The sequence below is a fragment of the Lissotriton helveticus genome, chromosome 3_2 (genome assembly GCF_964261635.1).
Source record: "Lissotriton helveticus chromosome 3_2, aLisHel1.1, whole genome shotgun sequence".
Taxonomy (NCBI): domain Eukaryota; kingdom Metazoa; phylum Chordata; class Amphibia; order Caudata; family Salamandridae; genus Lissotriton; species Lissotriton helveticus.
The window spans coordinates 446,457,213-446,745,570 of record NC_136062.1 but is presented as its reverse complement, the minus strand read 5'-3'; positions in this window follow the sequence as shown (position 1 = coordinate 446,745,570).

The following is a 288,358-nucleotide window of genomic DNA, read 5'->3' as shown; positions in this document are numbered from 1 at the left end:
CAGTGGACAAATAACAACACTTATTGAGCACTTACATATAGTAATGCCAAGACCCCATAAGAAATGAACCAAAAAAAATTGGTTCTGAAAAAGGATAAAATGATGGTAAGGTTTGCTAGTTATCTATCTTTATTCTGTTGCTGCAAAACCCTCCAATTAAAAATGGTTCATTGTATACCATCATTGTTTGTTTGAAGCCGACATGTTTTGTTGCTCCAAATTGCAGCAACTTCATCAGGGCAAAAGATGGGGTGCACTATTCTCAATCTTCACACCTTATCAATTTAAAGGACCTGTGTAAATATAAAACCAGATTTCAGCAAGGAAAATACCACAATATAAAACCCTACAGCTGCAGCATTCAGTATTCTCAGGGCATGTTCACTCACTATAAAGCCACACATTAGATTGATCAAGGACTGTTATTTACCTTATGATCGCCCGGACATCACATACCAGCGATCATGTAGCAGACCCCATGTCATATGATCACGTGTCCTCCCAGTGCTCAGAATGTATCAAGCCACCTAAATAAAAACAACACGACAATGGAGATGTGTAGGGCACCTCTAGAATGACATGTGTGTCTCTGTCCAGTCTACTGATAGTTTCGAAACCTTATCCAGCCATGCACCACCAGAGTATATCACAGTGCAAGCAACCCGAAAATCATGCTAATGAAATCTTCACAGCTACAGCGCTACCTCGTTTCTCTCTTTTCAGAGGGACGCCGGTTCTTAGCTAAAAAGTACTGTTAGAATGCTGTATCAAGCACATCAGTAAACGGGCGTCAGCTTCAGCCCGGTGATCAACTCCTAGCTGTATGCGTTATACTACCACGCTCCCAACCGCTGTTAAGTGCTACTAAAACGCACACGATGCACTGCCATCCACTTTAAGGTATGATAGGAGTGCTGTGTCAAGCACACTCAAAAGCGGGTGTTAATTTCAGCCCAATAGTAGGCAACAATCTGCACGCATTATAATGCCATACTTTTCCATTCACTCATATGCACGCATTCACCCTTCCTGTTGCCGCGTCCCTCCGGCGCTTCCGACGATCCACACCGCAAGCACAATGGCGGGTCTGGTAGTAGTCGCGGGACGCGGCCCGCCCACCACGCTCATTGATGCGGTGTATGTGTGTGCAGCCATGTTGGAAAGGGATACATTCCTAAAAACGAGTGCCTGGTATAATGACACAGCTGCAAATTTTATGCAGTACTAGAGTGAAAAACGGCACTACTTGTCATAATACTGCCTAACGTGTTCTTTAACAATCATTGCCAACAAAGGTCTAGAATTGAAAACCAAAGGGGTCTTCTGCCTGTCAGAATTCAACCGAATGGAAAAGTAAAAAAAAAGTACGTTTTTTAAAGGGTTTATTTAGACAAGAGTTTTGAAAAAAATGTGAAACTTTTTGGGGGGGGAATATTTAAAAAAATATTTTAAAAAATGAATTTAACTGGATATCTCAATGTACAATGAGGGCAGATGATTACACTGACTCAAAGGGGAACAAATCACCGCATAGCTAATGCTGACCCCTACCACATCCGGATGTACTACTTTGCTAAGATGTTTCGAGCTGGAGGGATTACAGGGCTTGTTGCCCATGGGTACTATATGTCTGGTAAGTCAACAAACAGAAATGATCCCTGCAAGCTAGTTGCTATTGGCATCAGGTTCACCTCCTGCTTATTTTATTCCACTCAATACTTTCATTCAACCCCTCTCGGTCTGCCTTCTCTGAGAAAATCCATTTGGCCTCCTTTCTTGCTAGGATAGTCTCTAGATTGTGGGTCTCACCAACCACCTTCTCTAAGACAGTCCATTTTAGATCTTTCTGGTCATGTCCCTGTTCCGTAAAATGTTGCACCAACCGGGTGGTCAGTTTCTAAGCTCTGATCGTGCTCAGATGTTCCTGTATGCCGACCTTTACTTTGCGGGTGGTTAATCCAATATAATACAGCCCATAGCTGCACGTCAATCTGTAAATTACGTGCAACGTGTTGCAGTTACTGAACCAATTTAGAAACCAGGTCCTCCCAATGTCAAACTTTTTGTGGCTGATGTAAGACCACACACAGAGCAACTACCACAAGGATAGTGTCCCGTAGGGATGGTACTGGTCTGAGTGTTACCGGTACATTGAATGTGGACCAGTTTGTCATGTAAATTTAACGCCCTTTTAAAGGCAAACCGGGGGGCTGGCATCTTATTAGTGGCAGTGTCCAGAATAGACCAGTGTTTTCTTTATTTATGGGGCCGGTTTAAATACAGACGTGATTTATAGGGCACATTTAAACACAGGCGTGATTTATAGGGCACGTTTAAACACAGGCGTGATTTACAGGGCACATTTAAACACAGCTGTGATTTAAAGGGCACATTTAAACAAAGGCGTGATTTAAAGGGCACATTTAAACACAGGCGTGATTTAAAGGGCACGTTTAAACAAAGCTGTGATTTACAGGGGACCTTTAAACACAGGCATGATTTATAGGGTACGTTTAAACACAGGTGTGATTTAAAGGGCACGTTTAAACACAGGCCATGATTTAAACGGCACATTGAAACACAGGCGTGATTTAAAGGGCACATTTAAACACAGGCATGATTTAAAGGGCACATTTAAACACAGGCATGATTTAAAGGGCACATTTAAACACAGGCGTGATTTAAAGGGCACATTTAAACACAGGCCATGATTTAAAGGGCACATTTAAACACAAGCATGATTTAAAGGGCACATTTAAACACAAGCATGATTTAAAGGGCACATTTAAACACAGGCGTGATTTATAGGACACATTTGAACATAGGCGTGATTTACAGGGCACATTTAAACACAGGCGTGATTTATAGGGCACGTTTAAACACAGGCGTGATTTATAGGGCACATTTAAACACAGGCGTGATTTAAAGGGCACGTTTAAACACGCATTTGCAGGCCTCACTATTTAGTGGTGCGCAGTGGGGGCCTACAGAAAAGTGAGTTGGTGACCTTTTACACAGGGAGTTATCAGGCGCCAACTTTGTGAATGCCTGCTTCCTTTCCTGAAACTGGGCTCACTGCCACATGCCAGCCTCTTTCACCCAGTGGCATGCCCCTCCTGGCAGCAGTGGGCTTTGCAGGGTAGCACTGAGGTCTCTGTATGAGCTGGTCTGTACATTAAGTCCCACCCAGCCATGCCACAGTAAAAGATATAGGGAGAATTTCAGATGGAAAACAAGACAAAGATGGGAAAGATGGAAAAATTGTCAGCTGCACAAATAGAATGGGAAAGAGATTAGACATATGCACGATGTTTAAATACCACAAGTCTATGCGTTCCGGAGAGATTGGAAAGTGGAAATATTCAAGATGATACAGTACCTCTGATGAATGATGCAGTGGGGAGACATGAGAGACCGCTAAATATCATAAGGCTATGTCTAAGGGATGCAGACATGACATATCTTTTAATACTCAATCGGATGTGTGCATTACATGTATCTAAAATGAGACGGGACGGTGCAACTGAGCAGCAAAAACAATCTGTATGAATCATGAACCATCTGCTGTACATCGACGTGATTGGAGGGGCCAGCGGCGCCCCCTGGGATTAGTGGTCTGGACCAGCATATTAGACACAGCAGTACATTACACAAACGTTTATTACATTTGCAATTCATAACTATTGGTTGAAGTTTCTGGTTTCTAGGAAGTAGTGTATTCCATGTTTTCCATTCTTAGTATGTGTTCGATTAATATCTGTCAGTCTATCTACTATATTTGATTTGATCCTTTTGGTGTGAATGATTCTGTGTTCAATCCAATCATTTTCAGTTGATTCCACAACTAATTTCTAATCAAATTTTTCGACCATGAAGCAGTATCAAACCATCGCATTCCAATATAACATTCATTTTCATGCTACAATCAAATGTGTCCACTGAAGTTGAACAGATACACAGCTTTAACTTCTGACATTGTCAAATTCTTCCTGGTTTTGATTTGGCCCTGGTGAAATGTCCCTTAAGCAGGCATATTCTCAATTCGTTTTGGTAATTTGCCATTATCCGTTACGCCAAGTCACAAAATTACACACTGTTCGCAGCACAAATGCAGAACAACAACACAAATGTCGAGTATACGAGTGGCTGCTATTTGCGATACTTGTGTATTTTTGTACTATTTTTAACACAAAACATATAAACATTTAAATACATTGGGGCATATTTACAAGCCCATTGCGCAACCGGTGTATCACTTTTTGTGCGTCACTACCTGCTGCCCTATATTTATAAGAACACATAAAGCCACCCTACATGGCTTTTTGTGTCCTTGTAAATACGGCCCCTTTACTCGCAACACTTTGCATGAAAGGGGCATGCAATGGGTGTTATTTACAAGGAATTAATGCAGCGCGGTGCCACAAGCTACTTGGCTGCATTGTGTTAATTCCGAAGCACATAGTAGCAGCACAATGTGACGCATTCATTTGCTCTCCCCTGCGCTGCCGCACAATTAGCTGCCATGCACCGATGCAGGCACCCTTGCACCACCATAGTGTAAGGGTGCCTGCGTTGAGTGGAATTATTGCTTAGGTGCAGGAAGGTGTTCTTCCTGTTCATAAACAATATGAAATGGCATTTTGAAACCTCTATGTGTGCTGCTAAATGAGGCAAACATAGAAGTTGCAAAACGCCATTTTTTATAATTTTAATGTGCAGGACCTTCTTGCACATAAACAATCACAAGAAGTGATTTCCTCTTTTTATATGTGCTGCAGAAAGAGGAAAAAAACGAGGAGAAGTAAAAATATTTTGCCTCGTGGCGCCTCCCCTGGTGAGGGATAGTATTCTGATGCATTTCCAGGTTTATGATTTCTCGTAAATCTGTGAATGCGGCAGAAGCCATGGGTGTTGCATGGGAACATGCACAGCAACACCCATGGCATGCCCCTTTCATGCAAAGGGTTGTGTGTAAGCGGGCCATATTTACAAGTACACAAAATTCCACACAGGCTGCCTTTATGTGTCCTTGTAAATATGGGGCAGCAGTTTGCGCTGCCGGTGCATTACAAAAAGTGATGCACCGGTGGCGCAAGGGGCTTGTAAATAAGTCCCCCCCCCCCAATTCTCAAATTCATTGTGAATTTGAAAGACAAAGCATTTGAAATGACCGGGGCAAAGTAAAGACGCTGGCGACCGAGGGCATTGCATGTTTATCACACCTGGTAAAATCCCATAGACATAGGTTTGGAATTTAGGGCCTCATTTATGTTTTTTTTGCCATAGGGCAGCACAGCAGGCCTTGCTACAGCAAAAGAAAAGGACAGGAAAATGCTGTATCTACAAGATACGGCGCATTGCTGTCCTTTTCCCCAGCACCGTCACACAATGGGCTGCGCTGCGCCAATGCAGGCACCTTTGCTCCATGGTGCAAGGGTGCCTGCACGGCGTGGATGATTAGTTTTTGTGCGGGAAGGGCAACCTTCCTGCACAAAAACAATCAGAAGAGGCTTTTTCCTCTTTGTATGTGTGCTGCAGATGGCAGCACACATAGAAAAAGGAAAAATGAGGAGAAATAGAGATATTTCTCCTCGTTGTGCCTCCCTTACAACTCCCCCGGGGAGGCATACGTTTTTGGCACTACCTCAGACCTAAAATTTATCGTAAATCTGGGGCAATGGCAAAAAGTCATGGATGTTGTTGGGAACGCGCCCTGTAACACCCCTGGAACACCCCTTTTACGCAGTTTTCTTCTTGAAAGGGGCTCACATTTATGAGGCAATGAAAAACCACGTAAGTTGACTGTAGGTGGCCTTGTAAATATGCTAGTGGCACATAGCGCTACCGGAATGTCAAAAAAGTGTCCTTCAGGTGGCGCAAAAGTGCCGGTAGGGCCTCATAAATGAGGCCCTTAGTGTCTACGATAAAATGAGTTGTCCCCTAAAATGGGGTCAATTATATGTGGATTTTTGTGCTGAGAGCATCACATTCCAAATCTCATGCAATTTTCCAGGCCTTTTTCTCAGGCTTGTGGATCTCTGAATTTCTCGACCTAACTTACTTTCTTGGTATTGGCTTGGAAGAATTTCCAAAACATTAGGGGCAATTAAGTCCAACAAATCACTTGCTCCCTGCCTCACCCTCCTTCTGTCTTCATTGTGATGAAACTGCATCTAGGCTGAGACAGAGCGAGCCTGTTTTCTACCCTAGAAGGTGCCATGGTGCCTGTAACAGCACTTTCTGCTACCCATGCAAGACAGTCAGGCCACAGAAGCCCCTTGGGACCATGTGGGCAGCGGACAGGACTAATCACTTGTCAAGAGGACAAACTTTGACTTCAATGTGCTCGGGATTGCAGTCCTTCTCATTCGACGCAGCCACTGAGCGGATCTCACTTTCTCACTCGCCTTCGCGACAATGGTCTTCTGTAATGTTGTGTACAAGGGATTATTCCGTGTCAGTCCAGCAGAATACTTGTTCACTAGGAAATTCCGGTTGTCCAACCGCTACTCTCAAATCCTCCCACTTTCAGAGAGCATATTTAGGAGTACCGTTAGGGGTAACCAAGATGCAAGAACTTCATCCCAAACTTTTTTCTATTATAGACCTGAAGATCTCTCTCATTTCCATCTTCTACTGGTTCTGTCTCCAGTGGCGGTGCAACTCTCAGCGGGCTCTAGAACTTGAACAGTAAGGAGGTACTTCCATCAGACCCCATTTTCTATAAGGTGGAACACTCCATCACTACACATCCTCCTTCTTTTATAATGAACCTTAAGCTCAGATCTAAAATAAGCTATAAGGGAAAACAACAGAATAGAGACACAATTCTACAATATACAGGCTATAAAATAGTCTCAAATCCATTCTACATACAGGTCATTAATATAGTAAACATATCCTTTCTACATCTTTTCCTGAGATGTGTTAGTGAATCCAGTCATGTTACCCCTCAACCACAAAGGGGGTCTTCTACGCCGCTTGACGGTAGAGGAATGTGGCACTGACCCTTCGTCCAACACAGAAATGGAACGGTCAGTAATCCTCACATCTCCAGAAGTTGCTTCCACAGCTTTACCCTCATTTGTCTCCTCTTCTCAACATCATCATTTCCACTCTGATTAGACTGAACATCATAGGAGGGAATACCTGGAACATGCATATTACTACTACACACACTCCCTCCCCACTCCCACTAATGGTTTACTCATAATCAGAAACAGGAAGATGCTCGTCAACCAGTACAACATAGATGATCCCACATTCAAGCACTTGGTAATCCTACAATATTCCTAACCAACTCTATCAAAGCACAGTGCAACATGGATGAGGTTCCACACCCTCGCGTAACTCAAATACACCACATTGTGCATTACTACAACATTCTTAGGTTCATAGAATTGATCTTCTCCACATAAACCATTTTACAATTAAAATATTGCTAATGTGTAGAGAGTCTAACAATGCTTACAGGCGTGTTCTCACTTCCTTTGGAAGTTTAACCATTTACAAGAGGTTTGTGGTCATATCTCAGTCAATCGTTTTCCTCATAACAAGGCACAGCAATGTTTCAATGCCCAAACACATGCAAACATTTTACATTTAAAGGTGCAATATTAGGGAAGGGTGGAATTTGCGAAATTGACTTTCTCAAATTATCGCGAAATTGATCAAAATCTCCGCGAGCACGCTGAACTTTCGCGAAGATGCGGAGATAGCTTTTCTTGCTTGTTCGCAATGTGTTTTTGCGTGCACACGGGGAAATTTATCTCCAAATTGCCCATGCGGTCGCTAATGGGCGTGGCCATCTTGCTCGCGATGCTTATTTCCTCTTCCGGGTTTAATGACGTGTTCGCGATCACAAACTCGCGCGGGATAGCGCCACCAGCTACCAACAATCCAACATATCGTGGCACATGCAAATGGATAGGAAAACTCATCGGCGAATGCAGGGACCCGGAAAGTCGCTACCGCAAGTGCGAGAACGCATTTATAAATTGTGAACTGAAAAATACTTCCGTTTCGGGTAATATTGCACATTTTGTGACATTTTCGCTCTCTCTGCGGAACGCGAAAATGTCAAAACATCGCAAATTCCGCGAGCAGAACGAAATTCACCTCCCAGGCCTATACAATATTTATCTTCCGACAGAGAGAACAAATGCAAGGCATGAGCGATAAACACCTCCTGACACCTTGAATAATCTATGACAGAACTGCACCCAATCTTTTGCTGTTTTCGTCAATGGTTACAGTATGGTTTGCATTGGAGTCAAAACTTTCGGAGGCGTCGCATTTACAATGGTATGCTTTGTCCAAATAAAACTCCCTCTTGCATTCACATGACCAGGCAAACTTCCTTTTATTTTTTAGAAACAGTCTGATATAAAACGTTTTCTCTTAGAACATTGACAAATTTGGCATAAAACTCCACCAGATCCCCCCAAAAAGATTGCATGGCGATCATTATTTGTGGGTGCAATGGCTATCACAAACACGTCCACTTAACACCGTTTCGGTTTCTCACTTTCCTCACACAAAAAACATGCTCACATCACTTTCTGCAAAATTTGCATTTGAAAAATTCTACTATTTGGCATTTACAACAAAAAGTGCACAATATTCTCCACAATATTTTATCATGATACCTTTTCTCCCTTCTAAATAAAAATATATCCCCTTTGAAGATTGTGCTTCCTGACTCCTTCCCAATAGCCAGATTATCAAATGCTTGAAGAAAGCAGCAGCCGATGTGAATCCAAATGGCATTGGCTTAAATCTTAAATTGGAGTTAACCATCTGGTGTATAAAGGCTGTTAATTTCCTGATTGTAATTTACAAAGTAATTTGATGGTATGCGAAAGCTAAGTCAACTGACGAGAACCATTTGGCATCGATAGCAAATAACTCTATAATTATGGGGCATGGAATTCTGTCAACAGTATTATTATTTAAGTGTCACAGGTGGGCCCGTAATCTAATCTTTCTATTTCTATCTCTTGCAATCAGGAGTGGAGAAATTCAATCAAATGAAGGCCACATAATGTCAGCACATGTCACATTTTCTCGTTCTCTGGCTACTTTATCCCTAAATAAGAGTGGAATATCACTAGCTTTGTGCACCTTAGATTGTGCATCATCCTTCAATAATGTCCTTTTCTAAAACCCAATAATTTTCCCAATTACACCATGGAAACTTGAAGAAATGTTCCCAAACATCAACTTTCCTGTCCTCTTGCCTTAATCTACTATGAAGATTGTCTCTTTACCAGTGGGATGCAAAACAATGGGAAGGCTTCTCTGATCACATCATCACAAGGCTGATGGTCCTTTATTGGCAACATATAATGTGCCAACAGTTTTCTTATTCTTGAATCTGAAGACCAATTTCCAACATTTTGATGGTCTTCCCACGATACCCATCTGGTTGTATCCTGGGAGCACACAATCTTTATCAATATCTATGGGTGTAGGGGGAAAGTGCCTGGTAGAGCCGCCCCCTGCTCAATAAACTCTCAATCACAAAAAGCCCTACCAAGACGGAAAGCATCAAAATCCTAGACCAATGGAGGGGTCTGATATATCATCAACAATCTAGATTCCCTCAATGTATAAATTAACACTATACCCAAGGTCAAGATGCATAAACTTAAAAAGAGAAATGGACACAGGCCACTATACACTAGCACCCAAAAATTGAGGTGAAAACAGAGAGAGTGCCTCACGGTCGAAACACCCGAGGGGGTTCCCGGTTAACAATCACCGGTTTACCCACTTCTCATCATTGGTCACTCTCTCTGGGTGAAGAAAAGGAAAATACACAAAGACATTTACATGTGCAACAATGAGAATAGTGACATATAAACCAACAGTGGACAAATAACAACATTCATTGAGCACTTACATATAGTAATGCCAAGACCCCATAAGAAATGAACCAAAAAAAATTGGTTCTGAAAAAGGATAAAATGATGGTAAGGTTTGCTAGCTATCTATCTTTATTCTGTTGCTGCAAAACCCTCCAATTAAAAATGGTTCATTGTATACCATCATTGTTTGTTTGAAGCCGACATGTTTTGTTGCTCCAAATTGCAGCAACTTCATCAGGGCAAAAGATGGGGTGCACTATTCTCAATCTTCACACCTTATCAATTTAAAGGACCTGTGTAAATATAAAACCAGAGTGCAGCAAGGAAAATACCACAATATAAAACCCTACAGCCGCAGCATTCAGTATTCTCAGGGCATGTTCACTCACAATAAAGCCACACATTAGATTGATCAAGGACCGTTATTTACCTTATGATCGCCCGGACATCACATACCAGCGATCATGTAGCGGACCCCATGATATATGATCACGTGTCCTCCCAGTGCTCAGAATGTATCAAGCCACCTAAATAAAAACAACACGACAATGGAGATGTGTAGGGCACCTCTAGAATGACATGTGTGTCTCTGTCCAGTCTACTGATAGTTTCAAAACCTTATCCAGCCATGCACCACCAGAGTATATCACAGTGCAAGCAACCCGAAAATCATGCCAATGAAATCTTCACAGCTACAGCGCTACCTCGTTTCTCTCTTTTCAGAGGGACGCCTGTTCTTAGCTAAAAAGTACTGTTAGAATGCTGTATCAAGCACATCAGTAAACGGGCGTCAGCTTCAGCCTGGTGATCAACTCCTAGCTGTATGCTTTATACTACCACGCTCCCAACCGCTGTTAACTGCTACTAAAATGCACACGATACACTGCCATCCACTTTAAGGTATGATAGGAGTGCTGTGTCAAGCACACTCAAAAGCGGGCGTTAATTTCAGCCCAATAGTTGGCAACAATCTGCACGCATTATAATGCCATACTTTTCCATTCACTCATATGCACGCATTCACCCTTACTGTTGCCGCGTCCCTCCGGCGCTTCCGACGATCCACACCGCAAACACAATGGCGGGTCTGGTAGTAGTCGCGGGACGCGACTCGCCCAGCACGCTCATTGACACGGTGTACGTGTGTGCAGCCATGTTGGAAAGGAATACATTCCTAAAAACGAGTGCCTGGTATAATGACACAGCTGCAAATTTTATGCAGTACTAGAGTGAAAAACTGCACTATTTGTCATAATACTGCCTAACGTGTTCTTTAACAATCATTGCCAACAAAGGTCTAGAATTGAAAACCAAAAGGGTCTTCTGCCTGTCAGAATTCAACCGAATGGAAAAGTAAAAAAAAAGTATGTTTTTTTAAAGGGTTTATTTAGACAAGAGTTTTGAAAAAAATGTGAAACTTTTTTGGGGGGGAATATTAAAAAAAATATTTAAAAAAATTAATTTAACTGGATATCTCAATGTACAATGAGGGCAGATGATTACACTGACTCAAAGGGGAACAAATCACCGCATAGCTAATGCTGACCCCTACCACATCCGGATGTACTACTTTGCTAAGATGTTTCAAGCTGGAGGGATTACAGGGCTTGTTGCCCATGGGTACTATATGTCTGGTAAGTCAACAAACAGAAATGATCCCTGCAAGCTAGTTGCTATTGGCATCAGGTTCACCTCCTGCTTATTTTATTCCACTCAATACTTTCATTCAACCCCTCTCGGTCTGCCTTCTCTGAGAAAATCCATTTGACCTCCTTTCTTGCTAGGATAGTCTCTAGATTGTGGGTCTCACCAACCACCTTCTCTAAGACAGTCCATTTTAGATCTTTCTGGTCATGTCCCTGTTCCGTAAAATGTTGCACCAACCGGGTGGTCAGTTTCTAAGCTCTGATCGTGCTCAGATGTTCCTGTATGCGGTTTTTTACTTTGCGGGTGGTTAATCCAATATAATACAGCCCATAGCTGCACGTCAATCTGTAAATTACGTGCAACGTGTTGCAGTTACTGAACCAATTTAGAAACCAGGTCCTCCCAATGTCACACTTTTTGTGGCTGATGTAAGACCACACACAGAGCAACTACCACAAGGATAGTGTCCCGTAGGGATGGTACTGGTCTGAGTGTTACTGGGACATTGAATGTGGACCAGTTTGTCATGTAAATTTAATACCCTTTTCAAGGCAAACCGGAGGGCTGGCATCTTATTAGTGGCAGTGTCCAGAATAGACCAGTGTTTTCTAATGATCTGTCTTATTCTGGTAGGGAGTGGATCGAACGTGGTGATTACAGGGAGACAGGTTTGCTTTCCTTTTACATTTCTCTCCAAGAGAGCTTCTCGTGGGGTGTTCAATGCCCTCTTTCGTGCATGTTTAATCACCTTTACAGGGTAATCTCTCTCTTTAAGTTTGATCATCAGCTCTTCCGATTGGTCCAAGAAGGCCTCAGTGGTAGAACAATTTCGCCGATACCTCAAAAATTGTCTCACGGGGACGTTGTCCCAGAGAGCCCTGGGGTGGAAGGAATGATAATGAAGGAGTGAGTTCCTATCAGTCTCCTTGTGGTGCACGCTGGTTGCTAATTTGTGGTCCACTGCAGTGATGTCCACATCAAGATACACTGCTGATACATTACTTATGGTCCACGTAAACCGCAGGCTAGTATCTGCTTGATTGAGCCACTGTAAAAATGTGTCAAGACGGTCCTCTGTACCTGTCCAGATACAGAGGACATCGTCTATATATCACCTCCATAGGGAAATATTCCCCAGGTATGGATTGGATGGATGGTGGACCACATTTTCCTCAAACTGGCCCACATAAATGCAGGCCAGACTAGGAGCAAAATGTGACCCCAATCGAGGTCCCCGATGTCTGTAAATAAAGCTGGCCCCTATACTCAAAGAAATTCCTAGTAAGCGCCAGCTCAATGCATTGCATCACAAATGTTTGTGGAGTATCATAAAACCATTCCATCGCCCCCAGGGCCCTCGCTGCTGCCACAAGCGTGGCATCCTGGGGGATACTGGTGTATAACGACTCAATGTCGATAGTCACCAGTAGTTGATGATCTGGGTCGAAGTCGATATCTTTTAAGATGTTAAGAATATCGGTGGTGTCCTGTACATATGATTTTTGTGTGACCACAGCTTCCCTTAGAAAAAAATCTGCGAACTGAGATAGGGGTTCAAGGAATGATTGAATCCCCAAAACAATGGGGCGGCCTGGAGGCGGGCGTTGGGGCTTGTGGATTTTGGGCAGGATGTAAAATGCCTGCACCCGTGGTCTGGTGTTAATGATAAAATCCGCCTCCTTTGAGGTGATCCACTTCTTTGCCACATCCTCCGCCACCATGTCCTTAATAGTTTCGGAAAGTGCAGGGATCGGGTCTCGCACAAGAGGGTGATAATTAGTGCGGACCGCCAATAGTTTTAATATTTCTGCTTCATAGTCATAGGTATTTAGCACGACTACGGCCCCGCCCTTATCGGCCGGCTTGATGGTAATAGCCGTGTTCTGTTGTAGAGCTCTAACTGCCAGCCAATCTTCCTTGGTCATGTTATGTCCCTGCTGGCGCTCCTGATGCTGTTCCAGGGATTCTATCTCATGTAAGACTCGTTGTTCAAACACCGCAACCTCCGGACCAAGGAGAGAGGTGGGCGGACAAAAAGTCAAGGGGCGATGCAAATTGGTATCAAACAATGATAAGGAAGTTTTTTCTTTTTCAGCAAATAATTTATGTAACTTAATCTTCCTCATCATCTCAGAAATCTCAGTCCTGCAGAGAAAGGAGTCATGTCTAGGTGTGGTTACAAACCCAAGACCCTTATTGAGCACTCCAAGTTCAGATGATGTAAGTTCATAAGATGACAGATTAACCACAATATCACTGCTATGAGTTGCTTGCCCTATATTTTCTGACTCTAATTCTGAAAGGACCTGCCTCTGCTCCGTGTAATACGTGGTGAATGTGTCTGCCATGTTGCTTGAGCTCCCCCTCTGCCTCGACCCCCTTGTGTCCGGACTCTACACCCCCCCGAGCACCTCTCGGGTTTGTCCTAAAAAAGCCCTCAACAGAACCCCCAAATCTTCATCCGATCTATTCTCAGGTGCAAAATTTACCCTATTATTAGTCGGTGCTGTCTGGTGGTCTGAAGCTTCCTCGTCCTCACTGCTTGTATTATCAAAACCCCAATTATTAGGTGTACGTCTGTTACCTCTCTGTCCTCCTCTCTGAGAGTATTGACCTCGTCTTTGATGAAATTGCCCCCTAGGTGGCTCTACTGGTTTCTCGTAGTATTCGTCCTCAACGTAAGGAAAAGCCCAAGAGTGTGAGTAACGTTCAAGGTTTTTATTTACCCCTTATTCTTCTGGTTGACCATATAAGCCTTATATTCTGCCAGGTCAACCTGAATCCATGCCAGCTGTTCCTTGGCATCAGTAAGTGAAGAGTTGGTATTTAGGCTCTCCTCTAGCTCAAGAATTTCTTTCAAAAGTGCCTCACTCAGGTGTTTTGCAGTATTGATTATAAGGATAAGCCAATCCATGGTGCATTTGTTGGCTATAAAGCTCCAGTCCACCCAGAATTGCTTATCCTCAAGGAAAATCTTGGGTTCCAATCGCACTATCAGACTATGAGGGGAAGCACCTGCCCGTAATTCTATTAATATCTGGGGATGTACTGCTTGGCATTTCATCATGTGTCATGTGGTGTCATGTATCATCATGTGTCATGTGGTGTCATGTGTCATGTGGTGTCATGTGGTGTCATGTAGTGTCATGTTCCATGTGTCATCATGGTTCATGTGTCATCATGTGTCATGTGGTATCATCTGTCATCATGTGTCATGTGGTGTCATGTGTTGTCAAGTGGTGTCATGTGTCATCATGTGTCATGTGGTGTCATGTGCCATGTGTCATCATGTCACATGTGTTATCATGTGTTGTCATGTGTCATCATGTGTCATGTGGTGTCAGGTGTCATCATGTGTCATGTGGTGTCATGTGTCATGTGGTATCATGTGGTGTCATTTGGTGTCATATTATGTATTGTCACATGGTCATGTGTCATGTGTCATGTGGTGTCATGTGTCATGTGGTGTCATGTGGTGTTATGTGTCATGTGTCATGTGGTGTCATGTGGTGTCAAGTGATGTCATGTGGTGTCATGTGTCATGTGGTGTCATATGGTATCATGTATCATGTGGTGTCATGTGTCATCATGTTTCATGTGGTGCCATGTGTCATCATGTGTAATCATGTGTTGTCATGTGTCATGTGTTGTCAGTCATGTGGTGTCATGTGTCATCATGTGGTGTCATGTGGCGTCATGTGTCATGTGTCATCATGTTTCATGTGGTGCCATGTGTCATCATGTGTCATCATGTGCCATCATGTGTCATGTGTTGTCAGGCATGTGGTATCATGTGTCATCATGTATCATGTGTCATCATGTGGTGTCATATGTCATGTATTATCACGTGTTGTCATGTGGTTTCATGTGGTGTCATGTGTCATATATTGTCATGTGGTGTCATGTGCCATCATATATCATGTGTCATGTGGTGTCATGTGTCATCATGTGTCATGTGGTGTCATGTATCATCATGTGTCATGTGGTGTTATGTGTCATGTGATATCATGTGGTGTCATGTGGTATCATGTTATGTTGTGGCACATGGTCATGTGTCATGTGTCATGTGGTGTCATGTTGTGTTGTGTCATGTGTCATGTGGTGTCATGTGCTGTCATATCATGTGGTGTCATGTGGTGTCATGTGTCATGTGTCATGTGGTGTCATGTGTCATGTGGTATCATGTGTCATGTGGTATCATGTTTCATGTGGTGTCATGTGTTGTCATTTGGTGTCATGTGTCATCATGTGTCATGTGGTGTCATGTGGTGTCATATGATATGTGTCATCATGTGTCATGTGTTATCATGTGTCATCATGTGTCATGTGGTGTCATGTGTCATCATGTGTCATGTGTCGTGGTTTCATGTGGTATCATGTGGTGTCATGTGTCATGTATTGTCATGTGGTGTCATGTGCCATCTTATGTCATGTGTCATGTGGTGTCATGTGTCATCATGTGTCATGTGGTGTCATGTATCATCATGCATCATGTGTTGTTATGTGTCATGTGATATCATGTGATGTCATGTGGTATCATGTGGTGTCATGTGGTGTCATGTCATGTGGTGTCATGTGGTCATGTGTCATGTGGTGTCATGTGGTGTCAAGTGGTGTCATGTGGTGTCAGGTGTCATGTAGTGTCATGTGGGGTCATGTGGTGTCATGTGCCATGTGTCATCGTGTGTCATGTGTCATCATGTGTTGTCATGTGTCAGCATATGTCATGTGGTGTCATCTGTCAACTTGTGTCATTTGGAGTCATGTGGTGTCATGTGCCATCATGTGTCATGTGGTGTCATACGGTGTCATGTGGTGTCTTGTGGTGTCATGTGGTGTCATGTGCCATGTGTCATCATATGTCATGTGTTGTCATGTGACATCATGTGTCATGTGGTATCATGTGTCATGAGGTGTCATGTGTCATGTGGTGTCATGTGGTGTCATATAATGTGGTGTCATGTGGTGTCATGAGTCATGTAGTGTCATGTAGTGTCATATGTCATGTGGTGTCTTGTGTCATGTGGTGTCATGTGGTATGTGTCATGTGTCATGTGGTTTCATGTGGTATGTGTCATGCATCATCATGTGTCATGTGTTATCAGTCATGTGGTGCCATGTGTCATCATGTGTCATCATGTGTCATTTGTTGTCAGTCATGCGGTGTCATGAGTCATCATGTATCATGTGTCATCATGTGGTGTCATGTGTCATGTATTGTCATGTGTTGTCATGTGGTTTCATGTGGTGTCATGTGAAATGTGGTGTCATGTGTTGTCATGTGTTGTCATGTGGTGTCATGTGCCATCATGTATCATGTGGTATCATGTGGTGTCATGTGCCATGTGTCATTGTGTGTCATGTGTCATCATGTGTTGTCATGTGTCATCATATGTCATGTGGTGTCATGTGTCAACATTTGTCATGTGGTGAAATGTGGTATCATATGCCATCATGTGTCATGTGGTGTCATATGGTGTCATGTGGTGTTATGTGGTGTCATGTGTCATCATGTGTCATGTGTTGTCATGTGACATCATGTGTCATGTGGTGTCATGTGTCATGTGTCATGTGGAGTCATGTGTCATGTGGTGTCATATATTGTGATGTCATGTGGTGTCATGAGTCATGTAGTGTCATGTGGTGTCAATTGGTGTCATGTGGTGTCATATGTCATGTGGTGTCATGTGTCATGTGATGTTATGTGGTATGTGTCATGTGTCATGTGGTGTCATGTGGTATGTGTCATGCATCATCATATGTCATGTGTTGTCAGTCATGTGGTGCCATGTGTCATCATGTGTCATCATGTGTCATTTGTTGTCAGTCATGCGGTGTAATGAGTCATCATGTATCATGTGTCATCATGTGATATCATGTGTCATGTATTGTCATGTGTTGTCATGTGGTTTCATGTGGTGTCATGAGAAATGTGGTGTCATGTGTTGTCATGTGTTGTCATGTGGTGTTATGTGCCATCATGTGTCATGTGGTGTCATGTGCCATGTGTCATCGTGTGTCATGTGTCATCATGTGTTGTCATGTGTCATCATATGTCATGTGGTGTCATGTGTCAACATGTGTCATGTGGTGTCATGTGCCATCATGTGTCATGTGGTGTCATGTGGTGTCATGTGGTGTCATATGCCATGGTTCATCATGTGTCATGTGTTGTCATGTGTCATCATGTGTCATGTTGTGTCATGTGTCATGTGGTTTCATGTGTCATGTGGTGTCATGTGGTGTCATATGTGGCATCATGTGGTGTTGCATGTCATGTGTCATTTGGTGTCATGTGGTGTCATGTGTCGTGTGGTGTCGTGTCATGTGGTGTCATGTGTCATGTGGTGTCATGTGATGTCATGTGGTGTCAAATAATGTGGTGTCATGTGGTGTCATGTGGTGTCATGAGTCATGTAGTGTCATGTGGTGTCAATTGGTGTCATGTGGTGTCATATGTCATGTGGTGTCATATGTCATGTGGTGTCATGTGGTATGTGTTATGTGTCATGTGGTGTCATGTGGTATGTGTCATGCATCATCATGTATCATGTGTTGTCAGTCATGTGGTGCCATGTGTCATCATATGTCATCATGTGTCATTTGTTGTCAGTCATGCAGTGTAATGAGTCATCATGTATCATGTGTCATCATGTGGTGACATGTGTCATGTATTGTCATGTGTTGTCATGTGGTTTCATGTGGTGTCATGAGAAATGTGGTGTCATGTGTTGTCATGTGTTGTCATATGGTGTCATGTGCCATCATGTGTCATGTGGTGTCATGTGGTATCATGTGCTATGTGTCATCATGTGTCATGTGTCATCATGTGTTGTCATGTGTCATCATATGTCATGTGATGTCATGTGTCAACATGTGTCATGTGGTGTCATGTGCCATCATGTGTCATGTGGTGTCATATGGTGTCATGTGGTATCATGTGGTGTCATGTGGTGTCATGTGCCATGGTTCATCATGTGTCATGTGTTGTCATGTGTCATCATGTGTCATGTTGTGTCATGTGTCATGTGGTTTCATGTGTCATGTGGTGTCATGTGGTTTCATATGTGGTGTCATGTGGTGTTACATGTTATGTGTTATGCGATGTCATGTGTCATGTGGTGTCATGTGGTGTCATGTGTCTTGGGTCATGTGGTGTCATGTGGTGTCAATTGGTGTCATGTGGTATCATGTGTCATGTGGTATCATGTGATGTCATATGTCATCATGTGTCATCATGTATCGTCATGTGTCATGTTTCATGTGTTGTCAGTCATGTGGTGTCATGTGTCATGTATTGTCATGTGTTGTCATATGGTGTCTTGTGTCATATGGTGTCATATGTCATGTCGTGTTGTGTCATGTGTCATGTGGTATCATGTGGTGTCATATCATGTGGTGTCATGTGTCATGTGGTGTCATGTGCTATGTGGTGTCATGTGTCATGTGGTATCATGTATAGTGTGGTGTCATGTGTTGTCATGTGGTGTCATGTGTCATCATGTGTCATGTGGTGTCATGTGGTGTCATATGACATTTGTCATCATGTTTCATGTGTTATCATGTGTCATCATGTGTCATGTGGTGTCATGTGTCATCATGTGTCATGTGTCATGTGCAATCATGTGTCATGTGGTATCATATGGTGTCATGTGGTGTCATGTGGTGTCATGTGGTGTCATGTGCCATGGTTCATCATGTGTCATGTGTTGTCATGTGTCATCATGTGTCATGTGGTGCCATGTGTCATGTGGTGTCATGTGGTGTCATGTGGTGTCATATGTGTTGTCATGTGGTATTACAGTCATGTGTCATGTGGTGTCATGTGTCATATGGTGTCATGTGGTGTCATATGTCATGGGTCATGTGGTGTCATGTGGTGTCAATTGGTGTCATGTGTCATTTGGTGTCAGTCATGTGGTGTCATGTGTCATTATGTATCATGTGTCATCATGTGATGTCATGTGTCATGTGATGTCATGTGTCATCATGTTTCATGTGGTGCCATGTGTCATCATGTATCATCATGTGTTGTCATGTGTCATGTGTTGTCAGTCATGTGGTGTCATGTGTCATTATGTATAATGTGTCATCATGTGATGTCATGTATCATGTGGTGTCATGTGTCATCATGTTTCATGTGGTGCCATGTGTCATCATGTGTCATCATGTGCCATCATGTGTCATGTGTTGTCAGGCATAAGGTGTCATGTATCATCATGTATCATGTGTCATCATGTGGTGTCATATGTCATGCATTGTCATGTGTTGTCATGTGGTTTCATGTGGTGTCATGTGTCATGTATTGTCATGTGGTGTCATGTGCTATCATATGTTATGTGGTGTCATGTGTCATCATGTGTCATGTGGTGTCATGTATCATCATGCGTCATGTGGTGTCATGTGATATCATGTGGTGTCATGTGGTATCATATCATGTGGTGGCACATGGGCATGTGTCATGTGTCATGTGGTGTCATGTTGTGTTGTGTCATGTGTCATGTGATGTCATGTGCTGTCATATCATGTGGTGTCATGTGTCATGTGTCATGTGGTGTCATGTGTCATGTGGTGTCATGTGTCATGTGGTATCATGTTTCATGTGGTGTCATGTGTTGCCATTTGGTATCATGTGGTGTCATGTGGTGTCATATGACATGTGTCATCATGTGTCATGTGTTATCATGTGTCATCATGTGTCATGTGGTGTCATGTGTCATCATGTGTCATGTGTCATGTGGTGTCATGTGGTATCATGTGGTGTCATATGGTGTCATGTCATGTGGTGTCACATGGTTATGTGTCATGTGTCATGTGGTGTCATGTGGTGTTGTGTCATGTCATGTGGTGTCATATCATGTGGTGTCATGTGGTGTCATGTGTCATGTGGTGTCATGTGTCATGTGGTATCATGTGTCATGTGGTGTCATGTGTTGTCATGTGTCATCATATGTCATGTGGTGTCATGTATTATCATGTGTCATGTTGTGTCATGTGTCATGTGATATCATGTGGTGTCATGTGGTGTCATGGCATGTGGTGGCACATGGTCATGTTTCATGTGTCATGTGATGTCATGTCGTGTTGTGCCATGTATTATGTGGTGTCATATCATGTGGTGTCATGTGTCATGTGGTGTCATGTGTCATGTAGTGTCATGTGTCATGTGGTATCATGTGTTGTGTGGTGTCATGTGTTGTCATGTGGTGTCATGTGTCATCATGTGTCATGTGGTGTCATGTGGTATCATATGACATGTGACATCATGTGTCATGTGTTATCATGTGTCATCATGTGTCATGTGGTCTCATGTGTCATCATGTGTCATGTGGTGTCATGTGTCATGTGGTATCATGTGGTGTCATGTGGTGTCATGTCATGTGGTGTCACGTGGTCATGTGTCATGTGGTGTCATGTGTCATGTGGTATCATGTGGTGTCAAGTGGTGTCATGTGGTGTCAGGTGTCATGTAGTGTCATGTGTGGTCATGTGGTGTCATGTGCCATGTGTCATCGTGTGTCATGTGTCATCTTTTGTTGTCATGTGTTAGCATATGTCATGTGGTGTCATCTGTCAACATTTGTCATTTGGAGTCATGTGGTGTCATGTGCCATCATGTGTCATGTGGTGTCATACGGTGTCATGGGTCATGTGGTATCATGTGGTGTCATGTGCCATGTGTCATCATGTGTCATGTGTTGTCATGTGACATCATGTGTCATGTGGTGTCATGTGTCATGTGTCATGTGGTGTCATGAGTCATGTAGTGTCATGTGGTGTCAATTGGTGTCATGTAGTGTCATATGTCATGTGGTGTCTTGTGTCATGTGGTGTCATGTGGTATGTGTCATGTGTCATGTGGTTTCATGTGGTATGTGTCATGCATCATCATGTGTCATGTGTTGTCAGTCATGTGGTGCCATGTGTCATCATGTGTCATCATGTGTCATTTGTTATCAGTCATGCAGTGTCATGAGTCATCATGTATCATGTGTCATCATGTGGTGTCATGCGTCATGTATTGTCATGTGTTGTCATGTGGTTTCATGTGGTGTCATGTGAAATGTGGTGTCATGTGTTGTCATGTATTGTCATGTGGTGTCATGTGCCATCATGTGTCATGTGGTTTCATGTGGTGTCATGTGCCATGTGTCATCGTGTGTCATGTGTCATCATGTGTTGTCATGTGTCATCATATATCATGTGGTGTCATGTGTCAACATTTGTCATGTGGTAAAATGTAGTGTCATATGCCATCATGGGTCATGTGGTGTCATATGGTGTCATGTGGTGTTATGTGGTGTCATGTGCCATGTGTCATCATGTGTCATGTGTTGTCATGTGACATCATGTGTCATGTGGTATCATGTGTCATGTGGTGTCATGTGTCATGTGGTGTCATGTGGTGTCATATAATGTGGTGTCATGTGATGTCATGAGTCATTTAGTGTCATGTGGTGTCAATTGGTGTCATGTGGTGTCATATGTCATGTGGTGTCATATGTCATGTGGTGTCATGTGGTATGTGTCATGTGTCATGTGGTGTTATGTAGTATGTGCCATGCATCTTCATGTGCCATTTGTTGTCAGTCCTGTGGTGCCATGTGTCATCATGTGTCATCATGTGTCATTTGTTGTCAGTCATGCGGTGTAATGAGTCATCATGTTTCATGTGTCATCATGTGGTGTCATGTGTCATGTATTGTCATGTGTTGTCATGTAGTTTCATGTGGTGTCATGTGAAATGCGGTGTCATGTGTTGTCATGTGTTGTCATGTGGTGTCATGTGCCATCATGTGTCATGTGGTGTCATGTGGTGTCATGTGCCATGTGTCATCGTGTGTCATGTGTCATCATGTGTTGTCATGTGTCATCATGTATCATGTGGTGGCATGTGTCATCATGTGTCATCATGTATCATCATGTGTCATGTTTCATGTGTTGTCAGTCATGTGGTGTCATGTGTCATCATGTATCATATGTCATCATGTGGTGTCATGTGTCACGTATTGTCATGTGTTTTCATGTGGTTTCATATGTCATGTGGTGTCATATGTCATGTCGTCTTGTGTCATGTGTCATGTGGTGTCATGTGGTGTCATATCATGTGGTGTCATGTGTCATGTGGTATCATGTGCCATGTGGTGTCATGTGTCATGTGGTATCATGTCTAGTGTGGTGTCATATGTTGTCATGTGGTGTCATGTGTTGTCATATGACATGTGTCATCATGTGTCATGTGTTATCATGTGTCATCATGTGTCATGTGGTGGCATGTGTCATTGTGTGTCATGTGTCATGTGCCATCATGTATCATGTGGTATCATATGGTATCATGTGGTGTCATGTGGTAAATTTTTATTGCACAGTTAAATAAAACTCACAATTTAAAATACATTGTTAAAAGAAAAAGTGGTTGCTGATGGAAATAAAAGTATAAGTATCAAAAGTTGAGATGATTCACTAGTTCTACTTCTTCTGCATTCAGGCCGTAAGTTCGAAAAATGTCTTAGGACTTGTTTCCGGCTATTGGGCAGGTGTTTCTTTTTGTGCCTCCTTGATTCTCTTTGCCACTGCATCAAGAAATTTTGTAGTTCTGTAGTTTAGTTTTATCTCGCTTGGGTTGAAGCACAGTTTAACTGCCTGTCGGCACGACCTGACCCCCTCCTGGTTCTATTTTACATGTAGTAGTGTTCTCCTTATGTCCATTAAGCTGGGACAAATACATATTATGTGAGTTAGGTCTTCCGGTCCTGCCCCGCAGAGACGGCAGGTTTGATCTTTAAGGTTCCTTTCTCATGGTGCCAGATGAGGGAGGATCGGTAGTACACCTAGTCGGAATTTTAAGAATTTCTCCTTTGTCCTTTGCTTGAAGCCGTGGTCTAAGTATGCTTGTGGTTTGAGGGTTTTATAGTTGTTTAAGACTATCCAGCCATGGGCTCTTTTCCCCAGGGTTTCTTTGTCTTCAAGTAGCGATACTATTTTCGTTGTTTTTGTTACTTGCTTTTTAAAACTTTTGTGATCTACTAAGCTATTCCAGAGGCTGGTCAGTTCTAGGCTTGTGGTGTCATGTGGTATCATGTGCCATGGTTCATCATGTGTCATGTGTTGTCATGTGTCGTCATGTGTCATGTGGTGTCATGTGTCATGTGGTGTCATGTGGTGTCATATGTGGTGTCATGTGGTGTAACATGTCATGTGTCATGTGGTGTCATGTGTCATGTGGTGTCATGTGTCATGTGGTGTCATGTGGTGTCAATTGGTGTCATGTGGTGTCATGTGTCATGTGGTGTCAGTCATGTAGTGTCATGTGTCATTATGTATCATTATGTATCATGTGGTGTCATATGTCATGTGGTGTCATGTGTCATCATGTTTCATGTGGTGCCATGTGTCATCATAGTTTCACTATTGTGAAAGATTTCTTGAACCCTCCTGCCTTGAAAACCCAATGCGTCCCCACTCAAGACCTGTGCAATGGACTTTCAGACTTCTTTCAGGATAAAATTGTCAAACTTTCTTCTTCCTTTGACACTGTTTCTCCCAATTTACCTTTTGTTGTTTTACAGCCCTCTCATTGTTTTTTTAACTCTTTCGGTGAACTTACTCACGATTCTGCTTTGTCGCTACTCCAAAAAGTCAAGTCTGGCTCACCTTTAGACCCAGTCCCTGCTAAGATAATGGGCAATCTTGCCCCTGTTTTAATTAATCCTCTCCTCTCCATCTGGAATTCCTCTTTGACCCATGGCCAATTTCCCTCAGTTTGGAAACATGCTAGGCTACTTCCTATTCTGAAGAAACCTGACGCTGACCCCTCACAATTTTGCAACTATCGTCCCATTTCGCTTCTCCCAAAACCTGCCAAGGTGCTGGAGAAAGTGGTTCAGAAACAACTGGCTCAGTACCTAGACACAAACAAGCTGCTGCATGACTCGCAGTCCGGCTTTAGAACCGGCTACAGCACTGAGACTGCGCTGTTGGAAGTGTCCGAGATAATAAGGGAATCAGTGGATAGGGGCGAGGAGGCCATGTTGGTTCTCCTCGACCTATCCGCTGCATTTGACACTGTGTCCCATGGTATACTCACAGCCCGGCTACAACAGCTGGGGATTGGTGGCAATGCTTTGGCATGGATCAAATCCTTTCTGGCTGGTCGGTCCCAAAGGGTACTGCTGCACCCATTTGAATCAGAAGAAAAACCCCTCCTGTGTGGTGTGCCTCAGGGCTCTGCTTTGAGCCCTCTATTGTTTAATGTTTATCTGGCCCCACTTGCCAAGGTAGTTGAGTCATGGGGTGTCAGCGTGGTCTCTTATGCTGATGATACTCAGCTGGTGTTTTCTTTTAGAGACCACTCTGACTCCCTCTTCTCCAACTTTCGCAACTGCCTTGGCAACATCTGCTCATGGATGGCGGCCAATCATCTTGCTTTAAACACGGACAAAACTGAGGTCCTCTTTTTTAGTCGGAAATGTACTCCCCCCGCAACTTTATGGTGGCCAACCGTCCTTAATCCTCCTCCTATACCAGCGAAGTCTGCTCGTAACCTTGGCTTTGTATTTGACAACACCTTGTCTGGCAAAGCCCAGGTTAACAAAGTTACTGCGGCCTGTTTTAATAAGTTGCGTATGATTAGGAAGATTTTTCCTTTCCTCCCTCTGACTTCCCGTAAAACGGTGGTCCACGCACTTATCACGTCACATCTTGATTACGCCAATAGCCTATATGCCGGTGCCCCCCAATATCTTATAGACCGACTACAAATCATTCAGAATGCGGCAGCAAGGCTCATTGGAAACATTCCTGCTCGCAACTCGGTCAGAGCATTCCGAGACGAGTTACATTGGCTCCCCATTGCCCGTCGCATTGACTTCAAAGTTCTGGTCCTTGCGTTTCGGGCAATTAATGGAACAGGCCCGGTCTATCTTAGAAAAAGGCTCAATTTATCATCCTCAGTAAGACACCTGAGATCTAACAGCCTACGTCTGCTGAATGTCCCCAGATTCAGGCTCTCCCGAAGTGGCGGCAGAACCTTCACCGTCACAGCCGCCAAGCTTTGGAATAGCCTTCCTCTAGAGCTTAGGTTCATCGAGTCTGAGCTAGTCTTCCGCCGCAAGTTAAAAACCTGGCTGTTTGCCAAACGCTAATCTTATACCTCTAGCCCTTGGTTTGCCATTTGACTGGACATGCACTTGGTTCTCTTCTCGTGTGATTGCCTGTAATCTTAGCGCCGGGACACCTCCGTTGGAGGTAGCCGCGCGCTCTATAAGCTTCATAATAAATAAATAAATAAATAAATCATGTGTCATCATGTATCATGTGGTGTCATGTGGTGTCATATGACATGTGTCATCATGTGTCATGTGTTATCATGTGTCATCATGTGTCATGTGGTATCATGTGTCATCATGTGTCATGTGTCATGTGGTGTCATGTGTCATGTGGTATCATGTGGTGTCATATGTGGTGTCATGTGGTGTTACATGTCATATGTCATGTGGTGTCATGTGTCATGTGGTGTCATGTGGTGTCATGTGTCATGGGTCATGTGATGTCATGTGGTGTCAATTGGTGTCATGTGGTGTCATTTGTTGTTAGTCATGCAGTGTAATGAGTCATCATGTATCATGTGTCATCATGTGGTATCATGTGTCATGTATTGTCATGTGTTGTCATGTGGTTTCATGTGGTGTCATGAGAAATGTGGTGTCATGTGTTGTCATGTGTTGTCATGTGGTGTCATGTGCCATCATGTGTCATGTGGTGTCATATGACATGTGTCATCATGTGTCATGTGTTATCATGTGTCATCATGTGTCATGTGGTCTCATGTGTCATCATGTGTCATGTAGTGTCATGTGTCATGTGGTGTCATGTGGTGTCATGTGGTGTCATGTCAGGTGGTGTCACGTGGTCATGTGTCATGTGTCATGTGGTGTCATGTGTCATGTGGTGTCATGTGGTGTCAGGTGATGTCATGTGGTGTCAGGTGTCATGTGGTGTCATGTGGGGTCATGTGGTGTCATGTGCCATGTGTCATCGTGTGTCATGTGTCATCATGTGTTGTCATGTGTCATCATATGTCATGTGGTGTCATCTGTCAACATGTGTCATTTGGAGTCATGTGGTGTCATGTGCCATCATGTGTCATGTGGTGTCATACGGTGTCATGTGGTGTCATGTGGTGTCAAGTGGTGTCATGTGGTGTCCGGTTTTATGTGTCATGTGGTGTCATGTGGGGTCATGTGGTGTCATGTGCCATGTGTCATCATGTGTCATAGGACATCATGTGTTGTCATGTGTCATCATATGTCATGTGGTGTCATCTGTCAACATGTGTCATTTGGAGTCATGTGGTGTAATACGGTGTCATGTGGTGTCATGTGGTGTCATGTGCCATGTGTCATCATGTGTCATGTGTTGTCATGTGACATCATGTGTAATGTGGTGTCATGTGTCATGTGTCATGTGGTGTCATGTGTCATGTGGTGTCATGAGTCATGTAGTGTCATGTGGTGTCAATTGGTGTCATGTGGTATCATATGTCATGTGGTGTCATGTGTCATGTGGTGTCATGAGGTATGTGTCATGTGTCATGTGGTGTCATGTGATATGTGTCATGCATCATCATGTGTCATGTGTTGTCAGTCATGTGGTGCCATGTGTCATCATGTGTCATCATGTGTCATTTGTTGTCAGTCATGCAGTGTAATAAGTCATCATGTATCATGTGTCATCATGTGGTGTCATGTGTCATGTATTGTCATGTGTTGTCATGTGTTGTCATGTGGTGTCATGTGCCATCATGTGTCATGTGGTGTCATGTGCCATGTGTCATCATGTGTCATATGTCATCATGTGTTGTCATGTGTCATCATATGTCATGTGGTGTCAGGTGTCAACATGTGTCATGTGGTGTCATGAGGTGTCATGTGCCATCGTGTGTCATGTGGTGTCATATGGTGTCATGTGGTGTCATGTGGTGTCATGTGCCATGGTTCATCATGTGTCATGTGTTGTCATGTGTCATCATGTGTCATGTTGTGTCATGTGTCACGTGGTTTCATGTGTCATGTGGTGTCATGTGGTGTCATATGTGGTGTCATGTGGTGTTACATGTCATGTGTAATGTGGTGTCATGTGTCATGTGGTGTCAAGTGTCATGTGATGTCAGTTGTCATGTGTCATGTGGTGTCATGTGGGGTCATGTGGAGTCATGTGCCATGTGTCATCGTGTGTCATGTGTCATCATGTGTTGTCATGTGTCATCATATGTCATGTGATGTCATCTGTCAACATGTGTCATTTGGAGTAATGTGGTGTCATGTGCCATCATGTGTCATGTGGTGTCATACAGTGTCATGTGTCATGTGGTATCATGTGTAGTGTGGTGGCATGTGTCATCATGTGTCAAGTGTTGTCATGTGACATCATGTGTCATGTGGTGTCATGTGTCATGTGTCATGTGGTGTCATGTGTCATGTGGTGTCATGTATCATGTGGTGTCATGTGGTGTCATATAATGTGGTGTCATGTGTCATGTGGTGTCATGTGTCATGTAATGTCATGTGGTGTCAATTGGTGTCAAGTGGTGTCATATGTCATGTGGTGTCATGTGTCATGTGATGTCAAGTGGTATGTGTCATGTGGTGTCATGTGGTATGTGTCATGCATCATCATGTATCATATGTTGTCAGTCATGTGGTGCCATGTGTCATCATGTGTCATCATGTGTCATCATGTGTCATCATGTGTCATTTGTTGTCAGTCATGCGGTGTAATGAGTCATCATGTATCATGTGTCATCATGTGGTGTCATGTGTCATGTATTGTCATGTGTTGTCATGTGGTTTCATGTGGTGTCATGTGAAATGTGGTATCAAGTGTTGTCATGTGAAGTCATGTGCCATCATGTGTCATGTGGTGTCATGTGGTGTCATGTGCCATGTATCATCGTGTGTCATGTGTCATCATGTGTTGTCATGTGTCTTCATATGTCATGTGGTGTCATGTGTCAACATGTGTCATGTGGTGTCATGTGGTGTCATGTGCCATCATGTGTCATGTGGTGTCATATGGTGTCATGTGGTGTCATGTGGTGTCATGTGCCATGGTTCATCATGTGTCATATGTTGTCATGTGTCGTCATGTGTCATGTTGTGTCATGTGTCATATGGTTTCATGTGTCATGTGGTGTCATATGTGGTGTCATGTGGTGTTACATGTCATGTGTCATGTGGTGTCATGTGTCATGTGATATCATGTGTCATGGGTCATGTGGTGTCATGTGGTGTCAATTGGTGTCATGTGGTGTCATGTGTCATGTGGTGTCAGTCATGTGGTGTCATGTGTCATTATGTATCATGTGTCATCATGTGGTGTCATGTGTCATGTATTGTCTTGTGTTGTCATGTGGTTTCATGTGGTGTCGTGTTATGTATTGTCATGTGGTATCATCTGTCATCATATGTCATGTGTCATCATGTATCATGTGGTGTCATGTGTCATGTGGTATCATGTGGTGTCATGTGTCATCATGTGTCATCATGTATTTTCATGTGTCATGTTTCATGTGTTGTCAGTCATGTGGTGTCATGTGTCATCATGTATCATGTGTCATCATGTGGTGTCATGTGTCATGTATTGTCATGTGTTGTCATGTGGTTTCATGTGTCATGTGGTGTCATATGTCATGTCGTGTTGTGTCATGTGTCATGTGGTGTCATGTGATGTCATGTGGTGTCATGTGTCATGTGGTGTCATGTGCCATGTGGTGTCATGTGTCATGTGGTATCATGTGTAGTGTGGTGTCATGTGTAGTCATGTGATGTCATGTGTCATCATGTGTCATGTGGTGTCATATGACATGTGTCATCATGTGTCATGTGTTATCATGTGTCATCATGTGTCATGTGGTCTCGTATGTCATCATGTGTCATGTGGTGTCATGTGTCATGTGGTGTCATGTGGTGTCATGTGGTGTCATGTAGTGTCATGTTCAATGTGTCATCATGTTTCATATGTCATCATGTGTCATGTGGTGTCATGTGTCATCATGTGTCACGTGGTGTCATGTGTTGTCAAGTGGTGTCATGTGTCATCATGTGTCATGTGGTGTCATGTGCCGTGTGTCATCATGTGTCATGTGTTATCATGTGTTATCATGTGTCAGGTGGTTTCAGGTGTCATCATGTGTCATGTGGTGTCATATGTCATGTGGTATCATATGGTGTCATTTGGTGTCATGTCATGTATTGTCACATGGTCATGTGTCATGTGTCATGTGGTGTCATGTGTCATGTGGTGTCATGTGATATTATGTGTCATGTGTCATGTGGTGTCAAGTGATGTCATGTGGTGTCATGTGGTATCATGTGTCATGTGGTGTCATGTGTCATCATCTTTCATGTGGTGCCATGTATCATCATGTGTCATCATGTGTCGTCATGTGTCATGTGTTGTCAGTCATGTAGTGTCATGTGTCATCATGTGGTGTCATGTGGTGTCATGTGGTGTCGTATGTCATATGTCATCATGTTTCATGTGGTGCCATGTGTCATCATGTGTCATCATGTGACATGTGTCATGTGTTGTCAGGCATGTGGTGACATGTGTCATCATGTGGTGTCATATGTCATGTTTTGTCATGTGTTGTCATGTGGTTTCATGTGTCATGTATTGTCATGTGGTGTCATGTGCCATCATATGTCATGTGTCATGTGGTGTCATGTGTCATCATGTGTCATGTGGTGTCATGTATCATCATGTGTCATGTGGTGTCATGTGTCATGTGATATCATGTGGTGTCATGTGGTATCATGTCATATGGTGGCACATGGTCATGTGTCATGTGTCATGTGGTGTCATGTTGTGTTGTGTCATGTATCATGTGGTATCATGTGCTATCATATCATGTGGTGTCATGTGTCATGTGGTGTCATGTGTCATGTGATGTCATGTGTCATGTGGTATCATGTTTCATGTGGTGTTATGTGTTTTCATTTGGTGTCATGTGTCATCATGTGTCATGTGGTGTCATATGACATGTGTCATCATGTGTCATGTGTTATCATGTGTCATCATGTGTCTTGTGGTGTCATGTGTCATGTGTCATGTGATATCATGTGGTATCATGTGGTGTCATGTGGTATCATGTTATGTGGTGTCACGTGGTCATGTGTCATGTGTCATGTGGTGTCATGTGTTGTGTCATGTGGTGACATATGAGATGTGTCATCATGTGTCATGTGTTATTATATGTCGTCATGTGGTATCATGTGTCATCATGTGTCATGTGGTGTCATGTGTCATGTGGTATCATGTGGTGTCATGTGGTGTCATGTCATGTGGTGTCACATGATCATGTGTCATTTGGTGTCATATGTTATGTGGTGTCATGTGGTGTCAAGTGGTGTCATGTGGTGTCATGTGTCATGCGGTGTCATGTGTTGTAGTGTGTCATGTGGTGACATATGGTTTCATATGGTGTCATGTGCAATGTGTCATCATGTGTCATGTGTCATCATGTGTCATTTGGTGTCATGTGTCATGTTTCATGTGGTGTCATGTGTTGTCATGTGGTGTCATGTGGTGTTACATGTCATGTGTCATGTGGTGTCATGTGTCATGGGGTGTCATGTGGTGTCTTGAGTCATGTGGTGTCATTTGTTGTCTTGTGGTGTCATGTGTTGTCATGTGTCATGCTGTGTCATGTGGTGTCATGTGCCATGTGTCTACATGTGTCATGTGTTATCATGTATTGTTATGTGTCATCATGTGTCATGTGGTGTCATGTGTCATGTACTATCATGTGGTGTCATGTGGTGTCATGTCATGTGGTGTCACATGGTCATGTGTCATGTGTCATGTGTCATGTGGTGTCATGTGTCATGTGGTGTCATGTGGTGTTATGTGTCATGTGGTTTTATATGGTGTCAAGTGGTGTCATGTGGTGTCCTGTGATGTCATGTGGTGTCATGAATCATATGGTGTCATGTGTCATGTGGTGTCATATGTCATGTGGTATCATGTTTCATGCGGTGTCATGTGTTGTCATTTGGTGTCATGTGTCATCATGTGTCATGTGGTGTCATGTGTCATCATGTGTCATGTGGTGTCATGTATCATCATGCATCATGTGGTGTCATGTGATATCATGTGGTGTCATGTGGTATTATGTTATGTGGTGGCACATGGTCAGGTGTCATATGTCATGTGGTGTCATGTTGTGTTGTGTCATGTGTCATGTGGTGTCATGTGCTATCATATCATGTGGTGTCATGTGGTGTCATGTGTCATGTGTCATGTGGTGTCATGTGTCATGTGGTGTCATGTGTCATGTGGTATCATGTTTCATGTGGTGTCATGTGTTGTCATTTGGTGTCATGTGTCATCATGTGTCATGTGGTGTCATGTGGTGCCATATGCCATGTGTCATCATGTGTCATGTGTTATCATGTGTCATCATGTGTCATGTGGTGTCATGTGTCATCATGTGTCATGTGTCATGTGGTTTCATGTGGTATCATGTGGTGTCATGTGGTGTCATGTCATGTGGTGTCATGTGGTCATGTGTCATGTGTCATGTGGTGTCATGTGGTGTTGTGTAATATGGTATCATGTGAAGTCATATCATGTGGTGTCATGTGGTGTCATGTGTCATGTGGTATCATGTGTCATGATGTGTCATGTGGTGTCATGTATTGAGGGTTTTATAGTCGTTTAAGACTATCCAGACATGGGCTCTTTTTGCCAGGGTTTCTTTGTCTTCAAGTAGCGATACTATTTTTGTTGTTTTTGTTACTTGCTTTTTAAAACTTTTGTGATCTACTGAGCTGTTCCAGAGGCCAGTCAGTTCTAGGCTTGTGGTGTCATGTGCCATGGTTCATCATGTGTCATGTGTTGTCATGCGTCGTCATGTGTCATGTGGTGTCATGTGTCATGTGGTGTCATGTGTCATGTGGTATCATGTGGTGTCATATGTGGTGTCATGTGGTGTCATGTGGTGTTACATGTCATGTGTCATGTGGTGTCATGTGTCATGTGGTGTCATGTGTCATGGGTCATGTGGTGTCATGTGGTGTCAATTGGTGTCATGTGGTGTCATGTGTCATGTGGTGTCAGTCATGTGGTGTCATGTGTCATTATGTATCATGTGTCATCATGTGGTGTCATGTGTCATATGGTGTCATGTGTCATCATGTTTCATGTGGTGCCATGTGTCATCATGTGTCATCATGTGTCTTCATGTGCCATGTGTTGTCAGTTGTGTGGTGTCATGTGTCATGATGTGGTGTCATGTGGTGTCGTGTGGTGTCATGTATCATGTGTCATCATGTTTCATGTGGTGCCAAGTGTCATCATGTGTTATCATGTGCCATCACGTGTCATGTAATGTCAGGCATGTGGTGTCATGTGTTATCATGTATCATGTGTCATCATGTGGTGTCATATGTCAAGTATTGTCATGTGTTGTCATGTGGTTTCATGTGGTGTCATGTGTCATGTATTGTCATGTGGTGTCATGTGCCATTATATGTAATTTGTCATGTGGTGTCATGTGTCATCATATGTCATGTGGTGTCATGTATCATCATGCGTCATGTGGTGTCATATGTCATGTGATATCATGTGGTGTCAAGTGGTATCATGTCATGTGGTGGCACATGGTCATGTGTCATGTGTCATGTGGAATCATGTTGTGTTGTGTCATGTGGTGTCATGTGCTATCATATCATGTGGTGTCATGTGTCACTGTGTCTGTTAAAAGCACTGCCAACGTTCTGTGGAAGTGCTAGTAGGCTACAAGTTCCTAAACAATTTAACTATGAATCCAGACTAAGGACTTGATCCTGTTTGCCTACGGACTTGATCCTGTTTGCAAACAGGATCAAGTCCTTAGGCAAACAGGATCAAGTCCTTAGTCTGGATTCATAGTTTGCAAACAGGATCAAGTCCTTAGGCAAACAGGATCAAGTCCTTAGTCTGGATTCATAGTTAAATTGTTTAGGAACTTGTAGCCTACTAGCACTTCCACAGAACGTTGGCAGTGCTTTTAACAGACACAGTGATAGTCTGTTTGATGGTCAAATAATTGTGAATGAGCATCCATCATGTTTTGATTGAAACATTTTTCTTCTTTTCTTGTTGTGAGATATGGTATCACTTTTTTTGCACAATATTTATATGTTTGCACATTGTATATGTAATTTTGATTCAAATTTTTTTTTGCACATTGTATATTGAATTTTGATTTAATTTTCTGTGTTGTGTTGTACCAAGTGAACATCGCGACATTTATGGCTAGTACATGAAAGGCTATGTCATTTCTCTGGACTTTATGAATAACAACCCAAAAATTTTTTATTGAATAAAAACGAGGCAATTAATTGCCAGGATAAACATATTAAATTTTGTTTATCTTCTTTTCCACCAAAACTGTATGGTGTCAAATGTGAAGTGTGGGTTGTTTTTTGTTTCTCAATGTGTCATATGGTGTCATGTGGTTTTATGTGTCAGGTGTCATGTGGTATCATGTGGTGTCAAGTGGTCACATGTGATGTTATGTGTCATATCCCATGTGTCATATGGTATCATGTGTCATCATGTGTCGTCATGTGTCATGTATTGTCAGTAATGTGGTGTCATGTGGTGTCATGTGTCATCATGTGTCATCATGTGTCATCATGTGGTGTCATGTGGTGTCATGTGGTGTTGTTTCATGTGTCATGTGGTGTCATGTGGTGTCATATCATGTGGTATCATGTGGTGTCATGTGTCATGTGGTGTCATGTGTCATGTGGTATCATGTGTCGTGTGATGTCATGTGTTGTCATGTATCATCATGTGTCATGTGTTGTCATGTGTCATGTGATATCATGTGGTGTCATGTGATGTCATGTCATGTGGTGGCACATGGTCATGTTTCATGTGTCATGTGATGTCATATGGTATTATGTCATGTGTCATGTGGTGTCATATCATGTGGTGTCATAAGGTGTCATGTGTCATGTGTCATGTTGTGTCATGTGTAATATAGTGCCATGTGTCATGTGGTATCATGTGTCATGTGGTGTCATATGTTGTCATGTGGTGTCATGTGTCATCATGTGTCATGTGTTATCATGTGTCATCATGTGTCATGTGGTCTCATGTGTCATCATGTGTCACGTGGTCATATGTCATGTGTCATGTGGTGTCATGTGGTGTCAAGTGATGTCATGTGGTATCAGGTGTCATGTGTCATGTGGTGTCATGTGGGGTCATGTGGTGTCATGTGCCATGTGTCATCGTGTGTCATATGTCATCATGTGTTGTCATGTGTCATCATATGTCATGTGGTGTCATCTGTCAACATGTGTCATTTGGAGTCATGTGGTGTCATGTGCCATCATGTGTCATGTGGTGTCATACGGTGTCATGTGTCATGCGGTGTAATGAGTCATCATGTATCATGTGTCATCATGCGGTGTCATGTGTCTTATATTGTCATGTGTTGTCATGTAGTTTCATGTGGTGTCATGTGAAATGTGGTGTCATGTGTTGTCATGTGTTGTCATGTGGTGTCATGTGTCATCATGTGTCATGTGGTATCATGTGGTGTCATGTGCCTTGTGTCAACGTGTTATGTGTCATCATGTGTTGTCATGTGTCATCATATGTCATGTGGTGTCATGTGTCAACATGTGTTATGTGGTGTCATGTGGTGTCATGTGCCATCACGTGTCATGTGGTGTCATATGGTGTCATGTGGTATCATGTGGTGTCATGTGGTGTCATGTGGTATCATGTGCCATGGTTCATCATGTGTCATGTGTTGTCATGTGTCGTCATGTGTCATGTTGTGTCATGTGTCATGTGGTTTCATATGTCATGTGGTGTCATGTGGTGTCATATGTGGTGTCATGTGGTGTTACATGTCATGTGTCATGTGGTGTCATGTGGTGTCATGTGGTGTCATGTGTCATGGGTCATGTGGTGTCATGTGGTGTCAATTGGTGTCATGTGGTGTCATGTGTCATGTGGTATCATGTGGTATCATGTGTCATCATGTGTCATCATGTATCGTCATGTGTCATGTTTCATGTGTTGTCAGTCATGTGGTGTCATGTGTCATGTATTGTCATGTGTTGTCATGTGGTTTCATGTGTCATGTGGTGTCATGTGGTGTCATGTGTCATGTGTCATGTGCCATCATGTGTCATGTGGTGTCATATGGTGTCATGTGGTGTCATGTGGTAAATTTTTATTGCACCGTTAATTAAAACTCACAATTTAAAATACATTGTTAAAAGAAAAAGTGGTTGCTGACGGTAAAAAAGTATAAGTATCAAAAGTTGAGATGATTCACTAGTTCTACTTCTTCTGCATTCAGACCGTAAGTTTGAAAAATGTCCTAGGACTTGTTTCCGGCTATTGGGCAGGTGTTTATTTTTGTGCTTTCTTGATTCTCTTTGCCACTGCATCAAGAAATTTTGTAGTTCTGCAGTTTAGTTGGATCTCGCTTGGGTTGAAGCATGGTTTAACTGCCTGTTGGCACGACCTGACCCCCTCCTGGTTCCATTTTACACGTAGTAGTGTTCTCCTTATGTCCATTAAGCTGGGACAGATACATATTATGTGAGTTAGGTCTTCCAGTCCTGCCCCGCAGAGACGGCAGGTTTGATCTTTAAGGTTCCTTTCCCATGGCGCCAGATGAGGGAGGATCGGTAGTACACCTAGTCAGAATTTTAGGAATTTCTCCTTTGTCCTTTGCTTGAAGCCGTGGTCTAAGTATGCTTGTGGTTTGAGGGTTTTATAGTCGTTTAAGACTATCCAGCCATGGGCTCTTTTTGCCAGGGTTTCTTTGTCTTAAAGTAGCAATACTATTTTTGTTGTTTTTGTTACTTGCTTTTTAAAATTTTTGTGATCTACTGAGCTGTTCCAGAGGCCAGTCAGTTCTAGGCTTGTGGTGTCATGTGCCATGGTTCATCATGTGTCATGTGTTGTCATGCGTCGTCATGTGTCATGTGGTGTCATGTGTCATGTGGTGTCATGTGTCATGTGGTATCATGTGGTGTCATATGTGGTGTCATGTGGTGTCATGTGGTGTTACATGTCATGTGTCATGTGGTGTCATGTGTCATGTGGTGTCATGTGTCATGGGTCATGTGGTGTCATGTGGTGTCAATTGGTGTCACGTGGTGTCATGTGTCATGTGATGTCAGTCATGTGGTGTCATGTGTCATTATGTATCATGTGTCATCATGTGGTGTCATGTGTCATGTGGTGTCATGTGTCATCATGTTTCATGTGGTGCCATGTGTCATCATGTGTCATCATGTGTCTTCATGTGCCATGTGTTGTCAGTCGTGTGATGTCATGTGTCATGATGTGGTGTCATGTGGTGTTGTGTGGTGTCATGTATCATGTGTCATCATGTTTCATGTGGTGCCAAGTGTCATCATGTGTTATCATGTGCCATCACATGTCATGTAATGTCAGGCATATGGTGTCATGTGTTATCATGTATCATGTGTCATCATGTGGTGTCATATATCAAGTATTGTCATGTGTTGTCATGTGGTTTCATGTGGTGTCATGTGTCATGTATTGTCATGTGGTGTCATGTGCCATTATATGTAATTTGTCATGTGGTGTCATGTGTCATCATATGTCATGTGGTGTCATTTATCATCATGCGTCATGTGGTGTCATATGTCATGTGATATCATGTGGTGTCAAGTGGTATCATGTCATGTGGTGGCACATGGTCATGTGTCATGTGTCATGTGGAATCATGTTGTGTTGTGTCATGTGGTGTCATGTGCTATCATATCATGTGGTGTCATGTGGTGTCATGTGTCATGTGGTGTCATGTGTCATGTAGTATCATGTTTCATGTGGTGTCATGTGTTGTCATTTGGTGTCATGTGTCATCATGTGTCATGTGGTGTCATGTGGTGTCATATGACATATGTCATCATGTGTCATGTGTTATCATGTGTCGTCATGTGTCATGTGGTGTCATGTGTCATCATGTGTCATGTGTCATGTGGTGTCATGTGGTATCATGTGGTGTATTGTGGTGTCATGTCATGTGGTGTCACATGGTCATGTGTCATGTGTCATGTGGTATCATGTGGTGTTGTGTCATCTGTCATGTGGTGTCATGTGGTGTCATATCATGTAGTGTCATGTGGTGTCATGTGTCATGTGTCATGTGGTATCATGTGTTGTGTGGTGTCATGTGTTGCCATGTGTCATCATGTGTCATGTGATGTCATGTATCATCATGTGTCATTTGGTGCCATGTGTCATGTGATATCATGTGGTGTCATGTGGTGTCATGTCATGTGGTGGCACATGGTCATGTTTCATGTGTCATGTGATGTCATATGGTGTTGTGTCATGTGTCATGTGGTGTCATATCATGTGGTGTCATGTGGTGTCATGTGTCATGTGTCATGTGGTGTCATGTGTCATGTAGTGTCATGTGTCATGTGGTATCATGTGTTGTGTGGTGTCATGTGTTGTCATGTGGTATCATATGTCATCATGTGTCATGTGGTGTCATGTGGTGTCATATGACATGTGTTATCATGTGTCATGTGTTATCATGTGTCATCATGTGTCATGTGGTCTCATGTGTCATCATGTGTCATGTGGTGTCATGTGTCATGTGGTGTCATGTGGTGTCGAGTGGTATCATGTTGTGTCAGGTGTCATGTGTCATCTGGTGTCATTTGGGGTCATGTGGTATCATGTGCCATGTGTCATATGTCATCATGTGTTGTCTTGTGTCATCATATGTCATGTGGTGTCATCTGTCAACATGTGTCATCTGGAGTCATATGGTGTCATGTGCCATCATGTGTCATGTGGTGTCATACGGTGTCATGTGTCATGTGGTATCATGCGGTGTCATGTGCAATGTGTCATCATGTGTCATGTGTTGTCATATGACATCATGTGTCATGTGGTGTCATGTGTCATGTGGTGTCATGTGGTATTATATATTGTGGTGTCATGTGGTGTCATGAGTCATGCAGTGTCATGTGGTGTCAATTGGTGTCATGTGGTGTCATATGTCATGTGGTGTCATGTGTCATGTGGTGTCATGTGGTATGTGTCATGTGTCATGTGGTGTCATGTGGTATGTGTCATGCATCATCATGTGTCATGTGTTGTCAGTCAAGTGGTGCCATGTGTCATCATGTGTCATCATGTGTCATTTGTTATCAGTCATGCGGTGTCATGAGTCATCATGTATCATGTGTCATCATGTGGTGTCATGTGTCATGTATTGTCATGTGTTGTCCTGTGGTTTCATGTGGTGTCATGTGAAATGTGGTGTCATGTGTTGTCATGTGTTGTCATGTGGTGTCATGTGCCATCATGTGTCATGTGGTGTCATGTGGTGTCATGTGCCATGTGTCATGTGGTGTCTTGTGGTGTCATGTGGTGTAATGTGCAATGGTTCATCATGTGTCATGTGTTTCATGTGTCGTCAAGTGTCATGTTATGTCATATGTCATGTGGTTTCATGTGTCATGTGGTGTCATATGTGATATCATGTGGTGTTACATGTCATGTGTCATGTGGTGTCATGTGTCATCATGTGGTGTCATGTGTGATGGGTCATGTGGTGTCAATTGGTGTCATGTGGTGTCGTGTGTCATGTGGTGTCAGTCATGTGGTGTCATGTGTCATTATGTATCATGTGTCATCATGTGGTGTCATATGTCATGTATTGTCATGTGTTGTCATGTGGTTTCATGTGGTGTCATGTATTGTCATCTGGTGTCATGTGCTATCATATGTCATGTGTCATGTTGTGTCAAGTGTCATCATGTGTCATGTGGTGTCATTTATCATCATGCGTCATGTGGTGTCATGTGTCATGTGATATCATGTGGTGTCATGTGGTATCATGTCATGTGGTGGCACATGGTCATGTGTCATGTGTCATGTGGTATCATGTGTTGTGTGGTGTCATGTGTTGCCATGTGTCATCATGTGTCATGTGGTGTCATATATCATCATGTGTCATTTGGTGCCATGTGCCATGTGATATCATGTGATGTCATGTGGTGTCATGTCATGTGGTGGCACATGGTCATGTTTCATGTGTCATGTGATGTCATATGGTGTTGTGTCATGTGTCATGTGGTGTGATATCATGTGGTGTCATGTGGTGTTATGTGTCATGTGTCATGTGGTGTCATGTGTCAAGTAGTGTCATGTGTCATGTGGTATCATGTGTTGTGTGGTGTCATGTGTTGTCATGTGGTGTCATATGTCATCATGTGTCATGTGGTGTCATGTGGTGTCATATGACATGTGTCATCATGTGTCATGTGTTATCATGTGTCATCATGTGTCATGTGGTCTCATGTGTCATCATGTGTCATGTGGTATCATGTGTCATGTGGTGTCATGTGGTGTCAAGTGGTATCATGTTGTGTCAGGTGTCATGTGTCATCTGGTGTCATTTGGGGTCATGTGGTGTCATGTGGTGTCATGTGCTATGTGTCATATGTCATCATGTGTTGTCATGTGTCATCATATGTCATGTGGTGTCATCTGTCAACATGTGTCATCTGGAGTCATGTGGTGTCATGTGCCATCATGTGTCATGTGGTGTCATACGGTGTCATGTGTCATGTGGTATCATGTGGTGTCATGTGCAATGTGTCATCATGTGTCATGTGTTGTCATATGACATCACGTGTCATGTGGTGTCATGTGTCATGTGGTGTCATGTGTCATGTGGTGTTATATAATGTGGTGTCATGTGGTGTCATGAGTCATGTAGTGTCATGTGGTGTCATGTGGTGTCATATGTCATGTGGTGTCATGTGTCATGTGGTGTCATGTGGTATGTGTCATGTGTCATGTGGTGTCATGTGGTATGTGTCATGCATCATCATGTGTCATGTGTTGTCAGTCAAGTGGTGCCATGTGTCATCATGTGTCATCATGTGTCATTTGTTATCAGTCATGCGGTGTCATGAGTCATCATGTGTCATCATGTGGTGTCATGTGTCATGTATTGTCATGTGTTGTCCTGTGGTTTCATATGGTGTCATGTGAAATGTGGTGTCATGTGTTGTCATGTGTTGTCATGTGGTGTCATGTGCCATCATGTGTCATGTGATGTCATGTGGTGTCATGTGCCATGTGTCATGTGGTGTCTTGTGGTGTCATGTGGTGTAATGTGCAATGGTTCATCATGTGTCATGTGTTGTCATGTGTCGTCAAGTGTCATGTTGTGTCATGTGTCATGTGGTTTCATGTGTCATGTGGTGTCATATGTGGTGTCATGTGGTGTTACATGTCATGTGTCATGTGGTGTCATGTGTCATCTGGTGTCATGTGGTGTCATGTGTCATGGGTCATGTGGTGTCATTGGTGTCATGTGGTGTCATGTGTCATGTGGTGTCAGTCATGTGGTGTCATGTGTCATTATGTATCATGTGTCATCATGTGGTGTCATATGTCATGTATTGTCATGTGGTTTCATGTGATGTCATGTATTGTCATCTGGTGTCATGTGCTATCATATGTCATGTGTCATGTTGTGTCATGTGTCATCATGTGTCATGTGGTGTCATACGGTGTCATGTGTCATGTGGTATCATGTGGTGTCATGTGCAATGTGTCATCATGTGTCATGTGTTGTCATATGACATCATGTGTCATGTGGTGTCATGTGTCATGTGTCATGTGGTGTCATGTGTCATGTGGTGTCATGTGGTGTTATATAATGTGGTGTCATGTGGTGTCATGAGTCATGTAGTGTCATGTGGTGTCAATTGGTGTCATGTGGTGTCATATGTCATGTGGTGTCATGTGTCATGTGGTGTCATGTGGTATGTGTCATGTGTCATGTGGTGTCATGTGGTATGTGTCATGCATCATCATGTGTCATGTGTTGTCAGTCAAGTGGTGCCATGTGTCATCATGTGTCATCATGTGTCATTTGTTATCAGTCATGCGGTGTCATGAGTCATCATGTATCATGTATCATGTGTCATCATGTGGTGTCATGTGTCATGTATTGTCATGTGTTGTCCTGTGGTTTCATGTGGTGTCATGTGAAATGTGGTGTCATGTGTTGTCATGTGTTGTCATGTGGTGTCATGTGCCATCATGTGTCATGTGGTGTCATGTGGTGTCATGTGCCATGTGCCATGTGGTGTCTTGTGGTGTCATGTGGTGTAATGTGCAATGGTTCATCATGTGTCATGTGTTGTCATGTGTCGTCAAGTGTCATGTTGTGTCATGTGTCATGTGGTTTCATGTGTCATGTGGTGTCATATGTGGTGTCATGTGGTGTTACATGTCATGTGTCATGTGGTGTCATGTGGTGTCATGTGGTGTCATGTGTCATGGGTCATGTGGTGTCAATTGGTGTCATGTGGTGTCATGTGTCATGTGGTGTCAGTCATGTGGTGTCATGTGTCATTATGTATCATGTGTCATCATGTGGTGTCATATGTCATGTATTGTCATGTGTTGTCATGTGGTTTCATGTGGTGTCATGTATTGTCATCTGGTGTCATGTGCTATCATATGTCATGTGTCATGTTGTGTCATGTGTCATCATGTGTCATGTGGTGTCATTTATCATCATGCGTCATGTGGTATCATGTGTCATGTGATATCATGTGATGTCATGTGGTATCATGTCATTTGGTGGCACATGGTCATGTGTCATGTGGTGTCATGTTGTGTTGTGTCATGTGTCATGTGGTGTCATGTGCTGTCATCTCAATGGTGTTATGTGGTGTCATGTGTCATGTGTCATGTGGTATCATTGTCATGTGTTATCATGTTTCATGTGGTCTCATGTGTTGTCATTTGGTGTCATGTGTCATCATGTGTCATGTGGTGTCATGTGACATGTGTCACCATGTGTCATGTGTTATCATGTGTCATCATGTGTCATGTGGTGTCATGTGTCATCATGTGTCATGTGTCATGTGGTGTCATGTGGTATCATGTGGTATCATGTGGTGTCATGTCATGTGGTGTCACGTGGTCATGTGTCATGTGGTGTCATGTGGTGTTGAGTCATGTGTCATGTGGTGTCATGTGGTGTCATATCATGTGGTGTCATGTGGTGTCATGTGTCATGTGTCATATGGTGTCATGTATCATGTGGTATCATGTGTCATATGATGTCCTATATCATCATATGTCATGTGATGTCACGTGTCATGTGATATCATGTGGTGTCATGTTGTGTCAAGTCATGTGGTGGCACATGTTCAATGTTTCATGTGTCATGTGATGTCATGTGGTGTTATGTGGTATCATGTGGTGTCATGTGGTGTCATGTCATGTGGTGTCACATGGTCATGTGTCATGTGTCATGTGGTATCATGTGGTGTTGTGTCATGTGTCATGTGGTGTCATGTCGTATCATATCATGTGGTGTCATGTGTCATGTGTCATGTGGTGTCATGTGGTATCATGTATCATGTGGTGTCATGTATCATCATATGTCATGTGGTGTCACGTGTCATGTGATATCATGTGGTGTCATGTGGTGTCAAGTCATGTGGTGGCACATGTTCAGTGTTTCATGTGTCATGTGATGTCATGTGGTGTTGTGTCATGTGTCATGTGGTGTCATATCATGTGGTGTCATGTGTCATGTGTCATGTGATGTCATTTGTCATGTGTCATGTGGTATCATGTGTCGTGTGATGTCATGCGTTGTCATGTGGTGTCATGTGTCATCATGTGTCATGTGGTGTCATATGACGTGTCATCATATGTCATGTGTTATCATGTGTCATCATGTGTCATGTGGTCTCATGTGTCATCATGTGTCATGTGGTGTCATGTGTCATGTGGTATCATGTGGTGTCATGTGGTGTCATCTCATGTGGTGTCACATGGTCATGTGTCATGTGGTGTCATGTGGTGTCATGTGGTGTCAAGTGGTATCATGTGGTGTCAGGTGTCATGTTGTGTCATTTGGGGTCATGTGATGTCATCTGCTATGTGTTATCATGTGTCATGTGTCATCATGTGTTGTCATGTGTCATCATATGTCATGTGATGTCATCTGTCAACATGTGTCATTTGGAGTCATGTGGTGTTGTGTGCCATCATGTGTCATGTGGTGTCATACGGTGTCATGTGTCATGTGGTGTCATGTGCCATGTGTCATCATGTGTCATGTGTTGTCATGTGACATCCTGTGTCATGTGGTGTCATGTGTCATGTGTCATGTGGTGTCATGTGTCATGTGGTGTCATGTGGTGTCATATAATGTGGTGTCATGTGGTGTCATGAGTCATGTAGTGTCATGTGGTGTCAATTGGTGTCATGTGGTGTCATGTGTCATGTGGTGTCATCAGTCATGTGGTGTCATGTGGTATGTGTCATGCATCATCATGTGTCATGTGTTGTCAGTCATGTGGTGTCATGAGTAATCATGTATCATGTGTTATCATGTGGTGTCATGTGTCATGTATTGTCATGTGTTGTCATGTGGTTTCATATGGTGTCATGTGAAATGTGGTGTCATGTGTTGTCATGTGGTGTCATGTGCCATCATGTGGTGTCATGTGCCATGTGTCATTGTGTGTCATGTGTCATCATGTGTTGTCATGTGTCATCATATGTCATTTCGTGTCATATGTCAACATGTGTCATGTGGTGTCATGTGGTATCATGTGCCATCATTTGTCATGTGGTGTCATATGGTGTCATGTGGTGTCGAGTTGTGTCATGTGGTGTCATGTGCCATGGTTCATCATGTGTCATGTGTTGTCATGTGTCGTCATGTGTCATGTGTCATGTGGTTTCATGTGTCATGTGGTATCATGTGGTGTCATATGTGGTATCATGTGGTGTTACATGATATGTGTCATGTGGTGTCATGTGTCATGTGGTGTCATATGGTGTTATGTGTCATGGGTCATGTGGTGTCATGTGGTATCAATTGGTGTCATGTGGTGTCATGTGTCATGTGGTGTCAGTCATGTGATGTCATGTGTCATTATGTATCATGTGTCATCATGTGATGTCATGTGTCATGTATTGTCTTGTGTTGTCATATGGTTTCATGTGGTGTCGTGTTATGTATTGTCATGTGGTATCATCTGTCATCATATGTCATGTGTCATCATGTGTCATGTGGTGTCATGTGTCATGTGGTATCATGTGTTGTCATATGTCATCATGTATCATGTGTTGTCATGTGTCATCATGTCTCATGTGTCATGTGGTATCATGTGATGTCATGTGGTATCATGTCATGTGGTGTCACGTGGTCATGTGTCATGTGGTGTCATGTGGTGTCATGTGTCATGTGGTGTCATGTGTCGTCATTTGTCATCATGTGTCATCATGTGGTGTCATGTGGTGTCATGTGGGTTAATGTGGTGTCATGTGGTATCATGTGTCATGTGGTGTCATGTGGTGTTATGTGTCATGTGTCATGTGGTGTCATGTGGTGTCAAGTGATGTCATGTGTCATGTGGTGTCATGTGTCATGTGGTGTCATGTGTCATCATGTTTCATGTGGTGCCATGTGCCATCATGTGTCATCATGTGTCGTCATGTGTCATGTGTTGGCAGTCATGTTGTGTCATCATGTGATGTCATGTGGTGTCATGTGGTGTCATGTGTCATGTGTCCTCATGTTTCACATGGTGCCATGTGTCATCATGTGTCATCATGTGCCATCATGTGTCATGTTTTGTCAGGCATGTGGTGTCATGTGTCATCATGTATCATGTGTCATCATGTGGTATCATATGTCATGTATTGTCATGTGTTGTCATGTGGTTTCATGTGGTGTCATGTATTGTCACCTGGTGTCATGTGCCATCATATGTCATGTGTCATGTTGTGTCATGTGCCATCATGTGTCATGTGGTGTCATTTATCATCATGCGTCATGTGGTGTTATGTGTCATGTGATATCATGTGGTGTCATGTGGTATCATGTCATATGGTGGCACATGGTCATGTGTCATGTGTCATGTGGTGTCATGTTGTGTTATGTCATGTGGTGTCATGTGCTGTCATCTCATGTGGTGTCATGTGGTGTCATGTGTCATGTGTCATGTGGTGTTATGTGTCATGTATTATCATGTTTCATGTGATGTCATGTGTTGTCATTTGGTATCATGTATCATCATGTGTCTTGTGGTGTCATGTGACCTGTGTCATCATGTGTCATGTGTTATCATGTGTCATCATGTGTCATGTGGTGTCATGTGTCATCATGTGTCATGTGTCATGTGGTGTCATGTGGTATCATGTGGTGTCATGTGGTGTCATGTCATGTGGTGTCATGTGGTGTCTTGAGTCATGTGGTGTCATTTGTTGTCATGTGGTATCATGTGTCATCATATGTCATGCTGTGTCATGTGGTGCCATGTGCCATGTGTCTACATGTGTCATGTGTTATCATGTGTTGTTATGTGTCATCATGTGTCATGTGGTGTCATGTGTCATGTGCTATCATGTGGTGTCATGTGAGGTCATGTCATGTGGTGTCACATGGTCATGTGTTATGTGTCATGTATCATGTGGTGTCATGTGTCATGTGGTGTCATGTGGTGTAATGTGTCATGTGTCATGTGGTTTTATATGGTGTCAAGTGGTGTCATGTGGTGTCCTGTGGTGTCATGTGGTGTCATGTGTCATGTGGTGTCATGTGTCATCATGTTTCATGTGGTGCCATGTGTCATCATGTGTCATCATGTGTTGTCATGTATTGTCAGTCATGTGGTGTCATGTGTCATCATGTATCATGTGTCATCATGTGGTGTCATGTGTCATGTATTGTCATGTGTTGTCATGTGGTTTCATGTGGTGTCATGTGTCATGTATTGTCATGTGGTACCATGTGCCATCATATGTCATGTGTCATGTGGTGTCATGTGCAATGTGTCATCATGTATCATGTGTTGTCATGTGTTATCATATGTCATGTGGTGTCATGTGTCATGTGGTGTCATGTGTCATGTGGTGTTATGTGTCATGTGGTGTCATGTGGTGTTAAGTGGTGTCATGTGGTGTCATGTGTCATTTGTCATGTGGTGTCATGTGATGTCATGTGGGAGAGGTGTGGCGCCACGGCCAGAGCGACTGACGCTGGAATCTGGGGATCAGGGTTCGATCCCTGGCTCCGGCGGCAGGTTAGCCCAGCACCATGTGACTCTGGGCAATAGCTTGCTTAATCTTCCCGACGGCCCCCAGCGCCTAGAGACCCTTACGGGTGATTGTGCGCTTTACAAATGTGGATTATTATTATTATTATTATCATTATTATTATTATTATTATTATTATTATTATTATCATGTTTCATGTGGTGCCATGTGTCATCATGTGTCATGATGTGTCATCATGTGTCATGTGTTGTCAGTCATGTTGTGTCATGTGGTGTTGTGTCATCATGTGTCATCATGTGGTGTCATGTGGTGTCATATCATGTGGTGTCATGTGGTGTCATGTGTCATGAGTCATGTGGTGTCATGTAGTGTCAATTGGTGTCATGTGTCATGAGGTGTGATGTGTCATGTGATGTCATGTGTTGTCATGTGTCGTCATGTGTCATGTGGTATCATGTGTTGTCATGTGTCATCATGTGTCATGTGTTGTCACATGACACATGACGACACCACCAACTGATTCGATCCACCAAAAAATCAGCATTCAAGAATCGACTCGACAACAACGCCCATAACAGCTAGAAACTATTCAACATAGTCAAAGAATTCACCAACCTCATCACAGCCTCAAATGACATCACTCCCTCCCAAGACCTCTGCGATTCGTTATCCTCCTTCTTCTACAACAAAATCGCCGACATACACAACAGCTTCGAGTACATCTCCAACAAACAAGCCTCTCCACCCCCCTCCGAACCTAAACCGCCCCCTAACAACCTCAGTGCCTGGAACCCAATCACCACTGAAGACACCACCCGCCTAATGAACTCCATCCACTCTGGCTCGCCAACCGACCCCTGTCCCCACCACATCTTCAACAAAGCAGACTTCATCATCGCACCCCATCTCCGTGAGGTCATCAACTGCTCCTTCAACTCTGCTACCTTCCCAGAAAGCTGGAAACACGCCGAAGTCAGAGCCCTCTTGAAGAAACCCACAACAGACCCCTCTGAACTCAAAAACTACCGCCCCATATCCCTCCTCCCATTCCCTGCCAAAGTCATTGAGAAAGCCGTCAATAGCCAGCTCGCCGCATTCCTTGAATCCAACAACTCCCTCGATCCTTCACAATCCGGCTTTCGAGCCAAACACAGCACCGAGACTGCCCTCATCGCAGCTACAGACGACATACGAACACTACTGGACAACGGGGAAACAGTAGCCCTCATTCTACTCGACCTCTCTGCCGCCTTCGACACTGTCTGTCACAGCACCCTCATTCAACGACTCAGTAGCATCGGCATACAAGGAAAAGCCTTGGACTGAATCATCTCGTTCCTAACTGGGAGAACTCAGAGAGTCCGACTTCCCCCATTCAAATCAGAGGCCACCGAAGCCAGCTGCGGTGTACCACAAGGATCATCACTCAGTCCCACCCTCTTCAATGTTTACATGAGCCCACTCGCATCCATCGCGCGTCAACACAACCTTAACATCATCTCCTATGCAGACGACACCCAGCTAATCCTTTCCCTCACCAAAGACCCTATCACTGCCAAAACCAATCTCCACGAAGGTATGAAAGAAGTAGCCAAATGGATGAAAAACAGTCGCCTAAAACTCAACTCAGACAAAACGGAGGTGTTCATCCTAGGATCATCCCCCTCTGCCTGGGATGACTCATGGTGGCCTTCGGCTCTGGGCACTGCACCCATACCCACAGTCCACACATGTAACCTTGGCTTCATCCTAGACTCCTCACTCTCAATGACCAGACAAGTCAACGCCGTCTCATCCTCCTGCTTCAATGTACTTCATATGCTCAAAAAAATCTTCCATTGGATCCCCTCCGAGACAAGAAAAACCGTCACCCACGCACTGGTCACGAGTCGACTGGACTACGGAAACACCCTCTACGCCGGAATCACAGCCAAATTACAGAAAAAACTCCAACGCATCCAAAACGCATCAGCGAGACTCATTTTGGACATCCCTTGCCAAGACCACATTACCGGCCACCTGAAAGACCTTCACTGGCTCCCCGTCAACAAGAGAATAACGTTCCGTCTCCTCACCCACGCACACAAGGCCCTCTACAAACTAGGTCCCGAATGCCTCAACACCCGAATGTCCTTCTACACTCCCTCCCGCCAACTAAGATCCGCCAATCAAGCCCTCGCCGCAGTTCCGCATATCCAAAGATCCACCATGGGAGGCAGATCCTTCTCCTACTTAGCGGCCAAGACCTGGAACTAACTCCCCTCTCAACCCCGCCTTACACAGAACCACATCTCCTTCAGAAAAGAACTTAAAACTTGGCTATTCGATAAATAATGAATCCCCTCCCCAAGCGCCTTGAGACCCTCTGGGTGAGTAGTGCGCTATATAAATTCTTGAACTTGAACTTGAACTTATCATGTCTCATGTGTCATATGGTATCATGTGGTGTCATGTGGTGTCATGTCATGTGGTGTCACGTGTTCATGTGTCATGGGTGTCATGTGTCATGTGGTGTCATGTGTCGTCATGTGTCATCATGTGTCATCATGTGGTGTCATGTGGTGTCATATGGGCTAATGTGGTGTCATGTGGTGTCATGTCATGTGGTATCACATGGTCAAGTGTCATATGTCATGTGGTGTAATGTGTCACATGGTGACATGTGGTGTTATGTGTCATGTGTCATGTGGTGTCAAGTGGTGTCATGTGGTGTTATGTGTCATGTGTCATGTGGTGTCATGTGGTGTCAAGTGATGTCATGTGGTATAATGTGTCATGTGGTGTCATGTGGTGTCATGTGTCATGTGGTGTCATGTGTCTTCATGTTTCATGTGGTGCCATGTGTCATCATGTGTCATCATGTGTCATCATGTGTCATATGTTGTAAGTCATGTGGTGTCATGTGTCATCATGTGGTGTCATGTAGTGTCATATCATGTGGTATCATGTGGTGTCATGTGTCATGTGTCATGTGGTGTCATGTGTCATGTGGTATCATGTGTCGTGTGATGTCATGTGTTGTCATGTATCATCATGTGTCATGTGTTGTCATGTGTCATGTGATATCATGTGGTGTCATGTGATGTCATGTCATGTGGTGGCACATGGTCATGTTTCATGTGTCATGTGATGTCATATGGTATTATGTCATGTGTCATGTGGTGTCATATCATGTGGTGTCATAAGGTGTCATGTGTCATGTGTCATGTTGTGTCATGTGTAATATAGTGCCATGTGTCATGTGGTATCATGTGTCATGTGGTGTCATATGTTGTCATGTGGTGTCATGTGTCATCATGTGTCATGTGTTATCATGTGTCATCATGTGTCATGTGGTCTCATGTGTCATCATGTGTCACGTGGTCATATGTCATGTGTCATGTGGTGTCATGTGGTGTCAAGTGGTGTCATGTGGTATCAGGTGTCATGTGTCATGTGGTGTCATGTGGGGTCATGTGGTGTCATGTGCCATGTGTCATCGTGTGTCATATGTCATCATGTGTTGTCATGTGTCATCATATGTCATGTGGTGTCATCTGTCAACATGTGTCATTTGGAGTCATGTGGTGTCATGTGCCATCATGTGTCATGTGGTGTCATACGGTGTCATGTGTCATGCGGTGTAATGAGTCATCATGTATCATGTGTCATCATGCGGTGTCATGTGTCTTATATTGTCATGTGTTGTCATGTAGTTTCATGTGGTGTCATGTGAAATGTGGTGTCATGTGTTGTCATGTGTTGTCATGTGGTGTCATGTGTCATCATGTGTCATGTGGTATCATGTGGTGTCATGTGCCTTGTGTCAACGTGTTATGTGTCATCATGTGTTGTCATGTGTCATCATATGTCATGTGGTGTCATGTGTCAACATGTGTTATGTGGTGTCATGTGGTGTCATGTGCCATCACGTGTCATGTGGTGTCATATGGTGTCATGTGGTATCATGTGGTGTCATGTGGTGTCATGTGGTATCATGTGCCATGGTTCATCATGTGTCATGTGTTGTCATGTGTCGTCATGTGTCATGTTGTGTCATGTGTCATGTGGTTTCATTTGTCATGTGGTGTCATGTGGTGTCATATGTGGTGTCATGTGGTGTTACATGTCATGTGTCATGTGGTGTCATGTGGTGTCATGTGGTGTCATGTGTCATGGGTCATGTGGTGTCATGTGGTGTCAATTGGTGTCATGTGGTGTCATGTGTCATGTGGTATCATGTGGTATCATGTGTCATCATGTGTCATCATGTATCGTCATGTGTCATGTTTCATGTGTTGTCAGTCATGTGGTGTCATGTGTCATGTATTGTCATGTGTTGTCATGTGGTTTCATGTGTCATGTGGTGTCATGTGTCATGTGTCATGTGGTATCATATGCCATGTGGTGTCATGTGTCATGTGGTATCATGTGTAGTGTGATGTCATGTGTTGTCATGTGGTGTCATATGTCATCATGTGTCATGTGGTGTCATGTGGTGTCATATGACATGTGTCATCATGTGTCATGTGTCATGTGCCATCATGTGTCATGTGGTGTCATATGGTGTCATGTGGTGTCATGTGGTAAATTTTTATTGCACCGTTAATTAAAACTCACAATTTAAAATACATTGTTAAAAGAAAAAGTGGTTGCTGACGGTAAAAAAGTATAAGTATCAAAAGTTGAGATGATTCACTAGTTCTACTTCTTCTGCATTCAGACCGTAAGTTTGAAAAATGTCCTAGGACTTGTTTCCGGCTATTGGGCAGGTGTTTATTTTTGTGCTTTCTTGATTCTCTTTGCCACTGCATCAAGAAATTTTGTAGTTCTGCAGTTTAGTTGGATCTCGCTTGGGTTGAAGCATGGTTTAACTGCCTGTTGGCACGACCTGACCCCCTCCTCGTTCCATTTTACACGTAGTAGTGTTCTCCTTATGTCCATTAAGCTGGGACAGATACATATTATGTGAGTTAGGTCTTCCAGTCCTGCCCCGCAGAGACGGCAGGTTTGATCTTTAAGGTTCCTTTCCCATGGCGCCAGATGAGGGAGGATCGGTAGTACACCTAGTCAGAATTTTAGGAATTTCTCCTTTGTCCTTTGCTTGAAGCCGTGGTCTAAGTATGCTTGTGGTTTGAGGGTTTTATAGTCGTTTAAGACTATCCAGCCATGGGCTCTTTTTGCCAGGGTTTCTTTGTCTTAAAGTAGCGATACTATTTTTGTTGTTTTTGTTACTTGCTTTTTAAAAATTTTGTGATCTACTGAGCTGTTCCAGAGGCCAGTCAGTTCTAGGCTTGTGGTGTCATGTGCCATGGTTCATCATGTGTCATGTGTTGTCATGCGTCGTCATGTGTCATGTGGTATCATGTGTCATGTGGTGTCATGTGTCATGTGGTATCATGTGGTGTCATATGTGGTGTCATGTGGTGTCATGTGGTGTTACATGTCATGTGTCATGTGGTGTCATGTGTCATGTGGTGTCATGTGTCATGGGTCATGTGGTGTCATGTGGTGTCAATTGGTGTCACGTGGTGTCATGTGTCATGTGATGTCAGTCATGTGGTGTCATGTGTCATTATGTATCATGTGTCATCATGTGGTGTCATGTGTCATGTGGTGTCATGTGTCATCATGTTTCATGTGGTGCCATGTGTCATCATGTGTCATCATGTGTCTTCATGTGCCATGTGTTGTCAGTCGTGTGATGTCATGTGTCATGATGTGGTGTCATGTGGTGTTGTGTGGTGTCATGTATCATGTGTCATCATGTTTCATGTGGTGCCAAGTGTCATCATGTGTTATCATGTGCCATCACATGTCATGTAATGTCAGGCATATGGTGTCATGTGTTATCATGTATCATGTGTCATCATGTGGTGTCATATATCAAGTATTGTCATGTGTTGTCATGTGGTTTCATGTGGTGTCATGTGTCATGTATTGTCATGTGGTGTCATGTGCCATTATATGTAATTTGTCATGTGGTGTCATGTGTCATCATATGTCATGTGGTGTCATTTATCATCATGCGTCATGTGGTGTCATATGTCATGTGATATCATGTGGTGTCAAGTGGTATCATGTCATGTGGTGGCACATGGTCATGTGTCATGTGTCATGTGGAATCATGTTGTGTTGTGTCATGTGGTGTCATGTGCTATCATATCATGTGGTGTCATGTGGTGTCATGTGTCATGTGGTGTCATGTGTCATGTAGTATCATGTTTCATGTGGTGTCATGTGTTGTCATTTGGTGTCATGTGTCATCATGTGTCATGTGGTGTCATGTGGTGTCATATGACATATGTCATCATGTGTCATGTGTTATCATGTGTCGTCATGTGTCATGTGGTGTCATGTGTCATCATGTGTCATGTGTCATGTGGTGTCATGTGGTATCATGTGGTGTATTGTGGTGTCATGTCATGTGGTGTCACATGGTCATGTGTCATGTGTCATGTGGTATCATGTGGTGTTGTGTCATCTGTCATGTGGTGTCATGTGGTGTCATATCATGTAGTGTCATGTGGTGTCATGTGTCATGTGTCATGTGGTATCATGTGTTGTGTGGTGTCATGTGTTGCCATGTGTCATCATGTGTCATGTGATGTCATGTATCATCATGTGTCATTTGGTGCCATGTGTCATGTGATATCATGTGGTGTCATGTGGTGTCATGTCATGTGGTGGCACATGGTCATGTTTCATGTGTCATGTGATGTCATATGGTGTTGTGTCATGTGTCATGTGGTGTCATATCATGTGGTGTCATGTGGTGTCATGTGTCATGTGTCATGTGGTGTCATGTGTCATGTAGTGTCATGTGTCATGTGGTATCATGTGTTGTGTGGTGTCATGTGTTGTCATGTGGTATCATATGTCATCATGTGTCATGTGGTGTCATGTGGTGTCATATGACATGTGTTATCATGTGTCATGTGTTATCATGTGTCATCATGTGTCATGTGGTCTCATGTGTCATCATGTGTCATGTGGTGTCATGTGTCATGTGGTGTCATGTGGTGTCGAGTGGTATCATGTTGTGTCAGGTGTCATGTGTCATCTGGTGTCATTTGGGGTCATGTGGTATCATGTGCCATGTGTCATATGTCATCATGTGTTGTCATGTGTCATCATATGTCATGTGGTGTCATCTGTCAACATGTGTCATCTGGAGTCATATGGTGTCATGTGCCATCATGTGTCATGTGGTGTCATACGGTGTCATGTGTCATGTGGTATCATGCGGTGTCATGTGCAATGTGTCATCATGTGTCATGTGTTGTCATATGACATCATGTGTCATGTGGTGTCATGTGTCATGTGTCATGTGGTGTCATGTGTCATGTGGTGTCATGTGGTATTATATATTGTGGTGTCATGTGGTGTCATGAGTCATGCAGTGTCATGTGGTGTCAATTGGTGTCATGTGGTGTCATATGTCATGTGGTGTCATGTGTCATGTGGTGTCATGTGGTATGTGTCATGTGTCATGTGGTGTCATGTGGTATGTGTCATGCATCATCATGTGTCATGTGTTGTCAGTCAAGTGGTGCCATGTGTCATCATGTGTCATCATGTGTCATTTGTTATCAGTCATGCGGTGTCATGAGTCACCATGTATCATGTGTCATCATGTGGTGTCATGTGTCATGTGTCATGTGGTATCTTGTGGTGTCATGTGGTGTAATGTGCAATGGTTCATCATGTGTCATGTGTTGTCATGTGTCGTCAAGTGTCATGTTGTGTCATGTGTCATGTGGTTTCATGTGTCATGTGGTGTCATATGTGGTGTCATGTGGTGTTACATGTCATGTGTCATGTGGTGTCATGTGTCATCTGGTGTCATGTGGTGTCATGTGTCATGGGTCATGTGGTGTCATTGGTGTCATGTGGTGTCATGTGTCATGTGGTGTCAGTCATGTGGTGTCATGTGTCATTATGTATCATGTGTCATCATGTGGTGTCATATGTCATGTATTGTCATGTGGTTTCATGTGATGTCATGTATTGTCATCTGGTGTCATGTGCTATCATATGTCATGTGTCATGTTGTGTCATGTGTCATCATGTGTCATGTGGTGTCATACGGTGTCATGTGTCATGTGGTATCATGTGGTGTCATGTGCAATGTGTCATCATGTGTCATGTGTTGTCATATGACATCATGTGTCATGTGGTGTCATGTGTCATGTGTCATGTGGTGTCATGTGTCATGTGGTGTCATGTGGTGTTATATAATGTGGTGTCATGTGGTGTCATGAGTCATGTAGTGTCATGTGATGTCAATTGGTGTCATGTGGTGTCATATGTCATGTGGTGTCATGTGTCATGTGGTGTCATGTGGTATGTGTCATGTGTCATGTGGTGTCATGTGGTATGTGTCATGCATCATCATGTGTCATGTGTTGTCAGTCAAGTGGTGCCATGTGTCATCATGTGTCATCATGTGTCATTTGTTATCAGTCATGCGGTGTCATGAGTCATCATGTATCATGTGTCATCATGTGGTGTCATGTGTCATGTATTGTCATGTGTTGTCCTGTGGTTTCATGTGGTGTCATGTGAAATGTGGTGTCATGTGTTGTCATGTGTTGTCATGTGGTGTCATGTGCCATCATGTGTCATGTGGTGTCATGTGGTGTCATATGCCATGTGCCATGTGGTGTCTTGTGGTGTCATGTGGTGTAATGTGCAATGGTTCATCATGTGTCATGTGTTGTCATGTGTCGTCAAGTGTCATGTTGTGTCATGTGTCATGTGGTTTCATGTGTCATGTGGTGTCATATGTGGTGTCATGTGGTGTTACATGTCATGTGTCATGTGGTGTCATGTGGTGTCATGTGGTGTCATGTGTCATGGGTCATGTGGTGTCAATTGGTGTCATGTGGTGTCATGTGTCATGTGGTGTCAGTCATGTGGTGTCATGTGTCATTATGTATCATGTGTCATCATGTGGTGTCATATGTCATGTATTGTCATGTGTTGTCATGTGGTTTCATGTGGTGTCATGTATTGTCATCTGGTGTCATGTGCTATCATATGTCATGTGTCATGTTGTGTCATGTGTCATCATGTGTCATGTGGTGTCATTTATCATCATGCGTCATGTGGTATCATGTGTCATGTGATATCATGTGATGTCATGTGGTATCATGTCATTTGGTGGCACATGGTCATGTGTCATGTGGTGTCATGTTGTGTTGTGTCATGTGTCATGTGGTGTCATGTGCTGTCATCTCAATGGTGTTATGTGGTGTCATGTGTCATGTGTCATGTGGTATCATTGTCATGTGTTATCATGTTTCATGTGGTCTCATGTGTTGTCATTTGGTGTCATGTGTCATCATGTGTCATGTGGTGTCATGTGACATGTGTCACCATGTGTCATGTGTTATCATGTGTCATCATGTGTCATGTGGTGTCATGTGTCATCATGTGTCATGTGTCATGTGGTGTCATGTGGTATCATGTGGTATCATGTGGTGTCATGTCATGTGGTGTCACGTGGTCATGTGTCATGTGGTGTCATGTGGTGTTGAGTCATGTGTCATGTGGTGTCATGTGGTGTCATATCATGTGGTGTCATGTGGTGTCATGTGTCATGTGTCATATGGTGTCATGTATCATGTGGTATCATGTGTCATATGATGTCCTATATCATCATATGTCATGTGGTGTCACGTGTCATGTGATATCATGTGGTGTCATGTTGTGTCAAGTCATGTGGTGGCACATGTTCAATGTTTCATGTGTCATGTGATGTCATGTGGTGTTATGTGGTATCATGTGGTGTCATGTGGTGTCATGTCATGTGGTGTCACATGGTCATGTGTCATGTGGTATCATGTGGTATCATGTGGTGTTGTGTCATGTGTCATGTGGTGTCATGTCGTATCATATCATGTGGTGTCATGTGTCATGTGTCATGTGGTGTCATGTGGTATCATGTATCATGTGGTGTCATGTATCATCATATGTCATGTGGTGTCACGTGTCATGTGATATCATGTGGTGTCATGTGGTGTCAAGTCATGTGGTGGTACATGTTCAGTGTTTCATGTGTCATGTGATGTCATGTGGTGTTGTGTCATGTGTCATGTGGTGTCATATCATGTGGTGTCATGTGTCATGTGTCATGTGATGTCATGTGTCATGTGTCATGTGGTATCATGTGTCGTGTGATGTCATGCGTTGTCATGTGGTGTCATGTGTCATCATGTGTCATGTGGTGTCATATGACGTGTCATCATATGTCATGTGTTATCATGTGTCATCATGTGTCATGTGGTCTCATGTGTCATCATGTGTCATGTGGTGTCATGTGTCATGTGGTATCATGTGGTGTCATGTGGTGTCATGTCATGTGGTGTCACATGGTCATGTGTCATGTGGTGTCATGTGGTGTCATGTGGTGTCAAGTGGTATCATGTGGTGTCAGGTGTCATGTTGTGTCATTTGGGGTCATGTGATGTCATCTGCTATGTGTTATCATGTGTCATGTGTCATCATGTGTTGTCATGTGTCATCATATGTCATGTGATGTCATCTGTCAACATGTGTCATTTGGAGTCATGTGGTGTTGTGTGCCATCATGTGTCATGTGGTGTCATACGGTGTCATGTGTCATGTGGTGTCATGTGCCATGTGTCATCATGTGTCATGTGTTGTCATGTGACATCCTGTGTCATGTGGTGTCATGTGTCATGTGTCATGTGGTGTCATGTGTCATGTGGTGTCATGTGGTGTCATATAATGTGGTGTCATGTGGTGTCATGAGTCATGTAGTGTCATGTGGTGTCAATTGGTGTCATGTGGTGTCATGTGTCATGTGGTGTCATCAGTCATGTGGTGTCATGTGGTATGTGTCATGCATCATCATGTGTCATGTGTTGTCAGTCATGTGGTGTCATGAGTAATCATGTATCATGTGTTATCATGTGGTGTCATGTGTCATGTATTGTCATGTGTTGTCATGTGGTTTCATATGGTGTCATGTGAAATGTGGTGTCATGTGTTGTCATGTGGTGTCATGTGCCATCATGTGGTGTCATGTGCCATGTGTCATTGTGTGTCATGTGTCATCATGTGTTGTCATGTGTCATCATATGTCATTTCGTGTCATATGTCAACATGTGTCATGTGGTGTCATGTGGTATCATGTGCCATCATTTGTCATGTGGTGTCATATGGTGTCATGTGGTGTCGAGTTGTGTCATGTGGTGTCATGTGCCATGGTTCATCATGTGTCATGTGTTGTCATGTGTCGTCATGTGTCATGTGGTTTCATGTGTCATGTGGTATCATGTGGTGTCATATGTGGTATCATGTGGTGTTACATGATATGTGTCATGTGGTGTCATGTGTCATGTGGTGTCATATGGTGTTATGTGTCATGGGTCATGTGGTGTCATGTGGTATCAATTGGTGTCATGTGGTGTCATGTGTCATGTGATGTCAGTCATGTGATGTCACGTGTCATTATGTATCATGTGTCATCATGTGATGTCATGTGTCATGTATTGTCTTGTGTTGTCATATGGTTTCATGTGGTGTCGTGTTATGTATTGTCATGTGGTATCATCTGTCATCATATGTCATGTGTCATCATGTGTCATGTGGTGTCATGTGTCATGTGGTATCATGTGTTGTCATATGTCATCATGTATCATGTGTTGTCATGTGTCATCATGTCTCATGTGTCATGTGGTATCATGTGATGTCATGTGGTATCATGTCATGTGGTGTCACGTGGTCATGTGTCATGTGGTGTCATGTGGTGTCATGTGTCATGTGGTGTCATGTGTCGTCATTTGTCATCATGTGTCATCATGTGGTGTCATGTGGTGTCATGTGGGTTAATGTGGTATCATGTGGTATCATGTGTCATGTGGTGTCATGTGGTGTTATGTGTCATGTGTCATGTGGTGTCATGTGGTGTCAAGTGATGTCATGTGTCATGTGGTGTCATGTGTCATGTGGTGTCATGTGTCATCATGTTTCATGTGGTGCCATGTGCCATCATGTGTCATCATGTGTCGTCATGTGTCATGTGTTGGCAGTCATGTTGTGTCATCATGTGATGTCATGTGGTGTCATGTGGTGTCATGTGTCATGTGTCCTCATGTTTCACATGGTGCCATGTGTCATCATGTGTCATCATGTGCCATCATGTGTCATGTTTTGTCAGGCATGTGGTGTCATGTGTCATCATGTATCATGTGTCATCATGTGGTATCATATGTCATGTATTGTCATGTGTTGTCATGTGGTTTCATGTGGTGTCATGTATTGTCACCTGGTGTCATGTGCCATCATATGTCATGTGTCATGTTGTGTCATGTGCCATCATGTGTCATGTGGTGTCATTTATCATCATGCGTCATGTGGTGTTATGTGTCATGTGATATCATGTGGTGTCATGTGGTATCATGTCATATGGTGGCACATGGTCATGTGTCATGTGTCATGTGGTGTCATGTTGTATGGTGTCATGTGCTGTCATCTCATGTGGTGTCATGTGGTGTCATGTGTCATGTGTCATGTGGTGTTATGTGTCATGTATTATCATGTTTCATGTGATGTCATGTGTTGTCATTTGGTATCATGTATCATCATGTGTCTTGTGGTGTCATGTGACCTGTGTCATCATGTGTCATGTGTTATCATGTGTCATCATGTGTCATGTGGTGTCATGTGTCATCATGTGTCATGTGTCATGTGGTGTCATGTGGTATCATGTGGTGTCATGTGGTGTCATGTCATGTGGTGTCATGTGGTGTCTTGAGTCATGTGGTGTCATTTGTTGTCATGTGGTATCATGTGTCATCATATGTCATGCTGTGTCATGTGGTGCCATGTGCCATGTGTCTACATGTGTCATGTGTTATCATGTGTTGTTATGTGTCATCATGTGTCATGTGGTGTCATGTGTCATGTGCTATCATGTGGTGTCATGTGAGGTCATGTCATGTGGTGTCACATGGTCATGTGTTATGTGTCATGTATCATGTGGTGTCATGTGTCATGTGGTGTCATGTGGTGTAATGTGTCATGTGTCATGTGGTTTTATATGGTGTCAAGTGGTGTCATGTGGTGTCCTGTGGTGTCATGTGGTGTCATGTGTCATGTGGTGTCATGTGTCATCATGTTTCATGTGGTGCCATGTGTCATCATGTGTCATCATGTGTTGTCATGTATTGTCAGTCATGTGGTGTCATGTGTCATCATGTATCATGTGTCATCATGTGGTGTCATGTGTCATGTATTGTCATGTGTTGTCATGTGGTTTCATGTGGTGTCATGTGTCATGTATTGTCATGTGGTACCATGTGCCATCATATGTCATGTGTCATGTGGTGTCATGTGCAATGTGTCATCATGTATCATGTGTTGTCATGTGTTATCATATGTCATGTGGTGTCATGTGTCATGTGGTGTCATGTGTCATGTGGTGTTATGTGTCATGTGGTGTCATGTGGTGTCAAGTGGTGTCATGTGGTGTCATGTGTCATTTGTCATGTGGTGTCATGTGATGTCATGTGGGAGAGGTGTGGCGCCACGGCCAGAGCGACTGACGCTGGAATCTGGGGATCAGGGTTCGATCCCTGGCTCCGGCGGCAGGTTAGCCCAGCACCATGTGACTCTGGGCAATAGCTTGCTTAATCTTCCCGACGGCCCCCAGCGCCTAGAGACCCTTACGGGTGATTGTGCGCTTTACAAATGTGGATTATTATTATTATTATTATCATTATTATTATTATTATTATTATTATTATCATGTTTCATGTGGTGCCATGTGTCATCATGTGTCATGATGTGTCATCATGTGTCATGTGTTGTCAGTCATGTGGTGTCATGTGGTGTTGTGTCATCATATGTCATCATGTGGTGTCATGTGGTGTCATATCATGTGGTGTCATGTGGTGTCATGTGTCATGAGTCATGTGGTGTCATGTAGTGTCAATTGGTGTCATGTGTCATGAGGTGTGATGTGTCATGTGATGTCATGTGTTGTCATGTGTCGTCATGTGTCATGTGGTATCATGTGTTGTCATGTGTCATCATGTGTCATGTGTTGTCACATGACACATGACGACACCACCAACTGATTCGATCCACCAAAAAATCAGCATTCAAGAATCGACTCGACAACAACGCCCATAACAGCAAGAAACTATTCAACATAGTCAAAGAATTCACCAACCTCATCACAGCCTCAAATGACATCACTCCCTCCCAAGACCTCTGCGATTCGTTATCCTCCTTCTTCTACAACAAAATCGCCGACATACACAACAGCTTCGAGTACATCTCCAACAAACAAGCCTCTCCACCCCCCTCCGAACCTAAACCGCCCCCTAACAACCTCAGTGCCTGGAACCCAATCACCACTGAAGACACCACCCGCCTAATGAACTCCATCCACTCTGGCTCGCCAACCGACCCCTGTCCCCACCACATCTTCAACAAAGCAGACTTCATCATCGCACCCCATCTCCGTGAGGTCATCAACTGCTCCTTCAACTCTGCTACCTTCCCAGAAAGCTGGAAACACGCCGAAGTCAGAGCCCTCTTGAAGAAACCCACAACAGACCCCTCTGAACTCAAAAACTACCGCCCCATATCCCTCCTCCCATTCCCTGCCAAAGTCATTGAGAAAGCCGTCAATAGCCAGCTCGCCGCATTCCTTGAATCCAACAACTCCCTCGATCCTTCACAATCCGGCTTTCGAGCCAAACACAGCACCGAGACTGCCCTCATCGCAGCTACAGACGACATACGAACACTACTGGACAACGGGGAAACAGTAGCCCTCATTCTACTCGACCTCTCTGCCGCCTTCGACACTGTCTGTCACAGCACCCTCATTCAACGACTCAGTAGCATCGGCATACAAGGAAAAGCCTTGGACTGAATCATCTCGTTCCTAACTGGGAGAACTCAGAGAGTCCGACTTCCCCCATTCAAATCAGAGGCCACCGAAGCCAGCTGCGGTGTACCACAAGGATCATCACTCAGTCCCACCCTCTTCAATGTTTACATGAGCCCACTCGCATCCATCGCGCGTCAACACAACCTTAACATCATCTCCTATGCAGACGACACCCAGCTAATCCTTTCCCTCACCAAAGACCCTATCACTGCCAAAACCAATCTCCACGAAGGTATGAAAGAAGTAGCCAAATGGATGAAAAACAGTCGCCTAAAACTCAACTCAGACAAAACGGAGGTGTTCATCCTAGGATCATCCCCCTCTGCCTGGGATGACTCATGGTGGCCTTCGGCTCTGGGCACTGCACCCATACCCACAGTCCACACATGTAACCTTGGCTTCATCCTAGACTCCTCACTCTCAATGACCAGACAAGTCAACGCCGTCTCATCCTCCTGCTTCAATGTACTTCATATGCTCAAAAAAATCTTCCATTGGATCCCCTCCGAGACAAGAAAAACCGTCACCCACGCACTGGTCACGAGTCGACTGGACTACGGAAACACCCTCTACGCCGGAATCACAGCCAAATTACAGAAAAAACTCCAACGCATCCAAAACGCATCAGCGAGACTCATTTTGGACATCCCTTGCCAAGACCACATTACCGGCCACCTGAAAGACCTTCACTGGCTCCCCGTCAACAAGAGAATAACGTTCCGTCTCCTCACCCACGCACACAAGGCCCTCTACAAACTAGGTCCCGAATGCCTCAACACCCGAATGTCCTTCTACACTCCCTCCCGCCAACTAAGATCCGCCAATCAAGCCCTCGCCGCAGTTCCGCATATCCAAAGATCCACCATGGGAGGCAGATCCTTCTCCTACTTAGCGGCCAAGACCTGGAACTAACTCCCCTCTCAACCCCGCCTTACACAGAACCACATCTCCTTCAGAAAAGAACTTAAAACTTGGCTATTCGATAAATAATGAATCCCCTCCCCAAGCGCCTTGAGACCCTCTGGGTGAGTAGTGCGCTATATAAATTCTTGAACTTGAACTTGAACTTATCATGTCTCATGTGTCATATGGTATCATGTGGTGTCATGTGGTGTCATGTCATGTGGTGTCACGTGTTCATGTGTCATGGGTGTCATGTGTCATGTGGTGTCATGTGTCATCATGTGTCATCATGTGTCATCATGTGGTGTCATGTGGTGTCATATGGGCTAATGTGGTGTCATGTGGTGTCATGTCATGTGGTATCACATGGTCAAGTGTCATATGTCATGTGGTGTAATGTGTCACATGGTGACATGTGGTGTTATGTGTCATGTGTCATGTGGTGTCAAGTGGTGTCATGTGGTGTTATGTGTCATGTGTCATGTGGTGTCATGTGGTGTCAAGTGATGTCATGTGGTATAATGTGTCATGTGGTGTCATGTGGTGTCATGTGTCATGTGGTGTCATGTGTCTTCATGTTTCATGTGGTGCCATGTGTCATCATGTGTCATCATGTGTCATCATGTGTCATATGTTGTAAGTCATGTGGTGTCATGTGTCATCATATGGTGTCATGTAGTGTCATGTGTCATGTGTCATCATGTTTCATGTGGTGCCATGTGTCATCATGTATCATCATGTGCCATCATGTGATGTCATGTGTCATGTATTGTCATGTGTTGTCATGTGGTTTCATGTGGTGTCATGTGTCATGTATTGTCATGTGGTGTCATGTGCCATCATATGTCATGTGTCATGTGGTGTCATCTATCATTATGTGTCATGTGGAGTATTGTGTCATGTGGTATCATGTGGTGTCATGTGGTGTCATGTCATGTGGTGTCACATGGTCATGTGTCATGTGGTGTGATATAGCATGTTGTGTTGTGTCATGTGGTGTCATGTGGTGTCATATCATGTTGTGTTATGTGGTGTCATGTGCCATGTGTCATGTGGTGTCATGTGCCATATGGTGTCATGTGTCATGTGGTATCATGTGTCATGTGGTGTCATGTGTTGTCATGTGTCATCATGTGTCATGTGGTATCAGGTGTCATGTGTCATGTGGTGTCATGTGGGGTCATGTGGTGTCATGTGCCATGTGTCATCGTGTGTCATGTGTCATCATGTGTTGTCATGTGTCATCATATGTCATGTGGTGTCATCTGTCAACATGTGTCATTTGGAGTCATGTGGTGTCATGTGCCATCATGTGTCATGTGGTGTCATACAGTGTCATGTGTTATGTGGTGTCATGTGCCATGTGTCATCATGTGTCATGTGTTGTCATGTGACATCATGTGTTATGTGGTGTCATGTGTCATGTGGTGCCATGTGTCATCATGTGTCATTTGTTGTCAGTCATGCGGTATAATGAGTCATCATGTATCATGTGTCATCATGTGGTGTCATGTGTCATGTATTGTCATGTGTTGTCATGTGGTGTCATGTGAAATGTGGTATCATGTATTGTCATGTGTTGTCATGTGGTGTCATGTGCCATCATGTGTCATGTGGTGTCATGTGTCGTGTCATGTGGTGTCATGTGCTATGGTTCATCATGTGTCATGTGCTGTCATGTGTCGTCATGTGTCATGTTGTGTCATGTGTCATGTGGTTTCATGTGTCATGTGGTGTCATGTGGTGTCATATGTGGTGTCATGTGGTGTTACATGTCATGTGTCATGTGGTGTCATGTGTCATGTGGTGTCATGTGGTGTCAATTGGTGTCATGTGGTGTCATGTGTCATGTGGTGTCAGTCATGTGGTATCATGTGTCATTATGTAACATGTGTCATCATGTGGTGTCATATGTCATGTATTGTCGTGTGTTGTCATGTGGTTTCATATGGTGTCATGTGTTATGTATTGTCATGTGGTGTCATCTGTCATCATATGTCATGTGTCATCATGTGTCATGTGGTGTCATGTGTCATGTGGTATCATGTGGTGTCATGTGTCATCATGTGTCATCATGTATCATCATGTGTCATGTTTCATGTGTTGTCAGTCATGTGGTGTCATGTGTCATCATGTATCATGTGTCATCATGTGGTGTCATGTGTCATGTATTGTCATGTGTTTTCATGTGGTTTCATATGTCATGTGGTGTCATGTCATGTCGTATTGTGTCATGTGTCATGTGGTGTCATGTGGTGTCATATCATGTGATGTCATGTGGTGTCATGTGTCATGTGGTATCATGTGCCATGTGGTGTCATGTGTCATCATGTGTCATGTGGTGTCATATGACATGTGTCATCATGTGTCATGTGTTATCATGTGTCATCATGTGTCATGTGGTGTCATGTGTCATCATGTGTCATGTGTCATGTGGTGTCATGTGGTATCATGTGGTGTCATGTGGTGTCATGTCATGTGGTGTCACGTGGTCATGTGTCATGTGGTGTCATGTGGTGTTGTGTCATGTGTCATGTGGTGTCATGTGGTGTCATATCATGTGATATCATGTGTCATGTGGCATGTGGTGTCATGTGTCATGTGGTATCATATGGTGTCATGTGGTGTCATGTCATGTGGTGGCACATGGTCATGTTTCATGAGTCATGTGATGTCATGTGGTGTTGTGTCATGTGTCTTCTGGTGTCATATCATGTGGTGTCATATGGTGTCATCTGTCATGTAGTGTCATGTGTCATGTAGTATCATGTGTCATGTGATGTCATGTGTTGTCATGTGGTGTCATGTGTCATCATGTGTCATGTGGTGTCATGTGGTGTCATATGACATGTGTCATCATGTGTCATGTGTTATCATGTGTCATCATGTGACATGTGGTCTCATGTGTCATCATGTGTCATGTGGTGTCATGTGTCATGTGGTATCATGTGGTGTCATGAGGTATCATGTCATGTGGTGTCATGTGGTCATGTGTCATGTGTCATGTGGTATCATGTGGTGTCAAGTGGTGTCATGTGGTGTCAGGTGTCATGTGGTGTCATTTGGGGTCATGTGGTGTCATGTGCCATGTGTCATCGTGTGTCATGTGTCATCATGTGTTGTCAAGTGTCATCATATGTCATGTGGTGTCATCTGTCAACATGTGTCATTTGGAGTCATGTGGTGTTGTGTGCCATCATGTGTCATGTGGTATCATACGGTGTCATGGGTCATGTGGTGTCATGTGGTGTCATGTGCCATGTGTCATCATGTGTCATGTGTTGTCATGTGACATCATGTGTCATGTGGTGTCATGTGTCATGTGTCATGTGGTGTCATGTGTCATGTGGTGTCATGTGGTATCATATAATGTGGTGTCATGTGGTGTCATGTGGTGTCATGAGTCATGTAGTGTCATGTGATGTCAATTGGTGTCATGTGGTGTCATGTGTCATGTGGTGTCATATGTCATGTGGTGTCATGTGGTATGTGTCATGTGTCATGTGGTGTCATGTGGTATGTGTCATGCATCATCATGTGTCATGTGTTGTCAGTCATGTGGTGCCATGTGTCAACATGTGTCATCATGTGTCATTTGTTGTCAGTCATGCGGTGTCATGAGTCATCATGTATCATGTGTCATCATGTGGTGTCATGTGTCATGTATTGGCATGTATTATCATGTGGTTTCATGTGGTGTCATGTGAAATGTGGTGTCATGTGTTGTCATGTGGTGTCATGTGCCATCATGTGTCATGTGGTATCATGTGGTGTCATGTGCCATGTGTCATCGTGTGTCATGTGTCATCATGTGTTATCATGTGTCATCATATGTCATGTCATGTGTCAACATGTGTCATGTGGTGTCATGTGGTGTCATGTGCCATCATTTGTCATGTGGTGTCATATGGTGTCATGTGGTGTAATGTGGTGTCATGTGGTGTCATGTGCCATGGTTCATCATGTGTCATGTGTTGTCATGTGTTGTCATGTGTCATGTGGTTTCATGTGTCATGTGGTTTCATGTGTCATGTGGTGTCATGTGGTGTCATGTGGTGTTACATGTCATGTGTCATGTGGTGTCATGTGTCATGTGGTGTCATGTGGTGTCATGTGTCATGGGTCATGTGGTGTCATGTGGTGTCGATTGGTGTAATATGGTGTCATGTGTCATGTGGTATGAGTCATATGGTGTCATGTGTCATTATGTATCATGTGTCATCATGTGGTGTCATGTGTCATGTATTGTCTTGTGTTGTCATGTGGTTTCATGTGGTATTGTGTTATGTATCATCATGTGTTATCATGTGGTTTCATGTGTCATGTGGTGTCATATGTCATGTCGTGTTGTGTCATGTGTCATGTGGTGTCATATGGTGTCATGTGGTGTCATGTGTCATGTGGTATCATGTGCCATGTGGTGTCATGTGTCATGTGGTATCATGTGTAGTGTGGTGTCATGTGGTGTCATGTGGTGTCATGTGTCATCATGTGTCATGTGGTGTCATATGGTGTCATATGACATGTGTCATCATGTGTCATGTGTTATCATGTGTCATCATGTGTCATGTGGTGTCCTGTGTCATCATGTGTCATGTGTCATGTGCCATCATGTGTCATGTGGTGTCATATGGTGTCATGTGGTATCATGTGGTATCATGTGCCATGGTTCATCATGTGTCATGTGTTGTCATGTGTCGTCATGTGTCATGTGTCATGTGATGTCATGTGGTATCATATGTGGTGTCATGTGGTGTTACATGTCATGTGTCATGTGGTGTCATGTGTCATGTTGTGTCATGTGGTGTCATGTGTCATGAGTTATGTGGTGTCATGTGGTATCAATTGGTGTCATGTGGTGTCATGTGTTATGTGGTGTCTGTCATGTGGTGTCATGTGTCATTATGTATCATGTGTCATCATGTGGTGTCATGTGTCATGTGGTGTCATGTGTCATGTTTCATGTGGTGCCATGTGTCATCATGTGTCATCATGTGTCAACATCATGTGTCAACATGTGTCATGTGTTGTCAGTCATGTGGTGTCATGTTTCATGTGGTGTCATGTGGTGTCATCATGTGGTGTCATGTGTCATGTACTGTCATGTGTTGTCATGTGGTTTCATGTGGTGTCATGTGTCATGTATTGTCATGTGGTGTCATGTGCCATCATATGTCATGTGTCATGTGGTGTCATGTATCATTATGTGTCATGTGATGTCTTGTGTCATCTGGTATCATGTGGTGTCATGTGGTGTCATGTCATGTGGCGTCATATGGTCATGTGTCATGTGATGTGATATAGCATGTTGTGTTGTGTCATGTGGTGTTATATCATGTGGTGTCATGTGGTGTCATGTGTCATGTGTCATGTGGTGTCATGTGCCATGTGGTGTCATGTGTCATGTGGTATCATGTGTTGTGTGGTGTCATGTGTTGTCATGTGGTGTCATGTGTCATCATGTGTCATGTGGTGTCATATGACATGTGTCATCATGTGTCATGTGGTGCCATGTGTCATTTGTCATGTGGTGTCATGTGTCATGTAGTATCATGTGGTGTCATGTGGTATCATGTCATGTGGTGTCACATGGTCATGTGTCATGTGGTATCATGTGTCATGTGTCATGTGTTGTCATGTGTCATCATGTCTCATGTGTCTTGTGGTATCATGTGATGTCATGTGGTATCATGTCATGTGGTATCACGTGGTCATGTGGTGTCATGTGTCATGTGGTGTCATGTGTCATGTGGTGTCATGTGTCATCATGTTTCATGTGGTGCCATGTGTCATCATGTGTCATCATGTATCGTCATGTGTCATGTGTTATCAGTCATGTGGTATCATGTGTCATCATGTATCATGTGTCATCATGTGGTGTCATGTGTCATGTATTGTCATGTGTTGTCATGTGGTTTCATGTGGTGTCATGTGTCATGAATTTCCATGTGCCATCATTTGTCATGTGTCATGTATTGTCATGTGATATGTGCCATGTGTCATCATGTGCCATGTGTCATCATGTGTCATTTGTTGTCAGTCATGCGGTGTCATGAGTCATCATGTGTCATCATGTGGTGTCATGTGTCATGTATTGTCATGTGTTGTCATGTGGTTTCATGTGGTGTCATGTGAAATGTGGTGTTATGTGTTGTCATGTGGTGTCATGTGCCATTATGTGTCATGTGGTGTCATGTGATGTCATGTGCCATGTGTCATCATGTGTCATGTGTCATTATGTGTTGTCATGTGTCATCATATGTCATGTGGTGTCATGTGTCAACATGTGTCATGTGGTGTCATGTGGTGTCATGTGCCATCATTTGTCATGTGGTGTCATATGGTGTCATGTGGTATCATGTGGTGTCATGTGGTGTCATGTGCCATGGTTCATCATGTGTCATGTGTCGTCATGTGTCATGTGGTTTCATGTGTCATGTGGTTTCATGTGTCATGTGGTGTCATGTGGTGTCATATGTGGTATCATGTGGTGTTACATGTCATGTGTCATGTGGTGTCATGTGTCATGTGGTGTCATGTGGTGTCATGTGTCATGGGTCATGTGATGTCATGTTGTGTCAATTGGTGTCATGTGGTGTCATGTGTCATGTGGTATCAGTCATGTGGTGTCGTGTCATTATGTATCATGAGTCATCATGTGGTGTCATGTGTCATGTATTGTCTTGTGTTGTCATGTGGTTTCATGTGGTGTCATGTTATGTATTGTCATGTGGTGTCATCTGTCATCATATGTCATGTGTCATCATGTGTCATGTGGTGTCATGTGTCATGTGGTATCATGTGGCATCATGTGGTCTCATGTGTCATCATGTATCATGTGTCATCATGTGGTGTCATGTGTCATGTATCGTCATGTGTTGTCATGTGGTTTCATGTGTCATGTGGTGTCATATGTCATGTCGCGTTGTGCCATGTGTCATGTGGTGTCATGTGGTGTCATGTGTCATGTGGTGTCATGTGCCATGTGGTGTCATGTGTCATGTGGTATCATGTGTAGTGCGGTGTCATGTGTTGTCATGTGGTGTCATGTGTCATCATGTGTCATGTGGTGTCATGTGGTGTCATGTGATGTCATGTGGTGTCATATGACATTTGACATCATGTGTCATGTGTTATCATGTGTCATCATGTGTCATGTGGTGTCCTGTGTCATCATGTGTTATGTGTCATGTGCCATCATGTGTCATGTGGTATCATATGGTGTCATGTGGTGTCACGTGGTGTTGTGCCATGGTTCATCATGTGTCATGTGTTGTCATGTGTCATCATGTGTCATGTGGTATCATGTGTCATGTGGTGTCATGTGGTGTCATGTGAAGTCATATGTGGTGTCATGTGGTGTTACATGTCATGTGTCATGTGGTGTCATGTGTCATGTTGTGTCATGTGGTGTTACATGTCATGTGTCATGTGGTGTCATGTGTCATGTTGTGTCATGTGGTGTCATGTGTCATGGGTCATGTGGTATCATGTGCCATGTGGTGTCATATGTCATGTGGTATCATGTGTAGTATGGTGTCATGTGTTGTCATGTGGTGTCATGTGTCATTTGTCATGTGGTGTCATGTGTCATGTGGTATCATGTGGTATCATGTGGTATCATGTCATGTGGTGTCACATGGTCATGTGTCATGTGGTATCATGTGTCATGTGTCATGTGTTGTCATGTGTCATCATGTCTCATGTGTCATGTGTCTTGTGGTATCATGTGATGTCATGTGGTGTCATGTCATGTGGTATCACGTGGTCATGTGGTGTCATGTGTCATGTGGTGTCATGTGTCATGTGGTGTCATGTGTCATCATGTTTCATGTGGTGCCATGTGTCATCATGTGTCATCATGTATCATCATGTGTCATGTGTTATCAGTCATGTGGTGTCATGTGTCATCATGTATCATGTGTCATCATGTGGTATCATGTGTCATGTATTGTCATGTTTTGTCATGTGGTTTCATGTGGTGTCATGTGTCATGAATTGCCATGTGCCATCATTTGTCATGTGTCATGTATTGTCATGTGATATGTGCCATGTGTCATCATGTGCCATGTGTCATCATGTGTCATTTGTTGTCAGTCATGCGGTGTCATGAGTCATCATATGTCATCATGTGGTGTCATGTGTCATGTATTGTCATGTATTGTCATGTGGTTTCATGTGGTGTCATGTGAAATGTGGTGTTATGTGTTGTCATGTGGTGTCATGTGCCATTATGTGTCATGTGGTGTCATGTGATGTCATGTGCCATGTGTCATCATGTGTCATGTGTCATCATGTGTTGTCATGTGTCATCATATGTCATGTGGTGTCATGTGTCAACATGTCATATGGTGTCATGTGGTGTCATGTGCCATCATTTGTCATGTGGTGTCATATGGTGTCATGTGGTATCATGTGGTGTCATGTGATGTCATGTGCCATGGTTCATCATGTGTCATGTTTTGTCATGTGTCGTCATGTGTCATGTGGTTTCATGTGTCATGTGGTTTCATGTGTCATGTGGTGTCATGTGGTGTCATATGTGGTGTCATGTGGTGTTACATGTCATGTGTCATGTGGTGTCATGTGTCATGTGGTGTCATGTGGTGTCATGTGTCATGGGTCATGTGATGTCATGTGGTGTCAATTTGTGTCATGTGGTGTCATGTGTCATGTGGTATCAGTCATGTGATGTTGTGTCATTATGTATCATGTGTCATCATGTGGTGTCATGTGTCATGTATTGTCTTGTGTTGTCATGTGGTTTCATATGTTGTCGTGTTATGTATTGTCATGTGGTGTCATCTGTCATCATATGTCATGTGTCATCATGTGTCATGTGGTGTCATGTGTCATGTGGTATAATGTGGCATCATGTGGTCTCATGTGTCATCATGTATCATGTGTCATCATGTGGTGTCATGTGTCATGTATCGTCATGTGTTGTCATGTGGTTTCATGTGTCATGTGGTGTCATATGTCATGTTGCGTTGTGTCATGTGTCATGTGGTGTCATGTGGTGTCATGTGTCATGTGGTGTCATGTGCCATGTGGTGTCATGTGTCATGTGATATCATGTGTAGTGTGGTGTCATGTGTTGTCATATGGTGTCATGTGTCATCATGTGTCATCATGTGTCATGTGGTGTCATGTGGTGTCATATGACATGTGTCATCATGTGTCATGTGTTATCATGTGTCATCATGTGTCATGTGGTGTCCTGTGTCATCATGTGTTATGTGTCATGTGCCATCATGTGTCATGTGGTGTCATATGGTGTCATGTGGTGTCACGTGGTGTCATGTGCCATGGTTCATCATGTGTCATATGTTGTCATGTGTCATCATGTGTCATGTGGTGTCATGTGTCATGTGGTGTCATGTGGTGTCATGTGGTGTCATATGTGGTGTCATGTGGTGTTACATGTCATGTGTCATGTGGTGTCATGTGTCATGTTGTGTCATGTGGTGTTACATGTCATGTGTCATGTGGTGTCATGTGTCATGTTGTGTCATGTGGTGTCATGGGTCATGTGGTATCATGTGGTATCAATTGGTGTCATGTGATGTCATGTGTCATGTGGTGTCTGTCATGTGGTGTCATGTGTCATTATGTATCATGTGTCATCATGTGGTATCATGTGTCATGTGGTGTCATGTGTCATGTTTCATGTGGTGCCATATGTCATCATGTGTCATCATGTGTCAACATGTGTCATGTGTTGTCAGTCATGTGGTGTCATGTTTCATGTGGTGTCATGTGGTGTCATCATGTGGTGTCATGTGTCATGTATTGTCATGTGTTGTCATGTGATTTCATGTGGTGTCATGTGGAATGTGGTGTTATGTGTTGTCATGTGGTGTCATGTGCCATTATGTGTCATGTGGTATCATGTGATGTCATGTGCCATGTGTCATCATGTGTCATGTGTCATCATGTGTTGTCATGTGTCATCATATGTCATGTGGTGTCATGTGTCAACATGTGTCATGTGGTGTCATGTGGTGTCATGTGCCATCATTTGTCATGTGGTGTCATATGGTGTCATGTGGTATCATGTGGTGTCATGTGCCATGGTTCATCATGTGTCATGTGTTGTCATGTGTCGTCATGTGTCATGTGGTTTCATGTATCATGTGGTTTCATGTGTCATGTGGTGTCATGTGGTGTCATATGTGGTGTCATGTGGTATTACATGTCATGTGTCATGTGGTGTCATGTGTCATGTGGTGTCATGTGTCATGGGTCATGTGATGTCATGTGGTGTCAATTGGTGTCATGTGGTGTCATGTGTCATGTGGTATCAGTCATGTGGTGTCGTGTCATTATGTATCATGTGTCATCATGTGGTGTCATGTGTCATGTATTGTCTTGTGTTGTCATGTGGTTTCATGTGGTGTCGTGTTATATATTGTCATGTGGTATCATCTGTCATCATATGTCATGTGTCATCATGTGTCATGTGGTGTCATGTGTCATGTGGTATCATGTGGCATCATGTGGCCTCATGTGTCATCATGTATCATGTGTCATCATGTGGTGTCATGTGTCATGTATCGTCATGTGTTGTCATGTGGTTTCATGTGTCATGTGGTGTCATATGTCATGTCACGTTGTGTCATGTGTCATGTGATGTCATGTGGTGTCATGTGTCATGTGGTGTCATGTGCCATGTGGTGTCATGTGTCATGTGGTATCATGTGTAGTGTGGTATCATATGTTGTCATGTGGTGTCATGTGTCATCATGTGTCATGTGGTGTCATGTGGTGTCATATGACATGTGTCATCATGTGTCATGTGTTATCATGTGTCATCATGTGTCATGTGGTATCCTGTGTCATCATGTGTTATGTGTCATGTGCCATCATGTGTCATGTGGTGTCATATGGTGTCATGTGGTGTCATGTGCCATGGTTCATCATGTGTAATGTGTTGTCATGTGTCATCATGTGTCATTTGGTGTCATGTGTCATGTGGTATCATGTGATGTCATGTGGTGTCATATGTGGTGTCATGTGGTGTCAATTGGTGTCATGTGGTGTCATGTGTCATGTGGTGTCTGTCATGTGGTGTCATGTGTCATTATGTATCATGTGTCATCATGTGGTGTCATGTGTCATGTGGTGTCATGTGTCATGTTGTGTCATGTGGTGTCATGTGTCATGGGTCATGTGGTGTCATGTGGTGTCAATTGGTGTCATGTGGTGTCATGTGTCATGTGGTGTATGTCATGTGGTGTCATGTGTCATTATGTATCATGTGTCATCATGTGGTGTCATGTGTCATGTTGTGTCATGTGTCATGTTTCATGTGGTGCCATGTGTCATCATGTGTCATCATGTGTCAACATGTGTCATGTGTTGTCAGTCATGTGGTGTCATGTTTCATGTGGTGCCATGTGGTGTCATGTGGTGTCATGTGTCATCATGTGGTGTCATGTGTCATGTATTGTCATGTGTTGTCATGTGGTTTCATGTGGTGTCATGTTATGTATTGTCATGTGGTGTCATCTGTCATCATATGCTATATGTCATCATGTGTCATGTGGTGTCATGTGGTATCATGTGGCATCATGTGGTGTCATGTGTCATCATGTATCATGTGTCATCATGTGGTGTCATGTGTCATGTATCGTCATGTGTTGTCATGTGGTTTCATGTGTCATGTGGTGTCATATGTCATGTTGTGTTGTGTCATGTGTCAAGTGGTGTCATGTGGTGTCATGTGGTATCATGTGTCATGTGGTATCATGTGCCATGTGGTGTCATGTGTCATGTGGTATCATGTGTAGTATGGTGTCATGTGTTGTCATGTGGTGTCATGTGTCATTTGTCATGTGGTGTCATGTGTCATGTGGTATCATGTGGTGTCATGTGGTATCATGTCATGTGGTATCACATGGTCATGTGTCATGTGGTATCATGTGTCATGTGTCATGTGTTGTCATGTGTCATCATGTCTCATGTGTCATGTGTCTTGTGGTATCATGTGATGTCATGTGGTGTCATGTCATGTGGTATCACGTGGTCATGTGGTGTCATGTGTCATGTGGTGTCATGTGTCATGTGGTGTCATGTGTCATCATGTTTCATGTGGTGCCATGTGTCATCATGTATCATCATGTATCGTCATGTGTCATGTGTTATCAGTCATGTGGTGTCATGTGTCATCATGTATCATGTGTCATCATGTGGTGTCATGTGTCATGTATTGTCATGTGTTGTCATGTGGTTTCATGTGGTGTCATGTGTCATGAATTGCCATGTGCCATCATTTGTCATGTGTCATGTATTGTCATGTGATATGTGCCATGTGTCATCATGTGTCATGTGTCATCATGTGTCATTTGTTGTCAGTCATGCGGTGTCATGAGTCATCATGTGTCATCATGTGGTGTCATGTGTCATGTATTGTCATGTGTTGTCATGTGGTTTCATGTGGTGTCATGTGCAATGTGGTGTTATGTGTTGTCATGTGGTGTCATGTGCCATTATGTGTCATGTGGTGTCATGTGATGTCATGTGCCATGTGTCATCATGTGTCATGTGTCATCATGTGTTGTCATGTGTCATCATATGTCATGTGGTGTCATGTGTCAACATGTGTCATGTGGTGTCATATGCCATCATTTGTCATGTGGTGTCATATGGTGTCATGTGGTATCATGTGGTGTCATGTGGTGTCATGTGCCATGGTTCATCATGTGTCATGTGTTGTCATGTGTCGTCATGTGTCATGTGGTTTCATGTGTCATGTGGTTTCATGTGTCATGTGGTGTCATATGGTGTCATATGTGGTGTCATGTGGTGTTACATGTCATGTGTCATGTGGTGTCATGTGTCATGTGGTGTCATGTGGTGTCATGTGTCATGGGTCATGTGATGTCATGTGGTGTCAATTGATGTCATGTGGTGTCATGTGTCATGTGGTATCAGTCATGTGGTATCATGTCATTATGTATCATGTGTCATCATGTGGTGTCATGTGTCATGTATTGTCTTGTGTTGTCATGTGGTTTCATATGGTGTCATGTTATGTATTGTCATGTGGTATCATCTGTCATCATATGTCATATGTCATCATGTGTCATGTGGTGTCATGTGTCATGTGGTATCATGTGGCATCATGTGGTCTCATGTGTCATCATGTATCATGTGTCATCATGTGGTATCATGTGTCATGTATCGTCATGTGTTGTCATGTGGTTTCATGTGTCATGTGGTATCATATGTCATATCGCGTTGTGTCATGTGTCATGTGGTGTCATGTGGTGTCATGTGTCATGTGGTGTCATTTGCCATGTGGTGTCATGTGTCATGTGGTATCATGTATAGTGTGGTGTCATGTGTTGTCATGTGGTGTCATATGACATGTGTCATCATGTGTCATGTGTTATCATGTATCATCATGTGTCATGTGGTGTCCTGTGTCATCATGTGTTATGTGTCATGTGACATCATGTGTCATGTGGTGTCATATGGTGTCATGTGGTGTCACGTGGTGTCATGTGCCATGGTTCATCATGTGTCATGTGTTGTCATGTGTCATCATGTGTCATGTGGTGTCATGTGTCATGTGGTGTCATGTGGTGTCATGTGGTATCATATGTGGTGTCATGTGGTGTTACATGTCATGTGTCATGTGGTGTCATGTGTCATGTTGTGTCATGTGGTGTTACATGTCATGTGTCATGTGGTATCATGTGTCATGTTGTGTCATGTGGTGTCATGGGTCATGTGGTGTCCTGTGGTATCAATTGGTGTCATGTGGTGTCATGTGTCATGTGGTGTCTGTCATGTGGTGTCATGTGTCATTATGTATCATGTGTCATCATGTGGTATCATGTGTCATGTGGTGTCATGTGTCATGTTTCATGTGGTGCCATGTGTTATCATGTGTCATCATGTGTCAACATGTGTCATGTGTTGTCAGTCATGTGGTGTCATGTTTCATGTGGTGTCATGTGGTGTCATCATGTGGTGTCATGTGTCATGTATTGTCATGTGTTGTCATGTGGTTTCATGTGGTGTCATATGGAATGTGGTGTTATGTGTTGTCATGTGGTGTCATGTGCCATTATGTGTCATGTGGTGTCATGTGATGTCATGTGCCATGTGTTATCATGTGTCATGTGTCATCATGTGTTGTCATGTGTCATCATATGTCATGTGGTGTCATGTGTCAACATGTGTCATGTGGTGTCATGTGGTGTCATGTGCCATCATTTGTCATGTGGTGTCATATGGTGTCATGTGGTATCATGTGGTGTCATGTGGTGTCATGTGCCATGGTTCATCATGTGTCATGTGTTGTCATGTGTCGTCATGTGTCATGTGGTTTCATGTGTCATGTGGTTTCATGTGTCATGTGGTGTCATGTGGTGTCATGTGGTGTTACATGTCATGTGTCATGTGGTGTCATGTGTCATGTGGTGTCATGTGGTGTCATGTGTCATGGGTCATGTGGTGTCATGTGGTGTCGATTGGTGTAATATGGTGTCATGTGTCATGTGGTATGAGTCATATGGTGTCATGTGTCATTATGTATCATGTGTCATCATGTGGTGTCATGTGTCATGTATTGTCTTGTGTTGTCATGTGGTTTCATGTGGTATTGTGTTATGTATCATCATGTGTTATCATGTGGTTTCATGTGTCATGTGGTGTCATATGTCATGTCGTGTTGTGTCATGTGTCATGTGGTGTCATATGGTGTCATGTGGTGTCATGTGTCATGTGGTATCATGTGCCATGTGGTGTCATGTGTCATGTGGTATCATGTGTAGTGTGGTGTCATGTGGTGTCATGTGGTGTCATGTGGTGTCATGTGTCATCATGTATCATGTGGTGTCATGTGGTGTCATATGACATGTGTCATCATGTGTCATGTGTTATCATGTGTCATCATGTGTCATGTGGTATCCTATGTCATCATGTGTTATGTGTCATGTGCCATCATATGTCATGTGGTGTCATATGGTGTCATGTGGTGTCATGTGGTGTCATGTGTCATGGGTCATGTGGTGTCATGTGGTGTCAATTGGTGTCATGTGGTGTCATGTGTCATGTGGTGTCTGTCATGTGGTGTCATGTGTCATTATGTATCATGTGTCATCATGTGGTGTCATGTGTCATGTGGTGTCATGTGTCATGTTTCATGTGGTGCCATGTGTCATCATGTGTCATCATGTGTCAACATGTGTCATGTGTTGTCAGTCATGTGGTGTCATGTTTCATGTGGTGCCATGTGGTGTCATGTGGTGTCATGTGTCATCATGTGGTGTCATGTGTCATGTATTGTCATGTGTTGTCATGTGGTTTCATGTGGTGTCGTGTTATGTATTGTCATGTGATGTCATCTGTCATCATATGCCATATGTCATCATGTGTCATGTGGTGTCATGTGGTATCATGTGGCATCATGTGGTGTCATGTGTCATCATGTATCATGTGTCATCATGTGGTGTCATGTGTCATGTATCGTCATGTGTTGTCATGTGGTTTCATGTGGTGTCATATGTCATGTCGTGTTGTGTCATGTGTCAAGTGGTGTCATGTGGTGTCATGTGGTGTCATGTGTCATGTGGTATCATGTGCCATGTGGTGTCATGTGTCATGTGGTATCATGTGTAGTATGGTGTCATGTGTTGTCATGTGGTGTCATGTGTCATTTGTCATGTGGTGTCATGTGTCATGTGGTATCATGTGGTGTCATGTGGTATCATGTCATGTGGTGTCACATGGTCATGTGTCATGTGGTATCATGTGTCATGTGTCATGTGTTGTCATGTATCATCATGTCTCATGTGTCATGTGTCTTGTGGTATCATGTGATGTCATGTGGTGTCATGGCATGTGGTATCACGTGGTCATGTGGTGTCATGTGTCATGTGGTGTCATGTGTCATGTGGTGTCATGTGTCATCATGTTTCATGTGGTGCCATGTGTCATCATGTGTCATCATGTATCATCATGTGTCATGTGTTATCAGTCATGTGGTGTCATGTGTCATCATGTATCATGTGTCATCATGTGGTGTCATGTGTCATGTATTGTCATGTGTTGTCATGTGGTTTCATGTGGTGTCATGTGTCATGAATTGCCATATGCCATCATTTGTCATGTGTCATGTATTGTCATGTGATATATGCCATGTGTCATCATGTGTCATGTGTCATCATGTGTCATTTGTTGTCAGTCATGCGGTGTCATGAGTCATCATGTGTCATCATGTGGTGTCATGTGTCATGTATTGTCATGTGTTGTCATGTGGTTTCATGTGATGTCATGTGAAATGTGGTGTTATGTGTTGTCATGTGGTGTCATGTGCCATTATGTGTCATGTGGTGTCATGTGATGTCATGTGCCATGTGTCATCATGTGTCATGTGTCATCATGTGTTGTCATGTGTCATCATATGTCATGTGGTGTCATGTGTCAACATGTGTCATGTGGTGTCATGTGGTGTCATATGCCATCATTTGTCATGTGGTGTCATATGGTGTCATGTGGTATCATGTGGTGTCATGTGGTGTCATGTGCCATGGTTCATCATGTGTCATGTGTTGTCATGTGTCGTCATGTGTCATGTGGTTTCATGTGTCATGTGGTTTCATGTGTCATGTGGTGTCATGTGGTGTCATGTGCCATCATTTGTCATGTGGTGTCATATGGTGTCATGTGGTGTAATGTGGTGTCATGTGGTGTCATGTGCCATGGTTCATCATGTGTCATGTGTTGTCATGTGTTGTCATGTGTCATGTGGTTTCATGTGTCATGTGGTTTCATGTGTCATGTGGTGTCATGTGGTGTCATGTGGTGTTACATGTCATGTGTCATGTGGTGTCATGTGTCATGTGGTGTCATGTGGTGTCATGTGTCAAGGGTCATGTGGTGTCATGTGGTGTCGATTGGTGTAATATGGTGTCATGTGTCATGTGATGTGAGTCATATGGTGTCATGTGTCATTATGTATCATGTGTCATCATGTAGTGTCATGTATTGTCTTGTGTTGTCATGTGGTTTCATGTGGTGTTGTGTTATGTATCATCATGTGTTGTCATGTGGTTTCATGTGTCATGTGGTGTCATATGTCATGTCGTGTTGTGTCATGTGTCATGTGGTGTCATATGGTGTCATGTGGTGTCATGTGTCATGTGGTATCATGTGCCATGTGGTGTCATGTGTCATGTGGTATCATGTGTAGTGTGGTGTTATGTGTTGTCATGTGGTGTCATGTGGTGTCATGTGTCATCATGTGTCATGTCATGTGTCATATGGTGTCATATGACATGTGTCATCATGTGTCATGTGTTATCATGTGTCATCATGTGTCATGTGGTGTCCTGTGTCATCATGTGTCATGTGTCATGTGCCATCATGTGTCATGTGGTGTCATATGTAGTATGGTGTCATGTGTTGTCATGTGGTGTCATGTGTCATTTGTCATGTGGTGTCATGTGTCATGTGGTATCATGTGGTGTCATGTGGTATCATGTCATGTGGTGTCACATGGTCATGTGTCATGTGGTATCATGTGTCATGTGTCATGTGTTGTCATGTGTCATCATGTCTCATGTGTCATGTGTCTTGTGGTATCATGTGATGTCATGTGGTGTCATGTCATGTGGTATCACGTGGTCATGTGGTGTCATGTGTCATGTGGTGTCATGTGGTATCATGTGTAGTATGGTGTCATGTGTTGTCATGTGGTGTCATGTGTCATTTGTCATGTGGTGTCATGTGTCATGTGGTATCATGTGGTGTCATGTGGTATCATGTCATGTGGTGTCACATGGTCATGTGTCATGTGGTATCATGTGTCATGTGTCATGTGTTGTCATGTGTCATCATGTCTCATGTGTCATGTGTCTTGTGGTATCATGTGATATCATGTGGTGTCATGTCATGTGGTATCACGTGGTCATGTGGTGTCATGTGTCATGTGGTGTCATGTGTCATGTGGTGTCATGTGTCATCATGTTTCATGTGGTGCCATGTGTCATCATGTGTCATCATGTATTGTCATGTGTCATGTGTTATCAGTCATGTGGTGTCATGTGTCATCATGTATCATGTGTCATCATGTGGTGTCATGTGTCATGTATTGTCATGTGTTGTCATGTGGTTTCATGTGGTGTCATGTGTCATGAATTGCCATGTGCCATCATTTGTCATGTGTCATGTATTGTCATGTGATATATGCCATGTGTCATCATGTGTCATGTGTCATCATGTGTCATTTGTTGTCAGTCATGCGGTGTCATGAGTCATCATGTGTCATCATGTGGTGTCATGTGTCATGTATTGTCATGTGTTGTCATGTGGTTTCATGTGATGTCATGTGAAATGTGGTGTTATGTGTTGTCATGTGGTGTCATGTGCCATTATGTGTCATGTGGTGTCATGTGATGTCATGTGCCATGTGTCATCATGTGTCATGTGTCATCATGTGTTGTCATGTGTCATCATATGTCATGTGGTGTCATGTGTCAACATGTGTCATGTGGTGTCATGTGGTGTCATATGCCATCATTTGTCATGTGGTGTCATATGGTGTCATGTGGTATCATGTGGTGTCATGTGGTATCATGTGCCATGGTTCATCATGTGTCATGTGTTGTCATGTGTCATCATGTGTCATGTGGTTTCATGTGTCATGTGGTGTCATGTGGTGTCATGTGCCATCATTTGTCATGTGGTGTCATATGGTGTCATGTGGTGTAATGTGGTGTCATGTGGTGTCATGTGCCATGGTTCATCATGTGTCATGTGTTGTCATGTGTTGTCATGTGGTTTCATGTGTCATGTGGTTTCATGTGTCATGTGGTGTCATGTGGTGTCATGTGGTGTTACATGTCATGTGTCATGTGGTGTCATTTGTCATGTGGTGTCATGTGGTGTCATGTGTCATGGGTCATGTGGTGTCATGTGGTGTCGATTGGTGTAATATGGTGTCATGTGTCATGTGGTGTGAGTCATATGGTGTCATGTGTCATTATGTATCATGTGTCATCATGTGGTGTCATGTGTCATGTATTGTCTTGTGTTGTCATGTGGTTTCATGTGGTGTTGTGTTATGTATCATCATGTGTTGTCATGTGGTTTCATGTGTCATGTGGTGTCATATGTCATGTCGTGTTGTGTCATGTGTCATGTGGTGTCATATGGTGTCATGTGGTGTCATGTGTCATGTGGTATCATGTGCCATGTGGTGTCATGTGTCATGTGGTATCATGTGTAGTGTGGTGTCATGTGTTGTCATGTGGTGTCATGTGGTGTCATGTGTCATCATGTGTCATGTGGTGTCATATGGTGTCATATGACATGTGTCATCATGTGTCATGTGTTATCATGTGTCATCATGTGTCATGTGGTGTCCTATGTCATCATGTGTCATGTGTCATGTGCCATCATGTGTCATGTGGTGTCATATGGTGTCATGTGGTATCATGTGGTATCATGTGCCATGGTTCATCATGTGTCATGTGTTGTCATGTGTCGTCATGTGTCATGTGTCATGTGGTGTCATGTGGTATCATATGTGGTGTCATGTGGTGTTACATGTCATGTGTCATGTGGTGTCATGTGTCATGTGGTGTCATGTGTCATGTTGTGTCATGTGGTGTCATGTGTCATGAGTTATGTGGTGTCATGTGGTATCAATTGGTGTCATGTGGTGTCATGTGTTATGTGGTGTCTGTCATGTGGTGTCATGTGTCATTATGTATCATGTGTCATCATGTGGTGTCATGTGTCATGTGGTGTCATGTGTCATGTTTCATGTGGTGCCATGTGTCATCATGTGTCATCATGTGTCAACATCATGTGTCAACATGTGTCATGTGTTGTCAGTCATGTGGTGTCATGTTTCATGTGGTGTCATGTGGTGTCATCATGTGGTGTCATGTGTCATGTACTGTCATGTGTTGTCATGTGGTTTCATGTGGTGTCATGTGTCATGTATTGTCATGTGGTGTCATGTGCCATCATATGTCATGTGTCATGTGGTGTCATGTATCATTATGTGTCATGTGATGTCTTGTGTCATCTGGTATCATGTGGTGTCATGTGGTGTCATGTCATGTGGTGTCATATGGTCATGTGTCATGTGATGTGATATAGCATTTTGTGTTGTGTCATGTGGTGTTATATCATGTGGTGTCATGTGGTGTCATGTGTCATGTGTCATGTGGTATCATGTGCCATGTGGTGTCATGTGTCATGTGGTATCATGTGTTGTGTGGTGTCATGTGTTGTCATGTGGTGTCATGTGTCATCATGTGTCATGTGGTGTCATATGACATGTGTCATCATGTGTCATGTGGTGTCATGTGTCATTTGTCATGTGGTGTCATGTGTCATGTAGTATCATGTGGTATCATGTGGTATCATGTCATGTGGTGTCACATGGTCATGTGTCATGTGGTATCATGTGTCATGTGTCATGTGTTGTCATGTGTCATCATGTCTCATGTGTCTTGTGGTATCATGTGATGTCATGTGGTATCATGTCATGTGGTATCACGTGGTCATGTGGTGTCATGTGTCATGTGGTGTCATGTGGTGTCATGTGTCATCATGTTTCATGTGGTGCCATGTGTCATCATGTGTCATCATGTATCGTCATGTGTCATGTGTTATCAGTCATGTGGTATCATGTGTCATCATGTATCATGTGTCATCATGTGGTGTCATGTGTCATGTATTGTCATGTGTTGTCATGTGGTTTCATGTGGTGTCATGTGTCATGAATTTCCATGTGCCATCATTTGTCATGTGTCATGTATTGTCATGTGATATGTGCCATGTGTCATCATGTGCCATGTGTCATCATGTGTCATTTGTTGTCAGTCATGCGGTGTCATGAGTCATCATGTGTCATCATGTGGTGTCATGTGTCATGTATTGTCATGTGTTGTCATGTGGTTTCATGTGGTGTCATGTGAAATGTGGTGTTATGTGTTGTCATGTGGTGTCATGTGCCATTATGTGTCATGTGGTGTCATGTGATGTCATGTGCCATGTGTCATCATGTGTCATGTGTCATTATGTGTTGTCATGTGTCATCATATGTCATGTGGTGTCATGTGTCAACATGTGTCATGTGGTGTCATGTGGTGTCATGTGCCATCATTTGTCATGTGGTGTCATATGGTGTCATGTGGTATCATGTGGTGTCATGTGCCATGGTTCATCATGTGTCATGTGTTGTCATGTGTCATGTGGTTTCATGTGTCATGTGGTTTCATGTGTCATGTGGTGTCATGTGGTGTCATATGTGGTATCATGTGGTGTTACATGTCATGTGTCATGTGGTGTCATGTGTCATGTGGTGTCATGTGGTGTCATGTGTCATGGGTCATGTGATGTCATGTTGTGTCAATTGGTGTCATGTGGTGTCACGTGTCATGTGGTATCAGTCATGTGGTGTCGTGTCATTATGTATCATGAGTCATCATGTGGTGTCATGTGTCATGTATTGTCTTGTGTTGTCATGTGGTTTCATGTGGTGTCATGTTATGTATTGTCATGTGGTGTCATCTGTCATCATATGTCATGTGTCATCATGTGTCATGTGGTGTCATGTGTCATGTGGTATCATGTGGCATCATGTGGTCTCATGTGTCATCATGTATCATGTGTCATCATGTGGTGTCATGTGTCATGTATCGTCATGTGTTGTCATGTGGTTTCATGTGTCATGTTGTGTCATATGTCATGTCGCGTTGTGTCATGTGTCATGTGGTGTCATGTGGTGTCATGTGTCATGTGGTGTCATGTGCCATGTGGTGTCATGTGTCATGTGGTATCATGTGTAGTGCGGTGTTATGTGTTGTCATGTGGTGTCATGTGTCATCATGTGTCATGTGGTGTCATGTGGTGTCATGTGATGTCATGTGGTGTCATATGACATTTGACATCATGTGTCATGTGTTATCATGTGTCATCATGTGTCATGTGGTGTCCTGTGTCATCATATGTTATGTGTCATGTGCCATCATGTGTCATGTGGTGTCATAGGGTGTCATGTGGTGTCACGTGGTGTTGTGCCATGGTTCATCATGTGTCATGTGTTGTCATGTGTCATCATGTGTCATGTGGTATCATGTGTCATGTGGTGTCATGTGGTGTCATGTGAAGTCATATGTGGTGTCATGTGGTGCTACATGTCATGTGTCATGTGGTGTCATGTGTCATGTTGTGTCATGTGGTGTTACATGTCATGTGTCATGTGGTGTCATGTGTCATGTTGTGTCATGTGGTGTCATGTGTCATGGGTCATGTGGTATCATGTGCCATGTGGTGTCATATGTCATGTGGTATCATGTGTAGTATGGTGTCATGTGTTGTCATGTGGTGTCATGTGTCATTTGTCATGTGGTGTCATGTGTCATGTGGTATCATGTGGTATCATGTGGTATCATGTCATGTGGTGTCACATGGTCATGTGTCATGTGGTATCATGTGTCATGTGTCATGTGTTGTCATGTGTCATCATGTCTCATGTGTCATGTGTCTTGTGGTATCATGTGATGTCATGTGGTGTCATGTCATGTGGTATCACGTGGTCATGTGGTGTCATGTGTCATGTGGTGTCATGTGTCATGTGGTGTCATGTGTCATCATGTTTCATGTGGTGCCATGTGTCATCATGTGTCATCATGTATCATCATGTGTCATGTGTTATCAGTCATGTGGTGTCATGTGTCATCATGTATCATGTGTCATCATGTGGTATCATGTGTCATGTATTGTCATGTGTTGTCATGTGGTTTCATGTGGTGTCATGTGTCATGAATTGCCATGTGCCATCATTTGTCATGTGTCATGTATTGTCATGTGATATGTGCCATGTGTCATCATGTGCCATGTGTCATCATGTGTCATTTGTTGTCAGTCATGCGGTGTCATGAGTCATCATATGTCATCATGTGGTGTCATGTGTCATGTATTGTCATGTGTTGTCATGTGGTTTCATGTGGTGTCATGTGAAATGTGGTGTTATGTGTTGTCATGTGGTGTCATGTGCCATTATGTGTCATGTGGTGTCATGTGATGTCATGTGCCATGTGTCATCATGTGTCATGTGTCATCATGTGTTGTCATGTGTCATCATATGTCATGTGGTGTCATGTGTCAACATGTCATATGGTGTCATGTGGTGTCATGTGCCATCATTTGTCATGTGGTGTCATATGGTGTCATGTGGTATCATGTGGTGTCATGTGATGTCATGTGCCATGGTTCATCATGTGTCATGTTTTGTCATGTGTCGTCATGTGTCATGTGGTTTCATGTGTCATGTGGTTTCATGTGTCATGTGGTGTCATGTGGTGTCATATGTGGTGTCATGTGGTGTTACATGTCATGTGTCATGTGGTGTCATGTGTCATGTGGTGTCATGTGGTGTCATGTGTCATGGGTCATGTGATGTCATGTGGTGTCAATTGGTGTCATGTGGTGTCATGTGTCATGTGGTATCAGTCATGTGGTGTCGTGTCATTATGTATCATGTGTCATCATGTGGTGTCATGTGTCATGTATTGTCTTGTGTTGTCATATGGTTTCATATGGTGTCGTGTTATGTATTGTCATGTGCCATGGTTCATCATGTGTCATGTGTTGTCGTGTGTCGTCATGTGTCATGTGGTTTCATGTGTCATGTGGTTTCATGTGTCATGTTGTGGAAAAGTAAATTTTGCCATGTTCTGTGTCCCTACGTGTCATCCATCATATGTTATGTGTGCATGACCAATATGCATATGTTATTCCCCATGTCCGATTCAAGACGCAATTACAGTTGTGTCCTCCTCTAGTATGTCAGTTTCCAGTCCTCGTGAATACTACGAATATCAGGCCTATGTAAAGTAATGTTGCCACGTTTCTCAGTGTGCACGTTATTTCATTATAAAGTCCCCGTTTCCAGGCCTCAACAGGGCCCGGACATCAGATTCAGCTTCAGCTCCTGTCTCCTGAGCCTCGCTGAGGAGCGATACAGCCCCCACCTGTATCCTCGACCCTTCACTTACTTCCTGCCTCGCAGTGCCCGGTGCAGCTTGGCTCTGCCTCTGAGTCTGCCAAGAATATGTTATGATTCCAGTTATCAGTTTAGTCCTCCTTCTCTGCATTCCTAAGCTACTGAACTGCATCAATAGTTTCCGTCATTGTCTAGCCTATGCGGCCCCATGTTAGGAGAAATACTGTATTTAATGGTCATTTAATATTCTTCATCACGCACTACATGTAGAATAAATGCATGCTCCAGTCTTAGAGTCAGTTAGCTTTTCCCCTCTTGACTTCTAGTTTATATCAACATGTTCCCTAAACATCAGATACTAGATAGGGTTTAGGTACATGTCGCTCCGACCCTCCAGACTTTAGTCTCTGCTCCTAGCACAGAGTTCATAGCCCCCAGCTTCTCCTCGTAACACGTCATTGCCAGTTTGCGCGCACCATCAGGTTAGAGGTCCCGGCTCCTTAGGTAGCCCCCTCCATGGTTTCCGCCCCATTCATGACATATTCTGCTACGTTCGCATCACATGTCTGAGTTACGCCTTCTTTATCCCTTATCTTTCGCGACTGCTACGCGTCACACCTTCTGCTCCACCCACTGCTACGCCTACTGCAATGTAATGCTATGTGTTTGCGTTATGTATATATGCTCATGTATTGTTATTAAAAGTCAGCGCGCTCATCCCAGATCGAGCCCCAGCAGCTGCTGGGCCCTGTCATCCTATTCCTATGCAGGTTGTCCTGTTCCTGTCCTTTATGCTGTAATAAACCTGCAAAACTCCCACTACCTCGAATCTTGACTCTTATTTATTGAGCTATCTGTTATTCATTCATTCATTCAAAAATAGATCCGGTATTATTTATTTATATACCACATAATGGCGCCCGAATAGGGACTTGCCCTTTCCCCACGCGTCGGTGAAGCCACGCCGACCCCCTGACCCTCTGCAGTCGTGACGGAACTCTTCTGCGCAGTGGCAGATATTTCTGCTCAAGTATCCCTCAGGCCCACGGAGGAGACGGAGGAGGCGGTCCAGCATCCAGACGAGACGGTGGAGGAACGCGGCGAGTCCCGACCAGAGCCCAAGCCAAGAGTCCAAGGTCCGAGGTATCCGGAGGTCCACCCGTAACTGAAGTCCGAAGTCCGAAGTTCGTCGTCATCGTCGTAGCAGTCCAGTCCAGTCCGAGGCCTTCCGTTCTTGCTGCCCGGTGAGTACCGTTACTGGGGTGGTATCTAGACAGGGTCAATTTCATTGACTCTGGTCTGTGGGTTGGTGGTACACAGTCCCACAAACGAAGTGTTCACTTCGGTGGATACGGGTCCTGACGTGTCTCTTTAAGAGACCGGTAAGTTTCGTACTGTTTCAGCAGTGCATCTAGTTTCTGTTCTAGTCAGTTTCTGTTCTCGAGAAAATTCATGTGTTCTGTTCTCAGTATTTCCAGGTAGTATTCTGTTCGAACTGTTATTTTAAATGTTCTTCATGTATTTTAATGTTGTGGTATGAGTGCGACGTGATTTCGTGTTTTCATTGTGTATTGTATTATGTTCAGATTATAGTCCAGTCATGCCGCTCTTCTCAAAGTTACGTCAGTTAAAGACTAGAAAGGGTCTGCTGGAAGCAGCAGTTCCCGTCCCGCCCAGGGACAGTCCAGGTCACTTTATGTATCAGAAACATGGCATAAGCGCCATATTGTATCTAGATTTATGGGTAGAATATACCAAACAGTTAGAAGAAAAGTATAGATGGCCCGTATCGGGTACATGGGATGCCGAATGCATCATGCGAGTAGAAGAAGCATTATGGAAAAAGAAAGCCAGACAGTCACAGAAGGACGCCATCGAGTTATGGCGTAAAGAAGCTCATAAGAGAACCGAAAAAGAAATCAGAAAATCAGAATTAAGTAGAGAATCCCAAGAACGAGCCCAAGAAAGAGAATTGATCGAGATAGGTGAACAAGTCAAAACTGAACAGAGAGACAGACAGAGGAATGCCCTCATTAAGGGTATGTATCCTCTTCTTGCCGAGGGCTTGCCAAAAGCGACCCCGGAGGCATCCAGTAATTTCCCGCCACCATTAGTTCCGACCAAGCTACGTCACAAACCGACCGCAGCTGATATTTTTATTTCGTCCTATTTGGACGACACAGTCCCTGAATATGCAAATCCTGTTTGCGCTCCGCCAGTCCCTGTAAATCAGGTAATTCCTGCTCCTCCAGACACCGGGGTGCCCTTAACAGCCCCCCCGGGTCAGCCCGCCATACAAGTCCAGCCCACGTTACAATTACCGACCCTGCCAGGACGGAAAGCATCAGTTGATGATTCTAGTTTAGGGGCCGCAGGAGGAGGTCTTCCTCAAACCCCGCCGCCATACAAGCGTTTATCAGCACTCGAATTACATGCTCAAGCATCACAGCGTACTCCTAAAAGTAATAAGTCTGTTGCAGAGATCAGGCAAACCCTTGGCGAATGTGTCTATGACCCAGTTCCAGGCGAATTTAATATGGTTTTATATTCCGTACGCGTAAGGAGAGTGGCCGAGTATCTAGTCACCCTGCCGAATATGAAAGAAGATCTAGACAGGATATATCGTTTCATCCGTACAGGGGATGACCCACAAAGTATTAGTGATGCCATGTCTCAAAGGAAAGCCGAGATTCAGCGCATGATATTAAAGTTCTTAATTAATTGTCTAATAAGGGAACAGGATTACCCGTCTAAAGACCCGGAAGAAATGAAAACTCTAACAAAGTGGAGTGATAATATAGCCGAAGGAAAGCACAATACCATTGGTGCCATGGAAAGTATGTACAAGAAAATTCGTAGAGAGATAATAAAGATACACGAACAGCGTAAAGCAGCACAAGTAAGCGAGAAAGAAAGTATCTCTGATCCCGAAGAGGAAGACGACGAGAATACTGCCAGAATAGCGTATGTAGGAAAATCTAGATTTCCAGATCGCCATTTACGTCTAGAACACAAGCCAATTTTCCATCATCCAGCACCAGAACAAGGTTCCCTAGAACAAGTATTTCAAGCTACCGATCACATTCTGAAATCACGAATCGGTTATAGTGAGTTAAGTACCATGCATGAACAAGAAATAGTTCGGTCAGCAGTCCGATGGATTACTGATCCTACCACTTTTCCAGACGAAATAGTGGCACAAATGTTTCTGAAAATGCCCCCAGCCGAGCAACGACTGGTGGGTATGTATATGATTCAGTACCTCATTACTCTGTATGAGGGTCAACACTCTGATCCAGGCCCGTTACATGATATCCTGAACGAGTTACTCCAGTACAAATGGAGAGGTCTAGGTACCGACTTAATTAGTGTCATTCTAGAACAGCGCCACAAATATAGAACATTCTTGAACCCGCATTTTGTTCATGTCTCACCCCCAGAAAGTAAATCATTCTACATAGACAGACAGAATCCGTTACGAGAAGTCCACCCAGTCAGAGGAGCGGGTGGCGAAATGCAGCGAGTGTTTGTATACACTCCTATCACAAAGATGGAACTCCTCGAAATGAAGAAATTAATTCCCTGTCATGACAAAGATCCAGCAGGGTTCCATAGAGAATTAAAAGACATGCTCCGTATGGGAGAATACACTTACCCAGATATCATTAAAATGTTAAAGGTTCTGCTACCCGCAGGGGTGTATGAAAAGCTAAAGGAAAAAGAATGGGAGGTGGGAGAGAAAAAGATCGATTGGGCAGTCCTAGAAGCTGAAGATAAGATACGAGTACCAGGTACTGGTCTCGGAGATAAATGTAAAGAATTACCAGAATTATTGATTCAAGTTTTACCCAGATTATTAACAACGAAAAAGGAAGACTGGGATGCAATCTCAGCCTGTAAACAGAAACAAGATGAAGATATTAGTGATTTTTATTCTAGGTTTGAAAAGTGCTTTAGTATCAACAGTGGTCTCAAGACAAGTAGTGAGTCATACCCTCACCTTTTTGTTACTAAATTAGTCGAGAATTCAAGCCCACAAGTTAAAAACCGAGTTTTGAAAGTCGAAAGTACCTGGCAAGCTAATACTCCGTCCCAGATGCTCCAGATGCTCCAGTATCACCAGAATAGAATCAGGGAAGAGCAAGAACACGAAAGAAAACGTATGAAAGACACGAAAATGAAAGTGCTAGTTGCACAATCCGTTCCCCAAGACAGTCAGAAGAGGGGTCCGAATCAAGCCAGTCATCCTGCAGCACCCGTTAAAGGGAACTGCAATTATTGTAAACAACCAGGTCATTTCATAAACGAGTGTACAGTCCTGAAACATAACATAGCTACTGGTAAGACTAAAGAAAGACCACGTCCGCCTAGACAAGAACAAGTTTCACAGACTCCTCAGTCACAGAATGCACCACAGACAGTTACAGCACCGCAGCCTATTGCTGCAACACAGCATGTTACATCGCAGATGTACCAGTATGCACAGTCTGAGTATCCAGAGTACCAGCCATATTCATGAAACAGCCTAGAGAGGGAGGTAGGCTTGCCTCTCATCGAGATACCTGTAGATCAAGAAGGTCCCTATGTTCACAGTCAAGTATTAGGGAAAGACAGAAAGTTTTTGATTGATACAGGGGCAAGTAGGACCACAATTAGTCACGCCGAAGTTCCAGGGGCTCCGCTCTCAGGCTCAAGAAATGTTTCCCTTGGATTTTCAGGAAAGCCTATCGTTAATGAGATTTCAAAGCCAGTCACTCTAGAAGTAGGTCCATTGTCCCGCACTACTGATCTGTTACTTACTAAGTCATGTCCAGAAAATCTATTAGGCATTAAAACACTGAAAGAGTTAGGTGCAGTTATATGTTGTTCCCCAGAGGGAATACGTCTGTTCCTACGTGACTTTAAGGGTCACTATGTATTACGAGATTTTGATCCCAGACTGTCTAAAGTTCCGCAGCATTTATGGGCGCAAGGTCCAACTGATGTAGGTTACATGCAAATCACACCCCATCGTGTGACTCTCAAACCAGGTGTAGTGTTACCACGAATCAGGCAGTATAGATTGCCACCCGAGGCTGTAGCAGCCTTATCCAAAATTATAGACGAGCTCATGGCTCAAGGAGTAGTTGTAGAAACTGACTCCAATGTATGTAACTCTCCGATCATTCCAGTTATGAAACGTACTGATCCAAATACACCCCCAGTATATCGATTAGTGATTGATTTACGAGAGCTTAACAAATGTATTATTCCGCAGTACCCAGTTGTCCCAGATATCTCTTCCCTATTGACAGCCATTGATTCCGAAGCCACGTTCTTCACTGTCATAGACCTCAAGAATGCATTTTTTAGTGTTCCCATCCATCCAGACAGCCAGTTTCTTTTCAGATTCTGTTTAAATGGAAGGAGCTATATGTTCACACGCGCTCCTCAAGGTTTCACAGAAAGTCCTAGTATTTACAGTCAAGCACTTAAGAGACAACTAGACAACATTCACATGCCAACTGACACTGCCCTGCTCCAGTATGTCGATGATCTACTGATCACAGCCCGTTCTGAACGTGACTGCGAGCGAGCGTCACTGACGGTTCTGTATTTCCTAGCCGAGATGGGGCACAAGGTGTCCCCTTCGAAGCTTCAATTCTGTGTCCAGCAAGTGGTTTACTTAGGACACTTACTGTCCAAGAGGGGTAGGCAGTTGACACCAGACCGTATCCAGTTAATAGCGAGTCTTCCCCAGCCCAGAACCCAGAAGGAGGTACGTGCCTTTATCGGCCTTACTTCTTATTGCAGACAATGGATTCCTCAGTATGCATTTCTAGCCAAGCCACTGATACAGTTAACGACACAGGAGGCAGCCGTATCGACTGTCCTCCCTTGGACATCTGAACATACACTTAGTTTCAACGAGTTAAAGAAAGCTTTATGTCAAGCTCCAGTTCTAGCTACACCGAACTACAGTAAGCCTTTTACACTTTTCGTCACAGAACGTGAAGGTACAGCATTATCTGTTCTCACACAAGACCAAGCAGGACAATACAAGCCTTGTGCTTATTTTTCGAGCACATTAGATCCAGTCGCCCAGGCTTTGCCTGCGTGCCTCAAGTCAGTTGCAGCCACAGCACTAGCTATCAGACAAAGTGATTCCATAGTCTTAGGACATACCTTGACAGTACAAGTCCCACACTCTGTGGAAGTTCTTTTAAACCGAACACAAACACAGCACTTGACAATTGCACGTTTAACAGGTTATGAATTGACACTGTTTCAGCCACACATAGAAATTAGACGCTGCAACATCCTGAATCCTGCTACACTGTTACCATCAGTTAATTCAAATCCAGCCACACATGATTGCGTGGAAGTAGTTAACATTACGACAAAGCCAAGACAAGATCTGACAGATATTCCGTTACCAGACCCTGACCTGACACTTTATGTGGATGGGTCATGTATGAGAACTAGTACAGGAGATTTAGTTGCCGCGTATGCAGTAACTACTGACACTGAAGTTATTAAAACACACCGTATTGATACCCTGTCCGCTCAAGCAGCAGAGCTAGTTGCTCTGACACAAGCCTGTATACACGCCAAGAACCTGAAAGTTAATGTTTACACAGATTCACGTTACGCATTTGGAGTTGTACACGACTTTGGAGTGCTCTGGCAGGAGAGAGGTTTCATGACTTCTCATGGAACCAAGATTCAGCATGGTTTCCTTATTCAAGCTCTGTTAGATGCCATACATTTACCGACATCCATTGCTATCATGAAATGCAAAGCACATACGAAAGTTACTGACGTTATTTCCCAGGGTAACGATCTAGCAGATCGCACAGCCAAGCTTACAGCACAGACTCCAGACACTCAAGTTAATCTAACACAGACACATACTCCAGATCCGACTACATGTATGACAGTTAAGGACCCTACTCAAGATGTCATAGATATCCAATTACATGCTACTCCCGATGAAACCAAGAAATGGTCTGAACAAGGAGGGGTCCAGACAGATCAAGGATGGTTAACAAAGGGTAGGACCGCATGGTTCCTCCCCGACTCTATGGTTCAAGTCATTATTAATACCGCACATAGTCCAGCACATTTAGGAGAAAAAGCTATGTTAGACAGTATCCAGAACATTTGGTTCAACAAGCATTTACGAGCTGCAGCTAAGCAGAAAGTCCGTACCTGTATGATATGTTGTCAGTTTAATCCAGGCAAAAGTGTCCCGGTGGAACAAGGTGGTTTCCAGCCTCCTGACCACCCTTTTGAGGTCCTCCAGATGGATTATATTCAGATGGAGCGATGTCGAGGTTTCAAGTATGTCCTTGTAGTTGTATGCGCTTTGTCCAGATGGACAGAAGCATATCCAGTCCCAGATTACACAGCCGCGACCACTGCCAAGCAGTTGGTTCGTGAGTTTTTCCCTCGATATGGACTCCCTAGAGTCGTATATTCTGATAACGGTCAGCCATTCTCATCTGAACTGATGAAGCACGTTTCCCTGTTGTTAGGGTACCAGTGGAAGTTTCATTGTGTACGCCATCCTGAAGCAGCCGGTCTAGTCGAGAGACATAATCAGACTCTGAAAATCCGAATTGCCAAAATATGTAAAGATAAGGGTGTGGACTGGCTAGTAGCTCTGCCAGTTGCTTTGTTTTATATGCGCATGGTCGCACATTCCAGATCAGGTCTGTCCCCGTATGAGGTCGTATTCGGCCGCCCCCCTAACATGTGGGGTACTCCTAGACCCCGAAGTATTACTGATGTTTCATGTAATATGCTGACAGATTACCTAGCTTCCTTGATGTCTGCCCTCAACTCATGTCGTTCACAGGTTGCCGCCGCATTTCCAGACAATACCGAGGTGGCACCGCATGAAATCGTTCCAGGTTCGATGGTGCTCGTACGGAACTTCGACAGATCAAGTCCGCTGGAGCCTCGTTGGAAAGAGCCCCGTCAGGTCCTCCTCACCACCCGTACAGCTGTGAAATTGGAAGGACGCCGCGGCTGGGTGCACCTTTCGCACGTCAAGAAATTCTACGGATTGAAACCGGTCTCCAAGAACATTTCCCAGGACTTAAAGACTTGTCAAAACATTGTTCCTAAGGACTGTCCCGCAAATGACATTGATACAACCCCTCCCTTGGTAGAGAAAACTCCGCAGCAGGAGTATAAACAAAAACTCCGGTCTAGTAAAATAAGTCAGTCAGTTTGATTGTCTAAGTCCTCCCCTAGGTGAAACGGTTAGACTGTTTCTGACATGTATAAAATAGACCCCCATAGTGAGAGAGTCAGTCAAAACTCAATCCAATGTATCGTTTTTCTAAGTTTCATATTATTCATCAGCATAATGATTTCCTGCACTAGTTACGCATTTTTCCTGTGTTTTCCAGTTCCTCATGTAAATAAGCATTCTAATGTTACCGTAGAGCACACGTTTAGTGATCTGCCTCCTCACGAATATTCATACCGCCTCGCTATGCGTAACAATACATTTATCCGCATGTTGCATTATTCACACCAGACCAGCAATGCCACTAATTGTTGGGTGTGTGGTCGACTCCCCCCTTTTCAGACGTCAAAGGGAGTTCTGCCACTTTTTCCTTATCCATTTTCACATAATGGTTCGTGTGGAGCATGGTCCACGTTAACGTCATCCTCAACAGATATGTCTTTTCTTAACAGCACATGTTTCCCAGACAAGCAAGGTCTCCCCCACAGAACAGGTTTAGATCTAGAAAATGAAGTGTACAATTTAGGTAACTATTCTTCGAATTTCATGGTCCTGAATGTTCAGTCTGATACTACTCCAGACTCACCTGCTATTTCAGTATTACCAGTCAAAGGCGAATTATGTGTTCGTAATTATGGTTCTGTACACGTAGGACATAGTGATTGTATTACTATTATCAAGTATAGTGACAGTGGGAAATCTATTTTTAAAGCTTCACGTCATTCTTATTTTGTTTGTGGTCAAACCGCATATGTTCGTCTGCCCCTCGATTGGGAGGGAACCTGTTACATTGCCTTCCTACTGCCACCTGTTTTCCTAGCCCCACCTGACTACCATAGGAATTCCTACCTAGTACATACTAGACACAAGAGAAATCTCCCGATTGTCGACTATACTGAAACTGCTGCAGAGCAATTCATTGATATTGATAAAGGTGTTTTCCCTTATTTAGGTACAGTCGTAAATAGTAAGCTAATCCGTAGGTTAACAAGAACCCTTGAAGCTGTAGTAGATGAGACTGCCTCCGCTCTAGGTAACTTAACCGAAGAGCAATCCTTTATGAGAATTGTTGTGCTCCAGAATCGTCTCGTCCTTGACGTCATACTGGCCGATAGGGGCGGGGCCTGTAGAGTCATCGGATCCAGTTGTTGCATTTTCATTCCAAATAACGCGCCGTCTGTTTATTCAGCTATAACCAGACTCCATAAAATTGCCCATCTGTTACACCAGGATCCAGGCACCTGGACATGGTCCGGTTGGTTCTGGAATATAATTTCCGCATGGGGATGGAAAGTCCTGTCCTTTCTAGGTATTGCAGTAGCGATCATATTCAGCTGCTGCCTCTGTATACAATGTGGCCCTGCGATTTGCGGCATGTGTGCTACCTCTTGTATTCCTAGTCCCAAGCCCCGTTCTAAATCTCGTTCCAGGATAATTCGAGACGAGCAAATGATACTGTATGAAATGATAGACGGTATCATGAATATTGATGTTTCCTGATGGAAACGTAGTGACAAGGAGGGAATGTGGAAAAGTAAATTTTGCCATGTTCTGTGTCCCTACGTGTCATCCATCATATGTTATGTGTGCATGACCAATATGCATATGTTATTCCCCATGTCCGATTCAAGACGCAATTACAGTTGTGTCCTCCTCTAGTATGTCAGTTTCCAGTCCTCGTGAATACTACGAATATCAGGCCTATGTAAAGTAATGTTGCCACGTTTCTCAGTGTGCACGTTATTTCATTATAAAGTCCCCGTTTCCAGGCCTCAACAGGGCCCGGACATCAGATTCAGCTTCAGCTCCTGTCTCCTGAGCCTCGCTGAGGAGCGATACAGCCCCCACCTGTATCCTCGACCCTTCACTTACTTCCTGCCTCGCAGTGCCCGGTGCAGCTTGGCTCTGCCTCTGAGTCTGCCAAGAATATGTTATGATTCCAGTTATCAGTTTAGTCCTCCTTCTCTGCATTCCTAAGCTACTGAACTGCATCAATAGTTTCCGTCATTGTCTAGCCTATGCGGCCCCATGTTAGGAGAAATACTGTATTTAATGGTCATTTAATATTCTTCATCACGCACTACATGTAGAATAAATGCATGCTCCAGTCTTAGAGTCAGTTAGCTTTTCCCCTCTTGACTTCTAGTTTATATCAACATGTTCCCTAAACATCAGATACTAGATAGGGTTTAGGTACATGTCGCTCCGACCCTCCAGACTTTAGTCTCTGCTCCTAGCACAGAGTTCATAGCCCCCAGCTTCTCCTCGTAACACGTCATTGCCAGTTTGCGCGCACCATCAGGTTAGAGGTCCCGGCTCCTTAGGTAGCCCCCTCCATGGTTTCCGCCCCATTCATGACATATTCTGCTACGTTCGCATCACATGTCTGAGTTACGCCTTCTTTATCCCTTATCTTTCGCGACTGCTACGCGTCACACCTTCTGCTCCACCCACTGCTACGCCTACTGCAATGTAATGCTATGTGTTTGCGTTATGTATATATGCTCATGTATTGTTATTAAAAGTCAGCGCGCTCATCCCAGATCGAGCCCCAGCAGCTGCTGGGCCCTGTCATCCTATTCCTATGCAGGTTGTCCTGTTCCTGTCCTTTATGCTGTAATAAACCTGCAAAACTCCCACTACCTCGAATCTTGACTCTTATTTATTGAGCTATCTGTTATTCATTCATTCATTCAAAAATAGATCCGGTATTATTTATTTATATACGTGGTGTCATGTGGTGTCATATGTGGTGTCATGTGGTGTTACATGTCATGTGTCATGTGGTGTCATGTGTCATGTGGTGTCATGTGGTGTCATGTGTCATGGGTCATGTGATGTCATGTGGTGTCAATTGGTGTCATGTGGTGTCATGTGTCATGTGGTATCAGTCATGTGGTGTTGTGTCATTATGTATCATGTGTCATCATGTGGTGTCATGTGTCATGTATTGTCTTGTGTTGTCATGTGGTTTCATATGTTGTCGTGTTATGTATTGTCATGTGGTGTCATCTGTCATCATATGTCATGTGTCATCATGTGTCATGTGGTGTCATGTGTCATGTGGTATAATGTGGCATCATGTGGTCTCATGTGTCATCATGTATCATGTGTCATCATGTGGTGTCATGTGTCATGTATCGTCATGTGTTGTCATGTGGTTTCATGTGTCATGTGGTGTCATATGTCATGTCGCGTTGTGTCATGTGTCATGTGGTGTCATGTGGTGTCATGTGTCATGTGGTGTCATGTGCCATGTGGTGTCATGTGTCATGTGATATCATGTGTAGTGTGGTGTCATGTGTTGTCATATGGTGTCATGTGTCATCATGTGTCATCATGTGTCATGTGGTGTCATGTGGTGTCATATGACATGTGTAATCATGTGTCATGTGTTATCATGTGTCATCATGTGTCATGTGGTGTCCTGTGTCATCATGTGTTATGTGTCATGTGCCATCATGTGTCATGTGGTGTCATATGGTGTCATGTGGTGTCACGTGGTGTCATGTGCCATGGTTCATCATGTGTCATATGTTGTCATGTGTCATCATGTGTCATGTGGTGTCATGTGTCATGTGGTGTCATGTGGTGTCATGTGGTGTCATATGTGGTGTCATGTGGTGTTACATGTCATGTGTCATGTGGTGTCATGTGTCATGTTGTGTCATGTGGTGTTACATGTCATGTGTCATGTGGTGTCATGTGTCATGTTGTGTCATGTGGTGTCATGGGTCATGTGGTATCATGTGGTATCAATTGGTGTCATGTGATGTCATGTGTCATGTGGTGTCTGTCATGTGGTGTCATGTGTCATTATGTATCATGTGTCATCATGTGGTATCAGGTGTCATGTGGTGTCATGTGTCATGTTTCATGTGGTGCCATGTGTCATCATGTGTCATCATGTGTCAACATGTGTCATGTGTTGTCAGTCATGTGGTGTCATGTTTCATGTGGTGTCATGTGGTGTCATCATGTGGTGTCATGTGTCATGTATTGTCATGTGTTGTCATGTGATTTCATGTGGTGTCATGTGGAATGTGGTGTTATGTGTTGTCATGTGGTGTCATGTGCCATTATGTGTCATGTGGTATCATGTGATGTCATGTGCCATGTGTCATCATGTGTCATGTGTCATCATGTGTTGTCATGTGTCATCATATGTCATGTGGTGTCATGTGTCAACATGTGTCATATGGTGTCATGTGGTGTCATGTGCCATCATTTGTCATGTGGTGTCATATGGTGTCATGTGGTATCATGTGGTGTCATGTGCCATGGTTCATCATGTGTCATGTGTTGTCATGTGTCGTCATGTGTCATGTGGTTTCATGTATCATGTGGTTTCATGTGTCATGTGGTGTCATGTGGTGTCATATGTGGTGTCATGTGGTGTTACATGTCATGTGTCATGTGGTGTCATGTGTCATGTGGTGTCATGGGTCATGTGATGTCATGTGGTGTCAATTGGTGTCATGTGGTGTCATGTGTCATGTGGTATCAGTCATGTGGTGTCGTGTCATTATGTATCATGTGTCATCATGTGGTGTCATGTGTCATGTATTGTCTTGTGTTGTCATGTGGTTTCATGTGGTGTCGTGTTATGTATTGTCATGTGGTATCATCTGTCATCATATGTCATGTGTCATCATGTGTCATGTGGTGTCATGTGTCATGTGGTATCATGTGGCATCATGTGGCCTCATGTGTCATCATGTATCATGTGTCATCATGTGGTGTCATGTGTCATGTATCGTCATGTGTTGTCATGTGGTTTCATGTGTCATGTGGTGTCATATGTCATGTCACGTTGTGTCATGTGTCATGTGGTGTCATGTGGTGTCATGTGTCATGTGGTGTCATGTGCCATGTGGTGTCATGTGTCATGTGGTATCATGTATAGTGTGGTGTCATATGTTGTCATGTGGTGTCATGTGTCATCATGTGTCATGTGGTGTCATGTGGTGTCATATGACATGTGTCATCATGTGTCATGTGTTATCATGTGTCATCATGTGTCATGTGGTATCCTGTGTCATCATGTGTTATGTGTCATGTGCCATCATGTGTCATGTGGTGTCATGTGGTGTCATGTGGTGTCATGTGCCATGGTTCATCATGTGTCATGTGTTGTCATGTGTCATCATGTGTCATTTGGTGTCATGTGTCATGTGGTGTCATGTGATGTCATGTGGTGTCATATGTGGTGTCATGTGTCATGGGTCATGTGGTGTCATGTGGTGTCAATTGGTGTCATGTGGTGTCATGTGTCATGTGGTGTCTGTCATGTGGTGTCATGTGTCATTATGTATCATGTGTCATCATGTGGTGTCATGTGTCATGTGGTGTCATGTGTCATGTTGTGTCATGTGGTGTCATGTGTCATGGGTCATGTGGTGTCATGTGGTGTCAATTGGTGTCATGTGGTGTCATGTGTCATGTGGTGTATGTCATGTGGTGTCATGTGTCATTATGTATCATGTGTCATCATGTGGTGTCATGTGTCATGTGGTGTCATGTGTCATGTTTCATGTGGTGCCATGTGTCATCATGTGTCATCATGTGTCAACATGTGTCATGTGTTGTCAGTCATGTGGTGTCATGTTTCATGTGGTGCCATGTGGTGTCATGTGGTGTCATGTGTCATCATGTGGTGTCATGTGTCATGTATTGTCATGTGTTGTCATGTGGTTTCATGTGGTGTCGTGTTATGTATTGTCATGTGGTGTCATCTGTCATCATATGCCATATGTCATCATGTGTCATGTGGTGTCATGTGGTATCATGTGGCATCATGTGGTGTCATGTGTCATCATGTATCATGTGTCATCATGTGGTGTCATGTGTCATGTATCGTCATGTGTTGTCATGTGGTTTCATGTGTCATGTGGTGTCATATGTCATGTCGTGTTGTGTCATGTGTCAAGTGGTGTCATGTGGTGTCATGTGGTATCATGTGTCATGTGGTATCATGTGCCATGTGGTGTCATGTGTCATGTGGTATCATGTGTAGTATGGTGTCATGTGTTGTCATGTGGTGTCATGTGTCATTTGTCATGTGGTGTCATGTGTCATGTGGTATCATGTGGTGTCATGTGGTATCATGTCATGTGGTGTCACATGGTCATGTGTCATGTGGTATCATGTGTCATGTGTCATGTGTTGTCATGTGTCATCATGTCTCATGTGTCATGTGTCTTGTGGTATCATGTGATGTCATGTGGTGTCATGTCATGTGGTATCACGTGGTCATGTGGTATCATGTGTCATGTGGTGTCATGTGTCATGTGGTGTCATGTGTCATCATGTTTCATGTGGTGCCATGTGTCATCATGTATCATCATGTATCATCATGTGTCATGTGTTATCAGTCATGTGGTGTCATGTGTCATCATGTATCATGTGTCATCATGTGGTGTCATGTGTCATGTATTGTCATGTGTTATCATGTGGTTTCATGTGGTGTCATGTGTCATGAATTGCCATGTGCCATCATTTGTCATGTGTCATGTATTGTCATGTGATATGTGCCATGTGTCATCATGTGTCATGTGTCATCATGTGTCATTTGTTGTCAGTCATGCGGTGTCATGAGTCATCATGAGTCATCATGTGTCATCATGTGGTGTCATGTGTCATGTATTATCATGTGTTGTCATGTGGTTTCATGTGGTGTCATGTGCAATGTGGTGTTATGTGTTGTCATGTGGTGTCATGTGCCATTATGTGTCATGTGGTGTCATGTGATGTCATGTGCCATGTGTCATCATGTGTCATGTGTCATCATGTGTTGTCATGTGTCATCATATGTCATGTGGTGTCATGTGTCAACATGTGTCATGTGGTGTCATATGCCATCATTTGTCATGTGGTGTCATATGGTGTCATGTGGTATCATGTGGTGTCATGTGGTGTCATGTGCCATGGTTCATCATGTGTCATGTGTTGTCATGTGTCGTCATGTGTCATGTGGTTTCATGTGTCATGTGGTTTCATGTGTCATGTGGTGTCATATGGTGTCATATGTGGTGTCATGTGGTGTTACATGTCATGTGTCATGTGGTGTCATGTGTCATGTGGTGTCATGTGGTGTCATGTGTCATGGGTCATGTGATGTCATGTGGTGTCAATTGATGTCATGTGGTGTCATGTGTCATGTGGTATCAGTCATGTGGTATCATGTCATTATGTATCATGTGTCATCATGTGGTGTCATGTGTCATGTATTATCTTGTGTTGTCATGTGGTTTCATATGGTGTCATGTTATGTATTGTCATGTGGTGTCATCTGTCATCATATGTCATATGTCATCATGTGTCATGTGGTGTCATGTGTCATGTGGTATCATGTGGCATCATGTGGTCTCATGTGTCATCATGTATCATGTGTCATCATGTGGTGTCATATGTCATGTATCGTCATGTGTTGTCATGTGGTTTCATGTGTCATGTGGTATCATATGTCATATCGCGTTGTGTCATGTGTCATGTGGTGTCATGTGTCATGTGGTGTCATTTGCCATGTGGTGTCATGTGTCATGTGGTATCATGTGTAGTGTGGTGTCATGTGTTGTCATGTGGTGTCATATGACATGTGTCATCATGTGTCATGTGTTATCATGTATCATCATGTGTCATGTGATGTCCTGTGTCATCATGTGTTATGTGTCATGTGACATCATGTGTCATGTGGTGTCATATGGTGTCATGTGGTGTCACGTGGTGTCATGTGCCATGGTTCATCATGTGTCATGTGTTGTCATGTGTCATCATGTGTCATGTGGTGTCATGTGTCATGTGGTATCATGTGGTGTCATGTGGTATCATATGTGGTGTCATGTGGTGTTACATGTCATGTGTCATGTGGTGTCATGTGTCATGTTGTGTCATGTGGTGTTACATGTCATGTGTCATGTGGTATCATGTGTCATGTTGTGTCATGTGGTGTCATGGGTCATGTGGTGTCCTGTGGTATCAATTGGTGTCATGTGGTGTCATGTGTCATGTGGTGTCTGTCATGTGGTGTCATGTGTCATTATGTATCATGTGTCATCATGTGGTATCATGTGTCATGTGGTGTCATGTGTCATGTTTCATGTGGTGCCATGTGTTATCATGTGTCATCATGTGTCAACATGTGTCATGTGTTGTCAGTCATGTGGTGTCATGTTTCATGTGGTGTCATGTGGTGTCATCATGTGGTGTCATGTGTCATGTATTGTCATGTGTTGTCATGTGGTTTCATGTGGTGTCATATGGAATGTGGTGTTATGTGTTGTCATGTGGTGTCATGTGCCATTATGTGTCATGTGGTGTCATGTGATGTCATGTGCCATGTGTCATCATGTGTCATGTGTCATCATGTGTTGTCATGTGTCATCATATGTCATGTGGTGTCATGTGTCAACATGTGTCATGTGGTGTCATGTGGTGTCATGTGCCATCATTTGTCATGTGGTGTCATATGGTGTCATGTGGTATCATGTGGTGTCATGTGGTGTCATGTGCCATGGTTCATCATGTGTCATGTGTTGTCATGTGTCGTCATGTGTCATGTGGTTTCATGTGTCATGTGGTTTCATGTGTCATGTGGTGTCATGTGGTGTCATATGTGGTGTCATGTGGTGTTACATGTCATGTGTCATGTGGTGTCATGTGTCATGTGGTGTCATGTGGTGTCATGTGTCATGGGTCATGTGATGTCATGTGGTGTCAATTGGTGTCATGTGGTGTCATGTGTCATGTGGTATCAGTCATGTGGTGTCGTGTCATTATGTATCATGTGTCATCATGTGGTGTCATGTGTCATGTATTGTCTTGTGTTGTCATGTGGTTTCATGTGGTGTCGTGTTATGTATTGTCATGTGGTGTCATCTGTCATCATATGTCATGTGTCATCATGTGTCATGTGGTATCATGTGGCATCATGTGGTCTCATGTGTCATCATGTATCATGTGTCATCATGTGGTGTCATGTGTCATGTATCGTCATGTGTTGTCATGTGGTTTCATGTGTCATGTGGTGTCATATGTCATGTCACGTTGTGTCATGTGTCATGTGGTGTCATGTGGTGTCATGTGTCATGTGGTGTCATGTGCCATGTGGTGTCATCATGTGTCATGTGTTATCATGTGTCATCATGTGTCATGTGGTATCCTATGTCATCATGTGTTATGTGTCATGTGCCATCATATGTCATGTGGTGTCATATGGTGTCATGTGGTGTCATGTGGTGTCATGTGTCATGGGTCATGTGGTGTCATGTGGTGTCAATTGGTGTCATGTGGTGTCATGTGTCATGTGGTGTCTGTCATGTGGTGTCATGTGTCATTATGTATCATGTGTCATCATGTGGTGTCATGTGTCATGTGGTGTCATGTGTCATGTTTCATGTGGTGCCATGTGTCATCATGTGTCATCATGTGTCATCATGTGTCAACATGTGTCATGTGTTGTCAGTCATGTGGTGTCATGTTTAATGTGGTGCCATGTGGTGTCATGTGGTGTCATGTGTCATCATGTGGTGTCATGTGTCATGTATTGTCATGTGTTGTCATGTGGTTTCATGTGGTGTCGTGTTATGTATTGTCATGTGATGTCATCTGTCATCATATGCCATATGTCATCATGTGTCATGTGGTGTCATGTGGTATCATGTGGCATCATGTGGTGTCATGTGTCATCATGTATCATGTGTCATCATGTGGTGTCATGTGTCATGTATCGTCATGTGTTGTCATGTGGTTTCATGTGGTGTCATATGTCATGTCGTGTTGTGTCATGTGTCAAGTGGTGTCATGTGGTGTCATGTGGTGTCATGTGTCATGTGGTATCATGTGCCATGTGGTGTCATGTGTCATGTGGTATCATGTGTAGTATGGTGTCATGTGTTGTCATGTGGTGTCATGTGTCATTTGTCATGTGGTGTCATGTGTCATGTGGTATCATGTGGTGTCATGTGGTATCATGTCATGTGGTGTCACATGGTCATGTGTCATGTGGTATCATGTGTCATGTGTCATGTGTTGTCATGTGTCATCATGTCTCATGTGTCATGTGTCTTGTGGTATCATGTGATGTCATGTGGTGTCATGTCATGTGGTATCACGTGGTCATGTGGTGTCATGTGTCATGTGGTGTCATGTGTCATGTGGTGTCATGTGTCATCATGTTTCATGTGGTGCCATGTGTCATCATGTGTCATCATGTATCGTCATGTGTCATGTGTTATCAGTCATGTGGTGTCATGTGTCATCATGTATCATGTGTCATCATGTGGTGTCATGTGTCATGTATTGTCATGTGTTGTCATGTGGTTTCATGTGGTGTCATGTGTCATGAATTGCCATGTGCCATCATTTGTCATGTGTCATGTATTGTCATGTGATATATGCCATGTGTCATCATGTGTCATGTGTCATCATGTGTCATTTGTTGTCAGTCATGCGGTGTCATGAGTCATCATGTGTCATCATGTGGTGTCATGTGTCATGTATTGTCATGTGTTGTCATGTGGTTTCATGTGATGTCATGTGAAATGTGGTGTTATGTGTTGTCATGTGGTGTCATGTGCCATTATGTGTCATGTGGTGTCATGTGATGTCATGTGCCATGTGTCATCATGTGTCATGTGTCATCATGTGTTGTCATGTGTCATCATATGTCATGTGGTGTCATGTGTCAACATGTGTCATGTGGTGTCATGTGGTGTCATATGCCATCATTTGTCATGTGGTGTCATATGGTGTCATGTGGTATCATGTGGTGTCATGTGGTGTCATGTGCCATGGTTCATCATGTGTCATGTGTTGTCATGTGTCGTCATGTGTCATGTGGTTTAATGTGTCATGTGGTTTCATGTGTCATGTGGTGTCATATGGTGTCATATGTGGTGTCATGTGGTGTTACATGTCATGTGTCATGTGGTGTCATGTGTCATGTGGTGTCATGTGGTGTCATGTGTCATGGGTCATGTGATGTCATGTGGTGTCAATTGGTGTCATGTGGTGTCATGTGTCATGTGGTATCAGTCATGTGGTGTCATGTCATTATGTATCATGTGTCATGTGGTGTCATGTGATGTAATGTGTCATGTGTCATGTGGTTTTATATGGTGTCAAGTGGTGTCATGTGGTGTCCTGTGGTGTCATGTGGTGTCATGTGTCATGTGGTGTCATGTGTCATCATGTTTCATGTGGTGCCATGTGTCATCATGTGTCATCATGTGTTGTCATGTATTGTCAGTCATGTGGTGTCATGTGTCATCATGTATCATGTGTCATCATGTGGTGTCATGTGTCATGTATTGTCATGTGTTGTCATGTGGTTTCATGTGGTGTCATGTGTCATGTATTGTCATGTGGTACCATGTGCCATCATATGTCATGTGTCATGTGGTGTCATGTGCAATGTGTCATCATGTATCATGTGTTGTCTTGTGTTATCATATGTCATGTGATGTCATGTGTCATGTGGTGTCATGTGTCATGTGGTGTTATGTGTCATGTGGTGTCATGTGGTGTCAAGTGGTATCATGTGGTGTCATGTGTCATTTGTCATGTGGTGTCATGTGATGTCATGTGGGAGAGGTGTGGCGCCACGGCCAGGGCGACTGACGCTGGAATCTGGGGATCAGGGTTCGATCCCTGGCTCCGGCGGCAGGTTAGCCCAGCACCATGTGACTCTGGGCAATAGCTTGCTTAATCTTCCCGACGGCCCCCAGCGCCTAGAGACCCTTACGGGTGATTGTGCGCTTTACAAATGTGGATTATTATTATTATTATTATTATTATTATTATTATTATTATTATTATTATTATTATCATGTTTCATGTGGTGCCATGTGTCATCATGTGTCATGATGTGTCATCATGTGTCATGTGTTGTCAGTCATGTGGTGTCATGTGGTGTTGTGTCATCATGTGTCATCATGTGGTATCATGTGGTGTCATATCATGTGGTGTCATGTGGTGTCATGTGTCATGAGTCATGTGGTGTCATGTAGTGTCAATTGGTGTCATGTGTCATGAGGTGTGATGTGTCATGTGATGTCATGTGTTGTCATGTGTCGTCATGTGTCATGTGGTATCATGTGTTGTCATGTGTCATCATGTGTCATGTGTTGTCACATGACACATGACGACACCACCAACTGATTCGATCCACCAAAAAATCAGCATTCAAGAATCGACTCGACAACAACGCCCATAACAGCAAGAAACTATTCAACATAGTCAAAGAATTCACCAACCTCACCACAGCCTCAAATGACATCACTCCCTCCCAAGACCTCTGCGATTCATTATCCTCCTTCTTCTACAACAAAATCGCCGACATACACAACAGCTTCGAGTACATCTCCAACAAACAAGCCTCTCCACCCCCCTCCGAACCTAAACCGCCCCCTAACAACCTCAGTGCCTGGAACCCAATCACCACTGAAGACACCACCCGCCTAATGAACTCCATCCACTCTGGCTCGCCAACCGACCCCTGTCCCCACCACATCTTCAACAAAGAAGACTTCATCATCGCACCCCATCTCCGTGAGGTCATCAACTGCTCCTTCAACTCTGCTACCTTCCCAGAAAGCTGGAAACACGCCGAAGTCAGAGCCCTCTTGAAGAAACCCACAACAGACCCCTCTGAACTCAAAAACTACCGCCCCATATCCCTCCTCCCATTCCCTGCCAAAGTCATTGAGAAAGCCGTCAATAGCCAGCTCGCCGCATTCCTTGAATCCAACAACTCCCTCGATCCTTCACAATCCGGCTTTCGAGCCAAACACAGCACCGAGACTGCCCTCATCGCAGCTACAGACGACATACGAACACTACTGGACAACGGGGAAACAGTAGCCCTCATTCTACTCGACCTCTCTGCCGCCTTCGACACTGTCTGTCACAGCACCCTCATTCAATGCCTCAGTAGCATCGGCATACAAGGAAAAGCCTTGGACTGAATCATCTCGTTCCTAACTGGGAGAACTCAGAGAGTCTGACTTCCCCCATTCAAATCAGAGGCCACCGAAGCCAGCTGCGGTGTACCACAAGGATCATCACTCAGTCCCACCCTCTTCAATGTTTACATGAGCCCACTCGCATCCATCGCGCGTCAACACAACCTTAACATCATCTCCTATGCAGACGACACCCAGCTAATCCTTTCCCTCACCAAAGACCCTATCACTGCCAAAACCAATCTCCACGAAGGTATGAAAGAAGTAGCCGAATGGATGAAAAACAGTCGCCTAAAACTCAACTCAGACAAAACGGAGGTGTTCATCCTAGGATCATCCCCCTCTGCCTGGGATGACTCATGGTGGCCTTCGGCTCTGGGCACTGCACCCATACCCACAGTCCACACATGTAACCTTGGCTTCATCCTAGACTCCTCACTCTCAATGACCAGACAAGTCAACGCCGTCTCATCCTCCTGCTTCAATGTACTTCATATGCTCAAAAAAATCTTCCATTGGATCCCCTCCGAGACAAGAAAAACCGTCACCCACGCACTGGTCACGAGTCGACTGGACTACGGAAACACCCTCTACGCCGGAATCACAACCAAATTACAGAAAAAACTCCAACGCATCCAAAACGCATCAGCGAGACTCATTTTGGACATCCCTTGCCAAGACCACATTACCGGCCACCTGAAAGACCTTCACTGGCTCCCCGTCAACAAGAGAATAACGTTCCGTCTCCTCACCCACGCACACAAGGCCCTCTACAAACTAGGTCCCGAATGCCTCAACACCCGAATGTCCTTCTACACTCCCTCCCGCCAACTAAGATCCGCCAATCAAGCCCTCGCCGCAGTTCCGCATATCCAAAGATCCACCATGGGAGGCAGATCCTTCTCCTACTTAGCGGCCAAGACCTGGAACTAACTCCCCTCTCAACCCCGCCTTACACAGAACCACATCTCCTTCAGAAAAGAACTTAAAACTTGGCTATTCGATAAATAATGAATCCCCTCCCCAAGCGCCTTGAGACCCTCTGGGTGAGTAGTGCGCTATATAAATTCTTGAACTTGAACTTGAACTTATCATGTCTCATGTGTCATATGGTATCATGTGGTGTCATGTGGTGTCATGTCATGTGGTGTCACGTGTTCATGTGTCATGGGTGTCATGTGTCATGTGGTGTCATGTGTCGTCATGTGTCATCATGTGTCATCATGTGGTGTCATGTGGTGTCATATGGGCTAATGTGATGTCATGTGGTGTCATGTCATGTGGTGTCACATGGTCAAGTGTCATATGTCATGTGGTGTAATGTGTCACATGGTGACATGTGGTGTTATGTGTCATGTGTCATGTGGTGTCAAGTGGTGTCATGTGGTGTTATGTGTCATGTGTCATGTGGTGTCATGTGGTGTCAAGTGATGTCATGTGGTATAATGTGTCATGTGGTGTCATGTGGTGTCATGTGTCATGTGGTGTCATGTGTCTTCATGTTTCATGTGGTGCCATGTGTCATCATGTGTCATCATGTGTCATATGTTGTAAGTCATGTGGTGTCATGTGTCATCATGTGGTGTCATGTAGTGTCATGTGTCATGTGTCATCATGTTTCATGTGGTGCCATGTGTCATCATGTATCATCATGTGCCATCATGTGATGTCATGTGTCATGTATTGTCATGTGTTGTCATGTGGTTTCATGTGGTGTCATGTGTCATGTATTGTCATGTGGTGTCATGTGCCATCATATGTCATGTGTCATGTGGTGTCATCTATCATTATGTGTCATGTGGAGTATTGTGTCATGTGGTATCATGTGGTGTCATGTGGTGTCATGTCATGTGGCGTCACATGGTCATGTGTCATGTGGTGTGATATAGCATGTTGTGTTGTGTCATGTGGTGTCATGTGGTGTCATATCATGTTGTGTTATGTGGTGTCATGTGCCATGTGTCATGTGGTGTCATGTGCCATGTGGTGTCATGTGTCATGTGGTATCATGTGTCATGTGGTGTCATGTGTTGTCATGTGTCATCATGTGTCATGTGGTGTCAGATGTCATGTGTCATGTGGTGTCATGTGGGGTCATGTGGTGTCATGTGCCATGTGTCATCGTGTGTCATGTGTCATCATGTGTTGTCATGTGTCATCATATGTCATGTGGTGTCATCTGTCAACATGTGTCATTTGGAGTCATGTGGTGTCATGTGCCATCATGTGTCATGTGGTGTCATGTGTCATGTGTCATGTGGTGCCATGTGTCATCATGTGTCATTTGTTGTCAGTCATGCGGTATAATGAGTCATCATGTATCATGTGTCATCATGTGGTGTTATGTGTCATGTATTGTCATGTGTTGTCATGTGGTTTCATGTGGTGTCATGTGAAATGTGGTGTCATGTATTGTCATGTGTTGTCATGTGGTGTCATGTGCCATCATGTGTCATGTGGTGTCATGTGTCGTGTCATGTGGTGTCATGTGCCATGGTTCATCATGTATCATGTGCTGTCATGTGTCGTCATGTGTCATGTTGTGTCATGTGTCATGTGGTTTCATGTGTCATGTGGTGTCATGTGGTGTCATATGTGGTGTCATGTGGTGTTACATGTCATGTGTCATGTGGTGTCATGTGTCATGGGTCATGTGGTGTCATGTGGTGTCAATTGGTGTCATGTGGTGTCATGTGTCATGTGGTGTCAGTCATGTGGTATCATGTGTCATTATGTAACATGTGTCATCATGTGGTGTCATATGTCATGTATTGTCGTGTGTTGTCATGTGGTTTCATATGGTGTCATGTGTTATGTATTGTCATGTGGCGTCATCTGTCATCATATGTCATGTGTCATCATGTGTCATGTGGTGTCATGTGTCATGTGGTATCATGTGGTGTCATGTGTCATCATGTGTCATCATGTATCATCATGTGTCATGTTTCATGTGTTGTCAGTCATGTGGTGTCATGTGTCATCATGTATCATTTGTCATCATGTGGTGTCATGTGTCATGTATTGTCATGTGTTTTCATGTGGTTTCATATGTCATGTGGTATCATATGTCATGTCGTATTGTGTCATGTGTCATGTGGTGTCATGTGGTGTCATATCATGTGATGTCATGTGGTGTCATGTGTCATGTGGTATCATGTGCCATGTGGTGTCATGTATCATCATGTGTCATGTGGTGTCATATGACATGTGTCATCATGTATCATGTGTTATCATGTGTCATCATGTGTCATGTGGTGTCATGTGTCATCATGTGTCATGTGTCATGTGGTGTCATGTGGTATCATGTGGTGTCATGTGGTGTCATGTCATGTGGTGTCACGTGGTCATGTGTCATGTGTCATGTGGTGTCATGTGGTGTTGTGTCATGTGTCATGTGGTGTCATGTGGTGTCATATCATGTGATATCATGTGTCATGTGGCATGTGGTGTCATGTGTCATGTGGTATCATATGGTGTCATGTGGTGTCATGTCATGTGGTGGCACATGGTCATGTTTCATGAGTCATGTGATGTCATGTGGTGTTGTGTCATGTGTCTTCTGGTGTCATATCATGTGGTGTCATATGGTGTCTTGTGTCATGTAGTGTCATGTGTCATGTAGTATCATGTGTCATGTGATGTCATGTGTTGTCATGTGGTGTCATGTGTCATCATGTGTCATGTGGTGTCATGTGGTGTCATATGACATGTGTCATCATGTGTCATGTGTTATCATGTGTCATCATGTGAAATGTGGTCTCATGTGTCATCATGTGTCATGTGGTGTCATGTGTCATGTGGTATCATGTGGTGTCATGAGGTATCATGTCATGTGGTGTCATGTGGTCATGTGTCATGTGTCATGTGGTATCATGTGGTGTCAAGTGGTGTCATGTGGTGTCAGGTGTCATGTGGTGTCATTTGGGGTCATGTGGTGTCATGTGCCATGTGTCATCGTGTGTCATGTGTCATCATGTGTTGTCAAGTGTCATCATATGTCATGTGGTGTCATCTGTCAACATGTGTCATTTGGAGTCATGTGGTGTTGTGTGCCATCATGTGTCATGTGGTATCATACGGTGTCATGGGTCATGTGGTGTCATGTGGTATCATGTGCCATGTGTCATCATGTGTCATGTGTTGTCATGTGACATCATGTGTCATGTGGTGTCATGTCATGTGTCATGTGGTGTCATGTGTCATGTGGTGTCATGTGGTGTCATATAATGTGGTGTCATGTGGTGTCATGTGGTGTCATGAGTCATGTAGTGTCATGTGATGTCAATTGGTGTCATGTGGTGTCATGTGTCATGTGGTGTCATATGTCATGTGGTGTCATGTGGTATGTGTCATGTGTCATATGGTGTCATGTGGTATGTGTCATGCATCATCATGTGTCATGTGTTGTCAGTCATGTGGTGCCATGTGTCAACATGTGTCATCATGTGTCATTTGTTGTCAGTCATGCGGTGTCATGAGTCATCATGTATCATGTGTCATCATGTGGTGTCATGTGTCATGTATTGTCATGTGTTGTCATGTGGTTTCATGTGGTGTCATGTGAAATGTGGTGTCATGTGTTGTCATGTGGTGTCATGTGCCATCATGTGTCATGTGGTATCATGTGGTGTCATGTGCCATGTGTCATCATGTGTCATGTGTCATCATGTGTTATCATGTGTCATCATATGTCATGTCATGTGTCAACATGTGTCATGTGGTGTCATGTGGTGTCATGTGCCATCATTTGTCATGTGGTGTCATATGGTGTCATGTGGTGTAATGTGGTGTCATGTGGTGTCATGTACCATGGTTCCTCATGTGTCATGTGTTGTCATGTGTTGTCATGTGTCATGTGGTTTCATGTGTCATGTGGTTTCATGTGTCATGTGGTGTCATGTGGTATCATGTGGTGTTACATGTCATGTGTCATGTGGTGTCATGTGGTGTCATGTGGTGTCATGTGTCATGGGTCATGTGGTGTCATGTGGTATCGATTGGTGTAATATGGTGTCAAGTGTCATGTGGTGTGAGTCATATGGTGTCATGTGTCATTATGTATCATGTGTCATCATGTGGTGTCATGTGTCATGTATTGTCTTGTGTTGTCATGTGGTTTCATGTGGTGTTGTGTTATGTATCATCATGTGTTGTCATGTGGTTTCATGTGTCATGTGGTGTCATATGTCATGTCATGTTGTGTCATGTGTCATGTGGTGTCATATGGTGTCATGTGGTGTCATGTGTCATGTGGTATCATGTGCCATGTGGTGTCATGTGTCATGTGGTATCATGTGTAGTGTGGTGTCATGTGTTGTCATGTGGTGTCATGTGGTGTCATGTGTCATCATGTGTCATGTGGTGTCATATGGTGTCATATGACATGTGTCATCATGTGTCATGTGTTATCATGTGTCATCATGTGTCATGTGGTGTCCTGTGTCATCATGTGTCATGTGTCATGTGCCATCATGTGTCATGTGGTGTCATATGGTGTCATGTGGTATCATGTGGTATCATGTGCCATGGTTCATCATGTGTCATGTGTTGTCATGTGTCGTCATGTGTCATGTGTCATGTGGTGTCATGTGTTGTCATGTGTCATGTGGTTTCATGTGTCATGTGGTTTCATGTGTCATGTGGTGTCATGTGGTATCATGTGGTGTTACATGTCATGTGTCATGTGGTGTCATGTGGTGTCATGTGGTGTCATGTGTCATGGGTCATGTGGTGTCATGTGGTATCGATTGGTGTAATATGGTGTCAAGTGTCATGTGGTGTGAGTCATATGGTGTCATGTGTCATTATGTATCATGTGTCATCATGTGGTGTCATGTGTCATGTATTGTCTTGTGTTGTCATGTGGTTTCATGTGGTGTTGTGTTATGTATCATCATGTGTTGTCATGTGGTTTCATGTGTCATGTGGTGTCATATGTCATGTCATGTTGTGTCATGTGTCATGTGGTGTCATATGGTGTCATGTGGTGTCATGTGTCATGTGGTATCATGTGCCATGTGGTGTCATGTGTCATGTGGTATCATGTGTAGTGTGGTGTCATGTGTTGTCATGTGGTGTCATGTGGTGTCATGTGTCATCATGTGTCATGTGGTGTCATATGGTGTCATATGACATGTGTCATCATGTGTCATGTGTTATCATGTGTCATCATGTGTCATGTGGTGTCCTGTGTCATCATGTGTCATGTGTCATGTGCCATCATGTGTCATGTGGTGTCATATGGTGTCATGTGGTATCATGTGGTATCATGTGCCATGGTTCATCATGTGTCATGTGTTGTCATGTGTCGTCATGTGTCATGTGTCATGTGGTGTCATGTGGTATCATATGTGGTGTCATGTGGTGTTACATGTCATGTGTCATGTGGTGTCATGTGTCATGTTGTGTCATGTGGTGTCATGTGTCATGAGTTATGTGGTGTCATGTGGTATCAATTGGTGTCATGTGGTGTCATGTGTTATGTGGTGTCTGTCATGTGGTGTCATGTGTCATTATGTATCATGTGTCATCATGTGGTGTCATGTGTCATGTGGTGTCATGTGTCATGTTTCATGTGGTGCCATGTGTCATCATGTGTCATCATGTGTCAACATCATGTGTCAACATGTGTCATGTGTTGTCAGTCATGTGGTGTCATGTTTCATGTGGTGTCATGTGGTGTCATCATGTGGTGTCATGTGTCATGTACTGTCATGTGTTGTCATGTGGTTTTATGTGCCATCATATGTCATGTGTCATGTGGTGTCATGTATCATTATGTGTCATGTGATGTCTTGTGTCATCTGGTATCATGTGGTGTCATGTCGTGTCATGTCATGTGGTGTCATATGGTCATGTGTCATGTGATGTGATATAGCATGTTGTGTTGTGTCATGTGGTGTTATATCATGTGGTGTCATGTGGTGTCATGTGTCATGTGTCATGTGGTGTCATGTGCCATGTGGTGTCATGTGTCATGTGGTATCATGTGTTGTGTGGTGTCATGTGTTGTCATGTGGTGTCATGTGTCATCATGTGTCATGTGGTGTCATATGACATGTGTCATCATGTGTCATGTGGTGTCATGTGTCATTTGTCATGTGGTGTCATGTGTCATGTAGTATCATGTGGTATCATGTCATGTGGTGTCACATGGTCATGTGTCATGTGGTATCATGTGTCATGTGTTGTCATGTGTCATCATGTCTCATGTGTCTTGTGGTATCATGTGATGTCATGTGGTATCATGTCATGTGGTATCACGTGGTCATGTGGTGTCATGTGTCATGTGGTGTCATGTGTCATGTGGTGTCATGTGTCATCATGTGTCATGTGGTGCCATGTGTCATCATGTGTCATCATGTATCGTCATGTGTCATGTGTTATCAGTCATGTGGTGTCATGTGTCATCATGTATCATGTGTCATCATGTGGTGTCATGTGTCATATATTGTCATGTGTTGTCATGTGGTTTCATGTGGTGTCATGTGTCATGAATTTCCATGTGCCATCATTTGTCATGTGTCATGTATTGTCATGTGATATGTGCCATGTGTCATCATGTGCCATGTGTCATCATGTGTCATTTGTTGTCAGTCATGCGGTGTCATGAGTCATCATGTGTCATCATGTGGTGTCATGTGTCATGTATTGTCATGTGTTGTCATGTGGTTTCATGTGGTGTCATGTGAAATGTGGTGTTATGTGTTGTCATGTGGTGTCATGTGCCATTATGTGTCATGTGGTGTCATGTGATGTCATGTGCCATGTGTCATCATGTGTCATGTGTCATTATGTGTTGTCATGTGTCATCATATGTCATGTGGTGTCATGTGTCAACATGTGTCATGTGGTGTCATGTGGTGTCATGTGCCATCATTTGTCATGTGGTGTCATATGGTGTCATGTGGTATCATGTGGTGTCATGTGGTGTCATGTGCCATGGTTCATCATGTGTCATGTGTCATCATGTGTCATGTGGTTTCATGTGTCATGTGGTTTCATGTGTCATGTGGTGTCATGTGGTGTCATATGTGGTATCATGTGGTGTTACATGTCATGTGTCATGTGGTGTCATGTGTCATGTGGTGTCATGTGGTGTCATGTGTCATGGGTCATGTGATGTCATGTTTTGTCAATTGGTGTCATGTGGTGTCATGTGTCATGTGGTATCAGTCATGTGGTGTCATGTCATTATGTATCATGAGTCATCATGTGGTGTCATGTGTCATGTATTGTCTTGTGTTGTCATGTGGTTTCATGTGGTGTCATGTTATGTATTGTCATGTGGTGTCATCTGTCATCATATGTCATGTGTCATCATGTGTCATGTGGTGTCATGTGTCATGTGGTATTATGTGGCATCATGTGGTCTCATGTGTCATCATGTATCATGTGTCATCATGTGGTGTCATGTGTCATGTATCGTCATGTGTTGTCATGTGGTTTCATGTGTCATGTGGTGTCATATGTCATGTCGCGTTGTGTCATGTGTCATGTGGTGTCATGTGGTGTCATGTGTCATGTGGTGTCATGTGCCATGTGGTGTCATGTGTCATGTGGTATCATGTGTAGTGCGGTGTCATGTGTTGTCATGTGGTGTCATGTGTCATCATGTGTCATGTGGTGTCATGTAGTGTCATGTGATGTCATGTGGTGTCATATGACATTTGACATCATGTGTCATGTGTTATCATGTGTCATCATGTGTCATGTGGTGTCCTGTGTCATCATGTGTTATGTGTCATGTGCCATCATGTGTCATGTGGTGTCATATGGTGTCATGTGGTGTCACGTGGTGTTGTGCCATGATTCATCATGTGTCATGTGTTGTCATGTGTCATCATGTGTCATGTGGTATCATGTGTCATGTGGTGTCATGTGAAGTCATATGTGGTGTCATGTGGTGTTACATGTCATGTGTCATGTGGTGTCATGTGTCATGTTGTGTCATGTGGTGTTACATGTCATGTGTCATGTGGTGTCATGTGTCATGTTGTGTCATGTGGTGTCATGTGTCATGGGTCATGTGGTATCATGTGCCATGTGGTGTCATATGTCATGTGGTATCATGTGTAGTATGGTGTCATGTGTTGTCATGTGGTGTCATGTGTCATTTGTCATGTGGTGTCATGTGTCATGTGGTATCATGTGGTATCATGTGGTATCATGTCATGTGGTGTCACATGGTCATGTGTCATGTGGTATCATGTGTCATGTGTCAGTGGAGAAGTGTGGCTCACTGGTTAGAGGAGGCAGACCTGGAAGCAGAGGTCAGCCCGGGACCAGGGTTCATTTCCCGGCTCGGCGGGCATGAGTCCTAAAAATGTCCATTGACTGGACAATTCTCGCTCCGGTGCCTACTCGATTCACGGGTTCACACTCTGCGACTCTGGGCAATTGCTTGCTTAATCTCCACAACGGCCCCTCGCTGCGGGATGCCTGGCTTTCACCTTGCGGATACCCTGCTGGGGTTATCTCACAGGGGAATACCAGGACGGGTTCCCTAAGCAAGCGCTTAGAAACCGCTTGGTGATTTGCGCTATATAAATTCCTGTACATTTACATTTACATTTACATTTACATTTACATTTACATTCATGTGTTGTCATGTGTCATCATGTCTCATGTGTCATGTGTCTTGTGGTATCATGTGATGTCATGTGGTGTCATGTCATGTGGTATCACGTGGTCATGTGGTGTCATGTGTCATGTGGTGTCATGTGTCATGTGGTGTCATGTGTCATCATGTTTCATGTGGTGCCATGTGTCATCATGTGTCATCATGTATCATCATGTGTCATGTGTTATCAGTCATGTGGTGTCATGTGTCATCATGTATCATGTGTCATCATGTGGTATCATGTGTCATGTATTGTCATGTGTTGTCATGTGGTTTCATGTGGTGTCATGTGTCATGAATTGCCATGTGCCATCATGTGTCATGTGTCATGTATTGTCATGTGATATGTGCCATGTGTCATCATGTGCCATGTGTCATCATGTGTCATTTATTGTCAGTCATGCGGTGTCATGAGTCATCATATGTCATCATGTGGTGTCATGTGTCATGTATTGTCATGTGTTGTCATGTGGTTTCATGTGGTGTCATGTGAAATGTGGTGTTATGTGTTGTCATGTGGTGTCATGTGCCATTATGTGTCATGTGGTGTCATGTGATGTCATGTGCCATGTGTCATCATGTGTCATGTGTCATCATGTGTTGTCATGTGTCATCATATGTCATGTGGTGTCATGTGTCAACATGTGTCATATGGTGTCATGTGGTGTCATGTGCCATCATTTGTCATGTGGTGTCATATGGTGTCATGTGGTATCATGTGGTGTCATGTGGTGTCATGTGCCATGGTTCATCATGTGTCATGTTTTGTCATGTGTCGTCATGTGTCATGTGGTTTCATGTGTCATGTGGTTTCATGTGTCATGTGGTGTCATGTGGTGTCATATGTGGTGTCATGTGGTGTTACATGTCATGTGTCATGTGGTGTCATGTGTCATGTGGTGTCATGTGGTGTCATGTGTCATGGGTCATGTGATGTCATGTGGTGTCAATTGGTGTCATGTGGTGTCATGTGTCATGTGGTATCAGTCATGTGGTGTCGTGTCATTATGTATCATGTGTCATCATGTGGTGTCATGTGTCATGTATTGTCTTGTGTTGTCATATGGTTTCATATGGTGTCGTGTTATGTATTGTCATGTGCCATGGTTCATCATGTGTCATGTGTTGTCATGTGTCGTCTTGTGTCATGTGGTTTCATGTGTCGTCATGTGGTTTCATGTGTCATGTGGTGTCATGTGGTGTCATATGTGGTGTCATATGGTGTTACATGTCATGTGTCATGTGGTGTCATATGTCATGTGGTGTCATGTGGTGTCATGTGTCATGGGTCATGTGATGTCATGTGGTGTCAATTGGTGTCATGTGGTGTCATGTGTCATGTGGTATCAGTCATGTGGTGTTGTGTCATTATGTATCATGTGTCATCATGTGGTGTCATGTGTCATGTATTGTCTTGTGTTGTCATGTGGTTTCATATGTTGTCGTGTTATGTATTGTCATGTGGTGTCATCTGTCATCATATGTCATGTGTCATCATGTGTCATGTGGTGTCATGTGTCATGTGGTATAATGTGGCATCATGTGGTCTCATGTGTCATCATGTATCATGTGTCATCATGTGGTGTCATGTGTCATGTATCGTCACGTGTTGTCATGTGGTTTCATGTGTCATGTGGTGTCATATGTCATGTCGCATTGTGTCATGTGTCATGTGGTGTCATGTGTCATGTGGTGTCATGTGCCATGTGGTATCATGTGTCATGTGATATCATGTGTAGTGTGGTGTCATGTGTTGTCATATGGTGTCATGTGTCATCATGTATCATGTGGTGTCATGTGGTGTCATGTGGTATCATATGACATGTGTCATCATGTGTCATGTGTTATCATGTGTCATCATGTGTCATGTGGTGTCCTGTGTCATCATGTGTTAAGTGTCATGTGCCATCATGTGTCATGTGGTGTCATATGGTGTCACGTGGTGTCATGTGCCATGGTTCATCATGTGTCATATGTTGTCATGTGTCATCATGTGTCATGTGGTGTCATGTGTCATGTGGTGTCATGTGGTATCATGTGGTGTCATATGTGGTGTCATGTGGTGTTACATGTCATGTGTCATGTGGTGTCATGTGTCATGTTGTGTCATGTGGTGTTACATGTCATGTGTCATATGGTGTCATGTGTCATGTTGTGTCATGTGGTGTCATGGGTCATGTGGTGTCATGTGGTATCAATTGGTGTCATGTGGTGTCATGTGTCATGTGGTGTCTGTCATGTGGTGTCATGTGTCATTATGTATCATGTGTCATCATGTGGTATCATGTGTCATGTGGTGTCATATGTCATGTTTCATGTGGTGCCATGTGTCATCATGTGTCATCATGTGTCAACATGTGTCATGTGTTGTCAGTCATGTGGTGTCATGTTTCATGTGGTGTCATGTGGTGTCATCATGTGGTGTCATGTGTCATGTATTGTCTTGTGTTGTCATGTGATTTCATGTGGTGTCATGTGGAATGTGGTGTTATGTGTTGTTATGTGGTGTCATGTGCCATTATGTGTCATGTGGTGTCATGTGATGTCATGTGCCATGTGTCATCATGTGTCATGTGTCATCATGTGTTGTCATGTGTCATCATATGTCATGTGGTGTCATGTGTCAACATGTGTCATGTGGTGTCATGTGGTGTCATGTGCCATCATTTGTCATGTGGTGTCATATGGTGTCATGTGGTATCATGTGGTGTCATGTGCCATGGTTCATCATGTGTCATGTGTTGTCATGTGTCGTCATGTGTCATGTGGTTTCATGTATCATGTGGTTTCATGTGTCATGTGGTGTCATGTGGTGTCATATGTGGTGTCATGTGGTGTTACATGTCATGTGTCATGTGGTGTCATGTGTCATGTGGTGTCATGTGGTGTCATGTGTCATGGGTCATGTGATGTCATGTGGTGTCAACTGGTGTCATGTGGTGTCATGTGTCATGTGGTATCAGTCATGTGGTGTCGTGTCATTATGTATCATGTGTCATCATGTGGTGTCATGTGTCATGTATTGTCTTGTGTTGTCATGTGGTTTCATGTGGTGTCGTGTTATGTATTGTCATGTGGTATCATCTGTCATCATATGTCATGTGTCATCATGTCATGTGGTGTCATGTGTCATGTGGTATCATGTGGCATCATGTGGTCTCATGTGTCATCATGTATCATGTGTCATCATGTGGTGTCATGTGTCATGTATCGTCATGTGTTGTCATGTGGTTTCATGTGTCATGTGGTGTCATATGTCATGTCACGTTGTGTCATGTGTCATGTGGTGTCATGTGGTGTCATGTGTCATGTGGTGTCATGTGCCATGTGGTGTCATGTGTCATGTGATATCATGTGTAGTGTGGTGTCATATGTTGTCATGTGGTGTCATGTGTCATCATGTGTCATGTGGTGTCATGTGGTGTCATGTGGTGTCATATGACATGTGTCATCATGTGTCATGTGTTATCATGTGTCATCATGTGTCATGTGGTATCCTGTGTCATCATGTGTTATGTGTCATGTGCCATCATGTGTCATGTGGTGTCATATGGTGTCATGTGGTGTCATGTGGTGTCATGTGCCATGGTTCATCATGTGTCATGTGTTGTCATGTGTCATCATGTGTCATTTGGTGTCATGTGTCATGTGGTGTCATGTGGTGTCATGTGGTGTCATATGTGGTGTCATGTGGTGTTACATGTCATGTGTCGTGTGGTGTCATGTGTCATGTTGTGTCATGTGGTGTCATGTGTCATGGGTCATGTGGTGTCATGTGGTGTCAATTGGTGTCATGTGGTGTCATGTGTCATGTGGTGTCTGTCATGTGGTGTCATGTGTCATTATGTATCATGTGTCATCATGTGGTGTCATGTGTCATGTGGTGTCATGTGTCATGTTTCATGTGGTGCCATGTGTCATCATGTGTCATCATGTGTCAACATGTGTCATGTGTTGTCAGTCATGTGGTGTCATGTTTCATGTGGTGCCATGTGGTGTCATGTGGTGTCATGTGTCATCATGTGGTGTCATGTGTCATGTATTGTCATGTGTTGTCATGTGGTTTCATGTGGTGTCGTGTTATGTATTGTCATGTGGTGTCATCTGTCATCATATGCCATATGTCATCATGTGTCATGTGGTGTCATGTGGTATCATGTGGCATCATGTGGTGTCATGTGTCATCATGTATCATGTGTCATCATGTGGTGTCATGTGTCATGTATCGTCATGTGTTGTCATGTGGTTTCATGTGTCATGTGGTGTCATATGTCATGTCGTGTTGTGTCATGTGTCAAGTGGTGTCATGTGGTGTCATGTGGTATCATGTGTCATGTGGTATCATGTGCCATGTGGTGTCATGTGTCATGTGGTATCATGTGTAGTATGGTGTCATGTGTTGTCATGTGGTGTCATGTGTCATTTGTCATGTGGTGTCATGTGTCATGTGGTATCATGTGGTGTCATGTGGTATCATGTCATGTGGTGTCACATGGTCATGTGTCATGTGGTATCATGTGTCATGTGTCATGTGTTGTCATGTGTCATCATGTCTCATGTGTCATGTGTCTTGTGGTATCATGTGATGTCATGTGGTGTCATGTCATGTGGTATCACGTGGTCATGTGGTGTCATGTGTCATGTGGTGTCATGTGTCATGTGGTGTCATGTGTCATCATGTTTCATGTGGTGCCATGTGTCATCATGTATCATCATGTATCGTCATGTGTCATGTGTTATCAGTCATGTGGTGTCATGTGTCATCATGTATCATGTGTCATCATGTGGTGTCATGTGTCATGTATTGTCATGTGTTGTCATGTGGTTTCATGTGGTGTCATGTGTCATGAATTGCCATGTGCCATCATTTGTCATGTGTCATGTATTGTCGTGTGATATGTGCCATGTGTCATCATGTGTCATGTGTCATCATGTGTCATTTGTTGTCAGTCATGCGGTGTCATGAGTCATCATGTGTCATCATGTGGTGTCATGTGTCATGTATTGTCATGTGTTGTCATGTGGTTTCATGTGGTGTCATGTGCAATGTGGTGTTATGTGTTGTCATGTGGTGTCATGTGCCATTATGTGTCATGTGGTATCATGAGATGTCATGTGCCATGTGTCATCATGTGTCATGTGTCATCATGTGTTGTCATGTGTCATCATATGTCATGTGGTGTCATGTGTCAACATGTGTCATGTGGTGTCATATGCCATCATTTGTCATGTGGTGTCATATGGTGTCATGTGGTATCATGTGGTGTCATGTGGTGTCATGTGCCATAGTTCATCATGTGTCATGTGTTGTCATGTGTCGTCATGTGTCATGTGGTTTCATGTGTCATGTGGTTTCATGTGTCATGTGGTGTCATATGGTGTCATATGTGGTGTCATGTGGTGTTACATGTCATGTGTCATGTGGTGTCATGTGTCATGTGGTGTCATGTGGTGTCATGTGTCATGGGTCATGTGATGTCATGTGGTGTCAATTGATGTCATGTGGTGTCATGTGTCATGTGGTATCAGTTATGTGGTATCATGTTATTATGTATCATGTGTCATCATGTGGTGTCATGTGTCATGTATTGTCTTGTGTTGTCATGTGGTTTCATATGGTGTCATGTTATGTATTGTCATGTGGTGTCATCTGTCATCATATGTCATATGTCATCATGTGTCATGTGGTATCATGTGTCATGTGGTATCATGTGGCATCATGTGGTCTCATGTGTCATCATGTATCATGTGTCATCATGTGGTGTCATGTGTCATGTATCGTCATGTGTTGTCATGTGGTTTCATGTGTCATGTGGTATCATATGTCATATCGCGTTGTGTCATGTGTCATGTGGTGTCATGTGGTGTCATGTGGTGTCATATGACATGTGTCATCATGTGTCATGTGTTATCATGTATCATCATGTGTCATGTGGTGTCCTGTGTCATCATGTGTTATGTGTCATGTGACATCATGTGTCATGTGGTGTCATATGGTGTCATGTGGTGTCACGTGGTGTCATGTGCCATGGTTCATCATGTGTCATGTGTTGTCATGTGTCATCATGTGTCATGTGGTGTCATGTGTCATGTGGTGTCATGTGGTGTCATGTGGTGTCATATGTGGTGTCATGTGGTGTTACATGTCATGTGTCATGTGGTGTCATGTGTCATGTTGTGTCATGTGGTGTTACATGTCATGTGTCATGTGGTATCATGTGTCATGTTGTGTCATGTGGTGTCATGGGTCATGTGGTGTCATGTGGTATCAATTGGTATCATGTGGTGTCATGTGTCATGTGGTGTCTATCATGTGGTGTCATGTGTCATTATGTATCATGTGTCATCATGTGGTATCATGTGTCATGTGGTGTCATGTGTCATGTTTCATGTGGTGCCATGTGTCATCATGTGTCATCATGTGTCAACATGTGTCATGTGTTGTCAGTCATGTGGTGTCATGTTTCATGTGGTGTCATGTGGTGTCATCATGTGGTGTCATGTGTCATGTATTGTCATGTGTTGTCATGTGGTTTCATGTGGTGTCATATGGAATGTGGTGTTATGTGTTGTCATGTGGTGTCATGTGCCATTATGTGTCATGTGGTGTCATGTGATGTCATGTGCCATGTGTCATCATGTGTCATGTGTCATCATGTGTTGTCATGTGTCATCATATGTCATGTGGTGTCATGTGTCAACATGTGTCATGTGGTGTCATGTGGTGTCATGTGCCATCATTTGTCATGTGGTGTCATATGGTGTCATGTGGTATCATGTGGTGTCATGTGGTGTCATGTGCCATGGTTCATCATGTGTCATGTGTTGTCATGTGTCTTCATGTGTCATGTGGTTTCATGTGTCATGTGGTTTCATGTGTCATGTGGTGTCATGTGGTGTCATATGTGGTGTCATGTGGTGTTACATGTCATGTGTCATGTGGTGTCATGTGTCATGTGGTGTCATGTGGTGTCATGTGTCATGGGTCATGTGATGTCATGTGGTGTCAATTGGTGTCATGTGGTGTCATGTGTCATGTGGTATCAGTCATGTGGTGTCGTGTCATTATGTATCATGTAGAAACAACAATGGTCCCTGCAGGGAATTGGATGATTGAAAAATAAATATAGACTCAGTCAGTTCTATATTGATAAAGACGTACCCAGCCGGGCAGTGGTCTTCCAAGTTTTATATTTTAAATGAGGACATACAAAACAGAATAACACCTTCAACAGTTCACGTGCGTGGGGCACAAGCCTGTACCCAACCACGACCGTGCACAGACAGAGACATACACAAAAGGGCTTTTACAAGGCAAAATCAACAATCTCTATAGGGTTCCAGTTTTTGGACAGAGAGATTACTTATAGGTACCATTACATTGTTTCATTTTGTACATTTTCACAGGTATATGGTACACATTGGGTCGACGACGTTTCGGACCCCCTTGTTAAATAATGGGGTCCATCATCAGGACAAGAAAATGGTTGCCTTTTTAGTTATTAGCCTCTTTAGCCTAAAGGGAGGAAAGGAGGTACATTAATTTTACTCACATGCATAATGAAGGTGACATTGTGCCGTGGTAGTCGACCTATTTCGCTTGTGTCCTGGTGGAGACAGCGAGTGACAGGCATGTGACTAAGTGCAGGCGCACATACTGTTGGTGACTGGGTAGGTGCCAAGTGTGACATCAGAGTTAGAATAAGGAGCGACGCAGTGATGATGGAGACACCCAGGTGGTTTCGGGTGCTGAGGTACATGAAGTGGCATCATAATGAAGGGAAAACATTGACACTTTTACTTTATCGCACATAAAAGAACGGCGCAGTGGAGTAATTCGTGGTAGTCATATTTTGTGCAGAGGACATTATATTCAAAATAAGAGAGCGGCGCAGTGATATGAATTGTGGTCAAAGTTGCCAGGGAGCTCACCAGGGAGGCAGTTAGCAAGCTCAAATAAGGGCGAGCGGGTAGAGGGCTGAAACAGGAACAGTGGGATAATCTATTCCGTGTTATTAGAATTTTTGAACTTTTTCTAAAGGAGGGAGGGAAAATGCAGGGTTTAAGACGAAGAACAGCCTATTAGTTACTTTAGATGGTCATTAAATTGACTGAGAAGCTTACCGGAAATTCAAATAGAGTTCTGGAGGTAAGGGGGCGGGAAGGGATTAATTCCTTGTGTCCACTTGTACCTGTATATAGAGTTGGTGTTTTAAGACATGGTACAGGGACTGAGTCATGAGCGTAATTGCGAAGGGAAGCTGGGCTTACCAGTAATTCAGTAAGGGGTCTTAAGGGTCCAAGGCGGGAAGGAGTAAATATCTCGAGTCCGCTTCAACCTGTGTAAAAAGTGGCGTTTTTTAAAAATAGGGATCTAAGTTCAAGTCATTGGCGTATTGTAAGACTAGGGAGTAGGCTTACCAGTGTATATTAAGAATTTCTCGAGGGTCCAGTGGCGGCAGACGAGTAGTGTCTTTGTCCGCTTGTACCTGTATGTAGAAAAAGTGTTTCAAACTGGAGTCTGAGGGGACTTGGTCAAAGGCGCGTTCCTGAAAAATGAGGGCTTACCTTCGGAGCCGAATAATATCGGAGGCGCCGAGTCGCGCTGGGGTCCTGAAACCAGGGGGCCTGTCAGTGATAAGGGTATGTATCAAGGGCGCATTCAGGTTGGTTATGTTAAAATAATAGGAAAACGAGCGAGGGAGAGGAATGAGGCTTACCGGATCAGTCGGCAGGCATTGAGCTCCTGGTTCGGCGTCTCACGTGAACACATTAGTTTTATTGTGTTCAGCTATTGGTTGATGGGGGGGTCATAGGCATAGAGGAAGGACAATGTTGGCGGCCATTTAGAGTGAGGAGAGTGAGTGAAGTTTATCGACAGCCCATACAGCGAGGGTTGCGGCGCAGTGACATTTGTGAGGCATACCGGTGTGAAATTTACAGAGACATTTTTTGGAACACATTATTAAAAATGCGAGTACATAAATTACTCATAAGAATATATCTGAAGGCCACAGTATTTTAAGTCTTTTCACTTGGGATAAAGGTCAGATTAGTGTAGTCCAGTCCTCCTGTAGGTTAAGACCAGAATTCAGGCTATCTGTCCTTATTATCCATTTCAATTCCTCTTTATTGAGAAGAAGACTCAAATCGCCTCCTCTTGGTGGTAGTGTCACTTGATTAATGATAGTCCAGCGAATATCATTTTCCGTGTGTTGTTTGGAAATGAAATGTTCAACCAGCGGGGCATTGGGGGTCTTGCAACGTATTCTGCTCCTGTGCTGGGAAATCCGCAACTTAACCTTTTGTTTGGTTTGACCAACATAAAGGAGGTCACACGGACATAGAATCGCATATACCACATTACAACTATTACAGTTTGTAAAGGTCTTCAAAACATTTTTGGATTCTTTATAAACAAATTCTTTACTTTCAATAGTATATTCACATACCACACATGTTCCACATTTCGCATGACCTGTGAGGGGTGTTCCAGCCCAATGATCATTGATCGTTCTTTTAAGTGGGGTAGGGGACGGCAATGTAGCCCTCACTAAATGATCTTTGATGTTCTTGTTTTTTCTGAAGGCAAACAATGGGCGTTCCCAGTTCAATTGACCTGAGTTCAGAATGTGCCAGTTATGTTTAATGGTTTTAGTGACTTTATTGGACACGCTGGAGAAGGTTGTGACACACACCAGTTTGTTTGAGGGGGGTTTTGGTTTATTCGTCAGGAGGGTCTCTCGTGGGCAATACCAAGCGCGCTTCATAGAATTCTTTATGAGGCGGCGAGGATAACCTCTTTGTCTCAATTTGGTTGCCAGTAAACCAGCTTCAAGAAAATAATTTTCTTTATGGAAGTTGTTCCTTCGCAACCGAAGAAACTGTGAATATGGTAAGCTATCTTTTAAGGCTCTGGGGTGGCAACTATCATAGCTTAAGAGCGTGTTTCTCTCAGTGGGTTTATGATATAAAGAGGTATAGAGTAGGCCATTCTCATGTTGGATAGTCAAATCTAGAAAGGGAATGGAGGTCTTGCTATGAGTCAATGTGAATGTTAGGCCACTGCAATTGTTGTTCAGCCAGTGCACCAGGGCTGGGAAGGCATTGGTGTCATCCCCCCATATCATGAAAACGTCATCTATATAGCGTCTCCATGTTGAGATACCCTGATGGAATGGGTTGCTCTCAACAAGAATCGTATTGCATTCCAACCAGTCCATGTAAAGGATCGCCAACGTTGGAGCAAAAATGGCTCCCATGGCGGTTCCGCGAACCTGCTGGAAATACTGGTTATCAAACACAAAGAAATTTTGTGTAAGGCAGATTTCTAGGAGCTGAACTATGAAAAGTGTAGGGACCCTATGAGGACGAGTTCTTCGGTCAAGAACGGTTTCCATTACAAACAAAGATTCTCTCTGGGGAATGTTAGTATATAATGATTCGACATCAAGGGTACACAGGGTCTCAGTATCAGGATTGAATGGAGAATTCTCAACAAGGTTGATCATGTGAGTGCTATCTTTTATATAGCATTGGGTAGTTGGGACAAAGTCCTTTAAAAAGAAATTCACATAATGACCCAAAGGTTCCAGGACTGATCCGCAACCCGATACAATAGGCCGACCTGGGGGCTGGGTAAGGCTCTTATGCACTTTTGGCAAAGTGTAAATTACTGGTGTTCTGGGATTTGGAGTGTTTAAAAAGTCATATTCATGTTTGCTCAGGTATCCATTATCCACAGCCTCAGTAGTAATAGTTCTAATTAGGGCTTGGATTTCTTTTGTAGGATTCGTGGAGAGCCTACAGTAATGATCGGTATTTGATACCTGACGAAATAACTCACTTTTATAATTGTCAATATCTTGCAATACAATTCCTCCACCCTTATCGGCCGGCTTAATAATAAGGCTTGGATTATTTTTAAGGGTAGAGATGGCTGATTTCTCATCTGCAGAGATATTGTACGGTACAAAAATGTGAGATTTTGCATATTCAGTCATTTCTTTAAGAATCACCTTCTCAAAAGTTAGAATTTCCTTGGGAATCATGCCCGCTGTGGGGGAGAATTTGGAGGGTGGTCTAAACGGTGTGGACACCGGTTTAGGGTCAGTTGGATTGAGTTCAAAGAAGGCCCGCAGTCTGATTTTCCTAAAAAATGTCATAAGTTCAGACTGTAGGTCTAAAAAATTTGGGTAGGTAGTAGGGACAAAAGATAGGCCCTTACTCAGGACAGAGATTTCTTGAGAGGACAATGTGTGGCTTGACAGATTAAACAGAGGCATGGTAAGTTCTGTGTTTACTGCGTCTGTCACCATTGGTAAAATCTGTTCCGGGTCTGTCGTTCTCCCGGGGGATTTTGCCATCGTGTTGCTTGCTTCACACGCCCTCTTCTGGGGGGTTCTTGCTGGCCTCTGGCTAAAAAATGGTTTTGATGTCTTTGTGGTCCGCCACTCGTGCCTTCCCCACTATCTGAATTATCTGAAGAATCAGCTGAAGAGTCTGTGAACCCAACAATAGTATTTCTTCTGTTGTAACGACCCCAAGGCCTAGGTGTGAATTGGGGTTGATTAAGGTTACGGTTAGTATAAAAATCCTTCTGCAGGTAGGGATATGCCCGCTCAGAGGTGAAGGATTTGATGTCCTTCTTTACCTTGTTGGCCTTCTTGTTTTGTTCTATTCTATGGAACTCCTGTACCGTCTTTTCAATTTTTTCGAGGAGTTTCTTAGCTTCAGTATTGGTGTTGTTGTCAGATATTTGTTTTTCTAGATCTTTTATTATCTGATCTAGTTTCTTAAGTTCTTCAGAGGCAGTGTCAATCCCTAGGACCAACCAATGTCGGGAACAAGTGGTCCCTATATTGCTAAATCCTTGGATGTATTTTGGGTTGTCCGTAAACACCCCTGGTATGTTTCTAACCTGGAGACCTAGTGGAATTGTATTAGACCTTAAATAATCTGTCAGCATAATAGTCATGAGTTCCAATCGGACATATTTCTTTTTTTGTTTCTCCAAATCCTCACTGAGATTAGTACTTGCAACCGTTGTCGGTTCCTCTAGATCAGTGAATAGAGAGGGGCCTTCACAGATTTTTTTAATATACTCTACTGAGTAAAGGGGGGCGTCGTCAGACATAACAAAGTGAGGTGCGCAGTGAGGTGAAGCACAGGGAAGTGGGAGGGTAGGAAGGGGAGGACCCACTTAGGTGAAGTGGAAGGGAGCAAAGAGACCCTTGCAATCAAGCGATTGCGCACAATATCTATTTAAACAACAAGGGGACCCCAATTGGTATCAGCGAGGGACCTGGGGGAAGTTAATTATGTAGAAACAACAATGGTCCCTGCAGGGAATTGGATGATTGAAAAATAAATATAGACTCAGTCAGTTCTATATTGATAAAGACGTACCCAGCCGGGCAGTGGTCTTCCAAGTTTTATATTTTAAATGAGGACATACAAAACAGAATAACACCTTCAACAGTTCACGTGCGTGGGGCACAAGCCTGTACCCAACCACGACCGTGCACAGACAGAGACATACACAAAAGGGCTTTTACAAGGCAAAATCAACAATCTCTATAGGGTTCCAGTTTTTGGACAGAGAGATTACTTATAGGTACCATTACATTGTTTCATTTTGTACATTTTCACAGGTATGTCGTCGACCCAATGTGTACCATATACCTGTGAAAATGTACAAAATGAAACAATTTAATGGTACCTATAAGTAATCTCTCTGTCCAAAAACTGGAACCCTATAGAGATTGTTGATTTTGCCTTGTAAAAGCCCTTTTGTGTATGTCTCTGTCTGTGCACGGTCGTGGTTGGGTACAGGCTTGTGCCCCACGCACGTGAACTGTTGAAGGTGTTATTCTGTTTTGTATGTCCTCATTTAAAATATAAAACTTGGAAGACCACTGCCCGGCTGGGTACGTCTTTATCAATATAGAACTGACTGAGTCTATATTTATTTTTCAATCATCCAATTCCCTGCAGGGACCATTGTTGTTTCTACATAATTAACTTCCCCCAGGTCCCTCGCTGATACCAATTGGGGTCCCCTTGTTGTTTAAATAGATTATGTATCATGTGTCATCATGTGGTGTCATGTGTCATGTATTGTCTTGTGTTGTCATATGGTTTCATGTGGTGTCGTGTTATGTATTGTCATGTGGTGTCATCTGTCATCATATGTCATGTGTCATCATGTGTCATGTGATGTCATGTGTCATGTGGTATCATGTGGCATCATGTGGTCTCATGTGTCATCATGTATCATGTGTCATCATGTGGTGTCATGTGTCATGTATCGTCATGTGTTGTCATGTGGTTTCATGTGTCATGTGGTGTCATATGTCATGTCACGTTGTGTCATGTGTCATGTGGTGTCATGTGGTGTCATGTGTCATGTGGTGTCATGTGCCATGTGGTGTCATGTGTCATGTGGTATCATGTGTAGTGTGGTGTCATATATTGTCATGTGGTGTCATGTGTCATCATGTGTCATGTGGTGTCATGTGGTGTCATATGACATGTGTCATCATGTGTCATGTGTTATCATGTGTCATCATGTGTCATGTGGTATCCTATGTCATCATGTGTTATGTGTCATGTGCCATCATGTGTCATGTGGTGTCATATGGTGTCATGTGGTGTCATGTGGTGTCATGTGTCATGGGTCATGTGGTGTCATGTGGTGTCATGTCATGTGGTATCACGTGGTCATGTGGTGTCATGTGTCATGTGTCATGTGGTGTCATGTGTCATGTGGTGTCATGTGTCATCATGTTTCATGTGGTGCCATGTGTCATCATGTGTCATCATGTATCGTCATGTGTCATGTGTTATCAGTCATGTGGTGTCATATGTCATCATGTATCATGTGTCATCATGTGGTGTCATGTGTCATGTATTGTCATGTGTTGTCATGTGGTTTCATGTGGTGTCATGAATTGCCATGTGCCATCATTTGTCATGTGTCATGTATTGTCATGTGATATGTGCCATGTGTCATCATGTGCCATGTGTCATCATGTGTCATCATGTGTCATTTGTTGTCAGTCATGCGGTGTCATGAGTCATCATGTGGTGTCATGTGTCATGCATTGTCATGTGTTGTCATGTGGTTTCATGTGGTGTCATGTGGAATGTGGTGTTATGTGTTGTCATGTGGTGTCATGTTCCATTATGTGTCATGTGGTGTCATGTGATGTCATGTGCCATGTGTCATCATGTGTCATGTGTCATCATGTGTTGTCATGTGTCATCATATGTCATGTGGTGTCATGTGTCAACATGTGTCATGTGGTGTCATGTGGTGTCATGTGCTATCATTTGTCATGTGGTGTCATATGGTGTCATGTGGTATCATGTGATGTCATGTGGTGTCATGTGCCATGGTTCATCATGTGTCATGTGTTATCATGTGTCGTCATGTGTCATGTGGTTTCATGTGTCATGTGGTTTCATGTGTCATGTGGTGTCATGTGGTGTCAGATGTGGTGTCATGTGGTGTTACATGTCATGTGTCATGTGGTGTCATGTGGTGTCATGTGGTGTCATGTGTCATGGGTCATGTGATGTCATGTGGTGTCAATTGGTGTCATGTGGTGTCATGTGTCATGTGGTATCAGTCATGTGGTGTCATGTCATTATGTATCATGTGTCATCATGTGGTGTCATGTGTCATATATTGTCTTGTGTTGTCATGTGGTTTCATGTGGTGTCGTGTTATGTATTGTCATGTGGTGTCATCTGTCATCATATGTCATGTGTCATCATGTGTCATGTGATGTCATGTGTCATGTGGTATCATGTGGCATCATGTGGTCTCATGTGTCATCATGTATCATGTGTCATCATGTGGTGTCATGTGTCATGTATCGTCATGTGTTGTCATGTGGTTTCATGTGTCATGTGGTATCATATGTCATGTCGCGTTGTGTCATGTGTCATGTGGTGTCATGTGGTATCATGTGTCATGTGGTGTCATGTGCCATGTGGTATCATGTGTCATGTGGTATCATGTGTAGTATGGTGTCATATGTTGTCATGTGGTGTCATGTGTCTTCATGTGTCATGTGGTGTCATATGACATGTGTCATCATGTGTCATGTGTTATCATGTGTCATCATGTGTCATGTGGTATCCTGTGTCATCATGTGTTATGTGTCATGTGCCATCATGTGTCATGTGGTGTCATATGGTGTCATGTGGTGTCATGTGGTGTCATGTGCCATGGTTCATCATGTGTCATGTATTGTCATGTGTCATCATGTGTCATGTGGTGTCATGTGTAATGTGGTGTCATGTGGTGTCATATGACATGTGTCATCATGTGTCATGTGTTATCATGTGTCATCATGTGTCATGTGGTATCCTATGTCATCATGTGTTATGTGTCATGTGCCATCATGTGTCATGTGGTGTCATATGGTGTCATGTGGTGTCATGTGGTGTCATGTGTCATGGGTCATGTGGTGTCATGTGGTGTCAATTGGTGTCATGTGGTGTCATGTGTCATGTGGTGTCTGTCATGTGGTGTCATGTGTCATTATGTATCATGTGTCATCATGTGGTGTCATGTGTCATGTGGTGTCATGTGTCATGTTTCATGTGGTGCCACGTGTCATCATGTGTCATCATGTGTCAACATGTGTCATGTGTTGTCAGTCATGTGGTGTCATGTTTCATGTGGTGCCATGTGGTGTCATGTGGTGTCATGTGTCATCATGTGGTGTCATGTGTCATGTATTGTCATGTGTTGTCATGTGGTTTCATGTGGTGTCGTGTTATGTATTGTCATATGGTGTCATCTGTCATCATATGTCATGTGTCATCATGTGTCATGTGGTGTCATGTGTCATGTGGTATCATGTGGCATCATGTGGTCTCATGTGTCATCATGTATCATGTGTCATCATGTGATGTCATGTGTCATGTATCGTCATGTGTTGTCATGTGGTTTCATGTGTCATGTGGTATCATATGTCATGTCGCGTTGTGTCGTGTCATGTGGTGTCATGTGGTGTCATGTGTCATGTGGTGTCATGTGCCATGTGGTGTCATGTGTCATGTGGTATCATGTGTAGTGTGGTATCATATGTTGTCATGTGGTGTCATGTGTCATCATGTGTCATGTGGTGTCATGTGGTGTCATATGACATGTGTCATCATGTGTCATGTGTTATCATGTGTCATCATGTGTCATGTGGTATCCTGTGTCATCATGTGTTATGTGTCATGTGCCATCATGTGTCATGTGGTGTCATATGGTGTCATGTGGTCTCATGTGCCATGGTTCATGATGTATCATGTGTTGTCATGTGGTGTCATGTGTCATGTGGTGTCATGTGGTGTCATGTGGTGTCATATGTGGTGTCATGTGGTGTTACATGTCATGTGTCATGTGGTGTCATGTGTCATGTTGTATCATGTGGTGTCATGTGTCATGGGTCATGTGGTGTCATGTGGTGTCAATTGGTGTCATGTGGTGTCATGTGTCATGTGGTATCATGTGTAGTGTGGTATCATATGTTGTCATGTGGTGTCATGTGTCATCATGTGTCATCATGTGTCATGTGGTGTCATATGACATGTGTCATCATGTGTCATGTGTTATCATGTGTCATCATGTGTCATGTGGTATCCTGTATCATCATGTGTTATGTGTCATGTGCCATCATGTGTCATGTGGTGTCATATGGTGTCATGTGGTGTCATGTGCCATGGTTCATCATGTATCATGTAATGTCATGTGTCATCATGTGTCATGTGGTGTCATGTGTCATGTGGTGTCATGTGGTGTCATGTGGTGTCATATGTGGTGTCATGTGGTGTTACATGTCATGTGTCATGTGGTGTCATGTGTCATAATGTATCATGTGGTGTCATGTGTCATGGGTCATGTGGTGTCATGTGGTGTCAATTGGTGTCATGTGGTGTCATGTGTCATGTGGTGTCTGTCATGTGGTGTCATGTGTCATTATGTATCATGTGTCATCATGTGGTGTTATGTGTCATGTGGTGTCATGTGTCATATTTCATGTGGTGCCTTGTGTCATCATGTGTCATCATGTGTCAACATGTGTCATGTGTTGTCAGTCATGTGGTGTCATGTTTCATGTGGTGCCATGTGGTGTCATGTGTCATCATGTGATGTCATGTGTCATGTATTGTCATGTGTTGTCATGTGGTTTCATGTGGTGTCGTGTTATGTATTGTCATGTGGTGTCATCTGTCATCAAATGCCATGTGTCATCATGTGTCATGTGGTGTCATGTGTCATGTGGTATCATGTGGCATCATGTGGTGTCCTGTGTCATCATGTATCATGTGTCATCATGTGGTGTCATGTGTCATATATCATCATGTGTTGTCATGTGGTTTCATGTGTCATGTGGTGTCATATGTCATGTCGTGTTGTGTCATGTGTCAAGTGGTGTCATGTGGTATCATGTGGTGTCATGTGTCATGTGGTATCATGTGCCATGTGGTGTCATGTGTCATGTGGTATCATGTATAGTATGGTGTCATGTGTTGTCATGTGGTGTCATGTGTCATTTGTCATGTGGTGTCATGTGTCATGTGGTATCATGTGATGTCATGTGGTATTATGTCATGTGGTGTCACATGGTCATGTGTCATGTGGTATCATGTATCATGTGTCATGTGTTGTCATATGTCATCATGTCTCATGTGTCATGTGTCTTGTGGTATCATGTTATGTCATGTGGTGTCATGTGGTGTAATATGTATTGTCATGTGTTATTATATGTCATGTGTCATGTGGTATCATGTGTCATGTGGTGTCATGTGGTGTCATGTGTCATGGGTCATGTGGTGTCATGTGGTGTCAATTGGTGTCATGTGGTGTCATGTGTCATGTGGTGTCAGTCATGTGATGTCATGTGTCATTATGTATCATGTGTCATCATGTGGTGTCATGTGTCATGTATTGTCTTGTGTTGTCATGTGGTTTCATGTGGTGTCATGTGTCATGTATTGTTATGAGTGTCATCAGTCATCATATGTCATGTGTCATGTTTTATGTGGTGTCATGTGTCATATGGTATCATGTGGTGTCATGTGTCATCATGTGTCATCATGTATCGTCATGTGTCATGTGTTGTCAGTCTTGTGGTGTCATGTGTCATCATGTATCATGTGTCATCACGTGGTGTCATGTGTCAAGTATTGTCATGTGTTGTCATGTGGTTTCATGTGTCATGTGGTGTCATATGTGATGTCGTGTTGTGTCATGTGTCATGTGGTGTCATGTGGTGTCATATCATGTGGTGTCATGTGGTGTCATGTGGTGTCATGTGTCATGTGCCATGTGGTGTCATGTGTCATGTGGTATCATGTATTATATGTTGTCATGTGTTGTCATGTGGTGTCATGTGTCATCATGTGTCATGTGGTGTCATATGAGATGTGTCATCATGTGTCATGTGTTATTATGTGTCATCATGTGTCATGTGGTATCATGTGTCATCATGTGTCATGTGGTATCATGTGGTGTCATGTGGTGTCATGTCATGTGGTGTCACATGATCATGTGTCATTTGGTGTCATATGTCATGTGGTGTCATGTGGTGTCAAGTGGTGTCATGTGGTGTCATGTGTCATGTGGTGTCATGTGTTGTAGTATGTCATGTGGTGACATATGGTTTCATATGGTGTCATGTGCAATGTGTCATCATGTGTCATGTGTCATCATGTGTCATTTGGTGTCATGTGTCATGTTTCATGTGGTGTCATGTGTTGTCATGTGGTGTCATGTGGTGTCATGTGGTGTTACGTGTCATGTGTCATGTGGTGTCATGTGTCATGGGGTGTCATGTGGTGTCTTGAGTCATGTGGTGTCATTTGTTGTCTTGTGGTGTCATGTGTTGTCATGTGTCATGTGGTGTCATGTGCCATGTGTCTACATGTGTCATGTGTTATCATGTATTGTTATGTGTCATCATGTGTCATGTGGTGTCATGTGTCATGTACTATCATGTGGTGTCATGTGGTGTCATGTCATGTGGTGTCACATGGTCATGTGTCATGTGTCATGTGTCATGTGGTGTCATGTGTCATGTGGTGTCATGTGGTGTTATGTGTCATGTGGTTTTATATGGTGTCAAGTGGTGTCATGTGGTGTCCTGTGGTGTCATGTGGTGTCATGAATCATATGGTGTCATGTGTCATGTGGTGTCATATGTCATGTGGTATCATGTTTCATGCGGTGTCATGTGTTGTCATTTGGTGTCATGTGTCATGTGTCATGTGGTGTCATGTGTCATCATGTGTCATGTGGTGTCATGTATCATCATGCATCATGTGGTGTCATGTGATATCATGTGGTGTCATGTGGTATCATGTTATGTGGTGGCACATGGTCAGGTGTCATATGTCATGTGGTGTCATGTTGTGTTGTGTCATGTGTCATGTGGTGTCATGTGCTATCATATCATGTGGTGTCATGTGGTGTCATGTGTCATGTGTCATGTGGTGTCATGTGTCATGTGGTGTCATGTGTCATGTGGTATCATGTTTCATGTGGTGTCATGTGTTGTCATTTGGTGTCATGTGTCATCATGTGTCATGTGGTGTCATGTGGTGCCATATGCCATGTGTCATCATGTGTCATGTGTTATCATGTGTCATCATGTGTCATGTGATGTCATGTGTCATCATGTGTCATGTGTCATGTGGTTTCATGTGGTATCATGTGGTGTCATGTGGTGTCATGTCATGTGGTGTCACGTGGTCATGTGTCATGTGTCATGTGGTGTCATGTGGTGTTGTGTAATGTGGTGTCATGTGAAGTCATATCATGTGGTGTCATGTGGTGTCATGTGTCATGTGGTATCATGTGTCATGATGTGTCATGTGGTGTCATGTATCATCATGTGTCATGTGGTGTCATGTGTCATGTGATATCATGTGGTATCATGTGGTGTCATGTCATGTGGTGGCACATGGTCATGTTTCATGTGTCATGTGATGTCATGTGGTGTTGTGTCATGCGTCATGTGGTGTCATATCATGTGGTGTCATGTGTCATGTAGTGTCATGTGTCATGTGGTATCATATGTCATGTGGTATCATGTGTTGTCATGTGGTGTCATGTGTCATCATGTGTCATGTGGTGTCATATGACATGTGTTATCATGTGTCATGTGTTATCATGTGTCATCATGTGTCATGTGGTCTCATGTGTCATCATGTGTCATGTAGTGTCATGTGTCATGTGGTGTCATGTGGTGTCATGTGGTGTCATGTCAGGTGGTGTCACGTGGTCATGTGTCATGTGTCATGTGGTGTCATGTGTCATGTGGTGTCATGTGGTGTCAGGTGGTGTCATGTGGTGTCAGGTGTCATGTGGTGTCATGTGGGGTCATGTGGTGTCATGTGCCATGTGTCATCGTGTGTCATGTGTCATCATGTGTTATCATGTGTCATCATATGTCATGTGGTGTCATCTGTCAACATGTGTCATTTGGAGTCATGTGGTGTCATGTGCCATTATGTGTCATGTGGTGTCATACGGTGTCATGTGGTGTCATGTGGTGTCAAGTGGTGTCATGTGGTGTCCGGTTTTATGTGTCATGTGGTGTCATGTGGGGTCATGTGGTGTCATGTGCCATGTGTCATCATGTGTCATAGGTCATCATGTGTTGTCATGTGTCATCATATGTCATGTGGTGTCATCTGTCAACATGTGTCATTTGGAGTCATGTGGTGTAATACGGTGTCATGTGTCATGTGGTGTCATGTGGTGTCATGTGCCTTGTGTCATCATGTGTCATGTGTTGTCATGTGACATCATGTGTAATGTGGTGTCATGTGTCATGTGTCATGTGGTGTCATGTGTCATGTGGTGTCATGAGTCATGTAGTGTCATGTGGTGTCAATTGGTGTCATGTGGTATCATATGTCATGTGGTGTCATGTGTCATGTGGTGTCATGAGGTATGTGTCATGTGTCATGTGGTGTCATGTGATATGTGTCATGCATCATCATGTGTCATGTGTTGTCAGTCATGTGGTGCCATGTGTCATCATGTGTCATCATGTGTCATTTGTTGTCAGTCATGCAGTATAATAAGTCATCATGTATCATGTGTCATCATGTGGTGTCATGTGTCATGTATTGTCATGTGTTGTCATGTGTTGTCATGTGGTGTCATGTGCCATCATGTGTCATGTGGTGTCATGTGTCATGTGTCATCATGTGTCATATGTCATCATGTGTTGTCATGTGTCATCATATGTCATGTGGTGTCAGGTGTCAACATGTGTCATGTGGTGTCATGTGGTGTCATGTGCCATCGTGTGTCATGTGGTGTCTTATGGTGTCATGTGGTGTCATGTGGTGTCATGTGCCATGGTTCATCATGTAAGTCATGTGTTGTCATGTGTCATCATGTGTCATGTTGTGTCATGTGTCACATGGTTTCATGTGTCATGTGGTGTCATGTGGTGTCATATGTGGTGTCATGTGGTGTTACATGTCATGTGTAATGTGGTGTCATGTGTCATGTGGTGTCAAGTGTCATGGGTCATGTGGTGTCATGTGATGTCAGTTGTCATGTGTCATGTGGTGTCATGTGGGATCATGTGGAGTCATGTGCCTTGTGTCATCGTGTGTCATGTGTCATCATGTGTTGTCATGTGTCATCATATGTCATGTGATGTCATCTGTCAACATGTGTCATTTGGAGTAATGTGGTGTCATGTGCCATCATGTGTCATGTGGTGTCATACAGTGTCATGTGTCATGTGGTATCATGTGTAGTGTGGTGGCATGTGTTATCATGTGTCATGTGTTGTCATGTGACATCATGTGTCATGTGGTGTCATGTGTCATGTGTCATGTGGTGTCATGTGTCATGTGGTGTCATGTATCATGTGGTGTCATGTGGTGTCATATAATGTGGTGTCATGTGTCATGTGGTGTCATGTGTCATGTAGTGTCATGTGGTGTCAATTGGTGTCAAGTGGTGTCATATGTCATGTGGTATCATGTGTCATGTGATGTCATGTGGTATGTGTCATGTGGTGTCATGTTGTATGTGTCATGCATCATCATGTATCATATGTTGTCAGTCATGTGGTGCCATGTGTCATCATGTGTCATCATGTGTCATCATGTGTCATTTGTTGTCAGTCATGCGGTGTAATGAGTCATCATGTATCATGTGTCATCATGTGGTGTCATGTGTCATGTATTGTCATGTGTTGTCATGTGGTTTCATGTGGTGTCATGTGAAATGTGGTATCAAGTGTTGTCATGTGAAGTCATGTGCCATCATGTGTCAAGTGGTGTCATGTGGTGTCATGTGCCATGTATCATCGTGTGTCATGTGTCATCATGTGTTGTCATGTGTCTTCATATGTCATGTGGTGTCATGTGTCAACATGTGTCATGTGGTGTCATGTGGTGTCATGTGCCATCATGTGTCATGTGGTGTCATATGGTGTCATGTGGTGTCATGTGGTAACATGTGCCATGGTTCATCATGTGTCATATGTTGTCATGTGTCGTCATATGTCATGTTGTGTCATGTGTCATATGGTTTCATGTGTCATGTGGTGTCATATGTGGTGTCATGTGGTGTTACATGTCATGTGTCATGTGGTGTCATGTGTCATGTGGTATCAGTCATGTGGTGTCATGTGTCATTATGTATCATGTGTCATCATGTGGTGTCATGTGTCATGTATTGTCTTGTTTTGTCATGTGGTTTCATGTGGTGTTGTGTTATGTATTGTCATGTAGTGTCATCTGTCGTCATATGTCATGTGTCATCATGTGTCATGTGGTGTCATGTGTCATGTGGTATCATGTGGTGTCATGTGTCATCATGTGTCATCATGTATTGTCATGTGTCATGTTTCATGTGTTGTCAGTCATGTGGTGTCATGTGTCATCATGTGGTGTCATGTGTCATGTATTGTCATGTGTTGTCATGTGGTTTCATGTGTCATGTGGTGTCATATGTCATGTCGTGTTGTGTCATGTGTCATGTGGTGTCATGTGATGGCATGTGTCATGTGGTGTCATGTGCCATGTGGTGTCATGTGTCATGTGGTATCATGTGTAGTGTGGTGTCATGTGTAGTCATGTGATGTCATGTGTCATCATGTGTCATGTGGTGTCATATGACATGTGTCATCATGTGTCATGTGTTATCATGTGTCATCATGTGTCATGTGGTCTCATATGTCATCATGTGTCATGTGGTGTCATGTGTCATGTGGTGTCATGTGGTGTCATGTAGTGTCATGTTCAATGTGTCATCATGTTTCATATGTCATCATGTGTCATATGGTGTCATGTGTCATCATGTGTCACGTGGTATCATGTGTTGTCAAGTGGTGTCATGTGTCATCATGTGTCATGTGGTGTCATGTGCCGTGTGTCATCATGTGTCATGTGTTATCATGTGTTATCATGTGTCAGGTGGTGTCAGGTGTCATCATGTGTCATGTGGTGTCATATGTCATGTGGTATCATATGGTGTCATTTGGTGTCATGTCATGTATTGTCACATGGTCATGTGTCATGTGTCATGTGGTGTCATGTGTCATGTGGTGTCATGTGGTGTTATGTGTCATGTGTCATGTGGTGTCAAGTGATGTCATGTGGTGTCATGTGGTATCATGTGTCATGTGGTGTCATGTGTCATCATCTTTCATGTGGTGCCATGTATCATCATGTGTCATCATGTGTCGTCATGTGTCATGTGTTGTCAGTCATGTAGTGTCATGTGTCATCATGTGGTGTCATGTGGTATCATGTGGTGTCGTGTGTCATATGTCATCATGTTTCATGTGGTGCCATGTGTCATCATGTGTCATCATGTGACATGTGTCATGTGTTGTCAGGCATGTGGTGACATGTGTCATTATGTGGTGTCATATGTCATGTTTTGTCATGTGTTGTCATGTGGTTTCATGTGTAATGTATTGTCATGTGGTGTCATGTGCCATCATATGTCATGTGTCATGTGGTGTCATGTGTCATCATGTGGTATCATGTATCATCATGTGTCATGTGGTGTCATGTGTCATGTGATATCATGTGGTGTCATGTGGTATCATGTCATGTGGTGGCACATGGTCATGTGTCATGTGTCATGTTGTGTCATGTTGTGTTGTGTCATGTGTCATGTGGTATCATGTGCTATCATATCATGTGGTGTCATGTGGTGTCATGTGTCATGTGGTGTCATGTGTCATGTGGTGTCATATGTCATGTCACGTTGTGTCATGTGTCATGTGGTATCATGTGGTGTCATGTGTCATGTGGTGTCATGTGCCATGTGGTGTCATGTGTCATGTGGTATCATGTGTAGTGTGGTGTGATATATTGTCATGTGGTGTCATGTGTCATCATGTGTCATGTGGTGTCATGTGGTGTCATATGACATGTGTCATCATGTGTCATGTGTTATCATGTGTCATCATGTGTCATGTGGTATCCTATGTCATCATGTGTTATGTGTCATGTGCCATCATGTGTCATGTGGTGTCATATGGTGTCATGTGGTGTCATGTGGTGTCATGTGTCATGGGTCATGTGGTGTCATGTGGTGTCAATTGGTGTCATGTGGTGTCATGTGTCATGTGGTGTCTGTCATGTGGTGTTATGTGTCATTATGTATCATGTGTCATCATGTGGTGTCATGTGTCATGTGGTGTCATGTGTCATGTTTCATGTGGTGCCATGTGTCATCATGTGTCATCATGTGTCAACATGTGTCATGTGTTGTCAGTCATGTGGTGTCATGTTTCATGTGGTGCCATGTGGTGTCATGTGGTGTCATGTGTCATCATGTGGTGTCATGTGTCATGTATTGTCATGTGTTGTCATGTGGTTTCATGTGGTGTCGTGTTATGTATTGTCATGTGATGTCATCTGTCATCATATGCCATATGTCATCATGTGTCATGTGGTGTCATGTGGTATCATGTGGCATCATGTGGTGTCATGTGTCATCATGTATCATGTGTCATCATGTGGTGTCATGTGTCATGTATCGTCATGTGTTGTCATGTGGTTTCATGTGTCATGTGGTGTCATATGTCATGTCGTGTTGTGTCATGTGTCAAGTGGTGTCATGTGGTGTCATGTGGTGTCATGTGTCATGTGGTATCATGTGCCATGTGGTGTCATGTGTCATGTGGTATCATGTGTAGTATGGTGTCATGTGTTGTCATGTGGTGTCATGTGTCATTTGTCATGTGGTGTCATGTGTCATGTGGTATCATGTGGTGTCATGTGGTATCATGTCATGTGGTGTCACATGGTCATGTGTCATGTGGTATCATGTGTCATGTGGTGTCATGTGGTGTCATGTGTCATGGGTCATGTGATGTCAATTGGTGTCATGTGGTGTCATGTGTCATGTGGTATCAGTCATGTGGTGTCATGTCATTATGTATCATGTGTCATCATGTGGTGTCATGTGTCATGTATTGTCTTGTGTTGTCATGTGCTTTCATATGGTGTCATGTTATGTATTGTCATATGGTGTCATCTGTCATGATATGTCATATGTCATCATGTGTCATGTGGTGTCATGTGTCATGTGGTATTATGTGGCATCATGTGGTCTCATGTGTCATCATGTATCATGTGTCATCATGTGGTGTCATGTGTCATGTATCGTCATGTGTTGTCATGTGGTTTCATGTGTCATGTGGTATATGTCATATCGTGTTGTGTCATGTGTCATGTGGTGTCATGTGGTGTCATGTGTCATGTGGTGTCATGTGCCATGTGGTGTCATGTGTCATGTGGTATCATGTGTAGTGTGGTGTCATGTGTTGTCATGTGGTGTCATATGACATGTGTCATCATGTGTCATGTGTTATCATGTATCATCATGTGTCATGTGGTGTCCTGTGTCATCATGTGTTATGTGTCATGTGACATCATGTGTCATGTGGTTTCATATGGTGTCATGTGGTGTCACGTGGTGTCATGTGCCATGGTTCATCATGTGTCATGTGTTGTCATGTGTCATCATGTGTCATGTGGTGTTATGTGTCATGTGGTATCATGTGGTGTCATATGTGGTGTCATGTGGTGTTACATGTCATGTGTCATGTGGTGTCATGTGTCATGTTGTGTCATGTGGTATTACATGTCATGTGTCATGTGGTGTCATGTGTCATGTTGTGTCATGTGGTATCGTGGGTCATGTGGTGTCATGTGGTATCAATTGGTGTCATGTGGTGTCATGTGTCATGTGGTGTCTGTCATGTGGTGTCATGTGTCATTATGTATCATGTGTCATCATGTGGTGTCATGTGTCATGTGGTGTCATGTTTCATGTGATACCATGTGTCATCATGTGTAATCTTGTGTCAACATGTGTCATGTGTTGTCAGTCATGTGGTGTCATGTTTCATGTGGTGTCATGTGGTGTCATCATGTGGTGTCATGTGTCATGTATTGTCATGTGTTGTCATGTGGTTTCATGTGGTGTCATGTGTCATGTATTGTCATGTGGTGTCATGTGCCATCATATTTCATGTGTCATGTGGTGTCATGTATCATTATGTGTCATGTGGTGTCATCTGGTATCATGTGGTGTCATGTGGTGTCATGTCATGTGGTGTCACATGGTCATGTGTCATGTGGTGTGATATAGCATGTTGTGTTGTGTCATGTGGTGTCATATCATGTGGTGTCATGTGGTGTCATGTGTCATGTGTCATGTGGTGTCATGTGCCATGTGGTGTCATGTGTCATGTGGTATCATGTGTTGTGTGTTGTCATGTGTTGTCATTTGGTGTCATGTGTCATCATGTGTCATGTGGTGTCATATGACTTGTGTCATCATGTGCCATGTGGTGTCATGTGTCATTTGTCATGTGGTGTCATGTGTCATGTGGTATCATGTGGTGTCATATGGTATCATGTCATGTGATGTCACATGGTCATGTGTCATGTGGTATCATGTGTCATGTGTCATGTGTTGTCATGTGTCATCATGTCTCATGTGTCATGTGTCTTGTGATATCATGTGATGTCATGTGATGTCATGTCATGTGGTATCACGTGGTCATGTGGTGTCATGTGTCATGTGTCATGTGGTGTCATGTGTCATGTGGTGTCATGTGTCATCATGTTTCATGTGGTGCCATGTGTCATCATGTGTCATCATGTATCGTCATGTGTCATGTGTTATCAGTCATGTGGTGTCATGTGTCATCATGTATCATGTGTCATCATGTGGTGTCATGTGTCATGTATTGTCATGTGTTGTCATGTGGTTTCATGTGGTGTCATGAATTGCCATGTGCCATCATTTGTCATGTGTCATGTATTGTCATGTGATATGTGCCATGTGTCATCATGTGCCATGTGTCATCATGTGTCATCATGTGTCATTTGTTGTCAGTCATGTGGTGTCATGAGTCATCATGTGGTGTCATGTGTCATGTATTGTCATGTGTTGTCATGTGGTTTCATGTGGTGTCATGTGGAATGTGGTGTTATGTGTTGTCATGTGGTGTCATGTGATGTCATGTGCCATGTGTCATCATGTGTCATGTGTCATCATGTGTTTTTCATGTGTCATCATATGTCATGTGGTGTCATGTGTCAACATGTGTCATGTGGTGTCATGTGCCATCATTTGTCATGTGGTGTCATATGGTGTCATGTGGTATCATGTGATGTCATGTGGTGTCATGTGCCATGGTTCATCATGTGTCATGTGTTATCATGTGTCGTCATGTGTCATGTGGTTTCATGTGTCATGTGGTTTCATGTGTCATGTGGTGTCATGTGGTGTCATATGTGGTGTCATGTGGTGTTACATGTCATGTGTCATGTGGTGTCATGTGTCATGGGTCATGTGATGTCATGTGGTGTCAATTGGTGTCATGTGGTGTCATGTGTCATGTGGTATCAGTCATGTGGTGTCATGTCATTATGTATCATGTGTCATCATGTGGTGTCATGTGTCATGTATTGTCTTGTGTTGTCATGTGGTTTCATGTGGTGTCGTGTTATGTATTGTCATGTGGTGTCATCTGTCATCATATGTCATGTGTCATCATGTGTCATGTGATGTCATGTGTCATGTGGTATCATGTGGCATCATGTGGTCTCATGTGTCATCATGTATCATGTGTCTTCATGTGGTGTCATGTGTCATGTATCGTCATGTGTTGTCATGTGGTTTCATGTGTCATGTGGTATCATATGTCATGTCGCGTTGTGTCATGTGTCATGTGGTGTCATGTGGTGTCATGTGTCATGTGGTGTCATATGCCATGTGGTATCATGTGTCATGTGGTATCATGTGTAGTGTGGTGTCATATGTTGTCATGTGGTGTCATGTGTCATCATGTGTCATGTGGTGTCATGTGGTGTCATATGACATGTGTCATCATGTGTCATGTGTTATCATATGTCATCATGTGTCATGTGGTATCCTGTGTCATCATGTGTTATGTGTCATGTGCCATCATGTGTCATGTGGTGTCATATGGTGTCATGTGGTGTCATGTGCCATGGTTCATCATGTGTCATGTATTGTCATGTGTCATCATGTGTCATGTGGTGTCATGTGTAATGTGGTGTCATGTGGTGTCATATGTGGTGTCATGTGGTGTTACATGTCATGTGTCATGTGGTGTCATGTTGTATCATGTGGTGTCATGTGTCATGGGTCATGTGGTGTCATGTGGTGTCAATTGGTGTCATGTGTCATGTGGTGTCTGTCATGTGGTGTCATGTGTCATTATGTATCATATGTCATCATGTGGTGTCATGTGTCATGTGGTGTCATGTGTCATGTTTCATGTGGTGCCATGTGTCATCATGTGTCATCATGTGTCAACATGTGTCATGTGTTGTCAGTCATGTGGTGTCATGTTTCATGTGGTGCCATGTGGTGTCATGTGGTGTCATGTGTCATCATGTGGTGTCATGTGTCATGTATTGTCATGTGTTGTCATGTGGTTTCATGTGGTGTCGTGTTATGTATTGTCATATGGTGTCATCTGTCATCATATGTCATGTGTCATCATGTGTCATGTGGTGTCATGTGTCATGTGGTATCATGTGGCATCATGTGGTCTCATGTGTCATCATGTATCATGTATCATCATGTGATGTCATGTGTCATGTATCGTCATGTGTTGTCATGTGGTTTCATGTGTCATGTGGTATCATATGTCATGTCGCGTTGTGTCATGTGTCATGTGGTGTCATGTGTCATGTGGTGTCATGTGCCATGTGGTGTCATGTGTCATGTGGTATCATGTGTAGTGTGGTATCATGTTGTCATGTGGTGTCATGTGTCATCATGTGTCATGTGGTGTCATGTGGTGTCATATGACATGTGTCATCATGTGTCATGTGTTATCATGTGTCATCGTGTGTCATGTGGTATCCTGTGTCATCATGTGTTATGTGTCATGTGCCATCATGTGTCATGTGGTGTCATATGGTGTCATGTGGTGTCATGTGCCATGGTTCATGATGTATCATGTGTTGTCATGTGGTGTCATGTGTCATGTGGTGTCATGTGGTGTCATGTGGTGTCATATGTGGTGTCATGTGGTGTTACATGTCATGTGTCATGTGGTGTCATGTGTCATGTTGTATCATGTGGTGTCATGTGTCATGGGTCATGTGGTGTCATGTGGTGTCAATTGGTGTCATGTGGTGTCATGTGTCATGTGGTATCATGTGTAGTGTGGTATCATATGTTGTCATGTGGTATCATGTGTCATCATGTGTCATCATGTGTCATGTGGTGTCATATGACATGTGTCATCATGTGTCATGTGTTATCATGTGTCATCATGTGTCATGTGGTATCCTGTGTCATCATGTTATGTGTCATGTGCCATCATGTGTCATGTGGTGTCATATGGTGTCATGTGGTGTCATGTGACATGGTTCATCATGTATCATGTAATGTCATGTGTCATCATGTGTCATGTGGTGTCATGTGTCATGTGGTGTCATGTGGTGTCATATGTGGTGTCATGTGGTGTTACATGTCATGTGTCATGTGGTGTCATGTGTCATAATGTATCATGTGGTGTCATGTGTCATGGGTCATGTGGTGTCATGTGGTGTCAATTGGTGTCATGTGGTGTCATGTGTCATGTGGTGTCTGTCATGTGGTGTCATGTGTCATTATGTATCATGTGTCATCATGTGGTGTTATGTGTCATGTGGTGTCATGTGTCATATTTCATGTGGTGCCATGTGTCATCATGTGTCATCATGTGTCAACATGTGTCATGTGTTGTCAGTCATGTGGTGTCATGTTTCATGTGGTGCCATGTGGTGTCATGTGGTGTCATGTGTCATCATGTGGTGTCATGTGTCATGTATTGTCATGTGTTGTCATGTGGTTTCATGTGGTGTTGTGTTATGTATTGTCATGTGGTGTCATCTGTCATCAAATGCCATGTGTCATCATGTGTCATGTGGTGTCATGTGTCATGTGGTATCATGTGGCATCATGTGGTGTCCTGTGTCATCATGTATCATGTGTCATCATGTGGTGTCATGTGTCATATATCATCATGTGTTGTCATGTGGTGTCATATGTCATGTCGTGTTGTGTCATGTGTCAAGTGGTGTCATGTGGTATCATGTGGTGTCATGTGTCATGTGGTATCATGTGCCATGTGGTGTCATGTGTCATGTGGTATCATGTATAGTATGGTGTCATGTGTTGTCATGTGGTGTCATGTGTCATTTGTCATGTGGTGTCATGTGTCATGTGGTATCATGTGGTGTCATGTGGTATTATGTCATGTGGTGTCACATGGTCATGTGTCATGTGGTATCATGTATCATGTGTCATGTGTTGTCATATGTCATCATGTCTCATGTGTCATGTGTCTTGTGGTATCATGTTATGTCCTGTGGTGTCATGTGGTGTAATATGTATTGTCATGTGTTATTATATGTCATGTGTCATGTGGTATCATGTGTCATGTGGTGTCATGTGGTGTCATGTGTCATGGGTCATGTGGTGTCATGTGGTGTCAATTGGTGTCATGTGGTGTCATGTGTCATGTGGTGTCAGTCATGTGATGTCATGTGTCATTATGTATCATGTGTCATCATGTGGTGTCATGTGTCATGTATTGTCTTGTGTTGTCATGTGGTTTCATGTGGTGTCATGTGTCATGTATTGTTATGAGTGTCATCAGTCATCATATGTCATGTGTCATGTTTTATGTGGTGTCATGTGTCATATGGTATCATGTGGTGTCATGTGTCATCATGTGTCATCATGTATCGTCATGTGTCATGTGTTGTCAGTCTTGTGGTGTCATGTGTCATCATGTATCATGTGTCATCACGTGGTGTCATGTGTCAAGTATTGTCATGTGTTGTCATGTGGTTTCATGTGTCATGTGGTGTCATATGTGATGTCGTGTTGTGTCATGTGTCATGTGGTGTCATGTGGTGTCATATCATGTGGTGTCATGTGGTGTCATGTGGTGTCATGTGTCATGTGCCATGTGGTGTCATGTGTCATGTGGTATCATGTATCATATGTTGTCATGTGTTGTCATGTGGTGTCATGTGTCATCATGTATCATGTGGGGTCATGTGGTGTCATATGAGATGTGTCATCATGTGTCATGTGTTATTATGTGTCATCATGTGTCATGTGGTATCATGTGTCATCATGTGTCATGTGGTGTCATGTGGTATCATGTGGTGTCATGTGGTGTCATGTCATGTGGTGTCACATGATCATGTGTCATTTGGTATCATATGTCATGTGGTGTCATGTGGTGTCAAGTGGTGTCATGTGGTGTCATGTGGCATGTGGTGTCATGTGTTGTAGTGTGTCATGTGGTGACATATGGTTTCATATGGTGTCATGTGCAATGTGTCATCATGTGTCATGTGTCATCATGTGTCATTTGGTGTCATGTGTCATGTTTCATGTGGTGTCATGTGTTGTCATGTGGTGTCATGTGGTGTCATGTGGTGTTACGTGTCATGTGTCATGTGGTGTCATGTGTCATGGGGTGTCATGTGGTGTCTTGAGTCATGTGGTGTCATTTGTTGTCTTGTGGTGTCATGTGTTGTCATATGTCATGCTGTGTCATGTGGTGTCATGTGCCATGTGTCTACATGTGTCATGTGTTATCATGTATTGTTATGTGTCATCATGTATCATGTGGTGTCATGTGTCATGTACTATCATGTGGTGTCATGTGGTGTCATGTCATGTGGTGTCACATGGTCATGTGTCATGTGTCATGTGTCATGTGGTGTCATATGTCATGTGGTGTCATGTGGTGTTATGTGTCATGTGGTTTTATATGGTGTCAAGTGGTGTCATGTGGTGTCCTGTGGTGTCATGTGGTGTCATGAATCCTATGGTGTCATGTGTCATGTGGTGTCATATGTCATGTGGTATCATGTTTCATGCGGTGTCATGTGTTGTCATTTGGTGTCATGTGTCATGTGTCATGTAGTGTCATGTGTCATCATGTGTCATGTGGTGTCATGTATCATCATGCATCATGTGGTGTCATGTGATATCATGTGGTGTCATGTGGTATCATGTTATGTGGTGGCACATGGTCAGGTGTCATATGTCATGTGGTGTCATGTTGTGTTGTGTCATGTGTCATGTGGTGTCATGTGCTATCATATCATGTGGTGTCATGTGGTGTCATGTGTCATGTGTCATGTGGTGTCATGTGTCATGTGGTGTCATGTGTCATGTGGTATCATGTTTCATGTGGTGTCATGTGTTGTCATTTGGTGTCATGTGTCATCATGTGTCATGTGGTGTCATGTGGTGCCATATGCCATGTGTCATCATGTGTCATGTGTTATCATGTGTCATCATGTGTCATGTGGTGTCATGTGTCATCATGTGTCATGTGTCATGTGGTTTCATGTGGTATCATGTGGTGTCATGTGGTGTCATGTCATGTGGTGTCACGTGGTCATGTGTCATGTGTCATGTGGTGTCATGTGGTGTTGTGTAATGTGGTGTCATGTGAAGTCATATCATGTGGTGTCATGTGGTGTCATGTGTCATGTGGTATCATGTGTCATGATGTGTCATGTGGTGTCATGTATCATCATGTGTCATGTGGTGTCATGTGTCATGTGATATCATGTGGTATCATGTGGTGTCATGTCATGTGGTGGCACATGGTCATGTTTCATGTGTCATGTGATGTCATGTTGTGTTGTGTCATGCGTCATGTGGTGTCATATCATGTGGTGTCATGTGTCATGTAGTGTCATGTGTCATGTGGTATCATATGTCATGTGGTATCATGTGTTGTCATGTGGTGTCATGTGTCATCATGTGTCATGTGGTGTCATATGACATGTGTCATGTATTGTCTTGTGTTGTCATGTGGTTTCATGTGGTGTTGTGTTATGTATTGTAATGTGGTGTCATCTGTTATCATATATCATGTGTCATCATGTGTCATGTGGTGTCATGTGTCATGTGGTATCATGTGGTGTCATGTGTCATCATGTGTCATCATGTATTGTCATGTGTCATGTTTCATGTGTTGTCAGTCATGTGGTGTCATGTGTCATCATGTATCATGTGTCATCATGTGGTGTCATGTGTCATGTATTGTCATGTGTTGTCATGTGGTTTCATGTGTCATGTGGTGTCATATATCATGTCGTGTTGTGTCATGTGTCATGTGGTGTCATGTGATGTCATGTGGTGTCATGTGTCATGTGGTGTCATGTGCCATGTGGTGTCATGTGTCATGTGGTATCATGTGTAGTGTGGTGTCATGTGTAGTCATGTGATGTCATGTGTCATCATGTGTCATGTGGTGTCATATGACATGTGTCATCATGTGTCATGTGTTATCATGTGTCATCATGTGTCATGTGGTCTCATATGTCATCATGTGTCATGTGGTGTCATGTGTCATGTGGTGTCATGTGGTGTCATGTGGTGTCATGTAGTGTCATGTTCAATGTGTCATGTTTCATATGTCATCATGTGTCATATGGTGTCATGTGTCATCATGTGTCACGTGGTGTCATGTGTTGTCAAGTGGTGTCATGTGTCATCATGTGTCATGTGGTGTCATGTGCCGTGTGTCATCATGTGTCATGTGGTGTCATATGTCATGTGGTATCATATGGTGTCATTTGGTGTCATGTCATGTATTGTCACATGGTCATGTGTCATGTGTCATGTGGTGTCATGTGTCATGTGGTGTCATGTGGTGTTATGTGTCATGTGTCATGTGGTGTCATGTGGTGTCAAGTGATGTCATGTGGTGTCATGTGGTATCATGTGTCATGTGGTGTCATGTGTCATCATCTTTCATGTGGTGCCATGTATCATCATGTGTCATCATGTGTCGTCATGTGTCATGTGTTGTCAGTCATGTAGTGTCATGTGTCATCATGTGGTGTCATGTGGTGTCATGTGGTGTCGTGTGTCATATGTCATCATGTTTCATGTGGTGCCATGTGTCATCATGTGTCATCATGTGACATGTGTCATGTGTTGTCAGGCATGTGGTGACATGTGTCATCATGTGGTGTCATATGTCATGTTTTGTCATGTGTTGTCATGTGGTTTCATGTGTAATGTATTGTCATGTGGTGTCATGTGCCATCATATGTCATGTGTCATGTGTCATCATGTGTCATGTGGTGTCATGTATCATCATGTGTCATGTGGTGTCATGTGTCATGTGATATCATGTGGTGTCATGTGGTATCATGTCATGTGGTGGCACATGGTCATGTGTCATGTGTCATGTGGTGTCATGTTGTGTTGTGTCATATGTCATGTGGTATCATGTGCTATCATATCATGTGGTGTCATGTGATGTCATGTGTCATGTGGTGTCATGTGTCATGTGGTGTCATGTGTCATGTGGTATCATGTTTCATGTGGTGTTATGTGTTTTCATTTGGTGTCATGTGTCATCATGTGTCATGCGGTGTCATGTGGTGTCATATGACATGTGTCATCATGTGTCATGTGTTATCATGTGTCATCATGTGTCTTGTGGTGTCATGTGTCATGTGTCATGTGGTATCATGTGGTATCATGTGGTGTCATGTGGTATCATGTTATGTGGTGTCACGTGGTCATGTGTCATGTGTCATGTGGTGTCATGTGTTGTGTCATGTGTCATGTGGTGTCATGTGGTGTCATATCATGTGATGTCATGTGGTATCATGCATCATGTGTCATGTGGTGTCATATGTCATGTTGTGTTTTGTCATGTGTCATGTGGTATCATGTGGTATCATATCATGTGGTGTCATATTGTGTCATGTGTCATGTGGTGTCATGTGCCATGTGGTGTCATGTGTCATGTGGTATCATGTGTACTGTGGTGTCATGTTTTGTCATGTGGTGTCATGTGTCATCATGTGTCATGTGGTGTCATGTGGAGTCATGTGGTGTCATATGACATGTCATGTGTTATCATGTGTCATCATTTCTCATGTGGTGTCCTAAGTCATCATATGTCATGTGTCATGTGCCATCATGTGTCATGTGGTGTCGTATGGTATCATGTGGTGTCATGTGGTATCATCTGATGTCATGAGCAATGGTTCATCATGTGTCATGTTTTGTCATGTGTCGTCATGTGTCATGTGGTGTCATGTGTCATGTGGTGTCATGTGTCATGTGGTGTCATATGGTGTAATATGTGGTGTCATGTGTTATTATATGTCATGTATCATGTGGTATCATGTGTCATGTGGTGTCATGTGTCATGGGTCATGTGGTGTCATGTGGTGTCAATTGGTGTCATGTGGTGTCATGTGTCATGTGGTGTCAGTCATGTGATGTCATGTGTCATTATGTATCATGTGTCATCATGTGGTGTCATGTGTCATGTATTGTCTTGTGTTGTCATGTGGTTTCATGTGGTGTCATGTGTCATGTATTGTTATGAGTGTCATCAGTCATCATATGTCATGTGTCATGTTTTATGTGGTGTCATGTGTCATATGGTATCATGTGGTGTCATGTGTCATCATGTGTCATCCTGTATCGTCATGTGTCATGTGTTGTCAGTCTTGTGGTGTCATGTGTCATCATGTATCATGTGTCATCATGTGGTGTCATGTGTCAAGTATTGTCATGTGTTGTCATGTGGTTTCATGTGTCATGTGGTGTCATATGTGATGTTGTGTTGTGTCATGTGTCATGTGGTGTCATGTGGTGTCATATCATGTGGTGTCATGTGGTGTCATGTGGTGTCATGTGTCATGTGCCATGTGGTGTCATGTGTCATGTGGTATCATGTATCATATGTTGTCATGTGTTGTCATGTGGTGTCATGTGTCATCATGTGTCATGTGGTGTCATGTGGTGTCATATGAGATGTGTCATCATGTGTCATGTGTTATTATGTGTCATCATGTGTCATGTGGTATCATGTGTCATCATGTGTCATGTGATGTCATGTGTCATGTGGTATCATGTGGTGTCATGTGGTGTCATGTCATGTGGTGTCACATGATCATGTGTCATTTGGTGTCATATGTCATGTGGTGTCATGTGGTGTCAAGTGGTGTCATGTGTCATGTGGTGTCATGTGTTGTAGTGTGTCATGTGGTGACATATGGTTTCATATGGTGTCATGTGCAAAGTGTCATCATGTGTCATGTGTCATCATGTGTCATTTGGTGTCATGTGTCATGTTTCATGTGGTGTCATGTGTTGTCATGTGGTGTTACGTGTCATGTGTCATGTGATGTCATGTGTCATCATGTGTCATGTGGTGTCATATGACATGTGTCATCATGTGTCATGTGTTATCATGTGTCATCATGTGTCATGTGGTCTCATATGTCATCATGTGTCATGTGGTGTCATGTGTCATGTGGTGTCATGTGGTGTCATGTGGTGTCATGTAGTGTCATGTTCAATGTGTCATGTTTCATATGTCATCATGTGTCATATGGTGTCATGTGTCATCATGTGTCACGTGGTGTCATGTGTTGTCAAGTGGTGTCATGTGTCATCATGTGTCATGTGGTGTCATGTGCCGTGTGTCATCATGTGTCATGTGTTATCATGTGTTATCATGTGTCAGGTGGTGTCAGGTGTCATCATGTGTCATGTGGTGTCATATGTCATGTGGTATCATATGGTGTCATTTGGTGTCATGTCATGTATTGTCACATGGTCATGTGTCATGTGTCATGTGGTGTCATGTGTCATGTGGTGTCATGTGGTGTTATGTGTCATGTGTCATGTGGTGTCATGTGGTGTCAAGTGATGTCATGTGGTGTCATGTGGTATCATGTGTCATGTGGTGTCATGTGTCATCATCTTTCATGTGGTGCCATGTATCATCATGTGTCATCATGTGTCGTCATGTGTCATGTGTTGTCAGTCATGTAGTGTCATGTGTCATCATGTGGTGTCATGTGGTGTCATGTGGTGTCGTGTGTCATATGTCATCATGTTTCATGTGGTGCCATGTGTCATCATGTGTCATCATGTGACATGTGTCATGTGTTGTCAGGCATGTGGTGACATGTGTCATCATGTGGTGTCATATGTCATGTTTTGTCATGTGTTGTCATGTGGTTTCATGTGTAATGTATTGTCATGTGGTGTCATGTGCCATCATATGTCATGTGTCATGTGGTGTCATGTGTCATCATGTGTCATGTGGTGTCATGTATCATCATGTGTCATGTGGTGTCATGTGTCATGTGATATCATGTGGTGTCATGTGGTATCATGTCATGTGGTGGCACATGGTCATGTGTCATGTGTCATGTGGTGTCATGTTGTGTTGTGTCATATGTCATGTGGTATCATGTGCTATCATATCATGTGGTGTCATGTGATGTCATGTGTCATGTGGTGTCATGTGTCATGTGGTGTCATGTGTCATGTGGTATCATGTTTCATGTGGTGTTATGTGTTTTCATTTGGTGTCATGTGTCATCATGTGTCATGCGGTGTCATGTGGTGTCATATGACATGTGTCATCATGTGTCATGTGTTATCATGTGTCATCATGTGTCTTGTGGTGTCATGTGTCATGTGTCATGTGGTATCATGTGGTATCATGTGGTGTCATGTGGTATCATGTTATGTGGTGTCACGTGGTCATGTGTCATGTGTCATGTGGTGTCATGTGTTGTGTCATGTGTCATGTGGTGTCATGTGGTGTCATATCATGTGATGTCATGTGGTATCATGCATCATGTGTCATGTGGTGTCATATGTCATGTTGTGTTTTGTCATGTGTCATGTGGTATCATGTGGTATCATATCATGTGGTGTCATATTGTGTCATGTGTCATGTGGTGTCATGTGCCATGTGGTGTCATGTGTCATGTGGTATCATGTGTACTGTGGTGTCATGTTTTGTCATGTGGTGTCATGTGTCATCATGTGTCATGTGGTGTCATGTGGAGTCATGTGGTGTCATATGACATGTCATGTGTTATCATGTGTCATCATTTCTCATGTGGTGTCCTAAGTCATCATATGTCATGTGTCATGTGCCATCATGTGTCATGTGGTGTCGTATGGTATCATGTGGTGTCATGTGGTATCATCTGATGTCATGAGCAATGGTTCATCATGTGTCATGTTTTGTCATGTGTCGTCATGTGTCATGTGGTGTCATGTGTCATGTGGTGTCATGTGTCATGTGGTGTCATATGGTGTAATATGTGGTGTCATGTGTTATTATATGTCATGTATCATGTGGTATCATGTGTCATGTGGTGTCATGTGTCATGGGTCATGTGGTGTCATGTGGTGTCAATTGGTGTCATGTGGTGTCATGTGTCATGTGGTGTCAGTCATGTGATGTCATGTGTCATTATGTATCATGTGTCATCATGTGGTGTCATGTGTCATGTATTGTCTTGTGTTGTCATGTGGTTTCATGTGGTGTCATGTGTCATGTATTGTTATGAGTGTCATCAGTCATCATATGTCATGTGTCATGTTTTATGTGGTGTCATGTGTCATATGGTATCATGTGGTGTCATGTGTCATCATGTGTCATCCTGTATCGTCATGTGTCATGTGTTGTCAGTCTTGTGGTGTCATGTGTCATCATGTATCATGTGTCATCATGTGGTGTCATGTGTCAAGTATTGTCATGTGTTGTCATGTGGTTTCATGTGTCATGTGGTGTCATATGTGATGTTGTGTTGTGTCATGTGTCATGTGGTGTCATGTGGTGTCATATCATGTGGTGTCATGTGGTGTCATGTGGTGTCATGTGTCATGTGCCATGTGGTGTCATGTGTCATGTGGTATCATGTATCATATGTTGTCATGTGTTGTCATGTGGTGTCATGTGTCATCATGTGTCATGTGGTGTCATGTGGTGTCATATGAGATGTGTCATCATGTGTCATGTGTTATTATGTGTCATCATGTGTCATGTGGTATCATGTGTCATCATGTGTCATGTGATGTCATGTGTCATGTGGTATCATGTGGTGTCATGTGGTGTCATGTCATGTGGTGTCACATGATCATGTGTCATTTGGTGTCATATGTCATGTGGTGTCATGTGGTGTCAAGTGGTGTCATGTGGTGTCATGTGTCATGTGGTGTCATGTGTTGTAGTGTGTCATGTGGTGACATATGGTTTCATATGGTGTCATGTGCAAAGTGTCATCATGTGTCATGTGTCATCATGTGTCATTTGGTGTCATGTGTCATGTTTCATGTGGTGTCATGTGTTGTCATGTGGTGTTACGTGTCATGTGTCATGTGATGTCATGTGTCATCATGTGTCATGTGGTGTCATATGACATGTGTCATCATGTGTCATGTGTTATCATGTGTCATCATGTGTCATGTGGTCTCATATGTCATCATGTGTCATGTGGTGTCATGTGTCATGTGGTGTCATGTGGTGTCATGTGGTGTCATGTAGTGTCATGTTCAATGTGTCATGTTTCATATGTCATCATGTGTCATATGGTGTCATGTGTCATCATGTGTCACGTGGTGTCATGTGTTGTCAAGTGGTGTCATGTGTCATCATGTGTCATGTGGTGTCATGTGCCGTGTGTCATCATGTGTCATGTGTTATCATGTGTTATCATGTGTCAGGTGGTGTCAGGTGTCATCATGTGTCATGTGGTGTCATATGTCATGTGGTATCATATGGTGTCATTTGGTGTCATGTCATGTATTGTCACATGGTCATGTGTCATGTGTCATGTGGTGTCATGTGTCATGTGGTGTCATGTGGTGTTATGTGTCATGTGTCATGTGGTGTCATGTGGTGTCAAGTGATGTCATGTGGTGTCATGTGGTATCATGTGTCATGTGGTGTCATGTGTCATCATCTTTCATGTGGTGCCATGTATCATCATGTGTCATCATGTGTCGTCATGTGTCATGTGTTGTCAGTCATGTAGTGTCATGTGTCATCATGTGGTGTCATGTGGTGTCATGTGGTGTCGTGTGTCATATGTCATCATGTTTCATGTGGTGCCATGTGTCATCATGTGTCATCATGTGACATGTGTCATGTGTTGTCAGGCATGTGGTGACATGTGTCATCATGTGGTGTCATATGTCATGTTTTGTCATGTGTTGTCATGTGGTTTCATGTGTAATGTATTGTCATGTGGTGTCATGTGCCATCATATGTCATGTGTCATGTGGTGTCATGTGTCATCATGTGTCATGTGGTGTCATGTATCATCATGTGTCATGTGGTGTCATGTGTCATGTGATATCATGTGGTGTCATGTGGTATCATGTCATGTGGTGGCACATGGTCATGTGTCATGTGTCATGTGGTGTCATGTTGTGTTGTGTCATATGTCATGTGGTATCATGTGCTATCATATCATGTGGTGTCATGTGATGTCATGTGTCATGTGGTGTCATGTGTCATGTGGTGTCATGTGTCATGTGGTATCATGTTTCATGTGGTGTTATGTGTTTTCATTTGGTGTCATGTGTCATCATGTGTCATGCGGTGTCATGTGGTGTCATATGACATGTGTCATCATGTGTCATGTGTTATCATGTGTCATCATGTGTCTTGTGGTGTCATGTGTCATGTGTCATGTGGTATCATGTGGTATCATGTGGTGTCATGTGGTATCATGTTATGTGGTGTCACGTGGTCATGTGTCATGTGTCATGTGGTGTCATGTGTTGTGTCATGTGTCATGTGGTGTCATGTGGTGTCATATCATGTGATGTCATGTGGTATCATGCATCATGTGTCATGTGGTGTCATATGTCATGTTGTGTTTTGTCATGTGTCATGTGGTATCATGTGGTATCATATCATGTGGTGTCATATTGTGTCATGTGTCATGTGGTGTCATGTGCCATGTGGTATCATGTGTACTGTGGTGTCATGTTTTGTCATGTGGTGTCATGTGTCATCATGTGTCATGTGGTGTCATGTGGAGTCATGTGGTGTCATATGACATGTCATGTGTTATCATGTGTCATCATTTCTCATGTGGTGTCCTAAGTCATCATATGTCATGTGTCATGTGCCATCATGTGTCATGTGGTGTCGTATGGTATCATGTGGTGTCATGTGGTATCATCTGATGTCATGAGCAATGGTTCATCATGTGTCATGTTTTGTCATGTGTCGTCATGTGTCATGTGGTGTCATGTGTCATGTGGTGTCATGTGTCATGTGGTGTCATATGGTGTAATATGTGGTGTCATGTGTTATTATATGTCATGTATCATGTGGTATCATGTGTCATGTGGTGTCATGTGTCATGGGTCATGTGGTGTCATGTGGTGTCAATTGGTGTCATGTGGTGTCATGTGTCATGTGGTGTCAGTCATGTGATGTCATGTGTCATTATGTATCATGTGTCATCATGTGGTGTCATGTGTCATGTATTGTCTTGTGTTGTCATGTGGTTTCATGTGGTGTCATGTGTCATGTATTGTTATGAGTGTCATCAGTCATCATATGTCATGTGTCATGTTTTATGTGGTGTCATGTGTCATATGGTATCATGTGGTGTCATGTGTCATCATGTGTCATCCTGTATCGTCATGTGTCATGTGTTGTCAGTCTTGTGGTGTCATGTGTCATCATGTATCATGTGTCATCATGTGGTGTCATGTGTCAAGTATTGTCATGTGTTGTCATGTGGTTTCATGTGTCATGTGGTGTCATATGTGATGTTGTGTTGTGTCATGTGTCATGTGGTGTCATGTGGTGTCATATCATGTGGTGTCATGTGGTGTCATGTGGTGTCATGTGTCATGTGCCATGTGGTGTCATGTGTCATGTGGTATCATGTATCATATGTTGTCATGTGTTGTCATGTGGTGTCATGTGTCATCATGTGTCATGTGGTGTCATGTGGTGTCATATGAGATGTGTCATCATGTGTCATGTGTTATTATGTGTCATCATGTGTCATGTGGTATCATGTGTCATCATGTGTCATGTGATGTCATGTGTCATGTGGTATCATGTGGTGTCATGTGGTGTCATGTCATGTGGTGTCACATGATCATGTGTCATTTGGTGTCATATGTCATGTGGTGTCATGTGGTGTCAAGTGGTGTCATGTGGTGTCATGTGTCATGTGGTGTCATGTGTTGTAGTGTGTCATGTGGTGACATATGGTTTCATATGGTGTCATGTGCAAAGTGTCATCATGTGTCATGTGTCATCATGTGTCATTTGGTGTCATGTGTCATGTTTCATGTGGTGTCATGTGTTGTCATGTGGTGTTACGTGTCATGTGTCATGTGATGTCATGTGTCATCATGTGTCATGTGGTGTCATATGACATGTGTCATCATGTGTCATGTGTTATCATGTGTCATCATGTGTCATGTGGTCTCATATGTCATCATGTGTCATGTGGTGTCATGTGTCATGTGGTGTCATGTGGTGTCATGTGGTGTCATGTAGTGTCATGTTCAATGTGTCATGTTTCATATGTCATCATGTGTCATATGGTGTCATGTGTCATCATGTGTCACGTGGTGTCATGTGTTGTCAAGTGGTGTCATGTGTCATCATGTGTCATGTGGTGTCATGTGCCGTGTGTCATCATGTGTCATGTGTTATCATGTGTTATCATGTGTCAGGTGGTGTCAGGTGTCATCATGTGTCATGTGGTGTCATATGTCATGTGGTATCATATGGTGTCATTTGGTGTCATGTCATGTATTGTCACATGGTCATGTGTCATGTGTCATGTGGTGTCATGTGTCATGTGGTGTCATGTGGTGTTATGTGTCATGTGTCATGTGGTGTCATGTGGTGTCAAGTGATGTCATGTGGTGTCATGTGGTATCATGTGTCATGTGGTGTCATGTGTCATCATCTTTCATGTGGTGCCATGTATCATCATGTGTCATCATGTGTCGTCATGTGTCATGTGTTGTCAGTCATGTAGTGTCATGTGTCATCATGTGGTGTCATGTGGTGTCATGTGGTGTCGTGTGTCATATGTCATCATGTTTCATGTGGTGCCATGTGTCATCATGTGTCATCATGTGACATGTGTCATGTGTTGTCAGGCATGTGGTGACATGTGTCATCATGTGGTGTCATATGTCATGTTTTGTCATGTGTTGTCATGTGGTTTCATGTGTAATGTATTGTCATGTGGTGTCATGTGCCATCATATGTCATGTGTCATGTGGTGTCATGTGTCATCATGTGTCATGTGGTGTCATGTATCATCATGTGTCATGTGGTGTCATGTGTCATGTGATATCATGTGGTGTCATGTGGTATCATGTCATGTGGTGGCACATGGTCATGTGTCATGTGTCATGTGGTGTCATGTTGTGTTGTGTCATATGTCATGTGGTATCATGTGCTATCATATCATGTGGTGTCATGTGATGTCATGTGTCATGTGGTGTCATGTGTCATGTGGTGTCATGTGTCATGTGGTATCATGTTTCATGTGGTGTTATGTGTTTTCATTTGGTGTCATGTGTCATCATGTGTCATGCGGTGTCATGTGGTGTCATATGACATGTGTCATCATGTGTCATGTGTTATCATGTGTCATCATGTGTCTTGTGGTGTCATGTGTCATGTGTCATGTGGTATCATGTGGTATCATGTGGTGTCATGTGGTATCATGTTATGTGGTGTCACGTGGTCATGTGTCATGTGTCATGTGGTGTCATGTGTTGTGTCATGTGTCATGTGGTGTCATGTGGTGTCATATCATGTGATGTCATGTGGTATCATGCATCATGTGTCATGTGGTGTCATATGTCATGTTGTGTTTTGTCATGTGTCATGTGGTATCATGTGGTATCATATCATGTGGTGTCATATTGTGTCATGTGTCATGTGGTGTCATGTGCCATGTGGTATCATGTGTACTGTGGTGTCATGTTTTGTCATGTGGTGTCATGTGTCATCATGTGTCATGTGGTGTCATGTGGAGTCATGTGGTGTCATATGACATGTCATGTGTTATCATGTGTCATCATTTCTCATGTGGTGTCCTAAGTCATCATATGTCATGTGTCATGTGCCATCATGTGTCATGTGGTGTCGTATGGTATCATGTGGTGTCATGTGGTATCATCTGATGTCATGAGCAATGGTTCATCATGTGTCATGTTTTGTCATGTGTCGTCATGTGTCATGTGGTGTCATGTGTCATGTGGTGTCATGTGTCATGTGGTGTCATATGGTGTAATATGTGGTGTCATGTGTTATTATATGTCATGTATCATGTGGTATCATGTGTCATGTGGTGTCATGTGTCATGGGTCATGTGGTGTCATGTGGTGTCAATTGGTGTCATGTGGTGTCATGTGTCATGTGGTGTCAGTCATGTGATGTCATGTGTCATTATGTATCATGTGTCATCATGTGGTGTCATGTGTCATGTATTGTCTTGTGTTGTCATGTGGTTTCATGTGGTGTCATGTGTCATGTATTGTTATGAGTGTCATCAGTCATCATATGTCATGTGTCATGTTTTATGTGGTGTCATGTGTCATATGGTATCATGTGGTGTCATGTGTCATCATGTGTCATCCTGTATCGTCATGTGTCATGTGTTGTCAGTCTTGTGGTGTCATGTGTCATCATGTATCATGTGTCATCATGTGGTGTCATGTGTCAAGTATTGTCATGTGTTGTCATGTGGTTTCATGTGTCATGTGGTGTCATATGTGATGTTGTGTTGTGTCATGTGTCATGTGGTGTCATGTGGTGTCATATCATGTGGTGTCATGTGGTGTCATGTGGTGTCATGTGTCATGTGCCATGTGGTGTCATGTGTCATGTGGTATCATGTATCATATGTTGTCATGTGTTGTCATGTGGTGTCATGTGTCATCATGTGTCATGTGGTGTCATGTGGTGTCATATGAGATGTGTCATCATGTGTCATGTGTTATTATGTGTCATCATGTGTCATGTGGTATCATGTGTCATCATGTGTCATGTGATGTCATGTGTCATGTGGTATCATGTGGTGTCATGTGGTGTCATGTCATGTGGTGTCACATGATCATGTGTCATTTGGTGTCATATGTCATGTGGTGTCATGTGGTGTCAAGTGGTGTCATGTGGTGTCATGTGTCATGTGGTGTCATGTGTTGTAGTGTGTCATGTGGTGACATATGGTTTCATATGGTGTCATGTGCAAAGTGTCATCATGTGTCATGTGTCATCATGTGTCATTTGGTGTCATGTGTCATGTTTCATGTGGTGTCATGTGTTGTCATGTGGTGTTACGTGTCATGTGTCATGTGATGTCATGTGTCATCATGTGTCATGTGGTGTCATATGACATGTGTCATCATGTGTCATGTGTTATCATGTGTCATCATGTGTCATGTGGTCTCATATGTCATCATGTGTCATGTGGTGTCATGTGTCATGTGGTGTCATGTGGTGTCATGTGGTGTCATGTAGTGTCATGTTCAATGTGTCATGTTTCATATGTCATCATGTGTCATATGGTGTCATGTGTCATCATGTGTCACGTGGTGTCATGTGTTGTCAAGTGGTGTCATGTGTCATCATGTGTCATGTGGTGTCATGTGCCGTGTGTCATCATGTGTCATGTGTTATCATGTGTTATCATGTGTCAGGTGGTGTCAGGTGTCATCATGTGTCATGTGGTGTCATATGTCATGTGGTATCATATGGTGTCATTTGGTGTCATGTCATGTATTGTCACATGGTCATGTGTCATGTGTCATGTGGTGTCATGTGTCATGTGGTGTCATGTGGTGTTATGTGTCATGTGTCATGTGGTGTCATGTGGTGTCAAGTGATGTCATGTGGTGTCATGTGGTATCATGTGTCATGTGGTGTCATGTGTCATCATCTTTCATGTGGTGCCATGTATCATCATGTGTCATCATGTGTCGTCATGTGTCATGTGTTGTCAGTCATGTAGTGTCATGTGTCATCATGTGGTGTCATGTGGTGTCATGTGGTGTCGTGTGCCATATGTCATCATGTTTCATGTGGTGCCATGTGTCATCATGTGTCATCATGTGACATGTGTCATGTGTTGTCAGGCATGTGGTGACATGTGTCATCATGTGGTGTCATATGTCATGTTTTGTCATGTGTTGTCATGTGGTTTCATGTGTAATGTATTGTCATGTGGTGTCATGTGCCATCATATGTCATGTGTCATGTGGTGTCATGTGTCATCATGTGTCATGTGGTGTCATGTATCATCATGTGTCATGTGGTGTCATGTGTCATGTGATATCATGTGGTGTCATGTGGTATCATGTCATGTGGTGGCACATGGTCATGTGTCATGTGTCATGTGGTGTCATGTTGTGTTGTGTCATATGTCATGTGGTATCATGTGCTATCATATCATGTGGTGTCATGTGATGTCATGTGTCATGTGGTGTCATGTGTCATGTGGTGTCATGTGTCATGTGGTATCATGTTTCATGTGGTGTTATGTGTTTTCATTTGGTGTCATGTGTCATCATGTGTCATGCGGTGTCATGTGGTGTCATATGGCATGTGTCATCATGTGTCATGTGTTATCATGTGTCATCATGTGTCTTGTGGTGTCATGTGTCATGTGTCATGTGGTATCATGTGGTATCATGTGGTGTCATGTGGTATCATGTTATGTGGTGTCACGTGGTCATGTGTCATGTGTCATGTGGTGTCATGTGTTGTGTCATGTGTCATGTGGTGTCATGTGGTGTCATATCATGTAATGTCATGTGGTATCATGCATCATGTGTCATGTGGTGTCATATGTCATGTTGTGTTTTGTCATGTGTCATGTGGTATCATGTGGTATCATATCATGTGGTGTCATATTGTGTAATGTGTCATGTGGTGTCATGTGCCATGTAGTATCATGTGTACTGTGGTGTCATGTTTTGTCATGTGGTGTCATGTGTCATCATGTGTCATGTGGTGTCATGTGGAGTCATGTGGTGTCATATGACATGTCATGTGTTATCATGTGTCATCATTTCTCATGTGGTGTCCTAAGTCATCATATGTCATGTGTCATGTGCCATCATGTGTCATGTGGTGTCGTATGGTATCATGTGGTGTCATGTGGTATCATCTGATGTCATGAGCAATGGTTCATCATGTGTCATGTTTTGTCATGTGTCGTCATGTGTCATGTGGTGTCATGTGTCATGTGGTGTCATGTGTCATGTGGTGTCATATGGTGTAATATGTGGTGTCATGTGTTATTATATGTCATGTATCATGTGGTATCATGTGTCATGTGGTGTCATGTGTCATGGGTCATGTGGTGTCATGTGGTGTCAATTGGTGTCATGTGGTGTCATGTGTCATGTGGTGTCAGTCATGTGATGTCATGTGTCATTATGTATCATGTGTCATCATGTGGTGTCATGTGTCATGTATTGTCTTGTGTTGTCATGTGGTTTCATGTGGTGTCATGTGTCATGTATTGTTATGAGTGTCATCAGTCATCATATGTCATGTGTCATGTTTTATGTGGTGTCATGTGTCATATGGTATCATGTGGTGTCATGTGTCATCATGTGTCATCCTGTATCGTCATGTGTCATGTGTTGTCAGTCTTGTGGTGTCATGTGTCATCATGTATCATGTGTCATCATGTGGTGTCATGTGTCAAGTATTGTCATGTGTTGTCATGTGGTTTCATGTGTCATGTGGTGTCATATGTGATGTTGTGTTGTGTCATGTGTCATGTGGTGTCATGTGGTGTCATATCATGTGGTGTCATGTGGTGTCATGTGGTGTCATGTGTCATGTGCCATGTGGTGTCATGTGTCATGTGGTATCATGTATCATATGTTGTCATGTGTTGTCATGTGGTGTCATGTGTCATCATGTGTCATGTGGTGTCATGTGGTGTCATATGAGATGTGTCATCATGTGTCATGTGTTATTATGTGTCATCATGTGTCATGTGGTATCATGTGTCATCATGTGTCATGTGATGTCATGTGTCATGTGGTGTCATGTGGTGTCATGTGGTGTCATGTCATGTGGTGTCACATGATCATGTGTCATTTGGTGTCATATGTCATGTGGTGTCATGTGGTGTCAAGTGGTGTCATGTGGTGTCATGTGTCATGTGGTGTCATGTGTTGTAGTGTGTCATGTGGTGACATATGGTTTCATATGGTGTCATGTGCAAAGTGTCATCATGTGTCATGTGTCATCATGTGTCATTTGGTGTCATGTGTCATGTTTCATGTGGTGTCATGTGTTGTCATGTGGTGTTACGTGTCATGTGTCATGTGATGTCATGTGTCATGGGTTGTCATGTGGTGTCTTGAGTCATGTGGTGTCATTTGTTGTCTTGTGGTGTCATGTGTTGTCATGTGTCATGCTGTGTCATGTGGTGTCATGTGCCATGTGTCTACATGTGTCATGTGTTATCATGTATTGTTATATGTCATCATGTGTCATGTGGTGTCATGTGTCATGTACTATCATATGGTGTCATGTGGTGTCATGTCATGTGGTGTCATGTGTCATGTGGTGTCATGTGGTGTTATGTGTCATGTGGTTTTATATGGTGTCAAGTGGTGTCATGTGATGTCCTGTGGTGTCATGTGGTGTCATGAATCATATGGTGTCATGTGTCATGTGGTGTCATATGTCATGTGGTATCATGTTTCATGCGGTGTCATGTGTTGTCATTTGGTGTCATGTGTCATCATGTGTCATGTGGTGTCATGTGTCATCATGTGTCATGTGGTGTCATGTATCATCATGCATCATGTGGTGTCATGTGATATCATGTGGTGTCATGTGGTATCATGTTATGTGGTGGCACATGGTCAGGTGTCATATGTCATGTGGTGTCATGTTGTGTTGTGTCATGTGTCATGTGGTGTCATGTGCTATTATACCATGTGGTGTCATGTGGTGTCATGTGTCATGTGTCATGTGGTGTCATGTGTCATGTGGTGTCATGTGTCATGTGGTATCATGTTTCATGTGGTGTCATGTGTTGTCATTTGGTGTCATGTGTCACCATATGTCATGTGGTGTCATGTGGTGCCATATGCCATGTGTCATCATGTGTCATGTGTTATCATGTGTCATCATGTGTCATGTGGTGTCATGTGTCATCATGTGTCATGTGTCATGTGGTTTCATGTGGTATCATGTGGTGTCATGTGGTGTCATGTCATGTGGTGTCACGTGGTCATGTGTCATGTGTCATGTGGTGTCATGTGGTGTTGTGTAATGTGGTGTCATGTGAAGTCATATCATGTGGTGTCATGTGGTGTCATGTGTCATGTGGTATCATGTGTCATGATGTGTCATGTGGTGTCATGTATCATCATGTGTCATGTGGTGTCATGTGTCATGTGATATCATGTGGTATCATGTGGTGTCATGTCATGTGGTGGCACATGGTCATGTTTCATGTGTCATGTGATGTCATGTGGTGTTGTGTCATGCGTCATGTGGTGTCATATCATGTGGTGTCATGTGTCATGTGGTATCATATGTCATGTGGTATCATGTGTTGTCATGTGGTGTCATGTGTCATCATGTGTCATGTGGTGTCATATGACATGTGTCATCATGTGTCATGTGTTATCATGTGTCATCATGTGTCATGTGGTCTCATGTGTCATCATGTGTCATGTAGTGTCATGTGTCATGTGGTGTCATGTGGTGTCATGTGGTGTCATGTCAGGTGGTGTCACGTGGTCATGTGTCATATGTCATGTGGTGTCATGTGTCATGTGGTGTCATGTGGTGTCAGGTGGTGTCATGTGGTGTCAGGTGTCATGTGGTGTCATGTGGGGTCATGTGGTGTCATGTGCCATGTGTCATCGTGTGTCATGTGTCATCATGTGTTATCATGTGTCATCATATATCATGTGGTATCATCTGTCAACATGTGTCATTTGGAGTCATGTCGTGTCATGTGCCATCATGTGTCATGTGGTGTCATACGGTGTCATGTGGTGTCATGTGGTGTCAAGTGGTGTCATGTGGTGTCCGGTTTTATGTGTCATGTGGTGTCATGTGGGGTCATGTGGTGTCATGTGCCATGTGTCATCATGTGTCATAGATCATCATGTGTTGTCATGTGTCATCATATGTCATGTTGTGTCATCTGTCAACATGTGTCATTTGGAGTCATATGGTGTAATACGGTGTCATGTGTCATGTGGTGTCATGTGGTGTCATGTGCCATGTATCACCATGTGTCATGTGTTGTCATGTGACATCATGTGTAATGTGGTGTCATGTGTCATGTGTCATGTGGTGTCATGTGTCATGTGGTGTCATGAGTCATGTAGTGTCATGTGGTGTCAATTGGTGTCATGTGGTGTCATATGTCATGTGGTATCATGTGTCATGTGGTATCATGAGGTATGTGTCATGTGTCATGTGGTGTCATGTGATATGTGCCATGCATCATCATGTGTCATGTGTTGTCAGTCATGTGGTGCCATGTGTCATCATGTGTCATCATGTGTCATTTGTTGTCAGTCATGCAGTGTAATAAGTCATCATGTATCATGTGTCATCATGTGGTGTCATGTGTCATGTATTGTCATGTGTTGTCATGTGTTGTCATGTGGTGTCATGTGCCATCATGTGTCATGTGGTGTCATGTGCCATGTGTCATCATGTGTCATATGTCATCATGTGTTGTCATGTGTCATCATATGTCATGTGGTGTCAGGTGTCAACATGTGTCATGTGGTGTCATGTGGTGTCATGTGCCATCATGTGTCATGTGGTGTCATATGGTGTCATGTGGTGTCATGTGGTGTCATGTGCCATGGTTCATCATGTGTCATGTGTTGTCATGTGTCATCATGTGTCATGTTGTGTCATGTGTCAAGTGGTTTCATGTGTCATGTGGTGTCATGTGGTGTCATATGTGGTGTCATGTGGTGTTACATGTCATGTGTCATGTGGTGTCATGTGTCATGTGGTGTCAAGTGTCATGGGTCATGTGGTGTCATGTGATGTTAGTTGTCATGTGTCATGTGGTGTCATGTGGGGTCATGTGGAGTCATGTGCCTTGTGTCATCGTGTGTCATGTGTCATCATGTGTTGTCATGTGTCATCATATGTCATGTGATGTCATCTGTCAACATGTGTCATTTGGAGTAATGTGGTGTCATGTGCCATCATGTGTCATGTGGTGTCATACAGTGTCATGTGTCATGTGGTATCATGTGTAGTGTGGTGGCATGTGTCATCATGTGTCATGTGTTGTCATGTGACATCATGTGTCATGTGGTGTCATGTGTCTTGTGTCATGTGGTGTCATGTGTCATGTGGTGTCATGTATCATGTGGTGTCATGTGGTGTCATATAATGTGGTGTCATGTGTCATGTGGTGTCATGTGTCATGTAGTGTCATGTGGTGTCAATTGGTGTCAAGTGGTGTCATATGTCATGTGGTATCATGTGTCATGTGATGTCATGTGGTATGTGTCATGTGGTGTCATGTGGTATGTGTCATGCATCATCATGTATCATATGTTGTCAGTCATGTGGTGCCATGTGTCATCATGTGTCATCATGTGTCATCATGTGTCATTTGTTGTCAGTCATGCGGTATATTGAGTCATCATGTTTCATGTGTCATCATGTGGTGTCATGTGTCATGTATTGTCATGTATTGTCATGTGTTGTCATGTGGTGTCATGTGGTGTCATGTGCCATGTATCATCATGTTTCATGTGTCATCATGTGTTGTCATGTGTCTTCATATGTCATGTGGTGTCATGTATCAACATGTGTCATGTGGTGTCATGTGGTGTCATGTGCCATCATGTGTCATGTGGTGTCATATGGTGTCATGTGGTGTCATGTGGTGTCATGTGCCATGGTTCATCATGTGTCATATGTTGTCATGTGTCGTCATGTGTCATATTGTGTCATGTGTCATATGGTTTCATGTGTCATGTGGTGTCATATGTGGTGTCATGTGGTGTTACATGTCATGTGTCATGTGGTGTCATGTGTCATGTGGTATCATGTGTCATGGGTCATGTGGTGTCATGTGGTGTCATGTGGTGTCATGTGTCATGTGGTGTCAGTCATGTGGTGTCATGTGTCATTATGTATCATGTGTCATCATGTGGTGTCATGTGTCATGTATTGTCTTGTGTTGTCATGTGGTTTCATGTGGTGTTGTGTTATGTATTGTCATGTGGTGTCATCTGTCATCATATGTCATGTGTCATCATGTGTCATGTGGTGTCATGTGTCATGTGGTATCATGTGGTGTCATGTGTCATCATGTGTCATCATGTATTGTCATGTGTCATGTTTCATGTGTTGTCAGTCATGTGGTGTCATGTGTCATCATGTATCATGTGTCATCATGTGGTGTCATGTGTCATGTATTGTCATGTGTTGTCATGTGGTTTCATGTGTCATGTGGTGTCATATGTCATGTCGTGTTGTGTCATGTGTCATGTGGTGTCATGTGATGTCATGTGGTGTCATGTGTCATGTGGTGTCATGTGCCATGTGGTGTCATGTGTCATGTGGTATCATGTGTAGTGTGGTGTCATGTGTAGTCATGTGATGTCATGTGTCATCATGTGTCATGTGGTGTCATATGACATGTGTCATCATGTGTCATGTGTTATCATGTGTCATCATGTGTCATGTGGTCTCATATGTCATCATGTGTCATGTGGTGTCATGTGTCATGTGGTGTCATGTGGTGTCATGTAGTGTCATGTTCAATGTGTCATCATGTTTCATATGTCATCATGTGTCATGTGGTGTCATGTGTCATCATGTGTCCGGTGGTGTCATACAGTGTCATGTGTCATGTGGTATCATGTGTAGTGTGGTGGCATGTGTCATCATGTGTCATGTGGTGTCATGTGTCATGTGGTGTCATGTGTCATGTGGTGTCATGTATCATGTGGTATCATGTGGTGTCATATAATGTGGTGTCATGTGTCATGTGGTGTCATGTGTCATGTAGTGTCATGTGGTGTCAATTGGTGTCAAGTGGTGTCATATGTCATGTGGTATCATGTGTCATGTGATGTCATGTGGTATGTGTCATGTGGTGTCATGTGGTATGTGTCATGCATCATCATGTATCATATGTTGTCAGTCATGTGGTGCCATGTGTCATCATGTGTCATCATGTGTCATTTGTTGTCAGTCATGCGGTGTAATGAGTCATCATGTATCATGTGTCATCATGTGGTGTCATGTGTCATGTATTGTCATGTGTTGTCATGTGGTTTCATGTGGTGTCATGTGAAATGTGGTATCAAGTGTTGTCATGTGAAGTCATGTGCCATCATGTGTCATGTGGTGTCATGTGGTGTCATGTGCCATGTATCATCGTGTGTCATGTGTCATCATGTGTTGTCATGTGTCTTCATATGTCATGTGGTGTCATGTGTCAACATGTGTCATGTGGTGACATGTGTCATGTGGTGTCATGTGGTGTCATGTGCCATCATGTGTCATGTGGTGTCATATGGTGTCATGTGGTGTCATGTGGTGTCATGTGCCATGGTTCATCATGTGTCATATGTTGTCATGTGTCGTCATGTGTCATGTTGTGTCATGTGTCATATGGTTTCATGTGTCATGTGGTGTCATATGTGGTGTCATGTGGTGTTACATGTCATGTGTCATGTGGTGTCATGTGTCATGTGGTATCATGTGTCATGGGTCATGTGGTGTCATGTGGTGTCAATTGGTGTCATGTGGTGTCATGTGTCATGTGGTGTCAGTCATGTGGTGTCATGTGTCATTATGTATCATGTGTCATCATGTGGTGTCATGTGTCATGTATTGTCTTGTGTTGTCATGTGGTTTCATGTGGTGTTGTGTTATGTATTGTCATGTGGTGTCATCTGTCATCATATGTCATGTGTCATCATGTGTCATGTGGTGTCATGTGTCATGTGGTATCATGTGGTGTCATGTGTCATCATGTGTCATCATGTATTGTCATGTGTCATGTTTCATGTGTTGTCAGTCATGTGGTGTCATGTGTCATCATGTATCATGTGTCATCATGTGGTGTCATGTGTCATGTATTGTCATGTGTTGTCATGTGGTTTCATGTGTCATGTGGTGTCATATATCATGTCGTGTTGTGTCATGTGTCATGTGGTGTCATGTGATGTCATGTGGTGTCATGTGTCATGTGGTGTCATGTGCCATGTGGTGTCATGTGTCATGTGGTATCATGTGTAGTGTGGTGTCATGTGTAGTCATGTGATGTCATGTGTCATCATGTGTCATGTGGTGTCATATGACATGTGTCATCATGTGTCATGTGTTATCATGTGTCATCATGTGTCATGTGGTCTCATATGTCATCATGTGTCATGTGGTGTCATGTGTCATGTGGTGTCATGTGGTGTCATGTGGTGTCATGTAGTGTCATGTTCAATGTGTCATCATGTTTCATATGTCATCATGTGTCATATGGTGTCATGTGTCATCATGTGTCACGTGGTGTCATGTGTTGTCAAGTGGTGTCATGTGTCATCATGTGTCATGTGGTGTCATGTGCCGTGTGTCATCATGTGTCATGTGTTATCATGTGTTATCATGTGTCAGGTGGTGTCAGGTGTCATCATGTGTCATGTGGTGTCATATGTCATGTGGTATCATATGGTGTCATTTGGTGTCATGTCATGTATTGTCACATGGTCATGTGTCATGTGTCATGTGGTGTCATGTGTCATGTGGTGTCATGTGGTGTTATGTGTCATGTGTCATGTGGTGTCATGTGGTGTCAAGTGATGTCATGTGGTGTCATGTGGTATCATGTGTCATGTGGTGTCATGTGTCATCATCTTTCATGTGGTGCCATGTATCATCATGTGTCATCATGTGTCGTCATGTGTCATGTGTTGTCAGTCATGTAGTGTCATGTGTCATCATGTGGTGTCATGTGGTGTCATGTGGTGTCGTGTGTCATATGTCATCATGTTTCATGTGGTGCCATGTGTCATCATGTGTCATCATGTGACATGTGACATGTGTTGTCAGGCATGTGGTGACGTGTCATCATGTGGTGTCATATGTCATGTTTTGTCATGTGTTGTCATGTGGTTTCATGTGTAATGTATTGTCATGTGGTGTCATGTGCCATCATATGTCATGTGTCATGTGGTGTCATGTGTCATCATGTGTCATGTGGTGTCATGTATCATTATGTGTCATGTGGTGTCATGTGTCATGTGATATCATGTGGTGTCATGTGGTATCATGTCATGTGGTGGCACATGGTCATGTGTCATGTGTCATGTGGTGTCATGTTGTGTTGTGTCATGTGTCATGTGGTATCATGTGCTATCATATCATGTGGTGTCATGTGGTGTCATGTGTCATGTGGTGTCATGTGTCATGTGGTGTCATGTGTCATGTGGTATCATGTTTCATGTGGTGTTATGTGTTTTCATTTGGTGTCATGTGTCATCATGTGTCATGCGGTGTCATGTGGTGTCATATGACATGTGTCATCATGTGTCATGTGTTATCATGTGTCATCATGTGTCTTGTGGTGTCATGTGTCATGTGTCATGTGGTATCATGTGGTATCATGTGATGTCATGTGGTATCATGTTATGTGGTGTCACGTGGTCATGTGTCATGTGTCATGTGGTGTCATGTGTTGTGTCATGTGTCATGTGGTGTCATGTGGTGTCATATCATGTGATGTCATGTGGTATCATGCATCATGTGTCATGTGGTGTCATATGTCATGTTATGTTTTGTCATGTGTCATGTGGTATCATGTGGTGTCATATCATGTGGTGTCATATTGTGTCATGTGTCATGTGTCATGTGGTGTCATGTGCCATGTGGTGTCATGTGTCATGTGGTATCATGTGTACTGTGGTGTCATGTTTTGTCATGTGGTGTCATGTGTCATCATGTGTCATGTGGTGTCATGTGGAGTCATGTGGTGTCATATGACATGTCATGTGTTATCATGTGTCATCATGTGTCATGTGGTGTCCTAAGTCATCATATGTCATGTGTCATGTGCCATCATGTGTCATGTGGTGTCGTATGGTGTCATGTGGTGTCATGTGGTATCATGTGATGTCATGAGCAATGGTTCATCATGTGTCATGTTTTGTCATGTGTCGTCATGTGTCATGTGGTGTCATGTGTCATGTGGTGTCATGTGTCATGTGGTGTCATGTGGTGTAATATGTGGTGTCATGTGTTATTATATGTCATGTATCATGTGGTATCATGTGTCATGTGGTGTCATGTGGTGTCATGTGTCATGGGTCATGTGGTGTCATGTGGTGTCAATTGGTGTCATATGGTGTCATGTGTCATGTGGTGTCATGTGGTGTCATGTGTCATGGGTCATGTGGTGTCATGTGGTGTCAATTGGTGTCATGTGGTGTCATGTGTCATGTGGTGTCAGTCATGTGATGTCATGTGTCATTATGTATCATGTGTCATCATGTGGTGTCATGTGTCATGTATTGTCTTGTGTTGTCATGTGGTTTCATGTGGTGTCATGTGTCATGTATTGTTATGAGTGTCATCAGTCATCATATGTCATGTGTCATGTTTTATGTGGTGTCATGTGTCATATGGTATCATGTGGTGTCATGTGTCATCATGTGTCATCCTGTATCGTCATGTGTCATGTGTTGTCAGTCTTGTGGTGTCATGTGTCATCATGTATCATGTGTCATCACGTGGTGTCATGTGTCAAGTATTGTCATGTGTTGTCATGTGGTTTCATGTGTCATGTGGTGTCATATGTGATGTCGTGTTGTGTCATGTGTCATGTGGTGTCATGTGGTGTCATATCATGTGGTGTCATGTGGTGTCATGTGGTGTCATGTGTCATGTGCCATGTGGTGTCATGTGTCATGTGGTATCATGTATCATATGTTGTCATGTGTTGTCATATGGTGTCATGTGTCATCATGTGTCATGTGGTGTCATGTGGTGTCATATGAGATGTGTCATCATGTGTCATGTGTTATTATGTGTCATCATGTGTCATGTGGTATCATGTATCATCATGTGTCATGTGGTATCATGTGGTGTCATGTCATGTGGTGTCACATGATCATGTGTCATTTGGTGTCATATGTCATGTGGTGTCATGTGGTGTCAAGTGGTGTCATGTGGTGTCATGTGTCATGTGGTGTCATGTGTTGTAGTGTGTCATGTGGTGACATATGGTTTCATATGGTGTCATGTGCAATGCGTCATCATGTGTCATGTCATCATGTGTCATTTGGTGTCATGTGTCATGTTTCATGTGGTGTCATGTGTTGTCATGTGGTGTTACGTGTCATGTGTCATGTGGTGTCATGTGTCATGGGGTGTCATGTGGTGTCTTGAGTCATGTGGTGTCATTTGTTGTCTTGTGGTGTCATGTGTTGTCATGTGTCATGCTGTGTCATGTGGTGTCATGTGCCATGTGTCTACATGTGTCATGTGTTATCATGTATTGTTATGTGTCATCATGTGTCATGTGGTGTCATGTGTCATGTACTATCATATGGTGTCATGTGGTGTCATGTCATGTGGTGTCACATGGTCATGTGTCATGTGTCATGTGGTGTCATGTGTCATGTGGTGTCATGTGGTATTATGTGTCATGTGGTTTTATATGGTGTCAAGTGGTGTCATGTGGTGTCCTGTGGTGTCATGTGGTGTCATGAATCATATGGTGTCATGTGTCATGTGGTGTCATATGTCATGTGGTATCATGTTTCATGCGGTGTCATGTGTTGTCATTTGGTGTCATGTGTCATCATGTGTCATGTGGTGTCATGTGTCATCATGTGTCATGTGGTGTCATGTATCATCATGCATCATGTGGTGTCATGTGATATCATGTGGTGTCATGTGGTATCATGTTATGTGGTGGCACATGGTCAGGTGTCATATGTCATGTGGTGTCATGTTGTGTTGTGTCATGTGTCATGTGGTGTCATGTGCTATCATACCATGTGGTGTCATGTGGTGTCATGTGTCATGTGTCATGTGGTGTCATGTGTCATGTGGTGTCATGTGTCATGTGGTATCATGTTTCATGTGGTGTCATGTGTTGTCATTTGGTGTCATGTGTCATCATGTGTCATGTGGTGTCATGTGGTGCCATATGCCATGTGTCATCATGTGTCATGTGTTATCATGTGTCATCATGTGTCATGTGGTGTCATGTGTCATCATGTGTCATGTGTCATGTGCTTTCATGTGGTATCATGTGGTGTCATGTGGTGTCATGTCATGTGGTGTCACGTGGTCATGTGTCATGTGTCATGTGGTGTCATGTGGTATTGTGTAATGTGGTGTCATGTGAAGTCATATCATGTGGTGTCATGTGTCATGTGGTATCATGTGTCATGATGTGTCATGTGGTGTCATGTATCATCATGTGTCATGTGGTGTCATGTGTCATGTGATATCATGTGGTATCATGTGGTGTCATGTCATGTGGTGGCACATGGTCATGTTTCATGTGTCATGTGATGTCATGTGGTGTTGTGTCATGCGTCATGTGGTGTCATATCATGTGGTGTCATGTGTCATGTGTCATGTGGTATCATATGTCATGTGGTATCATGTGTTGTCATGTGGTGTCATGTGTCATCATGTTTCATGTGGTGTCATATGACATGTGTCATCATGTGTCATGTGTTATCATGTGTCATCATGTGTCATGTGGTCTCATGTGTCATCATGTGTCATGTAGTGTCATGTGTCATGTGGTGTCATGTGGTGTCATGTGGTGTCATGTCAGGTGGTGTCACGTGGTCATGTGTCATGTGTCATGTGGTGTCATGTTTCATGTGGTGTCATGTGGTGTCAGGTGGTGTCATGTGGTGTCAGGTGTCATGTGGTGTCATGTGGGGTCATGTGGTGTCATGTGCCATGTGTCATCGTGTGTCATGTGTCATCATGTGTTGTCATGTGTCATCATATGTCATGTGGTATCATCTGTCAACATGTGTCATTTGGAGTCATGTGGTGTCATGTGCCATCATGTGTCATGTGGTGTCATACGGTGTCATGTGGTGTCATGTGGTGTCAAGTGGTGTCATGTGGTGTCCGGTTTTATGTGTCATGTGGTGTCATGTGGGGTCATGTGGTGTCATGTGCCATGTGTCATCATGTGTCATAGGTCATCATGTGTTGTCATGTGTCATCATATGTCATGTGGTGTCATCTGTCAACATGTGTCATTTGGAGTCATGTGGTGTAATACGGTGTCATGTGTCATGTGGTGTCATGTGGTGTCATGTGCCATGTGTCATCATGTGTCATGTGTTGTCATGTGACATCATGTGTAATGTGATGTCATGTGTCATGTGTCATGTGGTGTCATGTGTCATGTGGTGTCATGAGTCATGTAGTGTCATGTGGTGTCAATTGGTGTCATGTGGTGTCATATGTCATGTGGTGTCATGTGTCATGTGGTGTCATGAGGTATGTGTCATGTGTCATGTGGTGTCATGTGATATGTGTCATGCATCATCATGTGTCATGTGTTGTCAGTCATGTGGTGCCATGTATCATCATGTGTCATCATGTGTCATTTGTTGTCAGTCATGCAGTGTAATAAGTCATCATGTATCATGTGTCATCATGTGGTGTCATGTGTCATGTATTGTCATGTGTTGTCATGTGTTGTCATGTGGTGTCATGTGCCATCATGTGTCATGTGGTGTCATGTGCCATGTGTCATCATGTGTCATATGTCATCATGTGTTGTCATGTGTCATCATATGTCATGTGGTGTCAGGTGTCAACATGTGTCATGTGGTGTCATGTGGTGTCATGTGCCATCGTGTGTCATGTGGTGTCATATGGTGTCATGTGGTGTCATGTGGTGTCATGTGCCATGGTTCATCATGTGTCATGTGTTGTCATGTGTCATCATGTGTCATGTTGTGTCATGTGTCACGTGGTTTCATGTGTCATGTGGTGTCATGTTGTGTCATATGTGGTGTCATGTGGTGTTACATGTCATGTGTCATGTGGTGTCATGTGTCATGTGGTGTCAAGTGTCATGGGTCATGTGGTGTCATGTGATGTCAGTTGTCATGTGTCATGTGGTGTCATGTGGGGTCATGTGGAGTCATGTGCCTTGTGTCATCGTGTGTCATGTGTCATCATGTGTTGTCATGTGTCATCATATGTCATGTGATGTCATCTGTCAACATGTGTCATTTGGAGTAATGTGGTGTCATGTGCCACCATGTGTCATATGGTGTCATACAGTGTCATGTGTCATGTGGTATCATGTGTAGTGTGGTGGCATGTGTCATCATGTGTCATGTGTTGTCATGTGACATCATGTGTCATGTGGTGTCATGTGTCATGTGTCATGTGGTGTCATGTGTCATGTGGTGTCATGTATCATGTGGTGTCATGTGGTGTCATATAATGTGGTGTCATGTGTCATGTGGTGTCATGTGTCATGTAGTGTCATGTGGTGTCAATTGATGTCAAGTGGTGTCATATGTCATGTGGTATCATGTGTCATGTGATGTCATGTGGTATGTGTCATGTGATGTCATGTGGTATGTGTCATGCATCATCATGTATCATATGTTGTCAGTCATGTGGTGCCATGTGTCATCATGTGTCATCATGTGTCATCATGTGGTATCATGTGTCATGTATTGTCATGTGTTGTCATGTGGTTTCATGTGATGTCATGTGAAATGTGGTATCAAGTGTTGTCATGTGAAGTCATGTGCCATCATGTGTCATGTGGTGTCATGTGGTATCATGTGCCATGTATCATCATGTGTCATGTGTCATCATGTGTTGTCATGTGTCTTCATATGTCATGTGGTGTCATGTGTCAACATGTGTCATGTGGTGTCATGTGGTGTCATGTGCCATCATGTGTCATGTGGTGTCATATGGTGTCATGTGGTGTCATGTGGTGTCATGTGCCATGGTTCATCATGTGTCATATGTTGTCATGTGTCGTCATGTGTCATATTGTGTCATGTGTCATATGGTTTCATGTGTCATGTGGTGTCATATGTGGTGTCATGTGGTGTTACATGTCATGTGTCATGTGGTGTCATGTGTCATGTGGTATCATGTGTCATGGGTCATGTGGTGTCATGTGGTGTCATGTGGTGTCATGTGTCATGTGGTGTCAGTCATGTGGTGTCATGTGTCATTATGTATCATGTGTCATCATGTGGTGTCATGTGTCATGTATTGTCTTGTGTTGTCATGTGGTTTCATGTGGTGTTGTGTTATGTATTGTCATGTGGTGTCATCTGTCATCATATGTCATGTGTCATCATGTGTCATGTGGTGTCATGTGTCATGTGGTATCATGTGGTGTCATGTGTCATCATGTGTCATCATGTATTGTCATGTGTCATGTTTCATGTGTTGTCAGTCATGTGGTGTCATGTGTCATCATGTATCATGTGTAATCATGTGGTGTCATGTGTCATGTATTGTCATATGTTGTCATGTGGTTTCATGTGTCATGTGGTGTCATATGTCATGTCGTGTTGTGTCATGTGTCATGTGGTGTCATGTGATGTCATGTGGTGTCATGTGTCATGTGGTGTCATGTGCCATGTGGTGTCATGTGTCATGTGGTATCATGTGTAGTGTGGTGTCATGTGTAGTCATGTGATGTCATATGTCATCATGTGTCATGTGGTGTCATATGACATGTGTCATCATGTGTCATGTGTTATCATGTGTCATCATGTGTCATGTGGTCTCATATGTCATCATGTGTCATGTGGTGTCATGTGTCATGTGGTGTCATGTGGTATCATGTAGTGTCATGTTCAATGTGTCATCATGTTTCATATGTCATCATGTGTCATGTGGTGTCATGTGTCATCATGTGTCACGTGGTGTCATGTGTTGTCAAGTGGTGTCATGTGTCATCATGTGTCATGTGGTGTCATGTGCCGTGTGTCATCATGTGTCATGTGTTATCATGTGTTATCATGTGTCAGGTGGTGTCAGGTGTCATCATGTGTCATGTGGTGTCATATGTCATGTGGTATCATATGGTGTCATTTGGTGTCATGTCATGTATTGTCACATGGTCATGTGTCATGTGTCATGTGGTGTCATGTGTCATGTGGTGTCATGTGGTGTTATGTGTCATGTGTCATGTGGTGTCATGTGGTGTCAAGTGATGTCATGTGGTGTCATGTGGTATCATGTGTCATGTGGTATCATGTGTCATGTTATGTTTTGTCATGTGTCATGTGGTATCATGTGGTGTCATATCATGTGGTGTCATATTGTATCATGTGTCATGTGTCATGTGGTGTCATGTGCCATGTGGTGGCATGTGTCATGTGGTATCATGTGTACTGTGGTGTCATGTTTTGTCATGTGGTGTCATGTGTCATCATGTGTCATGTGGTGTCATGTGGAGTCATGTGGTGTCATATGACATGTCATGTGGTATCATGTGTCATCATGTGTCATGTGGTGTCCTAAGTCATCATATGTCATATGTCATGTGCCATCATGTGTCATGTGATGTCGTATGGTGTCATGTGGTGTCATGTGGTATCATGTGATATCATGAGCAATGGTTCATCATGTGTCATGTTTTGTCATGTGTCGTCATGTGTCATGTGGTGTCATGTGTCATGTGGTGTCATGTGTCATGTGGTGTCATGTGGTGTAATATGTGGTGTCATGTGTTATTATATGTCATGTATCATGTGGTATCATGTGTCATGTGGTGTCATGTGGTGTCATGTGTCATGGGTCATGTGGTGTCATGTGGTGTCAATTGGTGTCATGTGGTGTCATGTGTCATGTGGTGTCATGTGGTGTCATGTGTCATGGGTCATGTGGTGTCATGTGGTGTCAATTGGTGTCATGTGGTGTCATGTGTCATGTGGTGTCAGTCATGTGATGTCATGTGTCATTATGTATCATGTGTCATCATGTGGTGTCATGTGTCATGTATTGTCTTGTGTTGTCATGTGGTTTCATGTGGTGTCATGTGTCATGTATTGTTATGAGTGTCATCAGTCATCATATGTCATGTGTCATGTTTTATGTGGTGTCATGTGTCATATGGTATCATGTGGTGTCATGTGTCATCATGTGTCATCCTGTATCGTCATATGTCATGTGTTGTCAGTCTTGTGGTGTCATGTGTCATCATGTATCATGTGTCATCACGTGGTGTCATGTGTCAAGAATTGTCATGTGTTGTCATGTGGTTTCATGTGTCATGTGGTGTCATATGTGATGTCGTGTTGTGTCATGTGTCATGTGGTGTCATGTGGTGTCATATCATGTGGTGTCATGTGGTGTCATGTGGTGTCATGTGTCATGTGCCATGTGGTGTCATGTGTCATGTGGTATCATGTATCATATGTTGTCATGTGTTGTCATATGGTGTCATGTGTCATCATGTGTCATGTGGTGTCATGTGGTGTCATATGAGATGTGTCATCATGTGTCATGTGTTATTATGTGTCATCATGTGTCATGTGGTATCATGTATCATCATGTGTCATGGGGTATCATGTGGTGTCATGTGGTGTCATGTCATGTGGTGTCACATGATCATGTGTCATTTGGTGTCATATGTCATGTGGTGTCATGTGGTGTCAAGTGGTGTCATGTGGTGTCATGTGTCATGTGGTGTCATGTGTTGTAGTGTGTCATGTGGTGACATATGGTTTCATATGGTGTCATGTGCAATGTGTCATCATGTGTCATGTGTCATCATGTGTCATTTGGTGTCATGTGTCATGTTTCATGTGGTGTCATGTGTTGTCATGTGGTGTTACGTGTCATGTGTCATGTGGTGTCATGTGTCATGGGGTGTCATGTGGTGTCTTGAGTCATGTGGTGTCATTTGTTGTCTTGTGGTGTCATGTGTTGTCATGTGTCATGCTGTGTCATGTGGTGTCATGTGCCATGTGTCTACATGTGTCATGTGTTATCATGTATTGTTATGTGTCATCATGTGTCATGTGGTGTCATGTGTCATGTACTATCATATGGTGTCATGTGGTGTCATGTCATGTGGTGTCACATGGTCATGTGTCATGTGTCATGTGGTGTCATGTGTCATGTGGTGTCATGTGGTGTTATGTGTCATGTGGTTTTATATGGTGTCAAGTGGTGTCATGTGGTGTCCTGTGGTGTCATGTGGTGTCATGAATCATATGGTGTCATGTGTCATGTGGTGTCATATGTCATGTGGTATCATGTTTCATGCGGTGTCATGTGTTGTCATTTGGTGTCATGTGTCATCATGTGTCATGTGGTGTCATGTGTCATCATGTGTCATGTGGTGTCATGTATCATCATGCATCATGTGGTGTCATGTGATATCATGTGGTGTCATATGGTATCATGTTATGTGGTGGCACATGGTCAGGTGTCATATGTCATGTGGTGTCATGTTGTGTTGTGTCATGTGTCATGTGGTGTCATGTGCTATCATACCATGTGGTGTCATGTGGTGTCATGTGTCATGTGTCATGTGGTGTCATGTGTCATGTGGTGTCATGTGTCATGTGTTATCATGTTTCATGTGGTGTCATGTGTTGTCATTTGGTGTCATGTGTCATCATGTGTCATGTGGTGTCATGTGGTGCCATATGCCATGTGTCATCATGTGTCATGTGTTATCATGTATCATCATGTGTCATGTGGTGTCATGTGTCATCATGTGTCATGTGTCATGTGCTTTCATGTGGTATCATGTGGTGTCATGTGGTGTCATGTCATGTGGTGTCACGTGGTCATGTGTCATGTGTCATGTGGTGTCATGTGGTGTTGTGTAATGTGGTGTCATGTGAAGTCATATCATGTGGTGTCATGTGTCATGTGGTATCATGTGTCATGATGTGTCATGTGGTGTCATGTATCATCATGTGTCATGTGGTGTCATGTGTCATGTGATATTATGTGGTATCATGTGGTGTCATGTCATGTGGTGGCACATGGTCATGTTTCATGTGTCATGTGATGTCATGTGGTGTTGTGTCATGCGTCATGTGGTGTCATATCATGTGGTGTCATGTGGCATGTGTCATGTGGTATCATATGTCATGTGGTATCATGTGTTGTCATGTGGTGTCATGTGTCATCATGTTTTATGTGGTGTCATATGACATGTGTCATCATGTGTCATGTGTTATCATGTGTCATCATGTGTCATGTGGTCTCATGTGTCATCATGTGTCATGTAGTGTCATGTGTCATGTGGTGTCATGTTGTGTCATGTGGTGTCATGTCAGGTGGTGTCACGTGGTCATGTGTCATGTGGTGTCATGTGTCATGTGGTGTCATGTGGTGTCAGGTGGTGTCATGTGGTGTCAGGTGTCATGTGGTGTCATGTGGGGTCATGTGGTATCATGTGCCATGTGTCATCGTGTGTCATGTGTCATCATGTGTTGTCATGTGTCATCATATGTCATGTGGTATCATCTGTCAACATGTGTCATTTGGAGTCATGTGGTGTCATGTGCCATCATGTGTCATGTGGTGTCATACGGTGTCATGTGGTGTCATGTGGTGTCAAGTGGTGTCATGTGGTGTCCGGTTTTATGTGTCATGTGGTGTCATGTGGGGTCATGTGGTGTCATGTGCCATGTGTCATCATGTGTCATAGGTCATCATGTGTTGTCATGTGTCATCATATGTCATGTGGTGTCATCTGTCAACATGTGTCATTTGGAGTCATGTGGTGTAATACGGTGTCATGTGTCATGTGGTGTCATGTGGTGTCATGTGCCATGTGTCATCATGTGTGTTGGACTTGGGCCTTGTGGCAGGTTCACCCCTGAACTTTTTGCCTTAAATTATAGTGATTTCTGTCCTTTGCGCACTTTGACACTGTGGCGCAGTGTAAAGTGCGTGCTCTCCCTGAGTGCGTGTGTGAGATTGGCCTGCCCTCCCATAGGAATGCATGGGGAATGTCTGTGTCCCTGGTAGTTCCTGATGCGTGAGGTGTGCATGGTCAAGTTTGGTATGTGTGAACTCGGGGGAGTGAATGCTGCGAGATGGTGTATGCAGCATGTATGTGTCTAGAAGGGAAGCGCCATTTCTAGACATGGCTGTACGTGTGCTGTGAGGGTGCTGGCGTGTGATTGGCTGGAGCTGGCTGGGATGCCAGGCTCCAGAAAGTCTGTGTGGGTCTGCCCCGGTGGTGAGTGGGAGATTAGCATGAGTGATGTGTGGGAGGAGTGTACCTGTGTCCTGGATGGGCTGGGTTTTCCCCACACAATGCTGGCTCCGCCCCCCTGTGGTGTGACTGATGACCCAAGCCCTGCCAGTGAATAGAATGGGTGGTTGGGCCATCAAGAGTGCTCCAGAACCAGCTGCGACTGGTTCTGCCCCCACCCTGCACCTAAAGACAAAGGGAAAAGGTGTATAAAAGAGGGGCTGTGACCCCATGAAAATGTTCTGGTTGCTGACTTGAATCTGCCAGGGGCGTGCTGCTGCTTGGGCCCAGGGAAAGGCTTGCCTCCCTGGGCCCTGCCCAGCCCCTGGCTTGCTGATGGACTCCTGGTGGACCCTGCTTCCTGACCTGGAAGCCTTGCCCCCCTACCTGCTGCATTTCATGAAGGACTCTTTACTGGACGTGTGAGGCCCTAGCATGGAGGAGCGCTTTCAACTTGGGCTTGAGAGCCCTTTTATTCTCTTTTAGCGCTGGGAGCGCTTTTATTTGCCTGCCTGGGCAGAGCGCTGTCGTTTTCCCTCTGAGGGAAGCGCTCCTGCCCTTTTTGGTACCCCCGAGTGCTTCGTTGCACTTTATTCCTAATTGACGGGTGCCACCCCGATTATGGGCCCCAGCGAGTGCCTACCTCGCTTGATTGCTGTTTATTTAATCTCTGGAGGGTGCCACCCCTCTTTAATGCCCCCGAGATTCACCGCCGCAGCCGTGGGTCGAGGAGAAGCCGGGGAAAGCAGCCGCCCGCCCAGGCCGCGCTGTGATTGGTCCAGCCGGCCGAGCCTCCTCATGACGCCTTCCCGGGGCCGCGCCGTGATTGGCTGGCCGGCCCGGGATTCCCTGATGACGATTTCCCCAGGCCGCGCCGTGATTGGCTGCCGGCCCGAGGGGATTCCCCTGTCCCGCCCCCGCCGGGGAGCGAGGCGGAAGCAGGCAGTGGTGCGAGCGTTGCGGGGCTCCCGTGACCAGGAGGGAGCCCCGGATACTGATTTATCCAGGAGCCACGAAGGCTCCATGTCGAGGCCCGGTCCCGAGATGGGGGACCGGGTGAGGCAGAGACCGGCGCGTCTAAAGCCCCGGTGGAGGAGGAGAACCGCCGCCAAGCGCCAGGCCCGGTGAGTGAAGGGGGGGGCTGCCGTCCTTGTCCTGCCCCGAGCCGGTGACTAGAAGCTGGCTTGGGGGGGAGCTCCGGGTGTGTGAGGGCAGCAGGGCAGCAGGGCGCATTCAGCCTTCAGGGCGGCCCCGGATGGCAGTGGGCCGCCCCAACGTCTTTGTAAGCCAGAATGGCCCCCATTGCCTCAGGGAACCCGGAGGGGACTCCAACGTCGGAGTGAGTCATTGATTAGAGCCCACGAGAGGCTCTTGGGCAATTCGGGTATTGAGAGCCCCATGGCCCCGAGGCCCCAGTATTTTCAAAAGCCTAGAGGGCTCCCAAAAATGCACCTGTGTGTGCAGAGCCTAGAGGGCTCCAACGATGGCAAGTGATGTTCCAGAGCCAGAGGGCTCCAACCTATTGCGCAGTTGGGCGCAGTCCTTGGTTCCTGAGGGGCCAGTGAGGGCCCCTGGCGCAGATTTGTTTCCAGCTGCCCAGCAATTAGTGGGCAGCTGCACCGTGTAGGTCTTTTCTTTTCTAGGGACATACTATGGACTTAGGAGTGAGGCGCACTCCTTCATCCCTGGCCTTTCCCCAGCTGCGCAGCACTTAGTGCCAGCTGCCGCGTTTAGGCCCCCTGTTCTGTCCCTCAGCTGCCCAGCAAGTAGTGGGCAGCTGCTACGTTTAGGTTCTGGCGCAGTGGCGCAACCTGGACTTTGTGAGTTCTGCGCTAAAGGTTTAGATGCTGTTATGATCTATGTCCTATTGCTTTTGGGTGTTAGGAAATGTACAATGTGTAGTATGTTTTGCGCACCCTGTGTTCTGCACCTCTGAATGTGTTGTTGATACATTATGTGCCCTGTTCCCTACACCGATGAACGTGTGTTGATGCGTCATGTGTTCCTTACACCGCTGAATGTAGGTTCTGCATCATGTGTTTTGTCCCCAGGTCTATGCCCCTACTTGTATTGTGATACTGAGGTGGTTGTTCTTGCTAGTGCAGGTGGTGCTAGTAAGGTCCTGGTTCCCTGCGTGACCTGTTCCTAGGGTGGTTAGGATTGCGTAGGGGGGACTTACCAGTTACCAGTGGGTACTGGTTTTGTGCTTTATGTCCTATTTTGTGTTACAGTGATCTTCTGTTATAAGTGATCCCAAGGGCTTGATACTAAGCTTGCCCCCTGACCAGAGTCCCAGGACCAGTGGACTCTATGGTGCCTTCCCTGCCAAATTGATGGGACTTGTCTGATCTCCCTGGGCCCCTGGGGCCTCGCTGAAGTGTGCCTCGCTCGTTCCCCTCGGCAGCTCGTGCCGGCAGCCCGTCCAAGCCTCGAGCAGCGCCGCTCTCCCCTGAGCCGCGCCGCTTCGCTGGGTCGCCCGCATCCTGCCTCCCCCTCCTCTTCTGAGCCGCACACATTGGTCGCCCCAGAGAAACGCTTGTACCGTGCCGGCAGCCCGTCCAAGCCTCGAGCAGCGCCGCTCTCCCCTGAGCCGCGCCGCTTCGCTGGGTCGCCCGCTTAAGCTTACTAAGGAGGTCACTCGCATTATCCCGTGCAACCAGGACGGAAGGTACTGTCTGATAGGCTATGTTCTAAGTTCTAGGCCTACAAGTATTGCATTGTTACTTCTAAAAGTGCTGATTCCTGGCAGTGGTCCAGGTGGCCCTGTCTTGTAAATAATCCCTTGTAAATTCTGCCCGTGCCTCTGGCACATTGTAAAGTGTGTTTTATCTAATGTGTTTTGGTGTAATACAAAGGCTATTTTTATATAACCTTGTGTGGAGTTTCCTTTGTGGTGGGCCTTTGGTTGTTGTTGCTGGGGTGCGTGCGCAAATACTTAGCCTACATCGCCTCCAAGTTTAGCCTTGCTGCTCGCGCCACGTTACCTAGTGGGTGAGTAGGGGTTATCTTGGCGTGTAACTCCCTTGCCCTGACTTGGGTGTGGTGGTCTCTGACTGACTTTGGCGAAAGCCCTGGCCAGCCAGGGATCCCATTTCCAACATTGGTGGCAGCGGTGGGATAAGGATTTGTGTTTGCGTTGTACCTTAGTAGCAGCTGGCTGCACCACAAAACTCTGCATTTTAGATAAAAACATTTTGGGGATTATTGTATGGAGTTTGCTGAAAATGTCATTTCTATGGAAATGTGTTTCTTGTGCACTTTGAGTTAGGTGTCCCTAGCTCGGGAGGGTAGATCATCCCCCTAAGTGCAGTGTGTTTTCTGGATTCACCAGAAGGGTGGGATCCAGTGGTGGCAGCATAAGTGTGTCCAGTGCATGTGTCCCCCGTCCCTGCCCTGGAGTAATGGTACCTGTGTCAAGTGTGGTCAGGTTGAGAAGTCAGGGGTGGTAGAAACTGCCTTACCAGTCTGGGGAGGGGTGTGTGTGGATGAATGGTGTGTGGCACTGGATGTGTTTGTGAGTTCTCTGGATGGGGAGCTTGCTGAATGCTAGTTTTGTTCAGATACCTAAGTCCTTTGTGTTGAACTTTTCCCAAGAACGTCTGCAGATAGTGGAGCCTGCTTTTTGATTTCTGTGGTCTGTTGAGAGACAGAATTTTAGAGTTGGTAATGTTCTGGGAGGAGAGAGGCATAGGGGATGGAGTGATTCCAAAAGGAGTGTCTGAGGTGTCTTCCAGCCCAGCGTGGTGGAAGAGGTTCAGTGTAGCCCAGCTAGGTCTCGGTGTAGGGGCTCACGTCCTGTCTCAAGAGGAGAAGGAGTGGGTGGGACTGCATGTCTCCAGGTGCCCGAAACCCAGTGTCAGGGCCTGGAATGTTTCTGAAGGGAACGTCAGGTCGGGGGCCTAGGCTGTACCAATAGGTCATTTGAGGAGGATCTTCCAGAGTGTCTGGAGAACGTGGAACCTCTGTAACCAGGGTTCCAGTAGTTCTGGTGTCTGGCAGTACCGCTCCAGTTGGGAGGGTGCAGAAGTCCAGATGGAGGGGTGCGAGGGGGATAGGTTCCCCAGTGAAAGAACCAGTGGGTCAGGGGCCAGCCAGAAGGGTTGTGTCGCCAGTGAGTGACCATGGTGATGCCACTTCTGTCCTGAGTGTCAGGCAGACTTGTACACGACACATTAGTTGTGTCACCCTCAAGGAAGTCCTGGTGCGCCAGGCATCTGACCAAAGGGTACGTCCCTCGGTTGGGGAGCCAGTAGCCGGTGTTTCCGGATCTGGACGTCAGGGCAACTGTATGTAGTGTCCTGAAGTTACAAGAGGGAACTCCTGCCTGAAGAGAAGGAACCGGGTAAGCTGTATGGGGTATTGACCTGCAGTGGTTGCCTTGCTGCTGAAGGAGGAGAGAAAGTCTTAGATTTTTGTTTTCAACTTGTAGAAGTCCTGGTGCGCCAGGCATCTAGCCAAAGGGTAGCGTCCCTAGGTTAGGGAGCCAGGTTCAGGTGTTGCCTGTCCTGGACGGCAGGGCGACTGTAGCCAGTGTCCTGGCCGGTTTGTCTTCTAGGGGTACCCCTGTGAACACAGGTGGGGCTCATCTTAAGTGAAGAGACCCTGTGTTTCCCAGAAGGGGTGGTACAGGCCTAGCAGGGATCTTTAGGGTTCTTGGCTGAGTGTTGTGGTACTACCCTGAGAGCAGGTGGGGCCTACCTTAAGTGGAGGGACCCTGTTCTACAGTGGGAGGGTGCGGAACTCTGGAAGGGGGTAAGATGGAGTCTGACCCCTGTGCATCCGGTGAATTTGAATCCCAGGTGGTAGACCAGTTAAGGGAGCGGTGACCTATCTGTCATGACCAGCCTGGTGTCCTGTAGGCACCGCACTAAGCCGCGTCTGCCTTCGGCTGCGCAGTCTATGCCGCTCGCCGTCCCCGTCTCGATGCGGTCCGCGAGCCGCCGCCTGTGCCGCATCTGGCAACCCGCAAAGTGCAACGCCTTACTACACCGATCTTGTGCTGGTCTGACTGTGGTCACTGCTGCTGAGGAAGTCAGGTCCTAAACTGGTGGGAGAGTTGTGTTCTGGAGGGTGCTTCAGAAGTAGAGGTAGGGTGGGGCATTCTTGCCCGTGACCTCTGGTCAGCCTGAGGGTGCGGACCCTGGGTTGAAGGATCAGTGGTAGTTAGGAACTACGCTGAGAAAGGGAGTGGAGAATGGCTATTGTAGGCCAGGGGTTACTACCCCCCACTCTGTGTATTGGCATGGACCAGTGGTATCTGGGTGGCCTAGGGCCTGGTCCTGGCCGTGGACAACTAAGGAGTACCAGTGGGGTAGCCTAGTTGGGCCTGTTTTTTTTAAGTATGTGCTTGTCTTATGGATCAATGTGGCATAGAACCGGAGGGTGTCCCTGCAGTGCGGGCCCGCGTCCGTGTTCTATCGCCCCAAGCAGGGAAGTCTATCACGGTGGTGATTGGTCTCCCCTGCGTTTTGGCTGGAAGGGGGTTGTGTTGGACTTGGGCCTTGTGGCAGGTTCACCCCTGAACTTTTTGCCTTAAATTATAGTGATTTCTGTCCTTTGCGCACTTTGACACTGTGGCGCAGTGTAAAGTGCGTGCTCTCCCTGAGTGCGTGTGTGAGATTGGCCTGCCCTCCCATAGGAATGCATGGGGAATGTCTGTGTCCCTGGTAGTTCCTGATGCGTGAGGTGTGCATGGTCAAGTTTGGTATGTGTGAACTCGGGGGAGTGAATGCTGCGAGATGGTGTATGCAGCATGTATGTGTCTAGAAGGGAAGCGCCATTTCTAGACATGGCTGTACGTGTGCTGTGAGGGTGCTGGCGTGTGATTGGCTGGAGCTGGCTGGGATGCCAGGCTCCAGGAAGTCTGTGTGGGTCTGCCCCGGTGGTGAGTGGGAGATTAGCATGAGTGATGTGTGGGAGGAGTGTACCTGTGTCCTGGATGGGCTGGGTTTTCCCCACACAATGCTGGCTCCGCCCCCCTGTGGTGTGACTGATGACCCAAGCCCTGCCAGTGAATAGAATGGGTGGTTGGGCCATCAAGAGTGCTCCAGAACCAGCTGCGACTGGTTCTGCCCCCACCCTGCACCTAAAGACAAAGGGAAAAGGTGTATAAAAGAGGGGCTGTGACCCCATGAAAATGTTCTGGTTGCTGACTTGAATCTGCCAGGGGCGTGCTGCTGCTTGGGCCCAGGGAAAGGCTTGCCTCCCTGGGCCCTGCCCAGCCCCTGGCTTGCTGATGGACTCCTGGTGGACCCTGTTTCCTGACCTGGAAGCCTTGCCCCCCTACCTGCTGCATTTCATGAAGGACTCTTTACTGGACGTGTGAGGCCCTAGCATGGAGGAGCGCTTTCAACTTGGGCTTGAGAGCCCTTTTATTCTCTTTTAGCGCTGGGAGCGCTTTTATTTGCCTGCCTGGGCAGAGCGCTGTCGTTTTCCCTCTGAGGGAAGCGCTCCTGCCCTTTTTGGTACCCCCGAGTGCTTCGTTGCACTTTATTCCTAATTGACGGGTGCCACCCCGATTATGGGCCCCAGCGAGTGCCTACCTCGCTTGATTGCTGTTTATTTAATCTCTGGAGGGTGCCACCCCTCTTTAATGCCCCCGAGATTCACCGCCGCAGCCTTGGGTCGAGGAGAAGCCGGGGAAAGCAGCCGCCCGCCCAGGCCGCGCTGTGATTGGTCCAGCCGGCCGAGCCTCCTCATGACGCCTTCCCGGGGCCGCGCCGTGATTGGCTGGCCGGCCCGGGATTCCCTGATGACGATTTCCCCAGGCCGCGCCGTGATTGGCTGCCGGCCCGAGGGGATTCCCCTGTCCCGCCCCCGCCGGGGAGCGAGGCGGAAGCAGGCAGTGGTGCGAGCGTTGCGGGGCTCCCGTGACCAGGAGGGAGCCCCGGATACTGATTTATCCAGGAGCCACGAAGGCTCCATGTCGAGGCCCGGTCCCGAGATGGGGGACCGGGTGAGGCAGAGACCGGCGCGTCTAAAGCCCCGGTGGAGGAGGAGAACCGCCGCCAAGCGCCAGGCCCGGTGAGTGAAGGGGGGGGCTGCCGTCCTTGTCCTGCCCCGAGCCGGTGACTAGAAGCTGGCTTGGGGGGGAGCTCCGGGTGTGTGAGGGCAGCAGGGCAGCAGGGCGCATTCAGCCTTCAGGGCGGCCCCGGATGGCAGTGGGCCGCCCCAACGTCTTTGTAAGCCAGAATGGCCCCCATTGCCTCAGGGAACCCGGAGGGGACTCCAACGTCGGAGTGAGTCATTGATTAGAGCCCACGAGAGGCTCTTGGGCAATTCGGGTATTGAGAGCCCCATGGCCCCGAGGCCCCAGTATTTTCAAAAGCCTAGAGGGCTCCCAAAAATGCACCTGTGTGTGCAGAGCCTAGAGGGCTCCAACGATGGCAAGTGATGTTCCAGAGCCAGAGGGCTCCAACCTATTGCGCAGTTGGGCGCAGTCCTTGGTTCCTGAGGGGCCAGTGAGGGCCCCTGGCGCAGATTTGTTTCCAGCTGCCCAGCAATTAGTGGGCAGCTGCACCGTGTAGGTCTTTTCTTTTCTAGGGACATACTATGGACTTAGGAGTGAGGCGCACTCCTTCATCCCTGGCCTTTCCCCAGCTGCGCAGCACTTAGTGCCAGCTGCCGCGTTTAGGCCCCCTGTTCTGTCCCTCAGCTGCCCAGCAAGTAGTGGGCAGCTGCTACGTTTAGGTTCTGGCGCAGTGGCGCAACCTGGACTTTGTGAGTTCTGCGCTAAAGGTTTAGATGCTGTTATGATCTATGTCCTATTGCTTTTGGGTGTTAGGAAATGTACAATGTGTAGTATGTTTTGCGCACCCTGTGTTCTGCACCTCTGAATGTGTTGTTGATACATTATGTGCCCTGTTCCCTACACCGCTGAACGTGTGTTGATGCGTCATGTGTTCCTTACACCGCTGAATGTAGGTTCTGCATCATGTGTTTTGTCCCCAGGTCTATGCCCCTACTTGTATTGTGATACTGAGGTGGTTGTTCTTGCTAGTGCAGGTGGTGCTAGTAAGGTCCTGGTTCCCTGCGTGACCTGTTCCTAGGGTGGTTAGGATTGCGTAGGGGGGACTTACCAGTTACCAGTGGGTACTGGTTTTGTGCTTTATGTCCTATTTTGTGTTACAGTGATCTTCTGTTATAAGTGATCCCAAGGGCTTGATACTAAGCTTGCCCCCTGACCAGAGTCCCAGGACCAGTGGACTCTATGGTGCCTTCCCTGCCAAATTGATGGGACTTGTCTGATCTCCCTGGGCCCCTGGGGCCTCGCTGAAGTGTGCCTCGCTCGTTCCCCTCGGCAGCTCGTGCCGGCAGCCCGTCCAAGCCTCGAGCAGCGCCGCTCTCCCCTGAGCCGCGCCGCTTCGCTGGGTCGCCCGCATCCTGCCTCCCCCTCCTCTTCTGAGCCGCACACATTGGTCGCCCCAGAGAAACGCTTGTACCGTGCCGGCAGCCCGTCCAAGCCTCGAGCAGCGCCGCTCTCCCCTGAGCCGCGCCGCTTCGCTGGGTCGCCCGCTCAAGCTTACTAAGGAGGTCACTCGCATTATCCCGTGCAACCAGGACGGAAGGTACTGTCTGATAGGCTATGTTCTAAGTTCTAGGCCTACAAGTATTGCATTGTTACTTCTAAAAGTGCTGATTCCTGGCAGTGGTCCAGGTGGCCCTGTCTTGTAAATAATCCCTTGTAAATTCTGCCCGTGCCTCTGGCACATTGTAAAGTGTGTTTTATCTAATGTGTTTTGGTGTAATACAAAGGCTATTTTTATATAACCTTGTGTGGAGTTTCCTTTGTGGTGGGCCTTTGGTTGTTGTTGCTGGGGTGCGTGCGCAAATACTTAGCCTACATCGCCTCCAAGTTTAGCCTTGCTGCTCGCGCCACGTTACCTAGAGGGTGAGTAGGGGTTATCTTGGCGTGTAACTCCCTTGCCCTGACTTGGGTGTGGTGGTCTCTGACTGACTTTGGCGAAAGCCCTGGCCAGCCAGGGATCCCATTTCCAACAATGTGTCATGTGTTGTCATGTGACATCATGTGTAATGTGGTGTCATGTGTCATGTGTCATGTGGTGTCATGTGTCATGTGGTGTCATGAGTCATGTAGTGTCATGTGGTGTCAATTGGTGTCATGTGGTGTCATATGTCATGTGGTGTCATGTGTCATGTGGTGTCATGAGGTATGTGTCATGTGTCATGTTGTGTCATGTGATATGTGTCATGCATCATCATGTGTCATGTGTTGTCAGTCATGTGGTGCCATGTATCATCATGTGTCATCATGTGTCATTTGTTGTCAGTCATGCAGTGTAATAAGTCATCATGTATCATGTGTCATCATGTGGTGTCATGTGTCATGTATTGTCATGTGTTGTCATGTGTTGTCATGTGGTGTCATGTGCCATCATGTGTCATGTGGTGTCATGTGCCATGTGTCATCATGTGTCATATGTCATCATGTGTTGTCATGTGTCATCATATGTCATGTGGTGTCAGGTGTCAACATGTGTCATGTGGTGTCATGTGGTGTCATGTGCCATCGTGTGTCATGTGGTGTCATATGGTGTCATGTGGAGTCATGTGGTGTCATGTGCCATGGTTCATCATGTGTCATGTGTTGTCATGTGTCATCATGTGTCATGTTGTGTCATGTGTCACGTGGTTTCATGTGTCATGTGGTGTCATGTGGTGTCATATGTGGTGTCATGTGGTGTTACATGTCATGTGTCATGTGGTGTCATGTGTCATGTGGTGTCAAGTGTCATGGGTCATGTGGTGTCATGTGATGTCAGTTGTCATGTGTCATGTGGTGTCATGTGGGGTCATGTGGAGTCATATGCCTTGTGTCATCGTGTGTCATGTGTCATCATGTGTTGTCATGTGTCATCATATGTCATGTGATGTCATCTGTCAACATGTGTCATTTGGAGTAATGTGGTGTCATGTGCCATCATGTGTCATATGGTGTCATACAGTGTCATGTGTCATGTGGTATCATGTGTAGTGTGGTGGCATGTGTCATCATGTGTCATGTGTTGTCATGTGACATCATGTGTCATGTGGTGTCATGTGTCATGTGTCATGTGGTGTCATGTGTCATGTGGTGTCATGTATCATGTGGTGTCATGTGGTGTCATATAATGTGGTGTCATGTGTCATGTGGTGTCATGTGTCATGTAGTGTCATGTGGTGTCAATTGATGTCAAGTGGTGTCATATGTCATGTGGTATCATGTGTCATGTGATGTCATGTGGTATGTGTCATGTGGTGTCATGTGGTATGTGTCATGCATCATCATGTATCATATGTTGTCAGTCATGTGGTGCCATGTGTCATCATGTGTCATCATGTGTCATCATGTGTCATTTGTTGTCAGTCATGCGGTGTAATGAGTCATCATGTATCATGTGTCATCATGTGGTGTCATGTGTCATGTATTGTCATGTGTTGTCATGTGGTTTCATGTGATGTCATGTGAAATGTGGTATCAAGTGTTGTCATGTGAAGTCATGTGCCATCATGTGTCATGTGGTGTCATGTGGTATCATGTGCCATGTATCATCATGTGTCATGTGTCATCATGTGTTGTCATGTGTCTTCATATGTCATGTGGTGTCATGTGTCAACATGTGTCATGTGGTGTCATGTGGTGTCATGTGCCATCATGTGTCATGTGATGTCATATGGTGTCATGTGGTGTCATGTGGTGTCATGTGCCATGGTTCATCATGTGTCATATGTTGTCATGTGTCGTCATGTGTCATATTGTGTCATGTGTCATATGGTTTCATGTGTCATGTGGTGTCATATGTGGTGTCATGTGGTGTTACATGTCATGTGTCATGTGGTGTCATGTGTCATGTGGTATCATGTGTCATGGGTCATGTGGTGTCATGTGGTGTCATGTGGTGTCATGTGTCATGTGGTGTCAGTCATGTGGTGTCATGTGTCATTATGTATCATGTGTCATCATGTGGTGTCATGTGTCATGTATTGTCTTGTGTTGTCATGTGGTTTCATGTGGTGATGTGTTATGTATTGTCATGTGGTGTCATCTGTCATCATATGTCATGTGTCATCATGTGTCATGTGGTGTCATGTGTCATGTGGTATCATGTGGTGTCATGTGTCATCATGTGTCATCATGTATTGTCATGTGTCATGTTTCATGTGTTGTCAGTCATGTGGTGTCATGTGTCATCATGTATCATGTGTCATCATGTGGTGTCATGTGTCATGTATTGTCATATGTTGTCATGTGGTTTCATGTGTCATGTGGTGTCATATGTCATGTCGTGTTGTGTCATGTGTCATGTGGTGTCATGTGATGTCATGTGGTGTCATGTGTCATGTGGTGTCATGTGCCATGTGGTGTCATGTGTCATGTGGTATCATGTGTAGTGTGGTGTCATGTGTAGTCATGTGATGTCATGTGTCATCATGTGTCATGTGGTGTCATATGACATGTGTCATCATGTGTCATGTGTTATCATGTGTCATCATGTGTCATGTGGTCTCATATGTCATCATGTGTCATGTGGTGTCATGTGTCATGTGGTGTCATGTGGTATCATGTAGTGTCATGTTTAATGTGTCATCATGTTTCATATGTCATCATGTGTCATGTGGTGTCATGTGTCATCATGTGTCACGTGGTGTCATGTGTTGTCAAGTGGTGTCATGTGTCATCATGTGTCATGTGGTGTCATGTGCCGTGTGTCATCATGTGTCATGTGTTATCATGTGTTATCATGTGTCAGGTGGTGTCAGGTATCATCATGTGTCATGTGGTGTCATATGTCATGTGGTATCATATGGTGTCATTTGGTGTCATGTCATGTATTGTCACATGGTCATGTGTCATGTGTCATGTGGTGTCATGTGTCATGTGGTGTCATGTGGTGTTATGTGTCATGTGTCATGTGGTATCATGTGGTGTCAAGTGATGTCATGTGGTGTCATGTGGTATCATGTGTCATGTGGTGTCATGTGTCATCATCTTTCATGTGGTGCCATGTATCATCATGTGTCATCATGTGTCGTCATGTGTCATGTGTTGTCAGTCATGTAGTGTCATGTGTCATCATGTGGTGTCATGTGGTGTCATGTGGTGTCATGTGTCATATGTCATCATGTTTCATGTGGTGCCATGTGTCATCATGTGTCATCATGTGACATGTGTCATGTGTTGTCAGGCATGTGGTGACATGTGTCATCATGTGGTGTCATATGTCATGTTTTGTCATGTGTTGTCATATGGTTTCATGTGTAATGTATTGTCATGTGGTGTCATGTGCCATCATATGTCATGTGTCATGTGGTGTCATGTGTCATCATGTGTCATGTGGTGTCATGTATCATCATGTGTCATGTGGTGTCATGTGTCATGTGATATCATGTGGTGTCATGTGGTATCATGTCATGTGGTGGCACATGGTCATGTGTCATGTGTCATATGGTGTCATGTTGTGTTGTGTCATGTGTCATGTGGTATCATGTGCTAGCATATCATGTGGTGTCATGTGGTGTCATGTGGTGTCTTGTGTCATGTGGTGTCATGTGTCATATGGTATCATGTTTCATGTGATGTTATGTGTTTTCATTTGGTGTCATGTGTCATCATGGTGTCATGTGGTGTCATATGACAAGTGTCATCATGTGTCATGTGTTATCATGTGTCATCATGTGTCTTGTGGTGTCATGTGTCATGTGTCATGTGGTATCATGTGGTATCATGTGGTGTCATGTGGTATCATGTTATGTGGTGTCACGTGGTCATGTGTCATGTGTCATGTGGTGTCATGTGTTGTGTCATGTGTCATGTGGTGTCATGTGGTGTCATATCATATGGTGTCATGTGGTATCATGCATCATGTGTCATGTGGTGTCATATGTCATGTTGTGTTTTGTCATGTGTCATGTGTCATCACGTGGTGTCATGTGTCAAGTATTGTCATGTGTTGTCATGTGGTTTCATGTGGTATCATGCATCATGTGTCATGTGGTGTCATATGTCATGTTGTGTTTTGTCATGTATCATGTGTCATCACGTGGTGTCATGTGTCAAGTATTGTCATGTGTTGTCATGTGGTTTCATGTGTCATGTGGTGTCATATGTGATGTCTTGTTGTGTCATGTGTCATGTGGTGTCATGTGGTGTCATATCATGTGGTGTCATGTGGTGTCATGTGGTGTCATGTGTCATGTGCCATGTGGTGTCATGTGTCATGTGGTATCATGCATCATGTGTTGTCATGTGTTGTCATGTGGTGTCATGTGTCATCATGTGTCATGTGATGTCATGTGGTGTCATATGAGATGTGTCATCATGTGTCATGTGTTATTATGTGTCATCATGTGTCATGTGGTATCATGTGTCATCATGTGTCATGTGGTGTCATGTGTCATGTGGTATCATGTGGTGTCATGTGGTGTCATGTCATGTGGTGTCACATGATCATGTGTCATTTGGTGTCATATGTCATGTGGTGTCATGTGGTGTCAAGTGGTGTCATATGGTGTCATGTGTCATGTGGTGTCATGTGTTGTAGTATGTCATGTGGTGACATATGGTTTCATATGGTGTCATGTGCAATGTGTCATCATGTCATGTGTCATCATGTGTCATTTGGTGTCATGTGTCATGGGTCATGTGGTGTCATGTGGTGTCATGTGGTGTTACGTGTCATGTGTCATGTGGTGTCATGTGTCATGGGGTGTCATGTGGTGTCTTGAGTCATGTGGTCTCATTTGTTGTCTTGTGATGTCATGTATTGTCATGTGTCATGCTGTGTCATGTGGTGTCATGTGCCATGTGTCTACATGTGTCATGTGTTATCATGTATTGTTATGTGTCATCATGTGTCATGTGGTGTCATGTGTCATGTACTATCATGTGGTGTCATGTGGTGTCATGTAATGTGGTGTCACATGGTCATGTGTCATGTGTCATGTGTCATGTGGTGTCATGTGTCATGTGGTGTCATGTGGTGTTATGTGTCATGTGGTTTTATATGGTGTCAAGTGGTGTCATGTGGTGTCCTGTGGTGTCATGTGGTGTCATGAATCATATGGTGTCATGTGTCATGTGGTGTCATATGTCATGTGGTGTCATGTTTCATGCGGTGTCATGTGTTGTCATTTGGTGTCATGTGTCATCATGTGTCATGTGGTGTCATGTGTCATCATGTGTCATGTGGTGTCATGTATCATCATGCATCATGTGTTGTCATGTGATATCATGTGGTGTCATGTGGTATCATGTTATGTGGTGGCACATGGTCAGGTGTCATATGTCATGTGGTGTCATGTTGTGTTGTGTCATGTGTCATGTGGTGTCATGTGCTATCATATCATGTGGTGTCATGTGGTGTCATGTGTCATGTGTCATGTGGTGTCATGTGTCATGTGGTGTCATGTGTATTGTGGTATCATGTTTCATGTGGTGTCATGTGTTGTCATCTGGTGTCATGTGTCATCATGTGTCATGTGGTGTCATGTGGTGCCATATGCCATGTGTCATCATGTGTCATGTTTTATCATCTGTCATCATGTGTCATGTGGTGTCATGTGTCATCATGTGTCATGTGTCATGTGGTTTCATGTGGTATCATGTGGTGTCATGTGGTGTCATGTCATGTGGTGTCACGTGGTCATGTGTCATGTGTCATGTGGTGTCATGTGGTGTTGTGTAATGTGGTGCCATGTGAAGTCATATCATGTGGTGTCATGTGGTGTCATGTGTCATGTGGTATCATGTGTCATGTGATATCATGTGGTATCATGTGGTGTCATGTCATGTGGTGGCACATGATCATGTTTCATGTGTCATGTGATGTCATGTGGTGTTGTGTCATGCGTCATGTGGTGTCATATCATGTGGTGTCATGTGTCATGTGTCATGTGGTATCATATGTCATGTGGTATCATGTGTTGTCATGTGGTGTCATGTGTCATCATGTGTCATGTGGTGTCATATGACATGTGTCATCATGTGTCATGTGTTATCATGTGTCATCATGTGTCATGTGGTCTCATGTGTCATGTAGTGTCATGTGTCATGTGGTGTCATGTGGTGTCATGTGGTGTCATGTCAGGTGGTGTCACGTGGTCATGTGTCATGTGTCATGTGGTGTCATGTGTCATGTGGTGTCATGTGGTGTCAGGTGGTGTCATGTGGTGTCAGGTGTCATGTGGTGTCATGTGGGGTCATGTGGTGTCATGTGCCATGTGTCATCGTGTGTCATGTGTCATCATGTGTTGTCATGTGTCATCATATGTCATGTGGTGTCATCTGTCAACATGTGTCATTTGGAGTCATGTGGTGTCATGTGCCATCATGTGTCATGTGGTGTCATACGGTGTCATGTGATGTCATGTGGTGTCAAGTGGTGTCATGTGGTGTCCGGTTTTATGTGTCATGTGGTGTCATTTGGGGTCATGTGGTGTCATGTGCCATGTGTCATCATGTGTCATAGGTCATCATGTGTTGTCATGTGTCATCATATGTCATGTGGTGTCATCTGTCAACATGTGTCATTTGGAGTCATGTGGTGTAATACGGTGTCATGTGTCATGTGGTGTCATGTGGTGTCATGTGCCATGTGTCATCATGTGTCATGTGTTGTCATGTGACATCATGTGTAATGTGGTGTCATGTGTCATGTGTCATGTGGTGTCATGTGTCATGTGGTGTCATGAGTCATGTAGTATCATGTGGTGTCAATTGGTGTCATGTGGTGTCATATGTCATGTGGTGTCATGTGTCATGTGGTGTCATGAGGTATGTGTCATGTGTCATGTGGTGTCATGTGATATGTGTCATGCATCATCATGTGTCATGTGTTGTCAGTCATGTGGTGCCATGTGTCATCATGTGTCATCATGTGTCATTTGTTGTCAGTCATGCAGTGTAATAAGTCATCATGTATCATGTGTCATCATGTGGTGTCATGTGTCATGTATTGTCATGTGTTGTCATGTGTTGTCATGTGGTGTCATGTGCCATCATGTGTCATGTGGTGTCATGTGCCATGTGTCATCATGTGTCATATGTCATCATGTGTTGTCATGTGTCATCATATGTCATGTGGTGTCAGGTGTCAACATGTGTCATGTGGTATCATGTGGTGTCATGTGCCATCGTGTGTCATGTGGTGTCATATGGTGTTCATGTGGTGTCATGTGGTGTCATGTGCCATGGTTCATCATGTGTCATGTGTTGTCATGTGTCATCATGTATCATGTTGTGTCATGTGTCACGTGGTTTCATGTGTCATATGGTGTCATGTGGTGTCATATGTGGTGTCATGTGGTGTTACATGTCATGTGTCATGTGGTGTCATGTGTCATGTGGTGTCAAGTGTCATGTGGTGTCATGTGATGTCAATTGGTGTCATGTGGTGTCATGTGTCATGTGGTGTCAGTCATGTGGTGTCATGTGTCATTATGTATCATGTGTCATCATGTGGTGTCATGTGTCATGTATTGTCTTGTGTTGTCATGTGGTTTCATGTGGTGTCATCTGTCATCATATGTCATGTGTCATCATGTGTCATGTGGTGTCATGTGTCATGTGGTATCATGTGGTGTCATGTGTCATCATATGTCATCATGTATGTCATGTGTCATGTTTCATGTGTTTGTCAGTCATGTGGTGTCATGTGTCATCATGTATCATGTGTCATCATGTGGTGTCATGTGTCATATATTGTCATGTGTTGTCATGTCGTTTCATGTGTCATGTGGTGTCATATGTCATGTTGTGTTGTGTCATGTGTCAAGTGGTGTCATGTGGTGTCATATCATGTGGTGTTATGTGGTGTCATGTGGTTTCATGTGCCATGTGGTGTCATGTGTCATGTGGTATCATGTGTAGTGTGGTGTCATGTGTTGTCATGTGGTGTCATGTGTCATCATGTGTCATGTGGTGTCATATGACATGTGTCATCATGTGTCATGTGTTATCATGTGTCATCATGTGTCATGTGGTCTCATGTGTCATCATGTGTCATGTGGTGTCATGTGTCATGTGATGTCATGTGTTGTCATGTGGTGTCATGTAGTGTCATGTTCCATGTGTCATCATGTTTCGTGTGTCATCATGTGTCATGTGGTGTCATGTGTCATCATGTGTCACGTGGTGTCATGTGTTGTCAAGTGGTGTCATGTGTCATCATGTGTCACGTGGTGTCATGTGCCATGTGTCATCATGTGTCATGTGTTATCATGTGTTATCATGTGTCATCATGTGTCAGGTGGTGTCAGGTGTCATCATGTGTCATGTGGTGTCATGTGTCATGTGGTATCGTGTGGTGTCATTTGGTGTCATGTCATGTATTGTCACATGGTCATGTGTCATGTGGTGTCATGTGTCATGTGGTGTCATGTGGTGTTATGTGTCATCTGTCATGTGGTGTCAAGTAATGTCATGTGGTGTCATGTGTCATGTGGTATCATGTGTCATGTGGTGCCATGGGTCATCATGTGTCGTCATGTGTCATGTGTTGTCAGTCATGTGGTATCATGTGTCATCATGTGGTGTCATGTGGTGTCATGTGGTGTCATGTGTCATGTGTCATCATGTTTCATGTGGTGCCATGTGTCATCATGTGTCATCATGTGCCATCATGTGTCATGTGTTGTCAGGCATGTGGTGACATGTGTCATCATGTATCATGCATCATCATGTGGTGTCAGGCGTCATGTTTTGTCATGTGTTGTCATGTGGTTTCATGTGGTGTCATGTGTCATGTATTGTCATGTGGTGTCATGTGCCATCCTATGTCATGTGTCATGTGGTGTCATGTGTCATCATGTGTCATGTGGTATCATGTATCATTATGCGTCATATGGTGTCATGTGTCATGTGATATCATTTGGTATCATGTCATGTGGTGGCACATGGTCATGTGTCATGTGTCATGTGGTGTCATGTTGTGTTGTGTTGTGTCATGTGTCATGTGGTGTCATGTGCAGTCATATCATTTGGTGTCATGTTGTGTCATGTGTCATGTGTCATGTGGTGTCATGTGTTGTCATGTGTCATGTGGTATCATGTTTCATGTGGTGTCATGTGTTGTCATTTGGTATCATGTGTCATCATGTGTCATGTGGTGTCATGCGGTGTCATATGACATTTGTCATCATGTGTCATGTGTTATCATGTGTCATCATGTGTCATGTGGTGTCATGTGTCATGTGGTATCATGTGGTGTCATGTCATGTGGTGTCACATGGTCATGTGTCATGTGGTGTCATGTGTCATATGGTGTCATGTGGTTTTATGTGTCAGGTGTCATGTGGTATCATGTGGTGTCAAGTGGTCACATGTGATGTTATGTGTCATATCTCATGTGTCATATGGTATCATGTGTCTTCATGTGTCGTCATGTGTCATGTATTGTCAGTAATGTGGTGTCATGTGGTGTCATGTGTCATCATGTGTCATCATGTGGTGTCATGTGGTGTCATGTGGTGTTGTTTCATGTGTCATGTGGTGTCATGTGGTGTCATATCATGTGGTATCATGTGGTGTCATGTGTCATGTGTCATGTGGTGTCATGTGTCATGTGGTATCATGTGTCGTGTGATGTCATGTGTTGTCATGTATCATCATGTAGCATGTGTTGTCATGTGTCATGTAATATCATGTGGTGTCATGTGATGTCATGTCATGTGGTGGCACATGGTCATGTTTCATGTGTCATGTGATGTCATATGGTGTTGTGTCATGTGTCATGTGGTGTCATATCATGTGGTGTCATGAGGTGTCATGTTGTGTCATGTGTAATGTAGTGCCATGTGTCATGTGGTATCATGTGTCATGTGGTGTCATATGTTGTCATGTGGTGTCATGTGTCATCATGTGTCATGTGTTATCATGTGTCATCATGTGTCATGTGGTCTCATGTGTCATCATGTGTCACGTGGTCATATGTCATGTGTCATGTGGTGTCATGTGGTGTCATGTGGTGTCAAGTGGTGTCATGTGGTATCAGGTGTCATGTGTCATGTGGTGTCATGTGGGGTCATGTGGTGTCATGTGCCATGTGTCATCGTGTGTCATATGTCATCATGTGTTGTCATGTGTCATCATATGTCATGTGGTGTCATCTGTCAACATGTGTCATTTGGAGTCATGTGGTGTCATGTGCCATCATGTGTCATGTGGTGTCATACGGTGTCATGTGTCATGCGGTGTAATGAGTCATCATGTATCATGTGTCATCATCCCTGTGAAGGACCGGGTGAAATTCAAGTCACTCTGCATCGCCCATAAAGTCCTTCACGGGGTGGGTCCACCTATTCTTGAGGAGATGGTTCAGCCCTATAAGGCCTCTCGTTCCCTCCGCTCTGACCACCAACATCTCCTTCAGGTTGGCAGGGTGAAAAAGGCAAGAACTGGGGGCAGAAGGTTTTCAATAAATGTGGCCTCCTTGTGGAACTCACTGCCCCTACAACTGCGCTCCGAAGCCAGTCTCTTCAGGTTTCGTAAACTTTTAAAAACTTTTTTGTTCTCTGTTTGATCCTTGCATTCTTGTAGCTGTGTTATGTTCTGATAAGCGCGGGGATGCCTATTGGTAACCAGGCGCTATACAAAACTCGGAATAATAATAATAATAATCATGCGGTGTCATGTGTCTTATATTGTCATGTGTTGTCATGTAGTTTCATGTGGTGTCATGTGAAATGTGGTGTCATGTGTTGTCATGTGTTGTCATGTGGTGTCATGTGTCATCATGTGTCATGTGGTATCATGTAGTGTCATGTGCCTTGTGTCAACGTGTTATGTGTCATCATGTGTTGTCATGTGTCATCATATGTCATGTGGTGTCATGTGTCAACATGTGTTATGTGGTGTCATGTGGTGTCATGTGCCATCACGTGTCATGTGGTGTCATATGGTGTCATGTGGTATCATGTGGTGTCATGTGGTGTCATGTGGTGTCATGTGCCATGGTTCATCATGTGTCATGTGTTGTCATGTGTCGTCATGTGTCATGTTGTGTCATGTGTCATGTGGTTTCATATGTCATGTGGTGTCATGTGGTGTCATATGTGGTGTCATGTGGTGTTACATGTCATGTGTCATGTGGTGTCATGTGGTGTCATGTGTCATGGGTCATGTGGTGTCATGTGGTGTCAATTGGTGTCATGTGGTGTCATGTGTCATGTGGTATCATGTGGTATCATGTGTTATCATGTGTCATCATGTATCGTCATGTGTCATGTTTCATGTGTTGTCAGTCATGTGGTGTCATGTGTCATGTATTGTCATGTGTTGTCATGTGGTTTCATGTGTCATGTGGTGTCATGTGGTGTCATGTGTCATGTGTCATGTGGTATCATGTGCCATGTGGTGTCATGTGTCATGTGGTATCATGTGTAGTGTGGTGTCATGTGTTGTCATGTGGTGTCATATGTCATCATGTGTCATGTGGTGTCATATGACATGTGTCATCATGTGTCATGTGTCATGTGCCATCATGTGTCATGTGGTGTCATATGGTGTCATGTGGTGTCATGTGGTGTCATGTGGTAAATTTTTATTGCACCGTTAATTAAAACTCACAATTTAAAATACATTGTTAAAAGAAAAAGTGGTTGCTGACGGTAAAAAAGTATAAGTATCAAAAGTTGAGATGATTCACTAGTTCTACTTCTTCTGCATTCAGACCGTAAGTTCGAAAAATGTCCTAGGACTTGTTTCCGGCTATTGGGCAGGTGTTTATTTTTGTGCTTTCTTGATTCTCTTTGCCACTGCATCAAGAAATTTTGTAGTTCTGCAGTTTAGTTGGATCTCGCTTGGGTTGAGGCATGGTTTAACTGCCTGTTGGCACGACCTGACCCCCTCCTGGTTCCATTTTACACGTAGTAGTGTTCTCCTTATGTCCATTAAGCTGGGACAAATACATATTATGTGAGTTAGGTCTTCCAGTCCTGCCCCGCAGAGACGGCAGGTTTGATCTTTAAGGTTCCTTTCCCATGGCGCCAGATGAGGGAGGATCGGTAGTACACCTAGTCAGAATTTTAGGAATTTCTCCTTTGTCCTTTGCTTGAAGCTGTGGTCTAAGTATGCTTGTGGTTTGAGGGTTTTATAGTCGTATAAGACTATCCAGCCATGGGCTCTTTTTGCCAGGGTTTCTTTTTCTTCAAGTAGCGATACTATTTTCGTTGTTTTTGTTACTTGCTTTTTAAAACTTTTGTGATCTACTGAGCTGTTCCAGAGGCCAGTCAGTTCTAGGCTTGTGGTGTCATGTGCCATGGTTCATCATGTGTCATGTGTTGTCATGCATCGTCATGTGTCATGTGGTGTCATGTGTCATGTGGTGTCATGTGTCATGTGGTATCATGTGGTGTCATATGTGGTGTCATGTGGTGTCATGTGGTTTTACATGTCATGTGTCATGTGGTGTCATGTGTCATGTGGTGTCATGGGTCATGTGGTGTCATGTGGTATCAATTGGTGTCATGTGGTGTCATGTGTCATGTGGTGTCAGTCATGTGTCATTATGTATCATGTGTCATCATGTGGTGTCATGTGTCATGTGGTGTCATGTGTCATCATGTTTCATGTGGTGCCATGTGTCATCATGTGTCATCATGTGTCTTCATGTGCCATGTGTTGTCAGTCGTGTGGTGTCATGTGTCATGATGTGGTGTCATGTGGTGTCGTGTGGTGTCATGTATCATGTGTCATCATGTTTCATGTGGTGCCAAGTGTCATCATGTGTTATCATGTGCCATCACGTGTCATGTAATGTCAGGCATGTGGTGTCATGTGTTATCATGTATCATGTGTCATCATGTGGTGTCATATGTCAAGTATTTTCATGTGTTGTCATGTGGTTTCATGTGGTGTCATGTGTCATGTATTGTCATGTGGTGTCATGTGCCATTATATGTAATTTGTCATGTGGTGTCATGTGTCATGATATGTCATGTGGTGTCATGTATCATCATGCGTCATGTGGTGTCATATGTCATGTGATATCATGTGGTGTCAAGTGGTATTATGTCATGTGGTGGCACATGGTCATGTGTCATGTGTCATGTGGAATCATGTTGTGTTGTGTCATGTGGTGTCATGTGCTATCATATCATGTGGTGTCATGTGGTGTCATGTGTCATGTGGTGTCATGTGTCATGTAGTATCATGTTTCATGTGGTGTCATGTGTTGTCATTTGGTGTCATGTGTCATCATGTGTCATGTGGTGTCATGTGGTGTCATATGACATATGTCATCATGTGTCATGTGTTATCATGTGTCATCATGTGTCATGTGGTATCATGTGTCATCATGTATCATGTGTCATGTGGTGTCATGTGGTATCATGTGGTGTATTGTGGTGTCATGTCATGTGGTGTCACGTGGTCATGTGTCATGTGTCATGTGGTATCATGTGGTGTTGTGTCATCTGTCATGTGGTGTCATGTGGTGTCATATCATGTAGTGTCATGGTGTGTCATGTGTCATGTGTCATGTGGTACCATGTGTTGTGTGGTGTTATGTGTTGCCATATGTCATCATGTGTCATGTGGTGTCATGTATCATCATGTGTCATTTGGTGCCATGTGTCATGTGATATCATGTGGTGTCATGTGGTGTCATGTCATGTGGTGGCACATGGTCATGTTTCATGTGTCATGTGATGTCATATGGTGTTGTGTCATGTGTCATGTGGTGTCATATCATATGGTGTCATGTGGTGTCATGTGTCATGTGTCATGTGGTGTCATGTGTCATGTAGTGTCATGTGTCATGTGGTATCATGTGTTGTGTGGTGTCATGTGTTGTCATGTGGTGTCATATGTCATCATGTGTCATGTGGTGTCATGTGGTGTCATATGACATGTGTCATCATGTGTCATGTGTTATCATGTGTCATCATGTGTCATGTGGTCTCAAGTGTCATCATGTGTCATGTGGTGTCATGTGTCATGTGGTGTCATGTGGTATCGAGTGGTATCATGTTGTGTCAGGTGTCATGTGTCATCTGGTGTCATTTGGGGTCATGTGGTATCATGTGCCATGTGTCATATGTCATCATGTGTTGTCATGTGTCATCATATGTCATGTGGTGTCATCTGTCAACATGTGTCATCTGGAGTCATATGGTGTCATCTGCCATCATGTGTCATGTGGTGTCATACGGTGTCATGTGTCATGTGGTATCATGTGGTGTCATGTGCAATGTGTCATCATGTGTCTGTCAGGGGGTCCCTACCTGCCACGGGTCCGACGCTGATCACTGTCCCTCTTCATTTCCGCCTCGGCGAGTGCAGGACTGCCACGCCCCCTCTACGGATGCCTGGTTGCGCACGGAGCCGAGTGCTGCGTCAGTGACGTCATTCCAGGATGGCCAATCAGCGATTCCCACGGCGTTGATAGCGCGACCGGTGCAACAGATCTGCGCGACTACGGAAGCCCAGGAGAAAGCTACTGTGGAGTTCGCCATTGCGGAGGAGGACGCTGGAGGAGGAGTGCCCGAGAAGGAAGCTGCGGCCATCATCAAGCCGGGAGGCCAACGGAACCACGCTCCGCCCTGCCACGCTTCACCTGGAGAAGTGTGGCTCCACAAGGTACGGGCGCGTCTACGGGGAGTGTTCAGCAAGGAGGGCGGGAACGGGTAGAGGGTAGCGGGGTGGTTTCATGCAGGCAATGCTCTGCGCAGCGTCACCTCCTACACGCGTTTCAGAGCACGGTTGTGGCCCCTGGTGATCCCCCCACTTCCCTCCCCTCTCACCGGTCTTGCTCCCGACCACGCCAGTAACCAGGCGTATTCTTTTCTTTGTTTTCCCTTTTGAGTGTCTCGGAACCGGAAGTCCTGGGCAGTACCGAAGACGACGGAACAGCCGAGAGGCGGGAGACTAGAGACATTCTACTGTTCTGTTCGCTTCTTGTTTGTGTTGCTTAATAAATACCCTGAAGGGACTTAAAGAAACCCCTACGTTTGGCCATTACATCCTTCCAAGCCCTTAGCAGCCTAGGGGAACCGTCACAGTGTCATGTGTTGTCATATGACATCATGTGTCATGTGGCGTCATGTGTCATGTGTCATGTGGTGTCATATGTCATGTGGTATTATATAATGTGGTGTCATGTGGTGTCATGAGTCATGTAGTATCATGTGGTGTCAATTGGTGTCATGTGGTGTCATATGTCATGTGGTGTCATGTGTCATGTGGTGTCATGTGGTATGTGTCATGTGTCATGTGGTGTCATGTGGTATGTGTCATGCATCATCATGTGTCATGTGTTGTCAGTCAAGTGGTGCCATGTGTCATCATGTGTCATCATGTGTCATTTGTTATCAGTCATGCGGTGTCATGAGTCATCATGTATCATGTGTCATCATGTGGTGTCATGTGTCATGTATTGTCATGTGTTGTCCTGTGGTTTCATGTGGTGTCATGTGAAATGTGGTGTCATGTGTTGTCATGTGTTGTCATGTGGTGTCATGTGCCATCATGTGTCATGTGGTGTCATGTGGTGTCATGTGCCATGTGTCATGTGGTGTCTTGTGGTGTCATGTGGTGTAATGTGCAATGGTTCATCATGTGTCATGTGTTTTCATGTGTCGTCAAGTGTCATGTTGTGTCATATGTCATGTGGTTTCATGTGTCATGTGGTGTCATATGTGATATCATGTGGTGTTACATGTCATGTGTCATGTGGTATCATGTGTCATGTGGTGTCATGTGTTGTCATGTGTCATGGGTCATGTGGTGTCAATTGGTGTCATGTGGTGTCATGTGTCATGTGGTGTCAGTCATGTGGTGTCATGTGTCATTATGTATCATGTGTCATCATGTGGTGTCATATGTCATGTATTGTCATGTGTTGTCATGTGGTTTCATGTGGTGTCATGTATTGTCATCTGGTGTCATGTGCTATCATATGTCATGTGTCATGTTATGTCAAGTGTCATCATGTGTCATGTGGTGTCATTTATCATCATGCGTCATGTGGTGTCATGTGTCATGTGATATCATGTGGTGTCATGTGGTATCATGTCATGTGGTGGCACATGGTCATGTGTCATGTGTCATGTGGTATCATGTGTTGTGTGGTGTCATGTGTTGCCATGTGTCATCATGTGTCATGTGGTGTCATATATCATCATGTGTCATTTGGTGCCATGTGCCATGTGATATCATGTGGTGTCATGTGGTGTCATGTCATGTGGTGGCACATGGTCATGTTTCATGTGTCATGTGATGTCATATGGTGTTGTGTCATGTGTCATGTGGTGTGATATCATGTAGTGTCATGTGGTGTCATGTGTCATGTGTCATGTGGTATCATGTGTTGTGTGGTGTCATGTGTTGCCATGTGTCATCATGTGTCATGTGGTGTCATGTATCATCATGTGTCATTTGGTGCCATGTGTCATGTGATATCATGTGGTGTCATGTGGTGTCATGTCATGTGGTGGCACATGGTCATGTTTCATGTGTCATGTGATGTCATATGGTGTTGTGTCATGTGTCATGTGGTGTCATATCATATGGTGTCATGTGGTGTCATGTGTCATGTGTCATGTGGTGTCATGTGTCATGTAGTGTCATGTGTCATGTGGTATCATGTGTTGTGTGGTGTCATGTGTTGTCATGTGGTGTCATATGTCATCATGTGTCATGTGGTGTCATGTGGTGTCATATGACATGTGTCATCATGTGTCATGTGTTATCATGTGTCATCATGTGTCATGTGGTCTCATGTGTCATCATGTGTCATGTGGTGTCATGTGTCATGTGGTGTCATGTGGTATCGAGTGGTATCATGTTGTGTCAGGTGTCATGTGTCATCTGGTGTCATTTGGGGTCATGTGGTATCATGTGCCATGTGTCATATGTCATCATGTGTTGTCATGTGTCATCATATGTCATGTGGTGTCATCTGTCAACATGTGTCATCTGGAGTCATATGGTGTCATGTGCCATCATGTGTCATGTGGTGTCATACGGTGTCATGTGTCATGTGGTATCATGTGGTGTCATGTGCAATGTGTCATCATGTGTCATGTGTTGTCATATGACATCATGTGTCATGTGGTGTCATGTGTCATGTGTCATGTGGTGTCATATGTCATGTGGTATTATATAATGTGGTGTCATGTGGTGTCATGAGTCATGTAGTATCATGTGGTGTCAATTGGTGTCATGTGGTGTCATATGTCATGTGGTGTCATGTGTCATGTGGTGTCATGTGGTATGTGTCATGTGTCATGTGGTGTCATGTGGTATGTGTCATGCATCATCATGTGTCATGTGTTGTCAGTCAAGTGGTGCCATGTGTCATCATGTGTCATCATGTGTCATTTGTTATCAGTCATGCGGTGTCATGAGTCATCATGTATCATGTGTCATCATGTGGTGTCATGTGTCATGTATTGTCATGTGTTGTCCTGTGGTTTCATGTGGTGTCATGTGAAATGTGGTGTCATGTGTTGTCATGTGTTGTCATGTGGTGTCATGTGCCATCATGTGTCATGTGGTGTCATGTGGTGTCATGTGCCATGTGTCATGTGGTGTCTTGTGGTGTCATGTGGTGTAATGTGCAATGGTTCATCATGTGTCATGTGTTTTCATGTGTCGTCAAGTGTCATGTTGTGTCATATGTCATGTGGTTTCATGTGTCATGTGGTGTCATATGTGATATCATGTGGTGTTACATGTCATGTGTCATGTGGTATCATGTGTCATGTGGTGTCATGTGTTGTCATGTGTCATGGGTCATGTGGTGTCAATTGGTGTCATGTGGTGTCATGTGTCATGTGGTGTCAGTCATGTGGTGTCATGTGTCATTATGTATCATGTGTCATCATGTGGTGTCATATGTCATGTATTGTCATGTGTTGTCATGTGGTTTCATGTGGTGTCATGTATTGTCATCTGGTGTCATGTGCTATCATATGTCATGTGTCATGTTATGTCAAGTGTCATCATGTGTCATGTGGTGTCATTTATCATCATGCGTCATGTGGTGTCATGTGTCATGTGATATCATGTGGTGTCATGTGGTATCATGTCATGTGGTGGCACATGGTCATGTGTCATGTGTCATGTGGTATCATGTGTTGTGTGGTGTCATGTGTTGCCATGTGTCATCATGTGTCATGTGGTGTCATATATCATCATGTGTCATTTGGTGCCATGTGCCATGTGATATCATGTGGTGTCATGTGGTGTCATGTCATGTGGTGGCACATGGTCATGTTTCATGTGTCATGTGATGTCATATGGTGTTGTGTCATGTGTCATGTGGTGTGATATCATGTAGTGTCATGTGGTGTCATGTGTCATGTGTCATGTGGTATCATGTGTTGTGTGGTATCATGTGTTGCCATGTGTCATCATGTGTCATGTGGTGTCATGTATCATCATGTGTCATTTGGTGCCATGTGTCATGTGATATCATGTGGTGTCATGTGGTGTCATGTCATGTGGTGGCACATGGTCATGTTTCATGTGTCATGTGATGTCATATGGTGTTGTGTCATGTGTCATGTGGTGTCATATCATATGGTGTCATGTGGTGTCATGTGTCATGTGTCATGTGGTGTCATGTGTCATGTAGTGTCATTTGTCATGTGGTATCATGTGTTATGTGGTGTCATGTGTTGTCATGTGGTGTCATATGTCATCGTGTGTCATGTGGTGTCATGTGGTGTCATATGACATGTGTCATCATGTGTCATGTGTTATCATGTGTCATCATGTGTCATGTGGTCTCATGTGTCATCATGTGTCATGTGGTGTCATGTGTCATGTGGTGTCATGTGGTATCGAGTGTTATCATGTTGTGTCAGGTGTCATGTGTCATCTGGTGTCATTTGGGGTCATGTGGTATCATGTGCCATGTGTCATATGTCATCATGTGTTGTCATGTGTCATCATATGTCATGTGGTGTCATCTGTCAACATGTGTCATCTGGAGTCATATGGTGTCATGTGCCATCATGTGTCATGTGGTGTCATACGGTGTCATGTGTCATGTGGTATCATGTGGTGTCATGTGCAATGTGTCATCATGTGTCATGTGTTGTCATATGACATCATGTGTCATGTGGTGTCATGTGTCATGTGTCATGTGGTGTCATGTGTCATGTGGTATTATATAATGTGGTGTCATGTGGTGTCATGAGTCATGTAGTGTCATGTGGTGTCAATTGGTGTCATGTGGTGTCATATGTCATGTGGTGTCATGTGTCATGTAGTGTCATGTGGTATGTGTCATGTGTCATGTGGTGTCATGTGGTATGTGTCATGCATCATCATGTGTCATGTGTTGTCAGTCAAGTGGTGCCATGTGTCATCATGTGTCATCATGTGTCATTTGTTATCAGTCATGCGGTGTCATGAGTCATCATGTATCATGTGTCATCATGTGGTGTCATGTGTCATGTATTGTCATGTGTTGTCCTGTGGTTTCATGTGGTGTCATGTGAAATGTGGTGTCATGTGTTGTCATGTGTTGTCATGTGGTGTCATGTGCCATCATGTGTCATGTGGTGTCATGTGGTGTCATGTGCCATGTGTCATGTAGTGTCTTGTGGTGTCATGTGGTGTAATGTGCAATGGTTCATCATGTGTCATGTGTTTTCATGTGTCGTCAAGTGTCATGTTGTGTCATATGTCATGTGGTTTCATGTGTCATGTGGTGTCATATGTGATATCATGTGGTGTTACATGTCATGTGTCATGTGGTATCATGTGTCATGTGGTGTCATGTGGTGTCATGTGTCATGGGTCATGTGGTTAAGCATGGGCGGATTTTGCGGATCCACGATTCGCGGATTTAGCGGATCCACGGATCGTGGATCCGCAAAATCCGCCTATTTAGCGGATTCAGCGGATTTGCGGATTGGGGGCGGGGCTCCCTCGAGTGTGTGGGCGGGGCCAAACGGACGGGGCTTCCACGCGAGCGCACATGCCTCTTGTGTGTCCGGGGATATTTGGGAAGAAGGCACATCTGCCCAGCCTCCCTTTTTGGGCTGGTGAATGAGTCACTACATTTGCGCTTCAACTAGTTCCAGCGACCAAGTGTGTGTTACTATGCAATCGCGCCGAAGTGCGCAGGGGTCCCTTTAGTGAAATGTCCATCATAGTGGGTAAATGGCGGGAAGACGGTGCACACCTCGAGTGTGTGGGCGGGGCCAAACGGACGGGGCGTCCATGCGAGCATGCCTCTTGTGTGTATATGGTGTCATGTGGTGTCATGTGCCATGGTTCATGATGTATCATGTGTTGTCATGTGTCATCATGTGTCATGTGGTGTCATGTGTCATGTGGTGTCATGTGGTGTCATGTATTGTCATGTGGTGTCATGTGCCATCATATGCCATGTGTCATGTGGTGTCATGTATCATTATGTGTCATGTGATGTCTTGTGTCATCTGGTATCATGTGGTGTCATGTGGTGTCATGTCATGTGGTGTCACATGGTCATGTGTCATGTGGTGTGATATAGCATGTTGTGTTGTGTCATGTGGTGTCATATCATGTGGTGTCATGTGGTGTCATGTGTCATGTGTCATGTGGTGTCATGTGCCATGTGGTGTCATGTGTCATGTGGTATCATGTGTTGTGTGGTGTCATGTGCTGTCATGTGGTGTCATGTGTCATCATGTGTCATGTGGTGTCATATGACTTGTGTCATCATGTGCAATGTGGTGTCATGTGTCATTTGTCATGTGATGTCATGTGTCATGTGGTATCATGTGGTGTCATGTGGTATCATGTCATGTGATGTCACATGGTCATGTGTCATGTGGTATCATGTGTCATGTGTCATGTGTTGTCATGTGTCATCATGTCTCATGTGTTATGTGTCTTGTGATATCATGTGATGTCATGTGGTGTCATGTGTCATGTGGTGTCATGTGTCATCATGTTTCATGTGGTGCCATGTGTCATCATGTGTCATCATGTATCGTCATGTGTCATGTGTTATCAGTCATGTGGTGTCATGTGTCATCATGTATCATGTGTCATCATGTGGTGTCATGTGTCATGTGGTGTCATATGGTGTCATGTGGTGTCACGTGGTGTCATGTGCCATGGTTCATCATGTGTCATGTGTTGTCATGTGTCATCATGTGTCATGTGGTATCATATGTCATGTGGTGTCATGTGGTGTCATGTGGTGTCATATGTGGTGTCATGTGGTGTTACATGTCATGTGTCATGTGGTGTCATGTGTCATGTTGTGTCATGTGGTGTCATGGGTCATGTGGTGTCATGTGGTGTCATATGTGGTGTCATGTGGTGTTACATGTCATGTGTCATGTGGTGTCATGTGTCATGTTGTGTCATGTGGTGTCATGGGTCATGTGGTGTCATGTGGTATCAATTGGTGTCATGTGGTGTCATGTGTCATGTGGTGTCTGTCATGTGGTGTCATGTGTCATTATGTATCATGTGTCATCATGTGGTGTCATGTGTCATGTGGTGTCATGTTTCATGTGATGCCATGTGTCATCATGTGTAATCTTGTGTCAACATGTGTCATGTGTTGTCAGTCATGTGGTGTCATGTTTCATGTGGTGTCATATGGTGTCATCATGTGGTGTCATGTGTCATGTATTGTCATGTGTTGTCATGTGGTTTCATGTGGTGTCATGTGTCATGTATTGTCATGTGGTGTCATGTGCCATCATATGTCATGTGTCATGTGGTGTCATGTATCATTATGTGTCATGTGGTGTCTTGTGTCATCTGGTATCATGTGGTGTCATGTCATGTGGTGTCACATGGTCATGTGTCATGTGGTGTGATATAGCATGTTGTGTTGTGTCATGTGGTGTCATATCATGTGGTGTCATGTGGTGTCATGTGTCATGTGGTGTCATGTGCCATGTGGTGTCATGTATCATGTGGTATCATGTGTTGTGTGTTGTCATGTGTTGTCATTTGGTGTCATGTGTCATCATGTGTCATGTGGTGTCATATGACTTGTGTCATCATGTGCCATGTGGTGTCATGTGTCATTTGTCATGTGGTGTCATGTGTCATGTGGTATCATATGGTGTCATGTGGTATCATGTCATGTGATGTCACATGGTCATGTGTCATGTGGTATCATGTGTCATGTGTCATGTGTTGTCATGTGTCATCATGTCTCATGTGTCATGTGGTATCATGTGATGTCATGTGGTATCATGTCATGTGGTATCACGTGGTCATGTGGTGTCATGTGTCATGTGTCATGTGGTGTCATGTGTCATGTGGTGTCATGTGTCATCATGTTTCATGTGGTGCCATGTGTCATCATGTGTCATCATGTATCGTCATGTGTCATGTGTTATCAGTCATGTGGTGTCATGTGTCATCATGTATCATGTGTCATCATGTGGTGTCATGTGTCATGTATTGTCATGTGTTGTCATGTGGTTTCATGTGGTGTCATGTGTCATGAATTGCCATGTGCCATCATTTGTCATGTGTCATGTATTGTCATGTGATATGTGCCATGTGTCATCATGTGCCATGTGTCATCATGTGTCATCATGTGTCATTTGTTGTCAGTCATGCGGTGCCATCATGTGTCATCATGTGGTGTCATGTGTCATGTATTGTCATGTGTTGTCATGTGGTTTCATGTGGTGTCATGTGGAATGTGGTGTTATGTGTTGTCATGTGGTGTCATGTTCCATTATGTGTCATGTGGTGTCATGTGATGTCATGTGCCATGTGTCATCATGTGTCATGTGTCATCATGTGTTGTCATGTGTCATCATATGCCATGTGGTGTCATGTGTCAACATGTGTCATGTGGTGTCATGTGGTGTCATGTGCCATCATTTGTCATGTGGTGTCATATGGTATCATGTGGTGTCATGTGGTGTCATGTGCCATGGTTCATCATGTGTCATGTGTTGTCATGTGTCGTCATGTGTCATGTGGTTTCATGTGTCATGTGGTTTCATGTATCATGTGGTGTCATGTGGTGTCATATGTGGTGTCATGTGGTGTTACATGTCATGTGTCATGTGGTGTCATGTGTCATGTGGTGTCATGTGGTATCATGTGTCATGGGTCATGTGATGTCATGTGGTGTCAATTGGTGTCATGTGGTGTCATGTGTCATGTGGTATCAGTCATGTGGTGTCGTGTCATTATGTATCATGTGTCATCATGTGGTGTCATGTGTCATGTATTGTCTTGTGTTGTCATGTGGTTTCATGTGGTGTCGTGTTATGCATTGTCATGTGGTGTCATCTGTCATCATATGTCATGTGTCATCATGTGTCATGTGATGTCATGTGTCATGTGGTATCATGTGGCATCATGTGGTCTCATGTGTCATCATGTATCATGTGTCATCATGTGGTGTCATGTGTCATGTATCGTCATGTGTTGTCATGTGGTTTCATGTGTCATGTGGTGTCATATGTCATGTCGCGTTGTGTTATGTGTCATGTGGTGTCATGTGGTGTCATGTGTCATGTGGTGTCATGTTTCATGTGGTGCCATGTGGTGTCATGTGGTGTCATGTGTCATCATGTGGTGTCATGTGTCATGTATTGTCATGTGTTGTCATGTGGTTTCATGTGGTGTCGTGTTATGTATTGTCATGTGGTGTCATCTGTCATCATATGTCATGTGTCATCATGTGTCATGTGGTGTCATGTGTCATGTGGTATCATGTGGCATCATGTGGTCTCATGTGTCATCATGTATCATGTGTCATCATGTGGTGTCATGTGTCATGTATCGTCATGTGTTGTCATGTGGTTTCATGTGTCATGTGGTGTCATATGTCATGTCGCGTTGTGTCATGTGTCATGTGGTGTCATGTGGTGTCATGTGTCATGTGGTGTCATGTGCCATGTGGTGTCATGTGTCATGTGGTATCATGTGTAGTGTGGTATCATATGTTGTCATGTGGTGTCATGTGTCATCATGTGTCATGTGGTGTCATGTGGTGTCATATGACATGTGTCATCATGTGTCATGTGTTATCATGTGTCATCATGTGTCATGTGGTATCCTGTGTCATCATGTGTTATGTGTCATGTGCCATCATGTGTCATGTGGTGTCATATGGTGTCATGTGGTGTCATGTGCCATGGTTCATGATGTATCATGTGTTGTCATGTGTCATCATGTGTCATGTGGTGTCATGTGTCATGTGGTGTCATGTGGTGTCATGTGGTGTCATATGTGGTATCATGTGGTGTTACATGTCATGTGTCATGTGGTGTCATGTGTCATGTTGTATCATGTGGTGTCATGTGTCATGGGTCATGTGGTGTCATGTGGTGTCAATTTGTGTCATGTGGTATCATGTGTCATGTGGTATCATGTGTAGTGTGGTATCATATGTTGTCATGTGGTGTCATGTGTCATCATGTGTCATGTGGTGTCATGTGGTGTCATATGACATGTGTCATCATGTGTCATGTGTTATCATGTGTCATCATGTGGTATCCTGTGTCATCATGTATTATGTGTCATGTGCCATCATGTGTCATGTGGTGACATATGGTGTCATGTGGTGTCATGTGCCATGGTTCATCATGTATCATGTGTTGTCATGTGTCATCATGTGTCATGTGGTGTCATGTGTCATGTGGTGTTATGTGGTGTCATGTGGTGTCATATGTGGTGTCATGTGGTGTTACATGTCATGTGTCATGTGGTGTCATATGTCATGTTGTATCATGTGGTGTCATGTGTCATGGGTCATGTGGTGTCATGTGGTGTCAATTGGTGTCATGTGGTGTCATGTGTCATGTGGTGTCTGTCATGTGGTGTCATGTGTCATTATGTATCATGTGTCATCATGTGGTGTTATGTGTCATGTGGTGTCATGTGTCATGTTTCATGTGGTGCCATGTGTCATCATGTGCCATCATGTGTCAACATGTGTCATGTGTTGTCAGTCATGTGGTGTCATGTTTCATGTGGTGCCATGTGGTGTCATGTGGTGTCATGTGTCATCATGTGGTGTCATGTGTCATGTATTGTCATGTGTTGTCATGTGGTTTCATGTGGTGTCGTGTTATGTATTGTCATGTGGTGTCATCTGTCATCATATGCCATGTGTCATCATGTGTCATGTGGTGTCATGTGTCATGTGGTATCATGTGGCATCATGTGGTGTCCTGTGTCATCATGTATCATGTGTCATCATGTGGTGTCATGTGTCATATATCATCATGTGTTGTCATGTGGTTTCATGTGTCATGTGGTGTCATATATCATGTCGTGTTTTGTCATGTGTCAAGTGGTGTCATGTGGTGTCATGTGGTGTCATGTGTCATGTGGTATCATGTGCCATGTGGTGTCATGTGTCATGTGGTATCATGTATAGTATGGTGTCATGTGTTGTCATGTGGTGTCATGTGTCATTTGTCATGTGGTGTCATGTGTCATGTGGTATCATGTGGTATTATGTCATGTGGTGTCACATGGTCATGTGTCATGTGGTATCATGTGTCATGTGTCATGTGTTGTCATATGTCATCATGTCTCATGTGTCATGTGTCTTGTGGTATCATGTGATGTCATGTGGTGTCATGTCATGTGGTATCACGTGGTCATGTGGTGTCATGTGTCATGTGGTGTCATGTGTCATGTGGTGTTATGTGTCAACATGTTTCATGTGGTGCCATGTGTCATCATGTGTCATCATGTATCGTCATGTGTCATGTGTTATCAGTCATGTGGTGTCATGTGTCATCATGTATCATGTGTCATCATGTGGTGTCATGTGTCATGTATTGTCATGTGTTGTCATGTGGTTTCATGTGGTGTCATGTGTCATGAATTGCCATGTGCCATCATTTGTCATGTGTCATGTATTGTCATGTGATATGTGCCATGTGTCATCATGTGCCATCATGTGGTGTCATGTGTCATGTATTGTCATGTGTTGTCATGTGGTTTCATGTGGTGTCATGTGAAATGTGGTGTTATGTGTTGTCATGTGGTGTCATGTGCCATTATGTGTCATGTGGTGTCATGTGATATCATGTGCCATGTGTCATCATGTGTCATGTGTCATCATGTGTTGTCATGTGTCATCATATGTCATGTGGTGTCATGTGTCAACATGTGTCATGTGGTGTCATGTGGTGTCATGTACCATAATTTGTCATGTGGTGTCATATGGTGTCATGTGGTATCATGTGGTGTCATGTGGTGTCATGTGCCATGGTTCATCATGTGTCATGTGTTGTCATGTGTCGTCATGTGTCATGTGGTTTCATGTGTCATGTGGTTTCATGTGTCATGTGGTGTCATATGTGGTGTCATGTGGTGTTACATGTCATGTGTCATGTGGTGTCATGTGTCATGTGGTGTCATGTGGTGTCATGTGTCATGGGTCATGTGATGTCATGTGGTGTCAATTAGTGTCATGTGGTGCCATGTGTCATGTGGTATCAGTCATGTGGGGTCATGTCATTATGTATCATGTGTCATCATGTGGTGTCATGTGTCATGTATTGTCTTGTGTTGTCATGTGGTTTCATGTGGTGTCGTGTTATATATTGTCATGTGGTGTCATCTGTCATCATATGTCATGTGTCATCATGTCTCATGTGGTGTCATGTGTCATGTGGTATCATGTGGCATCATGTGGTCTCATGTGTCATCATGTATCATGTGTCATCATGTGGTGTCATGTGTCATGTATCGTCATGTGTTGTCATGTGGTTTCATGTGTCATATGGTATCATATGTCATGTCGCGTTGTGTCATGTGTCATGTGGTGTCATGTGGTGTCATGTGTGATATGGTGTCATGTGCCATGTGGTGTCATGTGTCATGTGGTATCATGTGTAGTGTGGTGTCATGTGTTGTCATGTGGTGTCATGTGCCATCATGTGTCATGTGGTATCATGTGGTGTCATATGACATGTGTCATCATATGTCATGTGTTATCATGTGTCATCATGTGTTATGTGGTGTCCTATGTCATCATGTGTTATATGTCATGTGCCATCATGTATCATGTGGTGTCATATGGTGTCATGTGGTGTCACGTGGTGTCATGTGCCATGGTTCATCATGTGTCATGTGTTGTCATGTGTCATCATGTGTCATGTGGTGTCATGTGTCATGTGGTGTCATGTGGTGTCATGTGGTGTCATATGTGGTGTCATGTGGTGTTACATGTCATGTGTCATGTGGTGTCATGTGTCATGTTGTGTCATGCGGTGTTACATGTCATGTGTCATGTGGTGTCATGTGTCATGTTGTGTCATGTGGTGTCATGTGTCATGGGTCATGTGGTGTCATGTGGTATCAATTGGTGTCATGTGGTGTCATGTGTCATGTGGTGTCTGTCATGTGGTGTCATGTGTCATTATGTATCATGTGTCATCATGTGGTGTCATGTGTCATGTGGTGTCATATGTCATGTTTCATGTGGTGCCATGTGTCATCATGTGTCATCATGTGTCAACATGTGTCATGTGTTGTCAGTCATGTGGTGTCATGTTTCAGGTGGTGTCATGTGGTGTCATCATGTGGTGTCATGTATTGTCATGTGTTGTCATGTGGTTTCATGTGGTGTCATGTGTCATGTATTGTCATGTGGTGTCATGTGCCATCATATGCCATGTGTCATGTGGTGTCATGTATCATTATGTGTCATGTGATGTCTTGTGTCATCTGGTATCATGTGGTGTCATGTGGTGTCATGTCATGTGGTGTCACATGGTCATGTGTCATGTGGTGTGATATAGCATGTTGTGTTGTGTCATGTGGTGTCATATCATTTGGTGTCATGTGGTGTCATGTGTCATGTGGTGTCATGTGCCATGTGGTGTCATGTGTCATGTGGTATCATGTGTTGTGTGGTGTCATGTGCTGTCATGTGGTGTCATGTGTCATCATGTGTCATGTGGTGTCATATGACTTGTGTCATCATGTGCAATGTGGTGTCATGTGTCATTTGTCATGTGATGTCATGTGTCATGTGGTATCATGTGGTGTCATGTGGTATCATGTCATGTGATGTCACATGGTCATGTGTCATGTGGTATCATGTGTCATGTGTCATGTGTTGTCATGTGTCATCATGTCTCATGTGTTATGTGTCTTGTGATATCATGTGATGTCATGTGGTGTCATGTGTCATGTGGTGTCATGTGTCATCATGTTTCATGTGGTGCCATGTGTCATCATGTGTCATCATGTATCGTCATGTGTCATGTGTTATCAGTCATGTGGTGTCATGTGTCATCATGTATCATGTGTCATCATGTGGTGTCATGTGTCATGTATTGTCATGAGTTGTCATGTGGTTTCATGTGGTGTCATGTGTCATGAATTGCCATGTGCCATCATTTGTCATGTGTCATGTATTGTCATGTGATATATGCCATGTGTCATCATGTGCCATGTGTCATCATGAGTCATCATGTGTCATCATGTGGTGTCATGTGTCATGTATTGTCATGTGTTGTCATGTGGTTTCATGTGGTGTCATGTGGAATGTGGTGTTATATGTTGTCATGTGGTGTCATGTGCCATTATGTGTCATGTGGTGTCATGTGATATCATGTGCCATGTGTCATCATGTGTCATGTGTCATCATGTGTTGTCATGTGTCATCATATGTCATGTGGTGTCATGTGTCAACATGTGTCATGTGGTGTCATGTGGTGTCATGTGCCATCATTTGTCATGTGATGTCATATGGTGTCATGTGGTATCATGTGGTGTCATGTGGTGTCATGTGCCATGGTTCATCATGTGTCATGTGTTGTCATGTGTCGTCATGTGTCATGTGGTTTCATGTGTCATGTGGTTTCATGTGTCATGTGGTGTCATGTGGTGTCATATGTGGTGTCATGTGGTGTTACATGTCATGTGTCATGTGGTATCATGTGGTGTCATGTGGTATCATGTGTCATGGGTCATGTGATGTCATGTGGTGTCAATTGGTGTCATGTGGTATCATGTGTCATGTGGTATCAGTCATGTGGTGTTGTATCATTATGTTTCATGTGTCATCAAGTGATGTCATGTGTCATGTATTGTCTTGTGTTGTCATATGGTTTCATGTGGTGTCGTGTTATGTATTGTCATGTGGTGTCATCTGTCATCATATGTCATGTGTCATCATGTGTCATGTGGTGTCATGTGTCATGTGGTATCATGTGGCATCATGTGGTCTCATGTGTCATCATGTATCATGTGTCATCATGTGGTGTCATGTATCATGTATCGTCATGTGTTGTCATGTGGTTTCATGTGTCATGTGGTGTCATATGTCATGTCGCGTTGTGTCATGTGTCATGTGGTGTCATGTGGTGTCATGTGTCATGTGGTGTCATGTGCCATGTGGTATCATGTGTCATGTGGTATCATGTGTAGTGTGGTGTCATATGTTGTCATGTGGTGTCATGTGTCATCATGTGTCATGTGGTGTCATGTGGTGTCATATGACATGTGTCATCATGTGTCATGTGTTATCATGTGTCATCATGTGTCATGTGGTATCCTGTGTCATCATGTGTTATGTGTCATGTGCCATCATGTGTCATGTGGTGTCATGTGGTGTCATGTGGTGTCATGTGGTGTCATGTGCCATGGTTCATCATGTGTCATGTGTTGTCATGTGTCATCATGTGTCATGTGGTGTCATGTGTCATGTGGTGTCATGTGGTGCCATATGTGGTGTCATGTGGTGTTACATGTCATGTGTCATGTGGTGTCATGTGTCATGTTGTGTCATGTGGTGTCATGTGTCATGGGTCATGTGGTGTCATGTGGTGTCAATTGGTGTCATGTGGTGTCATGTGTCATGTGGTGTCTGTCATGTGGTGTCATGTGTCATTATGTATCATGTGTCATGTGGTGTCATGTGTCATGTGGTGTCATGTGTCATGTTTCATGTGGTGCCATGTGTCATCATGTGTCATCATGTGTCAACATGTGTCATGTGTTGTCAGTCATGTGGTGTCATGTTTCATGTGGTGCCATGTGGTGTCATGTGGTGTCATGTGTCATCATGTGGTGTCATGTGTCATGTATTGTCATGTGTTGTCATGTGGTTTCATGTGGTGTCATGTTATGTATTGTCATGTGGTATCATCTGTCATCATATGCCATGTGTCATCATGTGTCATGTGGTGTCATGTGTCATGTGGTATCATGTGGCATCATGTGGTGTCATGTGTCATCATGTATCATGTGTCATTATGTGGTGTCATGTGTCATGTATCGTCATATGTTGTCATGTGGTTTCATGTGTCATGTGGTGTCATATGTCATGTCGTGTTGTGTCATGTGTCAAGTGGTGTCATGTGGTGTCATGTGGTGTCATGTGTCATGTGGTATCATGTGCCATGTGGTGTCATGTGTCATGTGGTATCATGTGTAGTATGGTGTCATGTGTTGTCATGTGATGTCATGTGTCATCATGTGTCATGTGGTGTCATGTGGTGTCATATGACATGTGTCATCATGTGTCATGTGTTATGTGTCATCATGTGTCATGTGGTGTCCTGTGTCATCATGTGTCATGTGTCATATGCCATCATGTGTCATGTGGTATCATGTGGTGTCATGTGGTGTCATGTGCCATGGTTCATCATGTGTCATGTGTTGTCATGTGTCATCATGTGTCAGGTGTCGTGTGGTGTCATGTGGTGTCATATGTGGTGTCATGTGGTGTTACATGTCATGTGTCATGTGGTGTCATGTGTCATGTTGTGTCATGTGGTATCATGTGTCATGGATCATATGGTGTCATGTGGTATCAATTGGTGTCATGTGGTGTCATGTGACATGTGGTGTCTGTCATGTGGTGTCATGTGTCATTATGTATCATGTGTCATCATGTGGTATCATATGTCATGTGGTGTCATATGTCATGTTTCATGTGGTGCCATGTGTCATCATGTGTCATCATGTGTCAACATCATGTGTCAACATGTGTCATGTGTCATGTGTTGTCAGTCATGTGGTGTCATGTTTCATGTGGTATCATGTGGTGTCATCATGTGGTGTCATGTGTCATGTATTGTCATGTGTTGTCACGTGGTTTCATGTGGTGTCATGTGTCATCATGTGTCATCATGTATCGTCATGTGTCATGTGTTGTCATGTGTCATGTGGTATCATGTGGTGTCATGTGTCATCATGTGTCATCATGTATTGTCATGTGTCATGTTTCATGTGTTGTCAGTCATGTAGTGTCATGTGTCATCATGTATCATGTGTCATCATGTGGTGTCATGTGTCATGTATTGTCATGTGTTGTCATGTGGTTTCATGTATCATGTGGTGTCATATGTCATGTCGTGTCATTTGTCATGTGGTGTCATATCATGTGGTGTCATGTGGTGTCATGTGTCATGTGGTGTCATGTGTCATGTGGTATCATGTGTAGTATGGTGTCATGTGTTGTCATGTGGAGTCATATGTCATCATGTGTCATGTGGTGTCATATGACATGTGTCATCATGTGTCATGTGTTATCATGTATCATCATGTGTCATTTGGTCTCATGTGTCATAATGTGTCATGTGGTGTCATGTGTCATGTGGTGTCATGTGGTGTCATGTAGTGTCATGTACCATGTGTCATCATGTTTCATGTGTCAGCATGTGTCATGTGGTGTCATGTGTCATCATGTGTCACGTGGTATCATGTGTCATGTGGTATCATGTGATGTCATTTGGTGTCATGTCATGTATTGTCACATGGTCATGTGTCATGTGTCATGTGGTGTCATGTGTCATGTGTCATGTGGTGTCATGTGGTGGTATGTGTCATTGAACAAACTTGCAACAAATGAGGCACTCACTATAGTTTCTGCAGATAAAGGCGGAGCACTAGTGGTGCTCAATTCTACCTATTATCATCTGAAGGTAAATCAACATGTGAAAGACACCAACACCTACATACAGTTAGAGGCAGATCCTACAATCGAGTTCCAGATGATTTTATCCGAGATTTTGAAAAAAGGTATAGAGCTAGGGAGGATTGATGAACAAACTAAAAGATATCTAACCACGGAGTATCCTAGCAGGCCGCATATTTATATGCTGCCTAAGATGCATAAAGATCCGGTTGACCCACCATTCCGACCGATTGTGGCGGGATGTGGGTCATTGCATGAACCACTAGGAAAGTATTTAGATCATTTTATGCAACCTTTGGTGCAACAATGGTCAACTTTTGTGCAAGACACCACCGATTGTCTGCGTAAATTGAAGACTGTGCCCATTTCTGATAATGAGGAGGTATGGTTGTGCACGGTTGACATTTCAGCCCTGTACACCTCAATCCCGCATATAGAAGGCATAGAGGCGGCAGAATGGATGCTTTTGCAACATGAATATGAGGAAGGTCTAAATATTTTTCTTCTTGAATTATTGCAATTCTGTTTATACCATGGATATTTTCAGTGGCAGGACACTTTTTTTCTACAAAAGACAGGGACCTCTATGGGGTTTACTGGGGCACCCACTTACGCTAATATGTTCATGTCCAAGTTTGAAGATGAGCACATATTAAAACAAGAGAAGTGGAGAAAGCATCTGGCACTATACCTCAGGTACATCGATGATATACTGATAGTGTGGAAAGGTTCGGAAGATGACTTAAGAACACAACTCCAAGTGCTCAACAATTGCCATGCCTGCATCAAGTTCACATATACCATTAATAAAGAATAGATTAATTATCTTGATATTATGATCACAAGAAAAGGGAACTTACTCGAAACAAGTGTATTTAAAAAGGCGACAGACAGAAATAATGCCTTACATTTTGAGAGTTTTCACTCACAATCTCTAAAGAGACACCTTCCATTGTCGCAATTCATTAGGGCAAGAAGAATTTGCTCAGATGAGAACCAAGGGATAGAAACAATTAAGAGAATGCGCACAGAGTATGCAGCAAGGGGGTACCCGGACATAGTCCTTGATCAAGCTGAAAACAAAGTTAAAACCATGCCAAGATCCACTATGCTAGAGAAGAGAGCAAGAAGCAAAAACAGGAGAGAAGTCTATGTATTAAAATTTTCTACAGCCTCAGAGGCAGTAAAGAAATGCATCATGAAGAGATGGGAAATTATTGAGCAAGAACCTGATTTCAGGCAGATATTCCCAGATAAACCTCTGTTCGCTCATTCCAGATCAAGGAATATCAAAGAAATTTTGAAAAGAGGCAAGGTGAAACAAATGGATCTTGGTCAGAAAGGTATGATGAAGTGCCAGAACTGTGGTCATTGTGGCAATATATTGGTAGGAAATATTTTTGCGCACCCGCACACAGGTAAAAAGATAACCTTGAGACACACATCAGATTGTAATTCAAGTGGTCTAATATATGCGATTAAGTGTCCATGTGGACTTGTTTATGTTGGACGCACTGCAAGGAAGGTGAAGGTTCGGATGACCGAGCATAAGAGCATGATACGCACACAAAACATGAAATCATGTTTGGCAGCACATTGGCATGAGAGGGGTCATACGATACCTCAATTGAAATACACTGTACTAGAGAGATTGGTGGTACACACACATGTTGACACAGTGAAGTTGCTGGCGCAAAGAGAGACATATTGGATTAAGTCCCTTAAGACGCTGACCCCCTATGGGCTAAATGACAAGATTGAAATGATTCACTTTTTGTAAATTTAGTATTATAATGTGAGTGCTGTTATTTGTAATTTTGTATTTTTTTATGTATTTTTTACGTACCTGTTTATAAATATCAAATGTCACCTATGCTCAATAAATCTCACCAGCAATACTGGACTATGGTCACTATAGGCACCTATTACGTTTGTCATGTTTTATTAGGTAGAGGAGGCACTAGTTTGTACATTGAGGTTTAAGTTATGTCGAGTAACATTAATGCACCCGCCATTTTGGATGAGGATGAGGTAGTGCGCAGTCCGTTTTCTATGTCTAATACGTTATGACGTTAGACGCCATGTACCGGCGGTTTCGACACAGTTCTGATCGAGCAGGGAAAGTTACACGGAAGAGCCCTAGAACCACGCAGTATATTTCAAGCAAGAGGTGAGACATATTTTGTATGTTTACTCGAGCAACACCCTTATAAAATTGAATGTAATACTAAGGAGTCCTCCTGTGTTTACATTTCAGAGGAATAACGAGAGTTTATTAGGATATTTTGGAAAGGATTAAGACGTGGGGTCGAAAGAGGACCGAGTGAGTACCGGCTGTTTTGCACTAGTCTAATTACACTTTTGAGATTGGGGATAGTTTAATGAGGTTTTCGGTGCTGTCGTTATTTCTTAGAACAAGGAGAGTTCGGTATTTCATTTCATTTCATTTCGTGCAGCTGTTAGTGAAGGTAAGAGTGCACGTTTGTGGCACTTCTTATATTTTGAAGTATAAGGCAGCACACGAGGTTCTATTTGTGACACACGTTTGTTCACAGTTGCATGCAGTGAACAGGAGGTGGTGGCAGTATTGGTTGCACACCGTGTTTTTGATTAACAGGTGGCATGTGAACTTTGTTGAGCATGGTTTTATTACACATGAAACGTAGGCACATTTTATTAAGATCTTCTGGTTTCTGTTCATGTAAATTAAGTGTTGTATGAAAACTGCAAATATTTTCTTTGATACATATGTGATAGACTCTTATGTTATTTGTAGCATATTCCCCTGAAGAAGGTGCATACCGAAATGCATTGGGACATGGCTTCATAAGATGTTTGATGAATTCCAATTTTCATTGATGAAAAAGAAGAATAAAACCATTTTGAAGAAAGGAAATACAAAGCATTGTTTGAAAAGGATTCATTTTGTTGTTGTTTTTTCATGTTTTCAGTCCGATCTGTATGACTGTCAATACAGCTTGTGAATACTATATGGACATTATTTGCTTTTGTACAGAATGCTTTAAACTGATGAAAGAGATATAGAGATAGGAAATTGAAAAAAACTTAGCACGTAATTGTGTATGTGTGAACAGTGCTCCCCATACCACAGGTTTCTGTGAATTTTTGTAATTTGGACCAACTTGGCTAGGGGCTAGTCAAGATATGGGTTAGCACCATATACTATATTTTGATAAAATTTAGATTAAGTTGATAAAACAGGAGTGCTTGTCGCATAAAATTGTTTGGGTATGTGTCATGTGTCATGTGGTGTCATGTGGTGTCAAGTGATGTCATGTGGTATCATGTGTCATGTGGTGTCATGTGGTGTCATGTGGTGTCATATGTCATCATGTTTCATGTGGTGCCATGTGTCATCATGTATGTTATGTTATGTTATGTTAAAATGCGTTTATATAGCGCACGGCTACTCTAAAAGAGTGTCCCGGCGCTTTCCACAACAGCTACAGTGTAAAACATAACACAGAGAATAGATCCCAAAAGCAGGAAAAAGAAAATCCACCTAAACAGAAAGATTAAAAAGCCAAGTTTTCAGGTTTGTATCATCATGTGTCGTCATGTGTCATGTGTTGTCAGTCATGTGGTGTCATGTGTCATCATGTGGTGTCATGTGGTGTCATGTGGTGTCATGTGTCCTGTGTCATCATGTTTCATGTGGTGCCATGTGTCATCATGTGACATCATGTGTCATGTGTTGTCAGGCATGTGGTGACATGTGTCATCATGTATCATGCGTGATGTCATATGTCATGTATTGTCATGTGTTGTCTTGTGGTATCATGTGGTGTCATGTGTCATGTATTGTTATGTGGTGTCATGTGCCATCATATGTCATGTGTCAAGTGGTGTCATGTGTCATCATGTGTCATGTGGTGTCATGTATCATCATGCGTTATGTGGTATCATGTATCATGTGATATCATGTGGTGTCATGTGGTATCATGTCATGTGGTGGCACATGGTCATGTGTCATGTGGTGTCATCTTGTGTTATATCATGTGTCATGTGGTGTAATGTGCTGTCATATCATGTGGTGTCATGTGGTGTCATGTGTCATATGGTGTCATGTGTCATGTGGTATCATGTTTTATGTGGTGTCATGTGTTGTCATTTGGTGTCATGTGTCATCATGTGTCATGTTTTGTCATGTGGTGTCATATGACATGTGTCATCATGTGTCATGTGCTATCATGTGTCATCATGTGTCATGTGGTGTCATGTGTCATCATGTGTCATGTGGTGTCATGTGGTATCATGTGGTGTCATGTGGTGTCATGTCATGTGGTGTCACATGGTCATGTGTCATGTGGTGTCATGTGGTATTGTGTCATATGTCATGTGGTGTCATATCATGTGGTGTCATGTGGTGCCATGCATAATGTGTCATGTGGTGTCATGTGTCATGTGGTATCATGTGTCGTGTGGTGTCATGTGTTGTCATGTGTCATCATGTGTCATGTGGTGTCATGTATCATCATGTGTCATGTGGTGTCATGTGTCATGTGATATCATGTGGTGTCATGTGGTGTCATGTCATGTGATGGTACATGGTCATGTTTCATGTGTCATGTGATGTCATGTGGTTTTATCTAATGTGTCATGTGGTGTCATATCATGTGGTGTCATGTGGTGTCATGTGTCATGTGGTGTCATGTGTCATATAGTGTCATGTGTCATATGGTATCATGTGTTGTGTGGTATCATATATTGTCATGTGGTTTCATGTGTCATCATGTGTCATCATGTGTCATGTGATCTCATGTGTCATCATGTGTCACGTGGTCATGTGTCATGTGTCATGTGGTGTCATGTGTCATGTGGTGTCATGTGGTGTCAAGTGGTGTCATGTGGTGTCAGGTATCATGTGTCATGTGGTGTCTTGTGGGGTCATGTGGAATCGTGCCATGTGTCATCGTGTGTCATGTGTCATCATGTGTTGTCATGTGTCATCATATGTCATGTGGTGTCATATGTCAACATGTGTCATTTGGAGTCATGTGGTGTCATGTGCCATCATGTGTCATGTGGTGTCATACGGATTCATGTCTCATGTGGTGTCATGTGGTGTCATGTGCCATGTGTCATCATGTGTCATGTGTTGTCATGTGACATCATGTGTCATGTGGTGTCATGTGTCATGTGTCATGTGGTATCATGTGCCATGTGGTGTCATGTGGTGTCATATAATGTGGTGTCATGTGGTGTCATGTGGTGTCATGAGTCATGTAGTGTCATGTGGTGTCAATTGGTGTCATGTGGCGTCATATGTCATGTGGTGTCATGTGTCATGTGGTGTCATGTGTCATGTGGTGTCATGTGGTATGTATCATGCATCATCATGTGTCATGTGTTGTCAGTCATGTGGTGCCATGTGTCATCATGTGTCATCATATGTCATTTGTTGTCAGTCATGCGGTGTAATGAGTCATCATGTATCATGTGTCATCATGTGGTGTCATGTGTTGTGTATTGTCATGTGTTGTCATGTGGTTTCATGTGGTGTCATGTGAAATGTGGTGTCATGTGGTGTCATGTGTCATGTGGTGTCTGTCATGTGGTGTCATGTGTCATTATGTATCATGTGTCATCATGTGGTGTCATGTGTCATGTGGTGTCATGTGTCATGTTTCATGTGGTGCCATGTGTCATCATGTGTCATCATGTGTCAACATGTGTCATGTGTTGTCAGTCATGTGGTGTCATGTTTCATGTGGTGCCATGTGGTGTCATGTGGTGTCATGTGTCATCATGTGGTGTCATGTGTCATGTATTGTCATGTGTTGTCATGTGGTTTCATGTGGTGTCATGTTATGTATTGTCATGTGGTATCATCTGTCATCATATGCCATGTGTCGTCATGTGTCATGTGGTGTCATGTGTCATGTGGTATCATGTGGCATCATGTGGTGTCATGTGTCATCATGTATCATGTGTCATCATGTGGTCTCATGTGTCATGTATTGTCATATGCTGTCATGTGGTTTCATGTGTCATGTGGTGTCATATGTCATGTCGTGTTGTGTCATGTGTCAAGTGGTGTCATGTGGTGTCATGTGGTGTCATGTGTCATGTGGTATCATGTGCCATGTGGTGTCATGTGTCATGTGGTATCATGTGTAGTATGGTGTCATGTGTTGTCATGTGATGTCATGTGTCATCATGTGTCATGTGGTGTCATGTGGTGTCATATGACATGTGTCATCATGTGTCATGTGTTATCATGTGTCGTCATGTGTCATGTGGTGTCCTGTGTCATCATGTGTCATGTGTCATATGCCATCATGTGTCATGTGGTATCATGTGGTGTCATGTGGTGTCATGTGCCATGGTTCATCATGTGTCATGTGTTGTCATGTGTCATCATGTGTCAGGTGTCGTGTGGTGTCATGTGGTGTCATATGTGGTGTCATGTGGTGTTACATGTCATGTGTCATGTGGTGTCATGTGTCATGTTGTGTCATGTGGTGTCATGTGTCATGGATCATATGGTGTCATGTGGTATCAATTGGTGTCATGTGGTGTCATGTGACATGTGGTGTCTGTCATGTGGTGTCATGTGTCATTATGTATCATGTGTCATCATGTGGTGTCATATGTCATGTGGTGTCATATGTCATGTTTCATGTGGTGCCATGTGTCATCATGTGTCATCATGTGTCAACATCATGTTACAACATGTGTCATGTGTCATGTGTTGTCAGTCATGTGGTGTCATGTTTCATGTGGTATCATGTGGTGTCATCATGTGGTGTCATGTGTCATGTATTGTCATGTGTTGTCACGTGGTTTCATGTGGTGTCATGTGTCATCATGTGTCATCATGTATCGTCATGTGTCATGTGTTGTCATGTGTCATGTGGTATCATGTGGTGTCATGTGTCATCATGTGTCATCATGTATTGTCATGTGTCATGTTTCATGTGTTGTCAGTCATGTAGTGTCATGTGTCATCATGTATCATGTGTCATCATGTGGTGTCATGTGTCATGTATTGTCATGTGTTGTCATGTGGTTTCATGTGTCATGTGGTGTCATATGTCATGTCGTGTCATTTGTCATGTGGTGTCATATCATGTGGTGTCATGTGGTGTCATGTGTCATGTGGTGTCATGTGCCATGTGGTGTCATGTGTCATGTGGTATCATGTGTAGTATGGTGTCATGTGTTGTCATGTGGTGTCATATGTCATCATGTGTCATGTGGTGTCATATGACATGTGTCATCATGTGTCATGTGTTATCATGTATCATCATGTGTCATTTGGTCTCATGTGTCATAATGTGTCATGTGGTGTCATGTGTCATATGGTGTCATGTGGTGTCATGTAGTGTCATGTACCATGTGTCATCATGTTTCATGTGTCAGCATGTGTCATGTGGTGTCATGTGTCATCATGTGTCACGTGGTATCATGTGTCATGTGGTATCATGTGGTGTCATTTGGTGTCATGTCATGTATTGTCACATGGTCATGTGTCATGTGTCATGTGGTGTCATGTGTCATGTGGTGTCATGTGGTGGTATGTGTCATGTGTCATGTGGTGTCATGTGGTGTCAAGTGATGTCATGTGGTATCATGTGTCATGTGGTGTCATGTGGTGTCATTTGGTGTCATATGTCATCATGTTTCATGTGGTGCCATGTGTCATCATGTATGTTATGTTATGTTATGTTAAAATGCGTTTATATAGCGCACGGCTACTCTAAAAGAGTGTCCCGGTGCTTTCCACAACAGCTACAGTGTAAAACATAACACAGAGAACAGATCCCAAAAGCAGGAAAAAGAAAATCCACCTAAACAGAAAGATTAAAAAGCCAAGTTTTCAGGTTCGTATCATCATGTGTCGTCATGTGTCATGTGTTGTCAGTCATGTGGTGTCATGTGTCATCATGTGGTGTCATGTGGTGTCATGTGGTGTCATGTGTCCTGTGTCATCATGTTTCATGTGGTGCCATGTGTCATCATGTGACATCATGTGTCATGTGTTGTCAGGCATGTGGTGACATGTGTCATCATGTATCATGCGTGATGTCATATGTCATGTATTGTCATGTGTTGTCTTGTGGTATCATGTGGTGTCATGTGTCATGTATTGTTATGTGGTGTCATGTGCCATCATATGTCATGTGTCATGTGGTGTCATGTGTCATCATGTGTCATGTGGTGTCATGTATCATCATGCGTTATGTGGTGTCATGTGTCATGTGATATCATGTGGTGTCATGTGGTATCATGTCATGTGGTGGCACATGGTCATGTGTCATGTGGTGTCATCTTGTGTTATGTCATGTGTCATGTGATGTAATGTGCTGTCATATCATGTGGTGTCATGTGGTGTCATGTGGTGTCATGTGGTATCATGTGTCATATGGTGTCATGTGTCATGTGGTATCATGTTTCATGTGATGTCATGTGTTGTCATTTGGTGTCATGTGTCATCATGTGTCATGTTTTGTCATGTGGTGTCATATGACATGTGTCATCATGTGTCATGTGCTATCATGTGTCATCATGTGTCATGTGGTGTCATGTGTCATCATGTGTCATGTGGTGTCATGTGGTATCATGTGGTGTCATGTGGTGTCATGTCATGTGGTGTCACATGGTCATGTGTCATGTGGTGTCATGTGGTGTTGTGTCATGTGTCATGTGGTGTCATATCATGTGGTGTCATGTGGTGCCATGCGTAATGTGTCATGTGGTGTCATGTGTCATGTGGTATCATGTGTCATGTGGTGTCATGTGTTGTCATATGTCATCATGTGTCATGTGGTGTCATGTATCATCATGTGTCATGTGGTGTCATGTGTCATGTGATATCATGTGGTGTCATGTGGTGTCATGTCATGTGATGGCACATGGTCATGTTTCATGTGTCATGTGATGTCATGTGGTTTTATCTAATGTGTCATGTGGTGTCATATCATGTGGTGTCATGTGGTGTCAAGTGTCATGTGTCATGTGGTGTCATGTGTCATATAGTGTCATGTGTCATGTGGTATCATGTGTTGTGTGGTATCATATATTGTCATGTGGTTTCATGTGTCATCATGTGTCATGTGATCTCATGTGTCATCATGTGTCACGTGGTCATGTGTCATGTGTCATGTGGTGTCATGTGTCATGTGGTATCATGTGGTGTCAAGTGGTGTCATGTGGTGTCAGGTATCATGTGTGATGTGGTGTCTTGTGGGGTCATGTGGAATCGTGCCATGTGTCATCGTGTGTCATGTGTCATCATGTGTTGTCATGTGTCATCATATGTCATGTGGTGTCATATGTCAACATGTGTCATTTGGAGTCATGTGGTGTCATGTGCCATCATGTGTCATGTGGTGTCATACGGTGTCATGTGTCATGTGGTGTCATGTGGTGTCATGTGCCATGTGTCATCATGTGTCATGTGTTGTCATGTGACATCATGTGTCATGTGGTGTCATGTGTCATGTGTCATGTGGTATCATGTGTCATGTGGTGTCATGTGGTGTCATATAATGTGGTGTCATGTGGTGTCATGTGGTGTCATGAGTCATGTGGTGTCAATTGGTGTCATGTGGCATCATATGTCATGTGGTGTCATGTGTCATGTGGTGTCATGTGTCATGTGGTGTCATGTGGTATGTGTCATGCATCATCATGTGTCATATGTTGTCAGTCATGTGGTGCCATGTGTCATCATGTGTCATCATATGTCATTTGTTGTCAGTCATGCGGTGTAATGAGTCATCATGTATCATGTGTCATCATGTGGTGTCATGTGTTGTGTATTGTCATGTGTTGTCATGTGGTTTCATGTGGTGTCATGTGAAATGTGGTGTCATGTGTTGTCATGTGGTGTCATGTGCCATCATGTGTCATGTGGTGTCATGTGGTGTCATGTGCCATGTGTCATCATGTGTCATGTGTTGTCATGTGACATCATGTGTCATGTGGTATCATGTGTCATGTGTCATGTGGTATCATGTGTCATGTGGTGTCATGTGGTGTCATATAATGTGGTGTCATGTGGTGTCATGAGTCATGTAGTGTCATGTGGTGTCAATTGGTGTCATGTGGCGTCATATGTCATGTGGTGTCATGTGTCATGTGGTGTCATGTGTCATGTGGTGTCATGTGGTATGTGTCATGCATCATCATGTGTCATGTGTTGTCAGTCATGTGGTGCCATGTGTCATCATGTGTCATCATATGTCATTTGTTGTCAGTCATGCAGTGTAATGAGTCATCATGTATCATGTGTCATCATGTGGTGTCATGTGTCATGTATTGTCATGTGTTGTCATGTGGTTTCATGTGGTGTCATGTGAAATGTGGTGTCATGTATTGTCATGTGGTGTCATGTGCCATCATGTATCATGTGGTGTCATATGGTGTCATGTGCCATGTGTCATCGTGTTATGAGTCATCATGTGTTGTCATGTGTCATCATATATCATGTGGTGTCATGTGTCAACATGTGTTATGTGGTGTCATGTGGTGTCATGTGCCATCATGTGTCATGTGGTGTCATATGGTGTCATGTGGTATCATGTGATGTCATGTGTTATCATGTGATGTCATGTGCCATGGTTTATCATGTGTCATGTGTTGTCATGTGTCATCATGTGTCATGTTGTGTCATGTGTCATGTGGTTTCATGTGTCATGTGGTGTCATATGTGGTGTCATGTGGTGTTACATGTCATGTGTCATGTGGTGTCATGTGTCATGTGGTATCATGTGATATCATGTGTCATGGGTCATGTGGTATCATGTGGTGTCAATTGGTGTCATGTGGTATCATGTGGTATCATGTGGTATCATGTGTCATCATGTGTCATCATGTATCGTCATGTGTCATGTTTCATGTGTTGTCAGTCATGTGGTGTCATGTGTCATCATGTACCATGTGTCATCATGTGGTGTCATGTGTCATGTATTGTCATGTGTTGTCATGTGGTTTCATGTGTCATGTGGTGTCATGTGGTGTCATGTGTCATGTGTCATGTGTCATGTGGTATCATGTGCCATGTGGTGTCATATGTCATGTGGTATCATGTGTAGTGTGGTGTCATGTGTTGTCATGTGGTGTCATATGTCATCATGTGTCATGTGGTGTCATGTGGTGTCATATGACATATGTCATCATGTGTCATGTGCCATCATGTGTCATGTGGTGTCATATGGTGTCCTGTGGTGTCATGTGGTGTCATGTGGTAAATTTTTATTGCACCGTTAATTAAAACTCACAATTTAAAATACATTGTTAAAAGAAAAAGTGGTTGCTGACGGTAATAAAAGTATAAGTATCAAAAGTTGAGATGATTCACTAGTTCTACTTCTTCTGCATTCAGGCCGTAAGTTCGAAAAATGTCCTAGGACTTGTTTCCGGCTATTGGGCAGGTGTTTCTTTTTGTGCCTCCTTGATTCTCTTTGCCACTGCATCAAGAAATTTTGTAGTTCTGCAGTTTAGTTGGATCTCGCTTGGGTTGAAGCACAGTTTAACTGCCTGTTGGCACGACCTGACCCCCTCCTGGTTCCATTTTACACGTAGTAGTGTTCTCCTTATGTCCATTAAGCTGGGACAAATACATATTATGTGAGATAGGTCTTCCAGTCCTGCCCCGCAGAGACGGCAGGTTTTATCTTTAAGGTTCCTTTCCCATGGTGCCAGATGAGGGAGGATCGGTAGTACACCTAGTCAGAATTTTAAGAATTTCTCCTTTATCCTTTGCTTGAAGCCGTGGTCTAAGTATGCTTGTGGTTTGAGGGTTTTATAGTCGTTTAAGACTATCCAGCCATGGGCTCTTTTCGCCAGGGTTTCTTTGACTTCAAGTAGCGATACTATTTTCGTTGTTTTTGTTACTTGCTTTTTAAAACTTTTGTGATCTACTGAGCTGTTCCAGAGGCCGGTCAGTTCAAGGTTCGCGGTGTCATGTGTCATGTGGTATCATGTGGTGTCATATGTGGTGTCATGTGGTGTTACATGTCATGTGTCATGTGGTGTCATGTGTCATATGGTGTCATGTGTCATGGGTCATGTGGTGTCACGTGGTGTCAATTGGTGTCATGTGGTGTCATATGTCATGTGGTGTCAGTCATGTGGTGTCATATGTCATTATGTATCATGTGTCATCATGTGGTGTCATGTGTCATGTGGTGTCATGTGTCATGTTTCATGTGGTGCCATGTGTCATCATGTGTCATCATGTGTCTTCATGTGTCATGTGTTGTCAGTCGTGTGGTGTCATGTGTCATCATGTGGTGTCATGTGGTGTTGTGTGGTGTCATGTGTCATGTGTCATCATGTTTCATGTGGTGCCAAGTGTCATCATGTGTCATCATGTGCCATCACGTGTCATGTGTTGTCAGGCATGTGGTGTCATGTGTCATCATGTATCATGTGTCATCATGTGGTGTCATATGTCAAGCATTGTCATGTGTTGTCATGTGGTTTCATGTGGTGTCATGTGTCATGTATTGTCATGTGGTGTCATGTGCCATTATATGCCATGTGTCATGTGGTGTCATGTATCATCATGCGTCATGTGGTGTCATGTGTCATGTGATATCATGTGGTGTCAAGTGGTATCATGTCTTGTGGTGGCACATGGTCATGTGTCATGTGTCATGTGGTGTCATGTTGTGTTGTGTCATGTGTCATGTGGTGTCATGTGCTGTCATATCATGTGGTGTCATGTGGTGTCATGTGTCATGTGGTATCATGTGTCATGTAGTATCATGTTTCATGTGGTGTCATGTGTTGTCATTTGGTGTCATGTGTCATCATGTGTCATGTGGTGTCATGTGGTGTCATATGACATATGTCATCATGTGTCATGTGTTATCATGTGTCGTCATGTGTCATGTGGTGTCATGTGATATCATGTGGTGTATTGTGGTGTCATGTCATGTGGTGTCACATGGTCATGTGTCATGTGTCATGTGGTGTCATGTGGTGTTGTGTCATGTGTCATGTGGTGTCATGTGGTGTCATATCATATGTGTCATGTGGTGTCATGTGGTATCATGTGGTGTATTGTGGTGTTTTGTCATGTGGTGTCACGTGGTCATGTGTCATGTGTCCTGTGGTGTCATGTGGTATCATGTAGTGTCATATTCCATGTGTCATCATGTTTCATGTGCCATCATGTGTCATGTGGTATCATGTGTCATCATGTGTCATGTGGTGTCATGTGTTGTCAAGTGGTGTCATGTGGTGTCATATGTCATGTGGTGTCAGTCATGTGGTGTCATATGTCATTATGTATCATGTGGCATCATGTGGTGTCATGTGTCATGTGGTGTCATGTGTCATGTTTCATGTGGTGCCATGTGTCATCATGTGTCATCATGTGTCTTCATGTGTCATGTGTTGTCAGTCGTGTGGTGTCATGTGTCATCATGTGGTGTCATGTGGTGTCGTGTGGTGTCATGTGTCATGTGTCATCATGTGTCATGTGTTGTCATGTGGTTTTATGTGGTGTCATGTATTGTCATCTGGTGCCATGTGCCATCATATGTCATGTGTCATGTGGTGTCATGTGTCATCATGTGTCATGTGGTGTCATGTATCATCATGCGTCATGTGGTGTCATGTGTCATGTGATATCATGCGGTGTCATGTGGTATCATGTCATGTGGTGGCACATGGTCATGTGTCATGTCATATGGTATCATGTTGTGTTGTATCATGTGTCATGTGCTGTCATGTGTTGTCATCTCATGTGGTGTCATGTGGTGTCATGTGTCATGTGGTGTCATGTGTCATATGTTATCATGTTTCATGTGGGGTCATGTGTTGTCATTTGGTGTCATGTGTCATCATGTGTCATGCGGTGTCATGTGACATGTGTCATCATGTGTCATGTGTTATCATGTGTCGTCATGTGTCATGTGGTGTCATGTGTCATCATGTGTCATGTGTCATGTAGTGTCATGTGGTATCATGTGGTATCATATGGTGTCATGTCATGTGGTGTCATGTGGTCATGTGTCATGTGGTGTCATGTGGTGTTGAGTCATGTGTCATGTGGTGTCATGTGGTGTCATATCATGTGGTGTCATGTGGTGTCATGTGTCATGTGGTGTCATGTATCATGTGGTATCATGTGTTGTGTGGTGTCATGTATCATCATAATCATGTGATGTCACATGTCATGTGATATCATGTGGTGTCATGTGGTGTCAAGTCATGTGGTGTCACATAGTCATGTGTCATGTGTCATGTGGTGTCATGTGGTGTTGTATCATGTGTCATGTGGTGTGATATCATGTGGTGTCATGTGGTGTCATGTGTCATGTCATGTGGTATCATGTGTCATGTGGTATCATGTGTCATGTGGTGTCATGTATCATGATATGTCATGTGGTGTCACGTGTCATGTGATATCATGTGATGTCATGTGATGTCAAGTCATGTGATGGCACATGTTCAATGTTTCATGTGTCATGTGATGTCATGTGGTGTTGTGTCATGTGTCATGTGGTATCATATCATGTGGTGTCATGTGGTGTCATGTGTCATGTGGTATCATGTGTCATGTAGTGTCATGTGTCATGTGGTATCATGTGTCGTGTGATGTCATGTGATGTCATGTGGTGTCATATGTCATCATGTGTCATGTGGTGTCATGTGGTGTCATGTGGTGTCATATGACATGTGTCATCATATGTCATGTGTTATCATGTGTCATCATGTGTCATGTGGTCTCATGTGTCATCATGTGTCATGTGGTGTCATGTGTCATGTGGTATCATGTGGTGTCATGTGGTGTCATGTCATGTGGTGTCACATGGTCATGTGTCATGTGGTGTCATGTGTCATGTGGTGTCAAGTGGTGTCATGTGGTGTCAGGTGTCATGTTGTGTCATTTGGGGTCATGTGGTATCATGTGCTATGTGTCATCGTGTGTCATGTGTCATCATGTGTTGTCATATATCATCATATGTCATGTGGTGTCATCTGTCAACATGTGTCATTTGGAGTCATGTGGTGTCGTGTGCCATCATGTGTCATGTGGTGTCATACGGTGTCATGTGGTGTCATGTGGTGTCATGTGCCATGTGTCATCATGTGTCATGTGTTATCATGTGACATCATGTGTCATGTGGTGTCATGTGTCATGTGGTGTCATGTGTCATGTGGTGTCATATAATGTGGTGTCATGTGGTGTCATGAGTCATGTAGTGTCATGTGGTGTCAATTGGTGTCATGTGATGTCATGTGTCATGTGGTGTCATCAGTCATGTGGTATCATGTGGTATGTGTCATGTCATGTGGTGTCATGTGGTATGTGTCATGCATCATCATGTGTTATGTGTTGTCAGTCATGTGGTGCCATGTGTCATCATGTGTCATCATGTGCCATTTGTTGTCAGTCATGCGGTGTCATGAGTAATCATGTATTATGTGTCATCATATGGTGTCATGTGTTGTCATGTGGTTTCATGTGGTGTCATGTGAAATGTGGTGTCATGTGTGGTGTCATGTGCCATCATGTGTCATGTGGTGTCATGTGGTGTCATGTGCCATGTGTCATTGTGTGTCATGTGTCATCATGTATTGTCATGTCATCATATGTCATGTCATGTCATGTGTCAACATGTGTCATGTGGTGTCATGTGCCATCATTTGTCATGTGGTATCATATGGTGTCATGTGGTGTCATATGGTGCCATGTGGTGTCATGTGCCATGGTTCATCATGTGTCATGTGTTGTCATGTGTCATCATGTGTCATGTGGTGTCATGTGTCATGTGGTTTCATGTGTCATGTGGTGTCATGTGGTGTCATATGTGGTGTCATGTGGTGTTACATGTCATGTGTCATGTGGTGTCATGTGTCATGTGGTGTCATGTGTCATGTGGTGTCATGTGTCATGGGTCATGTGGTGTCATGTGGTGTCAATTGGTGTCATGTGGTGTCATGTGTCATGTGGTGTCATCTTGTGTTATGTCATGTGTCATGTGGTGTAATGTGCTATCATATCATGTGGTGTCATGTGGTGTCATGTGGTGTCATGTGGTGTCATGTGTCATATGGTGTCATGTGTCATGTGGTATCATGTTTCATGTGGTGTCATGTGTTGTCATTTGGTGTCATGTGTCATCATGTGTCATGTTTTGTCATGTGGTGTCATATGACATGTGTCATCATGTGTCATGTGCTATCATGTGTCATCATGTGTCATGTGGTGTCATGTGTCATCATGTGTCATGTGGTGTCATGTGGTATCATGTGGTGTCATGTGGTGTCATGTCATGTGGTGTCACATGGCCATGTGTCATGTGGTGTCATGTGGTGTTGTGTCATGTGTCATGTGGTGTCATATCATGTGGTGTCATGTGGTGCCATGCGTAATGTGTCATGTGGTGTCATGTGTCATGTGGTATCATGTGTCTTGTGGTGTCATGTGTTGTCATATGTCATCATGTGTCATGTGGTGTCATGTATCATCATGTGTCATGTGGTGTCATGTGTCATGTGATATCATGTGGTGTCATGTGGTGTCATGTCATGTGATGGCACATGGTCATGTTTCATGTGTCATGTGATGTCATGTGGTTTTATCTAATGTGTCATGTGGTGTCATATCATGTGGTGTCATGTGGTGTCATGTGTCATGTGTCATGTGTCATGTGGTGTCATGTGTCATATAGTGTCATGTGTCATGTGGTATCATGTGTTGTGTGGTATCATATATTGTCATGTGGTTTCATGTGTCATCATGTGTCATCATGTGTCATGTGATCTCATGTGTCATCATGTGTCACGTGGTCATGTGTCATGTGTCATGTGGTGTCATGTGTCATGTGGTGTCATGTGGTGTCAAGTGGTGTCATGTGGTGTCAGGTATCATGTGTGATGTGGTGTCTTGTGGGGTCATGTGGAATCGTGCCATGTGTCATCGTGTGTCATGTGTCATCATGTGTTGTCATGTGTCATCATATGTCATGTGGTGTCATATGTCAACATGTGTCATTTGGAGTCATGTGGTGTCATGTGCCATCATGTGTCATGTGGTGTCATACGGTGTCATGTGTCATGTGGTGTCATGTGGTGTCATGTGCCATGTGTCATCATGTGTCATGTGTTGTCATGTGACATCATGTGTCATGTGGTGTCATGTGTCATGTGTCATGTGGTATCATGTGTCATGTGGTGTCATGTGGTGTCATATAATGTGGTGTCATGTGGTGTCATGTGGTGTCTTGAGTCATGTGGTGTCAATTGGTGTCATGTGGCGTCATATGTCATGTGGTGTCATGTGTCATGTGGTGTCATGTGTCATGTGGTGTCATGTGGTATGTGTCATGCATCATCATGTGTCATGTGTTGTCAGTCATGTGGTGCCATGTGTCATCATGTGTCATCATATGTCATTTGTTGTCAGTCATGCGGTGTAATGAGTCATCATGTATCATGTGTCATCATGTGGTGTCATGTGTTGTGTATTGTCATGTGTTGTCATGTGGTTTCATGTGGTGTCATGTGAAATGTGGTGTCATGTGTTGTCATGTGGTGTCATGTGCCATCATGTGTCATGTGGTGTCATGTGGTGTCATGTGCCATGTGTCATCATGTGTCATGTGTTGTCATGTGACATCATGTGTCATGTGGTATCATGTGTCATGTGTCATGTGGTATCATGTGTCATGTGGTATCATGTGGTGTCATATAATGTGGTGTCATGTGGTGTCATGTGGTGTCATGAGTCATGTAGTGTCATGTGGTGTCAATTGGTGTCATGTGGCGTCATATGTCATGTGGTGTCATGTGTCATGTGGTGTCATGTGTCATGTGGTGTCATGTGGTATGTGTCATGCATCATCATGTATCATGTGTTGTCAGTCATGTGGTGCCATGTGTCATCATGTGTCATCATATGTCATTTGTTGTCAGTCATGCAGTGTAATGAGTCATCATGTATCATGTGTCATCATGTGGTGTCATGTGTCATGTATTGTCATGTGTTGTCATGTGGTTTCATGTGGTGTCATGTGAAATGTGGTGTCATGTGTTGTCATGTGGTGTCATGTGCCATCATGTATCATGTGGTGTCATATGGTGTCATGTGCCATGTGTCATCGTGTTATGAGTCATCATGTGTTGTCATGTGTCATCATATGTCATGTGGTGTCATGTGTCAACATGTGTTATATGGTGTCATGTGGTGTCATGTGCCATCATGTGTCATGTGGTGTCATATGGTGTCATGTGGTATCATGTGGTGTCATGTGTTATCATGTGGTGTCATGTGCCATGGTTCATCATGTGTCATGTGTTGTCATGTGTCATCATGTGTCATGTTGTGTCATGTGTCATGTGGTTTCATGTGTCATGTGGTGTCATATGTGGTGTCATGTGGTGTTACATGTCATGTGTCATGTGGTGTCATGTGTCATGTGGTATCATGTGATGTCATGTGTCATGGGTCATGTGGTGTCATGTGGTGTCAATTGGTGTCATGTGGTATCATGTGGTATCATGTGGTATCATGTGTCATCATGTGTCATCATGTATCGTCATATGTCATGTTTCATGTGTTGTCAGTCATGTGGTGTCATGTGTCATCATGTACCATGTGTCATCATGTGGTGTCATGTGTCATGTATTGTCATGTGTTGTCATGTGGTTTTATGTGTCATGTGGTGTCATGTGGTGTCATGTGTCATGTGTCATGTGTCATGTGGTATCATGTGCCATGTGGTGTCATATGTCATGTGGTATCATGTGTAGTGTGGTGTCATGTGTTGTCATGTGGTGTCATATGTCATCATGTGTCATGTGGTGTCATGTGGTGTCATATGACATATGTCATCATGTGTCATGTGCCATCATGTGTCATGTGGTGTCATATGGTGTCCTGTGGTGTCATGTGGTGTCATGTGGTAAATTTTTATTGCACCGTTAATTAAAACTCACAATTTAAAATACATTGTTAAAAGAAAAAGTGGTTGCTGACGGTAATAAAAGTATAAGTATCAAAAGTTGAGATGATTCACTAGTTCTACTTCTTCTGCATTCAGGCCGTAAGTTCGAAAAATGTCCTAGGACTTGTTTCCGGCTATTGGGCAGGTGTTTCTTTTTGTGCCTCCTTGATTCTCTTTGCCACTGCATCAAGAAATTTTGTAGTTCTGCAGTTTAGTTGGATCTCGCTTGGGTTGAAGCACAGTTTAACTGCCTGTTGGCACGACCTGACCCCCTCCTGGTTCCATTTTACACGTAGTAGTGTTCTCCTTATGTCCATTAAGCTGGGACAAATACATATTATGTGAGATAGGTCTTCCAGTCCTGCCCCGCAGAGACGGCAGGTTTTATCTTTAAGGTTCCTTTCCCATGGTGCCAGATGAGGGAGGATCGGTAGTACACCTAGTCAGAATTTTAAGAATTTCTCCTTTATCCTTTGCTTGAAGCCGTGGTCTAAGTATGCTTGTGGTTTGAGGGTTTTATAGTCGTTTAAGACTATCCAGCCATGGGCTCTTTTCGCCAGGGTTTCTTTGTCTTCAAGTAGCGATACTATTTTCGTTGTTTTTGTTACTTGCTTTTTAAAACTTTTGTGATCTACTGAGCTGTTCCAGAGGCCGGTCAGTTCAAGGTTCGTGGTGTCATGTGTCATGTGGTATCATGTGGTGTCATATGTGGTGTCATGTGGTGTTACATGTCATGTGTCATGTGGTGTCATGTGTCATATGGTGTCATGTGTCATGGGTCATGTGGTGTCACGTGGTGTCAATTGGTGTCATGTGGTGTCATATGTCATGTGGTGTCAGTCATGTGGTGTCATATGTCATTATGTATCATGTGTCATCATGTGGTGTCATGTGTCATGTGGTGTCATGTGTCATGTTTCATGTGGTGCCATGTGTCATCATGTGTCATCATGTGTTTTCATGTGTCATGTGTTGTCAGTCGTGTGGTGTCATGTGTCATCATGTGGTGTCATGTGGTATCGTGTGGTGTCATGTGTCATGTGTCATCATGTTTCATGTGGTGCCAAGTGTCATCATGTGTCATCATGTGCCATCATGTGTCATGTGTTGTCAGGCATGTGGTGTCATGTGTCATCATGTATCATGTGTCATCATGTGGTGTCATATGTCAAGCATTGTCATGTGTTGTCATGTGGTTTCATGTGGTGTCATGTGTCATGTATTGTCATGTGGTGTCATGTGCCATTATATGCCATGTGTCATGTGGTGTCATGTATCATCATGCGTCATGTGGTGTCATGTGTCATGTGATATCATGTGGTGTCAAGTGGTATCATGTCTTGTGGTGGCACATGGTCATGTGTCATGTGTCATGTGGTGTCATGTTGTGTTGTGTCATGTGTCATGTGGTGTCATGTACTGTCATATCATGTGGTGTCATGTGGTGTCATGTGTCATGTGGTATCATGTGTCATGTAGTATCATGTTTCATGTGGTGTCATGTGTTGTCATTTGGTGTCATGTGTCATCATGTGTCATGTGGTGTCATGTGGTGTCATATGACATATGTCATCATGTGTCATGTGTTATCATGTGTCGTCATGTGTCATGTGGTGTCATGTGCCATCATGTGTCATGTGGTGTCATGTGGTGTCATGTGCCATGTGTCATTGTGTGTCATGTGTCATCATGTGTTGTCATGTCATCATATGTCATGTCATGTCATGTGTCAACAGGTGTCATGTGCCATCATTTGTCATGTGGTATCATATGGTGTCATGTGGTGTCATATGGTGCCATGTGGTGTCATGTGCCATGGTTCATCATGTGTAATGTGTTGTCATGTGTCATCATGTGTCATGTGGTGTCATGTGTCATGTGGTTTCATGTGTCATGTGGTGTCATGTGGTGTCATATGTGGTGTCATGTGGTGTTACATGTCATGTGTCATGTGGTGTCATGTGTCATGTGGTGTCATGTGTCATGTGGTGTCATGTGTCATGGGTCATGTGGTGTCATGTGGTGTCAATTGGTGTCATGTGGTGTCATGTGTCATGTGGTGTCATCTTGTGTTATGTCATGTGTCATGTGGTGTAATGTGCTATCATATCATGTGGTGTCATGTGGTGTCATGTGGTGTCATGTGTCATATGGTGTCATGTGTCATGTGGTATCATGTTTCATGTGGTGTCATGTGTTGTCATTTGGTGTCATGTGTCATCATGTGTCATGTTTTGTCATGTGGTGTCATATGACATGTGTCATCATGTGTCATGTGCTATCATGTGTCATCATGTGTCATGTGGTGTCATGTGTCATCATGTGTCATGTGGTGTCATGTGGTATCATGTGGTGTCATGTGGTGTCATGTCATGTGGTGTCACATGGCCATGTGTCATGTGGTGTCATGTGGTGTTGTGTCATGTGTCATGTGGTGTCATATCATGTGGTGTCATGTGGTGCCATGCGTAATGTGTCATGTGGTGTCATGTGTCATGTGGTATCATGTGTCGTGTGGTGTCATGTGTTGTCATATGTCATCATGTGTCATGTGGTGTCATGTATCATCATGTGTCATGTGGTGTCATGTGTCATGTGATATCATGTGGTGTCATGTGGTGTCATGTCATGTGATGGCACATGGTCATGTTTCATGTGTCATGTGATGTCATGTGGTTTTATCTAATGTGTCATGTGGTGTCATATCATGTGGTGTCATGTGGTGTCATGTGTCATGTGTCATGTGGTGTCATGTGTCATATAGTGTCATGTGTCATGTGGTATCATGTGTTGTGTGGTATCATATATTGTCATGTGGTTTCATGTGTCATCATGTGTCATCATGTGTCATGTGATCTCATGTGTCATCATGTGTCACGTGGTCATGTGTCATGTGTCATGTGGTGTCATGTGTCATGTGGTGTCATGTGGTGTCAAGTGGTGTCATGTGGTGTCAGATATCATGTGTGATGTGGTGTCTTGTGGGGTCATGTGGAATCGTGCCATGTGTCATCGTGTGTCATGTGTCATCATGTGTTGTCATGTGTCATCATATGTCATGTGGTGTCATATGTCAACATGTGTCATTTGGAGTCATGTGGTGTCATGTGCCATCATGTGTCATGTGGTGTCATACGGTGTCATGTGTCATGTGGTGTCATGTGGTATCATGTGCCATGTGTCATCATGTGTCATGTGTTGTCATGTGACATCATGTGTCATGTGGTGTCATGTGTCATGTGTCATGTGGTATCATGTGTCATGTGGTGTCGTGTGGTGTCATATAATGTGGTGTCATGTGGTGTCATGTGGTGTCATGAGTCATGTGGTGTCAATTGGTGTCATGTGGCGTCATATGTCATGTGGTGTCATGTGTCATGTGGTGTCATGTGTCATGTGGTGTCATGTGGTATGTGTCATGCATCATCATGTGTCATGTGTTGTCAGTCATGTGGTGCCATGTGTCATCATGTGTCATCATATGTCATTTGTTGTCAGTCATGCGGTGTAATGAGTCATCATGTATCATGTGTCATCATGTGGTGTCATGTGTTGTGTATTGTCATGTGTTGTCATGTGGTTTCATGTGGTGTCATGTGAAATGTGGTGTCATGTGTTGTCATGTGGTGTCATGTGCCATCATGTGTCATGTGGTGTCATGTGGTGTCATGTGCCATGTGTCATCATTTGTCATGTGTTGTCATGTGACATCATGTGTCATGTGGTATCATGTGTCATGTGTCATGTGGTATCATGTGTCATGTGGTATCATGTGGTGTCATATAATGTGGTGTCATGTGGTGTCATGTGGTGTCATGAGTCATGTAGTGTCATGTGGTGTCAATTGGTGTCATGTGGCGTCATATGTCATGTGGTGTCATGTGTCATGTGTCATGTGGTGTCATGTGGTATGTGTCATGCATCATCATGTGTCATGTGTTGTCAGTCATGTGGTGCCATGTGTCATCATGTGTCATCATATGTCATTTGTTGTCAGTCATGCAGTGTAATGAGTCATCATGTATCATGTGTCATCATGTGGTGTCATGTGTCATGTATTGTCATGTGTTGTCATGTGGTTTCATGTGGTGTCATGTGAAATGTGGTGTCATGTGTTGTCATGTGGTGTCATGTGCCATCATGTATCATGTGGTGTCATATGGTGTCATGTGCCATGTGTCATCGTGTTATGAGTCATCATGTGTTGTCATGTGTCATCATATGTCATGTGGTGTCATGTGTCAACATGTGTTATGTGGTGTCATGTGGTGTCATGTGCCATCATGTGTCATGTGGTGTCATATGGTGTCATATGGTATCATGTGGTGTCATGTGTTATCATGTGGTGTCATGTGCCATGGTTCATCATGTGTCATGTGTTGTCATGTGTCATCATGTGTCATGTTGTGTCATGTGTCATGTGGTTTCATGTGTCATGTGGTGTCATATGTGGTGTCATGTGGTGTTACATGTCATGTGTCATGTGGTGTCATGTGTCATGTGGTATCATGTGATGTCATGTGTCATGGGTCATGTGGTGTCATGTGGTGTCAATTGGTGTCATGTGGTATCATGTGGTATCATGTGGTATCATGTGTCATCATGTGTCATCATGTATCGTCATATGTCATGTTTCATGTGTTGTCAGTCATGTGGTGTCATGTGTCATCATGTACCATGTGTCATCATGTGGTGTCATGTGTCATGTATTGTCATGTGTTGTCATGTGGTTTCATGTGTCATGTGGTGTCATGTGGTGTCATGTGTCATGTGTCATGTGGTATCATGTGCCATGTGGTGTCATATGTCATGTGGTATCATGTGTAGTGTGGTGTCATGTGTTGTCATGTGGTGTCATATGTCATCATGTGTCATGTGGTGTCATGTGGTGTCATATGACATATGTCATCATGTGTCATGTGCCATCATGTGTTATGTGGTGTCATATGGTGTCCTGTGGTGTCATGTGGTGTCATGTGGTAAATTTTTATTGCACCGTTAATTAAAACTCACAATTTAAAATACATTGTTAAAAGAAAAAGTGGTTGCTGACGGTAATAAAAGTATAAGTATCAAAAGTTGAGATGATTCACTAGTTCTACTTCTTCTGCATTCAGGCCGTAAGTTCGAAAAATGTCCTAGGACTTGTTTCCGGCTATTGGGCAGGTGTTTCTTTTTGTGCCTCCTTGATTCTCTTTGCCACTGCATCAAGAAATTTTGTAGTTCTGCAGTTTAGTTGGATCTCGCTTGGGTTGAAGCACAGTTTAACTGCCTGTTGGCACGACCTGACCCCCTCCTGGTTCCATTTTACACGTAGTAGTGTTCTCCTTATGTCCATTAAGCTGGGACAAATACATATTATGTGAGATAGGTCTTCCAGTCCTGCCCCGCAGAGACGGCAGGTTTTATCTTTAAGGTTCCTTTCCCATGGTGCCAGATGAGGGAGGATCGGTAGTACACCTAGTCAGAATTTTAAGAATTTCTCCTTTATCCTTTGCTTGAAGCCGTGGTCTAAGTATGCTTGTGGTTTGAGGGTTTTATAGTCGTTTAAGACTATCCAGCCATGGGCTCTTTTCGCCAGGGTTTCTTTGTCTTCAAGTAGCGATACTATTTTCGTTGTTTTTGTTACTTGCTTTTTAAAACTTTTGTGATCTACTGAGCTGTTCCAGAGGCCGGTCAGTTCAAGGTTCGTGGTGTCATGTGTCATGTGGTATCATGTGGTGTCATATGTGGTGTCATGTGGTGTTACATGTCATGTGTCATGTGGTGTCATGTGTCATATGGTGTCATGTGTCATGGGTCATGTGGTGTCATGTGGTGTCAATTGGTGTCATGTGGTGTCATATGTCATGTGGTGTCAGTCATGTGGTGTCATATGTCATTATGTATCATGTGTCATCATGTGGTGTCATGTGTCATGTGGTGTCATGTGTCATGTTTCATGTGGTGCCATGTGTCATCATGTGTCATCATGTGTCTTCATGTGTCATGTGTTGTCAGTCGTGTGGTGTCATGTGTCATCATGTGGTGTCATGTGGTATCGTGTGGTGTCATGTGTCATGTGTCATCATGTTTCATGTGGTGCCAAGTGTCATCATGTGTCATCATGTGCCATCATGTGTCATGTGTTGTCAGGCATGTGGTGTCATGTGTCATCATGTATCATGTGTCATCATGTGGTGTCATATGTCAAGCATTGTCATGTGTTGTCATGTGGTTTCATGTGGTGTCATGTGTCATGTATTGTCATGTGGTGTCATGTGCCATTATATGCCATGTGTCATGTGGTGTCATGTATCATCATGCATCATGTGGTGTCATGTGTCATGTGATATCATGTGGTGTCAAGTGATATCATGTCTTGTGGTGGCACATGGTCATGTGTCATGTGGTGTCATGTTGTGTTGTGTCATGTGTCATGTGGTATCATGTGCTGTCATATCATGTGGTGTCATGTGGTGTCATGTGTCATGTGGTATCACGTGTCATGTAGTATCATGTTTCATGTGGTGTCATGTGTTGTCATTTGGTGTCATGTGTCATCATGTGTCATGTGGTGTCATGTGGTGTCATATGACATATGTCATCATGTGTCATGTGTTATCATGTGTCGTCATGTGTCATGTGGTGTCATGTGTCATCATGTGTCATGTGTCATGTGGTGTCATGTGATATCATGTGGTGTATTGTGGTGTCATGTCATGTGGTGTCACATGGTCATGTGTCATGTGTCATGTGGTGTCATGTGGTGTTGTGTCATGTGTCATGTGGTGTCATGTGGTGTCATATCATATGTGTCATGTGGTGTCATGTGGTATCATGTGGTGTATTGTGGTGTTTTGTCATGTGGTGTCACGTGGTCATGTGTCATGTGTCCTGTGGTGTCATGTGGTGTCATGTAGTGTCATATTCCATGTGTCATCATGTTTCATGTGCCATCATGTGTCATGTGGTGTCATGTGTCATCATGTGTCATGTGGTGTCATGTGTTGTCAAGTGGTGTCATGTGTCATCATGTGTCATGTGGTGTCATGTGCCATATGTCATCATGTGTCATAAGTTATCATGTGTTATCATGTGTCATCATGTGTCATGTGGTGTCAGGTGTCATCATGTGTCATGTGGTATCATGTGTCATGTGGTATCATGTGGTGTCATTTGGTGTCATGTCATGTATTGTCACATGGTCATGTGTCATGTGGTGTCATGTGTCATGTGGTGTCATTTGGTGTTATGTGTCATATGTCATTTGGTGTCATGTGGTGTCAAGTGATGTCATGTGGTCTCATGTGTCATGTGGTGTCATGTGTTGTCATGTGTCATGTGGTGTCATGTGTCATCATGTTTCATGTGGTGCCATGTGTCATCATGTGTCATCATGTGTCGTCATGTGTCATGTGTTGGCAGTCATGTGGTGTCATGTGTCATCATGTGGTGTCATGTGGTGTCATGTGGTGTCATGTGTCATGTGTCATGTTTCATGTGGTGCCATGTGTCATCATGTGCCATCATGTGTCATGTGTTGTCGGCATGTGGTGTCATGTGTCATCATGTATCATGTGTCATCATGTGGTGTCATATGTCATGTATTGTCATGTGTTGTCATGTGGTTTCATGTGGTGTCATGTATTGTCATCTGGTGTCTTGTGCCATCATATGTCATGTGTCATGTGGTGTCATGTGTCATCATGTGTCATGTGATGTCATGTATCATCATGTGTCATGTGGTTTCATGTGTCATGTGATATCATGTGGTGTCATGTGTCATCATGTTTCATATGATGCCATGTGTCATCATGTGTCATCATGTACCATCATGTGTCATGTGGTGTCAGGCATGTGGTGTCATGTGTCATCATGTATCATGTGTCATCATGTGGTGTCATATGTCATGTATTGTCATGTGTTGTCATGTGGTTTTATGTGGTGTCATGTATTGTCATCTGGTGCCATGTGCCATCATATGTCATGTGTCATGTGGTGTCATGTATCATCATGCGTCATGTGGTATCATGTGTCATGTGATATCATGTGGTGTCATGTGGTATCATGTCATGTGGTGGCACATGGTCATGTGTCATATGTCACATGACATGTGTTGTGTCATGTATCATGTGGTGTCATGTGCTGTCATCTCATGTGGTGTCATGTGGTGTCATGTGTCATATGTCATGTGGTGTCATGTGTCATATGTTATCATGTTTCATGTGGTGTCATGTGTTGTTATTTGGTGTCATGTGTCATCATGTGTCATGTGGTGTCATGTGACATGTGTCATCATGTGTCATGTGTTATCATGTGTTGTCATGTGTCATGTGGTGTCATGTGTCATCATGTGTCATGTGTCATGTGATGTCATGTGGTATCATGTGGTATCATGTGGTGTCATGTCATGGGGTGTCATGTGGTCATGTGTCATGTAGCATGTGGTGTCATGTTGTGTTGAGTCATGTGTCATGTGGTGTCATGTGGTGTCATATCATGTGGTGTCATGTGTCATGTGATATCATGTGGTGTCAAGTGATATCATGTCTTGTGGTGGCACATGGTCATGTGTCATGTGTCATGTGGTGTCATGTTGTGTTGTGTCATGTGTCATGTGGTATCATGTGCTGTCATATCATGTGGTGTCATGTGGTGTCATGTGTCATGTGGTATCACGTGTCATGTAGTATCATGTTTCATGTGGTGTCATGTGTTGTCATTTGGTGTCATGTGTCATCATGTGTCATGTGGTGTCATGTGGTGTCATATGACATATGTCATCATGTGTCATGTGTTATCATGTGTCGTCATGTGTCATGTGGTGTCATGTGTCATCATGTGTCATGTGTCATGTGGTGTCATGTGATATCATGTGGTGTATTGTGGTGTCATGTCATGTGGTGTCACATGGTCATGTGTCATGTGTCATGTGGTGTCATGTGGTGTTGTGTCATGTGTCATGTGGTGTCATGTGGTGTCATATCATATGTGTCATGTGGTGTCATGTGGTATCATGTGGTGTATTGTGGTGTTTTGTCATGTGGTGTCATGTGGTCATGTGTCATGTGTCCTGTGGTGTCATGTGGTGTCATGTAGTGTCATATTCCATGTGTCATCATGTTTCATGTGCCATCATGTGTCATGTGGTGTCATGTGTCATCATGTGTCATGTGGTGTCATGTGTTGTCAAGTGGTGTCATGTGTCATCATGTGTCATGTGGTGTCATGTGCCATATGTCATCATGTGTCATAAGTTATCATGTGTTATCATGTGTCATCATGTGTCATGTGGTGTCAGGTGTCATCATGTGTCATGTGGTATCATGTGTCATGTGGTATCATGTGGTGTCATTTGGTGTCATGTCATGTATTGTCACATGGTCATGTGTCATGTGGTGTCATGTGTCATGTGGTGTCATTTGGTGTTATGTGTCATATGTCATTTGGTGTCATGTGGTGTCAAGTGATGTCATGTGGTCTCATGTGTCATGTGGTGTCATGTGTTGTCATGTGTCATGTGGTGTCATGTGTCATCATGTTTCATGTGGTGCCATGTGTCATCATGTGTCATCATGTGTCGTCATGTGTCATGTGTTGGCAGTCATGTGGTGTCATGTGTCATCATGTGGTGTCATGTGGTGTCATGTGGTGTCATGTGTCATGTGTCATGTTTCATGTGGTGCCATGTGTCATCATGTGTCATCATGTGCCATCATGTGTCATGTGTTGTCGGCATGTGGTGTCATGTGTCATCATGTATCATGTGTCATCATGTGGTGTCATATGTCATGTATTGTCATGTGTTGTCATGTGGTTTCATGTGGTGTCATGTGTTGTCATCTGGTGTCTTGTGCCATCATATGTCATGTGTCATGTGGTGTCATGTGTCATCATGTGTCATGTGATGTCATGTATCATCATGTGTCATGTGGTTTCATGTGTCATGTGATATCATGTGGTGTCATGTGTCATCATGTTTCATATGATGCCATGTGTCATCATGTGTCATCATGTACCATCATGTGTCATGTGTTGTCAGGCATGTGGTGTCATGTGTCATCATGTATCATGTGTCATCATGTGGTGTCATATGTCATGTATTGTCATGTGTTGTCATGTGGTTTTATGTGGTGTCATGTATTGTCATCTGGTGCCATGTGCCATCATATGTCATGTGTCATGTGGTGTCATGTATCATCATGCGTCATGTGGTATCATGTGTCATGTGATATCATGTGGTGTCATGTGGTATCATGTCATGTGGTGGCACATGGTCATGTGTCATATGTCACATGACATGTGTTGTGTCATGTATCATGTGGTGCCATGTGCTGTCATCTCATGTGGTGTCATGTGGTGTCATGTGTCATGTGTCATGTGGTGTCATGTGTCATATGTTATCATGTTTCATGTGGTGTCATGTGTTGTTATTTGGTGTCATGTGTCATCATGTGTCATGTGGTGTCATGTGACATGTGTCATCATGTGTCATGTGTTATCATGTGTTGTCATGTGTCATGTGGTGTCATGTGTCATCATGTGTCATGTGTCATGTGATGTCATGTGGTATCATGTGGTATCATGTGGTGTCATGTCATGGGGTGTCATGTGGTCATGTGTCATGTAGCATGTGGTGTCATGTTGTGTTGAGTCATGTGTCATGTGGTGTCATGTGGTGTCATATCATGTGGTGTCATGTGGTGTCATGTGTCATGTGTCATGTGGTGTCATGTATCATGTGGTATCATGCGTTGTGTGGTGTCATGTATCATCATAATCATGTGGTGTCACATGTCATCTGATATCATGTGGTGTCATGTGGTGTCAAGTCATGTGGTGGCACATGTTTAATGTTTCATGTGTCATGTGATGTCATGTGGTGTTATGTGGTATCATGTGGTGTAATGTTGTATCATGTCATGTGGTGTCACATAGTCATGTGTCATGTGGTGTCATGTGGTGTTGTATCATGTGTCATGTGGTGTCATGTGGTGTCATATCATGTGGTGTCATGTGGTGTCATGTGTCATGTGTCATGTGGTGTCATGTGTCATGTGGTATCATGTGTCATGTGGTGTCATGTATCATGATATGTCATGTGGTGTCACGTGTCATATGATATCATGTGATGTCATGTGATGTCAAGTCATGTGGTGGCACATGTTCAATGTTTCATGTGTCATGTGATGTCATGTGGTATTGTATCATGTGTCATGTGGTATCATATCATGTGGTGTCATGTGGTATCATGTGTCATGTGGTGTCATGTGTCATGTAGTGTCATGTGTCATGTGGTATCATGTGTCGTGTGATGTCATGTGATGTCATGTGATGTCATGTGTCATCATGTGTCATGTGGTCTCATGTGTCATCATGTGTCATGTGTCATCATGTATCATGTGTCATCATGTAGTGTCATGTGTCATGTATTGTCATGTGCTGTCATGTGCTGTCATGTGCCATCATGTGTCATGTGGTGTCATGTGTTGTCATGTGTCATCATGTGTCATGTGGTGTCATGTATCATCATGTGTCATGTGGTGTCATGTGTCCTGTGGTGTCATGTGGTGTCATGTAGTGTCATATTCCATGTTGCATCATGTTTCATGTGCCATCATGTGTCATGTGGTGTCATGTGTCATCATGTGTCATGTGGTGTCATGTGTTGTCAAGTGGTGTCATGTGTCATCATGTGTCATCATGTGTCATGTGGTGTCATGTGCCATATGTCATCATGTGTCATAAGTTATGTGTTATCATGTGTCATCATGTGTCATGTGATATCAGGTATCATCATGTGTCATGTGGTGTCATGTGGTATCATGTGGTGTCATTTGGTGTCATGTCATGTATTGTCACATGGTCATGTGTCATGTGGTGTCATGTGTCATGTGGTATCCTTTGGTGTTATGTGTCATGTGTCATTTGGTGTCATGTGGTGTCAAGTGGTGTCATGTGGTGTCATGTGTCATGTGGTGTCATGTGTTGTCATGTGTCATGTGGTGTCATGTGTCATCATGTTTTATGTGGTGCCATGTGTCATCATGTGTCATCATGTGTCGTCATGTGTCATGTGTTGGCAGTCATGTGGTGTCATGTGTCATGTGTCATGTGGTGCCATGTGTCATCATGTGTGATCATATGTCATCATGTGCCATCATGTGTCATGTGTTGTCAGGCATGTGGTGTCATGTGTCATCATGTATCATGTGTCATCATGTGGTGTCATATGTCATGTATTGTCATGTGTTGTCATGTGGTTTCATGTGGTGTCATGTATTGTCATCTGTTGTCTTGTGCCATCATATGTCATGTGTCATGTGGTGTCATGTGTCATCATGTGTCATGTGGTGTCATGTATCATCATGTGTCATGTGGTATCATGTGTCATGTGATATCATGTGGTATCATGTGTCATCATGTTTCATGTGGTGCCATGTGTCATCATGTGTCATCATGTACCATCATGTGTGATGTGTTGTCAGGCATGTGGTGTCATGTGTCATCATGTATCATGTGTCATCATGTGGTGTCATATGTCATGTATTGTCATGTGTTGTCATGTGGTTTTATGTGGTGTCATGTATTGTCATCTGGTGCCATGTGCCATCATATGTCATGTGTCATGTGGTGTCATGTGTCATCATGTGTCATGTGGTGTCATGTATCATCATGCGTCATGTGGTGTCATGTGTCATGTGATATCATGCGGTGTCATGTGGTATCATGTCATGTGGTGGCACATGGTCATGTGTCATATGTCATATGGTATCATGTTGTGTTGTATCATGTGTCATGTGCTGTCATGTGTTGTCATCTCATGTGGTGTCATGTGGTGTCATGTGTCATGTGGTGTCATGTGTCATATGTTATCATGTTTCATGTGGGGTCATGTATTGTCATTTGGTGTCATGTGTCATCATGTGTCATGTGGTGTCATGTGACATGTGTCATCATGTGTCATGTGTTATCATGTGTCGTCATGTGTCATGTGGTGTCATGTGTCATCATGTGTCATGTGTCATGTAGTGTCATGTGGTATCATGTGGTATCATGTGGTGTCATGTCATGTGGTGTCATGTGGTCATGTGTCATGTGGTGTCATGTGGTGTTGAGTCATGTGTCATGTGGTGTCATGTGGTGTCATATCATGTGGTGTCATGTGGTGTCATGTGTCATGTGGTGTCATGTATCATGTGGTATCATGTGTTGTGTGGTGTCATGTATCATCATAATCATGTGATGTCACATGTCATGTGATATCATGTGGTGTCATGTGGTGTCAAGTCATGTGGTGGCACATGTTTAATGTTTCATGTGTCATGTGATGTCATGTGGTGTTATGTGGTATCATATGGTGTCATGTGGTGTCACATAGTCATGTGTCATGTGTCATGTGGTGTCATGTGGTGTTGTATCATGTGTCATGTGGTGTCATGTGGTGTGATATCATGTGGTGTCATGTGGTGTCATGTGTCATGTGTCATGTGGTATCATGTGTCATGTGGTATCATGTGTCATGTGGTGTCATGTATCATGATATGTCATGTGGTGTCACGTGTCATGTGATATCATGTGATGTTATGTGATGTCAAGTCATGTGATGGCACATGTTCAATGTTTCATGTGTCATGTGATGTCATGTGGTGTTGTGTCATGTGTCATGTGGTATCATATCATGTGGTGTCATGTGGTGTCATGTGTCATGTGGTGTCATGTGTCATGTAGTGTCATGTGTCATGTGGTATCATGTGTCGTGTGATGTCATGTGATGTCATGTGGTGTCATATGTCATCATGTGTCATGTGGTGTCATGTGGTGTCATGTGGTGTCATATGACATGTGTCATCATATGTCATGTGTTATCATGTGTCATCATGTGTCATGTGGTCTCATGTGTCATCATGTGTCATGTGGTATCATGTGTCATGTGGTATCATGTGGTGTCATGTGGTGTCATGTCATGTGGTGTCACATGGTCATGTGTCATGTGGTGTCATGTGTCATGTGGTGTCAAGTGGTGTCATGTGGTGTCAGGTGTCATGTTGTGTCATTTGGGGTCATGTGGTGTCATGTGCTATGTGTCATCGTGTGTCATGTGTCATCATGTGTTGTCATATATCATCATATGTCATGTGGTGTCATCTGTCAACATGTGTCATTTGGAGTCATGTGGTGTCGTGTGCCATCATGTGTCATGTGGTGTCATACGGTGTCATGTGGTGTCATGTGGTGTCATGTGCCATGTGTCATCATGTGTCATGTGTTATCATGTGACATCATGTGTCATGTGGTGTCATGTGTCATGTGGTGTCATGTGTCATGTGGTGTCATATAATGTGGTGTCATGTGGTATCATGTGGTGTCATGAGTCATGTAGTGTCATGTGGTGTCAATTGGTGTCATGTGGTGTCATGTGTCATGTGGTGTCATCAGTCATGTGGTATCATGTGGTATGTGTCATGTCATGTGGTGTCATGTGGTATGTGTCATGCATCATCATGTGTTATGTGTTGTCAGTCATGTGGTGCCATGTGTCATCATGTGTCATCATGTGCCATTTGTTGTCAGTCATGCGGTGTCATGAGTAATCATGTATTATGTGTCATCATATGGTGTCATGTGTTCTCATGTGGTTTCATGTGGTGTCATGTGAAATGTGGTGTCATGTGTGGTGTCATGTGCCATCATGTGTCATGTGGTGTCATGTGGTGTCATGTGCCATGTGTCATGTGGTGTCATGTGCCATCATTTGTCATGTGGTATCATATGGTGTCATGTGGTGTCATATGGTGCCATGTGGTGTCATGTGCCATGGTTCATCATGTGTCATGTGTTGTCATGTGTCATCATGTGTCATGTGGTGTCATGTGTCATGTGGTTTCATGTGTCATGTGGTGTCATGTAGTGTCATATGTGGTGTCATGTGGTGTTACATGTCATGTGTCATGTGGTGTCATGTGTCATGTGGTGTCATGTGTCATGTGGTGTCATGTGTCATGGGTCATGTGGTGTCATGTGGTGTCAATTGGTGTCATGTGGTGTCATGTGTCATGTGGTGTCAGTCATGTGGTGTCATGTGTCATTATGTATCATGTGTCATCATGTGGTGTCATGTGTCATATATTGTCTTGTGTTGTCATGTGGTTTCATGTGGTGTCGTGTTATGTATTGTCATGTGGTATCATCTGTCATCATATGTCATGTGTCATCATGTGTCATGTGGTATCATGTGGTGTCATGTGTCATTGTGTGTCATCATGTATCGTCATGTGTCATGTTTCATGTGTTGTCAGTCATGTGGTGTCATATGTCATCATGTATCATGTGTCATCATGTGATATCATGTGTCATGTATTGTCATGTGTTGTCATGTGGTTTCATGTGTCATTTGGTGTCATATGTCATGTCGTGTTGTGTCATGTGTCATTTGGTGTCATGTGGTGTCATATCATGTGGTGTCATGTGGTGTCATGTGTCATGTGGTGTCATATGCCATGTGGTGTCATGTGTCATGTGGTATCATGTGTAGTGTGGTATCATAGTTTGTCATGTGGTGTCATGTGTCATCATGTGTCATGTGATGTCATGTGGTGTCATATGACAGGTATCATCATGTGTCATGTGTTATCATGTATCATCATGTGTCATGTGGTGTCATGTGTCATCATGTGTCATGTGCCATCATGTGTCATGTGGTGTCATATTGTGTCATGTGGTGTCATGTGGTGTCATGTGGTGTCATGTGCCATGGTTCATCATGTGTCATGTGTTGTCATGTGTCGTCATGTGTCATGTGGTGTCATGTGGCATGTGGTGTCATGTGTCATGTGGTGTCATGTGGTGTCATGTGTGGTGTCATGTGGTGTTACATGTCATGTGTCATGTGGTGTCATGTGTCATGTTGTGTCATGTGGTGTCATGTGTCATGGGTCATGTGGTGTCATGTGGTGTCAATTGGTGTCATGTGGTGTCATGTGTCATGTGGTGTCAGTCATGTGGTGTCATGTGTCATTATGTATCATGTGTCATCATGTGGTGTCATGTGTCATGTGGTGTCATGTGTCATCATGTTTCATGTGGTGCCATGTGTCATCATGTGTCATCATGTGTCATGTGTTGTCAGTCATTTGGTGTCATGTGTCATCATGTGGTGTCATGTGGTGTCATGTGGTGTCATGTGTCATGTGTCATCATGTTTCATGTGGTGCCATTTGTCATAATATGTCATCATGTGCCATCATGTGTCATGGGTTGTCAGGCATGTGGTGTCATTTGTCATCATGTATCATGTGTCATCATGTGGTGTCATATGTCATGTATTTTCATGTGTTGTCATGTGGTTTCATGTGGTGTCATGTGTCATGTATTGTCATGTGGTGTCATGTACCATCATATATCATGTGTCATGTGGTGTCATGTGTCATCATGTGTCATGTGATGTCATGTATCATCATGCGTCATGTGGTGTCATGTGTCATGTGATATCATGTGTTGTCATGTGGTATCATGTCATGTGGTGGCACATGGTCATGTGTCATGTGTCATGTGGTATCATGTTGTGTTGTGTCATATGGTGTCATGTGCTGTCATCATGTGGTGTCATGTGTCATGTGGTGTCATGTGTCATGTGGTGTCATGTGTCATGTGGTATCATGTTTCATGTGGTGTCATGTGTTGTCATTTGGTGTCATGGGTCAATATGTGTCATGTGGTGTCATGTGGTGTCATATGACATGTGTCATCATGTGTCATGTGTTATCAAGTGTCATCATGTGTCATGTGGTGTCATGTGTCATCATGTGTCATGTGCCATGTGGTGTCATGTGGTATCATGTGGTGTCATGTGATGTCATGTCATGTGGTGTCACGTGGTCATGTGTCATGTGTCATGTGGTGTCATGTGGTATTGTGTCATGTGGTATCATGTGGTGTCATATCATGTGGTGTCATGTGTCATGTGGTTTCAAGTGTCATGTGGTGTCATGTGTTGTGTGGTGTCATGTGTTGTCATGTGTCATCATGTGTCATGTGGTGTCATGTATCATCATGTGTCATGTGATGTCATGTGTTATGTGATATCATGTGGTGTCATGTGGTGTCATGTCATGTGGTGGCACATGGTCATGTTTCATGTGTCATGTGATGTCATGTGGTGTTGTGTCATGTGTCATGTGGTGTCATATCATGTGGTGTCATGTGGTGTCATGTGATATATGTGGAGGGGGTCCCCGCAAGGGAAACGTGTTATGTGCAACACACACGATCAACACTACTTTCTCAATTCTGTAAACAACAGTCAAAACAATAAAGAGAGAGGTATTGTCATTTATTTAACAATACCAATTTTCAACCAATTGTCATTAAATTAACAATACTTTTAAAGAGCCCCAGATGGGGGAGAGGAAAGGAAGTGAAGGAGGGGGGTGTGCTCAGGGCAGTGTACAGTCAAAGAGAAATAGACATATTCAAAAATGGATTCAATCACAGATGATATTAACATATAACTCAAACCAAATCTAACACAAGGGCCTAAATAATTAAGGCGTGCATTGCAAGATTATTACAATAAAGACCTTCAACGGTCACACATGAAACATCAAATTTGATAAGAGGACGTGTGCCGGGAGTCCGAAGCAAGGAAACAAGAGCCGTCGACGTTTCGACCCCTGGCCGTAGGCTGAATAGGGTCCTTTAACGGGGTCTTCATCAGGACAAGTGCGGGAGGAGGAGGGGCAAGGTTGGAAGGAGCATTAATATCTGTGAAATTAAAAACAATGGATCAGATCACTAATTTTTGGAGCGTCATCTTATTTGACTGAATTCAGTTATATTAACAGAAAAATGGCCATGGGCTCAGGGCCAATGAGGCCTCAAAGCGTGGGAAAAAGAGTAGGACCAACCTATAATCTCGGTCACACTCAGCGATATAAATTCGCATATATACAGAGGAAAAATTTATATTTATATGGGTGGACCCTCAAGCGACTGAAGTTTGTTATAAGAAGCTCCACTCACATGATTTCTCAACCACTCAGCCGATTGGTAAGACTTTCTTGGGATACATTCCCACTCGTCAACCAACACGAGGAGTAGGGTGCAGAGCAATAAGCCCCAACTGTAAATAAATCATTTAAAAGATTAGCTCAAGCGCTGCTTGTAATGATGTCCTGAGTGGATACCAATGGAACCATCCCATTACTTACATTGAAGGAGCGAAATCAATGGCCACTTTGGGTCTGTTCACTCAAAAATCTTCTCTTCATCACACTTCCAAAATCAATGGTCGCTGAAGATGAGAAAGTGGGTTCAAAATTGTAAAAGCTGCATAAATAGCTGGATTTATCTAAGGGTATTTTAGGGGACAACACGTACATACCTTCAATTGCACATTCATCTAAGAGCCGACCTTCCTTAAGTATGATGTCGGTCTATCTTTTGGTTTGATGTCCATCTCTCTCATCAGATTACAGCAAAGACCGGACTAGTTTAAACATTCCATCAATGTCGAGGAGTGGCGACCTTTGCAAGGAAATTCAAATTAAAAAGTTGGACCTTTTATCTCAAATTCCTAAACGGTATGTATTCAGAGTTTTTAGAAAGCGATTCCTATAACGGAGGAACAGTTGGGGGTAAACTAATCCCAAACTTACATGTATTATAGGGGACGTTTGAAGTTATCGCCGAAACCGCATACTTGCTTCGCGGGTTTATTTGGGTGGGAACCGTGATAGTCTCTTATCGTGGGCGGATGTTTCTACCGATAGGGAAAAGAATAGGAAAAGAACGGGCGTCAAGAATGGTAATATCCCGTCATGATTTAACAAAGTGTGCATCACTCGTTACAAATGCGGCGCATAGTACTTACAAGCGCTTCAGGGAAACACAGCAGTCAATGCTCGTCCACGGGTTACTCCAAGGCAACTCCGCAACCCAGCTAGGCAGAGTTGGGGGCGGAGACTACTTTTGATTGACAGGTCAGAAATGGAAGAGTTACTTAGAGGCTCGTGTAGTCGGAAGACTATAGTTATATCTAGAGACGGGTCAGCATTAAATTGGATAATTTCAAAAATATGATACACATTGCAGATATTAGGGGCTTGAAAACAAAGGCTCGTGCACTTCTCAAACATGAGTGTGTAAGCGAGCAGCATCAGAAGTATTATTGGATAAACTTAATATGGTAAGAAATGAACGAGTTACTTCAAGACTCGCTTTGTCGAGAAGGTGTTGTAGTATTAAAAACCACTCAACATCCAGATAAATAAATCTCACGTTCCAAGACATATGATACAAATTGACAATATTTAGAGATCGGATACAAAAGCTCGTGCACTTCTCATACATGAGAGTGTAAACGAGCAGCATCAGACATGTTGTTGGAAAAACATAATACCAACTTAAGCACTTCTCGAGCATGAGTGTAGATGAGTTCGATTGCACATATTACGATTTTAAATCAAATCAACAGCAGTTAAATTATTCAACCAAGTGCTGCCAACTGTGTCAGACTGCTATCCTGTTCATTCAAACCAGTTTTTATCGAATCTAAAAGGGACATCCATTTTGACTCTCGTGTGTTAAGAGCTACTTGTAGGTTACCCCCTCTTATGCCTAGGGATACTTTTTCGACCACCCACCATCTTAACTCTGTCACTGCATGTCCTGTGTTCTGCCAGTGGTCTACCAGGGGGGCGCCTACTACCTTGCATCGCAGTCTGCTACAATGGGAAGAGATACGGGATTTAATCTTCTGTTGGGTTTGCCCAACATATAAAAGATTACAAGGGCATTTTACAATGTAGATCACACTACTGGAGTTACAGTTTGTATGATGTTTCAGGGTGTAGGTACGTCTACCATGGGTGAATGACTTAGTCTGGATGGTAGTTTCACAAGCCGTACAGGTGCCGCACCTGAAGTGCCCCACCAAAGGAGGTAGATTCCATAATGTAGTAAGTGTTGGATGGCTCTCTGGTTCCAGGTAGGAATGAACCACCATGTCGCGTATGTTTTTAGCCCTTTTGAATGAGTGAAGTGGGAGGTGTGACTGTTTAATCTCACTTGCCACTAGGTGCCAGTTCTTGTTAATAATCTGTTTAACCTCATTACTCCGTGTAGAAAAGGTCGTGACACAAATAATGCGTTCAAGCTCCGTTGCATCAGAGGGTTCCGGACTCAGCAGGCTTTCGCGTGGGTTATACCATGCCCTTTTCCTGGCCCGTCTGACCATTCATGCTGGATACCCTCGTGCGATCAGACGATCACTTAAGATCTCCGATTCCTTTATATAATTCGCTTGAGTGGAGCAATTTCTCCTGATTCTCAGGAATTGCCCCACGGGTAAATTGTCCTTCAGTCCTCTGGGGTGGTGACTCCCATATTGTAACAAGGAGTTGCGCTCTGTTGCTTTTCTAAAAAGTGACGTCTGGAGGTGATCCGTATCCACATATATGGAGATATCAAGAAACGGAATGGACTCATTGCTGGATTCCATGGTGAATTGGATGTTGGGATTTCTGAGATTGAGCCAAACATGGAATTCAGCTAGTTGTTGTTTGCTGCCCGCCCAAATGCACAGAACATCGTCGATGTATCTGACCCAAAGGGTCAGCCTGGTATGAAACGGATTGTTGATGGAGAAAATATGCTGGGTTTCAAAATGGTCCATATAGATGATGGCCTGATTTGGAGCAAAGGTAGCCCCCATCGCTACACCCTTGGTCTGAACAAAAAACTCTTCTTGGAAAATAAAGAAGTTCTGTTTCATTGCAATACTTAACAGCTCGATAATGAAATCCGTAGGAACTTGTACAGGGGCAGGTCTTTTGTCTAGTACCTCCCGTATAACACCCAAAGCATCCTGTTGAGGGATGCTAGTATAAAGCGATATAATATCGCACGTCACTAGAAGCTCCTTTTGTTGGTCAAATGGTCTTTCATCTATCAAATTGATAGTTTGTGTGGTGTCACGAAGATAGGCTCTGGTGTTAAGTGCAATTGGCTTTAAGAAGAAGTCAATATATTTACATAGTGGCTCCAACATCGAACCGCAACCCGACACGATCGGGCGTCCAGGGGGACTCTCAAGGTTCTTATGAACCTTGGGTAAGGTGTAAATTGTGGCCAATCTGGGAAATTTTTGGTTTAAGAATTTAAATTCTTGCTCACTAAGGAAGCCATCATCCAAACCTTTCTGCGTAGTTGACAGAATGGTAAGAGCCAAGTCCCTCGATGGATCGCTCTGTAACTTGCGATAGCTGATGCCATCTGACAGTTGTCTATGAATCTCTTCCTTGTATTTGATCAGATCTTGCACGACAATTGCCCCGCCTTTATCGGCGGGTTTGATAATCAAGTCTTTATTGGTGCCAAGGTCAGTCAATGCCTGCTTTTCCTTTTTGCTTAGATTGAATTTCACAAACTTTTTCTGATCGAGTAATTGATCTACAGCGGATGTCACAATTTCTTCAAATGCCAAGATCTTGTGGCTCATCGCGTAGGTCGGTGGGAAAAAGGTCGAAGGTTCTCTCAGGCCAGTGATGGAACATTGTTGCCTTGCTGTTTGATTGCAAAAATAATATCTTAACCTAATCTTCCGAAAAAATCTGTATAATTCTGTCTTAAGCAGAAATTTATTAGCTGGCGCTGTAGGGACATAGGACAGGCCCTTACTCAAAGCCTTGATCTCTTCATCTTGTAGTTTGTACTTTGAGATATTAATCACAGGATTGGTAATAGACCTAAGGGAACTCACAGTGTTCAGTCCAGTAGAGGGAACATAGTTCACCACCTGTAGGTGTTGCGTCTGGTCGAGATCTCTCCATGCACTTCAGGGCGGAACGTCACCCGTTTCTGGGGTTTGCCCCTGTTGCCGTCCCATCCGGAATTCTGTTGCTGGCCTCTCGCCTGTCCCCTCGCCCAGTTGTTCCCGCCTCCTCGGGGGGGCCGCCATGAGGCTGGAATTGTGGGGGGGTACTGTTGGTAGCTTTGGTCTGACGGTGGATAGTTGTAGGAGGTGCTAGGACCAGCTTCCCCGTCACTGCCTGAACTGTACGAGGAATCGGAAAAAGTAGTAAAGTTGCGCCTTCCTCTGTACCCACCGCGCCCACGATTGGATAAACGCCCTTGGGTATCCTGCTTGTAATAGTCAGGTTGCAGGTAAGGATAGACAGTCTTTTTATCAAATAGTTTCAGATCTCTAGCCAGTTTCTCCAATTTCTTGGTCTGTGCAGTAGTGTCAAACTCTTTAATCGAGACTTCCAAGCTCTCCAAAGCTTCTTTGGCATTCGCGAGTGTGCTATCACCCAGAATTTCAGCTTTGAGGTCCGCTATCTCCTTACTGAGAGTGACAACTTGTTCAGCAGCTGTCTCAACCCCCAGCACCATCCAGTGCCGGGAGCAGTTATTCGCCACATAGCTGAACCCTTCTTTGAACCTCGGGACGTCCACGAAAATTGCTGGCTCGATTTTAATCTGTAAACCCACCGGGATTATGTTCTCTTGTAGATATCTGGTGAACAGATGTCCATGCAGCCGTGTTCTAATGAGTTTTTTCTCAAGTCTCTCTAGTCGGGAAATTTTATCATTAAGGGTCACTTCAATTGCAGGGACAGAGGTAGATAAAAAGGTTGAGGACAAGTCTTTTGTGAGCTGGTTAATGTATTCCTCTGTATAGGACAACAGTTCAGATTCCACCATGGTTTACTTAAATAAATTAAGACTCAGAAAACCTCGCAGGTCAGCACCTGCGCAGAAGACGTTACACAAAAGGGGGTTTAACCCATGCAGTCGCGGGGACCTGGGCGTTATATGATATATGTGGAGGGGGTCCCCGCAAGGGAAACGTGTTATGTGCAACACACACAATCAACACTACTTTCTCAATTCTGTAAACAACAGTCAAAACAATAAAGAGAGAGGTATTGTCATTTATTTAACAATACCAATTTTCAACCAATTGTCATTAAATTAACAATACTTTTAAAGAGCCCCAGATGGGGGAGAGGAAAGGAAGTGAAGGAGGGGGGTGTGCTCAGGGCAGTGTACAGTCAAAGAGAAATAGACATAGTCAAAAATGGATTCAATCACAGATGATATTAACATATAACTCAAACCAAATCTAACACAAGGGCCTAAATAGTTAAGGCGTGCATTGCAAGATTATTGCAATAAAGACCTTCAACGGTCACACATGAAACATCAAATTTGATAAGAGGACGTGTGCCGGGAGTCCGAAGCAAGGAAACAAGAGCCGTCGACGTTTCGACCCCTGGCCGTAGGCTGAATAGGGTCCTTTAACTGGGTCTTCATCAGGACAAGTGCGGGAGGAGGAGGGGCAAGGTTGGAAGGGGCATTAATATCTGTGAAATTAAAAACAATGGATCAGATCACTAATTTTTGGAGCGTCATCTTATTTGACTGAATTCAGTTATATTAACAGAAAAATGGCCATGGGCTCAGGGCCAATGAGGCCTCAAAGCGTGGGAAAAAGAGTAGGACCAACCTATAATCTCGGTCACACTCAGCGATATAATTTCGCATATATACAGAGGAAAAATGTATATTTATATGGGTGGACCCTCAAGCGACTGTAGTTTGTTATAAGAAGCTCCACTCACATGATTTCTCAACCACTCAGCCGATTGGTAAGACTTTCTTGGGATACATTCCCACTCGTCAACCAACACGAGGAGTAGGGTGCAGAGCAATAAGCCCCAACTGTAAATAGATCATTTAAAAGATTAGCTCAAGCGCTGCTTGTAATGATGTCCTGAGTGGATACCAATGGAACCATCCCATTACTTACATTGAAGGAGCAAAATCAATGGCCACTTTGGGTCTGTTCACTCAAAAATCTTCTCTTCATCACACTTCCAAAATCAATGGTCGCTGAAGATGAGAAAGTGGGTTCAAAATTGTAAAAGCTGCATAAATAGCTGGATTTATCTAAGGGTATTTTAGGGGACAACACGTACATACCTTCAATTGCACATTAATCTAAGAGCCGACCTTCCTTAAGTATGATGTCGGTCTATCTTTTGGTTTGATGTCCGTCTCTCTCATCAGATTACAGCAAAGACCGGACTAGTTTAAACATTCCATCAATGTCGAGGAGTGGCGACCTTTGCAAGGAAATTCAAATTAAAAAGTTGGAGCTTTTATCTCAAATACCTAAACGGTATGTATTCAGAGTTTTTAGAAAGCGATTCCTATAACGGAGGAACGGTTGGGGGTAAACTAATCCCAAACTTACATGTATTATAGGGGACGTTTGAAGTTATCGCCGAAACCGCATACTTGCTTCGCGGGTTTATTTGGGCGGGAACCGTGATAGTCTCTTATCGTGGGCGGATGTTTCTACCGATAGGGAAAAGAATAGGAAAAGAACGGGCGTCAAGAATGGTAATATCCCGTCATGATTTAACAAAGTGTGCATCACTCGTTACAAATGCGGCGCATAGTACTTACAAGCGCTTAAGGGAAACACAGCAGTCAATGCTCGTCCACGGGTTACTCCAAGGCAACTCCGCAACCCAGCTAGGCGGAGTTGGGGGCGGAGACTACTTTTGATTGACAGGTCAGAAATGGAAGAGTTACTTAGAGGCTCGCGTAGTCGGAAGACTATAGTTATATCTAGAGACGGGTCAGCATTAAATTGGATAATTTCAAAAATATGATACACATTGCCGATATTAGGGGCTTGAATACAAAGGCTCGTGCACTTCTCAAACATGAGTGTGTAAGCGAGCAGCATCAGAAGTATTATTGGATAAACTTAATATGGTAAGAAATGAACGAGTTACTTCAAGACTCGCTTTGTCGAGAAGGTGTTGTAGTATTAAAAACCACTCAACATCCAGATAAATAAATCTCACGTTCCAAGACATATGATACAAATTGACAATATTTAGAGATCGGATACAAAAGCTCGTGCACTTCTCATACATGAGAGTGTAAACGAGCAGCATCAGACATGTTGTTGGAAAAACATAATACCAACTCAAGCACTTCTCGAGCATGAGAGTGTAGATGAGTTCGATTGCACATATTACGATTTTAAATCAAATCAACAGCAGTTAAATTATTCAACCAAGTGCTGCCAACTGTGCCAGACTGCTATCCTGTTCATTCAAACCAGTTTTTATCGAATCTAAAAGGGACATCCATTTTGACTCTCGTGTGTTAAGAGCTACTTGTAGGTTACCCCCTCTTATGCCTAGGGATACTTTTTCGACCACCCACCATCTTAACTCTGTCACTGCATGTCCTGTGTTCTGCCAGTGGTCTACCAGGGGGGCGCCTACTACCTTGCATCGCAGTCTGCTACAATGGGAAGAGATACGGGATTTAATCTTCTGTTGGGTTTGCCCAACATATAAAAGATTACAAGGGCATTTTACAATGTAGATCACACTACTGGAGTTACAGTTTGTATGATGTTTCAGGGTGTAGGTACGTCTACCATGGGTGAATGACTTAGTCTGGATGGTAGTTTCACAAGCCGTGCAGGTGCCGCACCTGAAGTGCCCCACCAAAGGAGGTAGATTCCATAATGTAGTAAGTGTTGGATGGCTCTCTGGTTCCAGGTAGGAATGAACCACCATGTCGCATATGTTTTTAGCCCTTTTGAATGAGTGAAGTGGGAGGTGTGACTGTTTAATCTCACTTGCCACTAGGTGCCAGTTCTTGTTAATAATCTGTTTAACCTCATTACTCCGTGTAGAAAAGGTCGTGACACAAATAATGCGTTCAAGCTCCGTTGCAGTAGAGGGTTCCGGACTCAGCAGGCTTTTGCGTGGGTTATACCATGCCCTTTTCCTGGCCCGTCTGACCATTCGTGCTGGATACCCTCGTGTGATCAGACGATCACTTAAGATCTCCGATTCCTTTATATAATTCGCTCGAGTGGAGCAATTTCTCCTGATTCTCAGGAATTGCCCCACGGGTAAATTGTCCTTCAGTCCTCTGGGGTAGTGACTCCCATATTGTAACAAGGAGTTGCGCTCTGTTGCTTTTCTAAAAAGTGTCGTCTGGAGGTGATCCGTATCCACATATATGGAGATATCAAGAAACGGAATGGACTCATTGCTGGATTCCATGGTGAATTGGATGTTGGGATTTCTGAGATTGAGCCAAACATGGAATTCAGCTAGTTGTTGTTTGCTGCCCGCCCAAATGCACAGAACATCGTCGATGTATCTGACCCAAAGGGTCAGCCTGGTATGAAACGGATTGTTGATGGAGAAAATATGCTGGGTTTCAAAATGGTCCATATAGATGATGGCCAGATTTGGAGCAAAGGTAGCCCCCATCGCTACACCCTTGGTCTGAACGTTCTGTTTCATTGCAATACTTAACAGCTTGATAATGAAATCCGTAGGAACTTGTACAGGGGCAGGTCTTTTGTCTAGTACCTCCCGTATAACATCCAAAGCATCCTGTTGAGGGATGCTAGTATAAAGCGATATAATATCGCACGTCACTAGAAGCTCCTTTTGTTGGTCAAATGGTCTTTCATCTATCAAATTGATAGTTTGTGTGGTGTCACGAAGATAGGCTCTGGTGTTAAGTGCAATTGGCTTTAAGAAGAAGTCAATATATTTACATAGTGGCTCCAACATCGAACCGCAACCCGACACGATCGGGCGTCCAGGGGGACTCTCAAGGTTCTTATGAACCTTGGGTAAGGTGTAAATTGTGGCCAATCTGGGAAATTTTTGGTTTAAGAATTTAAATTCTTGCTCACTAAGGAAGCCATCATCCAAACCTTTCTGCGTAGTTGACAGAATGGTAAGAGCCAAGTCCCTCGATGGATCGCTCTGTAACTTGCGATAGCTGATGCCATCTGACAGTTGTCTATGAATCTCTTCCTTGTATTTGATCAGATCTTGCACGACAATTGCCCCGCCTTTATCGGCGGGTTTGATAATCACGTCTTTATTGGTGCCAAGGTCAGTCAATGCCTGCTTTTCCTTTTTGCTTAGATTGAATTTCACAAACTTTTTCTGATCGAGTAATTGATCTACAGCGGATGTCACAATTTCTTCAAATGCCAAGATCTTGTGGCTCATCGCGTAGGTCGGTGGGAAAAAGGTCGAAGGTTCTCTCAGGCCAGTGATGGAACATTGTTGCCTTGCTGTTTGATTGCGAAAATAATATCTTAACCTAATCTTCCGAAAAAATCTGTATAATTCTGTCTTAAGCAGAAATTTATTAGCTGGCGCTGTAGGGACATAGGACAGGCCCTTACTCAAAGCCTTGATCTCTTCATCTTGTAGTTTGTACTTTGAGATATTAATCACAGGATTGGTAATAGACCTAAGGGAACTCACAGTGTTCAGTCCAGTGGAGGGAACATAGTTCACCACCTGTAGGTGTTGCGTCTGGTCGAGATCTCTCCATGCACTTCGGGGCGGAACGTCACCCGTTTCTGGGGTTTGCCCCTGTTGCCGTCCCATCCGGAATTCTGTTGCTGGCCTCTCGCCTGTCCCCTCGCCCAGTTGTTCCCGCGTCCTCGGGGGGGCCGCCATTGTCCTTGGCCCTGATCTAAAAAATGAGGCTGGAATTGTGGGGGGTACTGTTGGTAGCTTTGGTCTGACGGTGGATAGTTGTAGGAGGTGCTAGGACCAGCTTCCCCGTCACTGCCTGAACTGTACGAGGAATCGGAAAAAGTAGTAAAGTTGCGCCTTCCTCTGTACCCACCGTGCCCACGATTGGAAAAACGCCCTTGGGTATCCTGCTTGTAATAGTCAGGTTGCAGGTAAGGATAGACAGTCTTTTTATCAAATAGTTTCAGATCTCTAGCCAGTTTCTCCAATTTCTTGGTCTGTGCAGTAGTGTCAAACTCTTTAATCGAGACTTCCAAGCTCTCCAAAGCTTCTTTGGCTTTCGCGAGTGTGCTATCACCCAGAATTTTGGCTTTGAGGTCCGCTATCTCCTTACTGAGAGTGACAACTTGTTCAGCAGCTGTCTTAACCCCCAGCACCATCCAGTGCCGGGAGCAGTTATTCGCCACGTAGCTGAACCCTTCTTTGAACCTCGGGACGTCCACGAAAATTGCTGGCTCGATTTTAATCTGTAAACCCACCGGGATTATGTTCTCTTGTAGATATCTGGTGAACAGATGTCCATGCAGCCGTGTTCTAATGAGTTTTTTCTCAAGTCTCTCTAGTCGGGAAATTTTATCATTAAGGGTCACATCAATTGCAGGGACAGAGGTAGATAAAAAGGTTGAGGACAAGTCTTTTGTGAGCTGGTTAATGTATTCCTCTGTGTAGGACAACAGTTCAGATTCCACCATGGTTTACTTAAATAAATTAAGACTCAGAAAACCTCGCAGGTCAGCACCTGCGCAGAAGACGTTACACAAAAGGGGGTTTAACCCATGCAGTCACGGGGACCTGGGCGTTATATGATATATGTGGAGGGGGTCCCCGCAAGGGAAACATGTTATGTGCAACACACACGATCAACACTACTTTTTCAATTCTGTAAACAACAGTCAAAACAATAAAGAGAGAGGTATTGTCATTTATTTAACAATACCAATTTTCAACCAATTGTCATTAAATTAACAATACTTTTAAAGAGCCCCAGATGGGGGGAGAGGAAAGGAAGTGAAGGAGGGGGGTGTGCTCAGGGCAGTGTACAGTCAAAGAGAAATAGACATAGTCAAAAATGGATTCAATCACAGATGATATTAACATATAACTCAAACCAAATCTAACACAAGGGCCTAAATAGTTAAGGCGTGCATTGCAAGATTATTGCAATAAAGACCTTCAACGGTCACACATGAAACATCAAATTTGATAAGAGGACGTGTGCCGGGAGTCCGAAGCAAGGAAACAAGAGCCGTCGACGTTTCGACCCCTGGCCGTAGGCTGAATAGGGTCCTTTAACGGGGTCTTCATCAGGACAAGTGCGGGAAGAGGAGGGGCAAGGTTGGAAGGGGCATTAATATCTGTGAAATTAAAAACAATGGATCAGATCACTAATTTTTGGAGCGTCATCTTATTTGACTGAATTCAGTTATATTAACAGAAAAATGGCCATGGGCTAAGGGCCAATGAGGCCTCAAAGCGTGGGAAAAAGAGTAGGACCAACCTATAATCTCGGTCACACTCAGCGATATAAATTCGCATATATACAGAGGAAAAATGTATATTTATATGGGTGGACCCTCAAGCGACTGAAGTTTGTTATAAGAAGCTCCACTCACATGATTTCTCAACCACTCAGCCGATTGGTAAGACTTTCTTGGGATACATTCCCACTCGTCAACCAACACGAGGAGTAGGGTGCAGAGCAATAAGCCCCAACTGTAAATAGATCATTTAAAAGATTAGCTCAAGCGCTGCTTGTAATGATGTCCTGAGTGGATACCAATGGAACCATCCCATTACTTACATTGAAGGAGCGAAATCAATGGCCACTTTGGGTCTATTCACTCAAAAATCTTCTCTTCATCACACTTCCAAAATCAATGGTCGCTGAAGATGAGAAAGTGGGTTCAAAATTGTAAAAGCTGCATAAATAGCTGGATTTATCTAAGGGTATTTTAGGGGACAACACGTACATACCTTCAATTGCACATTAATCTAAGAGCCGACCTTCCTTAAGTATGATGTCGGTCTATCTTTTGGTTTGATGTCCGTCTCTCTCATCAGATTACAGCAAAGACCGGACTAGTTTAAACATTCCATCAATGTCGAGGAGTGGCGACCTTTGCAAGGAAATTCAAATTAAAAATTTGGAGCTTTTATCTCAAATACCTAAACGGTATGTATTCAGAGTTTTTAGAAAGCGATTCCTATAATGGAGGAACGGTTGGGGGTAAACTAATCCCAAACTTACATGTATTATAGGGGACATTTGAAGTTATCGCCGAAACCGCATACTTGATTCGCGGGTTTATTTGGGCGGGAACCGTGATAGTCTCTTATCGTGGGCGGATGTTTCTACCGATAGGGAAAAGAATAGGAAAAGAACGGGCGTCAAGAATGGTAATATCCCGTCATGATTTAACAAAGTGTGCATCACTCGTTACAAATGCGGCGCAGTACTTACAAGCGCTTCAGCGAAACACAGCAGTCAATGCTCGTCCACGGGTTACTCCAAGGCAACTCCGCAACCCAGCTAGGCGGAGTTGGGGGCGGAGACTACTTTTGATTGACAGGTCAGAAATGGAATAGTTACTTAGAGGCTCGCGTAGTCGGAAGACTATAGTTATATCTAGAGACGGGTCAGCATTAAATTGGATAATTTCAAAAATATGATACACATTGCCGATATTAGGGGCTTGAATACAAAGGCTTGTGCACTTCTCAAACATGTGGTGTCATGTGTCATGTGTCATATGGTGTCATGTGTCATGTAGTGTCATGTGTCATGTGGTATCATGTGTCGTGTGGTGTCATGTGTTGTCATGTGGTGTCATGTGGTGTCATATGACATGTGTCATCATGTGTCATGTGTTATCATGTGTCATGTGGTCTCATGTGTCATCATGTGTCATGTGGTCATGTGTCATGTGTCATGTGGTGTCATGTGTCATGTGGTGTCATGTGGTGTCAAGTGGTGTCATGTGGTGTCAGTTGGCATGTGTCATGTGTTATCATGTGGGGTCATGTGGAGTCATGTGCCATGTGTCATCGTGTGTCATGTGTCATCATGTGTTGTCATGTGTCATCATATGTCATGTGATGTCATCTGTCAACATGTGTCATTTCGAGTAATGTGGTGTCATGTGCCATCATGTGTCATGTGGTGTCATACAGTGTCATGTGTCATGTGGTGTCATGTGTAGTGTGGTGTCATGTGTCATCATGTGTCATGTGTTGTCATGTGACATCATGTGTCATATGGTGTCATGTTCCATGTGGTGTCATGTGTCATGTGGTATCATATGTACTGTGGTGTCATGTTTTGTCATGTGGTGTCATGTGTCATCATGTGTCATGTGGTGTCATGTGGAGTCATGTGGTGTCATATGACGTGTCATGTGTTATCATGTGTCATCATGTGTCATGTGGTGTCCTAAGTCATCATATGTCATGTGTCATGTGCCATCATGTGTCATGTGGTGTCGTATGGTGTCATGTGGTGTCATGTGGTATCATGTGATGTCATGAGCAATGGTTCATCATGTGTCATGTTTTGTCATGTGTCCTCATGTGTCATGTGGTGTCATGTGTCATGTGGTGTCATGTGTCATGTGGTGTCATGTGGTGTAATATGTGGTGTCATGTGGTATTACATGTCATGTGTCATGTGGTGTCATGTGTCATGTGGTGTCATGTGGTGTCATGTGTCAAGGGTCATGTGGTGTCATGTGATGTCAATTGGTGTCATGTGGTATCATGTGTCATGTGGTGTCAGTCATGTGATATCATGTGTCATTATGTATCATGTGTCATCATGTGGTGTCATGTCATGTATTGTCTTGTGTTGTCATGTGGTTTCATGTGGTGTCATGTGTCATGTATTGTTATGAGTGCCATCTGTCATCATATGTCATGTGTCATGTGTCATGTGGTGTCATGTGTCATATGGTATCATGTGGTGTCATGTGTCATCATGTGTCATCATGTATCGTCATGTGTCATGTGTTGTCAGTCTTGTGGTGTCATGTGTCATCATGTATCATGTGTCATCACGTGGTGTCATGTGTCATGTATTGTCATGTGTTGTCATGTGGTTTCATGTGTCATGTGGTGTCATATGTGATGTTGTGTTGTGTCATGTGCCATGTGGTGTCATGTGTCATGTGGTATCATGTATCATGTGGTGTCATGTGTTGTCATGTGGTGTCATATGTCATCATGTCATGTGGTGTCATGTGGTGTCATATGACATGTGTCATCATGTGTCATGTGTTATCATGTGTCATGTGGTATCATGTGTCATCATGTGTCATGTGTCATATGGTGTCATGTGTCATGTGGTATCATGTGGTGTCATGTGGTGTCATGTCATGTGGTGTCACGTGGTCATGTGTCATTTGGTGTCATGTGTCATGTCATGTCATGTAGTGTCAAGTGGTGTCATGTGGTGTCATGTGTCATGTGGTGTCATGTGGTGTAGTGTGTCATGTGGTTTCATATGGTGTCATGTGCAATGTGTCATCATGTGTCATGTGTCATCATGTGTCATTTGGTGTCATGTTTCATGTGGTATCATGTGTTGTCATGTGGTATCATATCATGTGGTGTTACGTGTCATGTGTCATGTGATGTCATGTGTCATGGGGTGTCATGTGGTGTCTTGAGTCATGTGGTGTCATTTGTTGTCTTGTGGTGTCATGTGTTGTCATGTGTCATGCTGTGTCATGTGTTATCATGTGTTGTTATGTGTCATCATGTGTCATGTGGTGTCATGTGTTATGTGCTATCATGTGATGTCATGTGGTGTCATGTCATGTGATGTCACATGGTCATGTGTCATGTGTCATGTGGTGTCATGTGGTGTTATGTGTCATGTGTCATGTGGTTTTATATGGTGTCAAGTGGTGTCATGTGGTGTCCTGTGGTGTCATGTGGTATCATGAATCATGTGGTGTCATGTGTCATGTGGTGTCATATGTCATGTGGTATCATGTTTCATGCGGTGTCATGTGTTGTCAATTGGTGTCATGTGTCATCATGCGTCATGTGGTGTCATGTGTCATGTGATATCATGTGGTGTCATGTGGTATCATGTTATGTGGTGGCACATGGTCAGGTGTCATATGTCATGTGTTGTCAGTCTTGTGGTGTCATGTGTCATCATGTCTCATGTGTCATCACGTGGTGTCATGTGTCAAGTATTGTCATGTGTTGTCATGTGGTTTCATGTGTCATGTGGTGTCATATGTGATGTCGTGTTGTGTCATGTGTCATGTGGTGTCATGTGGTGTCATATCATGTGGTGTCATGTGGTGTCATGTGTCATGTGCCATGTGGTGTCATGTGTCATGTGGTATCATGTATCATGTGTTGTCATGTGTTGTCATGTGGTGTCATGTGTCATCATGTGTCATGTGATGTCATGTGGTGTCATATGAGATGTGTCATCATGTGTCATGTGTTATCATGTGTCATCATGTGTCATGTGGTATCATGTGTCATCATGTGTCATGTGTCATGTGGTGTCATGTGTCATGTGGTATCATGTGGTGTCATGTGGTGTCATGTCATGTAGTGTCACGTGGTCATGTGTCATTGGTGTAATATGTCATGTGGTGTCATGTTGTATCAAGTGGTGTCATGTGGTGTCATGTGTCATGTGGTGTCATGTGGTGTAGTGTGTCATGTGGTGACATGTGGTTTCATATGGTGTCATGTGCAATGTGTCATCATGTGTCATGTGTCATCATGTGTCATTTGGTGTCATGTGTCATGTTTCATGTGGTGTCATGTGTTGTCATGTGGTGTCATATCATGTGGTATCATGTGGTGTTACATGTCATGTGTCATGTGGTGTCATGTGTCATGGGGTGTCATGTGGTGTCTTGAGTCATGCGGTGTCATTTGTTGTCTTGTGGTGTCATGTGTTGTCATGTGTCATGCTGTGTCATGTGGTGTCATGTGTCATGTGTCATGTGGTATCATGTGTCATGTGGTGCCATGTGGTGTTATATAATGTGCTGTCATGTGGTGTCATGAGTCATGTAGTGTCATGTGGTGTCAATTGGTGTCATGTGGTGTCATATGTCATGTGGTATCATGTGTCATGTGGTGTCATGTGGTGTGTGTCATGTGTCAAGTGGTGCCATGTGGTATGTGTCATGCATCATCATGTGTCATGTGTTGTCAGTCAAGTGGTGCCATGTATCATCATGTGTCATCATGTGTCATTTGTTGTCAGTCATGCAGTGTCATGAGTCATCATGTATCATGTGTCATCATGTGGTGTCATATGTCATGTATTGTCATGGGTTGTCCTGTGGTTTCATGTGGTGTCATGTGAAATGTGGTGTCATGTGTTGTCATGTGTTGTCATGTGGTGTCATGTGCCATCATGTGTCATGTGGTGTCATGTGGTGTCATGTGCCATGTGTCATCATGTGTCATGTGTCATCATGTGTTGTCATGTGTCATCATATGTCATGTGGTGTCATGTGTCAACATGTGTCATGTGGTGTCATGTGCCATCATGTGTCATGTGGTGTCATATGGTGTCATGTGGTGTCATGTGGTGTTACGTGTCATGTGTCATGTGGTATTATGTGATGTGGTGTCATATCATGTGGTGTCATGTGGTGTTACATGTCATATGTCATGTGGTGTCATGTGTCATGGGGTGTCATGTGGTGTCTTGAGTCATGTGGTGTCATTTGTCATGTGGTGTCATGTGTCGTCATGTGTCATGCTGTGTCATGTGGTGTCATATGCCATGTGTCTACATGTGTCATGTGTTATCATGTGTTGTTATGTGTCATCAAGTGTCATGTGGTGTCATGTGTCATCATGTGTCATGTGGTGTCATGTGTCATGTGGTATCATGTGGTGTCATGTGTCATCATGTGTCATCATGTATCATCATGTGTCATGTGTTGTCAGTCATGTGGTGTCATGTGTCATCATGTATCATGTGTCATCACATGGTGTCATGTGTCATGTATTATCATGTATTGTCATGTGGTTTCATGTGTCATGCGGTGTCATATGTGATATGTTGTGTCATGTGGTGTCATGTGGTATCATATCATGTGGTGTCATGTGCCATGTGTCATGTGGTGTCATGTGCCATGTGGTGTTATGTGTCATGTGGTATCATGTATCGTGTGGTGTCATGTGTTGTCATGTGGTGTCATGTGTCATCATGTGTCATGTGGTGTCATATGACATGTGTCATCATCTGTCCTGTGTTGTCATGTGTCATCATGTGTCATGTGGTGTCATGTGTCATCATGTGTCATGTGTCATGTGGTGTCATGTGTCATGTGGTATCATGTGGTATCATGTGGTGTCATGTGGTATCATGTGGTGTCATGTGGTATCATGTGTCATGTGTCATTTGATGTCATGTGTTGTAGTGTGTCATGTGGTGTCAGGTGGTGTCATATGATGTCATGTGCCTTGTGTCATTGCGTGTCATGTGTCATCATGTGTTGTCATGTGTGGTCTTATATCATGTAGTGTGATGTGCCATCATGTGTCATGTGGTGTCATATGATGTCACGTGTCATGTGGTGTCATGTGGTGTTATATAGTGTCATATGCCATGTGTCATCATGTGTCATGTGTTGTCATGTGTCATCATGTGTCATGTGTTATCATGTGTCATCATGTGTCATGTGGTGTCATGTGTCATCATGTGTCATGTGGTGTCATGTGTCATCATGTGTCATGTGTCATGTGGTGTCATGTGATGTGGTGTCACGTGGTCATGTGTCATGTGTCAAGTGGTGTCATGTGTCATGTGGTATCATGTGGTGTCAAGTGGTGTCATGTGGTGTCATGTGTCATGTGGTGTCATGTGGTGTAGTGTCATGTGGTGACATGTGGTTTCATATGTTGTCATGTGCAATGTGTCATCATATGTCATGTGTCATCATGTGTCATGTGGTGTCATGTGTCATGTGTCATGTGGTGTCATGTGTTGTCATGTGGTGTCATATCATGCGGTGTCATGTGGTGTTATGGGTCATGTGTCATGTGGTGTCATGTGTCATGGGGTGTCATGTGGTGTCTTGAGTCATGTGGTGTCATTTGTTGTCATGTGGTGTCATGTGTCGTCATGTGTCATGCTGTGTCATGCGGTGTCATGTGCCATGTGTCTACATGTGTCATGTGTTATCATGTGTTGTTATGTGTCATCAAGTGTCATGTGGTGTCATGTGGTATTATGTGGTGTCTTGTGGTGTCATGTCATGTGGTGTCACATGGTCATGTGTCATGTGTCATGTGTCATGTCGTGTCATGTGTCATGTGGTGTCATGTGGTGCTATGTGTCATGTGTCATGTGGTTTTATATGGTGTCAAGTGGTGTCATGTGGTGTCCTGTGGTGCCATGTGTCATCATATGTCATCATGTGTTGTCATGTGTTGTCAGTCATGTGGTGTCATGTGTTGTCATGTGTCATCATCTGTCATCATGCGGTGTCATGTGGTGTCATGTGTCATGTGTTATCATGTTTCATGTGGTGCCATGTGTCATCATGTGTCATCAAATGCCCTCATGTGTCATGTGTTGTCAGTCATGTGGTGTCATGTGTCATCATGTATCATGTGTCATCATGTGGTGTCATGTGTCATGTATTGTCATGTGTTGTCATGTGGTTTCATGTGGTGTCATATGTCATGTGTCATGTATTGTCATGTGGTGCCATGTGCCATCATATGTCTTGTGTCATGTTGTATCATGTGTCGTGTGGTGTCATGTGTTGTCATGTGGTGTCATGTGTCATCATGTGTCATGTGGTGTCATATGACATGTATCATCATGTATCATATGTTATCATGTGTCATCATGTGTCATGTGGTATCATGTGTCATCATGTGTCATGTGTCAGGTGATGTCATTTGTCATGTGGTATCATTTGGTATCATGTGGTATCATGTGGTATCATGTGGTCTCGTGTGTCATGTGGTATCATGTGTTGTAGTGTGTCATGTGGTGTCATGTGGTGTCATATGGTGTCATGTGCCATGTGTCATTGTGTGTCATGTGTCTTCATGTGTTGTCATGTTTAGTCTTATGTCATGTAGTGTCATGTGTCAACATGTGTCATGTGGTGTCATGTGGTGTCATGTGCCATCATGTGTCATGTGGTGTCATATGGTGTCATGTGGTGTCATGTGGTGTTATGTAGTGTCATGTGCCATGTGTCATCATGTGTCATGTGTCGTCATGTGTCATCATGTGTCATGTGTTATCATGTGTCATCATGTGTCATGTGGTGTCATATGTCATCATGTGTCATGTGTCATGTGGTGTCATGTGTCATGTGGTATCATGTGGTGTCATGTGGTGTCATGTCATGTGGTATCACGTGGTCATGTGTCATGTGTCATGTGTTGTCATGTAGTGTGTCATATGGTGACATATGGTTTCAAATGGTGTCATGTGCAATGTGTCATCATGTGTCATGTGTCATCATGTGGTGTCATGTGTCATGTTTCATGTGGTATCATGTGTTGTCATGTGGTGTCATATGTGGTGTCATGTGGTGTTATATGTCATGTGTCATGGGCTGTCATGTGGTGTCATGTGTCATGTGGTGTCATGTGGTGTTATGTGTCATGTGTCATGTGGTTTTATATGATGTCAAGTGGTGTCATGTGGTGTCCTGTGGTGTCATGTGGTGTCATGTGTCATGTGGTGTCATGTGTCATGTGGTGTCATGTGGTGTCATATAATGTGGTGTCATGTGGTGTCATGAGTCATGTAGTGTCATGTGGTGTCAATTGGTGTCATGTGGTGTCATATGTCATGTGGTGTCATGTGTCATGTGGTGTCATGTGATATGTGTCATGTGTCATGTGGTGTCATGTGGTATGTGTCATGCATCATCATGTATCATGTGTTGTCAGTCATGTGGTGCCATGTGTCATCATATGTCATCATGTGTTATTTGGTGGGAGAGGTGTGGCGCCGCGGCCAGGGCGACTGACGCTGGAATCTGGGGACCACGATTCGATCCCCGGCTCCGGCAGCAGGTTAGCCCAGCACCATGTGACTCTGGGCAATAGCTCGCTTAATCTTCCCGACGGCCCCCCAGCGCCTAGAGACCCTTACGGGTGATTGTGCGCTTTACAAATGTGGACTTTATTTGTTGTCAGTCATGCAGTGTAATGAGTCATCATGTATCATGTGTCATCATGTGGTGACATGTGTCATGTATTGTCATGTGTTGTCATGTGGTTTCATGTGGTGTCATGAGAAATGTGGTGTCATGTGTTGTCATGTGTTGTCATATGGTGTCATGTGCCATCATGTGTCATGTGGTATCATGTGGTGTCATGTGCCATGTGTCATCGTGTGTCATGTGTCATCATGTGTTGTCATGTGTCATCATATGTCATGTGATGTCATGTGTCAACATGTGTCATGTGGTGTCATGTGGTGTCATGTGCCATCATGTGTCATGTGGTGTCATATGGTGTCATGTGGTGTCATGTGGTGTCATGTGATGTCATGTGCCATGGTTCATCATGTGTCATGTGTTGTCATGTGTCGTCATGTGTCATGTTGTGTCATGTGTCATGTGGTTTCATGTGTCATGTGGTGTCATGTGGTTTCATATGTGGTGTCATGTGGTGTTACATGTCATGTATTATGCGATGTCATGTGTCATGTGGTGTCATGTGGTGTCATGTGTCTTGGGTCATGTGGTGTCAGTCATGTGGTGCCATGTGTCATCATGTGTCATCATGTGTCATTTGTTGTCAGTCATGCAGTGTAATGAGTCATCATGTATCATGTGTCATCATGTGGTGTCATGTGTCATGTATTGTCATGTGTTGTCATGTGGTTTCATGTGGTGTCATGAGTCATGTATTGTTATGAGTGTCATCTATCATCATATGTTATGTGTCATCCTGTATCATGTGGTGTCATGTGTCATGTGGTATCATGTGGTGTCATGTGTCATGTGTTGTCATGTGGTTTCATGTGTCATGTGGTGTCATATGTGTTGTCGTGTTGTGTCATGTGTCATGTGGTATCATGTGGTGTCATATCATGTGGTGTCATGTGTCATGTGTCATGTGGTATCATGTGCCATGTGATGTCATGTGTCATGTGGAATCATGTGTTGTGTGGTATCATGTGTTGTCATGTGGTGTCATGTATCATCATGTGTCATGTGGTGTCATGTGGTGTCATATGACATGTGTCATCATGTGTCATGTGTCATCATGTGTCATGTGGTGTCATGTGTCATCATGTGTCATGTGTCATGTGGTGTCATGTGGTATCATGTGGTGTCATGTGGTGTCATGTCATGTGGTGTCACGTGGTCATGTGTCATTTGGTGTCATGTGTCATGTGGTGTCATGTGGTGTCAAGTGGTGTCATGTGGTGTCATGTGGTGTAGTATGAAATGTGGTTTCATATGGTGTCATGTGCAATATCTCATCATGTGTCATGTGTCATCATATGTCATTTGGTGTCATGTGTCATGTTTCATGTGGTGTCATGTGTTGTTATGTGGTGTCATATCATGTGGTGTCATGTGGTGTTATGTGTCATGTGTCATGTGGTGTCATGTGTCATGGGGTGTCATGTGGTGTCTTGAGTCATGTGGTGTCATTTGTTGTCATGTGGTATCATGTGGCGTCATGTGTCATGCTGTGTCATGTGGTGCCATGTGCCATGTGTCTACATGTGTCATGTGTTATCATGTGTTGTTATGTGTCATCATGTGTCATGTGGTATCATGTGTCATGTGCTATCATGTGGTGTCATGTGGGGTCATATAGTGTATATGTAACAAGGACCCCCTGTATTCTACAAGCATCAGATTCCTAGACCAGGGAAACAAAACAGTAATTGATATGTAACAATCTAGGTAATCCTATAGAACTAATCAATGTCAAAGATATTAATAGCAAGGAAATTAAGCTACAACAATATTATGAAGTTCCATGGTTTTATTAATAATTAAACAAACAGTCATTTTTCCAAATATATTCAAGTTAAAAAATTCTACAATAGGAGAATCATCATACTAATAAAGACATTTTACATATTAAAACATTTTTTTTAAATAAAAAATGAAATGAAGGTTGAAGGAGTGGCAAATTGGTACTCTACGCGTGTTTCGGCGACCAGCGCCTTCTTCTGGAGCAGCCACAAATGATTCTACAAAATAAAAGTTTACATGAAAAGAAAAATTACCTACAATACACGAATAAAAAATTATATACAGATTTAACAATTCATGGTGGATTATCCATCAGAAAGAAACGGGAGGTGTTCTGGATTTTTGTCTTTGACACATTTCGTAGAGGAATGAACAGTGAAATCCCTTGGGAGCAGGCTATATACTAAAATATCTAGTTGCACGTAGTACAGCCCCAAAAAAGTATATGTATTGGCCTTAACTTGTCTCCCCTACTTTGATTCATCTGATCCCCCTCTGTGTTTTCTAGTCAGTATGTATAGAGAAACATAGATATAAATAGGAAATATGTAAAGTTATCTTAGGGAATTACCCTGACCTTTTTCGGTATCCGTCTATACCTATCATCCTTCCACCCGTGGGAATCTGTTTCCTAATACACAAACAGATTCAATAAGTATGTCTAAGTCAAATCTATAATAAGAAACTCAATTTGAAAACAATTTAAAATTTAATGATCGACACCTAAGCTACAATCAGCGAGACCACATTTGAATCAATAGGAAGCTTTAACTCAGTACATTTGTCAATCGTGATTTCTTTTATTTTCACATGTTTAATGTATTAATATATTTTTATTTGTATTTTTATTAAGCTTTTTATGATTAACATCTTTTCTTAACCACATATTGAAATATACCAGTAAATACACCAGTAAATCTCGAATATGTCCGCCAATCACAAATATCGACAAAGAAGCGGATTAAGTCGCTCATTCCGAGGTTAGAGTCCTCTTTTCTACCTTGTGGCACCCTTAAGTCCGTCGTTTTCAACTTGACAGGAAGTATATTTTTCTCACTTCCTTGATTCGACAAAGCTCGTTTTCTATTTTCATGCCAGACCCAGTCCTCTCTTGCTTTTGGGAAACGACTCACCTGATCGTTATTTTACCCGCCTCCCACACCATTTAAATACAACTCCCGGCACTCACAACATTTCCATCATCGCCTGGAGTGCTGAAACCCCGTTGTCCCGCTGCCGGAAGTTTTGAGCCCTGTGGAAAAGTAAATTTTGCCTTGCCATATGTGCCTACGTGTTCCCCATCCTATGTTATATGTGCATGATCGATATGCATGTATCCCCCTATGATCGATTAAAAACGCAATTATAGTTGTGTCCAATTCTAGTATGCCAGTCTCCAGTTCTCGTGAAAGCAACGAGTATTAGGCCTATGTTGCCACGTTTTACAGTGTGCACGTTATTCATTGAATTGTCCCCGTTTCTAGGCCTCAAAAGGGCCCGAACACCAGATTCAAGCTCCAGTCTCCTGAACCCACTCCGAGGAGCGATGCAGCCCCCACCTGCATCCCTGACCCTTCACTTATTTCCTGCCTCGCGGTGCCCGGCCCGGCCTGGCTCTGCCTGCCTGTCTGCCAAGAGTATGTTATGCTTCTAGTTATCAGTCCAGCCCTCCTTCTCTGCATTCCTAAGCTACTGAATCGCATCAATAGTTCCAGCTATGGTCTAGCCTCTCTGTCTCCATGTAAGAGAAATACTGTATTAATATTCATAGAATATTCCTAGCACAAGCAATACATGAAGAATAATGCATGCTCCAGTCTTAGTATCAAGTAGCTTCTGCCCTGATAACTTTTGGATTCTATCAACATGTACTCTAAACACCAGATACCAGATATGCCATAGGTACATGTCGTCCTGACACCGCAGACTTTAGTCTCCTCTTCTAGCGCAGAAGTCATAGCCCCCAGTTCTCCCTAGTAACACGTCATTGCCCGTTTGCGTGCACCACTAGGTTAAAGGTTCCAGCAGCTCAGGTAGCCCCCTCCATGTTTCCGCCCATTTCATGACACCTCTGTGACGTTCTCATCACATGCCTAAGTGCACGCCCTGTGCACGCCTTCTTTCCACACCCATGTCTCCATATCTTACGTTTGTCACAAGTTACGCCTACTGTATGTAATGTAATGTAATGTTGTACTATATATATATGCTGCACTGTCGATGAAATGGTGCAGCTGCCATCCCGTGCCTTCGATGTCACTTTATTTCAGGCTGTCCTGATCCTGTCCCTTCCCTTATGCCTGATTAAAGCCTGATAACCTCAGATTCCTCGGATCTTGCCTCTTATTTATTGAGCTATCTGTTATTCTTAATGTATTTAAAAATAGTACCGGTAATTAATTATTTATTTACCACATAAATGGCGCCCGAATAGGGACTTACCTCTTCCCCACGCGCCGGCGATCCAACGCAGGCCCCCTGACCCTTCTACAGCCGTGACGGAACCCTATGCGCAAGTGCAGATATTTCTGCTTCAAGTCTCCCTCAGGCCTACGGAGGAGACGGAAACTGCGGTCCGGTATCCAGACGAGGCGGTGTGGAAGGCGGTTTGTCCCAACCAGAGCCCAAGCCGAGAGAACAAGGTCCGAGGTATCCGGAGGCCCACCTGTAACCGAAGTTTCCGAAGTTCGTAGTCCGATGTCGTAGCAGTCCAGTCCAGTCCGAGGCCTTCCAGTTTCTGCTTCCCGGTGAGTACCGTCGCGGGGGAAGTATCTAGACAGGGTCATTAGTTTGATCCTGGTCCGATGGGTTTGGGTACACAGATCCAGTCCGAAGTATTCACCTAGGTGGATACGGGTCCGACGTGTCTCTTTATGGGACCGGTATGTTCTGTACTGTTTTAGCAGTGCATCCAGTAATTCTAGTAAGTTTCGTTCTCGAGAAATTCATGTGTTCTGTTTTCAGTGTATCAGGTAGTACTTCTGTTCGAACTGTTATTAATGTATTTCTATGTCGTGGTATGAGTGTTTTGTTCGCTATTTTATTACTGTGATTATTGTGTATGGTATTCCAAGTGTATTACCGAAAATGCCTCTGTTCCCGAAATTACGTCAGTTAAAGACCAGAAAAGGTTTACTCGAAGAAGCAGTTCCTGTCCCTCCTAGGGACAGTCCAGGACATTTTATGTATCACAAGCATGGCTTAGATGCCATAATATATCTAGACTTATGGGCGGATTATACTAAGGAACTAGAAGAGAAATATAGATGGCCCGTATCAGGTACATGGGATGCCGAGTGCATCATGCGAGTAGAAGAAGCATTATGGAAAAAGAAAGCCAGACAGTCCCAGAAAGATGCCATCGAGTTATGGCGCAAAGAATCTCATAAAAGAACCGAAAAAGAATTCAGAAAAACCGAATTAAGTAGGGAATCCTCAGAGAAAGCCCGAGAAAGGGAATTAATCGAAGAAGGTGAACGAGTTAGAGCAGAACAGTCAGATAGACAGAGAAATGACCTTATTAAAGGCATGTATCCTCTTCTTGCCGAGGGCTTGCCAAAAGCAACCCCGGAAGCACCCTGTAATGTACCACCGCCATTGGTCCCGACTAAGCTACGTCATAAACCGACTGCAGCTGATATTTTTCTTTCGTCCTATTTGGACGACACAGTACCAGCATATGCAAATCCTGTTCCGTCTGCTCCTGTTAATAATGTAATCCCTGTTCCTCCAGCCGCTGGTCCCGTGGGTCCAGTCAATGTTACAGTACCTGTTACAGCACCCCCGGCCCAGCCTACAGTACATGCACCCGTTATGCCAGTCACTCTACCAGCCCGTACAGTATTCACTGACGATTCTAGTTTAGGAGCCGCGGGGGAGGTTCTCCTCGTACCCCGCCTCAACCGAAACGTCTGACGCTACATGAGCTAGCGTTACAGCGCACGCCAAAAGTGGCGACATACACAGATCTCAAGCGACTTCTTACTGATTGTATATATGATCCAGTTCCAGGCGAAGATCACATGATCTTATATTCAGTACGTCTAAGACGGGTGGCCAGCTTTTTGACCACCCTGCCCGATATGAAAGAACATCTAGACAGAATATATCGTTTTATCCGTACAGGAGTGAATCCAGGAAGTATTCACGAAGCTATGGTTCAAAGAAAAGTCGAGACTCTGCTCATGATTTTAAAGTTCCTGATTAACTGTTTAATAAGAGAGCAAGATTGTCCAGAAAAAGATCAAGAAGAACTGAAAGTCCTGACTAGGTGGAGTGACAACATAGCCGATGGAAAACACAAGACACAAGGTTATATAGAGAGTATGTACAAGAAAATTCGTAAAGAAATAATACGTATACACCAGAAAGAGGAAGAAAAACGAGCAACCGAGAAAGAGAATGACTCTTCTAGTGAAGAGGTAGACAACGAGAATCCCGACAGAATAGCGTATGTAGGTAGAACTAGACTTTCCGACCGACATTCACGCCTAGATTACAAGAAAGCTTTTCCTCCTCCAGCACCAGAACAGTGTTCTCTTGAGCAAGTATTCCAAGCTACCGATCACATTCTAAAATCACGAATAGGGTATAGCGAGCTTAGTACAATGCATGAACAAGAACTAGCCCGATCAGCAGTCCGATGGACTACTGATTCTACCACTTTTCCAGACGAAATAGTGGCCCAAACGTTTCTGAAACTCCCCCCAGCCGAGCAACGTCTGGTGGGTATGTATATGATCCAGCACCTCATTACGCTGTATGAGGAACAACATTCTGATCCAGGTCCGCTACATGATGTATTGAACGAGTTACTCCAGTATAGATGGAAAGGTCTAGGTACCGATTTAATTAGTGTCATTCTAGAACAGCGCCACAAATACCGAACGTTTCTGAATCCACATTTTGTTCACGTCTCACCCCTAGAAAGTAAATCATTCTACATAGACAGACAGAATCCGTTACGAGAAGTACATCCAGTCAAGAAAGAGGGTGGTGGTCTAGAACGAGTATTTGTTTACACCCCTATCACAAAGATGGAACTCTTAGAAATGAAGAAGTTAATTCCCTGTCATGATAAAGACCCAGCAGGGTTCCACCGTGAATTAAAAGACATGCTCCGTATGGGAGAATACAGGTACCCTGATATCATTAAAATGTTAAAAGTCCTGTTGCCTG